The sequence below is a fragment of the Bos grunniens genome, chromosome 16 (assembly GCF_055505025.1).
Source record: "Bos grunniens cultivar Pamir isolate PY7600 chromosome 16, Bosgru_T2T1.0, whole genome shotgun sequence".
NCBI classification, from domain to species: Eukaryota; Metazoa; Chordata; class Mammalia; order Artiodactyla; family Bovidae; genus Bos; species Bos grunniens.
In genome coordinates, this window is record NC_141180.1 from 80710006 (window position 1) to 80995687 (window position 285682).

Genomic DNA, 285682 nt, shown 5'->3' on the forward strand with positions numbered 1-285682 from the left:
ACACAGCCGCATCTGCACAGCAGGTGGGCGGGCTAGAACCGAGCGTCCTGACTCGTTGTCCAGCCCCACCCCAAGCCTAGATTCATCTTTCCACAGCTCAGCCTCACAGTCCAGAGCCGGACAACGCTGGGGGAAAGGGGCGAAGCTGTGTGTCTAACACCCTTGGGACATTCTGCCCTAGAGTCAACTGAATCTGGCGCTCTCAGACGGTCAGCAACAGGTCTCAATTAGCTGCTTGTCGCCCCCGGCGTCTAGCGTGGGCATCAGCACAAAGCGATCCAACTGCTTACAAGATGAATCTATTAACATTGTTGTTCAGTCGCTCAGTTGTGTCCGACTCTTGGCGACCCCATGGACTGCGGCGCGCCAGGCTTCCACGTCCCTCACCGTTTCCTGGAGTCTGCTCAAACTCATGTCCACTGAGTCACTGATGCCCTCCAGCCATCTCATCCTGTTCATGGGGTTCTCAAGGCAAGAAAGCTGAAGTGGCTCGCCATCCCCTTCTCCCGTGGACCACGTTTTGTCAGAACTCTCCACCATGACCCGCCTGTCTTGGGTGGCCCTACACAGCATGGCTCATAGTTTCATTGAGTTAGGCGAGGCTGTGGTCCATGCGATCAGTTTGGTTAGTTTCCTGTAATTCTGGTTTTCTTTCTGTCTGCCCTCTGATGGATGAGTATAAGAGGCTTGTGGACCCTTCCTGATGGGAGGGACTGGCTGTGGGGAAAACTGGGTCTTGCTCTGGTGGGCAGGGCCATGCCCAGTAAATCTTTAATCTGATTTTCTGCTGATGGGTGGGGCTGTGTTCCCTCCATGTAGTTTGGCCTGAGGCCAAACTGGTAGGGGTAATGGCTGTAATGGCGACCTCCTTCAAAAGGACTTACACCAGCACCCTGAGCCTCCCAGGACTGCTGTGGCCAGTGCCCTGACCCCGTGCTGTCGACCCACACCCCACCAGAGACTCCCACACACACAGGCAAGTCTGGCTCAGTCTCTTGTGGGGTCATTGCTCCCTTCTCCTGGGTCCTGGTGTGCACAAGATTTTGTTCGTGCCCGCCAAGAGTCTCTGTTTCACCAGCCCTATGGAAGTTCTGCAATCAAATCTCGCTGCTCTTCAAAGGCAGATTCCCCGGGGATACTGAGTCCCTTTACTTGGGTAGTCTGGTGGGGCCTGGAACCTTCAGAGCAGTGAGAACTTCTTTGGTATGATTGTCCTCCAGTTTGTGAGTTGCCCACCTGGCGGCCCGACAGTGGGGCTCATGGTGACTCCTCCAAGAGGACCTGGGCCACAGGCCGCACCTCCCAGGACTGCTGCTGCCGGAGCCCCTGTCCCTGCAGCAGGCCCCTGCAGGAGACCTTCAGACACCACGGCAGGTCTGGCCCATCTCTTGTGGGGGTCACTGCTCCTCTCCCTCGGTCCTGGTGCATGCATGGTTTTGTTTGTGCCCTCCAAGCATCTCTGGGGGGCATGAGGTTTGATCTTAAACGCGATTGCACCCCTCCTACTATCGTGTTGCGGCTTCTCCTTTGCCTTTGGTTGTGGGCTATCTTTTTTGGTCGGTTCCAACTTGAATTTGCATTATGCATCCCTTAACACTGGCTGGAGGTATTACGGTAATACTGCTTTTGACTTCACTTCTGAGTTCATACTGCATTTATTAATGAATTTAATCAACAAATGAATTTATTAATAGTACTTTCCCAAAGAGAAACAGATCCCAACTCTTCCCACACCATCTACCAAACCATGTAAGGAAGCCAGGTACTTCCCTAAACAGTTCTTCCCTAAACAGTCCAAGATTTGCCAGAGAGATGGAAACTGCAGAACTCAGCCTCAGTGGATGGGTTGGGAGGAATTACAGGAGTCAGATGGGTGTGGACTTCCCAGAGGGAGGGAGCAGTGCCCTCCGGGAGAAACTGTGACTTTAAGCAGCCCTGTATGTGAGTGTATGTGGGTGAGTGTGTGTGTCTGTGTGCATGTAGGTGTGTGTCTGTGTTAATGATTTGCCAGAGGCTCATTTCACAACTTACCAAGGGTCAGCTTCCCTTGAGCATGTCCAGGTTCGGTCCCCAGGGCTCCTTGCCCCTGGCCAGCTTCCTCCTGGAGCGTCCCCCAGGCAGCCCTCGACATGATCTCCATTACCGAATGGCAGAGTGAGTGCTGGGGGCTGGGCCCATGCTTCTGAGGGGGCTGGGCTGGGGCGCGGGGAGGTGCGGCCCCTCCCAGCCTGGCCGGCCCTGGGGAACCTGCAAGGTGACCTCTGGAGCCAGTGGCTGGGAGCTGCCACGTTGGCCTCCTCCAGGCCGCAGGGCTGAGGCCAGCTGGGATCCCTGCCGTCCGGGGTGGGGGCTGCTCAGGGCTCCCAGGAGGCCAGAGGCTGCTGCCCAGAGGAACTGGCAGGCTCACCACTTTGATCCCATCCCCATTCAGGATTCTGAAACTGGGGGTACTGCAAGGGTGAACCTAGAAGGCCTCTTATTCAGACTTTTTCCCCCACAAACTGTTAAAGTCTCCTGTAGCCCTGGCACCTTCTTATCAGAAACTAAACTCAAATCCTCTCCCTAAATCACCCTGTCTTCACTCCTAAGTGTCTTTCCCATTTCTTGCCGAGAGAGGACAGGGAGGTAGTCCCCAGGGCCGGGAAAAGTGATGAGAACTGTGGCTCTGTGAGTTTCGCTTGGGTGAGTTACTTAAAGCCAGTGTCTCATCCGTGAACTGGAGACAGTATCCATTCATTCACTGTCTCCTCTATGTGCCAAGCACTGTGTTGGGCACAGCGTATGCACCAATGCATGAAACATATATTCTCTGCTTATACTCCAGGATGAGGAAACAGGTAACTAGCCGATGAAGAGGTCAGTATGTAGTATGTCAGGTGGTGATACACCCTCTGGACAAAAATAAAACAGGGTAAAGAGGCGTGCGAGTGACGAGTAGGAGGGGTTACTGCTTTGTATAGAGTGGTCACTAAACTCCCCAGGGAAAGTGCATGGGAATTGAGGGGGCAAAGCCACGTAGCTGTATGGAGGGAGAGATCTTCTTGGGAGAGGGGAACACCAGGGCCAAAGCCCGGAGGCATTGGGTAGGAACACAAGGCGGCTAGAGTGGGTGAAGCTCAGCGAGGACGGGAGAGCGGCAGGAGGCTGGTCAGGAGGCCACCCAGCAGCCAGGCTGCGTGAGGATTCCAGCTTCATCTGCAGAAGACAGGAAGCCGTTAGAAGAGTTTGTGCAGAGGCATGGTAGATCTGCTTACGTTTTTAAAAGATCCCTCTGAGTACTGGCCTGAGAGTAGACAGCAACAGAGAGGCCGGGTAAGAGGCAGGAGACGGTGACGGGGAGACGCTCTGAGCTGACAGATGGTGGGGAGACCAGGGTGGTAGCATCAAAGTGGTGGGAAATAGTGCTAGGCGTGCGCTGAGCAAACTGCCCAAAGGGCTTGCTGTGGATTGGATGTGGGGTGTGAGAGAAAGAACTCAGGAGTGCCTCCAATATTTACAGCCTGAGCAATTAGAAGGGTTGAGAAGGAAAGCAGGAGTTGGGTTTTAGACATGCTGAGTTTGTGGTCAAGTAGGTAGTCAGGTATATGAGTCTGGAAGGCAGAGAAATCTGGGAATTGCCAGCATACAGATAGTATTTAAACCATGAGATTGTCTGGCGTGCAGTTTCTCAGCCTCCCCACTACTGACATTTGCGGGCAGGGTAGTTCTTTGCAAGGCAGGAGACCCCAGTTCGATTCCTGGGGGGGGAAGTTCCACTGGAGAAGAGATAGGCTACCCACTTGAGTATTCTTCCCTTGTGGGCTCCCCTTGTGGTTCAGCTGGTTAAGAACCCGCCTGCAATGCGGGAGACCTGGGTTCAATTCCTGGGTTAGGAAGATACCCTGGAAAAGGGAAAGGCTACCCACTCAAGCATTCTGGCCTGGAGAACTCCATGGATTAGTCCGTGGGGTCACAAAGAGTCGGATATGACTTTCAGTTCTTTGTTTTAGGGGGGTCCAAAATCATTGCAGATGGTGACTGCAGCCACGAAATTGAAAGACACTTACTCCTTGGAAGGAAAGTTATGACCAACCTAGATAGCATATTAAAAAGCAGAGACATTACTTTGCCAACAAATCTAGTCAAGCCCAACAAGTCAAATCAAGTCCATCTAGTCAAGGCTATGGTTTTTCCTGTGGTCATGTATGGATGTGAGAGTTAGACTGTGAAGAAAGCTGAACACCGAAGAATTGATGCTTTTGAACTGTGGTGTTGGAGAAGACTCTTGAGAGTCCCTTGGACTGCAAGGACATCCAACCACTCCGTCCTAAAGGAGATCAGTCCTGGGTGTTCTTTGGAAGGAATGATGCTAGAGCTGAAACTCCAGCGCTTTGGCCACCTCATGCGAAGAGTTGACTCATTGGAAAAAACTCTGATGCTGGGAGGGATTGGGGGCAGGAGGAGAAGGGGATGACAGAGGATGAGATGGCTGGATGGCATCACTGACTCGATGGACGTGAGTTTGAGTGAACTCCGGGAGTTGGTGATGGACAGGGAGGCCTGGCGTGCTGCGATTCATGGGGTCGCAAAGAGTCGGACTGAGGACTGAACTGAACTGAAGTTCCTATTATAGGCTTTTAGCAGCATCCCTGGCCTCTCCCCACTAGATGGCAGTAGCACACTCTCACCACCGACTGTGACCATCAGCCTGTCTGCTGCTGCTGCTGCTAAGGCACTTCAGTAGTGTCGGACTCTGTGTGACCCCATAGACGGCAGCCCACCAGGCTCCCCCGTCCCTGGGATTCTCCAGGCAAGAACACTGGAGTGGGTTGCCATTTCCTTCTTGGGAACAGAATTGCCAACCACCATCTATCAGCCCTCCCCCCACCCACCAAGTTGAGAAACACTGACCTGGAGGAAAAATAAAGAGGGCTGAGGCCTGAGCCCGGGGACAAGCCTACATTTTATTAAACCAAAATGTGCTAAGTTCTAAGAAGAATGTGCTAAGTCAGTCCTGCGAGAGAGAAAAATGAGGCAACCAAATTAAGTCAGGAATGGAGAGAAGACCAAACTTCCCTGAGAAACTGACATTTACGTTGAGACCCGAAGGCGGAGTGTGTGTCAGCCAGATAACAAGTGGGAAGCAGCCCTGTGTACAGAGGCCCTGAGGTAGGAAGGCCCGTCCTGGAAACAAGGATGTGCTCGGAGTGTGGCGGGCGAGGATCATACTCTTGCCTGCCCTGCTCCAGGAGATGCAGTCGGAAAAGCAAGCCGAGGCCCCGTGATGGGCCCGGGAGCCGAGGCACGGCTGGGAGGACTCTTTCCTTCTAAGCCCACGGGAAGCCATGACGGATTGCCCGCTGCACTAATACGAGTAGACTGCATGTTTCCCAAGACCCCTGACGACTGTATGGAGAAGGGATAACGGGGGCAGGAACGCAGCAGGAGACTAACTGGGGAATGTCGCAGAGTGCAGGAAAGAGGAAATGGTGGTTTAGAATTAAGTCGTAAGCGTGGAGAGGAACGGACAGCTTTCAAGATACACTTGGGAGGAAGGAGCAATAACACTTACCTGTGGATCGAATGGGGAGCGGGTGGCGGAGCTGTGAGGCCACTGGGCTTCTGCCTTGAGCTGCAGGGTGGATGGTGATGACATTTTGTTCATTTGGGGAAAACTGAGCCAAGTGCAGCTTTAAGGAAGGAAACCAATAGCTCAGTTGGGACCTGTTGAGTTCAAGATGTCCTGAAGAGAGAAAAACATGCAGATATGCCAAGTAGGCAGCTGGATAGGAGTTTGGAAGCTCAAAGAAGCCAAGAGCTAGAGAGAGAAATATCGACATTGTCAGCACACAGGAGATACTTAAAGAAGTGGGAGTCCATGTGCAACTAGATTGAGAAGAGAAATGAGCTGGAGCTGAAGCCCTGAGTAGTTCAGACCCCGGGAGGGAGAGAGAGAAAGGGGAGCTGGCAAAGAAGCCTGGGAGGAGCGGCCAGAATAGCAGGAAGAAATCGAGAATATGGTGTCTCGGAGCCCACTAGAGGATGCTGCAAGAAGGGGGTAGCCAGCTGCTGACAGAGGAGGCCCGACCCCTATCCTTTGCACTTTGGATGTCCGGAGACCCTGGCCAGAGCAGTTCCTGCAGAGGGGGTGGGGGCAGGAGTGGGCTGGACAGGGCGTTCAAGTCACTTCTCTAGAGTCGGTCTGCTGGGTTCACACCCTGGTTCTGCTGCTGCTGGCTGTGCACCCCGGGGCCCAGGTTAACACCATTCACGTTTCAGTTCTGTCTGTGAAATGGGGGGCATGCATACCTACCGCATAGGCAGTTATGAAGACGAGATGAGTTAATACGCACGAAGCGCTTAGACTGCCTGGCACCATGCGCTCACCAGTGTTAACAATGACTACCATTCGTCAGCGCTGTTAATTCTGTAAAGAGAAACAGGCTCTTTCTCTTCCCCTTTCCCTCCTTCTTCAACAATTCCGGAAGCGGGGCAGTGCCCAGGGCGGGCGTCAGAGCGCTCCCCAGGTTGGTGGGTTCACGCTGGGTGGGGTTCAGCTGGCCAGGAGGAGGGGGGCGTCTGGCAGGGTCGTGGTGGAAGCTGGAGAGTCACTTTATGTGGAGGGTCCTGCAGACTCCGACTTCAAGAAACATCCTCAGTAGCGGTCAAATGGGAATCGTGCGTCACTGACAGTGGCAGGAGGAGAACACGGCATCACCTCTTGCTGATATTTCTGCATAACCCGAATACAGACATGTGGAGACATCAGACAAACCCAAATAGAGGGAGTGCTACTGGATGACCAGCTCAGATCTTCCAAGTGTCAAGGTCCTGTCAAGGAGAGACTGCAGAACTGTTCTAGACATAACAGTCTGAAGAGACAAGGCAAGCACATGCCACTTGTGACCCTGAACTGGACCTTTTTGCTGGGAATGGTATTATAGGGACAACTGATGAAACATGAATGGGGCTGAGCGCTGGATGGTAGTCATGTATCAGTGTTAATCTCCTGACCTCTAATAAGAGGTTTTTATAGTGGTCATAAAAACTTAAGATATTTTTGTCATTCAGATTGTGGTCTTCCTCCACAATATCCTGGCCCATGTTAAATAATCACAACAAGGTAGAAATACTTCTTGATCCTCAGTTTATTGTCTCTTCATGCATGGACGCTCAGTTGCTTCAGTCATGTCCAACTCTTTGCAAACCCATGGACCGTAGCCTGCCAGGCCCCTCTCTCCATGGGATTTTCCTGGCAAGAAAATTGGAGTGGGTTGCCATGCCCTCCTCCAGGGGATCTTTCTGATCCAGAGCTCAAACCCACTCTCCTGTGTCTCCTGCATTGCAGGCTGATTCTTTACTGCTGAGCCACTGGGGAAGCCCTTATTGTCCCTGAGGGTAGAAAAATCATGCAATGGAAAGAACACAAACTTCATAACGACCAAGGAGGTTGTATTTTGCCCAGTGTCTTGGGCTCTAAGAGATTTAATATGGGCAGGCATTCTAGAAGGTAGAAATAGGAAGCTTGAATAGATTACAGAGGTTTGTCAGAAACAGGAGGAATTGCTCTTTGTTGCAGATGGATTCTGGTGGTGGGGCAATATGTTGAGAGAAATGATGTTGTGCTGGTTCCTAACAAATCCAACTCTGCCAAAAGGGAGAACTAATTAGGCTGGCTTTTTTTTTTTTTTTGAATATGAGTTGAATGAGGTTTCAGTACAAATCTCATTTCTGTATTTTTAATGATTCTTTTAAGGAAAGCCTTTAGCCTTATTTCTACACTGGAACCGGTGTTAATTTCCTCCTAAGATCTGTATGATAACAAGTTGTTGTTTTTGTTTAGTCACTAAGTCGTGTCCAACTCCTTTGCGACCCCATGGACTGTAGCCCGCCAGGCTCCTCTGTCCATGGGATTTCCAGGCAAGAATACTGGAGTGGGTTGTTACTTCCTTCTCCAGGGGATCTTCCCAACCCAGAGATCGAACCTGTGTCTCCTGCATTTCAAGCAGATTCTTTACCCACTGAGCCATGGGCACAGATTAGGAAAGATTAATTACCTGAAAGACAATTGTGTTTCATTCTCTTTCAGTTGTAAATATAATGAAGCCAGTAAGCCTTGTCCTCATAATTCTGTTTTTATTTTGTTTTCTTAGTTCTGCTCTTAACAACCAAACTTTTAGCAACTTTTTACAACGCTCTATGGAGACATAGCAGTTTCAATCCCTGGGTTGGGAAGATCCCCTGGAGTAGAAATGGCAACCCACTACGGTGTTCTTGCCTGGAAAACCCCATGTACAGAGGAGTCTGGTGAGCTACAGTCCATGGGGTCACAAAGAGTTGGACATGACTGACTGACTGAGCACACACACATAGAAACATGGCAATAATACCAATTTCACAGAGATGCCGAGGATCAGTTCTGAGATGTTAGTTAACAAGTCCAGTAAAAATTTTATTTTTAAAATTTACCTATGTGTTTTCTTTTTAAAAATTAAGCTATTTTTAATAAAGCTATACATGTTGTAGTTGAAAAAGACACTCTAGCTCTTTCTCTATTCATCGTAACAAATGATTTTCATATTCAACAAAAAGAAAATAAGGCATTTTAGCTATATTAAGTAAATAAAGTGAGTTGCAAAACAATATAAACAATAAAATGTAAACTTTAAGTTGTACCTCATCAGTAATTTTTTTAAAAGGAAGCAACATATTCCCTTTACCATAGCATCAAAAAGAATAAAATCCTTAGGAATAAACTTAACTAAAGAGGCAAAAGTCTTGTACCCTGAAAACTAAAAAATGTTGCTAAAAGAAATTTTAAAAGATGCTAATATGTAGAATATTCCAGCAAATTTGGAAAACTCAGCAGTAGCCACAGGACTGGAAAAGGTCAGTTTTCATTCCAATCCCAAAGAAAGGCAATGCCAAAGAATGCTCAAACTACCGCACAATTGCACTCATCTCACACGCTAGTAAAGTAATGCTCAAAATTCTCCAAGCCAGGCTTCAGCAATATGTGAACCGTGAACTTCCTGATGTTCAAGCTGGTTTTAGAAAAGGCAGAGGAACCAGAGATCAAATTGCCAACATCCGCTGGATCATGGAAAAAGCAAGAGAGTTCCAGAAAAACATCTATTTCTGCTTTATTGACTATGCCAAAGCCTTTGACTGTGTGGATCACAGGAAACTGTGGAAAATTCTGAAAGAGATGGGAATACCAGACCACCTGACCTGCCTCTTGAGAAATGTGTATGCAGGTCAGGAAGCAACAGTTAGAACTGGACATCAAACAACAGACTGGTTCCAAATAGGAAAAGGAGTACGTCAAGGCTGTATATTGTCACCCTGCTTATTTAACTTATATGCAAAGTACATCATGAGAAACTCTGGGCTGGAAGAAACACAAGCTGGAATCAAGATTGCTGGGAGAAATATCAATCACCTCAGATATGCAGATGACACCACCCTTATGGCAGAAAGTGAAGAGGAACTAAAAAGCCTCTTGATGAATATGAAAGAGGAGAGTGAAAAAGTTGGCTTAAAGCTCAACATTCAGAAAATGAAGATCATGGCATCTAGTCCCATCACTTCATGGAAAATAGATGGGGAAACAGTGGAAACAGTGTCAGACTTTATTTTTGGGGGCTCCAAAATCACTGCAGATGGTGACTGCAGCCATGAAATTAAAAGATGCTTACTCCTTGGAAGGAAAGTTATGACCAACCTAGATAGCATATTCAAAAGCAGAGACATTACTTTGCCAACAAAGGTCCGTCTAGTCAAGGCTCTGGTTTTTCCTGTGGTCATGTATGGATGTGAGAGTTGGACTGTGAAGAAGGTTGAGCGCCAAAGAATTGATGCTTTTGAACTGTGGTGTTGGAGAAGACTCTTGAGAGTCCCTTGGACTGCAAGGAGATCCAACCAGTCCATTCTGAAGGAGATCAGCCCTGGGATTTCTTTGGAAGGAATGATGCTAAAGCTGAAACTCCAGTACTTTGGCCACCTCATGCGAAGAGTTGACTCATTGGAAAAGACTCTGATGCTGGGAGGGATCGGGGGCAGGGGGAGAAGGACAACAGAGGATAAGATGGCTGGATGGCATCACTGACTTGATGGACGTGAGTCTGAGTAAACTCCGGGAGTTGGTGATGGACAGGGGGACTGGCGTGCTGCAGTTCATGGGGTCGCAAAGAGTCGGACACGACTGAGCGACTGAACTGAACTGAACTGAACTGAATATGTAGAAAGACCCATATTTGTGGATTGGCAGACAATGTTGTTGTTAAGCTGTCAATACTATCCAGAGCAGTCTACAGATTTATTGCAATAATCGATCAAAATCCCAATGACATTTTTTGCAGAAATAGAAAAATTCATTCTTAAATACACATGAATCTCAAGGAATCTTGAATAGCCAAAGCAATCTTGAAAAAGAAGAACGAAGTTGGAGGTTTCAAACTTCTTGATTTCGAAACTTATTACAAAGCTACAGTAATCAAAGCAGTGAGACTGGCAAGAAGACAAACAGAGAGAAGGATGGAATGTAAAAGAGAGCCCAGAAACAAGCCCTGGCATACCTGGGCACATGGTTTTCAACAAGGGCACCAAGACCACTCAGTGGAGAAGGGACAGTCTTTTCAACAAATGATGTTGGGGAAACTGGATATTCACAGGCAAAAGAATGAAGCTGGAGCCTTACCTTACACCACATATAAAAATTAAAGTTCATTTTAGCTCTAAGTAAGATCTAAAACAGTTCTTAGAAGAAAACAGAAGAGAAAGGCTTCACAATGCTCGATTTGGCAATTATTTCTTGGGTGTGATACCAAAAGCTCAGGCAACTACAGAGAAAATAAAAACATTGGACTATATAAAAATTTAAGACTCCTGTGCATCAAAAGACACGAGAGAGTGAAAAGGCAACCTACAGAATAGGAGAAAATATTTGAATAGGATAGGAAATATAGGAATAGGAAAAATATTTATCATATATCCGATAAGGGGTTACTATCCAAAATATACAAAGTACTCCTATAACTGAACAATAAAAAATCCAAACAACCTGTTTTAAAAATGAGCAAAGGCCTTAAATAGACACTTCTCCAAAACAGATACACAAATGACCAACAAGTGCATGAAAGATTCTCAACATTAGTAATCATCAAGGAAATGCAAACCACAGCCTCAGTGAGATACCACTTCACACCCTTTAGGATGAATGCTATCAGAAACAAAACAGAGCAAAAACCAGAAAGTAACAAGTGTTGGTGAGGATGTGGAGAAGTTGGAATCCCTTGCACATCACTACTAGGAACGTAGAATGGTGTAACTTCTGTGGGAAATAGTATGGGGCAGTCACTTTGCTGGCTGCGGTACAGACTTCCAGGTGATGATCTGGTCGATGACTTCTGTTTCCCTATCAAGTGTGAAGGGTCATCACTGGAAAGTCGGTGACCAGAGCAGTTTAGAAAAGAAAGGAGAGGCTGTGAGAATCATCAGGAGGACAAGCCTCCTGAGCAATAGGCCAGGCCAGCTGAGCAGGTCTGAGGTCCTCTGGGGCTGTGGCGATGAGTCTTTGGTGCTACTCTTTCACCCGGGTGTGAGCTGGCATCAAGTGGCTCCCAACTACAAGAAAACAGGGACAGAGCAGGCAACGGGTTGTGTTCAGCCGGAGTCACAACCCTGATAATGATCTGGCAGAGAAGAAGTCAGAAGATCTTGAAGACAAGAGGGAACTGCAAATAGAAGCAGCGAGGGCAGCACCGGCTTCCTGTGGTGAGGGCAGGGTGTGGGCAGGGCCCAGCAGCAGTTTCCAGGCGCTAAACGGAGGCTTGTGCCCACCTGCCCCTTCCTTCCCATCCTCCTCTGAGAGCATGGAAGCCAAGGTTCCGGGTGACAGCAGAGCCACCCTGCCTCCCACCCCCGGAGGGCACCTGTCCAGGGACGACGGGGGCAGCTGCAGCATCCCAGCTTGCTCCCCAAACCCATCCCACCACAACTTCCTTGCCCATTGCAGAGATTGGTGTGGGCACCACTGGCTTCGGCATCTTCTTCATCCTCTTTGGAATGCTCCTGTACTTTGATTCGGTGCTGCTGGCCTTCGGAAATGTGAGTCTTCCAGCCCTGTGAACCTGCGTGAGGTCTCCACTGCCGGGAGGGTCGGCCCCGAGTTTACTCAGATTGGGTCCAGCCAGGCATCGTGTGCCACCTGCGTTGGGCAGGCAAGGGCTGGTGGCTGGGGATGGACAATAAGGCCTCCCGGGCACAGAGGACCTGAGGACCTGGATTCTCATGCTAAGCTCCGGGTGAGGCCCTGGGCTGGGGGTGGGGGGCGGGAATTCAGATGAATCCGACACTGGCCCTCCCTTCAGAATCCCACCACCCAGGGAGGGGAATGTGACATCAACCTCATGGCTGGGGAGGAAGGCAGGGGCAGTGGTAAAGTCACTGTAAGATAAATACACCTAATATAGAAAGAGGTGCTTGGGGGAAAGAGTACGCACAGTGAGAGAAGGACGAGAAAGAATTTAAAGAAAGAGTGTGGGGAGGATAAAGCACTTCCAGGTGGGTGGATCTGCTAGAGCAGAGGTATGGAGAAGACGGGAAAGCACGGAACATGCTGGAAGAGGGCCGAGAGCTCAGTCTGACAGGAGCCCGAGGCGCTCGCAGGGCTCGGGAGGAGCCTGGCTGAGGTGGCGACAGGCCGCGGGGTGGAGGGCCGGGGCTCCACCAGCTCCCTGGGACTCGGGTGTGGCTGCCCAACCTACTCAGGCCTGGCTTCAGCCTCTGTGAAATGGAGTCTTTTCCGCGTTACTTGGGAGGTGTGACGAGAAATATCATACGTGAGGAAGTGCTTGGGATCCAAGAAACCAGGCTGAGCTGGGTGACAAGCGAGAGGCCTCCAAAGGCCTCGGGTTCCCTGCCTCTGGGTCCTTCTGCCCATCACCAGCCCCAGTAACTCGGGGCTCCCGCTGGCTCGCCCTCACTGATACATCGGCCTCTGAAGAAGGAGCAGGTCCCGCCCCCCAATCTGGTGCGGCTCTGGGCCTGGCCATGGACTCTGCGGGGGGCGGGGGTCCCGCAGCCAGCGTGCCTGCTCTCACCCTCCCGACCCCTCTGCCCCCCATCCGGTGCGGCTCCGCGCCTGGCCACGGACTCGGGGGCTCGGAGCCAGCGTGCCCACTCTCACCCGCCTGACTGCTCTCCCTCCTCACAGCTGCTGTTCCTGACTGGCCTCTCTCTCATCATCGGCCTGAGGAGGACGTTCTCCTTCTTCTTCCAGAGGCACAAATTCAAGGGCACCAGCTTCTTCCTGGGGGGCGTGGTCATCGTCCTGCTGCGCTGGCCTCTCTTGGGCATGTGCCTAGAAACCTATGGCTTCTTTAGCCTCTTCAGGTGAGAACAGGTCCCGGGCCTCGCGATGGGCACCCCAGGGCCTCTGAGCAGCTGAGCTCAGGCTCCAGCGGGTGTGGGCAGCGTGACTGGCAGTGCGTGCAGAAGCCGGACTTTATCCCGAAAGAGGCGGAGACTCAGAAGGGCTGGGAACAGGGGTGGGCCCCTGGTGGACACTGCGAGCTGGAGGAACAGGCACACCCACCAGCAAACATGGAGTGCCTGCTGTGTGCCCATCACTGTGCCCAGCACCTGGGAGTAGGCCCACGACCTGCCCGCAAGCCTAGCAGTCAGACAGGGACAGTGAACTCACATCTGTGAAGCCCCTCACAGGCACGGAGCAGGCTCACAATTTTCCTCTCATTCTGTCATCTCCACAACCCACCGTAGGGCTGTCCTCTTGTAGATAAGGAAACCAAGGCCCAGAGAGGCTGCCGCTGCCTGAACTCTCACAAGGAGCATGCAGAGGATCTGAACTTGATCCAAGTGTGGATCAAAAGTGCGAGTGGGGCCTCTGCAGACTCAGTAGTTCTAGCCAAAAGTAAACCTTGACAAAGACAGCTTGCAGCAGCATTGAAGGGAGAAGAAAATCACAGCTACCAGAGACCTCAGAAATGCAAGTGGACCTCAGGGAACCGAGGTCCAAGGAAAGGAAGTAGTTCAGCCAGAATTCAGATCTCTATTCCCTCCCCACACCAGCCTCTGTGCCCCCAAGCCCTTTGGAGGGTCACCATTCTTGCCAGGGGAGGGGTGTGGGGAGAACAGTCTGAGCACAGCCCCCAGTGGTGATCCGTGCCGGGGCTTGGAAACCTGTGGCTGCTGGTTCACAGCCAGTCTAGGGAGAGACGACTAACAAAAATAAACATTTCCCAAGCAGTTCTTTGTGGAGATGTGGATGCTATTACTATTAACCCCATTTTACAACTGAAAACAGATTCAGAGGTGTTAAGGAATTTGCCCAAGGGCCAGTGAGAGGTGGAGTCCAGATGGGACCCCAGGAGTCTGATCCCAAGGCCTTCATTCATAACTACCCCACCGTACTGCCTCTTGAAAAGCAGGGGTGCAGAGCCATGCCTACCCAGGGTCCAAGGGCCTGCTCTCCCAGGAGCCAAAGCTGGAGCCTGTAGCAGGACCTCAGCCTCCCCTCCGGCTCATCCCTGATCCCCCCTCCGCCTCTCTGCTCCTAGGGGCTTTTTCCCTGTTGCCTTTGGCTTCCTGGGCAGCGCCTCCAACATCCCCTTCCTGAGTTCGGTAAGTGAATCATGTGAATGGCTTGGTGGTGGTCCTTGGGGAGGGGGAAGCACACGGACTTGGTGAAGCTGCAGAGGATCCTTTCCCATCTCCCCTCAAAACCCCTCCCCAGCTGGCCCGTCTCAGCCCCTTTTCTCCGGCAAGAGCGGATGAGGGTTCTGTGAGCAGTTGTGCCAAAGGTGTGGGTGTTGGGAATGGTGTCGGTCAACAGCTCCCTGTTAGAGCCAAAGAAACGGAGCCTTAAGGGGTCTCAGTGACCCAGCAGAAAGTGCCAGATTCCTGGAGAACTGGGCCTCTATCCTTTTCTTGGGGCAGGGGGTGGTCCCCGGCCCCGCCCCTCCCCTCTCTGAAGCACCTGGAGTGAAGAGAACACAGCCCTCTAGAAGCCCAGGGAGGCCCTCGGCCGCCCCTCGACACGCCCGCCCCCGGCACACCCCGCAGCCCCCTCCATACCTGCACCTGGCACTCCAGCTCTCAAGGCTGGCTTCATAATGACCTGGATATTGAGTCTGCTCCCCGCTCTTTGTCTGGAGTAATGATTCTTGCCTCCCACAGCTGTTCCAGAGGCTTCAAGGCACCAGTTCAATGGTCTGAACAGCAGAGATGCACTCCTTGAACTTGGATCACTGGGCGAGGGGGCTGGAAAGGAAATGGGAGACATCTCGCAGGCGCCCACCCCGCACTGACTCATTCCCCTGACGCATCCGGACCTCTCCAGGTCCAGAAGGACGGACGGAGCCGAGGGACTGACCTCGATCCCCAAGCCAATGCAGGAAGCCATCAGGACTGCTGGGAACAGAGACCCAGGGCCCACGAGAGGAAAAGCAGAGATTAAACCCCTAAGCTGTGAACGTGCCCGAGACTCAGTGTCTCTAGCCCACTAAGCCCACTCTCTGACTCAGGGTGGGCGCACAGACATCACTCCGCCCAAGGAGGGGCAGGCCAGCCCTCACGGCCCATCATTAAACCCTGGTGTTTACCAGCCCTAATGAGGGAGATAAGATGTTTGCAGCTGTTAAACAAGGGATGAGTATTAATCCCCAGGATGGTGGGAAGTGCTTCCCAGCTACTGATTAGGTGGATGTCTGCACAGCACACTCTCCAGGCAGCTTCTGTGCTGGGGTAGAGGGCTGTGCCCCTACCTTCTAAGAGCCCCAGTCTGTCTTGGGAAGCCCCTCATCTAAGGGTAAAGCACACTCTCGCAGGCCCAGGAAAGAGTCAGGAATCCCCTGCAATGAGCACATTTAATACGTTTCTGTGAGGGCCCCTGCGTCTGTGCAGAACCAGGGAGCGGGTGCTGAAGATGCAAGGAAAGCAGACCTCCCCACTTTGAAGAGAGGTTCACGGCGATTTCAGAATGGCGAGGCTGTGGCTCCACAGGATGTGGCCGAGGTGCTGCAGGAGCCGCAGGTCACACACCCTCACCTGGAGAGCTCTCCTCCGTTCCCTCAGCACTCCCCGGGACACCCGCCTTCTGCCTTTTTGCGCTGCCTTCCTAGCTGGCTGCTCTCATGCCTGTCTTGCCCATCTGACCACCGCACGTTCCTCTCCAAACCCTGAGCTGAGCTCAGGAATTGCTTGGGGAAAGAAGGGAGCAGAGAAGAAAAAAGAGACAATCCCCCTACCAAGTCCTAGACCCCAGCCCCCAACCCAGAAGCTGCTGTCTGGTCAGAGACCCCAGCTGAGCTGCCAGGGCTGGGGGGTCACGGGGGACAAGCGTGCCGAGCCTCCCCCATCCTCAAACAGTCCCTTTCCACGTTGTTTGCGGGCAGAGTGGATCTGTGAGTGGGCCTGGGGTGAGGAGGCTGCAAAGAACTATTAGGAATCAGAAAGCCAGCCCTGGAAGACTCCTGGAGAGGGAGCAAAAGGCTGATTTTAGCCACGGGCACCAGGAGGCAGGAGGCAGGAGCCAGCAGCAGGGAGCAGGAGGGCTGCACTCTCCGAGGGGCTGGGGGCGGGCAGAGGTGGGTCTGTGCCTGCAGACGTCACCCCGGGCTTTATAAGGGACAGGATCAGGGCATCGGTGAGAGTGAGCCCAGGAGCCCAGCTCGCCTGCCTCCAGGTGCCCCCCCGCCCAAGTGGTGTCATCCTTTGGAGACCCCTCAGGACACAGCCAAGGCAAGGTAGGTGGCCGCAGCCTCCACACCAGGGGAGGGGTCTGGCCGGACCCAGGGAGGCTCACGAGGTGGGAGCAGGCATGTGTCCAGGCAGGCCAAAGGGGTGCTGATCTTCCCTGATGACTGGGATGTCAGGGTAAATACACTGACTTGCACTTTTTGAAACCAGGACCTTGGGGGTTACTTTCTGGGGAGTGACTGCAGTGAATGAGCTCCCCGTGGCTGGGATAAGGGGTCACAGAGGCGTCTGGAGGGGCCTGGGGAACACGGGGGGCTCCTCTGGGCAGTTCCCCGTTGCGCAGATGGCAAACACAGACATAAACAAAGAGCTCGTGAGTGCCCTGCCAGCCCCGGCACTAGGAGATGGGGTCACCCCAGAAGGGAGCCACCCCACCCCAAAAGCTTTCCAAGCAAGCCTGGAGTTTCCGTTACTCTCTAGGTTCAAAACCCCTGGGACAGCGGGACCACAAAATCGCCACTGTGGCCCTTGGAAGCTGATGGTTCTTTTCCAAACAGTTCAGTTCCACCACATGTTAAAAGCCCCTGTGCGCAGGACAGGTAGGAGGGAAAAAGCAAAGTCCTCACACGGCGCCCATGCAAGCACTACCTCTGCTGGGATGGGGAGGACGCAATACAAGTGAGAGGAGCGTGAAGGAGGAACACCACCTTCTAACCACACAGCTTGGCCACTGCCCCTCCCTCATGTACCACCCTGCTTCTGAAGAGCAGCCTGAATTCTCCATCCGAAAGCTCATCTACACACACTCCAGTCTGACTCACACTGCTCCGAGATGAAGCCTCTGGTGGCCCCTTTCCCAGCCTCATCGCTCACTCTCTCCCCAGCCAACACCCACCCCCCCCCCCCCGGCAGGCTGGAGGGCGGCACTTCCCTCTTCTCCTGGCGTCGGCTTCCTTGCTGGGACTGCCGTCAATGAACCTTTATTCACCTGGCTGACTTGTGCTCAGAAACTCAGCTCAGGCGCCACCCCCGCAGAAAACCTGCCTGGACCCTCCAGGTCAGGCTCCGGTGGGCTCTGAAGCACCCCGGGCGGCCTGCAGTGCTGCCTGCTCCCCACCAGTCTATCTTTCATTGTTTGATGGACAATCTCAAAGTGCCTGATGACTTTTCCAAAGAGACATCAGACTTGGGAGCTAGAAGAGCCGGAGGAGGGCAGTGGAGGATAAGAAGGCAAGGGGGTGAAAAGGGGCTCAGGGTCTCCCCGACCCCACCCACGTGCTCACAAGCCTCCGGTCAATCACTGGCCATGTTACCTTGAGACGGTCTGCTTATGACTCAATTTCTTGCACTAGATCTCAGGAGAAGGCCCGGGGAAGGTGTGCAATACCTGTTGTTGTTACCAGGAATGATTTCTGAACTGACCTGGACCCTGTGCATCCATGGTCTAAAGCCACAATAGAAACAGTTTTACACTCTTCTCTCTAGTGGATTGAACCTGTCTCCACTCCACACCCTGCCCCAGGCCTTAAGGCTGGTGCAGAAAGCCATGATCTGGGTTTCAGGGTACCACAGAGTCAAAGTCTACAAGGAAAGTGACCATCTGAGGGGACAGTTAGTGGCCAGTCTGATCCAATGCTCTTATTTTTCACAGGTAACAATAAGATCCAGAGATTGGGGGTGGACCTGTTCTAATCTCACAGGAGGGAGGGAGGAGCTGCAGCCACATTTGAGTCCTTCTGATACCATTCTTATCCTACCCCATACTTGCATCTCGGAGGGAGCAGGAGGGGACTGGGGCGCAGGAGCAAGAACAGAGGGATGGATGGGCTGAGCTGCCACTGGCAGCCGATGGGTACAAACAGCTCCCCCACCCACTTCCCCCGGACCGCACAGGGAGGTCCGGCCTTAGATCCGGCACCCACACCCGTTCCGCTCAGCCTGCAGTGCTGCCTGTTCTCCACCCATCTGTCTTTCATTGTGTTTGCTGGGCAGTCTCAAAGTGCCTGATGACTTTTCCAAAGAGAAATCAGCCTTGGGAGCTGGAAGAGCCAGAGGGGGGCAGTGGAGGATGAGAAGGGAAGAGGGTGAAAAGGGGGTCAGAGGCTACAGCTCCCCCCTCAACTGCCAAGATCACACAGTCAATTAAATCCATACCCTCTCAGGGCCCGCAGAGAACAGAATGTGGAGACAATCGACCTGATCCATCAGGGAAAGCCTTTTTCTCTTTCCTGAATTATAGGCAATAAGACAATTTAATGATGGTTTTCAAGGCTATGAAGGGTTATGAGAGCAAGCAAGATGATTACCTCTTCCTTTTTTCTTGAAAAAGGAAAAAAAAGAAGTTCCTGTTACAGCAAGAGGGGCTGGGCCAGATTTAGAAAGGCACGCTCCAGCTGGGAGAGTGGAGCATGGAGAGCTGTGATTCCGGCAAAGCCTAGCGTGCAGGCAAGAGGCCCCTGCTCCCAGGCCAGGGAAATGGCCGGGGCCTCAGCATCCTGCACTCAGTGCAGCTCTTTGCCCACCTCACTTAACCCCTCCCTGCTCATCGTTACACTGCATCTCACTCCTCGTTTTTCCAACATTCCTCTCAAGCAAACCCGAAGTTCAGAACCCTGGCCATTTTCCAACCTGAGCAGTCCTGCCCCTTCCACAAGTATGGCTCCTCCCTCCCTTCTTTCCTTCCTAACTTTACTGGCCTTGCCTGGCAGGAGGCCCTCCCTGATGATCTTCACCTTAGCATGAGTTTAGCTTGAACTATATGGCGCGAGGGCTCTCAGTCCTATTTCCATGCTGTGTTGGTTCAGGCTTGTCCCTCCACGGGCAGGGTTGTCTCCTCCCTTCCAGGTGCCTGCTGCACGCGGGGCTCTGCCCCAGGGCCTAGCCCAGGCAGCGAGCCTAACCCCGTTCCTCCTCCCTCTCTCTGTCTTGGACTCAGGGCACTTCCAAGACCTGCATCTTCTCACCAGGATGAACGTGCTGCTTTCCTGGCAGCTGATGCTTCTCCTTTGTGCCACCGCCTTCAGGGAGACATTGGAAAAGGTGGCGCCCATGGAGAATCCTAGAACCACAGGTATGAGTTGTCTGGGAAGAAGGTTGGGAGGGAGCAGTGAATTGATGCAAAATGAGAGTTGCCACATTTTTCAGAGATGGCTAGTCTGCTGCTATGAATGTAAAGCTGCACAGTGGAAACCTAAGGTGACACATGCAACACACACGGGGCTCCACTAGCCTTGCGAGCAAGAGACGGATTTCTGCCGTTACAGACGTCAGGAGGCTCACCCAAGTGCAGGTGCTTGGTAACCCCCGAGCTCCTTCACGGGCTTCTCTGCTCGATGCCAACCGCTCCTCTGTGCAGATCTGCTGGGCAGGCATTTACTATGCAAGTCTATCTTATCAGTGACCTCAGTTCCTTTATGGGGAATCTGAAAAAAAAAAAACAAAAAAAACCTACACAAAAGGATAGATCCTTAATACCTCTCAATCTTATGAGTTCATTGTGGGATTGAAGAGCTGGAGAAACTGAGGCCCAAAGAGGTAAAGAAACCTTCCCAAAGTCACTCAATCCAAGGCTGCAGAAACCCAGCAGGTGCTGAGCTCTCCCCAAGAGGGCCCTCTACAGGGCGTGAGCTAGTGGTCACCCCCAAGTCAGGAATCAAGGTTTAATGCTGCTTGGTGGTCAGCCTGGCCTCTTGGGACCTGTGTTCCTCTCCAGCGATGGAACGTGCACCATTCTTTCTACACAAGATGTCCTTGTGCCCATAGATATCCCAAAGGGGGCTTCCCTGGTGGCTCAGTGGTCAAGAATCTGCCTGCCAATGCAGGAGACACGGGTTTGATTCCTGGTTTGGGAAGGAAAACCAAGCCCAAGCACCACAACTACTGAGCCTGTGCTTTAGTGCCCAAGAACCACAGCTAGCGAAGCCCGCACACGTGAGATGTGTGCACACTTGAGACTCCACAAGAGAAGCCACTGCCAAGAGTAGCCCACCTGCCACGACTAGAGAGTAGCCCCTGCTCGCTGTAACTAGAGAAAGCCCATGTGCAGAAGACCCTGTGCTGCCAAAACTAAAATAAATAAATTAAAAAAAAAGATGTTCCAATGCAAAGAGATCGTGGACGCGGGCGTCCCTTGCCAAGAACATCTTCTCTCCTGGGACCAGGTGCTCTTTCTGGGTAAGGCTGGATCCCCCGGAGAATAATGTCATCACCGCCCTGGGGACACTGAGCTCTTGGCTCTTTTTGGCAAAACCTTTTAGGTGATGCTAAAAACAGTGATGCCTAAGTAATGATCCACCTGCTGGGATGATGGCTGTAGCTGGACAAGAGGTCCTCGTCCCTCCCATCTCAGCCAGGCCCAGGGCCCTCCTTGGAAGAGTATCACTCACCCTGGGCCAGACTCACCCACGCTCCTCTCCTCCAGAGAGTGCCGGGGCACTGAAGAGCAGGGCTCAGAGTCAACTATCCTCCTCCACCCAACACACACCCACTCACACCCCAGACCGCATTTCCACCTATCCCTGGCCACAACTGGCTGGGGCCATTGTCTCCTGAGAGCTAGCTGCACTATCTTACTGCTAACAATTTAATGAACTTAATGAGCCTTGCATGTGAAGTGCCTTCCAAGTTAGCCTCATTAGCCCTCAGTGTGAAGGGGAGAGATTACACGTGGAGTAGGGGAGGTGAGCTGGTTGAGGTGACCCAGTTCCCCTTCTTTGCTGAAGCCCTGATATAGCTTATTAGGGGTCACATTTGCTGAGGGTGTGGGAGCACAGTGGTCTTTGCTTCGCTTTCTTCATTTGTATGACTGCAAGCCTTTCATTAGTTTTTATATATTTAACAAGGCTTTTTGAGGCCCTGCTATGAGCAAGGCACTCTGAAAGACTCAGATGAGTGGACATGGCCCCAACCACCCCGAGGAGCTCGGTCTAGTAGGAGCCTGATGAAAAGCAGGGGTACAGGGCCAGCCAGCCGTGAAGAGAAGTGAAGCTGATTATTTCCAAGCTCTATCCTGCTTGCTTCCTTAAAAAAAAAAAAAGAAGAAGAAGAAGAATTCAATGTAAAAGACACTCAAGAAAATCCTGTGAAATATCTGAAATCATAGCTATGTTGAAGGAGAGAGGAGCAAACGGACTAGTCACCCAAGCTAAGATGCTGCTGGTGCCCAGCGTGGAGCGCTGAGCTTCCTAGGGGTCAAGCGACAAAAGGGAAGCCGAAGATGGGGATGTGAGGAGGTGGTCCAAAGCCTTTCTCCGGGCCCCCGCCTCACTCAGCATCTCCCTGTGGCTCTGTCCTAGGCTCGCAGCTTGGACCCGCGACGCTCCGGGAGCCCTGGGAGCAGAGCCCGCAGTGCGCGGCGGGGAAGCCCGAGGTGGCCGGGCCTCGGCCTCGGGGGGCCGCGCTGTGCCCCCCTGAGAGCTCCGCGGGCCCCCAGCGGCTGGGCCCGTGCGCCCCGCGAAACCGCCTGATCCCGTCTCCGAGGGGCAAGGTGCTGGTGCAGCGGGAGAAGGACGTGTCCGCCTACAACTGGAACTCCTTCGGCCTGCGCTACGGCAGGCGGCAGGCGGCGCTGCCCGGGAGCCGCAGCGCCGCGCGGGGCTGAGCGCCGAGGTAGGGCCTTCGCCTCCAGCCCCACCCGGGCCGGAGTGGGGCGGGCAGGGCAGGGCTGTCGAGCTGCAATTTGTGTCCCGAAGCAATAAAGGGAATGCTGCCGACTCACCTGCGTGTGACCTGGGGCTCATTTTTGCAGGTGGCGCGGGTGAGATTGTTACCCTGTCTCTCAACTGCATCTTTAGCTGGTTTTAAGGTGGCTTTATCATCTTATCGAGGTCAGTGCTTTTCAAACTAGAGGTGGTGAAGGACCAGCTTGTTTTTCCCCCAATGGGGCAGATCAGTACTATTACACACACATACACACGCACACACACACAGAATCTAAGACTTTAAAAAACAACCAAAAAGAAACCCCAGTTGGATGCTGCTTGGGTGGTATTACAGCAACATCAAATTACTATAAAATTTTCTGAAGACGTTCTCTCAGTTCCTAGACTTATGTCACTGCAGCTGGGTAGCAAGCATTTTACAGAGGGCCCTGAGCCCCGCGCCCACACTTTGAGGAGGGGGAAGGCAGCTGGCTTAAGCACCGCCCCTTTTGCCAGGGAAGTTTTCAGCCAGTCGAACAGCCTGACCTGAGAGACTATACTGATCACCGCCCCATTCACTGAGGTATAAATATCACCCTAGTTCCACAGTCAGACCTCCACTGGGGTGCTTGGCCACAAGACCCTAAAGCCCCACTCCATTTGCAAGGAGTGTCAGCAGGGACTGGGCCATGCATCCACCACTGCAACCCCTGGAAACCCTGGGTGGATCCACCACACCCCCTGGAAACCCTGGGTGGATTTTACGTGCATCATTTCTCTACATCCTTGGAGGCACCCAGGGGGCTTAGCATGTATTGACCCCATTTTCCACAGTGAATACCCTAAGGTTTGAAAAGAAGAATAACACTCGAGGCACACAGCCAATGAGTAGCAAGCCATTTCAGGCTCCTGACTGCAGAGCCTGGCTTCCCCATCGCACTGTCACACTTCTCTGACATGGCATGACATTAGAGTAAGCTGTGGTGGACATCAGAAAGGGTCAATCTGCCTTGTGCAGACATTCCTGGGGGTCCCCAATGGCTGGGGAGTTTAAATTGCTGTAGGAAGGAGAGAGTAGTTAGGAAACTCCAGGAAATCGAGGCTTCTGCGCACAGAAAAACCCAGCCCTATTTGACAGCCTCAGGCTACCACTACCCTGCTTGGTCTAGAATGGAAACGCTCTTTCCGAGAAGGACTGTGAGGTTCACCACCATTCCATGAAACACCCGTTACAGAAACCCGAGCTCCGTGGATTAGAGGCAGAAACCCGAGCTCCGCGGATTAGAGGCAGAATCTTGTTGCTATGGCAGTGAGATAGGCTGCCATGGAAACAGGGCAACCTGCCCCACCTCATCTCTACCCCGAAACCGTCCTCAAGGATCTCTCATGTTTTTGAAACTGCTGTGAGCTCGGGTCCTAGCGTGGTGTGACAGGGTGATGCTGCTGATATATCCTCCTCCAAACAGCCTCGAGTGTGTCTCTGTACTTCTAGGAGAGGAATCATAAACTCAACACCTACTCTGTTAGGTGAGTTTTTCTCCTATTCCTGGACTAGTCCTTTCTCTGATGAAGTCTGTGGGTAGGAAGAAGTTAACGAGTCTCCAAAATTTGCCCTTAGCCAGCCTACTTTTACAAAATCTCCTGTGATCCCCTCTAACTCTCCTCATGACCTTAAGTTTAAGCAGATAGGAGACAGGTGTGTGTGCTTGTGTGTGTGTGTGTGTGTGTGTGTGTGTGTGTGTGTGTGACTTGAGGGCTGAAAGTGTGAAACGTGTTCTCTGGTATAAGAAGCAGGCCTGTGTGTGAGAAGGTATGTGTAAGAGAGGGGTAAATGTGAGAAGCACACGTGTGTTTGTGTGACTATCTGTGGTGTGGCCCCTCTAACTGCATTTCAGGCCTTGTTAGCTCCCTCTGCAGCCCAGATGCTCTCCAGGATCTCTGCTCTAGCTGCTTCAGTGGGCAGCAGGAGGAGAACTGGGTCTGCCAATCCTGTCTTCTCTCCAAGGACCCCAGGCCCTGCAGTTCTTGGCCCCATGTACTGTGTAGGGATGGGGGTCTCCACGGGACGAAGGGGGTCTTTGGTTTCATGAGGGTCCCAGCCTGACTCTGAACAGATTGAAGGGAATGTCCAGAGCACATTGCAGGCAGTGAGGTGCTCCAGGGACTCCCGAGACCTCTGGCTCAGAGAGCTAGGGCAACAGGGCCTGAAGACTTGGAGGTAGGGCTCCTAGGGGCTCTCAAATGCACTCCTTCCTGAAAACTCTGGACAGCCCCCAAGGGGCTAGAACCCAGGAGGCCTGGGCATCTTTCCCTGGGGAAGGGGAAGTGGGAGGACCTCTTTCCACGTTCCTCCCCTTTTGGTAAGTCTGTTGCACTAGGAGGGCGTTGGTCTCATGGCCTGAAGCGTATGAGGGGTGGGAGTGGGAGGGATCCAGGGGGGTTTCTGCCTCTAGTATCACTCTTAATATATTAACGAGCAAGTTTTTTAAGAAACTACACTGTGCCAAGTGCAGGGCTACTCCATTTTAACCTCACAACAACTGTATGAAGTGGGCAGTATTCTCAGAAAGGTTAAGTGATGCGCCCAAGGTCACATAGCTGGCGAGTTCGAGAGCCAGAGTGAGACTCTGACCTTCCAATTCCAAGTATCATCATCTTCCTACACACTACAACCTTTCCTTTCTCTGCTCTGCTGTGTGGCAGAGCCAGCCATCTTCCTGAATTATTTGTCTTGGGTAGCAGGTCTCTGGCAGTCAATGTAACTGTATCCTGATCCCTCTCTGACTTCTTTAATAACAACACAGGTGAGCTCACCAATCCCCAGAGCAAGCCTCCTCCCCTCAAACCTCCTATTAGGGATCAGGCAACTGATTTGGTCCCTGTCTGTCTCCTTCTTTCTCTGGAAGCAGCTTCCCCAGGTCCAGACTTGGTCATAGGGAGGCGAAGGTGTCAAGTCCCAGGGGAGCTAGTGTGCCCTTGCTCACCTTGGGTGCCTCCTTCCATTTTAGACATCAGAGCCCAACAGGCTCAGAGCAGGGGGTCTGGAGGCCAGCAGGGCCGATTTTGGTCATCAGGAGAGAGCCAGATTACAGCAAAGAGCAGCCAATTTCATCCTATTTTTGGACTTTGCTTGCCTATATTTTATTTATTATCTGTCCAATATAGCCTTTTAAAATTTTTTATTTATTTTCAATGGAAGGATAATTGCTTTACAATGTTGTGTTGGTTTCTGCCACAGGTATACATACATATGTCCCCTCCCTCTTGACCCTCCGTCCCACCTCCCACCCGATCCCACCCCTCTACGTTGTCACAGAGCACTGTGTTGAGCTGCCTGCATCCGACAGCAAATTCCTGCTGGCTATCTCTCTTACATGTGGTATGCATATGTGTTAATGCTACTCTTTCATTCGTCTCACCCTCTCCTTCCCCACCCCAGGTCCAAGGTCTGTTCTCTATGTCTGTGTCTCTATTCCTGCCCCCAAAATAGCTTCATCAGTACAATTTTTCTAGATTCCATACATATGCATTAATACATGACATTTGTTTTTCTCTTTCTGACTTCTTCACTCTGTATTAGAGGCTCTAGGTTCATCCACCTCACTAGAACTGGCTCAAATTCTTTCCTTTTTAGGGCTGAGTAATATTCCAGAGTATACAGGTAGTACAACTTCTTTATCCATTCATCTGTTGATGGACATCTAGGTTGCTTCCAAGTCCTGGCTATCAAAAATAGTGCTGTGATGAACACTGGGGTACACGTGTCTTTTAGAATTGTGGTTTTCTCAGGCTGTATGCCCAGGAGTGAGATTGCTGGTCACAATATAGTCTAACAACTATCTTGTCGACATATTACCTTCACAAAATGTTTCACGGTACCACTTTTGACTCATTCATGCCTGTTCACTCCTTAAACCCTTTAAAAGATAGCAAAGGAACAAGAAAGGAATAAACTCCCAAGGACAGAGAGAAGGGTTAGGAAACCACAGCAGGTGAGAAATGACAGCCAAATATTGGAGATGGAAATTAGATGGAGGACTTGGCAGAATGAAGGAAGTTACAACCTCAAAGCCAGCAAAAGGGGACTACCGAAGGGCCATAACTGATTGACTCCCAGAGCCAACTCTTGGTACCTGGAGGTACTTGGGACAAATTCTAGACTGAAAATGGGGGACTGGCTGGAAATCTCTATGTGAGTAGCCAGACTTCCTGAGTCCCCTCTATCCAGCCAACACAGCCATGCTTCCTGCTTCCCCATCGGGAAGAAGCTAGAGGCTTTCTCTCAAGGATTCAGTAGAGACTCTAGTCAGGGGGTCACAAGCACAGTGAGGATGGGGATAAAGAGAGTGCCTGAAAAGAGGGAAAAAGAGAGTGGACTGTGTGAAAGTCTTGCTGGGTAAGTCCCCAGACCTTTTGCAACCTCTTCTTAGAATGTAGTCAGCAACGGGATAGAGAACGCCCCAAAGGAAACACCAAAAGATTCTGACATTGAAGGGTACATGCCTTAGTTCACTTGGGCTGTTTTAACTACCTACCACAAATTCAGTGGCTAATAAACAACAGAAATTGATTTTTCACAGTTCTGGAGGCTGGGAAGTCCACAATCAAGGGACCCTGATTTTACCTGGTGAGGGCCCACTTTCCCGTTCACAGATGACTGTGCTTCTGTTGTGTCCTCACATGGCAGAAAGGAGCAGGGAGCTCTCTGAGGTCTTTTATATAAGGGCACTAATCCCTTTCATGGGGGCCCCACCCTTATGACCTAATCACCCATGAAGGTCCCACCTCCTAATATCATCACACTGAGAGTTAAGATTTCAACATATGATTTGGGAGGGACACAAACATTCATCTGTAGCAGTGCTCCAGGGAAAAGTCTGCTGAAAGCCCTCATCTAGAGTGGGGTACCAGAGAAGGCAATGGCACCCCACTCCAGTACTCTTGCCTGGAAAATCCCATGGACAGAGGAGCCAGGTGGGCTGCAGTCCATGGGGTTGTTAAGGGTTGGCGACTGAGCGACTTCACTTTCACTTTTCACTTTCATGCATTGGAAAATGAAATGGCAACCCACTCCAGTGTTCTTGCCTGGAGAATCCCAGGGACGGGGGAGCCTGGTGGGCTGCCGTCTATGGGGTCGCACAGAGTCGGACACGACTGAAGCAACTTAGCAGCAGCAGCAGCAGCAGAGTGGGGTACACCAGCTGTGAACCTTGTCCCTGCACACCAAGTTTCTAGGCCCTTCTACCTGTCTGTGTTAATGAATGGAGAACCAAGTTGTCCCAGGAGCTTGAACAAAACCTTTATTTGGAAGAGAAGACCAAAACAAACAAACACAGAGAAACCAGAGACATAGCGAAAATATTCAGTTCAGTTCAGTTGCTCAGTCGTGTCCAACTCTTTGCGACCCCATGAACCGCAGCACGCCAGGCCTCCCTGTCCATCACCAACTCCTGGAGTCCACCCAAACCCATGTCCATTGAGTCAGTGATGCCATCCAACCATCTCATCCTCTGTCATCCCCTTCTCCTCCTGCCCTCAATCTTTCCCAGCATCAGGGTCTTTTCAAATGAGTCAGCTCTTCTCATCAGGTGGCCAAAGTATTGGAGTTTCAGCTTCAACATAAGTCCTTCCAATGAATATTCAGGACTGATTTCCTTTAGGATTGACTGGTTGGATTTCCTTGCAGTCCAAGGGACTCTCAAGAGTCTTCTCCAACACCACAGTTCAAAAGCATCAATTCTTCGGTGCTCAGCTTTCTTTATAGTCCAACTCTCACATCCATACATGACTACTGGAAAAGCCATAGCCTTGACTAGATAGACCTTTGTTAACAATGTAATGTTTCTGCTTTGTAATATGCTATCTAGGTTGGTCATAACTTTCCTTCCAAGGAGTAACCGTCTTTTAATTTCATAGCTGCAATCACCATCTGCAATGATTTTGGAAAAATTAGTCTGTAATTAATATCCTCAGAGGGCATAAGAGAAAATTTTGCACCTACAAAACAAATAGTGAATACAATAAAATGGAATAATAAAAGAATCAGAAAGGTCCTTCGAAGTTAAAATTAAAGGAGATAATTTTTTAAGACATAAAAGTTGGAACATCAAGTTAAAAAAATCTCATAGAAGGTAGAACAAAAAGAAATCAGGAGATAAAAATGTAAGAAATTTAGGAATCAAACAGAAGCTGTAATACCCTAATAATGTGAGTTCCAGAAGTCAGAAAGGAGGAAATGGAAAGGAAAAAATGACCAAAGAATTAATGCAGGATGATTTTCCAGAAGGGAAGGACATGAATTTCCAGGTTGAGGGCATCCACTGAGTGCTCAGCACACAAATGGGAAAATATCCATGCCAGGAGTAGGGAAGGTGGTGAGACACCCTAAAGATCAAACCATAGAAGAGTCTGGAGTCAGAGTACCATACTTGTTAAAATCAAAAGATACTGGAAAACAACTTCCAACTTCAGAGGGGAAATAAGCTTCAGCCTAGAATTCTACTCACACTTTGAAGAGTAAGGAGTAATGGAAACATTTTTAGACATGCCAGTACTGGAAGTGTTTACTTATCCTGTACTTTTTCTCTGCAAACTTTGGAATACATCTTCCACTTAAACACGTGTCAACTGAGAAAGAAGAAGCCCCAGAGCCTGGACACAGGAAGCCGCAGAGGGGAGCAGCAAAGAGATCCCCCAGACAATGATGTGCTGCAAACTCAGGAGCACCGAGCCCCCAGGAGAAAATCCCACTGGTGCATTAGCTGGGCATCCCACCAGGCGCAGGGTGGTCTGGAGCAGCTGGGCACAGAAAAACAAGGAGTGGGAAAGGAGGGGGGTGATGACGAACTTAATGGAAAGCAGAAAATTACACGAAGAAATGTAATTTTAATACACGTGAATGTTAGTTTAATTATAATAATTTAAGTACTGACTTTTGATTTTGCCAAATCAAGAGGGACAGAGTATAAGAGAAATCTTTAATTGCCACAAAAGAAGTAATAATGAATAAAATTGAAAAATCTAGAAATGGCAGTTTAAGCATAACCTTTAGGGATATGTACAACCAACAATAGCAAAATAGCCAAGAGAGATGAAGGGTTTTGCCTCGGTAGAGCAGGACTTGTCATGGGGACTGGACGCAGGGCTGGAGGTGCTGGTTACCCTTAAAAGCCTTTGGGTTCCGTTGGGTTTTAAAACTAGAGCCTTTATTTCTCTGATAAAGAAAGGAAAGAGAGAAGAAAGAGAGGAAGGGGTCCATTTTCTAGGAAATGTTCTTGGAGTACAACCACTTCCCTCCACTTCCCTGGTGAGACGGGCACACACAGCCGAGCACCTTCCCGTCAGAACCACTGCCCTGGGTCATCACCCCTGCCTAGCACACGCACATGCACACACACGCATGCGCGCGCACACATGTGTGCACACACATGCACACGCACACACACACACCCTCCACCAAGCTGCTCCACTGGTACCCCTCTTCTGGAAAAGGAACCTTCTTCTAGTTTAAGCTTTCTCTGATAATGGAGCAGACCCCGATCTGGGGAAGCAGTTTATTATGCTTCCAGCTTCCATGCCTCAGGGTATGGGGTCTGGTTCCACTACATTGGTGGGTCTCGTTTCAGAAATTCTCCTTTGATCAGGCTCTTTCACCAAGCCCTCAGCCTCCCTGCCAGGCCTATCATCTCCCTCGGGCCCCAGCACCTCCTAAGGCCTGGGTGACCTGCCTTCAATTTCCTGGGCCTTCGCTTGAGCAGGCCTCGAGTTGGGATCACCCCAACCCTGTGGCTGGTTTTCTGTTCCTCCAAGGTCCCCAGAACAACCAGCTAAGGACACTTGGTTCTCTGCATCCCCACCCCCCAGCTTCAAGGTGCTCCTGGTCCCAGCCCCGATGCCTTCCAAGTAGTCATCCCCTCCGGAGGGTCCACCCACACAAAGCCAGCCCTGGCTGGCTATTAACTCCACTCTGGGTCTCAAGGCCCTCCTCTCAAGGCCCCAGCTGCTCATCTCTGCAAGCTCAGTGCTCCCATCTGATTGAAAAATTCCTCCGAGGAGGCAGCTGGGCCCTCTGGGGACAGAGGGTTAAGTGTGACGTGGGGAGGAAGACAGGTAAAGAAAAGATGTGTCCATTTTTATCTCTGTTCCTGCTTCCCCGTTTGCTTTTTATGCACAGAAGCAGGACCAGTCCAGAGATATTTAGCTCCCCAATTCCAAGCCTCGTGAATTCGACCTCTTTCCACCTTCCCCAGGACTGTATGTAGCCTTGGCAAGAGCTTTCCACTAAACTAATGCTGGTGGGAATAAATCCATGAACCTTTCAAAGCAGCAAAAACCAGGCTCTCTGTGCCACTCAGCCTTCTCCCCGTCTACCCTTCACCCCTGCTGGCCCCTCCATCCTTGGTCACAATCCTGAATCTCCTTGGAATCACTGTCCTAGAGCAAAGGGGGTTTGGGACCACTTGTAGAGAAACCCTGAGTCCCACTGTCTCCTGAGAGATTTGCAGTTCCCCAGCCCCCTGCGAAAGTCCCTTCCCCCACCCTGCACGCCCAGCGGATCTGAAGAGAGAGCAGAGAGGCTGGAGGGATTTACGCTTTTCCGGAGGGCGCTGGCGTCACGGGCCTGCCCCAGGGGAGAGGGCAGGTGCCGCCCAGCCCCTGCCTCTGCCCCGGCTGCTTCCCGACCTCCAGGTGACGCAGCCTGGGGCCTCGCCTGGGACTCCACGGGGGCTTCTGTGAGAAATCCTGGACCCAGGCTGATGGGGCCGCTCGATAACCTGAGAAAGGTCCCTACATACCCACGCTCCTTCCCTCCCACAGCACGGGGCACTGGTGGGCCACAGCTCAGAGGGAGACCCACCCACCGTCCAGACCATCCCCACACGACCCCAGAGACGGGAGAGGAACAGGCTGGCCACCAGGCAGGCAGGCAGGACCACAGAATCCTAAAACCCCGGACCGACTGTCCCAGGGTCCGAGGTGACTCCAGGCAGGGCATTTGTGGTCACTGGACGATGCTGACTGCTCCTCCTTAGAGTGGAGCTGAAACCGGATTCTTTCTCCTGCCATCACAGACCTCAGCTCTGTACGATGAGGCTGCACAAACAGCTCTGGTTCCAGCTTCTGTGGAAGAACCTTCAAGGGCTCTGTGACCCCTGAGGCCCCTCGCTCCCAGTCAAGCTTCTGCAGAGCCCTCCATGGACCTCCAGGTCTCGCTTCCTGGATTCCTGCTGGTTCTGACTCCGGGCCACAGTCTCGCTGGGATGTGCTACCTGCTGTCTGGCCTCAGGATCCGGGTCCCACAAGGGCGGGGTGGGTAGGCTGAGAGGAGCTGGTGAGAAAGAGCAAGAAACAGCTGCCGCTCCCAGCTCTGCCGGGGTCCTGGGAGAAGCTAGAGCCAATGGTGTCCGGGCCGCGTCACCCCTCAGAAGCTGGCTCCCTGCCTCCCCTCTGGTGCCTGCGACTCTGGTCTGCAATCTGACAAATGTATGTCTCTCCTGGAGGTCACTCCCTCTTCTATTTACACTGGTGCACAGGGCCAGCACTCATGCAAGCTGCACACACTGGCAGGACACAGGGAGGTGGGCGGGAAGGGTGTTTCTGGCTGGACAGTGTCTGGGGCCCCAGAGGGCTGGACCGGCTGGGGGGACCCCCGGCCCTACCTTTGCCATGGAAGGGTCTGGAGTCGGAGCTAGGACACAGCCGAGGGCCCCACTGTGCCCAGCGTCCACACTGCAGCAAGGCCGCGGCTCTGAAGAGCTCTCAGAGAGCTCTGCGGGCTGGCACACTCAGCCCCAGCCCGGCACCCTCTCCTTTGCATCCCGTGGGCTCGGGCGGGCACGAAGCCCCAAAGAGGAGCCAGGAGTCCCGGGCACACCGCTCGGCTTGCCCTTCCCTGAGTCCTCTGAAGCCTCAGCCTCCTGTCTGAGCAGGGGGTCTGACGGTCGCCCCTCATAGGGCTGCGGAGAAAGAAGCGTGGTTCTGTCATCTTTCTAACTCTCGCATCTGGACAAGGGCCTGACACGTAAGAAACGCTCAGTGATACTTGCTAATGAATGGAAGAGCGCGGAGACCCACAGGGACGTTTAATGAATATTTAGTCAGTCTGATAAGACAGAAGTTCCCACTGAAAGGTTCTCCCGGGCCCTCAAATGCTTCCCCCAGTGCCAACCACAACGCTTGAAAATTCTCCAGTGAGAGTTTGTACCAAGAAGCACCGGCTTCTCTCATCCCTCGGCAAGGCTGTTATAGTTGCAGAGATCCCGACGCATTAAGTAGTCCGCACAGCGGCAGCAGAGTTTCACTCCGCTGGTTAAGTTCTTTCCGCCCACAGGTGCAGAGAGCAGCACGCTGAAGACACGGGACCTGGCTGCTAGAGCGTCCACACGGGCGGGCAGCCTGGGGCCGCCCAGCGTCGGCTTCCTCACACCGCTTGGGCACTACGGCCCAGAGAGGGGCGCACGCCCCCACGTCACGCAGCAAGTTAAGCCAGGCCCCTGGCCCTGCCCATCACGGTTCACTGGGCGCTCATTTGATGAGCGGTGAGCGCCACTCTGGGAGAGAGGCAGAGGCATGCACATCGAAACGATTCCGAGAGTGGACAGCCGAGGCCTGTGCTTTCACAGAAGGCGCGCGTCTGCACCGTGGGAGCCCCAGCAGAGACCGTCAGTTCCAGGGTGAATCCACGCCTGCTTCCTGGAGGCGACAGAGATCCTGGAAGTGGGCCCCAAAGAGTGAGCAGGGAAGAGCCAGGAGAGGAGGTCCTAGGCTGCGTAAACAGCATCCACCCTGGGATTCAGGGGCCAGGTGGATGTGTGGTGAGCGGCTCCAGACTGCTGGTAAGCCATAAGGGAAAGGGAAGGAGGCAGACATGCCCCAGAGAGGACTCAGGGAGAAGCAGAGAGAGGGAGAGGGGTGGAAAGACCAGCTGCTCCACCTCATTCTTTGGCAGAGAGCAACCTCCCCCAGTCCTGGGGCTTCCCTTCCCTTCCACCAGCACAGGTCATCTAAGATGGAACCACGTCCCTGCCCCCAGCTCCTTACTTCCAGAGGAGGTCTGTGCTGCACTTTCCCATAAACAGCCGCTGCTAACAGAGACCTGAGGGGAGGCCGCGTCGGGACTCCCTGGATCTGGCTCTGTCAGGGAATGAGCTGGAGGGATCACCCATGTTCCAGATGGTAACACTGAGACGCAGCCTGGGAGTCGCCAGTCAGGGGCACAGCCAAGGTTAACACAGAGGCAAGAGACGGGCTTGGGGGCTGGAAACCGGGGTCCTGCGCTTGTTCCAGCCCTGTCCTGGTTCCCTAGTGGTGCTGTTTCTCATCGGCTTCGGTCTTCCCTGAGGGGTCACAGGGCCAGGCCGAGACAGGGCTACTGGCGTCACTGGGCGCAGCCTTGCTTTCCCACAGCCATCCTTCTTCCAGCCCCCCTGCTCCACGTCAGAAACCTGGTCACCCTTCACCCACTTAGCTCAGCCCCATTGAGGGATTTATTACCGGCTGCCCCGCCATCTGCCCCGCGGTAATAAATCAGGGCAGAGCAGAATCGCAGCCATCCCGAGTGTGCGTGTATAAAAGGAGAGGGTGCTTCAGGGGACCCCAGAGCGAGCTGGGCACCCAGGCGAAGTGTGGACCAGTGCAGCAAGATGCCTCTCTGGGGACTCCTGCTGGTGCTCTGGGGCTCCTGCACCTTCAGTCTCCCTGCAGACACTGCCGCCTTCAGACGGTAACTGGGAGAAAGGGTGGGGGGAGGAGGGATCCTCACTTGCCTGACATAGGTTGGGGGGGGTGGTTCAAACAAGTGATGTCACCCCGTCCTCACAAGCAACTGGGCAGGGAGAGTTTTGCCCCAATCAGAGAGGTCAGGTGACTTGCCCGATGTCACACAGCCAGCAGAGGCACTAGCTGGGCCTTTTTGATCCTAGCCCAGAGTTTTCAGTTCCTGCACAGATCACCAGGCTAGGCACTTTGAGGGGACTCGGAGATGACTGAGACATGTTCTCTGCCCCTCGGGAGCTCACAGACTAATTACTAAGAAGGGTGTGGTATTGTTAACTCTACCAGGGAAGCAGGACAACGTAGTGGTTAAATGCAAAGCTTCCAGAGCTGAATAGTTCTGGTTTAAATTCTGTTGCACCAGCAGTGCCAACTAACTCCGGAACCGTGGGCAAGACCCTGAACCTGGCCACGTCCAAGTTTGCCACTGTTATTTTTCAGTATTCATTTATTTGGCTACACGGCCCGCTTGGATCTTCACGGCAGCAGGCAGGGTCTTTTAGTTGTGGCGTGAGAACACTCAGTTGCAGCTCGTGGGATCTGGTTCCCTGACCGGGGATTGAACACAGGCCCCCGGCGCCGGGAGCATGGCGTCTTGGCCACCGGACCACCAGGGACGTTCCGGTTTACCATTTTTAAAACAGGGATAATATTTTACAGAGACGAACCTATTTTACAGAGCTGCTTTGAAGAGTGAATGAGATATTGCCTGTAAATGCCTCAGCCTGGTGCAGGCATGCTGTAAAAACCCAGCTGTTACCATCTCCAGGGGGATTATCACGAACATTAAAAGAAAGGTTTAAGGCAGCCCAAAGGAGGAGGATAAAGACCCTACATCCATGTTTGGCGACAGGCCCTGAGGGAACCCTGACGGCTCAGCTGGTAAAGAATCCGCCTGCAATGTGAGAGACCTGGGTTCGATCCCTGGGTTGGAAAGATCCCCTGGAGAAGGGAAAGGCCTGGAGAATACCATGGACTGTATAGTCCGTGCGCTCGCAGAGAGTCGGACACGACTGAGTGGCTTTCAGTTTCACTTTCTTCCCTGAGGGAACAAGCAGTTCTTCAAAGCTGCAGGAGTGGGGAGGCAGGTGGGAGAGGGCCTCCTAGAGAAAGGGTTTCACGCTGGGGAAGCAGATGGGACCAGAAGACCTGAAGTTAAGGGGCAGGCTTTCATAACAGTGGGAGTTGCTAGGCCTGTAAAATGCTGAGGACTTCATAGGATTGTTTCCTGTGTCTCAGCTCAAATCATCCTCCCAACAGTCCCATTTTAAAGCTCGGGACACTGAGGTTCAGGGAGGTCAGCCTGGGCACACGCTGCGACATGTGTTTCCAAGCCTCTTTCCTCTGCTCCAGGGAGAGGCGCTTCCCAGTGGCAGCGTGTGCCTGAGGTTGGCCCCCACCCCCAGGATAAGGGGAGGGAAAGGAAAAAAACATTCTCCTTCGTCTCTTCAGCATGAGAAGAAGAATGAATTGGACCAGGGTGAAGAGGGAGTCAGGCTTTCCAAATGTACTTAGAGGAGTTTTGCTAACTGACATGAGCCTCAGTGTCCCTATGCAAGGCTCTTTGGCGCCTGAACGGCAGATCCCATTCTCAAGGTGCTTTTACACACAGACGCCTTTTACAACATGTACTGAGCACTGGGCAACTCAATCTGCAAAGTGCTTACTCTCGGTGGTAGGTACTACATTAAGTCCCTGGTTACAGAGACCCAGAGGAGGTCAGGTAAGTTGCTCAGAATCAGGCAGGTAGGAGGGGATTCGAGCACATCCCACGACCACTACACCCTCATCACAGACGGCATGAGGCTGTGCCGTGCTGGGTACAGACACCCGGGGAAAACAGGGCAGGCGCCCAGGCAAAGGGGAGGCCAGCACGGGGGCACAGGGCTTCCAGGAGGCGGGGTGCACGCTGGCCTTCGAGGGCTGGGAAGTGCTGGTGTTGGGGGGCGGGGGAAGGGGAGAAGGAAGGGATTCTCTAAAAGGAGAGGGTAAAAGGAGAGGTCCAGAGTAAACAGTGGGAACGGAGCCCTCTCTCGGGTCTAGCCTTCTCTGTTCCTCCATTTTCCTATCTGTAAAATGAGAATAGTAAAGTTACTCACCTCAGGTGATGGCTGCGAATCCAATAGATCATAGTCGTGAAAATACTTTGTGCAAGAATAGACCACGTTATGAATACGGCAGGTCATTTCTGTTAAAATACTAACACCAACAAGCATGAAAGTTGCATCCACGTTTGTGGGCAAAATGCATGGGGCCTGACAAGGAAAGGCTAGTGCAAGTACATAAGAAGAAACAGGGACCCTCCAGACTTTGGGCTGCAAGCCTGGGACCCCCAACAATGGCTCAGGCTGTGGCACACAGCCTTCACATCGGAGTCCGGGGACCCGTGTGGGAGATGGGCCAGTCAGGGCACCTCGAATCCCTGCTGCATCTACTCCTGAGTCGCCTCATCCCTCACCCCAGAGTGAGGACAGCCAGCCTGCAGGATGGGAATGAGGTCACGTGGTGGGGGTGGCCTGCACAGCGCTGGGCGCCCACACGGTGGCAGCTCAGGGTGACCTGAGTTTCCCAGATCTCTTTAACTCTGCCTCCCGAAGGTGACAGGAAAGCGTCAGGACAAGAAGCGGAGGGCCTGGGACCTAGGCTCAGGAAGGCGCTTCTTCCCAAGGGCGGGCTGCACAGGCACTCTGGAGACGCCTGCCTCCCCCCACCCCACCCAGTCAGCCCCAGGGCCCGGGCTGGGTGCTGCCTGGGGCTTCCTGCGGCCCCGCCCGGGCCGCGTGGGCATGTGCTGCCCCCTGCAGGCCCCGCGTGGCACTGCCTCACCCACCCAGCTGTGAGCCGGCGCGTCCAGCCTTCACCTCCTCAGGGGGAAGTCAGTGCTGTTTCCTCCTGCATCTTCCCACCGCTGGAGTCCCTGAAAGGCAGTGATGATCTCTGCATCTCTAGCATCCAGCATGGTGCAGGCACAGAGTAGGTGTCCAACCTGTGATTGTGGAGTGAATGATCTTAAAATGATGAGCAAAATCAAACAACAGGAGCAAGTTAGTTGAGGATCATTTAATACCAGCACAGGTAACCATGGAGTCTCCTTCAGAGACTTAAGAGCTCTAGAGTGATCCCTAGGTGCCTGGGCTAAGGTTGGGGTAGTTTTATTAGAAGCTTCTAGAACGCTACCATTACTGTGGGAGGGGACAGAGCTCTTCTACTTTTTCTTACTCCATCATGGGCTAGGATCTTCCTCAAGAAGATGCCCTCAGTCCGGGAAAGCCTGAAGGAGCGAGGTGTGGACATGGCCCGGCTGGGTGCTGAGTGGAGCCAGCTCACCAAGATTCTCTCCTTTGGCAACCGCACCTCCCCTGTGGTCCTCACCAACTACCTGGACGTGAGTGCCCTGCTCGGTCCCTTGCCCGCTTCACTCTCTCCTTCTTCTCTTGGGCCTAAGGCATTTTTGCCCTTCTGAGCACCTCATGAAATTCCCATTTCACAGCTGGAAAGACTGAGGCACAGAGGACCGGAAGGAGCCCAGAGGCAGGGTCCAGGCCCTGGGCCCCCAAGTAAGGGTGTTGCGGGGGCAGGGGCTCAGCGAAGCATCAGGGTTTCTGTGGGGCATGGGGCCCCTCCCTGCTTCACTGGCAGTACGTTTAATTTGCCCTTTGGTTTTACCGAGCCTCCCACTTCCTGTCATGAAACACTGCTAAGCCTCTGACTCCATCCCTGCTGAAAATGGAAGCCCAGAGAGGCTACGTGGTCTGCCTCATCTCACCCCAAGTTCCAAAGAGCATATCAGGCAAGACCCCAAGGCTCCCCAAGCCCTTCAGGCCACCTCTCTCCTTTGCCCTGCAGACCCAATACTACGGTGAGATCGGCATCGGCACCCCACCGCAGACCTTCAAAGTCGTCTTTGACACAGGCTCCGCCAACCTCTGGGTGCCGTCCACCAAGTGCAGCCCCCTCTACACGGCCTGTGGTGAGACCAGGGGCCTGGGTGCCTCCCCACGCCGCTCCCCTGTCAGGCCTCAGCCCCAGCTCAGTACCTCCTGATGCCCCCTGAGCTTCCTCCTGTCTGCCTCTGTGCCCCCTGCCCCTGAGAGGAGAGGAGAGAATGTCTCCCATTGTTCTGACATGACCACCAAGTAAAAAGCATGCTCCAGAAGGACTGAATTCTCAGACCCATTCAGAGCATGGGCTCTGTCCTCCTTAACCTCAGGGAACCACTGAGTGCTTCTGGGGACCAGAGTCCTCTCGCCATCCTAGGATCAGCAATTACTTTAAGACACTTCATCTGAGACAAAATTCTCAGAGACATGAGCACATTACAGGGGCCCAAGAAATACAGACCTTGATTGATTAACCATATTTTTCAAGCCTCCCAACTCAGGGCCGCCCCGTCTTTGCACTCAGGCCTCAACACACGGGCCCCACCCAGCACCTGCCTCCAACCCCTTCCCTGTGTTTCTTGGCCTTGAGCCTTTGTCTTCCCGCCAGAGATTCACAGCCTCTACGACTCCCTGGAATCCTCCAGCTATGTGGAGAATGGGACGGAGTTCACCATCCACTATGGATCCGGGAAGGTCAAAGGTTTCCTGAGCCAGGACCTGGTGACTGTAAGTGAGGCTGTCTCAGATCATCTGCCCTCCTAGTCCCCAGACCTCCTCTGCCACCCTAGCTCCCGCGGTTGGGGATGGTGCAGCCCAGCCCACCTTGGAGGAGCACCCTCCTCTGCGACTGCTCCCTGGAGCTGCAAGCACCTGGGGCAGAGCAGAGCTGAATTCTGGGCACTACCCGAGTGATCTGTGAGGGCCTCTGCAGCTACGGCATTCGTGGAGTTTGTCCTGAGCCCAGTCTCCAATCGAGGAACCTGCTTGGGGTCATCCGGCTCTGACTGAGCTCTTAACCAGACCCTAGACTGAAATCCCGAGTCAGGGTCAGGGTCAAGGGTACCATCAGCCTTATGGTCAGGATCATTTTGGAGTTAGGCACAGGTTCTAAGCTCACAGCTGAATTCAGAGTTTGGAATTAGGGTCAGTCCTGGTTCACACTGTCACTTGGTCTGTGTCTGACCTGCCTCCATCTCTAGGCTTCTCCATTCCCTGCTCTGGCAGAGTTAGGGTAGGGGTACCCATGGAACTGGGAGGAAATCAGTGTGAGCCCATGAAATAGGGGAAAGGGGGCATGAAGGGCAGGCCTGACTGTGGTGCTGCCTTCTGCCTCTGCCCCTCCTTGTCGCTCTGGACCCCCAGCCCAGACGTGTGTTAGGAGGGCTGCTGTGCACGTGGGGCTGATGAAGTGGTCACACCCTGGCGCGGTGTGTCCCTGGGGCCCTTCGTGCACAGGCCGGGACTGGACTCTGGCCAGGGGATGGGCCACGGGCTTGGTCTCCCCTGGTGCTTCGTCCTTCCACAGGTGGGTGGGATCACAGTCACACAGACCTTTGGCGAGGTCACGGAGCTGCCCCTGCTGCCCTTCATGCTGGCCAAATTTGACGGCGTCCTGGGCATGGGCTTCCCCGCCCAGGCCGTCGGCGGCGTCACGCCGGTCTTTGACCACATCCTCGCCCAGCGGGTGCTGACGGACGACGTCTTCTCCGTCTACTACAGCAGGTGGGCCGGCCGGGGCGGGGCCGGGGCGGGGCCGGGGCAAGAGGAGGCGGTCCGAGCAGGACTGTGCTGTGTTCAGGATCAGGCGGTGTTCAGTCCATATCCAGAGGGATACGATCCAACATGGAAGCCAGCGCTTAAATGAAAAGGAAATAAAGTCAGGCACTCAAATCCTCAGTCGTACTGTACCTTTCAAGTACTCAGTGGCCACAGTGACTACCGGCTCCCACACTGGACTGTACAAGTACAGCACATTTCCATCTTGGCAGAGGAGTCTTTTACTTACAGTTTAGTTCAGCAGTGCTCTAGAGCAAGAGAAGAAAGCAGAGTGGGGGTGATGGGAAGTGAGGCATTGCCATGACCGCTGGACCTCCTGTGAGGGCCTGGCTCCTCTCATGTGGACTGCTGACTTCATTCATTAGTCCCTTCACTTATCTGCTCAGTCCCTAACTCCAAACACTGGACACGGACATGACAAGCGCTGTGCAAGGCTCTAGGGGTACAACCATGAACGCAGTGTACAAGACAGAGTTCCAGCCCTCACAGAGCTTACAGTCCAGCAGGGAAGACAAGAAACATTACAATATGATGAGCAAAACAGGGGACACGAGGTTGAAACCCTGTGCTTTCAACTCCAGGCCAAACTTGAGTGCAGCACAGCCAGGCTTGGAGAAGCGGCCACCAGCTGTGGAGCAGAGCTGTGATCTGCCCTGAGCTGCTGGGCACGAGCTGGAGACAGGGGGTCAGGCGTGAGAACTGCAGGCCAGAAGCAATGAGGACAGAGGGGAAGGTCAGCGCCCAGAAACATCGCACAGATAAACGGAAAGGAGTGTCTGGTTTGGCGAGAGAAAGAGAGTGGCTGAGAAAAGGCCACCAACTGGCGGGCAGGGCAGTCTTGGGAGGAGCTGCTGCAGAAGTCGGGCAAGGGCTTCCGTAGGCAGTGCAGAGGCAGGTGCGGGTGTCAGGAAGGGAAAGGCCCACCCTGAGAAGTCTGCCTGGGGACGGACGCAGACACAGCTGCGCAGAGAAGCAGGGAGAGACATGCAGGTGTTTGTAAATGCTGGAGGGTGCCCGAGGACGGGCAGGTGGGAAAAGCAGCCAGCAGAAGGTGAGCAACGGAGAAGGCGGGAAAAGAGGAGACAATTGAGGGCAGGAGCCGAGAGGCCACGGGATGGAGGGGAATCCCAGCAAAGAGGCCTTGTTGAGGAGAGACCTGCCTCTTCCTTTACTCTGGGATGAGAAGGAGGAAACGTCCAGAGAGATCATGAAGTGTTGGGAGAGATGTAAGGGGAACTTGTCTAGCCCAGGTGCACATGTGCTGGATTTATAATGATGCAATTAATGCACTCGCACCAATAACATGTGTGACCTACGTGCTTCAACGTGCACACACACATGCCTCCTACTAAGAGTGCTGGAAAACCCCATCTCTCTCTCTTAAATACACACACACACACACACACACACACACACACACACACATATCCACACACATAGGAAACCATCCCTAAGGTAGACCCTCACTTGTGGGAGGCATCATGCCATCTGGAGGAGAGGAAAGCAAGGGGCACCAGCTTCGGATGCGGCACCAGAGGTCCTGGCTCCAGTCCCCCACTCACTGCCAGGGTGGCTTCAGTGACTTACCTCCTGGTGATTCCACTGCCTGTAGGGTAAAAAGAGTGTGTAATACCACCTTGCCAAACAACGGGCTGGTGGGGCTCATCTGAAACAAAAGCTTCCTTTCTGCTGTCTCTTTCTCTGCAGAGATTCCAAGTAAGGAGATGGAAAGCCCTCACTTGGCCCTGACCCTCCAGAACGCCTGGCCCAGAATCACACATGCCATCTGCCCCAAACTCAATGCAGCGGGCCAGGCGCCACTGATGCCCAAGCTCCCACCCACCCCCGCCTTCCTCACGCCCCTGCCCACCACCCCAGCAGCAACCCGGGGTCCATCCCAGGTCCCCCACTGCTCAGGCCCCAGTGAGGTGGGAGCGATCTGCGTCTTGGACGCATTCTGCCCTGTCCTGTGTCTGCTCCTCTGTGACCTCTCTGGGGAGGCTTTACTGGGTGCTGCTGCTGGGCCACCCTGGAACCCCCAGACTGAGCTTTGGGGACGGGCAGAGGTGGAGAAGCGGCCTCCACGTCGCGCCCCAGCCTTGCCGCCGACCCTGAGCCTGGGCCCAGCCTCCCTGGTGGCCGGGGTTACTGAGTCCTGGAGGCCGTGGGTGTCCACGCTACTCTAATCTTCCCTTTAGGAATTCCCACTTGCTAGGGGGCGAGATCGTGCTGGGAGGCAGTGACCCCCAGTATTACCAAGAGAATTTCCACTACGTGAGCATCAGCAAGCCTGGCTCCTGGCAGATCAGAATGAAAGGGTCAGGACCTTCAACCCTCTTCCCTCTGAAAGTGCTGCTGCTGCTGTGGGTGGGCCTGCAAGGGGGCCGGGCTGCCGTCCCGCCCTCTCTCCGAGTGCAGCCCTTGCTCTCTGCTTGCTTGGTCTGGGGAAGGGACATGGAGATGATGGGTCAGGGGGAGGGGGCAACAAGAAGAAGCGGAGAGTCACTAAGCCATGTGCTGGGGTGGGCAGCATTCTCCTCTTCCAGCTCACGTGTCACGCATCCCTCTCCGCGTCACCGGACCTCCAGCATGGCCTCTTATCACCTGCCCGCACTCAGGAAAGCTGTGCAGCTTGGTGGTGCCCCTCAGCCTTCTGTCCAGCTGTCTGTCTGACGCTGTGGCCTCCCCAGGGTGTCTGTGAGGTCGACTACCTTGCTCTGTGAGGAGGGCTGCATGGTCATAGTGGATACTGGTGCATCTTACATCTCGGGCCCCACCAGCTCCCTGAGACTGCTCATGGAGGCCTTGGGGGCCAAGGAGCTGAGCATAGATAAAGTAAGGAGCTGGGGGACGGGCACCAGGGAGGAGGGCGCACCAACCGGCCCAGGCCCCCAGATCACCCCAGGATGCTTTGGTTCTGAAGGGGACCGTTTCTGGCCTTCCTCTCCTGCCTCTCACAGTCTTCCACATGTGACCCGGGCCCTGGGAGGGGGGGCTTGGGAAGCTGGGGGCTGTGCCCACCCCTCTCCGGCAGAGGGGCCAGGCCACAAGCACAGGGTTGCGTCTCCTGGGGTACCTCCCACACTCAAAGGGGCTCCTGTGACCCTACCCGCTGCCAGTATGTCGTGAACTGTAACCAGATGCCCACACTCCCCGACATCTCCTTCCACCTTGGAGGCAAAGCCTACACACTCACCAGTGCGGACTATGTGTTACAGGTGAGGCTCCAGTCTGCTCCTTGGTGGCAGGGAGGAAGAGGGGGCAGGGGCCCTCAAAAACAGACATGTCATTATGCACAGATTACCTGCTAGACCAGCGGTTCTCAAACTTGGCTGCACGTTAGGGTTACCTGGGAGCTTTTAGAAATCCCAGTAACAAGCCACATTCCCATACCAACTGATACCTCTGGGGGTAACTGGGCAACCATGTTTACCAAACTCCCCAGGTAATTGCAGCGTGCAGCCAGATTTGGAAATCACTGTGCTCATCTCCTGATCTCCATTCTGATCAAATGTCCCCCAGTAATGCTATCTGCTTTTTATACTCAGTATGTTTAGAGGTGTTAATAGTTTGTCTAGGACCAGAAGCTCTGCCAGACTGTGAGCTCCTGAAGGCAGCGCTTGCAGCATCTGGCTTAGTGCCTGCCTCTGGGAGGGGTGTGACCCATGATGGCTGAAAGGGCCAAGATGTGATGGAGGCCCAGTGCAGATGGGGCACAGGTGGGCAGATGCTGCTGAGGAGTCTGGCAAGATGGTTATGTGCCAGGCAGTGGAGGAACCCTTCTACTTCCTGCCAGGATCCCTACAATAATGATGATCTGTGCACACTGGCCCTCCATGGTATGGACATCCCACCACCCACTGGACCAGTCTGGGTCCTGGGTGCCACCTTCATCCGCAAGTTCTACACGGAGTTTGATCGGCGTAACAATCGCATCGGCTTTGCCCTGGCCCGCTGAGGCCCTCTGCTGCCCTGCCCTGGCCCGGAACTAGAGCACTCTCTGGGACCACCCCCCAACCCCTGCCTGCGCCCTCACTCAGCGGGGTGGAACTCCCCCCGGACGTGTGCCCTGCCCCCAGCACTGGCTCTTCCCTTCTTTGAGGACCACAGAATAAAGACTTCATGTTCCCAACCCCACTGCACCTGGGTTCTCAAGGATTTGAAACAGGGAAGAACAGTGTGTGATCTCGTGCAGACAGAACGTGACACAATGAGAAGCTCACAAGCACACAAGCACAGGTTCCTGCACGCAGGGCTGATGCCACCCGTGCAATGTCGGCAGGGTTCGGATGGAGTTGCTCACACTGCCCTGGGCGGGAAGTTTGCAGAGAGCCAGCCCCTGGGGAACCAAAGCTAACGCCGTAGCAGACCATAGACAGAAAGACACCCCAGGCTCATGGAGCTTAGCCGCCAACTCAGGCTCCGTGCCTCCTCACACAGCCATGTAACATGCCATCGAAGGCACTGACACCTAAAACATAGAACCACAGAGGTCTGCCTAATATTCCCTTTGTACATGAGGATAAACTGAGCCTCAGAGAGTGACAGCATTTGGCCAGGGTTGCTCAGTGACACGTGAAAAACCACAACTAGAAGGCTGCCCATCGGACTCAGACCTTGGGCGCTTCCCACCTTCCCACATACAGGTGACCTCCACAGGTTCAGAGCTTCCGCCACCCCGGTACGGGCCCAGGTGCACAAGCACACAGATCTTCCGCATCACAAGACCTGGGGCTCAGGTCGAGGTCTGCTCCCACTCCGACGCCTTGGGCTGTCTGTGGGAGACCTGTAGCTCGGGGAATAAGACACCGTATCCGCCCGAATGAAGCCACTGACACTGTCCCTCTTCGTGACAGCTGCTCACCCCTCTTTTGACTGAAAGGAGTGAGGCACGGAGGGGCTCACCCAGGCCCCAGCAAACCTCATACCTCGAGAATTACCACCTGTTGGGATTGTATTGAAACCCCAGGACCTCTCTCTGGCAGCATTCCCACATCTGTGACATCCCTGTGCAGAGCCAGGAGCATGACTCTCTGAGTCTTCTTGCCTGCTTAGCTGTATTTCCTCGCTGCAGGAAGGCTTGGAGTCACCGTCCTTTCCCAACATCCTGGATTCCGTGACCTTAAGTAGCACACCCCCCCATCCCCAACATCTTCTAATCCTATTCTACAAGACAGCCATATACGGCTGTTTACATTAGACATAAAATTAAACTAAATGTCACACTAGCCCCATTTCAGTCGCTGGACAATTACATGTGGCTGGTAGCCACAGCCCTGGACAAGACAGAAACAGAACACTCATCAGCCCAGAAGTTCTGCGGGGCAGAGCGGGATTCTGGGCAGCGATGAGGACAGGGGCCTTGCGGTTGGGAGGTTCCCGAAGAGGTGAAAGGGGCCACGTGGGGAAACAGGCACTTTCCTGGGTGGCGCCGCGAGCGCTCTCCCAAGCCGGCTGGTGACTGAGGTCCCCACGGGCACGGCCGCCCACAAAATGCCATCTCCCCAGTCCCCTCGCCATCCCAAAAGGCCTACTCCAGCGGAGCCTCTTGCAGGAGTCCAGGAACTGGGGGCTCAGGTGGTGCCGCCCAAGCTGACCACCTGGGGGCGGCGGAACCTCCACACCTCCGGGCGGACTCGGGGCGCGGGGGCCGCTTTTCCCGGGCCCCGTCCCGGTTATCCGGGGGCGCGGCCTCCGGCGGGGCTGGAGGGAGGAGGCCTGTCGCGGCCTCGGAAGTCGGGGAGCGAACCGGGGCTGCCCCATCCGCGGCCCGGTACCCGCCGCGCCCCGGCCCCGCATCCCGGCTCCCGCGGGCAGCCCCGCGCGCGGGCAGCCAAGGGTGCAGGAGGCGGTGCCGCCCCGGCCGGCGGCACGTGACGTCGCGGCCGCAGGCGCCCGGCCCCGCCCCCGCCGCGCCCGCACCCCCGCCCCCGCCGCACCCCGGCCCCGGCCCCGCCCCCGCCGCGCCCGCGCCCCGGCCCGCGCCGCGCTCCGGCCCCGCCCCCGCCGCACCCCGGCCCCGCCCCCGCCGCGCCCCCGTCCGCGCGGCGCTCCGGGGGCGGGGCTGCAGGGGCCGGCCGTGGCCCGGCTGCCCGGCCCGCCCTCCTACCTGAGGGCCGGGGCCACCCCCGCGGCGCGCATGGGGCATGGAGGCGGCGGCCGGCGCCGGCCGCGGGGCGCCCCCGGGACCCCCGAGAGCCGCCGCCGTCCCATGTTTCGGCATTTCGGTGGACCAGGACGACATCCTCCCGGGCGCCCTGCGCCTCATCCGGGAGCTGCGGCCGCGCTGGAAGCCCGAACGAGTCCGGACCAAGGTAAGCCGAGCAGGCGGGCCGCCGGGGACGCGGCCCCGCGGGGCTGCAGCTGGGCTGCCCGCGCGTCTGGCCAGGCATCCCTTCGGGTGTGGGTCTCAGGGGTGCGCGCCGCTGCTGCATGCGAGGGGGTGCGCCGGCGGCGTGCCTGGGTCCTTCTTTCTCTGTCTCGGTCCCTGAGCACAGCCAGGCTCCCCGCTCTCTCGGCCCTGCACACGCACCCCTCCTCTCGGGGCCCGGGCGCGCCAGAGGGCCACCTGCCCACTGTCAGCGCGCCGCGCGTGCGGGCCCCACCCCCGGGCGCTGTGCGCGCGTGTCCCCCCTGCCCAGAAGCCGGTGCCCACCCGGCTCTGAAAGCTGCGGAGGCAGGAACTTTTAAGGGCGCCCCCCACACTCTCACGTCTCACATCAGTGCCCCCGCTGCAGCCCAGAGTGGGAGCGAAGTCTGCGGGCTCTGAGCTGCTCCTGCTGGTCCCAGGAGCCACCCTGTGGAACTCGAGCTAGCCCCCAGCCCCGCGCCCGGTGGAAAGCCTCTCTACTGCCTTGAGCTCTGGCTCAGCACCCCCTACACAGGGCACCTCCCTGTTCCGCTGGGCACAGGCGTAGGGACACAAACGCGGGCAGTCTCTCCCTGAGCAGCCCCAGGCTGACTCCCCAGCAGACCTCGGGAGAGGGTCCTCAGCTGCCCCAGCCTGTCCGGGAGCTGCATGTGGGGGCTGCTGCCTTGAGTGGGCACCTGCGGCTTGTACTAGAGCAGCAGGGGCTCCGCGCTGCTGGGGCTGCCGGTGGGGAGAGGGAGGTTCAGGACCTGGGAAGGCTTACAGACCCTTTCGGGAGAGGGGGAGGGGTAACCTTTTCACAGTAAAAGACCACCTTGGTGTAAAATTGTCAGGCCATCAAGCAGGCCTGAGGTTAATTCTAGCACTGGCCTAACATGTTGCCTTCCAGTCCCTCCATTCTCTGCGCCTCAGCTTCCCCACCTTTTCTTGCTTCAGATGTCCCCTAAGGCCCCTTCCACCCCTCTCACTCTGTACCCCATAAACTCCGTGGTTCACTCCCCCTTGTCACCCTGCTCAGAGAACCTGCTCTCCCAGCCAAGGATCTTCTGTCTGTCTCTCCTGGCCATAAGGAGCTGTGACCACCTGGCCCTGGAGCGGGTGCCAATCTCAGTACCCTCCTGTACTGCTGCCGCTGGGTGGGGCAAGAGGGATGGCAAGGGGCCCTCGGTCTGGCAGGCAGAGAGATAAGAGGTGAGTCAGGTCAGGCTGCCCCCATCCTGGGCAACTCCTTGCCCCCTCTGTGGCACTCTGGCCCATGGAGGTTTCTTTTAGAGCCTGATGGGACCTGGGGGTAGGGAGTGGTGGGGCAGGCTTCTGCCCACTAAGTGGTGTGAAAATTCTTCAGCAGCCAAATCCCATTCACCAGAGGCAGACCCAGGAGAAGTGTGTCTGGGGTGAGCCCAAGCTCCTGTTTCTTTCTTGAACTCTCTGGTCTGTCTCAAGCGTTGGGAAAGGGTGGAGGGTTAAGAGCAATGCTGAGCTCTTCACTAAATGAGAGGGCTAAAGGATGTGGGTTCTGTGTGATTGCGCTCAGCATTCAAACCAGCAGCACCTGCTGGAGCTGGGGCAGCACGGGGTGCCTTGCCTGCCCCACACGCCCCTGCACTGCCCTCTCCCCTGTGCCAGCGCTTCACTGACGGCATCACCAACAAGCTGGTGGCCTGCTACGTGGAGGAGGACATGCGGGACTGTGTGCTGGTCCGAGTCTATGGGGAGCGGACGGAGCTGCTGGTGGACCGTGAGAGCGAGGTCCGGAACTTCCAGCTGCTGCGGGCTCACGGCTGTGCACCGAAACTCTACTGCACCTTCCAGAATGGTCTGTGCTATGAGTACATGAGGGGCGTGGCCCTGGGGCCAGAGCACATCCGTGAGCCCCGACTCTTCAGGTAAGGAGGGCACCCGGGGTACTGTTCATCTCCAGGATTCCACAGGCCCTGGGCTTTGAAGTCGTTGGCCAGCTTCCCTGGTGGAGCCGAGTCCGTGAAAGAGTCTTAAGATCTATGAACTCCTTGAAATTGCATGAAACGTGTGTGTGTGCCTTGCTCTGTGGAGAGCAGCTGTCGTTTTGTCTCGATATTCAGTGAGGTCTGCTAAAAAGATGTGTTCTTGGGGAGGCAAGTGAGAATTTTGCTGAACGTGAAACCAAAGGGGATCTGCTTCCTGGCCCATGCCTCAGTCCTCTGCCCACCCCACATCTGACCGGGAAACATCGCGTAGCCTTGGAAGTGAAACCTGAGCCAAATCCCCAGAGCGCTCAAGGTTTCCTGCTTCCCTCCTCCTGCCAAGAGCCCAGGGACTCCTGGAGAACAGGCCTTACCCGGGCTGAGTGTGGCTGTCCCCTCCCAGAAGGTGCCAGCCCTCTCCCCATACGAGCTCTTTCTGTTCTTCCTGACAGGGTGGGAGCCCAGGTTCGGAGACTGCTGAGGCTTCCTTCCAGAGATTCCTAAGCACCTATACCCCTTAGGGATCACCTCCTATTCAATGCCTGGATGTGTAGGACCCAGGAACTAGACTTAACCTGTGGATGCTTCTGTTGGGGGTCTGGAAGGGGGAGAACAAAAGAAGAGCCCTCTGATGCTCTCCTCTTACCATGCTGGGCAGGGAGGTTGGGCAGGATTCTCCTTCTTGCCACGCCCACGGGCAGGGCGTTCAGACCACAGGGAGGCTTGAGGCAGGCTGAAATTTACCCCAGACAGCCCCGATAGCAGCACAGGGGTCTGCTTGAGATCCGTGGGATCTGTCCTGTCTCCCCTAAGGGGAAGAAGCTTTTCAGCTCTCGAGGGGAAACAGGAAAGCCCACTTAGGGAGTAGACCAAGAAGCATCTTTGCTCCGTCATCTTGAGGTTACCCAGCTAACCCCAAGTTAGTTAGTGCCCCTGCCCCATTTGCAGCGAAGCCCTAGCAGGCCCTCTGGGGACGTGGAAGAAGGGACTCTGAGAGCACTGCCTTTCGGGCTGGTTGGGCCCCAGGATATTCACGTGCAGTTGCGTGTGTGGGGTGGGTAAGGATGGAATGTGCACCCCCGTGAGAGGGTTTTCTCAGGCTGCAGGTCCATACGCACCCAGCTGGAGACATGAGGTCAGAGTGGGCTGCAGCGGGGCGGACCCCATCCTGACTCCTCCCATAGTCCCCCCCAGCTCCCCCTCAGCCTTGTGCCAAGAAGTTCACAGATCCTCCCCACCCCCGTTCTCCCACGGATACTGCCCGGCATCCTCCCGTGGAAACGGTTACCACTGTCAGGAATATTGCAGATGGATTTAGGTTTGATAAGAAGAAGAACTTTACACTTAGGGGAGAGTCAGAACTTGGGATAGAGGCAGGAAGCAGACGCTTCCTCCATGATTCTCAGGATGGACCATTGTCCTTTTGGTGAAGGTGGATCTCTGGGGGAAAGGCAGGGGGGAGGCGCAGGAGCTACTTCCCCGGGTGTCCCTGAACCTCACTCCCAACCTCCGCATGATGCTTTCATGCTCTGCAGCATAAAAATGCTGTGTTAAGGTTACTTTCTTTGCTATTCCAGACAACAACCCTGTTGATATTCAAGAAAACGCTCTGTTTAGGCTCTTTGCTTTGGAATCTTCCCTGGAGTAGGGGAGCCCCGGGTTTCAGGTCTGCATCCCCACCTTGCCCAAGCTCTGGTGGGCTCACTCCTGCCCTAGGGCCTCTCTCTCGCCCCTGAGAGGACAGGCTTCCTCTCTCACCCACTTGGCTGCTACCACGCCTCCTGCCCCTCCACCCTTTAAAGGGGGGGCTTCTCGGGGAGCCCCTGGTCTGTCCAGCTCTCCTGGTGGGTGATGGCTGCTCCTTGCCAGGACCTGGCAAGTGGAGGGGTTGTCCCTAGAACAACTTAGTAACAAGGTTTCAAACAGCCAATGCTCTTGTTGTCTTTCCCAGCGATTATTATTTGAGCAGCAGGCAGGGGCGAAGGAAGCTTGAATGTTGGAGGCTCGCAGCTGGGTGGGGGTGGGGCTGCAGGAGGGGGAGCTGGCAGGGGGCGGGGGAGCCCGCGGGGGCGAGGGCCTCAGACGCTGGGCCCCTTATCAGGGCCTTCCCTCTCTGAGCAACCCGTCCTCTGTCCACTCCCACCCTCTCAGCAACCTCCCCAGCTCTGCTTTCTCCCCTCCCACCACCCCCTGCTTCCCTCCTGGGACCTTGGATAATGTCCACGGGAGAACTTGAAAATAGAACGCTGGTTTGTTTTGCGTCCTTGGCACCCAGCCGCCAGCATCGCCTCCTTGCTGCAGAGGAAGGGGCTGCCCAGGGCCGGCCTGCCTCCCTCCCCACCTTGGCCAGGCTGATAAGAGATGTGCATTGCTCCTCTGCTTGGCATCACCACCCTGATTCCTTGGGGCCGGGCATCTACCTCATTCTGATGGCATGGGTCTGAGTCTAGATGGGCGGGGTGGGGCGGTGGGAGGGGTTCCGCCCCCACGCCCAGGTGACCCCTCTGTCCTCGGGGTTTGCCGTGGTTACTCAACCTTGTGGTGGGGCAAGGTCCTTGACCTGTGGCCACAGCTCACTGCTTTGCCCTTTCGCTCCCTGATGCTGTCCCAGCTGCTGGGCTGAAGGCCTTATCTTTTTCACGTCCTGAAGGTCCCGAGACTTTCCTTCTGCAGGACCCAGAGCTCCTGACTTGTGATAGTCCCACACTGGCCCCACTCTCAGACTCTGCCCTCCCTCTTTTCTGCTGCAGGCTAATCGCCTTAGAAATGGCCAAGATCCACACCATCCATGCCAACGGCAGCCTGCCTAAGCCCACCCTCTGGCACAAGATACACAATTACTTCGCCCTCGTGAAGAACGAGATCAACCCCAGGTACGAGTATCTCAGAGAGCCCGAGGCTTCCGCTGTCGCTGCAGCCTTAGCATGGCCCCCGGCCCAGCCTGCTCGACAGAAGGTTTAGCTTCAGTCCCGATTCCTGGGCCTCTCTCTCCACGCAGAGTGCGGCCAGTCCGTGAAATCTCAGGAACTTGTTCCCACAGTTTTGTCCTTATGAGCTTATTTCTCCTTCAGTTTTTGGTTATGGCAGGTACTAGGGTTGAGGACAATGTTTCCCCATTTCACTTGAAGGATACTGAGCTCAGAGACGAGGCTTTTCCTGGGGTCCCAGGGCTAGTCTGAGGCAGGGCTCTTGTTTCTGCAGGACCCTTTCTCCCTGAGCTGGCTCCGAGCCCTGGGAAGGGATGGCCTGGCCCTCTTGAGAGAACAGTATGGGGCTCAGCTCACCAGCTGACAAGCCCTTGAGACATCAAGATTCCTGCTACTTGCCCGGACACCTCTTGCCCCCACACGGCTCCAGGACCCCACTCCCCCACCTTGTTCAAACTGACAGCTGCTGCTACCTCACTGCTCTTCCCAGGGAGGGCGTGCTCTGCCCCTCCTGACACTGCCTTTTCCCGGGTGAGATGGAGTTCCCTGGACCTTTCCTTATGCTCTCTGGCCAGCAACCTGAGATCCTTCTAGCCTTCAGATCCTTGATTCCCCAGCCTACCCTTGAATAGGTAGACTGAAGTCATCCCTGCCCCTGGAAAAGGCAATGGCACCCCACTCCAGTACTCTTGCCTGGAAAATCCCATGGACGGAGAAGCCTGGTGGGCTGCAGTCCATGGGGTCACTAGGAGTCAGACACGACTGAGCGACTTCACTTTCACTTTTCACTTTGTGCATTGGAGAAGGAAATGGCAACCCACTCCAGTGTTCTTGCCTGGAGATTCCCAGTGACAGGGGAGCCTGGTGGGCTGCCGTCTATGGGGTTGCACAGGGTTGGACACAACTGAAGCTACTTAGCAGCAGCAGCAGCATCCCTGCCCCCTCAAAAGGCCATAGTGCGTCTCTGATCTCTCCATGTTCCCCACTGAGGTTGAGCATCACTCTTTTCCAAATGTTCATAGGGGCAGGGTACAGAAGAGGTCTGATGGAAGGGTGTCATGTCCCCTCTGAGATAAGACAATAATTATCCATCCCGAGGATGCATCTCTGTCACACGCACGCACTCATGACCGTATCGGGGTCTTCCCTCTCACTGATTATTAAGCACCACTTGGGGACTGTTTGTCTCGGATGGCCCGTGTTCACACCTTCCACATCAGTGTCTCTGGGACAAGAACCGCCTTCCCTCTAGGAAGGGACTAGAACTTGTTCTAGGACTTGAGCAGCACACAGAGAGCAAGACCCTCTGATCAGCCAGCCTCCCACTTTCACTTGGCAGATGGAAAAACTGAAGCCCAGAGGAGAGATGGGCTTGCCCACCTGATCAATGGCCGTTCAAGGACTGGAGCCCAGGCTCGATGTTCAGGCATGACTCTTGTTCCTGCCGCTTCTTTTGACTGTACTGTCACTGTGTAATCTTAAGAGGGTGACCTTGTTGAGAGGGGCGTGCTCTTTGAAGAAGAGCTGGCCGAATTCCTTTTCTCTCATCACACCTTTGACCTTGGGCAAATCAAGCTGCTTAAGTTGAGCCTCTTTAGGGGATGGACCCTGCCCTAAGCTGTCTAACCTGCCACAAGCAGGACAGCGACGAACAATCACTTGGATGAGACTTGGAAGCACTTGAGTTCCCGTCGTTGCCTAATAACCCTGACTTAGGGTTCATCTCACAAACACTGATTGGACTTTAAAACAATAAAAATACCTGAGGGAGAAGTGGCCCTGCCCTCAAGGAGCTTAGAAGTCATCCATGTAAATAGGACCCGCCTGTGCAGGGTATGTGAGCATGAGAGGGAGCATCAGGGACCGTCTTCTTGGCAGAGGTAGATGGCAGCGATGAGAAGGGAGGCCTCCGGCTGGAGGAGAGGCTTGTTTATGGATGATGAGTGGATGAGGTGGCTGGAGCCAGTCTTAGGAGGGACTGGGGGCAAGTTGTGGGAGATGGGACCGCAGAGGGGAGTTGGAGCTAGATTGTGAGGGGCCTTCATGGTGGGTAAAGGAGCCCAGATTAATTTAGCAGGCAGTGGAGAGTCACTGTGAAAGTGTTAGATACCTTCACCTTGTAAGGAGCTCATTGTAAAGGGCAGACTTGGGTGGGAGTTGGGGGCTTTGAGGCAGGGAGGCCAGTGGGGGGAGTGTTGTAATCTGATGGGCAACATCTAAGCCTCGGGTCCCTAAGCTGGAGCATGAGGTCCCCCTGGGTTCTTGCATGTGTAGATTCTGAGCCTAACCCTGGAGGTTGATTGGGAGGTCTTACATGAGACCCTGGGAATCTGCATATTGACAGGCTCCCTGGGTGTTCTGGGCGGGGGATCAGGGAGCTGCCTTCCGAGGAACATTGCCATGGCAGCTTCCCGGGGAGACGGAGGACAGGGGGACGAGGCAGGCCCGGCGGGATGGGCATGGTGGTCTGGTGCTAGGTGGGGGCCTGGAGGGGCCCAGCGTGGTGGGGACAGGGGCTGATCACTGCTCAGGGGGCATCAGGAGGCGGTGTGCATGGCTTGATTGGTACATACGTGTGAACACTTAGAAAGCCCTTTCTCCAGGGAGACAGTACCCCACCCCCCTACACCAGCGCACCTGGATCTGAGAGCTCGGTGGACACCCCCAGGTTTCCCTGAGGGGGCCCCCAGCCCTGTCACCCGCTCCCACTGCCTCTGAGGGACAGAGGAGTCGGAGGAGCTGTCTGCTCGGGGGGTGGGAGTTTCTGTGACGCGGCAGTGGTTACTGCTCTGCCATCCGCTCAGCCTTGAGAGACGTCAGGGCTGAAGGCAGCAAAGCTGGCGCTCTTTCCGGAGCTCAGCAGAGGGAAGCAGGGCAGCGCACGGAGGAGGCAGGTCTGGGCTGCTCCTGCAGTATAACGAGCAGCGTGGCCTTGGGGTGGCCAGTGGAGGGTCAGACAGGGGTCAGGGCCTGGGCAGCCGGCATCGTGGATGGCAGAGACAGGCTTCTCAGGCTAAGACCTGGGCAAGCCAAAGGAAGCTCCTAATGCTTATCTTGGGATGGTCAGTTCAAGGCGGGAGGCGGGAAGGAATCTGGGAAGAAAAGGGAGCCTCTAAGGAAAGCCAAGATTGAAATGCACTTTGTGCAGGCCTGTCGACACAGAGACATTGCTGCGAGAGTGAGGGGCGGCCTCCCCAGCCCGGCCCCTAACGGACCCGCAGACTCAGAGTGGGCAGTGCAGAGCCTGAGGGCGCTGACACCCTCTCAGGGCAGAGGCTCGGCTTGGGTTTGGATTCTTGCACACGCCAAGGACTGCTCTCCTTAGGTGAGGGAGTAGAGTGTCCAGGTGTGTAAGACTCTGGAGGTGGGAGGAAGCCTCTGCCCTGAGCCTCTGTTTCCCCCTGGAGCTGGACTGGAGGCCTCAGATGCTCTTTAGCTCTGACCCTCTTAAAGCCTGGGGGAAGCCTCCTGCTCGTCCTTTTACAGGGCTGTGTGAAGGTGCCTCAGCCGCTTGAATACTCTACATTCTGGCTTCTGGGCTGGGTGAGGGCCAGTGGGGCATCCTATGGGAGAGTCAACAAGGACACGTCTTATTCTCAGCCTCCTGCATGTATCCCAGCTGTCCTGGACAAGAAAGCAAATAGGAGTCACATGAATGGAGATAAAACCCCAGAACCACCAGTGGGTGGAGGGGAGGAGGCTAGGTGTTTAAGGGCTCTGCTAACTATTTAGTTTTGCAGTGTACACAGACCTGAGTGCTTTGCAGGACCAAAGTTCAGGACACTGGTGCCAGAGCACCCGCATCAGCCTCCCCATGGCCTCTGAGAGCCTCGTTGACTGACCCGTTCATTCATTCATCAACGTGTGTCTTTAGCAGAAGTGCTTCCTGTGGGCCGCAGGGTGGGGTGGGCTGAGGGACAGGTGGGTCGCGCATCCACAGGTATACATCTTCACTCCTACTCTGGACTTGCCCTCACACACGCAGGGGGCCGGGGCAGGGTCACACACCCACAGTTCAGGCAGGAAGAGGTGAGTTACTGAGGCGCAAGAGAAGTGTCTTTCTACCGAGAGGCCCTCGTTTTCCCTTGGCCTTGTAGACGTGGGGCTAAGAAGCATTTTTTTTGGCTTTCTTATGTGGACCCGAGTGGTCTCTCTGTGCAGTGGGAAGCTAGTCAAAATGGTCTCGGGTCCTTTCTGACCATGTCAGCAGCTGCCAGGGCAGGAGGGAGACACACCCAGACGTCCCTCTGCCTGCTCAAGAGGGCCTCAGTGCTCCAGCCACTTCCAGGGCTCCGTCCCTCGCCCACGGGAGGAGTTCTGGGCTCTTCTTTAAGAGAGCTACATCTCGCCCTCAGAACTGTTCTGAGGAGGTCTGTTGCATCTCTCCCCTGCCGCCCTTCTCCTTTCTGGGATAACTGAGTTTGGATGTTTGTTCTCTCCTCCCTGACGCCTCCTGAGCCTCTCCTATCTCCTGCTGCCTTTGAAGAAGCAGGACACTGTTCACTCAGGGACTTGTATGCTTCGCAAAGTGCTTCTGTGCCCATGTGTTAAACAGCTTCTCAGAGTAACCACAGAAAGTCAGAAGGACAGGAAAGCCTTAGTGCCCTTTTACACGCGACTGAAGTGAGGGCTCGAAAGGCCGACCGCCTGTCCAGGGTCCCTGTGCAGTGAGAGGCGGGGTGGGGGCCGGGCCCGGGGTGTCTAAGGCCGCGCCCGCCTGCCCTCAGCCCCTCACCGGCCGCCTTTCTTGCCGCCGTGCAGCCTGTCCGCGGACGTCCCTGAGGCCGGCGTGCTGGAGCGGGAGCTGGTCTGGCTGAAGGAGCACCTGCCTCAGCTGGACTCCCCGGTGGTGTTCTGTCACAACGACCTGCTCTGCAAAAACATCATCTACGACAGCAGCAAAGGTACTGTGTCCCGGGCCGGGCGGCGGGCTGCCGCGGCCCCGTCAGCAGCTGCAGGGCGACCCTCCTCAGGCTGGCACTGGGCAAGCAGAGGGAGACCGTCTGCTGTAGGTCTCAAGTTGATTAGTAGGAGAGAAGTGAAAAAGAAACAAATTCCTGGTTAGAAAACTTTACCGCAAAAGAACTCAAAATTACGGTTTGTGGAGCCATCCTCCCTGACAGTGAGGACACCCCGGCTGCCCTGAGCCTTCACGGAGAGCAACCTCCCTGAGTTCCTGACCACAGCTTCGCCCCCACAGAGGCCTTAGCCTTGTTTTCTGGTCCTCAGCTGAGGGCCCAGCTGGGTGAGAGGGGGAGCTGGAGCTGGGCAAATGGACAGACGGAAGGAAGCAGCTTAGAAGGTGGCCACTGAGACGCTGGGTTAGGCTGGGTTGCAGCAGAGCCCGTGAGCGTCAGCGGGGGCACTCCTGAGTCTGGCACAGCCTGACTAAACCCTGTGTCCAGCTCTGGGGCCAACCCTTCCTGCCTTTCCTCTACCTCACAGGTCATGTACGGTTCATTGACTATGAATATGCTGGCTACAACTACCAAGCTTTTGACATTGGCAACCATTTCAATGAGTTTGCAGGTGAGAAGGGTGTTGCTCTTTAGCCTATGTCCAAGACGTCCTTGAGATGGGGGGCCAGGTCTGGGGTAACTGCGGGAGGGGGTTCAGTTTATGAGGAAAGGAGGCTGGACACGCCTGTCCTCAAGATATCACAACTCAGCGGAGGGGCGGGCACAGCCTGCTTGAGGAGGCCCCAGGTCTCAAGGTAGGGTGGGGAGTGGGCGGGTCCGTATACATGGTGAGCCCCTGCTAGCCCGTGTGGCACTTTGGTACACATTCGGAAAACATGCCCTCTGTGGGATCCCTGAGGACGCTCAGCTTGACGGGTAAGATAGAAAGAGATCCCTTCCTCTGGGCAGAGATAGCCCACCCGCTGCTCCAGCGAAGCTTGATGTCAGCTGCCACTCACCCCCGTCTGGGCTGCTTTGGGCCCAGTGCAGCCCATGTAAATGGGGGCCCTGCAGGCAGAGAAGGCAGAAGCAGCAAGTAGCTATTGGCCTGGTGGCCCGATGAGATTAACTGTGGTGGAACTGGTTCAAAGCGTGTACCCCAACATGACTCCCCCAGTTCACTTTTTGGCTTTGTTGCTGACTAGCTGTATGACCCTTAAGGCAAGTTCCTTACATTCTCTGTGCCTCTGTAAGATGGAGAAGATAGCGCCTGCTTCATGGTTTTGATGCGTGACACACACACCAGCGTGGCACACACTAAGCCCCAAGCCTGCTGGCATCAGTCAGGGGAGCGCTCAAGGGAGGCTGGAGCAGCTTGGAAGAGGTTAGATGAGGGGTATGTCCCGGTGTAGGCTGTCCTTCCATAAAGGCAGGTGTGTACAATGGAATCGTTTGTGTAGAAGAAGCAGGGCAGGTTTTTCCAGCTTGGGGGCTTAATTGTTAAACAATTTGATGGGGCTAAAGAGGTGACTGGTGGTTGAAGGTGGGCACTGGGGTGGGAGGGACATCCCCAGGCTGACAGTGTGGGGTGCTGGGGTGATGTGACCAGTCCCGTGGCTTTGGAGAGGGAAGGCACCCGCTCCAGCCAACCGGGCCAATTCTTCCCCTTCTGGAATCCCAGGTGACCAGGGCTGTCAAGCTCTGTACCTGAGGGTGTGACTCCCCGGGGTGCCACCAGCAGCACCCAGAAACCCACGGGGTGGTGGGGCCTCAGCTGGACAGAGCAGCTGAACTGTGGGGTGTGGCCTGGAGCAGAGGCTGGCACCACTGAGCACTGGGCCTGTGATTGCTCGGTTGCCAAACCCACCAGCCTTTCCAAAGTGGGTAACTGTCAAGCATCTTAAGGCCTTCTCACCCACCACACAGAGCAGAGTCCAGCTGGACTTCCTCCAAGGGGCCAAGATCGTATCCTGCTTCCAAGTTGAGAATGAAGGCCAGGAACCTAGGATGGGGGGATGGGGAGAGCAGTGGAGGAGAGGCACCTCCTGGGTTCTTAGGAGCAGGGAGTGTACAGGGAGACCCTGCTAGGAAGGGGAGCTAAGAACCAGACTCTAACTGGCTTTGTGACCTTGAACAACTGTCTTCTCTCTGGGCCTTCGAGTGTAGGTCCGTGCCAGCAGCTTCTTTTCCAGCCGTACTCTTGGGGGCCCAGAAGACTGTGTGTTTCTCCAGGAACACAAGGAAGCTTGAGAAAGATAGGGAGAAAAGAGAGGGAGGAGGAGACAAGGGAAAGTAGCCCAGTCCTGGTCCCGTCTTTAACAAACCGCTTCTTCCTGTGCCGGCTCTGCAGTCAGCCTCTCTGCCACCGTGCCCGGGATGTGGCTGGTGTGTATTGGGCTGGCAGCTTGAGGACTCAAGAAAGGGCAGAACTAGAAGGCATTGAGGCTGCTTAGCTCAGGGCTCCCAAGCATGGCTGTGTGTCCATATCATCTGGAGAGCGGGACAGGGTGGGTCCCTGGCAGTCTGTATCTTTGCCAAGCACTCCAGGTGATGTTTTTAGGCAACTGGTTCAACACTGGTTGCCTAAAAAGGAGGCGGGGCTTCAGATATTGATACATTGCATCCAGTTCCTCTGCTTTATAAATAAGATTCAGGCCGCTGAAAAGGAAGGGCTTGTTCAAAGTTAACTGGAGGTTAGCGTCAGATCTGGGAGAAGGCAATGGCACCCCACTCCAGGACTCTTGCCTGGAAAATCCCATGGACAGAGGAGCCTGGTAGGCTGCAGTCCATGGAGTCACGAAGAGTCGGACAGGACTGAACGACTTCACTTTCCCTTTTCTCTTTCATGCATTGGAGAAGGAAATGGCAACCCACTCCAGTGTTCTTGCCTGGAGAATCCCAGGGACGGGGGAGCCTGGTGGGCTGCCATCTATGGGGTCTCAGAGTCGGACACGACTGAAGCGACTTAGCAGCAGCAGCAGCAGCAGCGTCAGATCTAAGACAACTAGACTCCTGATTCGGGGCTTTGGCCTAGCACCTCCTATGTGCTGTGGTTTTGTGTAGGGTTCAGGGATGCAGTGGTGCTGTCTTAGGGGGACCCCCGTCACTTGCAGAACAGTGCCTTGCCCCTCAACAAATCTGCCTCCCTCTGTCCTTTCCTCCGGCTCAGCTGAAAGCAGTGCCCTCAGCTGGGATGGGGGTCGGCTCTCCATACATTAGAGTTTTTTGGTGGTCAAAGAAGCAGGTTTCTTTGGCACAGCCCCCCAGGGCAAAGGAGATGGAGGTTTTGAGGGCAGCGGGGAACACTGCTGAGCTGGAGGAGACCCCCAGTGGGCCCGTCTCCCAGCAGCTTCTGAGCGGCCGCGTTGCCCTCAGGTGTGAACGAGGTCGATTACTCTCGGTACCCGGCGCGCGAGACCCAGCTGCTGTGGCTGCGCTACTACCTGCAGGCCCAGAAAGGGACAGCTGTGACCCCCAGAGAGGTGGAGAGGCTCTACGTGCAAGTCAACAAGTTTGCTCTGGTGAGTGCTGGGGGCAGGGAGGGAGGAGCCGGGAGGAGGACTCACCCTCAGCTCCTTGCCCTCACAGCCCTGTGATCGGAGGAAGCAGAGCCCAGGGTCAGGGCTGAGGTCCAGAGCATTCCAGCCTTGAGGCGGAGTCTGGGAAGAGCCATCTTGGACTTAATACTAAGATGCCCTGTTCTCTGCTGTCCACCCATTCATTCCATCAAGTCCAGGTTCTCTCTCCTTCCTGGAGAACTATTTCCAAGGAAGATCCCTGCTTCCTGTTTTAGCAGTTCTCCTCATTTGGACAAGTTCTTTCTAGTGTCTAACCTTAGCCTTTCATGCTACAATTAAATGCATCCCATTTTTTTTTTTTTTTTTTTAGCCTTTGGAAAAAGTAGAGAGTGTCAGTTCTAAAAAATCCTCCTTGTTGACTGTCCCCGCTGACTTACTCAGAACTCTGTCAGCCTTTCCCATCAGGCTCTTTCTTCTGAAATTACTGTGCTGTCAGTTCTGTTTTGAGCACTGCTTACCCGAGGTACATGCTTCATCCGGTCTCCACTGACAGTGCCAAGGGGATTGCTAGCTAGCCTTTCTAATGTCAGTCATGTGTGAGCAAGAAGATGCATCAGCTGCCCTGAACTTCACAATGCATTATAGAGCTCAAATAAAATCTTTAATCTCATGTAATTTTGAATTGCCTATTCTATTTTCCTTATTGGTATAAAAGCGATTCTTGTCAGGTTCTCCCTCCTCTTTAAAAATATTTATTTTATTGAAGCATAGTTGATTTACAACGTTATGTTAATTTCTGCTGTACAACCAAGTGACTCTTTTTAAGGTTCTTCGCCCATGCCTTCCTTTGGCTAAATTTTTAGTAACCATTCCTACTTGCTAATTGATCTAAGTCGCGACAAGAGAGGTACTGCAGAGCCGACCGCAGAGTGGGCAGGACTCGGGGTGGAGAGGGAGATCATGGGAGCGGGCCCTGGCCTGGGCCACCCGGCAGCAGGGACCCCAGCGCTCTGGCTTCTGGAGCCTGGGGTGGCCTGGGCAGCAGATGGACCCCTGCTCGGTGGCCTGGCTCCTGTCTGTGTTTATTTCCTAGCCCACCCACCTCATGATAGGAGAGAGGGCAGTGTAGAGGCCTTCCTGTGACTCGATCTCTGATGCCCTTGTGGCCAGGGCGCTGTGGACGGGATGCCAGCCCCCCACTAGCAAGCAGGCCTGAGCTCTGCCTTTGGGATTTCTCTTCCTAGGGGTTTTCCTGGGTAGCGGGGAGGCCAGGGCTGGAGTTCAGGTCCAGCTGAAGCTGGGGAACAAGCTGAAGGTCTGTGTAAGCCTGAGGGCAGGGAGAACCTACCCTGCTTGCCTTCTGCTAGCACGAGTGGAGTCCCCGAGCGCCATGCAGTGACCCCGGACTCCCCCCACCCGTGTGTTTCTGCTAGCGTGTTGGCTCTGTGTGTCTTCCACGGCGACCGTGTCCTTCCAGCTGTCAGGGTCCATGACAGATTTGGGGGGCTCACCACACTGATCTTCTCTGACCTGTTTTCAGGCATCTCACTTCCTCTGGGCACTCTGGGCCCTCATCCAGAACCAGTTCTCCACCATCGACTTTGATTTCCTCAGGTGAGTGCGGGGAGCAAGCTGGGAGTTATTGGGGGAGCAGGGGTGGGGGGTGGGGGGAGGAAGAGCCTTGAGCCCAGGGTGTGGGGGTGAAGGACACCCCGAACAGACCGCCCAAGATGCATGCTTCTGCTCCGTTCACCGCCCCCATTCCTGCCAGCCCTGCCGAGGAGGGCCGCTGCTGCCCGGACGCCTGCAGAGTACATGTGCCCAGGACCCCTCTCTAAGGGGTCAGAAGCCTCTCACCCCGCCTCCTGCTGAGCTGCTTCCTCCTCCTCTGTTGTAGCCTGCTGTCTGCTCCACTGGCTGGCTCTTCCCCACACAGCCTGGCGCTGATGGAAATTGCTGGAAACTAGTCTAAGATCATGAGTGCAACCCTCATTTGATAGCAGAAGGGACAGAGGTCCAGAGGGTGGATGTCCGGCAAGGTCGTTCAGTGGCTGGTGCTCCGTGCATGGGGTCCTGGACCCAAGTGCTCCTTTAAGGGCCCCTAGTGACCCATCAGGGGCTGTCCTGAGAGTGTAGTGAGTACTGACCACTCAGGTGGCCCTGATGTGTGAGACATGGCCCCGAAGGACCAGGAATCATTTTGCCTTCCATTCTGGTCCAGTCTCTGTCTTTATCGTCCCTACCCACCCTCAGCTGAAAAGGAATCACAATGCTGGCTTCAAAGTGTTCCCCCAAATTAGAAAAATGCAAGTCGAACCCCCAGTCACCCCCGCCTCACACCCACTAGGATGGCTGCTTTTAAAATACACAGAAAATAACACGTGTTGGTGAGGACGTGGAGGCATGGGAACCCTGGGCTCTGCTGTTGGGAACGTGAAATGGTGTAACTTCTGTGCAGAAGAATACGGTCCTTCCTCCAAGAGTGAACGTAGAATTACTGTATGATCCAGCAGCCTTAACTGCTGGGTCTGTGTACTCAAAAGAAGTGACAGCAGGGTCTCAAACAGATATTTTTTTTTTTTTTCTTGAGCAAAAAGGATTTGTTGAGTTCTAGGTACATCAAACAGATATTTGCAGAACCGTGTTCACAGTAGCATTATTCACGGTAACCAACAGGTGAAAGCAACCCCAAGGGTCCATTGATGGGTGAGGGGATAAGCAAAACACGGTCTGTACACACAGGGAATGGTATTCAGCCTCTGAAGAGGAAGGAAATTATGCCACATAATACAGCACAGATGAACCTTAGGAGCATTGTGCTAAGTGAAATAAGCCAGTCACAAGAAGACGAATGCTGTGTGATCCCACTTAGATGAGCTAACTAAATAGTCACATCCGTAGGGACGGAAGTAGAATGGTGGGTGCTGGGGGCCGGGCACTTGCTGTGTCGGGGAGAGTCCAGGTTTACAGAATGGCAAGTCCTGGAGCTCTGTTGCTCAACAAGGCGAACATACTAACCACACTGAGCTGTAAAGAATCAACAAACAAACATGTCTGGGGAGAAGCTGCTCCAGTCTGATCTAAGAAAAAAAAAATTATAGTTGAAGTCAAAACAAAATGAACAAAAAACCCCAACCTGGGCTGGGGTCCATTTATCCAGACCTAGATGGGCTGAGCTGGTGAGAAATTGTCCCCATGGTGTGAGTGCCCCCAACAGGGCTCACCTGGCCTCCCTTCTCACGCAAGTTCCCTTTCCTGTGTTCTGGCAGGTATGCAGTGATCCGATTCAACCAGTATTTCAAGGTGAAGCCTCAAGTGGCGGCCCTGGAGATGCCAAAGTGACCACCCTTCCCAGTCCTCCCCCGTCTGCCTGGCCAGACCTGCTCTCCAGGGCCCGGCTCTGCTCTGGGGTCTGCACCTTGGACAAGGTGGGCAAGGGGCCGGGGGGTGTCCCTGAAGAGCGCTCTGCCCCTGTCCCCAGCCCTGAGAGATGCTTCTGGTGACCGATTTTGTTTGGATGGGCTGGTAGAACCCAGCCCCGAGGGTCCTCTCCACCTCGCCAGACTTGGTAATGGGGAGTGCCTGAAGCCAGGCAGGGCTGGGACTGCAGCCACTCTGGGAGGCCCAGTCTTCCCATCCCGGCCATCCTGAGTCTGGGCTCAGACCTCAACCACCCTGGGAGGCCCAGCCTTCCCATCCCGGCCATCCTGAGTCTGGGCTCAGACCTCAACCACCCTGGGAGGCCCAGCCTTCCCATCCCGGCCATCCTGAGTCTGGGCTCAGACCTCAACCATCCTGGGAGGCCCAGCCTTCCCATCCTGGCCATCCTGAGTCTGGGCTGGGACTCAACCACCCTGGGAGGCCCAGCTTTCCCATCCCAGCCATCCTGAGTCTGGGCTGGAACTCAACCACCCTGGGAAGCCCAGCCTTCCCATCCCAGCCATCCTGGAGTCAGGGCTGCCCTGGGAAGCCCAGCCTTCCCATCCCAGCTATCCTGAGTCTGGGCTGGGATCAACCACCTTGGGAAGCCCAGCCTTCCCATCCCAGGCCATCCTGAGTCTGGGCTCAGACCTCAACCACCCTGGGAGGCCCAGCCTTCCCACCCCGGCCATCCCGAGTCTGGGCTGCCTTCGTGTGTTTGACCTTCCTGGCCTGGGGAAAGGGGAGGGTGGAAGGGCTCCTTTCTACCTCCAGGGCCCCGAGCCTCCAGCCTGTCTACCCCTGCATGCCCCATGTGGGAGGTGCTGGGTCCAGACGAGTATCCTGCCAACTCTGACCGATGGATGTATGGATGCTGGGGGAGGCGTCTAGAGTCAGGTTTGATGGCTCCCCCAGCAGCCGCCTCCTCTGAGATCCCTCCCTTTCTCCAAAGCAGATCCAGCCAGATAAACCCTTCCCATCCTGAGGACACGTGCTTTTCCCCCAGTGCCCCTTCTGCCCCAGGCCTGTGCTCGGTCCCTCTGCCACCTGCCGGGAGGAAAGGGAGGGGATAAGCCGAAGGCTGGCTAGGGTTCACGCTGCCTCAGCTGGAGGGGCCGCAGCCCAGAGTGGGCGGCTGCACGGTGGCCAGCATCCTGTCCCCTCCCTCCTTGCCCTCCAGACCCTCACTTCCCGGGAACAGTCTTCTGTCCTGAGGTTGACCCACGGTCTTCCCCCTGGGGAGTGCCTAGTGGGAGTCGGAGGGCGGGGGCCACGGATGGCCAGGGCTCGCCCGGTGTGCAGGGGCCTGGGTGGGATCGGCTGTGAAGGTGCTTGGGAGCTGCTTCCCCAGCTCCCAGTGGCCTCCCCCTCCTCCTTCACTGCCTTTCGGGTCCTCCTGGCTCTGGCTGATAAAATGATTCATTTGTAAATGATCATCATTTCCTGCATTAAAATGGTCACGTATGGGCCAACCTGAGAGCCACTAGTGAGGATTTGACCTGGATCCCGTGATGTGCTCTGTGGTGGCGTGGAGGGGGTGTGGCCCCTCCTCTCTGGGGTCCTTCGGGGTGCACTTCTGGCACCACGTGCCTGGTTCAGAATTGGTGGTCTCACAGCTCCGCTGCTTTTGAAGTTGACCCTGAGGGGGCGGAGCCTAGAGGGAAGTAGGCGTGGATGCCTGCCCAAGTGATGGGCCAGAAGACCCCACACGCAAGTGCTCAGGACTTCCTTGGTGCTCGCTTGCCGCTAGCTGTTAAGAGTTGAGCGGGGAGTTGCTGAGAGCAGGCCAGGGTGACTTCTGGATCCACACTGTCGCCTCAGTAGGCCAGAGGGAGAGAGAACAGAAGCTCAGAGCTGGGTGGGCACCTCCGAGCAGCCCAGGCTGCACTCCGAGGGCCAGCCTTGAGGCCCCCAGAAGTGCCTGGTGCCCTTAGGAGTAGCACCTGCAGCAGCAGCGGCTGCCTGCCAGGGGGACTCTGGCTTGTGCTTGCAGAAGTACCCGTGAGCTGTGGCAACCTCTGGAGTCGAGCTGGCACTGGAAGCTGGGGCCTTGTTCAAGGTCCTGACCCAGGATCTTGGTCCAGGTGGCCAGGCCCCTGGCGGGCAGCAGTGTCACACCTAGGAGGGATGTTAGTGGAGGACGTGGCGAAGCCCTGCCCCAGCAGAGGGCGGGTGCCAGGGCTGGGCACCTCGGACCTCTGGGGATCATCTCTGGGGCCAGGGGTCATGGGCACTGCCTTCCTGGGGACTGAATGGCAGTGCCAACCCTCCCTGTTCCCCTCAGATCATCCACCTCTGGAGCTGAGGGAGCCACTATGAAGGCAGCTTTGTTCTCAGACTCCTGGGGCCTTGGTGTCCACTTCCCAGGTGGCTCAGTGGTAAAGAATCCGCCTGCCAGTGCAGGAGATGCAGGAAATGTGGGTTTGATCCCTGGGTGGGGAAGATCCTCAGCAGGAAATGGCAACCCACTCCAGTGTTCTTGCCTGGGAAATCCCTTGGACAGAGGAGCCTGCAGTCCACAGGGTCACAAAGAGTTGGGTACAATTGAGTGACTGAGCACAGTGCACCCTGATGGACTGGAATGGTGTGGTACAGTGGTGAGCAGGCAGTGGCTGGCACAGAGCCCCCAGTATCCTGTATCCCCCTGGCCTGGCCACCATCTGTACCAGAGTTCATCTGAGTCTCTATTCCACTTTCTCCTTGAGAAATTATTCTCATCCCTCCAGTTCCCTAGGGGGTGGGCTGGGTGATGGGAGGTTTGGGCACACCGCTCCCAAACAAAACCTGGAGTCTCACCGTGTCTCCTTGGGCTGCCCCTGGCACTGACCAGCTCCCCTGTCCACAGGGCTTAGCACCAGGCCTTCCAGACTCTGGGGTGGCCTGGGATGCTCCCTCAGGCCCCTTCCTGACACCGAGCAGGTGTTCCGGGCAAAGCACTCCCGGGCACACGTTCATCTCTGCTCTGCCCCTTACCCTCCAGAGAGGCACCCAGGGGGCAGAGAACAAGGTGTGCCCCAGCTTCCTAGGAGTGTCCAGGCACTTCCCAGCCATCTGACCCTGTGCTGCCTCTCCTGGGGCCAGCAGGCGGGGCTTCAGGGCCCCAACCATAGGTTCCCGGGCATGGTTTTCCTGCCCTTAGAGGATGTGGGCGTGCGACTCTGTCCGTAGTTGGGAGCAGGACAGGACAAGGGTTGCTGGAGTGGGAGCTGGGTAGTATTGGCCTCAGGCTCCAGAGACCACGGGGGCCCTGGGAGTAGGGAAGTGAGGGGAGCTCAGGATTGGCTGCGGGTAAGGGTGAGCCTTGCTGGGCATGTGCTGACGACTGTCCAGTTTGGGTTGGAACAGTGAGGGGCAGTTGGTGGGGGACGGACAGTGAGGTGGAAATGAGCGACTCTCCCGTGTGGCTACTAGGGGGCGGGCGCCACAGTCAGCCTTCCCAAGGTCTGCCTGTCACTGCCCTGCTGGTGACCTGGGGCGGGAGGGCAGGAGAGAGGAGGCTCCAAGCTCTGGGAGTCTGGGCTGGGCAAAACCAGCGAAGGCTGGCAGCCAGGATGCTCCCTAGATCAAAAGACCGGGGCCCTAATTCTTGGCTTTGTGGCCCTGGAATCAACCACACCTACCTTCTCTCACCACTAGCCATCTCTAACTTAGAAATCCGTTTTCCAGCATTCAAGAACTCTCCTGTTTGGGGAAGCTCACTACCACTTTTGGCCATCTTTGTCAACAAGTTTTTTATGTTAAGCCAAAAACGCAGGCCCTTGAGACTTTCATCAAAAGGCCAGGCTAGTGCTACCTTGGGAGCTGTGTCAAATACCTGTGTTGCCCAGCTGACAGCCTTAAAGAGAGCAATCTTGTTCTTTCCACCCTACCCTAACCTCCTCTTTTCTGGACCAAACATCCCTGGCCCTCCCAACCATTCCTTGAAAGTCACGTCCATCCACCAGGCTCCCTCCAACCCTCTGAATAGGATGCCTGCCTCTGGGCCCCTCCAGTGCGAGAATGGCCTTTTCTGTTGAAGGGCCTCGGGCTGCCACGACGCACCTGAGATGGGGAATGTGGTGCACACTGGCTCCTCACCTCCCTGGTCAGCACACACTTCTGTTAATCCAACCCAAGTCTAACTGACACAGCACTGTTCTGCTTTGCTGCCCCAATTTCATATTAATGGGATTAATATTTCAGCTACAGGAGTTGGTCTTTTCATCAGCTCTTCTTGCACTTGGAGCGTTTCAGTATCCAGCTCTTTTAGGGACTGTTACTTCCCTTACTGTGATACATAGATATTTGGAATCCTCATTTCAGAGTGTAAGGTCACAGAGCCCTGAAGTACATAAATAGAGACCCTGCTTCGTTAATCAGTATCCTGGGGGGCGCATGGTGTCTACGTGAGCCCTTTTGTGGAATGAGAGTCCGTACTTTTATTAGGTTTTCAAAGGGCTCCTTCTCCAAGAGAGGAAAAGAGCCCTGGCTAAGGCACAGCATCCTTGTTTCTCAGATGAGGGTAATGAGGCATGCAGGGGAGACGACGTCCCCCCAGCACACACACAGGACCACACGGCCAGTTCTGGGGAGAGCTTCCTGAGTTCCTGCCTCTTACCACGGTGCTCCTAACACTGCGTTCTCTTCTTCGGACGTGAGGGGGCGCTGTGGTAAGGCTGGGCTCCCCTCCTTGAAGCAGAGGTGGCCCATCGCGTGTCGGCTCTGGGGGGCGTCTAGCCTGGCCTCCTTGGCCTGGGATGTCTCCTCCTCGGCTCCACGGGGCTGCCACCAGGGGCAGTGGTGCCGGGCTGGGGCTAACCCTAACCCTAACCCATCCAGGCAAGGGCCAGATTCTGAGACGGTCTGTCTTTATTATATCAACAAAACACAAAAAATCCCCCCAAGTGTAAACAGGAGAAATGTGCTGGTTAAGTTACTAATCATTATCTTATTATTACAAAATAAAGCACTATCTATGTTTACAGTCATAAAAAAAAGAAACAGCTGGAGAAAAGCTGGGCGTGGGGCAGGAGCAGGGGGAAGACGGGGGAACAGACAGAAGCTCCACATCTGTCCCTGTGGGGTGTGGGTTCCCTCCCCACCCTGCCCAGGGCTCTTCCGGACCTTTGGAGTCAGGTGCCATCAGGATTTGATTTTCTTGGGGAAAGCCTCTGTGAAAGGGACCAGGACCCGGGCAAGCTCTTGGTGTGGCGTGGGGCAGGGGAGGGGGCAGCAGGCGGGGGGCAGGGGAAGAGGACGAAGCCCCCTAGAACACAGAGCCCGCCCACCTCCGGCTCCAGAGGGGCGTGGAGCCCCGTGGCCTCAAGAGCCCTCCCAGTTTCCTGGCGCTTACAGAAGGGGCACCGCCAGGGCTCTGCCCCGCTCCTGGCACTCAGGTTGGGACGGGGCTGAGGCAGCAGGACAGGGCCCTCTGGAGGCTAGTACGTCCCCAGCCGCGGGAGCTGGAAGTGGCTCCAGGGGTCAGGGAGGCAGTGACGGAGTGGGCAGGAGCAGGGGGGTGCCCGGGGACCCGGGGCAGACTGGGGCCTGCAGAGACCCAGTGGGTGCCAGAGGGGCAAGGGCGGGCACTGGGGAAGGGAGAGACCCAAACAGGCCCTGCAAAGAGGCAAGGACAGAAACGCAGTAAGGACGCACAGAGCCTGAGACGCCTAGACTGACGTGGAGAGGTAGCAATTCGGGGACAAAGAGAGGCACAGAGCCCCCCAGAGAAGCAAGAGTGGCACCAGGAGACACCCGCGGGAGCTCAGCGGCGGCCCCGGCACTCAATAAATACCTCATGCGATGCGAGAACAGACGAAAACACACGCACACACGCACACATGTGCACACACACGTGCACACGCAGCAGCCAGAGACACGAAAGGCTTGGCAGAAGGTAAAGACGGCAAGGACAGCCAGACCTTTGTGCACAAAGTGATCCTGGTGGTCCCAGGAGCCATCTGGGGTACTGTGGTGGTGATGCTGGGGTGCAGATTGGTCCCACGGTTGCTGGTCCAGCCAGAACAAGAATGGAAATGAAAGACTGCGGCCCTAGAGGAACAGGTCTGTAGCTGCCATACCCCCAGGACGGGCAGACCTGCAGAAGGGGCAGTCACACAGTGCCCCCTGGCCACGAGCCCCAAGCGCCCCAGTGGAGCTCGGCGAGCCCAGCCCATCACCACCGAGGCCACCAGCACCTCAGTGTGCCCACAGTGGGTGTGCGGAGGGGTCATCTCCCATGGCGCAGGCATCTGCGCACGCACAGCTGTGCCCATCTTCCGGCAGGCCCGAGTCCAAGTACCAGTGGGTGGGGTGGCTGTGCCCAGGTCTCCGCAGGGAGGAGGGCCAGGCCCGGGCCGCCGGGATCAGTCCGTGAGCACCACCAGCTCCCCGTCGCTCTTCTCCTCGCCCTCCGAGTCCTCGTCCTCGCTGTACCGGTACACCTCACCGTCAGCCGCTGAGTGCCTGTCCTCTGTGCCCTCGCCCTCCTCCCTGAGGCTGCAGGTGTTGACGATGACCGGCATGTTCGGGTCCAGGCCGCGGGGCACACAGTGCTCCACCAGGGGCTGTGCCAGGGGCACGCCTGCCACCCGCGGGTACAGGACTTCTGAGGGGCTCATCTGCACCTGGCTGGTCTGCTGGCTGCGGGCGGAGGACAGGCGCGGTTACAGGTGTTCTGACTTCGACCCCAGGCCCACTCTCCTCTGGGCCTCCTCAGGGCACGTCCTCCTACTCCCACCCTTCTGGCTCCAAGACACACACACCTGCTCCCTGGCGCTTTTCTGATGGCAAATTTACAGACCTGCCCCCACCCACCCCCAGCCCATGCAGCCCCAGGGCCACACGTTCAGATATTCCTAGAGGATTGTGTGTGAATTCAGTTTGGGAAAGCAGTATATTTCGTATGCCCCAGTGAGTTTCCTATTTAAAGGAATCCACTGGGATGCCTGCTTTGGTCAAGTCACGAATCCTCTGTATGATCTTTAGTACCCCTGAATTTTTCGAGTTTGTCAAAAATGGGATCCACAGGCACATTTCTCTAGACACCTGCTAGTCCCCAGTCACAAATCTATATCCTGAGCCACCAGGGACTCACCAGTCACAGTCATCCCTGCAGCCACACGCACACACACAGCCAAAAGACAGCCCACACTAACCCGTCGCTCACACACACACACACACACACACACACACACACACACAGCTCTCCTGGAAGCCCACACTAACCCCTGTCGCTCACTCTCACACACACACATGCACAGCTCCCCTGAAAGCCCACACTAATCCCTGTTGCTCACTCTCACACACATACACACACGCACAGCTCCCCTGGAAGCCCACACTAACCCCTGTCGCTCACACACACACACACACACACACACACACACAAATGCACACAGATCCCCTGGAAGCCCACACTAACCCCAGTCGCTCACTCTCACACACACATGTGCGCGCGCAGCCGCAGCCACGGGCGGGCCGCTCACGGGGTCGTGTAGGAAGCCCACACTAACCCCTGTCACACTCACTCTCTCTCTCTCTCACACACACACGCACGCGCGCGCAGCCGCGGACAGGCCGCTCACGGGGTCGCGTAGCTCTGGCGGGCATCCTGGCGCCGCGTCCTCATCAGAGCCTTGTACTCGCCCACCCGCAGCCGCTTGCCCTCCACGATGCAGGTGCGCTTGGGCCGCGGCTTGTACTTGTAGTCTGGGTACTTCTCCAGGTGCTGCCTGCTCAGTCTGGCCTGCTCCTCGTAGTAAGGCTGTTTCTCCTGGTTGCTCATGGACTTCCAGCGGGAGCCTGGCCCAGACCCAGGGCAGGCGGTCAGCGCTGGGCTCTGCTGACACAGCCCGCCCCCTGCGGGCACTGGAAGCCCCACAAAGGTTTTGGGTCCCAGATACATGTGCAATCATATATACACAGCAAGGGCCTGGCCCAGTATGGGAGCTCCACGGATACTGAGCAAATGAATGAGGTTGGCAGGTGGAAGGATACCCAATTGCTAGCTTAAGACACAGCCCCCACCCACATATCAAACTACCTGGCACTCTGGGAAGCCTCTGGTCTGCATGATTTGCATAAGTAAAAGAGTAGCCCCCCAGGCCCTCAACAATAACCAGAGGCCTAAACTGGAGGAGCTGAGGCTTGAAAACAGCTGCTTTTTTGAACCCCACCTGCCCTGCCCTCCATTTCTCCTTGGCCCCCAAAGAGGATGTATACTTTCAAAATCCTTTCTACTGACAACCCAAGAATACGTCTCTCTTGCTTCCTGCCAGAGCCAGCTCCAAGGGTCTGGGCAAAGAGGAGGACAATGTTAGGGAGAGATAGGAGAGGGGGAGCTAGAGAATGTGCACACGTACACTCTCTCCCCCAAGTTCACGGGTGCAGAAGAGCCCCACCATGGTACAAGACTCTAGGACCCCCGGCCCTGCTTCCTGTCTGGTTCCCAAACACCGGCAGACTCTGGTGGAGTTCACCATGGCTTGGGCCCTCACCCAGTGAGGCCCAGTTAGACCCAGCTGACTCCTGCAGCCATCCTGCTGGACTATGGCTCCGAGAGGGCCCATACCCTGTTCCCCAACCCCCAGCCCTGAGACCCCACTGGCCCTCACCGAGAATCTTGCTGATGCTGGAGTTGTGCATGTCTGGGAAGGCTTGGAGGATCTTCCTTCTCTCGTCCTTGGCCCACACCATGAAGGCGTTCATGGGCCGCTTGATGTGACTGCTGTTCCGGGACTCAGGGAAGTGGCGGGAGCCTGGGGAGCAGGGGAGGAATCAGCCTGGATGGGGAGCCCGCCTGTGGCAAGGAGAATCCCCCAGGGCAGCCAGCGTGGAGTAAGGAGAGTCCCCCAGGGCAGCCAGTGTGGGGTAAGGAGAGTCCCCCAGGGCAGCCAGCGTGGGGTAAGGAGAGTCCCCCAGGGCAGCCAGCGTGGGGTAAGGAGAGTCCTCCAGGGCAGCCAGCGTGGGGTAAGGAGAGTCCTCCAGGGCAGCCAGTGTGGGGTAAGGAGTGTCCTCCAGGGCAGTTAGTGTAGCGTAAGGAGAGTCCCCCAGGGCAGCCAGTGTGGGGTAAGGAGAGTCTTCCAGGGCAGCCAGTATGGGGTAAGGAGAGTCCTCCAGGGCAGACAGCGTGGGGTAAGGAGAGTCCTCCAGGGCAGCCAGTGTAGGGTAAGGAGAGTCCTCCAGGGCAGTTAGTGTAGGGTAAGGAGAGTCCTCCAGGGCAGCCAGCGTGGGGTAAGGAGAGTCCTCCAGGGCAGTTAGTGTAGGGTAAGGAGAGTCCACCAGGGCAGCCAGCGTGGGGTAAGGAGAGTCCCCCAGGGCAGTTAGTGTAAGGTAAGGAGAGTCCCCCAGGGCAGCCAGCGTGGGGTAAGGAGAGTCCTCCAGGGCAGACAGTGTTGGATAAGGAGAGTCCCCTAGGGCAGCCAGCGTGGGGTAAGGAGAGTCCTCCAGGGTAGACAGTGTGGGGTAAGGAGTGTCCTCCAGGGCAGTTAATGTGGGGTAAGGAGAGTCCCCCAGGGCAGCCAGAGTGGGGTAAGGAGAGTCCTCCAGGGCAGCCAGCGTGGGGTAAGGAGTGTCCTCCAGGGCAGCCAGAGTCGGGTAAGGAGAGTCCTCCAGGGCAGCTAGTGTGGGTAAGGAGTGTCCTCCAGGGCAGTTAATGTGGGGTAAGGAGAGTCCCCCAGGGCAGCCAGCGTGGGGTAAGGAGAGTCCCCCAGGGCAGCCAGTGTGGGGTAAGGAGAGTCCTCCAGGGCTGGCAGAAGGACTTCCCTTCTGTCACCACCAGGGGTCACTGAAGCCTCCTGCAGCAGCCAGGGAAGACCGGCAGGGGCCTAGGGACAAGAGACAGACAAGGGAGGGACCCGTAAGGGGACTCCACAGACCGCCTAGGGGAGAAGGGGTTAAGACAGACACCCCAGGTCTGCCCTGGCCCTGGTGGGGAGCAGGAACGGCCACAGATCCTCACCGTCCATGTCACAGCCCAGCATGGCTTCTTCCAGTGGGTGCACACAGCTGTCCTCCAGCCGCTCCTTGGCTGGAGATGTGTCCACGCTAATGAGGTCCTGGGGAGACAGGGAACTCATACATCAGCCCCCTCTGTACACCCCACTCCCTGCCCTGCTTTCCCTTCAGTAGCCTCGGCCTCTGTGTCCCCCTGGCTCCCCGGGTGCAGGGGAGGGGGCCCTACCTTACGGAAGGGGGCACTGGGGGAAGTGTCTAAGGCTCCGCTGTGGCCGTGCAGCAGCTGTCGGGCATCCTGGATGGCTTTGGTGACAGCGTCCCCTTCACCGAGGAAGCCTGGGGAGAGGGCGGGGAGAGGAGCAGAGGGGTGACTGAGCGAGGTCATGTCTTACGACCCCTGGGGTGATGCACCGTCCTCCCCTCTGCTGCCCTGCACACCCCCAAGGGCGCCATTGACGTGGAGTCCTGGTGCCCACAGACAGACGGGAGAAAGGCCTAGATCCCTGATGGTGGGGTTGCTGCCCAGTCAGATCCAGGGGGGAGAGCAGGGAGGGTCTCTGGGACGCCGAGTGCTGAAACTCAAGGGGGCTGAAAGGAGCGAGTCTAACCCCTGGTCATAGAAACTGTCACGGACCTGTTCAGATCCCACCCTCTTCACTCTCCCTTAGCACTGAAAGGCGTGGGGGGCTTACCCAAAGGCAGGCTAGGGGGATTGGCCTGCAGGTCCAGCGTGGGGGCCCCGTGGCTTGGGGGACGTGGTCCGCAGTTGCTCAGCTTCAGGTTGGGGGAGCTGGAGGAATTAGGCAGCTCCGAAGCCTTGGGCTTGGCCGTGAGGTTCAGCGGTTGGGAGGGTTCCTGAGGGAGGCGCCAAGGGTCAGCAACTCAAGAGGGGCCAGGGGCACGTGGGCCAGAGCGGAGCGGAGGAGACAAGGAGGCGGGAAACGAGGGTAGAAGTAGGGGAACACAAAGGAGCCCCCATCCCCGAGGGAGCCGGGCCGGTGGGGGGCGGTACCTGCAGGGGGTGGTGGGCTGGCAAGGCCCCAGGCCTCTTCACCACTGGGGCGGGGGGGCTGTGCAGTAGCTGCAGCGGATACTCCACTATGGAAAAGGCGGCAAGGAGAAAAGTCCTGTGTGAGCACAGAACAGCAGACACCCTGCTTGACGAGGTCCCAGCAGCTCAAAGCGGGCGGAGGCTCAGAGAAGGCCCAGCTTGCTTCCAACCACTGCCTCCCAGCCCCAGAGTGCTGCCGAGGCCTCCTGTGCCCACCCCCAACCCCGTTTCTTCACCCTGTTCCTGCCCTTCCCAACTCACTGACTATGGAGTTCCCACCCAACAGCAAGATGAGCTCTACTCCTTCTACGGATTTTGTACCTACTACAGGCTGGGGGGCTTTCCCAGGTGGTGCTAGTGGTAAAGAGCCTGCCTGCCACTGCAGGAGACTTAAGAGACGCAGGTTTGATCTCTGGATTGGGAAGATCCCCTGGAGGAGGGCATAGCAACCCACTCCAGTGTTCTTGCCTGGAATTCCATGGAGAGAGGAACCTGGCGGGCTACGGTCTATAGGGTCGAAAGAGCTGGACATGACTGAAGTGACTTAGCACACGTGCATGCACGTGCAGGCTACAAAAGCAGCTACCTGGTTTGTAGTCTGTCTTATGTGCATTAGCAAGAGAATCCCTAATGTGTGGCAAATTAATAGGTACTCAGTTTACATCATCCCATTTTACAGATAATGAAACTGAGACCAGGAGAAATGACACAGGTGCTCATACAGCTAATGAGTGGAGCACTGAGATCTGAACCCAGGTCTTACCCTCTACAGGCACTAGCTCTCTTCTGCCTAGCTGGGCTCATTCTCCCTCAAGGAGGCCCAGCCTCACTGACTTGACAATCGAGATGGAGAGATGAGCCATGGAGATAAGCCTCTGCCGACATGATCGGTGGTGATACGGGCTGTGTGCGTGGCATGCCAGACAACTCTGTTCAGCTGGGGAGACTGGAGCAGGCCTCCCAGGGGGAGGGGAGGTGTCAGTGGGTGGGCAGGTGCAGCGGCGGCGGGCGGGTGCCAAAGCAGAAGGTGGCAAGTGAGGGTGCCATGCGTGGATCAGCGGGGCTTGTGGCCTGTGAAGGCCGAGCCTGGGAATTTGGACCCTGTTCTACGGGCCGTAGAACTAACGCTCGCAAGCTGGCAGCGCAGCTGGTGGCCACAGGGCTCCCTGCCCACTAGGATCTGGGAGCAGATGAAGCAGGTGGTAGCCTGGCCAGTGCAGGTCTCCCAAAATGTATTTCCTGTCTCCCTTTTCCACGAGGCTGTGGTCCCATCCTGGCACAGGCTCTGCCCTCCCCAGCCCTGCAGCTCAGCCCGTGAACACCTGGAGGTGCTGTGGTTTTGTGCAACCCGCCCTCCCCTTCACCCCGCTCCACCCTCCAGTTCCCATGCCTTCACCCCAGAAAGCTGCCCTCAAAGCAGGGCCTGACTTTCCAGGCCTTTATGTTTTCCCTGCCTCCACCCTGAATCGGGGGGCTGACCCAGGAATTGTGCCTGCAGCCCAAAGGTCTTGGTGCTGGACCCACACTGGATTTCCTCTGCCGTCTCTCAGGCGGAACGGGAACATCACCCAAAGGGAGCTGACTTAAAACCTGCTCCCCTCCTGGACCAGTGACGGGCAGCACCTCCGCCTGCCCCCAGGGCCGCTCATAAGGACTCTGTGCTCACAGCTCCCTCGCCGCCTCCATCCCACGCTGCCTTCATTCGGGCTGTCACCCCCATCTCAAGAATCCCCCCAACAGCCCCCGACCTGGTCTCAACTCCACCTGGTACCCACCCTGTTCCCCACCACCCATAGCCAGTGACAACGCGGCCTCTACTGAAACGTCCAGGCGCATCCCACATCCTACAGATAAATTCCAGAGTCTGTGCTCAGCCCTGCTGCCCTCCCCAGGCGTGTCCCACTTGCTGCCGTCTCACTCCGACACCCCACTGGGCTTCCGGCCCCAGGATCCAGGCCCTGGCCCTCCACCCTCCGTTCCCAGCTTCATGCTCATAAGTCTGCACCCCCAGGACCCAAGTGAGCACCACAAGAAGCCCTCCCAGGTACTCTGCTGTCTCCCTCCTGGGACCATAAATTCCTTGAGCTCAGAGTCCACATTTTATCACCTCATGGCTGCCCAGCAACTCGTCAGCACCGGACGCATGGTTGGTGCTCTGTTCTGCAGTCACCAAGTCCCGTGACGGGGCAGAGCAAAGCAGGAGTGTGAATTCGGGAGATGTATAAGTGAGTTAACATTCAAGTATTAATATTCTGGTACAGGAAGTGTCCCAGAACTGGGAGACTAGACCTAGATTGGCAACATCCTTAGTCTGGAAAGCACTTCATGGTTATGTGCTATTTCTTTTCATTCTCCCAGTGAAATTCAGAAAGAAGGGATTATTTTTTGACTAGACAGATCCCAAACTTAGACCCAGAAAGGTGACACTGCAAACCGATGGACGACTGCGATCCCTGGGCTCCTTCCCTGACCTCAGGCCGGCCCTCCCCGCCCGCACTCACCTGGCTTGCAGGGGATGGGCTGAATAGGCAGAGCCAGCTGGGAGTCGGGGGTAACGGGCAGAGGTTGGTGGCTTGGGGGGAAGGCTGGAATCATGACGTAAGGCATGTTGACCTGCTGAGGGCAAAGAAACACTGGGTAAGTCCCTGGGGGTCCCAACCAGTTACCCAGGTGTGGTCAGGCCTGGAAACAGAGGGTGGACCAGGGGAAGAGAGACATGGGCTGAGGGCAGTTTTCAAAAGGATCCATCTGACCCCACATCCACTCTGTGGGCCCCTGTCTGCTCCCTCAGATCCCCGCTGGGAGGAAGATATTCTGGGCCCTGCCCTTGAAACGGGGGACAAAAACAAGGGAAGGGGCTAGAGCAAACATGAGCCCCCATGCTTAGGGTCATGCTTCAGTGGTTCTGCTCAATCCACAGCCACTGTCTTTCCCTGTTCACAAAACCTGTGCACACTGGTGTCAGCCCCTCAGCCTCCAGCCCTCCCAGAGCCCAGCCCTCCCCCCTTTACCTGGATCTGCTGCTGAAGGAGGTTGATTTTGTGCTGCTGCTGAATCAGCTGTTGCTGCTGCTTAGCGATCTAGCAGAAGGAAAGAGGAGGCAATGGGAGTGTGGACATTAGGCTCCAGGATCCCACTTCCCATAAGCCTTTGCAGCCCCATCCATAGCCTGCCTTCCACACCAGTGGACAGACAGGCAGGATAGCTGGACAGGATAAGAAGCCAGCCGGCCAGCCCTCAGGATTTACTCTCCCTTTGCAGAGCTCGCCCTTAGAGACCAGACAGGGAGGGTGGGCAGGAAGCAGCTGGTTGCTTTCGCTCAGAGCTCCCCCAGCAACCTCCACCCTGGTCCTCTTGCAAGGACTGATGAACCCCAGAGGCGGGAATCCCAGCCCCTTCCTGTGGCCCCCTCCCCACCCGCCCACAGCCTCAGCCTGCACCAGCCAGGCCTGCCCCACGCTCCCTGCTGTGTCCTGAAGGTGCCTGCCCTGGGAAGCAGGGTCCCCCATGCTCTCCGCTGTGCCCTGAAGGTGCCCACCCTGGGGAGCAGGGCCCACCATGCTCCCTACTGTGCTCTGAGGGTGCCCGCCCCACGCTCCTCGCTGTGCCCTGAGGGTGCCCACCCCGGGGAGCAGGGCCCACCATGCTCCCTGCTATGCTCTGAGGGTGCCCGCCCCGGGGAGCAGGGCCCACCTGCTCCTGCTGCTGCCGGGCCAGCTCCATCTGCTGCTGCTGCTTCTCCAGGAGCATCGCGGCCATGTTCTTCTGCTCTGAGTGCGCTGTCAGGAGCTGGTCCCGCAGGGCGGACAGCTGGTGGATCATGACCAGAAGCTGCAGCTCCTTCTCCGCCAGGCTCTCCTTGGTCCCTGCTCCACAGGGAAAGAGCCATTGTTGACAATTTTTGTCTGTTCATCTGTCCACCAGTTCATCTGTAGGACACTGAGCAATTGCTATCCCCCAGGGCCGTGCCAGGGACTGGACCACAGAGAAGACCAGAACATGATCCTTGCCCTGGAGCAGGCTCCTCATCTAGTCAGCTGACCACTGGTCGCTCTGGGAAGTTCCCCACCATCAGCTGCTCTTCCAGGCCCTGGAAATGCTGATGGTGGGACGTCTCAGGCCTGGCCCACCCCTGGGGTGTCCTCAAGAGCCCAGCGCCATAGGGCCAGGTGGATAACTGTCCTGCAGGAGAGTCCAGAGGGACACGGGCAGGCTTTGGAGCAAGACAGATCTGGGTTCAAATTCTGCTATTAACCCATTCCCCCCCAGGAGCTGTTGGGCAAGCGACCAACTTCTCTGCACTTTATGGTTTTTTGAATCTATAAATAAGCACCGTGATCATCACCTCACAGGGCTGCTGTGAGGGTAATGGGAACTGAATGTAAAGCTCAGTCGTGGATCTGGTACACGGCCCTCAGCTAGCGATGTCTAACTTGTCTCCAGTGCGGCTCATATCAGATATAGCAGTTACTCCTAAGTGCCAGGATACAGACCATTTGCATCAGAATTACTCAGGGAACCTTTGAAATATACAGATGCCTAGGTCCCTATCCTTTGTGAGTCTCGAATCTGGGGATCTGCATTATTTTAAAGTTTCCTCTCGGAAAATTAAACCACCACACTGGGAGTGAACCTAAGCAAACACACTTTATTGTACTGAGTGAGGTCCTGATGGCCTAGAATTTCCAGCAGTGAGAGGGAACATTCCATTTCATAGTGAGATATGGGAAGTGGCAATGACATGCCCAAGGTCACAAGGGTCCCAGGGGACTTGATTCCCACCAGGCCTCTGCTGCACGGAAATAGGTCCAGCGCTTGGGTGGAGAATGGTGCTGACCCCTAGGGCCAGGCAGCAGCCAGAGGGGCACAGGTCATGTGTGAGGGAGCCAAGAACCCCAGAAATTGCCCTGCAGGCCTAGAGAAGGGAAGGGGGTTCAGATGTCTCCCCCTTGCCCACCCACATGGGCCTTCACCTTTGACATCTTTGGTTTCCACAGAGCTCCTTCCCAGGAACTTCTCCTTCCAGCCACTGGACAGCAACTTCTCGATGGCCGGCACAACTGGAAAACACCAGAAGGCTGAGAAGCACCGTCCTAAGACCGCCCCACCAGGCCCCATCTCTAACTTGGGCAGAAGGCTGAGAAGCACCATCCTAAGACCGCCCCACCAGGCCCCCATCTCTAACTTGGGCAGACGTCTCACCTTCTTTTAAGTTTCTGTTGAAGTCCAGCTTCTCCTGGCTTCCAGAAGCAGCCTCGGAACCTCCTGGTCTCCTGGGTTCTGGGGACTCACTGTTCTCCAGGGAGCTGCTGTCCTGCGAGACACACTGAATGTCCCTGTCACCCTAAGACAAGAGGGACAGGAGGGGGGTGGCGCTGAGCACTCCAGGGATGTATGCCCTGGGGAACCCCAGAATCTACCCAGCTCCCAGCCTTCAGTAGGGCCCTCTCTCCCCACCTCCCGACCTTTGCTCTGACTCGGCTTAATCGATTTCGTGAAAAGAACAAAAGGTTTTAAGACAAGAGATCTGGGCTCACTGACTCACAATGTGCTTAATCCCATATGAGTTCCTGAACTTCTATGAACCTGACCTCCCTCTTCTGAAAATGGAAATACTTATACCTCCTTATGACATAGGATTGTAGCTGGGATCAAAGGAGTTAGGGAATGTGAATGAGGTTTGCCATTGCAGAGGCAAAGGCCAAAAGTCAGCTATTAATTATTCCTCCCTTGCATGCACTACACTCCAGCCTGGCTGGTTACTTTCAGGGTCCCCACTCCCATTCTCTTTCAGACATTGCCCACTTTCTCCTCTTCTCATCTGAGTCTTCTCCATTCTTTAAGGCTCAGCTTAAAGTCTTATTCCTCCAGGAAGTCCTCCTTGATTCACTACCCCTACTTCCAGCCCCCTTTCGCCTACTCCTCCTGGCTGGATCCCTCCTCAGAGCCCTAAAACTCTCCTCATTTTCACTCATTTGCCTTTTTTTTTTTTAATTTAAATTTATTTATTTTCTCATTTGCCTCTGATTACATATTTCCTTTTACATCTCTTAAATGGAATCATGGAATTTTTAAGAGCTGAAAGAATCATCACCACTCATATAGTTCAGCTCCTTCATTTTAAGGATGAGGAATCATATTGTCTTTAATAGTGATTTAAACTCTGGTTTGGGTAATAAGACTGATTTTCTCGAATCAGCAGTAGATTTGAAAGTAGTAGATGTCTACTATTAGACAAAGCTGGTAGATTAGCTTTAAGCCAGACTGTAAATGCGTGTATCTTACTTCTCAACTAGTCCTCAAGGGTAAGGACCAGTCACACAGAGGCGAGCAGTTAGTATCAGGTGAGTGAGGACAGACGAGAGTCCATGTCCTGCTCAGACAGGTAGCCTGACCCACCCACCCACCCGTCTGCCTGCCCCTTGCTAGGCTGGTGGTGCCTGGCCCATCCGCCGGGGGGATGGGCACACGCACAGGAGCTGCAGAGGCAGGCTGGGGACCCTGACCCAGGAGCCCCTGGTGATGCCTGGCCCATCCTCCAGGGGGATGGGCACACACATAGGAGCCGCAGAGGCAGGCTGGGGACCCTGACCTAGGGGACCCAAGAGAGTGCTGGGCACCTGGGCTGGAGCTTGCGGGTCAGCACCATTCTGGGGGGTGCGGGCTGGGTCTCCAGGCTGCGATTCAGCTGCAGTGGCCGAGCCTTGGGGGTCCTCGTAACAGGGCTCCTTCTTCCCCTCTGCCTTGACAGTACAGTTCACCATGGTGCCAACTTCATCCAGGACCAGCTGGGCAGAGCCAGGGCTCCTCATAGACATCCTGAGGGAGGAGGGGCAGAGTCGGGACGAGGACCTGAGCCCCCAGGCAGTGACTGCTGCTCCAGCCCCAAACAGGTATACTCATACAAAAGACCAGCTCCACTTGGAACTCACTGTGACTGGAAAAGATTCTGGTCTGCCCCCACCCCTGCCTTTTTTTTTTAATAGAAAGGCCTAGAGGAGACTGGGCCGCCTTCTGTTGTACCCTGCTTGTTGCAGCGTTGGGACTAGCGGGCTGATGGGTTCCACCAAGAAGGCTAGAAACTTAACTGGCTGTTTCCAAGCCCAGTAAAACCAAGATCATATATACAGTATGTGTCTGTGTATGTTTAAGTACGTATTTGTAATTAGTTATCAAAATTTAAAAATCAAGAGATAGCACATAAAAATCTGGGCTTGGACTCTCTTGAATTTAGCCTGGGGCAATAACTGGGATTGAGTAGCAGTTACTCTTTATGAAGAGGCCAGATTGTTTCCCTCTCCACCACTCACCAGGGGCTTCCCTGGTGGCTCACACAGTAAAGAATCCATCTGCAATGCGGGAGACATGGATTCAATCCCTGGGTTGGGAAGTTCCCCTGGAGAAGGGAATGGCAACCCACTCCAGTATTCTTGCCTGGAGAATCCCATGGACAGAGGAGCCTAGAGGGCTACGGTCCATGGAGTTGTAAAGAGTTGGACACGACTGAGCGACTTTCACTTTCACACTCCCTCCTACTCCCCTAACGTGAAACCAAGTATTGACTACCCTATACACTTGTTCTTTGTTTTCCTTATAGAAGAGGCAAGATAAAAGTGAAGTATTTGCAACTATTCCTTGAATCCATCTGTCTATTTACCAAAAGTGAGGTGAGTTGAAGTGACCTAAGAGATGAGTAGCTTTCCGAGAAATATTTTCTTGTATCTGGTTGCTGCTGCTGCTGCTGCTGCTAAGTCGCTTCAGTCGTGTCTGACTCTGTGCGACCCCATAGACGGCAGCCCAGTAGGCTCCTCTGTCCCTGGGATTCTCCAGGCAAGAACACTGGAGTGGGTTGCCATTTTCCCTCTCCATCGCATGAAAGTGAAAAGTGAAAGTGAAGTCGCTCAGTCGAGCCCGACTCTTAGCGACCCCATGGACTGCAGCCCACCAGGCTCCTCCGTCCATGGGATTTTCCAGGCGAGAGTACTGGAGTGGGTTGCCATTGCTTCTACCCATTTCCCTTGTTCCTTACAGAACTGGTCTAATTGTAGAACAGTATTATACTTAAGAGATCTGGTTAGAGTCTCAATTAGAGTCTGGCCCCCTCTGGGCCTCTGCAATCCCCGGTGTAATGAAAGCAGAGACTGAATTTCCTACTTCTGTTGCTGACACCATGCCGTGTGGGATCACCAACTAGCTGAGCAGGATCCTGGGAGTCGTTTTCGGTGGTCACGCCAGGCTCAAGGCCAGAGCAGCAAATGCCCAGAGCTCACCTGCTCCCCCTCCAAAGTCACAGAGACAAGACCAGCTGGGACATACAGCAGGTTCCAAGAAGGCATGGGTCTTGCCTCAGCTACTCCAGGAGCTGCTGAGTAATCTTGGGCAAGTTACTTAACCTTTCCGTACGTGTTTTCTCATCTGTAAAATGGATAGTGTGAAGTGATGAATTGATATTTACAAGGTGTTCAGAAGAGTGCTTGGTGCCTTTGTTAGAGCACAGCCGGTTGGAATGCAGCACAGGGAGGCAGCCGGCATAGCCTGAGGGCTAGTTTGAAAGGTGAAGTCATGGGTCAGGCACAAATCAGGATTTCTGTGGGTGAGGCCATGAATCTGTTTTAACAAGCCCTCCTGGTGATTCTGATACATAGTAGTTTGAAAACCTGTGTTACTTTTTAAAAAATTTGTTTACCCGGGCATTACATTTTTAGGAGGGGAACGTAAGGCAAAAATTATATATAGTAAAACATCCCTCAAATTAAACTGCAGGTGCAGTATATTTGTATATTACATCACCTCTGTATAAAATGCTTCTTATAAGGAATGATGCGATGTGCTACATACGACAGATGTACACATGCACAGTATTTCACTTCAAATAACTGAAAGCATTCCAGTCGAATAAGATGTATCTGCTCGATCTGATGCCATCCTGCAGACCAGACCAGACCAGACTCTCTTGCCACTTTCAAAGGGCAAGGTGCCCTGGGGGCTTGGTGTGGGGTCCAGGAAGGGCAGGGTGAGGAGAAAGGAGAAGAGACCCCCGCGCGGCCCAGCAGGGCCCTGGGGTGCGTCTGGGTCCCGCCCCGCGCGGCCCGGCCAGCAGCCAGGAAGCCGGCGCTCGGCCCACCCGGGCGGGGAGGGGCGCGGGGGAGGGGCGCGATCCCGAAGCCGAGGGCCGCAATTACATAACAAACAACCCGGGGCTCAAGCTGTGAATTAATCAAACCGCTGAAAATAAAACCTTCCTCTCAGGAACTTCAGACAAAAGAAATGAAAACAACCAGGCTGGCTGGAAAATAAAAGACAGCAGCGCTGAAAGGGGGACAAAAGGAAATCAGACAATAGGGTGTTGGACAAAGGCAATAAAGCCAAAGGAAGTGTGACAGGCGAACAATGCGGGGCCGCGGGCTTCTGATCCCCGGCCGGCTCCGCGCCCCCCCGCGCCCCGCCCGGGCCGGGGTCTTGGGGGGTTCTCCTCCGGGCACCCTCAGGGTGCTGCCCACGCGGCCCAGCTTCCCGGCGGCACCGGGGGGGCCCCAGCGCCCGCCGCCCCCCAGAGCTCGGTCCCGCTGTGGACCACCCTCCCCCCGCCCCCGCCGCGGAAGGCCGAGGCAGAGGAGGTGATGCTCGGTCCTAAGGAACCCCAGAGCCGGGCGGGCCGGGTCCCCCGCCACCCCCTGCTGAGCACCTGAACCGCGGCGGGTCCCGGTGGAAATATGCAGAGTACAAACTACACCCTCGTTTTGGAAGGGCTAGGACGAAAACATAATGTAAAATAGCTCATTGGTTATTGATTACTCGTTCAAATATAAGTTTGGACACTTTGGGGTTAAATAAAACACATCGTTAAAATTCGTTTCACCTGTTTCTTTTTGCACTTCTTATTGTAGCTAGGGAAAACGTGTGTAAGTGTAGCTCACATTGTTTCTGTTGGACCCTGCTGCACTAACAGCTCTTCCCTTTGACCTTGATGGCCTTTTCTACCCACTCTTAACTCCCAAGAGTACACCCAACTGGGTACTGGGATTATTTTTGTTTTGGGGGGGGGGGGTGCTCCCAACAGTCCGTCCCAGCTTCTGACACAGAGCCTGGTAACAAAGAAAATGGCTCTTGGCGACCAGTCAAGCTAGCTTGGAGGTGTCAGTCTGTTCACCAGGGCATGGTACTCCCCCTCCCCAACCCCCCATTACCTGCCAGGTCCTGCTAGCAGCCCAGAAAAGGGCCCTTCATTTCCACAGGCGTCTGTCTCCACTGCAGGCACTGGCCCTGGCTCTCCATTGGTCCCCTCCATGGATTCATTGGTTTATGGAGAAGCAACAGTCCAGGGCTGATTCAGAGTGCAGCCTTTGGGGTTTAACAATCTGGATTCAAATCTCGGCCCTGCCACCAACTGACTTGTGTTACCGTGGGAATCTAACGAACTCTGAGCCTCCGCCTCCTAATCCATATAATGGGTTAATAATCCATCTCTCACAGGTGTCCATGGACATTAAATAATACAGGGTGAGCATCCATTAGGTGCCATATAGCCCAGGATGCTCCTAGAGCCAGGTGGTTGAGAGAGAAGGCTCTGGGGCAGACACACCTGAGTCCATTTGAATCCTAAATTTGCTTAATTGATTGCTGTGTAACCACGGGCACTTGACATAACCTCTCTAAATCTCAATTTCCTCCTCAGTGAAATGGGAACAAAACTCCCAACATGAAGAGACTGAAGTGAAAGCCGCTCAGTTGTGTCCGACCTTGCAACCCTGCAAGGGAAGGCAGAGCAGCAGTGCTGTTCTGTGTTGAAACCCCATGGACTGTAGTCCGTGGAATTGTCCAGGCCAGGACTCTGGAGTGGGTAGCCCTTCCCTTCTTCAGGGGATCTTCCCAACCCACAGATCGAACCTAGGTCTCCTGCATTGCAGGCAGATCCTTCACCAGCTGAGCCGCAAGAGAAGACCAAAGCTGAAGAGATTAGCCTTCCATTAACACTCCAGACCCTATAAGATGTGCCTGTTTTACATTCTCTTGGCACCCTGAACTTGTGACTTCAAAGTACTTTTCACAGTTGGGAATGATACCTTCACCTGTTTTATTTCTGACTGGCCCACTAGCCTGAGAACCCATCCAACCCCACACTGTGAAAATAAGCTTAGTTTTGCTCATCAGTATAGCCGCAGTCTAGCACAGTGCCTGGTACATATAGGTGCTCAATAAACATTTGTACAACACTCAGAGTATAATACAGCTCAGCAGCATAGGACAAGGCAGATCTGAATGCCTAAGTGACAACTACTATACTCATCATCATCAGATGGATGCTGCTGTCTGGGGCTAATTTCCCACACCCCCACCTCCCACAGCCAGTTATCCTCAGCTGCATCTTTCTTGCTGCTAAGCTCTTCCTGTGAATGACCCCAATCCCCTAGTAGCAAGGCAAGTCCACTTCCTTTTGTTCTTACCTTGGGACAGTAAGAAACATTTTCCAAACATGAATTTAAAGACCCCGTGGAGTCTTCCCTTAAGTCTTTTCCAGAGACTTAAAAAAAAAAAAAAATTCCCTTATTACCCCTTCCCTACAAAGCATGCTCCATGCTTCAATCATATATACATGATTTTTCAGGAGCTTTTAAGGTCAGCCGTCACAGCCTCCCCTCTCCCCAGATGCCCAGAAGTCAGACTCTTCTGGTGCTCAGGAGATGTGGATTACTGGCCTCCCCCAGTTCCCACCCAGGTTCTGGTCAGAGGCCACCCTGGTAGGGCTCTCACTAGGGTAGAAGCGCTTCTGTGTTCCCAATCTCCTCCTTCTCGCTCAGTCTTACTCATATTTTATAAATGGAGAAACTGAGGCCCAGAAAGGTCAGGTTCACCTGGCTTGTTTGGGCATACTGATTTAGGAATACAGTCAGAGGACCTTCAACCAGCTGGGGCACGGAGCAGCATTCCTGCTCTGCCTTCCCTTCCCTTCCGGGGAACCTACCCCACAGGCCCTCCGCCACCTTCTCCTGGGTTTAACCTCACCTGAGCATCTTGAGAAGTGAAGGCCCCTAGGGGGAGAGGGCTCCGGCCAGCCCCACCCTGGATGCAGCAGAGTCTTGAGTCTCTGAGCTGACTCCAAATCCCGCGCCCAGGACAAGGCAGCGGATGCCTGCCCCCCACAGAGGGATGAGGGCGCAGAGCCCAGTTCTGGAGTCTGCAACCAGGCACACTCCAGGGGCTAAGCTCCTCTTTCTCCTGCCTACAGTCAACCCTCTCCCAGCCCCTCTGACCCCCTCCCACCCTAGGCACACAAAAACTAAGCCCCTTTCTACCCCCAAACAAATCACCAGCCACTTCCTCTCCCAATCAGACAACAACCAGCCCAGCCAGATTGGAATCAAAGGACTTTTTACTCTCAGACCTTCCTCCCTCCATAACAACAGCCCTCCCCTCCCCACATCTAGATACAGATAAAGATAGAGATAAATTCCAGTCATCGGAGCATGACGGGTGACTCAGACCCAGGGCTACAGGAAGGCAGACCCTCCTAGGAGGGTCAGTGACGACACTTCCCCGCTGGGCACACACCTGACCCTCTACTGAGACCCCCGCCCCTGCGTGGGTGGTGCAGAGGGCACTGCCAGGGAGGAAGCATGTGGCCGGGAGTGGCAGGGCCAGGGGAACAGGTCCCAGAGGAACATCACTTCCTTTCAGGGCCCCTGAGAGTTGAGAGCCCTGGGCAGCCCTGAACAATGGCCCGAGGCGTGGGTGCCCAGCACGGTGCCCAGTGCCACATCCTGCCATTCTTCTCCCAGGCCGCACCCTGCCACCCTTCCTGGCTACGCCCGATCCTATCTCTGCTGTTTACTCAGAGCTGGGGGCTGGGCTGGCCACAGGCTTGAAACAAAGCTTTCCTGCGAGGCTCTCCCTCTCTTCGGCCTCTGTGGGCCCTGGGGGTCAACAGGTCCATGGTGTGGCCCTGTCTAGCCCAGACCAGGTGGAGACAATGGCCTATACCCCCCATCCCTGGGCTGCTTCTGAGATGACCAAGGTAATACATCACCTAGCAGAGCAGCCAAGACTAGCTAGACTGAGGCGCGCCGAGCCCCTGGGAGCCCGTCCTAGCCTGTAAGAGGAGTCAGCCCCCTACATCACCGGCACAGAAATCCAGCTCCACACGGAGCTTTGGCATCTGCCAAGATTCAGCTGACCCCCAAAGGACTTAAAAGGCTGGGAGAAATGGGTGGTGCCGTTCCCACCCAGAGCCTCGTCTGAGTCCTGAGTCTCCTCTTCAGAGACAGAAGAGGCAGCGTGAAAGGGCTGCTGAGATTCCCAGGAGGAAGGGGCTGCCCCACCGACCTGGGTAAAGCCAAGGAAGTAGACAGTGTTTCCTGGAGGCCCTCATCTGGGGCCCTCCTGCTTCGGGACCTGAGGCTGTCTCCAGCCCCTCCCGAGCCCCATCAGCAGCTGGGCCACAGGGCTGGGGCAGCTGCAGTGCTGACCTCCGCTCCCAGCACCAGATCCAGGCCCCCCGCCTGGATGAGGGCGCGCGCGTCTGCTACTTCGCACAAGCAGGGTCCCGTCCAGGGCCCGTGTGCAGTCCGGGCCGACCAGCCTCAGCAGAGACCTGTCTTGTGGGGTAGCCCCAAGTGTTAACCACGGGGAGAGGAGGAAAAAGAGCAAGCCGTGCCAGAACACCACCCGGCTGAGGGCACTGGGCAAGCCCTCACCTCTCCTTCTCCTGACCCACGCAAGGCCCAGTGGAGGCATCTGAACTCAGCCAGCACTAATGCCCAGATCCATGTCTTCTCATCTGCTGGCTGTGCCCTGGCTCCCTCTAACCCAGGTAACAGGATCCGGTCCAGCAAAGATCAAGCCACCACTGTCTTTGCCACTTACAAGATTCCAGTTGTTTCTTGAGTCATGGCCAAGGAAGAATTAACCAAAAAAACCCAAAGTCACTTTGGAAACTTGGGGGGAAGATTCAGTCTCTCAAAACTTTAGTTTCTTCACACGTAAAACAGAGATTCCAATACCTACTTTGTAATTAGAAGGTAATCATAAGCTTAGAGAATCTGGTACAGAATATATGTCCAGGGAAGTGTTGACAGGATACCGTCTTGACCCAGAAAGTTGGCATACAAATAATCAGAAAATACACGTGGCCTCATCCTCTCCTCCCTGGGATGTACCTCCTTGTAAAAAACTGAAAGTTGCTCAGTCTCCTTGCGACCCTGTGGACAATATAACCCAACAGGCTCCTCTGTCCATGGGATTCTCCAGGCAAGAGTACTGAAGCGGGTTGCCATTTCCTTCTCCAGGGGATCTTCCCGACCCAGGGATCGAACCAGAGTCTCCTGCATTGCAGGCTGATTCTTTACCATTTGAGCCACCAGGGAAGCCCCTCTACCTCCCTAAGGCTCCATAAAAAGATATAATTTGAGAAAAGGTTCGGGGGCTTCCAGAGGGATTTGCACACCCCGCTTCTCGGCTTGGGCAGACAATGGAGGGACAGAGTGGCTGGCGGCACTGCAGTCGGCGGCCGGGGCCCGTGAGCTGCACTGGGATGCACTGGTCTCACCTTTGGGCGCCCTGCTCAGGTCTGTGGCTTTCCCCACCCCAGGGTTTCTGGGTGGGACCCCACCTGCGCCTTGAGAAAACCTAATCGCCATCATCTCCCCAAAGACAAGCTCATCATCGGAAACCCCGACTGAGCAGCCAGCGTTCATTCTTCCAGTGAACAAAGTGTTCCGTTCTATTTCTCTGCAAAGGCCATGTTTCCTCTCCCATTATCTACCCCATCGGCCCACCGGCAGCCAACACTGCTGCGGAAGATTTCTCCTGTCTGTCATGTTCATGGTCCCCTTTGTATTTGTGAATTGTTGCCTTTTCTTGGCTTTGGCTCCTTCTTAAAAGGGCAGGGGAGCAAGGGGAGGAGAACAGCTTCAAGTGTCCGATTTCATCTAAAATGCTCATCAAGCAATCTCCAAAGCAGCCAGCCTGCACCCCAGTCTGTCTGGGACCCCAACTTTGAGCACCAGCACCCTTTGGAAACTGAGCAGGACCATTTCAACTAAGAAAAGAGAGAAATCTGGCAAAGCGGTGGGATGAGATAGGAATCTTGACATCTGGAGCCCGAGGTGGTAATAACAATAGTGGGGACATTCACATTCAAAGTATTTAACAACTGAATGATGGGCACTAACCTGTGAGATGGGACTCCTGGGACAGTCAGATGAGTTGGCGGGTGCCCCCCACACATAACTGGTTGCCACTCCAATGTGCACCCCTCTGATCATAGTTAACATTTCCTAAGTATTTACTATGTGCTGAGTATTATTTTAGTCACTTTTATTTATAGCAATTTATTTCATTTTCACAATAACCATCTGAGATAGTTGGTATTATGATCTCCATTTTACAGATGGAGAAACTGAGGCACAGAGGTGGTTTGGGTCCAGGAGGTCTAGCATCAGAATCTTCCTCTCAACCAGACAACAGGAATCAGGCACACAGTAAGCCAGGGGCCATCAGTAGGCATTAACTAGCTCTTTTAATACTTTCCTGAGCCCTGTGAAATAGTTACTATTATCATCTCTGTTTTAACTACTGAGGACACAAAGCCTTAAGGAGGCTGCCAAAGCTCATGGCCAATGAGTGGTGAGCAAAACACTGGCCCAGAGACTGGCTGTCGAGCACTTTCTTTACAGCGCTGGATTACGCTGGTTTCTCTCCCACGTGTTCGAGGTCCTAAGAGCCATGGGAAATCACCCACTGGAGGCTGAGTCGCCCGCCCCTCGACCCTAACCTCTGCAGGGCCACTGCTGCTCTCATGACGGGGGTCAAGGGGTCCAGGTAGGTCCCAGCTCAGCTGAAGTGAGAAAAGTCAAAGGCAAATGCCACATGCAGACATCAAATGATTCAAAACCAGGGTCCTAATGTCATGAGTTCAGGGCAGCATCGGAGGGCGCAGAGATGCCCCCGTCCCTGACCTCCCCCAGCGATCACCTCGCCGGGGTCCTGACCTTCCTTCCTTGCCCTCTGTCCCCACACCTCCACACCTTAGCGTCCCACCATCAGCCTGAGCAGAGCTGTATACTTCACAGATCACTCAACACATGTGCCAAATGAAGAGCGGCCATCATCTTATTATCAATCTTTTTTCTGACTATAAAAGGAATATGTACTCAATGTACAATAGATAATCTGAAAAATTTAGAATAACATAAAGACAAAAAAATTAAAGTCACCCACTTCACATTAATCCAGAGGTGGCAGCAGCTGATAACGCTTGGGCATATTTCCATTAAATCTTTTTCCTGTGTCTAGTTTTCTTTTTCATCATTAAGCTCATAAAGAAGTTTTACACTATTCCCCTCCATATACACGTAATATCAGAGGAAGCTTTCCTGTTACTAAAAACTGGAAATTATTTAAAATTCTTCAGGGAATTCCATGGTAGTCCAGTGGTTAGGACTCTGCGCTTTCACTGTGAGGGCCTGCTTTGGATCCCTGGTTGGGGAACTAAAATCCCACAAGCCATGCAGTGTAGCAAAACAGAAAGAAAAATCGTTATGAAGTCACTTGTAATTGTTGCACATCTCTGCAGTGGCTGTACCGTAATTTACCCAATGCCCAGGGTTAAAACAATCCAACTCTTTAAATCTCAATATCACTGAAAGCCCCTTTTCCCCCTGAAGGTCATTCACCCTCCAGACACTTTTGATGGGCCAAGGCTGTTCTGCTCCTGTGACAGAAGGCAGGGAAAGGGCCCTGACAATCGCCAGGAAGAGCAAGGTAGGAGAAGGGCCTCACCTTCTTCCTCTTTTTCTTTACTTTTCTTTTTTTCCTGAAGTCTAGTTGACTTGCAATGTTGTGTTAGCTCCCGGTGTTCAGCAACGTGATTCAGTTACACATATACATTCTTTTTCAGATTCTTTTCCCTTATAGGTTATTACAAAATACTGAGAAGAGTTCTCTGTGGTACACAGTAGGTTCTTACTGGCTTTATTTATATACAGTTGAGTGTATCTGTTAATCCCAACCTCCTAATCTATAAACCCTCCCCTCGTCTGCCTCCTCTCGAGGAGCAGAAGTACAGGATGGAGGCTGTGACACAGACCCAGAAACATGGGCCCGGGCCTAGCTGCTCTGCAATGCGGAGGACGTGTCTTAGTGTTTCCTGGGGCCTGACTTCCCCCTAAAAAGATGGAGAATCACAGTGAGATGCCATGTCACACCCATTATGATGGCTACTATTTTAAAAAAAAAGAAAAAAAAAAATGTTGGCAAGGATGCAGACAATTTCTGGTGGGAATGTAAAATTTTACAGCTGCTATGGAAAACAGTACGGTGGTTTCTTAAGAGCTGAAGCATAGAATAACCATACGATCCAGCAATTCTCCTTCTGGGTGTATAACCAAAGGATGTGAGACACGGCCGCGAAGGGACGCTGCTCACCCGTGCTTTTACAACACTATTCACAACAGCCAAAAGGTGGAAACAACCCAAGTGTCTGTGGAAGAGTGAATGGATACAATAAAACGTGGTATAGATAAGAACAGAATATCATCATCCTTAAAAAGGAGATCTGACACATGCTACAATGCGGAGGAAACTTGAAAATGTTAAATGTAATAAGCCTAAGTGAAACACAAAACGACTAATATTTCTTGATTCTGCTTGTATGAGGTACTTACAATAGTAAATTTACAGAGACAGAAAGTAAAATAGAGGTTATTAGGGGCTGGGGAGAGGGGCTAAGGGGGAGTTAGTATTTAACAAGTACAGAGTTTTAGTTTGGGGGAGGCAAACTTCTGGAGATAGACAGCAGGGGCAGTTGCACAATGCAAATGTACTTAATGCTTCCAAACTATGCAATTAAAAACTATTAAAACGGTCAATTTCATTAATATGTAAGTTACCACACACACAAAAAAAGATGGAGAACATCAAACTGCTAATAATTTACAGTTTCATGGCACCTTTAATCTTGCAGACAGGCATAAAACAGACTCACGGACTGGGGACTCAGGTCTGGCCAGGTATCGGGGCTGTGCAGCCTGGAGACCAGCTGCCTCGGAGAGCCCCTTGCGCGCAAAGCCATCATTAACATCATTAATTGAAGTGTCCAAAAGGGCCAGAGCCAGACAGATTGGGACCTGCCCCACTAGTTAGCAGGCTTTCCCTTCAGTGCCTCCCTCGCCTCTAGGTACAATTAAAGGCTTTTCCCTGCCACTCAGAGACAGGTGTATTAAGAATTCCTCAGTGGGCTGCCGTCTATGGGATCACACAGAGTCGGACACGACTCAAGTGACTTAGCAGCAGCAGTGGGGAGGGGAAGGGTCTCGGGGCAGGAAGGCGGGGATGGAGGAAGAGATTTTGCTCACTTCCTTTAAGTCAGCTCCTTGCTTTCCTGGAAATCCTTTCCTCAATTGTCCTTCTTGGGGTGGCAGTCTCAAGGAAAGTGCTGGGTGACGCCTGGCTTCCAGAACAGCTCTCCCCATCCCCGACTTGCTGAGCAGCCCTGGGCAGTCTACTCTACAGCTCTCGACCTCCTTGAGGTCCATCTAGGGAGGACACAGGGACAATAACTCAAACACATGCTTTCAAATAGGTCTGAGCTAACAGAGGGGGTGACTGGGGTGGGGGCCGCCTGGGGAGAGGAGGGAATGGAGAAGCCTTCCCAGTGTTCAGAGTCACCACTTACGTCAGAGACGCTGGCTTCTGTGGGCCACCCTGATCTTCCTTCTCCTCTTTAGTGAATCACAGGCGGGGACCAAAGTCCCATCCAGCCAGAAGGGTCATTTGATAGTTTCATTCTCTATTACTGGTGCCTTTACAGGTAAAAAAACTAGCCCAGCTCCCACTTACCCAAGAACACATCACAGGGCTTCCAATGTCTCTAAGCGCTGCCGGGGCCCCAGGGCCTGAGTGAGAGGGTAAGCCCTGCTGATGGCCGTCCACCACAGGGGAACCTTAGGGACTGTCTATGGAGACTGGGAAGAGCCACTGGCACCTGTCCGTCTTTGTCCAGCGAAGAAGGGAGATGAGCGTCCCCACCCAGCCCTTAGAGCTGCTTTCCTTCCCTTCCCCCACAGCCCGCGCCCTGACCCGGGGTGAGGGTCAGTGACGGGGTCACTAGAGGTGCCCAGCTCAAAACCTGCCCTCGCTTAGGAAGGAATTTAACCCTCTCCCTGCTGGCTCATGACTAGTCACCCTAACAGATCTACCTGCTCGGAGGGGAAAAGTCACTGCAGAGAGGATCACACAGACCCACGTGATAACTCTGAGTGCACGGTGGAAGTGAACACTGGATTTGGAGGCCGGAGGTCTGAGCTGGAGCCCCAGCTCTGCCACAAAAATCAAGGTACAATCCTAGGTAAGTCCTAATTTTCTGAGCCTCAGTTTTCCTATCTATGAATTGGCAGTCAACATACACATTGTGTGGCTTGGAGCCTCAGCATAGTGATTTTCTAAATGTCAAAATGCTTCACACACTTGATGGTTTAGAAACCCCCCTACAACTGTTAGGGGTTTGGACACCTGGAACTCACTGTGGGGCCTGGGACACACCACCCAAACTTGCAAGGTCTCAGTTTTTCCATTTGCTCATGGGATAAATGATTATTTCTTCTCTCAGAGATAAAACTTTAAGTCGGGGAGGGCTCCAAGGTCTTTGATGCTGCAGAAATACAGGTGCGGCTAAGGCCCTGGTTCCCACCTTCGGGCCGCAGCCCGCATCAGCAGAAAGACAGTGGCAGCCCCTGCCACGTTTCTGAGTGAGCACCAGCTAAGCACCTCACAGGCATTTTTGGTAGCAACAAAACCCGTTTTATAATTGAGGCACCTGAAGCTAAAGGGTGGAAGCCAAATCCCACAGAAGGTCCACCTGCCTCCAATCCAAAACCACAGCACAAGGACTCTGGAGAAAAGGCAGCTTCCCCGCAGGTGCACCCAAACCAATCAGCCCTGTCTGCTGCAGGGTGCTGGGGGACAGCCTCCACTTCCTGCTGGGTTCCTGCAGGAGCTCTGGAGTGCCCAGAGTCCAAAGGTTAGTTAAAGGCGGTCTGTTACTATGAATTATAAAGATTCACCAGCAGTTGGTTGGGTCTGGTGAATGCAGTGGTTTCATGCTTTCAAGCGATTCAGACTTACAAGCGAATTTCACCAGTTTTGCAAAAGTCCATTCTACTTGGTGTGGAACTGTCACCCTTAGTGACCCGATCAAGGGACAACACCGGGTAAAGGACAAGAGGCCGCACACGCTGAGCCAAACTATCATTTATGCTCCACCTGGCGACACCCTGCCTGCAGGTGGTGGGTGAGAAAGTTCACTGTCTTTTCTGGGCTGCCCTCCAGCGCCGGCACAGTGAGGTCCACACGCTGGGGTCCACACCCGAGCCCACCTCCACCCCACACCCTACCCCTGCTCCAAGGTCCGGGATCACCTGGGTTAGCAGCTCTTGCCCTTGTTTCTTTGGGCTACAGGAGTGTATGGGTCACTCCTGTAGCAGAATAATCACAGCAATAGTAACAGCAGCAAATGCCTGGATAAGAACTCCACCCCCACCGCCCCCCATAGCAGACAGTGTCTGAATTTTCCAGGTAACCCTTTTTATTCAATCTTCTAAGTACCAGGTATGATTGTCAGCAGCAATTTATAATTCCTGAAGCTAAAGCACAGATTGGCTAAGTAACTTGGCCAGGGTCACGTGGCACATCTGTACACATCTGAAGGAAGAATTTGATGGGGGGCTGAGAGAGGTGTCACAGCTGACGGAGTCTGTTCACCACACTCTCCCTTTCCCAAATCGCATGTAAGCCATGCTCATGACCCAAGGGAGGAGCTGCCCCCACATCCAGACAGTCTGCAGGAGAGTTGCACCATCATCCCAACACCACCACCATGATGGCCATGATACTAACATCAGCTCCCACTAACTGGAATCTAGTATACTCCAGACACTGTAATATATAACATCACTTCATTGAATCCTTTTAAACTTGGGAGGTAGGTATTATTCTTTTCCCACTTTGTAGGTGAAAAAACTAAGCTCAAAGAAAGTTCTAGTATTTGCCAGAAATCTTCCAGCTCAGAAGAAGCAGAGATAGGATGCAAAGAGGGATCTGTCTAACTCCACCTTGCACCCAGCCTCTGAAACCAAGCCCACAGAGACAAAAATGTCTTCAAGAGTCCTGATATGGAACTTCTCCGGTTGCCCGGTGGCTAAGACTCCGAGCTCCCAATGCAGGGGGCCCAAGTTCGATATCTGGTCAGGAAGCTAGATCCCACATGCCACAACTAAGACCCAGAGTAGCCACATAAATAAATAAAAATTTAAAACAAATATTAAAAAAGAAAAGAAAAAGAGTTCTGGGGCCCTGGCCCACTCAGCTAAAAGCTCTGTTCTCACAATGCAGCTGGTTCCAATGCTCCTGTCTTACCTCCTGAGACAGATTACTGCTTCCTGGTGGGTAGGGTTTGGTCTCCTCCCCACCCCCACCCAGTGCCTTCACATGATGAGGTATGGAGTAAAGCTTATGCAGGTCAAGAAGCAACAGTTAGAACCGGACAAGGAACAACATACTGGTTCCAAATTGGGAAAGGAGTATGTCAAGGCTGTATATTGTCATCCTGCTTTATTAACTTATATGCAGAGTACATCATGCTAAATGCCAGACTGATGAAGCACAAACTGGAATCAAGATTGCCAGGAGGAATATCAATAACCTCTGATATGCAGATAACACCACCCTTATGGCAGAAAGTGAAGAAGAACTAAACAGCCTCTTGATGAAAGTGAAAGAGGAGAGTGAAAAAGCTGGCTTAAAACTCAACATTCAGAAAACTAAGATCATGGCATCCGGTCCCATCACTTCATGGCAAATAGATGGGGAAACAATGGAAACAGTGACAGACTTTATTTTCTTGGGCTCCAAAATCACTGCAGATGGTGACTGCAGCCATGAAATTAAAAGATGCTTGCTTCTTAGAAGGAAAGCTATGGGCAACCTAGGGAACATATTAAAAAGCAGAGACATTACTTTGCCAACAAAGGTCTAGTCAAAGCTATGGTTTTTCCAGTAGTCATGTATGGATGTGAGTTGGACCATAAAAAAGCCAAGAGCCGAAGAATTGATGCTTTTGAATTGTGGTGTTGGAGAAGACTCTTGAGAGTCCTTTGGACTGCAAGGAGATCAAACCAGTCCATCCTAAAGGAAATCAGTTCTGAATATTCATTGGAAGCACTGATGCTGAAGTGGAAGCTCCAATACTTTGGCGACCTGATGTGAAGAACTGACTCATTTGAAAAGACCCTGATGGTGGGAAAGGTTGAAGGTGAGAGGAGAAGGGGACGACAGAGGATGAGATGGTTGGATGGCATCAGTGACTCGATGGACATGAGTTTGAGCAAACTCTGGGAGTTGGTGATGGACAGGGAAGCCACAAGACTGAGTGACTGAACTGAATTGAAAACTTATCCATACTCTGAATATCTTAGTTGTTAAAAAATATATCAAACCATTGCCTTTAAAAAAGACATCTAGAGATTAACGTTCATCAAGCCTGAACAAAATGAGTTTGCTCATTTATGGAGAAATGGCACATCTCAGAAAGTTGGCTGCACTCACTCACCCGTGGGACTGAAGCCCGGGTGAGTGTGGTCATGAGACCAGGAGAAGGAACATCCCCTCCGCAGGCTGCCAGGCTCGGTCCCAATCCTGGGAGCCCAGAGCCCTGCGGGGGAAGGAGAGTTGTCTCTGTTACCAGGTGGTTCAGCACAATTTGAAAGCAGCAAAAATGTCTTTGAATGGAAAGAAAAAGCACAGGGTTCTGCTGGAATTTTGTTGCAGAACAGAGAGAGGTTTCGGCTTCAATGAATGAGCCACCCATTCTGACGTTCTCTGCTTCCTCACTGTCAACCAAGTCTCGGCTCCTTGGCCTGCGTTCAAGATTCCCTCTGACCTTGAAGATCTCTTCCAAACTGCTCTCTAAGCTCACCCCCCAACCCTGTTTCTACCCCAGCAGGGTTCCTCAACCTCTTGGCTGGTAGCTTAGTCGCCGTTGTTCCACGGCACCTGGCACGGAGGCGCCTTACTAACATCTGTCTTAGCAGGGGATGGGGGTTGCTAGTGGAGCCCCAAGTCTCGTGCTCAGCCCAGAGCGTGTGTTCCACAGCTAATAAACCTATCCATGCTGGATCAGACCTGAGTTCACGCTTTCACGGACCCCTGGCAAGAGCCTTGAGCTAGCAGGAGAAAAGGATGTCAACCCACAGAAGAGAGGACAGGGAATCTGCTTCAGGACCGAGTGGCCGTCAGCTGTGTGAGGATAATAAGATAACAGTGAATCCTCACAGCTGGAAACCAGGCCAGTTCTCTCACTGCCCAGCATCTCTCTCCCCCACTACCCAACGCATTACGTTCTCACCCTTGGCTCTTTCCGGAGTCCCACAAAAGCTTCTTATCCTTCCAATGAGTCTGCCTTTCAACAACCATCTGATGGCAGCAAGCTTGGAGACATGCTTGGGATGCAAGAAATGGCTACTTGAGAGATTCGCTCTTCCGGAAGCAGACGAGGCTCCTCCCAGGCATGAAGCAGAGGCCGGGGATCAGGCAGCACTGTACCTGACCCCGAGAAGCCCCCCGCCAACCAAAGCTCTCTGCCCTTTGGCACTTCGGCCACCTGGGGGATGCGGACCCCTTGAAGAATGGCTAATGTGGCTGCTTCTAGTCAAAGCCAAACAGTTGGGAACAGAATGAAGGGAAATCACAGAAAGAATGAAACCGACTTACATGAGGAACGGATGGAGAAAGGGGGCTTGCTTCCAGGAACAGGGACTGGTGAGGAATCCAGGGAAGCGCGGAGGCCAGCCTGGAGGAGGGGGCGCCGCAGGTGCTGCTCCTGGCCTCTCCATGGTCTTCCGGGACGCCACACAACAACCTGCACACACACGGGCCCTGCGCCCGCAGAGCGCTATCTACTGCCCCGATCTCGCGGCCGCTGAGCTAAATTCCACCAGCTCAGCTCTTTTGCAGAAAGGGGGTTGCTTTGCTTGTGCACCATTCTTTCCACAAGGGTGGTCATCTTGCCCGCTGCCCCTCTTCCGGGGTCTTCTCTCACACAGCCGCTCTTCTTTCTCTGTAGGAGTGTTCCCAGGCCCTGCCGTCTCAAGAAACTACAGTGACTCTGCTCTCATCACTGTCCTGACCTCATTTCACAGAAAGCAATCAGCAACCCAAGACCCAGTGGGCCGAGGTGGGAGGGGGCTCCTTCCACTTACAGGAGCCATTTGCGGTCCCGTGGGGAGGCCGTGCCACTCAGAAGGGCATCTCCCCACATGGGGCTGGGCTCAAACTGGCCCTGAGCTAAAGCTACCGCCAGCACAGGCTGAGGCCCTGCATGGTCGGTCCTGAAATTATCGACCCGGGTGTTTTTCCTGTTGAGCCTCTTGCTAAGGCCCTGCAAGTCTCCCCTCAACACTGGAGAACAGAACGTGCTTGGCTGCAAACCTGGCCATCATAAATTGCTAATAACAGACTCTCAATCTGAAAAACAACATCATAGAAGGCCTGGCCCTTCTTTTCTGCTCCTCTCATCCGCACCACAGAGGAGGCAATGGCACCCCACTCCAGTACTCTTGCCTGGAAAATCCCATGGACAGAGGAGCCTGGTAGACTGCAGTCCATGGGGTCGCTGAGGGTCGGACACGACTGAGGGACTTCACTTTCACTTTTCCCTTTCATACATTGGAGAAGGAAATGGCAACCCACTCCAGTGTTCTTGCCTGGAGAATCCCAGGGACGGGGGAGCCTGGTGGGCTGCCATCTATGGGGTTGCACCGAATCAGACATGACTGAAGCAACTTAGCAGCAGCAGCAGCAGCATCCACACCACTATTTCCGCAAGACCAAGAAGAGAAAGAGATGCCTCCTCTGGCCACAGGGGAGAAAGCTGCTCCCCAGAGGCTCACTTTCACCTGTCTTCAGGCACAAAAGCTGGGGCCGAGGAGTCTGAACAGGAAACGTCCATTTTCCAAGGTCCCTCCTCATCGCTAAGCTCAATTTATCCTCAGATTCATTGAGCACTTGCTAAGTGCCGAACTCTGTGCACCTAACACGAAGGCGCAGAGTCCCACTCACAGGTGGGGGTCACTGGGGACCACCTCCTGTGCTCACCCAGGGGAGGGCGATCGACAGCAGGCTGCCGTGAAGCTGGCTGTCTGTCCCTCCCTGCAAGCGTTCCCTGCCCTCTGCGAAGGGGCTGGGAGAACAGAGCAGGAGTGAGGCTGGACAAGAGCAAAGAGCCAGGGGCGGACATCTTTGAAAAGAGCAACAGTAAGAGGCAAATGTGAATGTGGCTAGGTATACATTATAGAAATCGTGTTCAGTGTACTGGTTATATGCAAATTATATGTAAATATGTACACAGCCCTCAGAAGAATCCAAGTGTCGCCTCTACTTTTTCTGCCTGTCTCTTACTCAAGCTGTTTCCAGGGTTACCTAGGAAGCTACTATCTGACCACCTGGCCAGGGTACTGCAGAGTACTTTCCCAGTCCATCTTCCCGCCTTCCCCTTCGTATCAACGTCTCTCCTTGATCTCACCTCTCCAGGAAGGCTACCTGAGAAATGTTGAGTACAGAGGAGAGAGACAAAATGGAGCATGGCCAAGGTAGCAAATGAAAGGAGGGGAGGAGGATGGTGGCCTCTGCCAAGGCAACTATCCTTCCAGATCTGGGCCCAGGACGGGCTCCCTGCAGCTGTCAAGAGGCCCTCAGACCCCAGGCATTCCCTGATGCCCTTAGCCCTTTCCCATCACCAGTTCCCCCAAACCAGGGGCAGCAGGCCAGGGGCTCCTGCAAACACCCCACCATGGTTCCCACGTGCGTTGCCACGTGGCACACTGGCCCCGTGGACCAGCCTCATCTCTTCAGACCCACAGTCAGTGTCGAACTAAGAGGCCCCACCACCCTGCCTGTGAGTCCCAGTCTCCCAATGCACAAAGCGAGGGATGAGGCACCCTCCGCCCTTCCTAACTGACAAGGTTTCATGAGGCATCCCTGAGATGAGCCACATGGCAGGACCTGTGCGTGGAAGGCACCACCAAGAACAGATGCAGAACTGTGACTAACTCCACAACCGGATTTTGAAACTGCAACAAAAATCACCAGGGTAGCTGTCTTCATCCTCATCTGACTCTACTGCTACAGCAACACAGTTTTTCCCAGGAAGGGTACAAGTGGTCCTTCCCGAGTTGCTGATGGGAAAAGCGAGGTTCCTAGCGGTGGCGTGACAGGCCCGAGGACACAGTCTAGAGCAGGCCTTGGTCTCCTCTGGGGTCCACGGGCCTTCAGCGCCCACTGGCCCCACAAGCACTCGCAGAGCAACGGCTAGAGGAACCTGGAGGGCCTGTGGGAGCTGCGGGAAAGGCAGGACGAGGAACCCACTGCTGCCTAGGGGGCAGCACCTGGGCCGGACTATGGGAGGTCAGCACTGCACTCGGTCCAGCAGGCCCAGCTAGCGCCCTGGGAAGGCTGCCGCTGATCCTTCTGGCCCTGGGTGTCAGGCCTGACCCAGAAAGTGGGCAGCCTGACCCGTTACCAGCTGGAAAATCAAGGAAGGAAGTAAACAGAGCACCGTTTCCCCCCTACAGATATAGAAACCTAGGCACAGGAAGGGTGATGGCACTGGCAAGACCAAGCAGAGAGCAGCCCCAACAGCTCCCATGAGGCAAATCCTGGGCAACTGCTGTGTCTCAGCACTTCCTTCCAATGGCTACAATGACTGCCAAAAAGGACAACCCACTGCCTCAGTTTATGGGTAAGGAAAATGCAGCTCAGAGAATTTAGGTAAACGGCCCAACCTCAAGATTCAAAAACCAAAAGCTTCCAGTCCAGAACTTTCTGACTCTAAGACTCCACGGTGTTTTTACCGAACCATCCTGCTTCTCTATAAGTTGAAGAGCATTCCAGAGTGACACTGAGTGGTTCATAACGTATTGGCGTGGGAGGAGAAAGAAAGATACCGGACCCTGGAGCAGGCTATGGATGAGCTCAAACCCCTTCACCCACGGCCAGGGCCCTCTGGAGCCTGGCCTGGCCTCCAGTGTTGAGGCTCACAGACCCTAATGCAGGTGCGAACAGGCGCCTTCACACCTCAGGGCTGCAGTTCACAGGGTGCCCATGCCTGAAAGGCTTACATTCTTGAGCAGAAAACACCCAGACCTCACTCCAAGCCCAGTTCAAATGTTGCCCCTCCTTGGACTTCCCTGGTGGCACAGTGGCTAAGAATCCACCTGCCAGTGCAGGGAACACAGGTTCGATCCCTGCTTGCGAAGATTCCACATGCCGCGAGGCCACTGGGCCGGTGCAGCGCAGCCACCAAGCTGGAGCTACAGCGCCTGTGCTCTGCTCTGCAGCAAGAGAAGCACCCTCAGCAAGAAGCCCGCGCACCACAGAAAAAAGAGCAGCCTTGCTCGCTGCAGCTAGAGAAAGCCTGCGCAGAGCAACGAAGCCCCAGCGCAGTCAAAACGGAAGAAATTAATGAGTTAAATGAGGCTGCTCCTCCTTTATGAATCACTCCCTAAAGATCCTAGAAGAGCCGATTGCTCCTCCAGGGCATTCCAGAGCCCTTGGACACCCCTGGCCTCTAGTACTTGACTGGACTGCAATTATTCTCTTACCTGTCTGCAGTGGTTCCTGTCACCCTATGTTACAGATGAGGAAACTGAGACTCTGAGAGCTTTTGTTACTTGCCCAAGGCCACACAGGCCGTCTGGCTCCAGAATGCTCCTGTCCGCGAGGGCGCTGCTATTCTTCCTTGCCTCCCCCATCCTTAGTGCAGTGCCTGGCCCCTGGCATTGTCCAGTAAAGGTTTGGTTCATTAAAGATATGGAGGGACGGGGTGTTGCTGCTCCCAGCCACCTCCACTCCGAAGCCCACCTGCAGCCCTGGGGAAGCCCCCAGGATGCCCTACTTGTCACTCCACCTTCCACCACTCCTGACCTTGGCTGCCCTTCTCCTGAAAAGCTCCAGGGCCTTTGCCTCGCTCCTGTCCACTTCTTCCTGCAGTGCCCCAGCCGCTGCAAGGGTCTTTCTGTCTTTCCAACGGGAAACTGAGACTCACAGAGGCCTCACGGACAGTGGATCTATTCAGAGTCACGTGTCTTGCCCCCAGGGTAGCGCCTGATAGGGACTGGTTTTACCTCTGCCTCAAGCGAAAAATTTTAAAAAAGCAAGCCCCAGGATAGGGGAGTCTGGAGGTCAGCAGCGGCCCTCCCCTCAGCCCAGCACCCTCTGGCTGACCTGGCCACTGGTCTGGGGCGGGCCTGCGGGGAGCGGCTGCTCCCCGGGCCAGGGCGGAGGAGACAAGCGGCCTTTGTGTCTGCAGCCTCCTGAGACACCTGTTCCCCCTCCTGCCCGCCTGCAGCCGCCCTCCCTCAGGGCCGGCCAGTGTGCAGCCTTGTTTACCCCGCGGCCCTGGCAGCCAGAGTGGCCTGCTCCCAGCATGGGGCTGGGCGGCCCTGCCAGCACCTGCCCGGCCCTGCCGCCGGCCAAGCACAATCACCCCGCTGTTGACACAGTTGCTGATTTTCGGGAGGGACGGGAGGGCAGAAGCAGCAAAGGCATTTAGCGTCCGCCTGCTAATTTGCAGTTGGCCCGAGCAATCCTATACCCCATCCCTCGTCCAGCTCCCCCAACTCCTTGCCCCCCGGCTGCCTAGGAGAGATTTGGGCTTCCTGTCCCTGGGTCACTTGGGTTTCCCACCACAGGCAGCCCCGCACATCTCATGCATATCAGTGCACCCCAAAACCCACCCTGCCCATGCTGCCACACACAATCCATAGCCAAACAAGGCTGCCAGGAGCCCCCAGCTACCCTGTCTTTGAGCGCTCACTAATTGCCCTCCCCTGCAAAGTCACGATGCTCCAGGTCCTTGGTGAGGGACAGGATATCTGAAATGCCCTTGGAGACCCCAGTGGGGCCCTGGGAGATGTGGGGAGACCTGCCCTTACAACCTTCTCCCTGACTTGCTCTCGACAAGCTGTCTCCTCACCTTCCAGGTCACTATGCTTCCCCTTAAAAGAAAGAAAGAAAGAAAGTGAAGACCCTCGGTCATGTCCAACTCTTTGCGACGCCATGGACTGTAGCCCACCAGGCTTCTCCGTCCATGGGATTATCCAGGCAAGAATACTGGAGTGGGTTGCCATTTCCTTCTCCAGGGGATCTTCCCGACCCAGAGATTGAACCCGGGTCTCCCTTATTGCAGGCAGACGCTTTACCCTCCCCTTGAAAGAAAGAAAGAAAGTGAAGACACTCAGTCGTGTCCAACTCTTTGCAACGCCATGGACTGTAGCCCACCAGGCTCCTCCGTCCATGGGATTATCCAGGCAAGAATACTGGAGTGGGTTGCCATTTCCTTCTTCAGGGGATCTTCCCGACCCAGAGATCGAACCCGGGTCTCCCTCATTGCAGGCAGATGCTTTACCCTCTGAGCCACCAGGGAGCCTTCCCTGACTGCCCAGATCTGGCTGTGGTGCCCTCCTGGATGCTTGGACACTCTGCAACCCTCCCCCGGCACCTCCCAACCTTCACTTCATCAGTCAGTACCTAACCTTTACCTTCATCAAAACTGTGAGGGCCTCACTGGTCTCTCAGCCCGTGTGCAGGGCACAGCTTTGAGGCCACTGCCCTCCTGCCTGCTGGACGGATGCATGATGGAGCAGCGCCCTTGGGTCAACCCCACCTCCACCCCAGGTTCCCACTTGGACAGTCACCTCTTGGGTTGATAGGGCCTGGTGGCCAGTTGAAAGAGCTTCAGGAACTACCTGTTAACTTGCCACCAGCACATGAATTTAGATGGGTAAATCTGATTAGCCAGTCATCTCCTAAGAGATCAAAGAGCAGGGTCTTGAAGGACAAGGGATGAATGAGTCTGATGATGGGAGAGGGAATGGGGAAGGCAGGGACAGAAAGACTCAGCGGGCCAAAGGCCAGGGAAGGCACCTGGGGGAGAGGTTACTGTTGGGGGGGCAGGGACTTTCCCTCTGACCACTTCCCTGCCCTATCTGAGAGCCTCGACTCAGGACTCGGGAAATTCGCTTCACCCTTTGGTGAACTGTCTGAACAGGATGCTGACCCCACAGGAGGGCGGCCGGAGTCAGACTCTCCAGACCCCTAAAACTGCCGGGTACACACACACCCATGCTCACGTACAGCACTTTCCTCAATTCTGGTTCCCCAAACTCCAAGTCAATCAACACCCAGAGAGAGGAAACAAATATCTAAATATCATCTCCAAATTGCCAGTCTCAAGTTGAGGAGTATGGATCTCAGGGCAGGGAGATCTGGTAGCAGAGAAAGGAGCTTACCTTGTGAAAACCACAGGTGGCTGATGCTCTACATGCATCAGTTCCAAAAGAGCCAGCATGCATAGCTGTGCAGGGTGTGCGCTACATAACTCCAAGAGCCCCGCTCACCCAGACGCGAGAGTCAGGCTCATCCCTGACTTCCTCAGACACCAAAGAGAAAAATCTCCCCTGCCACCTACCTCTACCCCAAGCAAGATGCCCTTTTTCTGTTCTCTGCCCTGTTTCTTGGCTTGGGGACCTGGGACAGCTGAGCCCTTCACCCCCACTAAGGGGAGAAGCCTTGATCTCCTGGCCTCACCAGCCCAAACGAGGGGACCCCACTGAACTCCCCAACCCTAGTCTTCTGGTGGAGAGGTGGGGCTACACTCCCCGCCCCCCCTCCAAAAATGACACAGGAGGAGACTGCGTCCCTGCAGAGAGGAGAATGGTGGGTGATCGCCTCCCTGGTAGGCTAGAACTGAGCCCCCAGTGTTGGGGTGGGGGGAGGGGAGGCCTCGCTCTGGCTCCTGAGCACTGGCCCTGCCGGACTCTCTCTCCCCTTGCCTCCCTGACACCGGTCTAATGTCCCCACTGCCTTCCAGGGGCTGTGAGAGGTACTGCTGGTTCCACAGGGCTAGCAGACATGGGCTTACACGCGCTTACACGCTCTTTCACATACCCTCCCTCTCCACCAGCTACGGACAGGGGAGCCAAGCAAGTCAGAGAAATGGCAGGTGCTGGAGGGCCCCTCCCTTTTGCTTTCAGCGGCTCCCCACTCACTCCCCACTGGCCCCAGACCGCCTGGTTGTACCTGGAAACAAGCGTCCTTCCAGCCCCTCCCCACTAGCCTTTTATTCGTGCTTCCTTCCCCACCCCACCCCACCCTACCTTTCAAGGGATGGGCCTGGAACCAGAGCCTCGCAGGAATGGGTGAATGACTTCAGGCTCCTTCCTTGGGCTGGGGTGAGGGTGCTGAAGCAAGGCTGGGTCAGAGCGGCACACCCGGGGTGCACGGGCCAGCCTCTGTGGCCAGGTAGGACTTGATTCTTTTGAGTCAGCAGGAGGACAGCTTTAGCCAGAGCTCACTCCCTTTCCTGCCTCCTCCCAGGTGCCAGAAGTAGGAGGCCTATGGGCCAGCCACTGGACAGCCCACCAGAGCCCACAGCCCACCGGGGAGGGGAGGGGAGGGGAGGGGAGGGGGGTGGGGCGCGCGGGGCGGGGCCTGCTCAGCGGTCATCCCGAAAGGGTATCAGCCCAGTGTTACAGGCCTCTTATACTTCCAACTATTGCTTCTCCTACCATTCTCTTTCAGCAGAATATTCTACTATTGGTCAAGCCTTGATTTCCAGTCTTCCAGAGAAGAAACACGGACCACTTTTTCTGTTTCACCGTCTGGCAATTCTACATATATTTTAAATTCTTTCCGTTCTGATTATAACACCTATTGTTGTACTACCTTTGGAAACTACAGAAATATAGGAATAAGAAAATATAAGCCACAATTAAAACATTAGTAAAAAAAAAACAAAAACAAAACAGAAGTCAAGAAAGGATGGAGGTCTGGGGTGGGCTACTCCCAGCTACTGGCGCTTGGCTCGCTGTGCGCTTTAACTCTGACTGGTCACTGACCCTCGTCTTGGCCTTACAAGGAAATCCCCCAACCCTGGCTGCTCCTTCAAAAGGCTGCACCTGGATCCCCAGGGCACCCACCTCATGCCCACTCAGCGCAGGCCCTGAGGCTGGAGTGGGGCACCTTCAGCCCTGCCAAAGAGCAAGCAGGACCGAACCCTGAGGTCCCTGCCCCTCCGTGGGAGAGGACGGGACCAGGCCCTCTGGCTCCCACCCCTTCCTGTTGCACAGACGGCACATTCCATTCCGAGTCAAGCGAGGGGCGGGCCTAGCAGAGGTGAGGCCGGGGAGATCAGTCTGGCCTCCTCTGGGGTGGGGCCCCCAGAGAGCTCCAGGTCTGGCAGGGATTACAGATCCAAGCCACCAGAGAAGGGAGCCTGAGTGGGCGTGCCCTATCTGTGGCTCCTTTGCGTTCCCCTCTCTTCAAGCCAAAGCACTGACACTCTACCTCTGACATGTCCCCAGAAGACACAGAGGGACAAGACGGGGAGTAACGCTAAACCATCCCCCCTCAACCAGGCCGCGATCGCCTGGGCTGCTCATGTATGGGGCTTCATGCCAAGGCCATTTAAATGCTAAGGCCACTGATGATGGGACAGGAGTCTGCTGCGTGTGTCAAGAGAACTGAATTAAGATTTGATGGCATGTGTCAGGCTTCCCAGAGGGACCAAGTGGGCCTAGGCAGTGATGCTATTTAAGAAAAAAACCTGGCAGCTAGAGATACTGTCTTCACTTCTTCCTCTCCTCTATGGCCCCAACATCCCTCCCCCATAAAAACACTCCTGGCTGGTATCGTCAGCCTTTGGATGAGATCCCAGCCCCTGCTGCTCCTCTAGCTGGTCCTCCTGTGCGCACCTGAGATGCTGGGCCCCACACGGCATATCCTGGGCTGTGCCCAGGCCTTGGATTCACCCCCTGATGACCCTGGGAGCAGGCAGGGGATACTCTGGCCACTTCACTCTGGACAGAGATGTGTTCCTAGGGGAACCACAAGGGCCTTCACCATCACGAGGCCTGAGCAGGGTCAGTCTCAGGGCTCTCTGGCTAGGCCCGTGGATGCAACAGGTCCTAGAGCTGAACCGAATGTCCCATCCACCCCATTCTACCCCTCTTAGGAGGGAACTACCATATCACTGCTGCTTAGAGGAAGTATTTGAATTTTTAGAAGGAAGAGTCACTCCTGATCAGAGAAGCTGGCAGAGGTAAACGTGGTGCTACTCAGCTGGTTTGTAACAAATCTCCTGTAACAAATCTCATCCCAAGGAGCTGGAAGGCAGGCCAAGGAAAGGGCAGTCAAAACAGGGGTAGCCCAGGGCATGCTTTCCTGCTGGGGAGTGGGGAGACGGGCCGATGACAGGGTATGTGAAAGCGATCTTCCGTGTGTCCTGGCCCCCTGAGTGGTGACAAGCACCGTGACAGCCTTCCTGGCTCACATACCTGAGTTCCAGGAAGAGAGGACTAGCAGAGGGTGAGAATCGCAGCGAGTTCAGGCAGGAGTGAGCCCTCTTAAGCAAACACAGAACACAAAAATAATTCCCATTCAAAGCACAATTTACTGTGGGCCTGGCCAGGCCTTCCCAGCACAGAGCCCTTTTCAAACACTCAGCTTCACCCCTGAGTAAGGCTGGGGAAGGGGGCGTGTGGGCACAGTTACATTTGAATTCCCCTTTTTCCAGTTGCCTCAGCTTCCTAGTGAGGGAGCTGCCCAATAAGGGTCAGACTCAAAGCAGCCCCAGAGAGCAGAAAACCCGCACAGAATCAGGTGTTAACCCTCAAGGACGGGACACCTAGATGCTCTGGAGGAGCAGGCCTTGCTCAAACGAATACTTGTCTGACAACAGCAAACCCAGATCCTCACCATTCATGGACCACCTACAGACTCAAACAGACGTGAGCCTCCCAAACTCTTAACAGGGAAGTATTGCTGTCATCCCATTTCATAGATGGGGAAATGGAGGTTCAGAGACGTTATGTGATCAACAGCTCTCCTGGCTCTAAATTCTTCTTACTGTATATATCATGTTGCCCTGAGGCTGCTAAGTATCACAGTAGCAAAATGTTCAAATGTTCAGGATGGGGCCCTCCCTACTAGGAGGAAAGATGAGAATAAGGATGTAGATGAAACCCAAGATATTTCCAAAGCCAAGGCAGCACTGGAAATTGTCAGCATTACGGATCCCAGCATTCCTGATTACCAAATCTGAGCTGGAGGTGGAATGCCCTCTCAAAGCAAGAGCAGAGCATTGTGTTAGGCAATGGTGTGCTAATGAGACTCACTGGCTCTACCTCCAGAATGACCCCCACCAGGCCGCCTTATCCAAGTCACCTCGACTCAGAAACAGTCTGCTAGCCAGCCTCTCTTCTTCAGTTCCTGCTCCTCTTCAAACTACTCTTTACTTAGTAACCGAAGTGATACCTTTTTTCCACATTTCCCCCCACTTGTAAAAGTAATTTGTGACCATTGTAGAAGGCCGGAAAAATTAACAGAAGATAAAGGAGAAAATACAATTCACCCATATGTCTGGTGTCCAGAATTAACCTCTGCAAACATTAAGGTAGTCATCTAGTCTTCTACATATGTGTGTGATGTACATACCATTATCTTTAAAAATTTGTACTAAAATATACAGTTTTAGATTTTTTTTTTTTATTATATACCTCTTCCAGGCTTACGCTATACTTTTTTAACTATGCTCTCTGGTTTTGAGTATTTTTTTGGCATAGTGGACACATACAGATGGTACTATTGATACACTCAGAAAGGACAAAAGAGTCTACAGAGAAAACACCATCTTTCCTTCATCCCACCCCTCAGCCACCATTTCCCTCTCCTGGGGCAACTCTGACTACCAAGTAACCTTTTTTTATGTTCCAAATAATCTTTTAAAATCATAAATCAGAATGTCACTCCTCTCCTGAAAACTCTTCAATGGCTTCAATGATGAGACCATTTCAGACCTGGCCCTGAAATGCAGGCTCCGCACCAGGCCCCGGGTGACCAGCCCCGGCCCTCCTGGCTTCTCTGGGCCTCGGGTGACCAGCCCCGGCCCTCCTGGCTTCTCTGGGCCCCGGGTGACCAGCCCCGGCCCTCCTGGCTTCTCTGGGCTCCCTCTCCAGCTGCACTGCTGCTGCAAACCCTGTTCTGGCTGCAGGGGTCTTTCTGTTGCTGCTCCCTCTGCCTGAGTCCCCTTCCTTCAGGTCTTTGTGCAGCGAGCTCCTTCTCATCCTTTAGGCCTGGACGGAGCGAGTCTTTCCCCAGGTCAGCTTTTACTGGCCTCCCCACCCAGGACCTCTGCTGACAGTCCCCACACATACACTGTCTATCACACCACCGTGTTGTATTTCTGAACATCACACAGGATCTAATACTGCTTTGGCTACTTATTTCAAGAGATTTATTGCCTCCCTCCAGAAAGAAGGCTCTCAGAAGGCAGGCACACTACCTGTCTTGTTCAACCCTGAAGCCCTGATGCCTAGCACAGGCCTGGCATACAATAGGAACTCAACACATTTCTTTTAAAGGGATGAATGAGGAGACTAAAATGCTGGTTCTCATCATTGAGAGCCCACTTGCAGGATCTCCAAGGACCAACTTCCTGGCCATCTTCTCCCAGGACTGGGGAGGGGGTTAGGGGGTCAGAGAAAGAAGAGAGAGGAACCTATTGTCCAAGGTAGGGTGGGTGGGCAGCAGCTGCCTTCCTCTTCCTGTTGCCCAGCTCCCCCTTACTTGTGCGGTGCATTTGCAGGGTCCAGAATCAGACAAGGAGCTTATGACAAACCCAGATTCCTAGTAACCACTCCAACTGCAAGTGGAAAATTGAAGGTGGAATCTTTGCCCCTTATTTATCCCAAATCCTACATCCAGTCTGCCCAGGCAGCTGGGATATTCCAAGTTCCCAAGTGAGCCCCAGCAGCAGGCAACACAGATGGCACCTTGGGAGCAGAGCTCCCCCAGGAACAGCCTCAGCCCATCCCACTTGACTCTTCCCTGGGGCCTCAGACACCTGGGCTCCGCTCTCCAGAAATTCACCCGGCCCCAGAGACAGATATGGGCATCCAATCCTGAGCCAGGAGCCCAGGCCAGAGCACTCTTGGGGATGCTCCCTTCCTGGGGCCTGATTTCCACTGAGAGAACACTGCCTCGAGCCAAGATTGATTTTTAAGAATGAGGAAAAGGAGGGAATAAAATGCCTTTCAGAAAAATTGTGAAGGGATGGAGGAGGGGAAGAAGAGAGGAAGGAGAAAAAGAAAGAAAAAAGCAAAAAGACTTCACAAGATACAAGGAGTGCTGTTGTTCAATCACTATGTTGTGTCTGACTCTTTGTGACTCCATGGACTGTGGCCCTTCAGGCTCCTCTGTCATGGGATTTCCCAGGCAAGAATACTAGAGTGGGTTGCCATTTCCTTCTCCAGGGGATCTTTCCAGGGACTGATCCTGCATCTCCTGCACTGGCAGGCAACTTCTATATCAACCAGCCGCTAGGGAAGCTCACACAAGGAGTAGGGAGGTGCTAAAATCAGAAAAGGGTGGGAAGAAGTGTGAGGTTTTTTCCTTCCCAGAAATGGACAATAATTATAATTGATTAAATGAGCACAATCAGTCTGCCGCTGCTGCCGCCGCTAAGTCACTTCAGTCTGACTCTGTGTGACCCCATAGACGGCAGTCCACCAGGCTCCCTCGTCCCTGGGATTCTCCAGGCAAGAACACTGGAGTGGGTTGCCATTTCCTTCTCCAATGCATGAAAGTGAAAAGTGAAAGTGAAGTCTCTCGGTCATGTCCAACCCTCAGCGACCCCATGGACTGCAGCCTACCAGGCTCCTCCATCCATGGGATTTTCCAGGCAGGAGTACTGGAGTGGGGTGACATTGCCTTCTCCATGTACAAAATCAGTTGAGTAATAATGGCAATAATAATAAGTCACATTTCTTCAGCACTTACCATGTGCCAGGTACTATTGTATGAGCTTCACTAAGACAGCCCCAAGAAGTAGGTACTGTCCATATTAAACCTATTTTACAGATGAGCAAACAGATACAGGTTAAACTTCTCAAGATCATGTCTCCAGTAGCAGTATCTGGGATCCAAGTCTATAGCCCTGTCTCTTAATCACTAAGCTAGGCTTTCAATGCTCCAACTACCCTCTTGGAGTTCATACCTTCCAAACCTGTATCCTTTTACCTGATCATTAGACCCCAGTTTCAAAGATGTGTGCATAACTCTGCCCATTTTGCATGGGGGGAAATCTGGAAACGTTAAGGGACTTGACCAAGCACACGCTGTCCATAGGTGGGGAATTATACCCCAGCATCTCCAGCCCCACTTCCCAAGGGAGCACAGTAGAAAGCAGGGTCTCTGGAAACTCCACCCAGAGCACCAGCATCTTCTCTGGCTGTCTTTCGCCAGATCCTTTCACCAGCGCCAAGGCTCCCTGCCCGGAAATTCCCACAGAGTCAAAGCAAACTTCCCAGGAAAACTCTTGGGCTTCCTCCTAGCCCCTGTCACGGAGGAGGCTGCCAAGAGCGCCGTTGGAGTCCTTGCAGCTGCCGTCGGCCCTCCAGGGCGGGAAGCCGCGGCTTGTGCGCTCGGGGTCCTCCCAGAAAGGTCTAGGGCTGAAGTTCAAAATTCACTTCCCGCCCTGGGCCCGCTCTCGGCTCCGACCTGGACTCTCCGGCAACCCCACGTGTCTTGCCCTCCCCAGCTCCGGTTAAGTAATGGGGCACCTCCAGCCCGAAGACCAGGCGGGCAGATGGGAGAGTCCCGCGGGCGATCCCCGCGCGTCTGGGGACTCGAGCAGCCGGCGCGCACACGTGCGTGTGTGAGTGTGTGTGCATGTGTGTGACTCGAAGCAGCCGGCGCGCACACGTGTGTGTGTGTGTGTGTGTTTACGTACAGAACGCGCGGGGTGGGAAAACAATGGCGAGCCGCTGGGAACAGAGCGTCTAGACCCCCTTCCCACCCGCCGCCCCCAGGCACGATTTGCTTTTGCAGAGAAATGGGGATGAAAAGATTCTCCTTCCACATGCAGAGGCGGGAGGTTGGGGGTGGTAAGAAGGCTAGGGTGGGAGGGGAAAGGGGGGTGAAACTGGAGCAGCCGGAGCAGAAAACAAACAGGATGCAGAGCCCAGCTGGTCCGCTGGGAAACAAACCTGGACGGGTGAGAGAGGCTGCGTGGCCGGCCCCCCGCACCCAACATAAGCAGGACAGGGGCAGATCTGCGCTGCGGGGTGGGCACCGGAGCCCCAAGCCGGGCGCTCACTGGTAGCCCCGGCTTCTCGCTAGGAAATCCTCGAACTGGACGTACAAGTGAGAAAAACCCAGTGCCCCTGAGCAGTGAGTGAGAAGCCGGGGGGGGGGGGGGGTGCACCCCAAGCCCGGCTCGTGTGGTGCGCACAGACAGACACACAGCCACCCACGGCCTTTCCAGGCTTCCAGCCCTCTCCACACCAGCCCAAGTCTGCCCGCGGGTATCCGCCAGTGCCCGCCAGTGCCCGCCAGTGCGAGGTAGGTGGGGACCCGTTCCTTTGTGAAAAACTTTGCCGAGGATGGAAACTCGCAGAGAAAAGACCCAGCGTGTGCTCAGAAACGTCGGGTCGCGAGTGTCAAAACTTCGGAGGGCGGGCGAGAGAGACGCGACGGCGCGCTCCGGGCACGGAGGGGCGCACTTACGACTCAGCCGGGCGCCGGGCTCGCGGCTCGGCGCTCCCGCTCCTCCTCCGTCCGGGTCCTCGAGGCCGGCAGCCCGGGCTTCCAGTTCACATGCCCCCGCGGCGCGGCGGCCGGGAGCGCCGGGCCGGGGCGGCCGCGCTGGGAGGAGGCACGCCCCCCGCCGTCGGCCGGGCAGTCGGCCGGGACTCGCGGCCACCCCGGGTCCGCGCCCTGCCGCGCGCCGCCGTTGCGGGCGGAGAGCTCGGTTCCGGCCGGGCGGCGCCCTCGGCCGGGCCAGGCCGCTCCCTGCACTCTGCCCTCTGGCCCCGGCGCGCGGCCGGCTCCCGGCCTTCCGCGGTCCTGCGCTTGGACTCGCGGGCTTCGGCGCCGGCCCGCCCGGCTCTCCCGCTCCGCGATCCTCGCCTCGGCTCGGTCCCCAGTCACGGCCTCGGAGGCTGGTCGCGGCGCCCCAGGCTCAGACCCGGGCTCACCGCTCCCGGGCCGGGCTTCCAAGACCCGCACTTAACACAGTTCAGTTCCAAGCCGGGACTGGGAGCGGGGCGCTCGCTGCCGGTTGCTTGCTGCTGCGAGCCGACTCCACAGCCTCAGAGGAGAAAGAGGGAGGGAGACCGAGAGCGGGCTGGGGTTGGAGGAGGAGGAAGGGTGGGGAGATGGAGGAGGAGGGAGGGACAGAGAGTTCCCTCCTCCTCCCTGCGGCCAGGTCCCTCCAGGCAGCAACAGCTGGAAACCTCTGCTGCCCAGGGAAGAGCGAGGGTTCCTGGGCGGCGCACGCGGGTGGAGGTGGGTGAAGGGATGGAGAGAATGGAAGAAAGAGGTGGATTCCTCTCACTCTCACTGCCCAGGTATGAGGTCATTCCAGGGGATCTTCGCTCCTTAGAGCAAGACCCAAGAAGTTGTCGATCCAACTCCCAGCCTTCCAACCCCTCCAGACAGATAATCTGGACTTCAAAACCCTGTTTCAGAACCCCCCTTAGGAATATGATCCCACCTGCAGCTGGACGGCTTCCTAATGTGGCAGACCACTCCCCAGCCCTGTCATTTTGCACTCTCTCAAGTCCTTTTATTTTTTCCCTGACCTGTTTGATATTGTGGGGGAGGGGAGGATGGATTCATTTGAATCAGTGTACTTATTAAATGCCTATGCCTGACCCAACTGAGTGCAAGGGACACCAGGATGAATGAGAAAGTGCCCTGTCCTTTCTGGAGGAGACAGAGGAGTGAGCATATGGTTACAGTGCTGTGGAAAGGTGCTCAGCCAGGCACGTGGAGCACGGGGCCACCAAGAGTGCTAGGGCCTGGGACAGACCAGGCTTCCTGGGGGAGGTGCCATCTGAACTGGATCTTGGAAAACAGCAGATTAAAGGTGTGGCCATCTTGGATCTGCAAATAACACTCACAGTGCAGGTGGCCGGGATCTCAGCTGATGGTCAGCCGGGCTCTAAGACTTTCTGAGGTTTTGGATTTCATCATTCCTCACCACCTTCCTTGGCTAACTTCTCTTATTCATCTTTTATGTCTCAGCCCAGATATCTACTTTCCCAGAGCCTCTCTTGGTGGCCAATCTGGCTCAGAAAGCGCCCCCTGACCCCAGTCACAGATAGTATGGTGACTGTTCATTTGTCTGACTCCCCTGTAAGTGCCGCAGGGGCAGGAATGTGTCTCTCGGGCTCACTGTTAGACTCCTGTGTTTAGCCCGGTCCTGGCAAAGAGCAGCCCTGTGATAAATATTCATTGATCAGTTGGTTGATTGAAAGGAAATAGGAGGTCAGTGAGGAATTCTAAGCAGGCCTCTACTGAGATCAGTCCAACTGAAGGCAGGGAGGCCAGTGACCAGTGGCGGTAACCAGGTAAAAATAATGTGGGCCTGAGCTAGGTATGGGTGAGGAGAGTGGAAAGGAAGAAATGGGTGGGGCTGAGGAGGTGAGAAAAGTCAAAATTCATTCTTCAGGGACTGGCGTTTGGATGAAGCCAACTGCGGGTGAAGCCATTTCAGAGACTATGGAAGCCTCTCAGGTGCCACCAAGCTTTTCCTCCTCCCAGCCAACGTGCCAGGGTTTCCCACGTAGCAGGCTGTCTTCTCTGGCCGCTGATCAGCTTCAGTGGGTAACCTCATTATGGATCCCTCCTTGTAGGGATCCTTAGTTTTGGCAAATGAGATGGGAAGAAAGGAGAGCTTAGGAAGTGGGCTTTCCTCTCTCCAGTACCCCCACCCACGATACCTCACATCACTGGTGTCCACTCTTCCCAATCACCGACACTTGAATTGGAATCTTCATCGTATCTGCCTACTGTGTCTTAGGCATGGTACTATTTTCACGTAGGCTATCTGTTTGTACCTCATGCCAGTTCCGTGAGGGTGGTATCACTATCCCCATTTAGGTAAGAAAAAATGAAGCTCAAGGTCATAGCCAGAAAGTGATGGGAGGAAGTAATCTGACTTTGAAGATTCTAGGACTTTCTATGCCTACTGCACTATTTCCTGACAATACCAGACTTACACATTTAACCCCATGTGACCACTCCCTCCTTAAAACACTCACTCCAAGATCCCACACTCTTCTGAGCTCGCTGGTCGCCCTTTCTCAGCCTCCTCTGTTTACATTTCTCCCGCCACTGTTGTCTCCAGGTGGGAGTGTCTAAGGGCTCGCCTGCATCCTGCATCCCGATTTTCTTTCTCTCTACTTTCTCTCCCTAGATGAAATTTTAACTGTTTCCATGACTTTAAGTACCAATGAGGCACTGATGATTCTCCCAATTTTTTATTTAAATCTCTAGGACTGCCTAATGTACTCTGGATTCATGTATTCAACCACATGCTTGTCATTTCTACCCAAGAACTCACAGACATACTAAACTTAACATGTTCAAAATTGAGCCTTTAACCACTCCCCTAAGACTGTTTATACCCTGTACCATCTTTCCTATCTCAGTAAATGGTACCCAGCACTTACTCAGTGGCTTGAGCCTACAACTTAGGAGTCATCTTTGATTCCCTCTGTCTGATCTAATCTGATTACTGGGTACTGTTGATCTGTCTCCAAAAGTATATCCCAATCCATCTACTTCTCTATCTCCACTGTCCCCACCCTAGCCCAGGCCACTGTGGTAGTCTCTCAGCTAGACTACCACAAACTCACTGCTTCTGAGAACTGAGAAACTGAGAATTCTTATAGGCCACAGAACTTAAATAAGGCTGCTTACAATGACATGACTTTAATATTTGTTCCAGAAATTTCTTGCCTGGGAAGATAAGACTGCAAACCAGTAAATAACTTCATTATTTGCTTCAGGAGCTTGCTAAAAATCAATTTATCTGAACAATAGACTGCTCAGACAGCCCCCTTCTCAGGACAATAGTTTGTTTAACCTGGCAAACCACTAGCTTATCAAACAATTGTTTATTTTTAAAGACTCTCCCCTTGCTGTGTGCTCCAATCCTGAATTGTTATCTTGCAAAATTTGCCCAATTCCAGTCAGATCTCCTTATTAAAGGATCAGTCTTAAACCAGACCTCAAACCCTATAAATATCTCTTTACCTTGAAAGTGCCTCCCCAAACTGTGTCCTTCCCAGAGTGGCTCCTTTTCATTCTCTGGTCTCAACACAAATGTCCCTTCCTCCATCTTTCCTCCTCCCCCACCTACAATCATCTCCCACCTTTATTCCTTTAGACCCCATTTGCCTCCTTCATATCACAACAAGTGATGCTTATTTTATTAGTTTTCTGTTTTCTTGCGTTCTTCTGTCTACCCTTAGACTGTAGGCTCTGTGAGAAAAGAAACTTGTCTGCTGTACTTTCCATTTAATTTCCAGAGCCTATAGGAGATGCTTAAAAAATATTTGCTGAAGGAGTATAAATATTCCCTATTTATGGAGAAGTCATAAAGGGATTAGATTCACAGATTGGTGTGAATTACTCTCCTCACTGTTGTAGGAGCAGGGCCTGGAGAGAAGCTCCAGGAGAGGAAGTGAGCTGAGAGCACGAAAAGCCCTGGCTCACTGCTTTGCCTGAAGCCCCTCCTGCTTCCGGCAGACCACCGCGACCTCCCCAGTGCCACTTTCTCTGTGAAGCCTTGAGGAGGGAGCTTGTGTCTTGGGCCAGGTCAGGTAGGCCCAGGCTAGCAGAGCTAGTTTGGGCACCAGCTCTTCCTCCCGCTGACCAAGGAAGTGCTTGTCTCGATCCCTATAGTCAGACACTGGAGTCAGGAGTAAGTCAGGAGTGCCCCGGTGGTGCGTGGGTGGGCCTCAGCTTTCATAGAGGCACTCCCTTCGGGCTGACGCTGGTGGGCCTCTACTTAGTTCTGAGTTCTTCCAGAGAGTCATCCTCAGGCTTAATTACTATGGAAGCTAATCAAGAAGATAACAAATGGATTCATAGAATGTTTCATTTGCCTATCAGAATCTGAGAATATAAGGTCTGGAAGGAATCAGCCTTCTAGAACCATCTCCTCCAGCTCCTCTCTTTGTGCAAAGAAAGGAGAGGTATCTAGCCCAACTCTGGTACCTTATACGCATAATCTCCTTTAATCTCTCAACAGCTCTGTGAAGATGGGAACAGTTGCATTTTACAGATGAGGAAAATGATACTCAGAGATGGGAAGGGAAGTTTCCGAGACCACATAGTGAAGGGGCAAGAGGTGACATTTGAATCCAGGTTTCTGGCCCTCAAATCCATGCTTTTTCTTCTGTAACCACCCTGCTCCACTTCTCATGGGGTCCTTAGACTCCAAACCATATAAACTAACACTTGAGTGTTATTTAACAGCCTAGATTCTAGCTTAGACCCCAGAAGTAGAAACAACTCTGCTTCTTATGTGAAAGTCAACCTCCTGTCACCCAACAGGAGGACTTTCTCCCGTGTAAGGATAGACCCATATCGCTCTCAACCCGCCACTGTCACTTGGCACACGAGCATATGCATGCAAAGACAGGGAGCCCACTCAGTGCATGTGCTCTTGAGTGTGCTAATGCTGACTTGGGTCCTTTTTATACACAAACACACGCACACTTACACTCGTGTGTGCTTCTAAAACTTCTTTGCTCCATTCGTCATAGTAGTGTAGCTACTATGGGGACTCACGCAGGGGGGAGAGAGCTGGCGTAGTCATTCTCACCTCCCGAGCTAGCACGCATTCTCTCTGTAAGTCTAATCACTAGTCATGCTAAAAGTTGGGGATAAAACCAAGTCGCACGTCTCACTGGACGACTGGAATGGGTGCACTGCCAAGACAGCCACCTCCCTCTGAGAGGGCACCTGCCAGACACACAGACACACGCACACGCACACGCGGGGCATATGCACAACGGCCGCTTTTTTCCTTTTCTCTTTCTGTTCTTTCTTATCCCTTCCCATAGAGGGGGGTCACTGGGTCCCACCTCAAAAGGCACTTGATTGAGGGACAGAGGTGAAGAGGGTGTTTGTTTCCTAGAAGCCGGGATGATTCAGAAAAGCCCGCGGCAGCCTCCTCCCTGCATCCCCACCCCCACCACCTGGCTTGCCCTGCCCCACCCCCACCACCTAACTTTTTTCCGCTCTTTCCTGTCTTGAGGAGACCTAGATCCTCATCCTGGGAGGGACTGGCAACAATTAACAAAGGCACCATGGAGTAAAGACAATTAACAATCCAGAAAAGAGGGGAAAGAGAGGCTTTGTTCTGGTCTCCATGGCAACGGCAGGGGGGCAGGGGGAGGGGGGAGGAGGAGAAGGGCCATCCAGAGAGGCTGAGACTTTCACTTTCCTTTCATCCCTCCCCTCTCCCGCCCCCTTGGGTTTCTGCCAGGGAGACTGAGGGGCTTTGGAAAGGAACAGGGCTGGGACGGGCCATCTTGGCAGGCCAGAGATCTGATGGGAGTGACTGAGGCTCATGCCCCAGCTGAGGACTCGCTGAGGAGCCGAGGCCAGAGCCACAGCCTTGGGCCTGAAGCAAAGGCATCCTCCCTTCCTCCGCCTTCTCTGAAGGGCTTATCTTGTGCTAAGAACAGTAACCAAAGTCTCTGCCCCAGCTCGTGGCCAAGAAGAGCTTGGATGGCCTGTGCTTCCTTCTTCATCAGAACGCAGTGGGAAGTGGGGGTGAGGGGCAGGACCCGCTGCCACAACTTGCAGGGCCCACTGCAAAATGACACGTGGTGCCTTTGTTTCAAATGATTAAGAATTCAAGATGGTGACAGCAGAGCGTTCAATCAAGCCCAGGGCCCTTCTGAGCACAAGGCCCTGCACAGCCACACAAGCCGAAGGCCCAGGAAGCTGTCCCTGTCAGAAGGCTGCCTGGGGCCTGGGCGCCGGCCTGCTCAGTGCCTGTGTGTGCCTGCGTGTGGGAGACGGAGAGAGCACTTGGGAGCAAGTCTTTCCTTCCTGAATTTCTATTTCCTCAACTATTAACAAGGAAATTGCATTAGGTGATCTGTGGGTCAGGGCTTCCTCCTCTCCAGGAGGAGGATGTTTTAGTCTTTTCTCGCTGCACGCAGTCCTGAGCTCCACCTCAGAGAGTAACCAAGAACAGAACACTCATTCCTAAGAGTGAGGTGCTCCAGTGCCCAGCTCTCCCTGGCTTTCCTGCTTGGAAAAGGCAGAAGAAAATGACTTACAAGCGCCAAAACCTGGCTGGCGATCATGCTGTGGGTTTGCAGGGAATTAGAAGGCACCGTCGATCTCACAAGGTGTTTGTAGCCAGAGCAGAAGTGTCTTGGCAGGAGAAGCCAGGCGCACCAGCCCAGCCTCGTGGGTGGGCCTCTCTGTTGGCCACCAGACAGTCGCTGCCAGGTCGTTTCTTGCTCCCAGCTGCCCTAAAGTCATGAGAGAAAATGGGTCAGACTGCAGAGGCTTATCCTTCTGGGACTCAGCTTTGCTGCCCTGTGGATCCAAGAGAAATGAAGAATATTAATCAGAAATCCAAAAAAAAAAAAAAAAAATTAGCTCCATCAAGGGCCCCAAACTAGGCAAAAGGTTGAAGAATCTGCTCTCTGCTTGTATCTCTCTGCCTAGAGGGTATCCTCCCAGGAACAACTTGTAGGGATGCTGTTTTGGGCCCTTCCCCCAAATTCATATATCCTAACCCCTAATACTTCAGAATGTGACTATATTTGGAGACATGGTCTTTACAGAGGCAATTAAATTAAAATGAAGTAATTAGGGTGAGCTCGAATCCAACAGAACTGTAGTCTTGATCAGAAGGGAACATTTGCCTGCAGACGCACATGGAGGAAAGACGCCGGGAGAAGACAGGCGTCCCCAGCCAGGGAGAGCGGGCCGAGGCGGATTCTCCCTTTGCGCCCTCACGAGGAGCCCACCCTGCCAACACTGTGATCGTGGACCTCTGGGCTCTGCTGCTTAAGCCACCTAGTTTGTGGCACTTTGTTAGGCAGCTCTAGCAAATTACTCCAGATGCTATGTAGTGCTATGAATGCTAATTACTGTGTTGGGAGGTCTGCACAGCCTTGAGATGCCTGGACTCAGAAGAATGAGTCTGCACGAGGGGAAGGGTTTTGCCCTTGCAGTACAGCCTTATTTTAACTTGAAACAAAATTGATCTATTACTCTCTTCCCTCAGAGCCTAGTCTTTTAAATTTTTTATTTCTTTTGGTATTGGTTTAACACGTTTTATTGTTTTAATCCCTTTAGTCTTTTATTTTGGTGAGTTTAATGATTTTACTTATCTCAGTCATTTTTTAATCCCGTTTTTTCTTTATTCTAGCTGTTTTATACTATGTCTTTTATCTCATCTTATCTTCTAGATTTTTTGTTATTATATTTTTATTTTCCATCTGTTATTTCTAACCCTTTGACTTATCGTGGCTTTGTTCCATCTTTTAATTTCTTTTTAGCTCATTTTTTTTTTTTTTTTTTAGTTCATATTGTCATTTTGCCTGCCTGCTGCTTTTTTTTTTTAAACGACTCTTACTATCTTTTTATTTCTTCTTAGTTTACTTTATCTTTCTATTGACTGTTGTATTATCTTCCATATTTTACTGTTTTTGATTCTCTCAGCTTATTAAATGCTGGATCTGAAAACATAAGGCCCCAGGGGAGAGCTGGGAGGCTGACCCAGCCCCCAAGCTGAGGCTGGAGGCTCTACCTCCTTGAGCTGATCCCTCCCAGCAACTCCCAGAAGATGTCCCATTTGCTCCAAGGCTGGCCCCTCCCATCTACAAGAATTAATCTGTGTAATATAGAAGAACTTGGGATAAAATCCTCCCAGGAACACATCAAGTTTGCTTGTAGTAACAGCACATTAAAACTGCTGGAAGAGCCTAATGTTCTCCTATCATGCCGTCAGCCTGCTCCATGTGCACCGTGTCAGCCAACACTTGACATCGCTAGATGTTAGACCAGAGTTATAAAAAACCACATTATTTATAAAGATGGCTATGCTGGGTAGGAAATTTTGCTTTGTGAAGGAATTCCAGCATACTTTCTCATGTTTAAATTTGATAAGAAATCAAATATTCTGGATCCTTGCAACAACAGTCCTTGGGAGGAGGCACAGTGGAAGGTCTTCTGAATACTTACCTCCTAGCTGCCTCTCATGCATTCATGTATTTGATAAATATTGAGAACCTACTGTGTGCATGAACTGTGCTAGGCAATGATGACAAAGTGAAGAGCAAAAAGAGCTAGGCTCCTTGTTGTCATAAGTTTATAATCTAATAAAAGGATCTTTATCTGTGACTAATCTGATTTGCCCTCCTTCCATGCAGGATTACAGAAGGTTTTTGTGACAGGGACTGCTAGTTGTCCCACAACATCTGTTTTTCTCTTCAAGAGTAATACAAGTTTTAGCTGAAAAACTGACCACCAATCAAACAACTGCATTTCCTAGCCTCTCTTGCAGCTAAACACGGCCACGTGCCTAGGTTCTACCCTACAGGACGTAAGCAGAAGTGATAATACAACTTCCTGGTTCGGCCCTATAAGACTTACACAAAGTGTTAATAATACATGCAACTCCCTGGTCATGTTTTTAACAAGAAAGGATGTATTCTGTCCATTCTTTCTCCCTTTTCCTGGCTAGAATGTGCATATGGTGGTAGGAACTGTATTAAGTATTTCAGGCCATGACTTGGGGCATTAAAAAAGGATACTCTGATACTACAGAGCCCCCAGGAAGCTCTATGCAACGTAGGTTTGAACAATTACAGGAGACACTAATAAACTGATATGTCAGGTAAGCCACGGTGACATTGGCTTTGTTACAGCAGCTGAATCAGTTCTCTTTAGTATGTACATCTCCCCCCAGACTTTCCCTTCTTTTGAGGTGAGCCCAGAATGATGTTCTTCTGAGCAGTTTCAGAGAAGAGTTAGATATATCCCTGCTGGGTTGCTCCTGTAGGTAAGAAAGAGAACCCTTCCTTGTCACCAGGTGCATGAAGGTGGATGAGCTGCTGCATTTCATGACTATACAAGCCTCCTGGCTGCATCTTCTTCTCTTGAATCTGGAAAAGTAAGCCAGGTCTTAGCGCTTGTTCCCACTTTAAAAATCTTTTTCATGACAAAACGATTTATGCAAACAGAAGAACCTATTCTGTTAAAAACAATCTTTGATCAGAAGAATCTACACCAATGACTGTACTGATCCCACCCCTCCTACCAGCAATGTGATTTCTCTCCAGATTTTCTACTGTTGGCATAGAAGTCCAAGTTGGCCCTTAAAATGTTTACTTTTGTGCTCCCTAGTCACATTTTCAGTTACTTCCTCAGCTGTTGAAACTCCCTGCCATCAGCCCAGCCCCTCTGCGGACAGAGGCTGCTGTGAAAGCCTACAGATTCTCCCAGCACTGAAAGTTCAGTAGAATCCTAACACTGTGAATTTAGTCTTGCTTCTACTCAATCAGATGACAGTAACCCCTTATAATTGTTGCTTGGGCTACTGTAACAAGATGCCATAGACTGGGTGGCCTAAACAACAGAAATTCACTTCTCACAGTTTTGGAAACTGGAAGTCCAAGATCTAGGTGCCAGATGATTGAATTCCTGATGAAAACTCTCTCCCTGGCTTGAAAGCTGTTGAATTCTTCCTCTATCTGAACTTGGTGAAGAGAGAGCACCCTCATCTCCTCTTATAAGAACACTAATTCCCATCATGGGGGCCCTACCCTCATGATCTCATCATTCTAGACCTAATTACCTTCCAAAGGTCTCCTATCAGGATGCCATCACACTGAGCAGTTAGGGCTTCACCTTGGATTGGAGGAAGACACAAACATTCAGTCCATAATACCCCTCATGCCCATTCCCGTCTATCTTCAGCCCTTACAATAAACAAATTGAGTCATAATCCTGCATAATTCTAAACCAACAAAGGATAATAGTTACATCCTTCCAAAACATTCCTTGAAGTTGCCTCCTGATAGGTTGTTCTCTATAGATAAGTATCTAAGGTAGCTCTCCCAACACAGAGCTGGACAGGGTTCTCAGTAAAAACTCCTACTACTTTTTTTTCGCCTTCCAGTATTTTTGAGATACAATTGACTTACAGCCCTTGTAAGTTTAAGATGTACAGCATGATGATTTGGCTTACATATGTCATGAAATGATTGCCACAAAGTTCAGTGAACATCCAACATCTCGTTTAGGTACAAAATTAAAGAAACAGAAAAAATATATATATTTTTTCTTGTGATGAGAAGTTTTAGGATTTACTCTTAATAATTTCATATGTAACATACAGCAATGCTGGATGCATTTATCATGCTGTACATTACATCCGTCATATTTATGGATCTTACAAGTGAAAGTTCATACCTTTTGACTACTTTCATTCAATTCTCCCTCCAGCCACCCCTGCCTTTGTGTGTGTATGTGTGCCTAGTCGCTTGGTTGCATCTGACTCTTGAGACCCCCTGTAGACTGTAGCCCGCCAGGCTCCTCTGCCCACGGGAGTCTCCAGGCAAGAACTCTGGAGTGGACTGCCATTTCCTTCTCCAGGGGATCTTCCCGACCCAGGGATCGAACCCAGGTCTCCTGCATTGCAGGCAGACTCTACCAACAAGCTACAAGGGAAGCCTTGGTAGCCACAAATCTGACCTCTTTTCTTATGAATTTGCTTACTTAACATTTTTTTTTATTGGAATATAGTTGATTTACAATGTTGTCTTGGTTTCAGATGTACAGCAAAGTACTCATATACATATATTCACTGTATTTTTAGATTCTTTTCTCATATAGGCTGTTAAAGGATATTTGGTCAAGTTCCCTGTGCTATGATACCTCCGTCCATGGGATTTTTTCAGGCAAGAATACTGGAGTGGGTTGCCATTTTCTCCTCCAGGGGATCTTTTTGACCCAGGGATGGAACATGTAGATTCTGGATCCCCTGCACTGCAGGCAGATCCTTTACTACTGAGCCATCGAGGAAGTTCCTGTACAGTGGGTTCTTATTAGTTTCCTATTTTATATATAGTAGTGTGCATACGTGAAGAAGGCAATGGCACCCCACTCCAGTGCTCTTGCCTGGAAACTCCCATGGATGGAGGAGCCTGGTAGGCCGAAATCCATGGGGATGCGAAGAGTCGGACACGATTGAGCGACTTCACTTTCACTTTTCACTTTAATGTATTGGCGAAGGAAATGGGAACCCACTCCAGTGTTCTTGCCTGGAGGATCCCAGGGACGGCGGAGCCTGGTGGGCTGCCGTCTATGGGGTCACACAGAGCCGGACACGACTGAAGCGACTCAGCAGCAGCAGCAGTGTGCATATGTGCGTGCATGCTAAGTCACTTCAGTCGTATCCAACTCTTTGCGACCCTATGGACTATAGCCCATCCGGCTCCTCTGTCCATGAGATTCTCCAGGCAAGAATACTGGAGTGGGTTGCCATGCCCTCCTCCAGGGGATTTTCCCTACCCAGGGATCAAACCTATGTCTCCCACGTCTCCTGATTGGCAGGTGTGTTCTTTACCACTAGTGCCACCTGGGAAGCCCAGTAATGTACATATGTCAACCTCCCAGTTTATCCTCTGCCCCTGCTTTTCTTTTTTTAAGTTTAATTGACCTTCAGTACGGTGTTAGTTCTGTGACATAACATAGTGAGTTAGCATTTCTATACATTTCAAAATGATCACCACAATAAGTCTAGTTATGATACGTCACTATATAAAGATAGGGTATAGTTATGCAACATATTCCCCACACCGTACATAGCAATCTATATATATGTGCATGTGTGTGTGTTGTTAAGTCGCTAATCTCTTAAATTCAAATGCATTCAACAAATCTGCATTTTTACTCCTCCCACACTCATCACATTGAATGTTTTTGACATCATTTTTTATATCTTTTTGTTTTGTGTATCCCTTAACTACTTATTGCTGATTTGACTGCTTTTGTCTTTTAACCTTTCTACTAGCTTTATACATGGCTGATTTACTCCATTTACTGTGTATTAGCCTCTACCAATGAGATGTTCCATTTGTAATTTTCATGTTTCTTGACCACTCCCTTCTGGCCTGCAGAATTTCTGCTAAAAAGTCAGCTGGTAGTCACCCTTGTATGTAACTTGTTGCTTTTCTCTTGCCACATTTAATATTCTCTTTTATCTTTTTTTTTCATTTTAATTATGGTGTGTCTTGGTGTGGTCCTCTGATCCTATTTGAGACACTGTGTGTCTTCCTGGACCTGGATATCTGTTTCTTTTCCCAAATTAGGAAAGTTTTCAGCTATTATGTCTTCAAATATGCTCTCTGAGACTTTCTCTCTCTCTTCTCTTTCTGGGAACCCTGTAATGTGAATGTTAGTTTGCATGATGTTGTTCCAGAGGTGTCTTAAACTCTCCTCATTTCTTTTTATTCTTTTTTCTTTTTTGTCTTCAGCTTCAATGATTTCCACTACTGTGTCTTCCAGCTTGTTGATCTGTTCCTCTGTATCATTTAATCTACTGTTGATTCCTTCTAGTGTATTTTTAAAAAATATTTGTTTGTTTACTTACTTGGTTGCATCGGGTCTTAGCTGTGGCATGCAGGATGAGCTCAGTAGCTGAGGTGCTGGCTTAGATGCCCTCTGGTATGTGGGATTTTAGTTCCCAGACCAGGGATGGAACCTATGTCCCTTGCATTAGAAGGCAGACTCTTAACCATGGGACCACCAGGGAACTCTTGTGTTTTTAATTTCAGTTGTTGTATTCTTCATCTCTGTTTGGTTCTTTTTATATTTTCTGTTAAAAACTTCTAACTTCTCACTCTGTTCATCTTCATCCATTCTCTCCCAAGTTCTTTGAACATCTTTGTGATATCATTACCTCGAACTCTCCATTGAGTAGATTGCTATTTCCACAACACTTAGTTCTTCTGGGGTTTTATCTTGTTCTTTCATTTGGAAAATATTCCTCTGTCACCTCTAATTTGCTATTTTTATTTCTGTGTATCTGGTAGCTTGGTTACATTTCTCAGCCTTGGAGGAATGGCCTTTTGAAGATCCACATGTCCCAGCAGTGCTTCTTTCCCTTATGGTCACCAGAGCTGTATGTCCTACGGGTACCCCGTGTTCGTGCTGCATAGGTCTTCCTGTGGTGTCTGGCTGACTGCTATTGGCCGTTTGATAAGCATGGCTGGACCCTGGTCTTGTTGGTTGCCAGGCCCTTTTAGTGCAGAGCCTGCAGGCCATGTTTGGCAGGGCCAGGTCACGGGGCTGTTAGCTGCAGGCCTTGAGGACCCGGGGCTGGTGCTGGACCACGGGCGCATAGAGCTGGGCTCTGCGGTGGAAGGTTGCGAGTGCTGAGGGTCCCGGATCTAGTGTCAATCTGCTGGTAGGCAGGGCCAGTTGCTGACCTGGCTGACTGCAGGGTCTGGGGTGTTGGCCTGCTGGTGACGGTGAGTGGGGCCGGACCCTGGGGCAGCTGGCTGAGGGTCCAAGGTGTCTGGCCTGCTGGTGAGTGGGGCTGGAGTCTAGAGGGTCCTGGAGTTGGTGCTGGCCTGCTTATGGGTGGGCTACATCCTGGTTTGGGAAGCTGCAGAGCTGTCATAGTCCTACGGCTGGTTTCTGCTGCTGGTGAGGAGAGCCAGGGTCCATGGGATCCCAGGGCTGGTGGCTTTCCACTGAAGAGTGAGGCTGGGTCCTGGGGTCTCTGACTATAGGACTGTAGTGATCCCAGAACTAGTGCCAGTGAACTGGTATTTGGGGCTGGGCCCTGGGCCCTCTGGGGCCCTCTCAGTGCTGCTACAGGCTCAGGGGGTCTTAAGGCATTAGGTCTGTTGGTAGGTGGGGCTGTGAGTCTGCCCAGGTATTTGCATGGCCTAAAACATCCCAGTACTGGGGCCCATAGGGTGGTGGGCAGGGCTGAGTCCCAGCCCTAGTAGGCTAGAGGGAGGATTCCAAAGTGGCGCTTTATAAGAGCCAGTGTCCTCATGGTGGAATGAACTCCCCAAATGGCTATTGCCAGTGTCTTTGTCCTCAGGTTGAGCTCCTCTTCATAGATATTATACTATTACATCCTAAAATAAAACATAATAGGAGTTTAGGGCCAAGATGGTGGCATAGAAAGGCCTTGAGCTCACCTCCTGCCACGAGGCACACCAAAATTACCACCATTTTCAGAGAAACTATTGTTGAGAAGAACTGGAAGACTAGCAGAAAACAGTTTCTGCAACTAAAGAGATAAAGAAAAACTACAACATGATGGGTAGGAGAGCAGAGATGTGGTATCATCAAGACCCACACCCACACAGTTTCCTCCTGCGTCTCCAGGAGGCTTTGCAAGATCAGCAGGTGGTTCTGATCAGTTACTTTCAATCACTGCTTCTGCCCTGGGTCCCAGAGCAGGTGAGATTTTGTGTGTGCCTTTTAAGAGTGAAGTTTTCATTTTCCACAGTCCCCTGGCTATCCCCCAAAATGAGTCCCATTCGCTTTCAATGCCAAACAGTCTGGGGGCTCATCCTCCTGGTGCAGGAAACCCCAAGACTGGGGAGCCTGATGTGGGGCTCAGATCACTCATTCCTCAGGAAGAACCTCTGCAGTTGTGATCATCCTCCTGTATGTGACCCTGGGGTGTGGGTCTTGATGATACCACATCTCTGCTCTCCTACCCATCATGTTATAGTTTTTCTTTATCTCTTTAGTTGCAGAAACTGTTTTCTGCTAGTCTTCCAGTTCTTCTCAACAATAGTTTCTCTGAAAATGGTGGTAATTTTGGTGTGCCTCGTGGCAGGAGGTGAGCTCAAGGCCTTTCTATGCCACCATCTTGGCCCTAAACTCCTATTATGTTTTATTTTAGGATGTAATAGTATAATATCTATGAAGAGGAGATTTATAAAATAATTTCATTTCTAAGAATTAGGTTCTGTGTGGAAAATAAGACAAAAGTGAATTGGCCATTTCACCCTCAATGTCACTAAGCTTCCAAACCCTTAAAATTGTAGTCAGTCTGTGAGGGTATCTGTGGGAGTAAGTCTCCAAGATGGATTCCTAATGATCCCCATCTCTAGGCCTGCGTGCCCTTGTCCTACTGTAATCCCTTTCCACCGAGTGTGAGCTGAGCTGGACTTAGTGACTCATTTCTGATGGACAGATTAAGGAAGAAGTGACAACATATAATTTGGAGATCATGTCATAACAGATTGGCATTTGGGTCATTCACTCTGGGAGAAGTCACTTGCCACGTCAAGCAGCATTTTGGAAAGGCCCATGTGGTGAGGAACCATGCCTCTTGCCAGCAGGCATGTGAAGGGACTTAGAAGCCAACCCTTCAGCCCAGTCAAGTCTTCAGAGACTACAGCTCCGGCTGATAACTTCTGAAGAGATCTCCTAAGAGAATCTGAGCCAGAATCACTCAGCTAAGCCACCTGGATTCCTAAAATTCAGAAACTGTGTGAGGTAACACTGTTCGTTATTTTGAGATGCAAAGTTCGGGGGTGATTTTTTTATGCAGCAATAGGTAAGGAGATAATAGATAAGATGTCAATACTAGTAAGATAATGCCACAGCTTCTACGTATATTTAGCTTCTCTGGAGGGGATCAGCCACCTGCAAAAAAGGAAGTCAGAATGTAAACGAGAATCTGAGAGAATATTTATCCTCTGGAAAGCATAATTGAATCATCTGATTCAATCATGATTGAATACGTAATTTTTATTCTCCCAAACCTCCTGTCATGACTAGACAGAAAATTAGCTAATTAATTGATGGCTGCTTATTGAGATTTGCATTGCTTTCTATTTGCCTTATTTAAAACAAATATTTAGTAGATTCACAAAACTTCTTCTGAAGCAAAGAAGAGTTATTTTGCCTGGTGAATCCATTTAGTCTTGTCTGGGCTTCCAGTTGGCTGGGCACTAAGGGGTCCTGTAGACTAGAGACTTAACTCCAAGGGTCATAGCAAAACATCTGAAGTTCATTACCAGGACTATGATGGCACAGGAAGGGAATGTGGAAGATGCATACAGGACCCTAAACAGAATCTGTACCATGGAGGGGCTCATTGAGGATATAAATCAATGGTGGTATTAGGAGAAGCCTTGCTATAAGAGATAGAGAGAGAGCTATGAAACTTGACAGTGAATCTACAACATGGGAATGGCTCACAAGAACAACTTATTGATGTGAAAGAATTGGACAGATCCATGGCAGAGTGCCTGAGGCCTTTGGATAGGAGGCCCAGGATGGAAACCTTTATTCATTTGACTCCACCTCTTTTCTTTCTCTACCCCCCTTTTATACCTTTCTTAAAATAAACTCAATTACATATATTTGTTCAGTTATATATAGTTGCTCAGCCATGTCCACCTCTTTGTGACCCCATGGACTGTAGCACACCAGGCTTCCCTGTTCATTACCATCTCCAGGAGCTTGATCAAACTCATGTCCATTGAGTTGGTGATGCCGTCCAACCATCTCATCTTCAATTATCCCCTTTTCCTCCTGCCTTCGTGTCTTGTCTGAAGTCTTTACTGACCAACCTCCACCCTTATCTTCATATAAGCCATCCATGGCACCCTGAGAACACCTCTGTTACAGCATTTGGGACTGTTTTGTAATTGTCTGATTACTTGTTATCTCCATCATTAGGCTGGGAGATTTTTGAACCTAGAGACGGACTTATTCAACTTTGTTCTTAGAACAGAACAGTCTCTGACTCATAGTACAAGATCAACAAATATATTTGACATGAATAAGATATTTGATTTTTACTTACAAGGAGTGATATGCTCATTTTTTAAACTTATTTCTGTATTTATGGCTGCACTGGGCCTTTGGTGCTGCGTGCGGGCTTTCTCTAGGCGCAGTGCAGAGGCGTCTCATTACAGTGGCGTCTGTTGTTGCAGAGCACGGGCTCTAGGCACACTGGCTCAGTAGTTGTGGTGTGTGGGCTTAGTTGCCCCTCAGCATGTGGAATCTTCCAGGACCAGAGATCAAACCTGTGTCCTTTGCTGTGGGAGGCAGATGCTTAACCACTGGACCACCAGGAAGTCCTGAATAAGAATATATTAATGGGGATTTCCCTGGTGGTCCAGCGGTTACGACTGCATCTTCCAGTGCAGGAGGCACAGGTTCAATTCCTGGTTGAAGAACTAGGATCCCACATGCCTTGCAGCCAAAAACTAAAGCAATATTATAATAAATTCAATAAAGGCTTAAAAAATTTTAAAAAGAATATGTTAATGAAGGAATGAATAAGCAAATGAATAAATGAGTTGGCCTTGGAAGAAAACTAAGTGGCCTGAGGAAAATTACTGCCCCCTCAGATTTCTGTTCACCAATAAAATTGAAGGGGCTGGACAAGTGTATGACTAAAATCCCTTTCCATTCAGACATATTATGACTGAAGATGGGAGTGGGAACTTATGCCCTTCTATGACCTTCAAAAAGCAATGTTGGAAAGAAAATAATAAAGATAAGAGTTGAAATTAGTGAAATAAGAAACAGACCAACAATAAAGAAAATCAATGAAAGCAAAGCCTGATTCTTTGAAAAGATCAATATAATTGATAAACTCCTAGCTAGATTGATTAAAAAAAAAAAGAGGAAAGACATACACTTAAAAAAAAGGGAAGACACACAAAAATATCAACATCAGGATGAAAGGGAGGGCTCATCACTTCAAGTTCTATAGATATTAAAAGGATAAAAGTGAGTATTATTAACAACTTTTTAGAATAAATTTGGCAAGTTACATAAAATGAACAAATTACTTGAAATACACATTAGGAAAACTGGCCCAAGAAGATATAGAAAATCTGAGTAGCCCTCTATCTATTAAAGACTTGAGTTCATAATTTTTTAAGAAACTGACAAAATTCTATCAGTTACTTAAGGGTGAAATAATACGAATACTACATTAATTGTTTCAGAAAACAGAGGGAAAAGAAACATTTCCCAAGTCATTTTATGAGTCCAGAATTACCCTGATGCCACAATAAAAGATATTACAAGTAAAGAAAACTGCAGAGTACTATCCCTTGCACATAGACACAAAGCCTTAACAAAGTTTTTGCAAATAGAACCCAGCAATATAAAAAAGGATACCACGCAGGACCAAGTGGGATAGTCCAGGTGTACAGGGCATAAATAGTGTAAAAGAAGAAATAAAACTGACTTTATTCACAATTAAAATGATGTGTGTATAGAAAACTAACGGATTTACCAAAAATTGTTAGAACTAATAAGCCAATTGATCAGAGTTGCAGAATACAATATCAGAATATAAAAATAAGTCATATTTCTATATACTTGTAACAAACTATTGGAATATAAAATGAAAAGATACCACTTACAGTAGCATCAACAAAAACGTAATACCTAGAGATCAGTTTAATGAAAGTTGTCTAAGACATTTACATGGAAAACTGCAAACATTGCTGAGAGAAGTTAAAGATCTAAATGAAGAGATACACAATTGTCATATGTGGGGAGACTCAATATTGTAAAAACATTAATGCTCCCCAGATCAACCTATAGATTCTACACAATCCCAATCAAAATCACTGCTATGGACTGAATGTGTCCCCCCCCCCTCCAAATTCATGTGTTGAAACCCTAAACCCAGTGTGTTTGCATTAGGAGGTGAGGCCTTTGGGAGGTGATTAGGTCATGAGGGCAGAGCCTTCACAAAAGGGTTTAGTGCCCTTATGAGAAATTCCCAGAGAGAACCCTTGTCCCTTCTGCTATGTCAGGACACAATGAGAAGATGGCACCTATGAACCAGGAAGCAGGCTCTCACCAGACGCTGAATCTGCTAGTCTGCTGATCTTGGACTGAGAAATAAATTCCTGTTGTTTAAGCCTGTGGTAATCTGTTAGAGCAGGCCAAGGGACTAAGATAACCATGCAGTAATTTTTGCAGAAATTGACAAGCTTGTCCTAAAATTTACATGGAGGGACTGCCCTGGTGGTCCGGGGGTTAGGAATCGCCTGCCAATGCGGCGGACACAAGTTCAATCCCTACTCTGGGAAGATTCCACATGTTGTGGCACGACTAAGACCATGCATCTCAACTACTGAAGACCGGGTGCCCTGGAGTCCACAGGAGAAGCCAGCAAATGAGATGCCCGCACTGCAGTGAAGAGTAGCCCCTGCTTGCCACAACCAGGGGAAGCCTGAGTGCAGCAACAGAGACCCATCAGAGCCAGAAACAAGGAAACAAAAATTTTACAAAACAATGAAATGAGAACCTGACTTTAAAATTTACACGGAAATTCAAAGGACCTGGAATATTCAAAACTATCTTGAAACAAAGAGCAAAGTAGGATATATTACTTGACTTCAAGACATACTCTAAAGCCATAGTAATGAAGTCGATGTGGTATTGGTGTAAAGACGGACATATAGATAGTTCATAAATACATCTGCACATATTTCCTCCATTGATTTTGACAAAAGGGCCACAGTAATTTAAAGAGGAAAGGGTATCTTTTCAACAAATGAAGCTAGACCAACTTTCTGTTGCTGTGTTAGTCGCTCAGTCACATCCAACTCTTTACAACCCCACGTATGGACTGTGGCCCACCAGGCTCCTCTGTCCATTGAATTCCCCAGGTGCCATTTCCTGCTCTGGGGGAACTTCCCGAACCAGGAATCAAACTCTGGTCTCCTGCATCACGGACAAATGGTTTACTGTCTGAGTCACCAGGGACGCCCAGAACAACTGTATAGTCTCTTGGAAAAAAATATACCTTGACCACAACCTGATACCACATACAAAATAAATTAGAATAGATCCTAGACCTAAACATAAAAGGGATAATAATAAAAATTCTAAAATAAAACATAAAAGAAAATCTTTGTGACCTTAGAGTTATTAAAGATTTCTAAGAACATAAAAAAAAAAAAAGTAAATTTGACTCCACTGAAATTAGAAACCTCTGCTTTTCCAAGGACACTTTTGGAAAACAAACAAGGAAGTCACAGGCCAAAAAAGGAAGTAAATGCTATTGAAAAAAGTATTTACAATACATATATCTGACAAAGGTCTTGTATTCAGAATATGTAAAGAACTCATATGTTTCAATAAGGCAAACAACCCAATTTTTAAAAAATGAACAAAATATTTGAACAATCACTTCACTGAGGAAAATCTATGAATGGCCAATAAGGCATATTCAACATCATTAGTCATCAAGGAAATGAAAATAAAAAATGCAATGAGATTTTATTATACTCCTATTGGAATGACTAAGAGAAAAAAGATGAACAATGCAGTGTGAGCAAGGATGCAGAGCAACTGGAACATTCATATTGTTGATGGGCACAGAAAATGCTATCATGACTTTGGAAAAGATTTTGACAGTTTCTCATAAAATTAACATACACTCACCATATGACCCTACCGGATATATACCCAATTCACTACTAGATAAATACCCAAGAGAAATGAAAATATATACCCACAAAGACTTTTATACTAATGTTGAAGGAAATTTTATTTATAACAGCCCCAAAGTGGAAATAACCCAGATGTCCATGAACAAGCATAAATAAATAAACCGTGGTGAAGTCACACAATGAAATACTACTCAGCAATGAAAAGAGAAAGTACAGGTTCGTGCAACAACTGGGAGATGCCAGGCACAAGAGACATGCTCCATAGTTCTGTTTATATGAAAATCTTGAATTTGCAAAGCTAGTCTATGGTGACAGAAAACAAGTCAGTTGTTCCCTGGGGCCAGTGGTTGGAGGGAACCTTTTGGGGACAACTGAAGTGTTCTATATCTTAATTGTGGCGGTGGTCGCATAGGTTTGAAAATTTGTCAAAGCACTTAAAAATGGTATGTTTTACTTTCAGTAAATTATACCTCAATAAAATTAATTTAAAAAGAAAAAAAGAAATGTTGGCCAAATCCTACGTTGAAGGAGCGGAGTTTGAGGCTGATCTCAGTCTCCATCTTCCCATTCCCTTCAGCGTATTGCCAACATCTTTACCCAAAGCCATCCCACAACGGTGACTCCTTTCTTTGGGAAAGATCTCTTTCCCAGCAGGTCCTCCCCACCTGTCACCTCCAGCCAGGCCTTTGCTCATCCACCTCCACAGTCCAGAACCTCCTGTACCCCCGACCAGCTGGCTTTAAGGATAAGTGGTGTGTTTCTTCCCAGGTAAGGGCTTGAGGCCAAAGCTGAGCAGTCTTAGCAAATTATGTTCAGCTGAGGCAGAGTTGGCCCTTGACTAAACACGTCAGCCTCACCAGCTCTTCCGGGTCTTGGCAAGGGTAAGACATTGCACACAAAGTCTCTGGCACCTCTGCCTCCAGACCTCAACACTTCTTATCCTGTGGACCGTAAGGGCCAGGCTCTCTGGCCTGTGTATGAAGTTCCTGGCCTAGGCTTCTCGGTCTCTTCCCCACCTGAGTCTCATCCTCCTTTCAGATCCTAGCTCTCTCTGTCCCAGGTCCTCTCCTGTTCCTGAGACATCATTCTACCTAGGAAATCCCAAATAGAAGTGTTTAAAACAATCCAGGTTGACAGTGATTGTGTCTTAGGGCACCACTGGTGATCTGTTGGAATCACTTGCGAAAGAACAGCCTGAGCTGTTCCTCCCCACCAGGCGAATGACTCTCTGGAAGACTGGATAACCTTGCTGCTCACAATATTCATGGACCCTGCCCTCCCCTGGGGAGATATATATACAAACCATTTGCGGACATAGGAAACAATCCTAGCTAAACGTGTAAAAAGGTGCCAGGAGGGTTGGGAAGCTTGACTAGGGCTCCTGCCCTGCATTTGTTTCTAGAGTCTTCTTTACACCCCTGTTTCAGGGAAAGGCTAAAGCATGGAATTCAGGTAGGCAGTGGGGACCACAGACCTCCTGGCCAGAGACTGTAGCGATTTGGGCAATAGCATTCTTAAGGGAGTTATGGCTCTCTGCCCCCAGCCCCGTATTTCCCCCTACTTTTGGACGGCCAAGAGCATACAATTACCCTGGTCATGGGAATGGCTGGACCCGTCCGACTTGAAGACAATGACTTGGCCAGAGCACGTGGGCGAGCCCAGGAGACTGGCTCGGGTCTGCGGCTTCCTGGGAGGAAGTGAGCCATTGTTTCGGGGGCTGTGTGGGCCCGCTGGAACTCTGCACAATGCAGGGATCAGTGGGTGCCAGGTTCAGCCCACCAACAATCGGGAACTTGTTTATTGCTTTAATGACCCCACAGTGGATCCACCTGGAAACAGATCTGCTAATGAGCGGAGACAGAGCTGGCACAGCCCCAAGGGAAGCCTGTCGGGCCAGCTCCCCTGGAGGCACGGAAGGTGTGTGGTCTGAGACTGGGAGAGCTGGGAAGTAGAGACCTGGGTTCTGTCTGGGAAAACCACAGGGAGAGCTCATGCTTTTCCTCCCCATCTCCCTCCTGCTGTGGGGTCATGAGAAGGCAGGGTGGGGGGAGGGCTGCGGCGTTGAGCCTGGGAGGCCTAATTGGGCTTCCCACTCTAACCTCTGATCCAAAATGCTGGTGGCCTTGACCAAGCTAAGCTCTCTGGACCTCAGTGTCCCATCTTTCAGGAAGGGATACCAGAATCCTTCCTGCTGTGTCTCTACTTTCCCAGAGTTTTTGGGAGGATAATGTCAGATCCAACACAGCAACTGCTTTGAACTCCTTGGAAGAAAAAACCCTTTTAGACATCAAGGCTTTATACTGTTTGCTTCTTTCCCCTGTGGTCTGGGACCCAGTTTTCCTAGGTTGTTTGTCAGACACCTGCCAGAGACTGAGACAAAATTAAACTGTCCCTGCATCAAGGACATCTGGGAGCCATGGGTGAGCAGCGTAAGAAGGGGTAGTGGTGTGCTGGAGACAGCCCGTGGCAGCTCACCAAGACGGCCAAGTGTTCAAAGTTCAGGAGTATTAAATCCATTCAGTGCAGTTCAATAGCTCAGTCGTGTCTGACTCTTTGATACCCCATGGACTGCAGCATGCCAGCCTTCCCTGTCCATCACCAACCCCCAGAGTTTATTCAAACTCATGTTCATCGAGTTGGTGATGCCATCCCACCATCTCATCCTCTGTCATCCCCTTCTCCTCCTGCCTTCAATCTTTCCCAGCATCAGGGTCTTTTCAGAGGAGTCAGTTCTTCACATCAGGTGACCAAAGTATTAGAGCTTTAGCTTTAGTCCTTCCAATGAATATTCTGGACTGATTTCCTTTAGGATGGACTGGTTGGATCTCCTTGCAGTCCAAGGGACTCTCAAGAGTCTTCTCCAACACTGCAGTTCAAAAGCATCAATTCTTTGCTCTCAGCTTTCTTTATAGTCCAACTCTCATATCCATATATGACTACTGGAAAAACCATAGCTTTGACTAGAGGGACCTTTGTTGGCTGAGTAATGTCTCTGCTTTTTAATATGCTGTCTAGGTTGGTCATAGCTTTTCTTCCAAGGAGCAAGCGCCTTTTAATTTCATGGCTGCAGTCACGATCTGCTGTGATTTTAAATAAAGTCTGTCACTGTTTCCATTGTTTCCCCATCTATTTGCCCATGAAGTGATGGGACCGGATGCCATGATCTTAGTTTCTGAATATGTTTTAAGCCAACTTTTTCACTCTCCTTTTTCACTTTCATCCAGAGGTTCTTTAGTTCTTCACTTTCTGCCATAAGGGTGGTGTCATCTGCATATCTGAGTTTGTTGATATTTCTCCAGGCAGTCTTGATTTCAGTTTGTGCTTCATCCAGCCCAGCATTTCTCATGGTGTACTCTGGATATAAGTTAAATGAACAGGGTGACAATATACAGCCTTGAGATATTCCTTTCCCAGTTTGGAACCAGTCCTTTGTTCCATGTCCAGTTCTGTTGCTTCTTGACCTGCATACGGATTTCTCAGGAGAGTAAATCCATTGGTAGCTTGCAATTAGCTGCTGTAGTGGTTTTCGTACTGCAGAAATCTCTACAGATCAGGGTTTTTTTTTTTTTTTTTTTTTCTTTTTTAGAACTGGTTTCTCAAGACAGGGTCTATGGAAGGCTCAGTCAGTGCTATTCTGACCCCACTGCACTCCCCATCCAGGTCTCACCAAGCAGATATGGCCTGTTTGCCTTCTGGACAGAGGCCCCTGGAGACTGGAACCCTGAGCAGTTAATGTGCCCCTTCCAGGCAGTGATGGGGCAGGAGTGGCCACTGAGGTGTAGGTTATTGGACTCACTGCTGGAGCTAGGAGAAGAGTTGTCTGTTCTGTACCATACTGAGCTCTGAGGGTCTGGGAGCCAAACCAAAACTCCAGCTGGGTGCTAAGGACAACTTCTGCTCCAGGTGTTTCTTTGGCCTATTCAAACACATAAGGATTAGGGATGAGGTTGGGAGACCACACGAGTTGAACATATTAGGCATCTACGAGAAGACTTATATGAGGATAACTCAGAGATCTCATTAATTATTTGAGGAAGACTTCCCTGGTGGTACAGTGGATAAAAATCCAGCTGGTAACGTAGGGGACAAGAGTTTGATCCTGGGTGCAGGAAGATTACATGTGCTGCAGCGTAACCAAGCCCGTGTGGCATAGTTGCTGAGCTGGAGCTCTAACGCCACTGTGAGCCACGGCTGCTGAACTGGTGCTGCGCCCTGCTGCGGTCTGCACCACCGGACCCTGTGTGCCTCGGGACCATGCTCCACGGCAGGAGGAGCCACCATGATGAGAAGCCCGTGCACTGCAGTTAGAGAAACCCTGCACATCGAAACGATCAGATCAGATCAGATCAGTCGCTCAGTCGTGTCCGACTCTTTGTGACCCCATGAATTCCAGCACGCCAGGCCTCCCTGTCCATCATCAACTCCCGGAGTTCACTCAGACTCACATCCATCGAGTCAGTGATGCCATCCAGCCATCTCATCCTCTGTCGTCCCCTTCTCCTCTTGCCCCCAATCCCTCCCAGCATCAGAGTCTTTTCCAATGAGGCAACTCTTCGCATGAGGTGGCCAAAGTACTGGAGTTTCAGCTTTAGCATCATTTCTTCCAAAGAAATCCCAGGGCTGATCTCCTTCAGAATGGACTGGCTGGATCTCCTTGCAGTCCAAGGGACTCTCAAGAGTCTTCTCCAGCACCACAGTTCAAAAGCATCAATTCTTCAGCGCTCAGCCTTCTTCACAGTCCAACTCTCACATCCATACATGACCACAGGAAAAACCATAGCCTTGACTAGACGAACCTTTGTTGGCAAAGTAATATCTCTGCTTTTCAATATGCTATCTAGGTTGGTCATAACTTTCCTTCCAAGGAGTAAGCGTCTTTTAATTTCATGGCTGCAGTCACCATGTGTAGTGATTTTGGAGCCCAAAAAAATAAAGTCTGACACTGTTTCCACTGTTTCCCCATCTATTTCCCATCAAGTGATGGGACCGGAGGCCATGATCTTCGTTTTCTGAATGTTGAGCTTTAAGCCAACTTTTTCACTCTCCACTTTCACCTTCATCAAGAGGCTTTTTAGTTCCTCTTCCCTTTCTGCCATAAGGGTGGTGTCATCTGCACATCTGAGGTTATTGATATTTCTCCCGGCAATCTTGATTCCAGCTTGTGCTTCCTCCAGTCCAGCGTTTCTCATGATGTACTCTGCATATAAGTTAAATAAACAGGGTGACAGTATACAGCCTTGATGAACTCCTTTTCCTATTTGGAACCAGGAAGACCTATCCAAAAAAATTATTGGAGGAATTGTTTGTTTGCTTGACTTTGGGATTTTTTTAAAAATTTACTTTTAATCAGAGTATAATTGCTTTGCAATACTGTGTTGGTTTCTGCTATGCAACCACGTGAATCAGCCATAAGTATACAAATGTCCCCTCCCACTTGAAGCCTTCCCAACCCCCCTTGACCCATCCCAGCCCTCAGGCTATCACAGGGTACTGAGCTGAACTTCCTGTGTTACACAGCAGCTTTCCGTAAGCGCTCTGTTTTACATATGGTGACGTATATGTTTCAACGCTCCTTTCTCAGTTGGTCCCACCCTCTTCTTCCCCAACTGTGTCCAAAGTCTGTTCTCTATGTCTGTGTCTCTATTCCTGCCCTGCAAATAGGTTCATCAATAACATTTTTCCATATTCCATATATAGACATTAATATATGAAATTTGTTTTCTCTTTCTGACTTACTTCACCATGTATAACAGGCTCTAGGTTCATCCACCTCACTAGAACGGACTCAGATTCGTTTCTTTTTATGGCTGAGTAATATTCCTTTGTGTATATGTACCATACCTTCTTTATCCACTCATCTGTTGATGGAATCTAGGTTTCTTCCATATTCTGTCTATTGTGAACAGTGCTGTCATGAACCGTGGGTTGCATCTGTCTTTTTCAATTGTGGCTTTCTCAGGCTGTATGCCTGGTGGTGGGATTGATGGGTGATATGGTAGCTTTATTCCTAGTTTTTTATGGAATCTCCATACGCCTCCAGAGTAGCCGTATCAATTTACATTCTCACCCCCATGCAGTGGGTTCTCTTTTCTCCACACCCTCTCCAGCATTTACTGTTTGTAGGCTTTTGATGATGGCCATTCTGACTGGTGAGCGGTGACACCTGATTGTAGTTTTGATTTGCATTTCTCTAATAAGGAGTGATGTTGAGCGTCTTTTCATGTGTTTGTTGGCCATCTGTATGTCTTTTTTGGAGAAATGTCTGTTTAGATCTTCCTCCCACTTTTTGATTGAGTTTGTTGTTTTTCTGGTACTGAGCTGAATGACCTGCTCGTATATTTTGGACATTAATCCTTTGTCAGTTGCTTCATTTCCAATTATTTTTTCCCGTTCTGAGGGTTGTCTTTTCATCTTGTTTATAGTTTCCTTTGCTGAGCAAAAACCTTTAAGTTTGATTAAGTCTCACTTGTTGATTTTGTTTTTATTTCCATTACTCTAGGAGGTGGATCAAAGAGGATATCACTGTGGTTTATGTCAAAGAGTGTTTTGCTTCTGTTTTCCTCTAAGAGTTTTATAATTTCTGGCCTTACATTTAGATCTTTAATTTATTTTGAGCTTATTTTTGTGTGTGGTGTTAGTTGATTCTTTTACACGTAGCTGTCCAGTTTTCCCCACACCACTTATTGAAGCGTCTGTCTTTTCTCCATTGTATATTCTTGCGTCCTTTGTCAAAGATAAGGTCCCTGTAAGTGCGTGGGTTTATCTCTGGGTTTTCTATCTTTCTATCTTGTTCCATCGATCTATATTTCTATTTTTGTGCCACTGTTATACTGTCTTGATTACTGTAGCTTTGTAGGAGAGTCTGAAGTCAGGAAGGTTGATTCCTCCAGTTCTGTTTTTCTTCCTCAAGATTGCCTTGGCTACTTGGGATCTTTTTTGTTTCCATACAAATTGTGAAATTTTTTGTTCTAGTTCTGTGAAAAATGCCACTAGTAATTTGATAGGGATTGCACTGAATCTGTAGATTGTTTTGGGTAGTATGGTCATTTTCATAATATTGATTCTTCCAGTCAAAAAACATGACATATCTCTCCATCTGTGCCAGCTTTCTTTCTCTCGTTTGTGTCTGACAGTTTTCTGTACACAGGTCCTTTTTCTCCTTAGGGAGGTTGATTCCTAGGTATTTTATTCTTTTTATTGCAATGGTGAATGGGACTGTTTCCCTAATTTCTCTGTCTTATTTTTCATTGTTAGTGTATAGGAATGCCAGGGATTTCGGTGTATTAATTTTATGTCCTGAAGCTTTACTAAATTCATTGATTAGCTCTGATAATTTTCTGGTGGTATCTTAGGGTTTTTTATGTATTGTATCAAACAGTGAGAGACACCTCTTTTCCAGTCTGAATTCCTTTCTTTTTCTTCTCTGACTGCTGTGGCTAGGACTTCCAAAACTGCATTGAATAATAGTGGTGAAAGAGATCACCCTCGTCTCGATCCTGGTCTGAGAGGAAATGCTTTCAGGTTTTCATCACTGAGAATAATGTTTGCTGTGGGTTTGTCATATATGGCCTTTATTATGTTGAGATAGGTTCCTTCTATGTCCATTTTCTGGAGAGTTCCTATCGTAATTCAGTGTTGAATTTTGTCAAAAGCTTTTTCTGCAGCTATTGAGATTATCATATTGTTTTTATCTTTCAATTTGTTTATATGGTGTATCACATTGATTGATTTGCATATATTGAAGAATCCTTGCATCCCTGGGATAAACCCCACTTGATCGTGGTGTATGATCCTTTTAATGTGTTTTTGAGTTCTGTTTGCTAGTATTTTGTTCAGAATTTTTACATCTATGTTCATCAGTGATACTGGCCCATAATTTTATTTTTTGTGGCATCTTTGTTTGGTTTGGGTCTCAGGGTGATGGTGGCTTTGTAGAATGAGTTTGGGAGTAGTCCTACTGCTGCAATTTCTGAAAGAGTTTGAGAAGGATAGGTGTTAGTTCATTGCTAAACCTTTGACAGAATTCACCTGGGAAGTTATCTGGCCCTGGGCTTTTGTTTGTTGGAAAATATTTGATTGCGTTTTTGATTTGGGTGGTTATGATTGGTCACGATTTCTGTTTCTTCCTGGTTCAGTTTTGGAAGGTTGTACTTTTCTAAGAACTTGTCCATTATTCCAGGTTCCATTTTATTGGCTCTAGTTCCTCGTGGTAGTCTCCTGTGAGCCTTTGTATCTCTGTGTTGTCTCTTGTAACTTCTCCTTTTTCATTTCTAATTTTATTAATTTGAGTCTTCTCCTTTTTTTTTTCTTGATGAGTCTGGCTAGTGGTTTGTTAATTTTGTTTATTTTCTCAAATATTCAGCTTTTCATTTTATTGGTCTTTGCTATTGTTTCCTTCATTTCTTTTTCATTCTGACCTTGATGATTTCTTTCCTTCTACTAAATTTGAGGATTTTTTATTATTTTTTTTTCAATTTGCTTTAGGTGTAAGGTTAGTTTTTTTATATAATGTTTTCCTTGTTTCTTGCAGTAGGCTTGTATTGCTATAAACTTCCATCTTAGAACTGCTTTTGTAGCATCCCATAGGTTTTGGGTCATTGTGTTTTTGTTGTCATTTGTTTCTAGGTATTTTTTAATTTTCATTTTGATGTCTTCAGTGACATCTTGTTTATTTAGAGGCTTATTGTTTAGTCTCTGTGTTTGTGCTTTTTACATTTTTTTCCCTGTAGTTCATGTCTAGTCTCAGAGCATTGTGGTCAGGAAAGATATGATTTCAATTTTCTTAAATTTACTGAGGCTTGATTTGTGACCCAAGATGTGATCTATCCTGGAGACTGTTCCATATGGAGTTGAGAAAGTTTATTCTGCTGTTTTGAGGTGGAATGTCCTGAAGATATCAATTAGGTCCACCTGGTCTGATATGTGATTTAAGGCTTGTGTTTCCTTATTAATTTTCTGTGTGGATGATCTGTCCATTGGTGTAAATGGGATGTTAAAGTCCCTACTACTGTTGTGTGGCTGTGAATTTCCCTTCTATGGTTGTTAGCATTTGCCTTATGCACTGAGGTCGGCTTCTTAGGTAGCACTAGTGGTAAAGAACCCTGCTGCCAATGTAGGAGGCATGAGAGATGCAGGTTTGATTCCTGGGTTAGGCAGATATCCTGAAGGAGGGCACGGCAACCCACTCCAGTATTCTTGGCTGGAGAATCCCACAGATAGAGGAACCTGGAGGGCTGAAGTCCACAGGGTCACAGAGTCAGACAAGAATGAAGCAACTAGCATGCACACAAGCACGTTGGGTGCATAAATGTTTAGAATTGTTATATCTTCTTCTTGGATTGAGCCCTGATCATTAAGTAGTGTCTTTTTTTATCCCTTGTAACAGTTTTTATCTTAAAGTCTATTTTATCTGATATGAGGATTGCTATTCCCACTTTCTTTTGATTCCTGTTTGATGGAATATCTTTTTCCATCCCCTGATGCTCAGTGTGTATATGTTCTAAGGTCTGAAATTGCTCTATTTTCAATATTTTGAAACTTTACTATCATTACTCTAAATTTTTTTTTCAGATGGGTTGCCTTTTACTCTTCATTTATTTAGTCTTGTAGCTTTTTATTTGCTCCTTAATCTGTAACATATTTTTCTGTTGTTTCATTTTTTATTTTTGGATGGTTGAGACTGTGTTCCTGTCTTACTAGTTGTTTGGCCTGAGGTTTCCAGCCGTGGAGTGTGCAGGCAGTTGGGTAGAGCTGAGTCTTGGCGTTGAGATGTGGACATCTGTGATACTTCACTCTGATTAATATTCCCTGGGGCCTGATGTTTTTTGTTATTTCAGCATTTTGGACCCAGTGATCTGGCCACAGGGACTCAGGCCTGATCTCTGGTCTGTGAACTGGGATTCAAGCTATGAGGTGACAGAAAAAAAATTTTTTTAAGGAAAAAAGGAGAGAAAAGAAAAAAAATACAGAATAATAACAAAGAATAAAAAAGATAATAAATTTAGAATAGTAACAGATATATTAGAAAAAATAAGAGTATATTTGACACAACTGCTGGAGAATAAAAATGGACTCCAAATGCAAAGAGAGAGAAGAAAAAAATGTATATTTATGTAGATAGGTAGAAATTAAAAAAAAAAAAAGGGAGAAGGCAGTGGCACCCCACTCCAGTACTCTTGCCTGGAAAATCCCATGGACGGAGGAGCCTGGTAGGCTGCAGTCCATGAGGTCACTAAGAGTTGGACATGACTGAGCGACTTCACTTTCACTTTTCACTTTCATGCACTGGAGAAGGAAATGGCAACCCACTCCAGTGTTCTTGCCTGGAGAATCCCAGGGACGGGGGAGCCTGGTGGGCTGCCGTCTATGGGGTCGCACAGAGTTGGACACGACTGAAGCGACTTAGCAGCAGCAGCAGCAGCAGCAGAAATAAAAAAATAAAAGCAAGAGGGAGCAGAATAATAACAAAAGTAAAAAATAAAATGAATTTAGAAAACTAACAGAAATGGTAGAAAAAACAATAGGTATGAAACAACCACTGGAGGGCAAAACCAAACTTCACTGGCAAACAGTAAACAAAACAAAACAAATTACACCCTCCCACCCCCTCCAAAAGCCCAAAACAACCAACATCAAAAAAGGCAGAAAAAAACATTGACTGTGAAGGACAGGGTTTAGGTGGTGTCTGTGTATAGGGAAGGTTTCGATTTAGGCAGGGGTGGGGTATTGATTCAAGACACATGTCTCCAGAAAAGGCCTTAGGTGGGGGTAGGGAGTGGCCCAGGCTCCACCCAACCAAGGGTGCCTCTGCAGTGTCTCTTGCTTCAGGGTGCAAAGGATCATGCCAGGGTCCCCAGGAGGCTCCCTGGGACCAGAAAGTTTCCCTGCTCCTCCACACCCAGAGTGACCCTCCCCTGTCAGCCCTGCTCGGTCTCACCCCCATCCTCACCCACAGGACACAACTGGGCAGAGGGTGCCCTGGGAGGGGGCCCTGGAGGACAGAGGGGGTCCCAGAGGGCAGAGATGGGTCCCTGAAGGGTGGAGGGCTTCCCCTAGAGGGCAGAGGTGGCCCCTGGAAAGAGGAGGAAACTGGAGGGCAGAGGAGCGTCCTGGAGGTTGGAGGGTCCAGTCCAGCGGGCAGAAGGGCCCCTGGGAGGAGTGAAGGTGGCCCCAAAGAACAGGATTCTGGAGAGAGGAGCAAAGCAGAGAGTGGAAGGAGACCCCAGAGTGTGGAGGGGGCCTCCAGATGGCGGAGGGCTTGGCCTGAAGGGTTGAGGAGGCCCTGGGGGCAGAGGGGGTCCCGAGGGGCAGGAGGCTTGGCCTGGGGCCTCAGGAGACTCCCCAGGGCCAAGTGGGCCAGTGAACACCAGGCCTGTCCCTGCTCCCGGAACCCCACAGGACCCTCCCACAACCAGCCCGCCTTTTTCCACCGCCTCAGGAGCTCCCCCTCCCAGGCTGAGTGGGCGCCGAGGACGAGGGGGCCCTGAAAGCGGAGGAGGTCCTAACGGGCAGAGGGCTTGGCCCAGGGCCTCGGGGAGCTCCTCAGGGCCTAGCGGGCGGGGGAACACCAGGCACACCCTCACACCCCAAAGGATGCTCCCTTGCCGGCCTGGCGTTTTTTCCTACCCCCTCCCTCTCACGCTCGCAGGGCCCGTGGTGGGGGAGGGGTCCCTGAAGAGTGGAGGGCGCCTTGGAGGGCAGAGGGCTCAGCCAGGAGGGTAGAGAGAGCCCCAGAGGGCAGCGGGGGCCCCAGCAGACTTCCTGGGGCCAAGTGTAAGTGGAGCCTCAGAGGCTTTCTCTGATGGATCCTCTGATCCTCTAATGGATCCTCCAACCTCCAAGAGTTCCTCCCACCCCACTGAGCAACCTGCTGCTCTGGGTCCCCAAAGTGCTCCCACTCCCCCAGACCGGGGGTCTGCACAGGTCCCTTCCCCCAGCCTCCCCTCCCGGGTATCTGGAGGCTCCCCGGGCTCCTCCCCCCAGCCTGTCTGCTGCGGTCCCCCACTAGCACCTGGTGAGTGTTTTAGCATGGGGATATGTGGACTCCATGTCTTCCCTCTCCGCATCCTGGCTCCTCCTGGGGATTTGTTTTTAATGCAAGAGGTTTCTTTATAAACTGAAAATGGGTGATGATCATAGGTCATCTGACACGGCAGGCAGTGGCAGATAAAGTTATGACGCTGAAGGAAGAAGCGGCCAGTGACCTGGATGAGTCAAGGGCACACTCTGGGCCTGGAAGCCAGGACACCCAGGTCTCCTTCCGGCACACGTCTCCCTTTGGGCCTCCACTTTCACATCTGTCTTCTGCAGTACATCTTTCACAGGTAAAGGCACGTATTCAGAGTCCATGAGGTTCTGGGCTTAAATCTCGGCTCTGGCCTCTTACTAGCTGTGTGACCCAGGGAAGATTGACATCTCTGATCCCATGAGAGTTACCCAGAGTTACTGGAAGAATTAAGTGGCATGATTTGTGTGACCTCATGGATAGACCCTGTGACACGGTGGGAATGCAGGAATGAACAATAGCTGTGGTCAGTCCTTCATCCTGAGGGGCTGTGTGCTTGTGCCCTGTCACGTCAGTCGTGTTTGACTGTTTGCTACCCTATGGATGGCAGCCCGCCAGGCTCCTCTGTCCACAGGATTCTCCAGGCAAGAATACTGGGGTGGGCTGCTATGACCTTCATCAGAGGATCTTCCCAAGCCAGGGATCCAACCCGAGTCTCTTATGTCTCCGGCATCGACAGGTGGGTTCTTTACCTTTAGAGCCACTTTGAGGGGTTACCAGTCTCTAAAGATGACATGGGGCAGGGGTGGAGGCCCAGGAAAGACTTGACACTTAAAAGAAGCAGGAGACCCTGAATCCCCTGTCTGGTAAAGCTCTGTGTCTCCTACCAGGAGATTTCAACCTAGCAAGTGAAAGTCACAACCTTCCAGGGGGGATCCCCATATTGCTACAAGGAAATTGCATAACTAATCTGAGGCAGAGAGGGAACTCGAATTCTGGTGTTGACTTGAGCAAGTCACTTAGCTGTTCTTGTTCCCAGTTCTCTCCTTTAGAACATGGAGCTCCTCTCTGCCGGTCTCATCACTCCAGACAAATGAGGTCATGCTGATGAGCAGAATGAAATCAGCGAAAATATTTTAGAGTGCTCTATGAAGTGTATTATTGTCACAAATAATAATATACTTAATCTCCATGACCAAGAACATCCCTAGGAAATTTATTTGTGGGTAGAAGAATTTTTTCTTTTTCCATTGTTTTCCAGGGAGGATTTTTTTTTTTCTTCTTCGCAGTAGGAACCTCTGCCCCTCGGGTTCAGAGTGGATCTGAAGTAGTTCATGGTCCTGTCTTCCACCCTCTCACTTGTCTCTCCACTGGGGAATCTAAATATGGTTTTAGGGAAACTCATACCTCCTGCCCTGGTTTTCTTTCCAGGGCATGCCTGGCAAGGCTTTCTGAACTTGGGCTTGGAGGCCGCTGCTGGGATGCGCTTGAACAGTTCTTCTCTCTGACCCTGGGCTGTGGTCCCTAGGAGGACTGAGCAGGGTAGGAGGCCCAGGGCTGAGATGGCCAGAAAGACAAAAGGGGTGGCAGTGACAAGGAGAGTGAGAAATGCAGTCAAGTCTGGGGCAGGGGCACAGCTGAGTCCCCCAAGGAGAGAAAATGAGGAAACAGGCCAGCCGCTGGCCCTGGTTTCTCAGTGCATGCCCAGGGCAGGACTCCAAGCCCAAGGCAGGTCAGCTTCAGCTTTGCAGAGCTGCAGGTGGGGCAGGCAGGTAACAGCGCAAGCTCCTCTGGAAGTGGGATAAATACTCTTCAGCTGCAACAATAAAGACCAGTTATGACCTAATCGCCCAGTCCATTCCAAGAGCGCGGGGGTGGGTCTCTTCCTCTTGTCCTTCCAGGTTTAATGATCTGAAAAGGCTTTGGACTTTGAGAGACTCAGAAGAGAAAGAAGGTCTGCAAATAATTAAGCCGAGGAATAGGCTTCACAAAAGAGGTGTCTGTGGGTATGGGGTTGGGGGCAGGGTAGGAAGAGGACAGTGCAGGAGGGAAGATGCTCCCGCTTGGTGCATCTGTGTGGGTCGGGTGTGGGGTGGGGACAGAGGCTGGAGAAGGGGAAGCGAGGCGGTTGAGGCCAACAAGAGCCCCAGGGCCAGGAAGAAAATGAGAGTGGAGTCTTACTTCTCTGCCTGGTAAGGCAGGTACTTGGGGATAGCTGCTGTCTGTGGAGCCCTCGTACCCAGGCAGTTCATGGCTCCTTTTCAAACACTTCGGTTGTTGGCAGGGTCCTTGAAAGGACTGAAAGAACTCAGACAGCACTAAACTAGCCAGCCTGATTACTGCCTCACTACTTCAGGCCATGTTGTGAGGAGCATCTGCAGTTGTCTCCTTCTCACCCCAATTGGTCACCATCGGGGTAGTCTCTGTCTCTCTGACACCATCCTGGCCAAGTTCTCGCATGTTCGACAAAGCCTCTCGCCTCTTCCTGGCGATTGGCCTGGTACCATCTCACACAACTTGCCCAGATCCACATTCTATATGACATAGGTCACTGTATGACATACATGTATAGCCCAGCGGTGGCAGAGATCAATTTCACACAGAACTGAAAGCTATGACGGAATCACCGCACACAAGTTCACGCTCCTGCTGGGATTTGGGCTGGGCCCACTGGTTTTCCTTAGAGGAGTTCTGGGATTGCAATTCACTTGGCCTGGGTCTTGGTTTCTAATAGAGGTAACTATAAGGGCCATAATGGGATTTTTATATCTCCTCCACCATGTTTGCCCCTAGATTTCTGAGAAACCCCTTTAGAATCACAGTCCATTAGCACCTGAAGGAACAGTAGAAGTCTCCAAATCCATTTTACAGATAAGGAAGCTGTTCTTTCCTAACCCAAAGCTGTCTGGACTCTCACTTGCTTTCTAAAGGACTTTTCACAGTGGCTTTTGTGAGTTAGGGATACTGTGATAGCTTTACGTATGCCCCTATGTCATATGGTTTATTAATGTGATGATGGCATCTCATCCTGGATTAAACTGTATCCCCAAGCAGCCCAGTGGGCAGTCGGGACACAAGTTGCCTTTGCACGTGAGACCCACTCCCTACTCAAGAGTTGAGGCTCCACTGTGTTTTAAAATTTTCTTGGTATATTTATATATTAGAGTTCTTTCCTATTTTAAAAATGCTTTCCCATTGTGCTTTGGCTCACTGGGGCAATGTTGTTCTCCTGGTTGTACTTTTCAATCAAAAATAAGAAAAAAAAATCCACATTTTTCTATTTCTTTATATATCTCTGCTTTTTCAGGAAAATAAATATTTGTTGAATTGAAGTGGAAAAATTTTTTGAGAAAAATGTGTTTGTACCTTGTGTGTTTTGCTGTTATTGTTCTTAAATAAGTGCTTTCGGTGACAGGGCTTTTGTTCTGAGAAAGGGCTTTTTATGTTGGGGTTGAGAGGAGTGTTGTGCATGCGCGGGGCTATTAGAAGTTTCAAAGTGGGAGAGTCTTAAATCATCCAAGTCAGCAGTGGTCCTTGTTCTCTCCCGCTTTGTTTCTGCCTAAATCATCCCTTCCCTCCTATCACCAATGCCATCAACCACTTGGCTTTCCAGTCTTTATGTGGTTGTACAGCAGGGAAGACGGTGATGCAGTGTTAGTCCGCTGAGGTCCCAGGACCGCTGGAAGCTCCCAGAACCCACCTGATCCAGAGCGGGGCTTGGGGGCTCAGCAACATCCCCCCTTGGGGTTTGCGTGCCTGGCCACTGAGGTCGCTCCTTTGCCCATCCCCAGGGATATTTCCAATACCCACAATTCACCTGGCTCTCTCAAGAATCATTTCACCCAGTGAGCCTCACTCAGGCGGAGTGAGGCCCTCGGGGCAAGGACGCAATGTGGGTAAACAGCAATGCCAGCCACCTCTGGCAGAGCTTTTCCCCTCTTTTGATTCATCTTTCCTCTTGTCAAGTGCGCGCTGAGTAGGGCCACAGGCTCAGCACTTTGCTGGCCCCTGGGGATGCGATGGTGAAGGAGACACAGGGCAGGCCCTTCAAAGTTCAGCATCTGGCAGGGCACAGACACTGAGACGTTTGGTCACACCTGATGGATGATAAATGTTCAGATAGGGAAATCTCTGAATGCTAAGGGGGCACTCAGAAGGGACACCTGATTCAGGTGGCTGGACTTTCTTAAAAGATTTATAGATTTTCATCAATTGAAGAGGAAGGGAAAAAGCATTCTAGGAGAAAGAAGAATGTGTGAAACAGAATGACTGAAAAGAAACTTGAGTTCAGTCAGACAGGAGGGATGGCTGAGGGAAGTGCTGGCAGGAAATGAAAGCAGGTAGGGGTCATTTGGCCTTCCCTGGTGGCTCAGCTGCTAAAGAATCCACCTGCAATGCTGGAGACCTGGATTCGATCCCTGGGTTGGGAAGATCCCCTGGAGCAGGGAAAGGCTACCCACTCCAGTACTCTGGCCTGGAGAATTCCATGGGGTCACAGAGTTGGAAACGACTGAGCGACTTTCACTTTCATTTTCTTTCAGGGTTCATTCTTTTATGCCAAGCACTATTTGTGACTGGCTCCCTGCTCTCATGGGGCTTCTATTCTAGTGGGGGAGACAGACAGTAAAAATCAAGCAAACAAACCTAACTGAGCGATAAATGGCAAGCAGAGAGTCACTGCAGGAAGGCGTGGGAATGAGCGACAGAGGCACGACTCTGGCTTGGGCAGCCAGAAGAGCCTTTCTAACCAGAGCTGAATAAGAAAGTTGGCCTTGTGAAAAGAAGGCATCCAGGGCAGCAGAAACAGCTTCCAAAGGAGGCTGCGGTCAGCAGAGCTGTCTGCAGACATGAGAGCAGGGGAATCGCATTAAATGATCCCTTCACTCCTACCTCTCTAGCTGCTTGAAATAGTTATTGCTCATAACAGATTACCCCCAATCTTAGGGATGTAAAACAATGAGCACATTATCTTACATACTGTCTTAGGACCAGGATTCTGGAAGCAACTTAGCTGGGTGCTTCTGGCTCAGGTCTCTTCCTCACCCGTGGGCCTCCTCCTAGGGCTGCTCACAGCAGCTTGCTTTGCACAGATGAGTAATCCGAGACAGAGATAGAGACAGAGAGAAAGATAGCACACCCAAAACAAAGGCCATAGTCTTTGATAAGCTATCTCGGAAGTGGCATGCCATCACTTTTATGCTAGTGGTGCAGTGTGCAAGAAACTACACAAAGGTGTGACCATCAGGAAACCAGGATCACTGGGGGCCATCGTGGAGGCTGGCTACCTCTGCCCTCTGGCCACTAGTGTTCACATCCCTCCCACACACAAAAGGCACCCACCCCACCCCTCAAGGGTGTCCCTGGTGGCTAGACGGTAAAGAATCTGTGTGCAATGCAGGAGACTCAGGTTCACTCCCTGGGTGGGGAGGATCCCCTGGAGAAGGGAATGACAACCCACTCCAATGTTCTTGCCTGGAGAATCCCATGGACAGAGGAACCTTGTGGGCTACAGTCCATGGGGTCGCAAAGAGTCGGACATGACTGAGTGTTGACACTTCATTTCACCCCTCAAGACCCTAGACCCACCCCATTACAGCATCGGTTGTACTCCATCATCTAAATCAAGTCACAGTGCTGATAAGGCGCCTCAGGTGCGGTTCCTTCAGTACAGCTCCCATGAAATGTTCCTCTTGACCAGTTAAACAAAGAGATGACCACCACCCTTCCCCCCACGTTACACCCAGTAAAAATGGGGGAAAGGCATAAAATAGTTATTCAAAAAGGGAGAAAGTAGTCCACAGCAATTCTGAAATCCAGCAAGACTAATTCTTCATGGCTCATGGCTTTCCCCTCTGAGCACTTGTTTCTGACTTCTGTGTCATCCTTCCTTTTTCATGAAAGCTAGCATGTATTTGCCGGAGAAGGCAATGGCACCCTACCCCAGTACTCTTGCCTGGAAAATCCCATGGATGGAGGAGCCTGGTAGGCTGCAGTCCATGGGGTCACTGAGGGTCAGACACAACTAAGCGACTTCACTTTCCCTTTTCCCTTTCATGCACTGGAGAAGGAAATGGCAACCCACTCCAGTGTTCTTGCCTGGAGAATCCCAGGGATGGGGGAGCCTGGTGGGCTGCCGTCTATGGGGTCACACAGTCGGACACGACTGAAGAGACTTAGCAGCAGCAGCATGTATTTGCAGCTGAATAGTTTTCTCAGCCTGCTTCCTACCAGTAGAATTTTAGGAGTTCAAAGACCTCTTTTCATTTCATCTTGTCTCTATCAGTTCGGTTCAGTTCAGTTCAGTCGCTCAGTCGTGTCCGACTCTTTGCGACCTCATGAACCACAGCACACCAGGTCTCCCTGTCCATCATCAACTCCCAGAGTTCACTCAAACTCATGTCCATTGAGTCAGTGATGCCATCCAACCATCTCATCCTCTGTCATCCCCTTCTCCTCCTGCCCTCAATCTTTCCCAGTATCAGGGTCTTTTCAAATGAGTCAGTTCTTCGCATCAGGTGCCCAAAGTATTGGAGTTTCAGCTTCAGCATCAGTCCTTCCAACAAATGTTCAGGACTGATTTCCTTTAGGATGGACTGGTTGGATATCCTTGCAGTCCAAGGGACTCTCAAGAGTCTTCTCCAACACCACAGTTAAAAATCATCAATTCTTTGGTGCTCAGCTTTCTTTATAGTCCAACTCTCACATCCATACACGACTACTGGAAAAACCATAGTTTTGACTAGACGGACCTTTGTTGGCCAAGTAATGTCTCTGCTTTTTAATATGCTGTCTAGTTTGGTCACAGCTTTTCTTCCGAGGAGCAAGCGTCTTTTAATTTCATGGCTGGAGTCACCATCTGCAGTGATTTTGGAACCCAAGAAAATTGTCTCTATAGTATATGAAAATACCTAGGGGAAGAAAAGAGAGCCAGAGCCTAAACTACAAAAATGTTCAGTAAATGGCAGTGATTATTATTAAAGGAAAGAATCTAGCTGAGTGTGATATGCAGAATAATGACCCCCTAAAGATGTTCACATTCTAATCCCTGGAAACTCTGAATATGTTGCTTAAGTGGCAAAAGGGACTTTGTAGATGTAATTAAATTAAAAATACTAAAATGGGAAGATAATCTTGGATTATTCAAGTAGGTCCAAAGTAATCTAAAACATTCTTCTAAGTGAAAGAGTGAAACAAGATTGTGTAAACAGTTTATTTATTTGGCTGCATCAGGTCCTAGTTGTAGCGTGCAGAATCTTCAGTTGCAGCCTGTGAACTCTTGGTTGCAGCATATGGGATCTAATTCCCTGACCAGGGGTCAGATCAGGTCCCCCTGCATTGGAAGTGTGGAGTCTTAGCCCCTGCACTGCTAGGGAAGTTTGAAGCAAGATTTTTGAAGGAGATGTGATGATAGAGGTTGAGTGTATGCTTGCTAAGTTGCTTTAGTTGTGTCCAACTCTTTGAGACTCCATAGACTGCAGCCCACTAGGCTCCTCTGTCCATGGGATTCTCTAGGCAAGAATATTGGGCTGGGTTGCCCTTTCCCTCCTCCAGGGGATCTTCCCAGCCCAGGGACTGAACCCAGGTCTCCCACATTGCAGGTGGACTCTTTACCATCTGAGCCACCAGGGATGCCCAGTTCAGAGGTTAAGGTGATACAATCCCTGGCATCAAAGAGGCCACAAGCCAAAGAATGCAGATGGCCTCTGAAAGCTGGAAAAGGCAAGGAAATGGGTTTTCCTCTAGAGCCTCCAGAAAGAGCAACTCTTTCTAGCACCTTGATTTTAGCCTAGGGAGAGCTGTTTTGAATTTTTGATCTCCAGAACTATAAGATAATAGATGTATGATGTTAGAAGCCACTAGGTTTTCAGTAATCTGTTACAGTTCATTTCAGTTCAGTCACTCAGTTGTGTCCGACTCTTTGCGACCCCATGAACTTCAGCACACCAGGCCTCCCGTCCATCACCAACTCCCAGAGTTCACCCAAACTCATGTCCATTGAGTCAGTGATACCATCCAACCATCTCATCCTCTGTCATCCCCTTCTCCTCCCGCCCTCAATCTTTCCCAGCATTAGGGGCTTTTCAAACGAGTCAGCTCATCACATCAGGTGGCCAAAGTATTGGAGTTTCAGCTTCAACATCAGTCCTTCCAATGAATATTCAGGACTGATTTCCTTTAGGATAGACTGGTTGGATCTCCTTGCAGTCCAAGGGACTCTCAAGAGTCTTCTCCAACACCACAGTTCAAAAGCATCAATTCTTTGGTGCTCAGCTTTCTTTATAGTCCAACTCTCACATCCATACATGACTACTGGAAAAACCATAGCTTTGACTAGATGGACCTTTGTTGGCAAAATAATGTCTCTGCTTTTTATTATGCTCTCTAGGTTGGTCATAGCTTTTCTTCCAAGGACCAAGTGTCTTTTAATTTCATGGCTGCAGTCCCATCTGCAGTGATTTTGGAGCCCCCAAAATGAAGTCAGCCACTGTTTCAACTGTTTCCCCATCTATTTGCCATGAAGTGATGGGACCGGATGCCATGATCTTAGTTTTCTGAATGTTGAGGTTTAAGCCAACTTTTTCACTCTCCTTTTTCACTTTCATCAAGAGTCTCTTTAGTTCTTCTTCACTTTCTGCCATAAGGGTGGTGTCATCTGCATATCTGAGGTTATTGATATAATCTGTTACAGTAGCAACAAGAAATTAATTTAGTGGGTATTGGCACCATTAAGATATGAAGGGGTAGGAGAAGATTTGGGGACAAGAAAAATTTATGTTTTGAATATGTAAAGTTTATAGAGCCCAAGTGCAGATGTAAAATAAATAGCTGGGTATTTGAGGCTGCAGCTTAGGAGGGACATCTGGGCTGGGGAAAGAGACCTGGGGTTTCAGGAGATTTGGAAGCCATAAAATTGAATGAAGGATGAGAGTGAGAAGAATAGAAGATGGAGGATTCTTGGAAGGCAGGCCAAGAAAGAAAAGCAGAGGCACTCTTGAAGGAGAGAGAAGGAGTGATTGGCAAGGATTAACCAAGGGATTGACGTCCCCTCACAAAGGTGGGAAAGGAATAACATAGGAAGACTCTGTTTCACTGCTTACTCCCTGGGGTTTGCTCTCTATTTTCTGCCTTGCCTGAATCCCCAGTTTGTCTGGGCAGCCTCGGGAGGTGGGGTCTCATCACTCCCAGGAGCCCCGAGAGGAGCGCTGAGGGAGCACAGACGGGAGCGTGCCTCCAGAGCAGCTGCGCCATCAGCCGGGAGCGGAGCAGCGACCTGGCCCCTGTCTCAGGAGAACGTGTGGGGTCCTCAGGGGACAGAGGGCAGCAGGACGGCAGGTCAGAGCTGTCTTTTTCACTTCTTTGGCATTCAGCCCGGGGGCCTAGACTTATCCTGTGCTGAGTAAACAGTATCGGGCCGTTCACCTGGGGGTTGATGAGGCAAGTGTGGGCCCCTAAGCAGAGCTGCAAGGTCCAGGTCATGCTGGGAAGATGCAGGACCGAGCTGACTCATCTCCTCGGCTCAGCGGTAAAGGCCGAGGGGCTCCTTTAAGCGTCCTTCCTTTGAAAACATTCATAAATAAATGTATCACTTAGGAATGCTCTTCAATAACAAGAAACAGAAAAGCTAACTTACAAGGGCTTAAACAAATTGGGATTTATTTTCCTTACTGGAGGTTGTCAGTAGCTGGCATTGGTTTGCTGCTGCTGCTACTAAGTCGCTTCAGTCGTGTCCGACTCTGTGCGACCCCATAGACGGCAGCCCACCAGGCTCTCCTGTCCCTTGGATTCTCCAGGCAAGAACACTGGAGTGGGTTGCCATTTCCTTCTCCAGTGCATGAAAGTAAAAAGTGAAAGTGAAGTCGCTCAGTCGTGTCCGACTCTTAGCGACCCCATGGACTGCAGCCTACCAGGCTCCTCTGTCCATGGGATTTGCCAGGCAAGAGTACTGGAGTGGGGTGCCATTGCCTTCTCCAGGCATTGGTTTAGGGCACTATAATATTAGGGATAACAATCTTGTATTTTTCTTGACCTTTTCCTCAGAGTCGCAATAGTTTTGCCATAGCTCCAAGTATTACATCCCTGTTCAGGGTGGACAACAGAGGGGAAGAGTTATAACTATCCTATTTATTAAAAACAAAGGTTTCCCAAAACCCAAACAGGGTTTTGCTATCTCTAATGGGCCAGGACATTGTCAAAAGTCACCTACAGCTACCGACGATAAAAAGGTGGTTTTAGTTTTTCCAGCCTCTAGAGTGAAGACTCGGAGAAGGCAATGGCAACCCACTCCAGTACTCTTGTCTGGAAACTCCCATGGACAGAGGAGCTGGTAGGCTGCAGCCCATGGGGTAGTGAAGAGTCGGACATGACTGAGCGACTTCACTTTTCACTTGCATGCATTGGAGAAGGAAATGGCAACCCACTCCAGTATTCTTGCCTGGAGAATCCCAGGAACAGAGGAGCCTGGTAGGCTGCCGTCTATAGGGTTGCACAGAGTCGGACACGACTGAAGTGACTTAGCAGCAGCAGCAGCAGCAGCAGAGTGAAGACTGGCCTGGGAATGAGATTTGGAGTGGGTATGGGATAAGCTACTCAAATTGCCTCTTTTTTAAATTAATTAATTAATTAATTTAAAGTAAATTTTTGGCCGCTCTGGGTCTTCCTTGCTGTGCGTGGGCTTCCTCCAGTTGCAGCGAGCGTGGGCTACGCTCTAGTTGAGGTGTGCGGGCATTGTGGTGGCTCCTCTTGCCGGGGAGCTCCGGCTCTAGGGTGTGAGGGCTTCAGTAGCTGTGGCGCATGGGCTTGTCTGCCCTGCGGCATGTGGAGTCTTTCCAGAGCAGGGATGGAACCTGTGTCCCTTGTATCGGCAGGTGGATTCTCAACCACTGGACCCCCAGGGAAGTCCTCAAATTGCCTCTTTCTAGAGGAGGTCTTTTGATCCTTTTGAGGGCAGCTGGGGTATAATGGGCCTCTTGCCCTGTCAAGGACCCCCTCACCCACCACAACAGGCAGACTCTGGATGATTTATCAAGGCACCTGGCACCATGGCCCACTAACATCTCCCTCTGTGGGGGTTCCTGTCTCACAGAGCCACACCATCTGAAGAAGAGGGTGAAGTCTGTCTTAACTTTCAAGTAATGAAACTTAGCACAGCTTTTGTTTGTTATTGTTTTTGACCACGCCGCATTGCATGCAGGATTTTAGTTCCCTGACCAGGGATTCAACCTGTGCCCCCTGCGGTAAGAAGCAGGACTCTTAACCACAGGACCACCAGGGAAGTCCCAGGACTATTGTTTTTGGTCACAGATACATAGTCAGTTAACTCAGAGAGGAAGTAGTCAAACCAGTTGTCTGGGATGGCCACTAGTTCTCATCTTTCAACCAGCCGCTGGGCCCTGATGAGGTAGCTGGTGTCCAGGTCTGAGGGTACCTGAGGGCCTCGTGCCAGGCGGCTCTGCCCTCTCCTCCTCTCCTCATCTCTGGCTCTGCTGCCACCTCATCCCACCTGACAGCTACACCTTAGTTTGAGCTACCTTCTCATTTCTCTCTCTCGTTTGCAGATGCAGTATCTCTGAAACGGACAATGTCGACAGCCTGATCACCCACCTACTGTCTGCTCCACTGTGGCAGGCTGGCAGGGAGAGCCAGATCCTAACCACAGTCCCAGGCTGGGTGCACACACACTGCTGGGAATAGTCCCCAGATTAGTGCAGTGTTATCAGATGTGGCGGGAGAGTGTGGAGGAGACGGCTCTGCCTGCTCCCGCTGGGAAAGAGGATTCGGGAAAAACCCAGATGGACCTTCATATGTGACTTGGACTTGGTGCTCAGTGGGTGCTTGCCCATGTGAACAAGAAGGCACTCGCCCATTCTCAAGCATGCCTGGGGGTCTCCTGCTTGAGTGGGTAAGTTACTGCTTGTGCTGAGCTAAAGGGCACATGCTGCGGAAGCTGCCGAACCTGGACCTGCTAGGTGACAGCCCGCAGCCTGCCTGGGGGTGCACCCAGAGCAGGAGCTTCACCTAGCGAGGAAGTGCAGTTCCTGTGCTTAATGGACAAGCACTCACCTCAACCCTATTTCCTGAATGCAAACAACCTGAGAAGGGGTGATGAGGGGTGCAGGGCAGGGGCAGGCTGATACAGACAGAATTTCAAAAGGTCTGGCTTAGACTCCCTGCTGTGCTGGTAAGGGTGTGGATGAAGCTGTTGGTAGGAATACAAACTGGCCTAGAGGTTTGGAGGGGACAGTTTGACGTTATCTACCAAATTTTAAATGGGTATGCCCATGTGCCACAGATATATTTCCACACATTTGTTAACAAAGTTACTCTGAGTCTGGAGCAGAATTTGGGGGAGTTGGCGGACATACATTTTTCAAATTCATACCCTTTTATATTTGCATTTCTTGATAATGAGCAACTACTACCTTTCTATTAATAATTATAAACATAGTAAGTGCTACTATCATCTCCTTGGTTCAGAGGTGTTATCAGTATAGCTATTATTATCACCCTGGAAGGAATTCTGGCCTGAGGGCTTCTGAATTCCACAGGTAGAAATTTTTGAGTCAGGACGGGTCACTGGGGACAAGATGCATCTGGTAAGGAGACTTGGGGGTCCAATCGGAGAGGGCAGAGCACCCAGTCTTCTTTGCTTGGGCTGCCTCAAGCTCTCAGCTGGGACCTGGGGCCCCAGCACCCAGTTTATTAAATTGAAGAAATAGAAAATAAAATATATTAACAGCAGTTCATGAAAAAATAAAGTACATTCTTAAAAGAAATAAAAAGGTTATTAAAATGGTGTAGAAAGAAGTGTGCAGCTAAATGATGAAAGGAACTAAAAATAACTCCCAACTTGGCCCGCAGATCTCCAGTAAGTGTCAGGCCTGAGGCTGCTGAATGGACAATGGGAACCCCGGAGGTTCCCAAAGGCACTGACCCAGAGGGTGGGCTGAGGTTGCAGGTCTGCCCTCCGCTGCTCTGTCTTCCGTGAGGACATGGGTGGCACCCTAGGACTGCTCACAGCTGAGCTGGAGGCTGGTGGGACCATCCAGATAAAACCTGCGTGAAGGACTGGGCCCCTCAGAAAGACACTGGGATGTGGAGAAATGCATGACATAAACCAGTTATGAGCAGGCACATTCTCTGAGCGTTCCCAGCCTCATTCTCGGCCCTCCTCTGCTCCCCAGGGCTGCCTTCACCTTCCTGCAGTGGGAGGATACCTTATCGTTGGAACCCCAAAGCACTCTCAGGCCCGCTTTTCCCAGGTCTCCCTCTTGGGGTAGCTAACAGAATGTGCACCCCTTCAAGATAAAAGAGCTAGTCTAGGACTTGGACCGGCTCTGAGTAAAGGGTTTAACCAGCCTCTCCCCATTTCCTACATTTCCCAGAGTTGGATTCTTCAGTGTGGCCTAACCCCTTGAGAAGACTTCAGCATTCTCCCTGGGGGGCCTAAATTTATCAGCCTGGCTGTTCAAGGGCATCTCTGCCAGGTGGGGAGAATATAGTGCCCAGCTCTCCTTCTGGTAGCTTCTCTCTGGGCCCCCCTGTAGCCATAGCTGAAAAGGGCCACATCTTCACTCATCCCTGAGTTACAGGAACAATGCCTTCCACAACCCTATAGAAAAGAAATATAGGCACCTTGGGAAAAGATTAAACACATATTGCTGCATCCTCAGCTCATGAAAGGATGACAAGTACCTGTATGTGGAGACGGTGAAAGAGATTTATGCTGGCTTATTGAATTCCAGGGTTTGGTTTCCCAGAGCAAAGAAATATCGGCCCAGAAAAAGATCTCCACCACTTAGAATGGTTTCCTGCTTTGAGACCAGGGGTTTTCCAAGGCTTCAAAAGTCCTATGACCAATTCTTTGTTAAGTCTTGTGTTTGAATTTTGAGGGCTCCTCACCACCTAGAAATCTGAAGGAAAGAAATTTTCTTTGGTACAGAGCAATCTGGCTTCAGGGAAGGGAAGGGATAAATTATCTCTGCTTGCTCTTCCAAACCCCAGGGGTCTTTTCCCTATCACTAAAAAAATAGCACAATAAGAATAAAAATGAGAAGATAAGATGAGATCAAAGAATGTGATGTAAAATTATAAAGGACAAAATAGAGATGAGGAATGATCAAGGTAAGTAAAACAGAGATAGAGGACTAACAGATTAAAAGAATAAAAAAGAAATGAGCTTCAAAATTACATACAAAATATAATCAGCAATTTATAAGATTAGGAGCTGTTATAAAAACAAAGAAGGTTTATGGTGTTCAACAGATCAAGGCAATCAGGGATGTACAGTCAGCAGGAGTCTTCCTTGTCTCTCACACAGAGTCAGGGTTTGAACCACATTTAGCCACTGACAACCCTTCTAAATTACATCTATCGATACCACTGGAACTTTGCCCTGATTTTTGCTGATATCTGTAGGGTAGTATCCTCTTTATTTTTCTGCCAGGGTTTCCCAAAGCAAATTTTATTTGAAACTAGTAAAGTATAGGTTCACAATGCCCAAGTCTCCATTCTAAAATTCAAAAAGCCCTAAAAACCAAGAATTTGCCTTCTCTTATCTGGAGACATAACCTGATCTGGCCAGAATTCACTCAGTGGCAAAACCCAACTGAATGGAAGTGAAGCTATCTCTATGAGGAATATTCATGTATTGCCTTGCAGAAACATTGATATGTTTGATTACTAGGGAATGCTGGTGCTTGCATGGAGGGTTGTATAATATAGATTGTATGTACCTTATTGTTTTTCTGAAATTCTGAAACACATCTGGCCCCAAGGTTTCAGGTAAGAGATTGTGGACCAGAATCGAAATCCTCCACCAGAAGATAGAAGAATGGATGCATAAACAGTGGTGTGTTTACACAGTGGAATATTACACAGCAATGACAATGACTTACCTACACTACGTGCTGGTTGATAGAATGAAGCCGGACACAAAAACATATCTGTTGAAAGGCTCAAGACCATGTTGCTTTTCTTTATTCACTTCAGGTAAGGAATTCGCCTGCAATCCTTGGGTTTGATCTTTGGGTCAGGAAGATCCTCTGGTGGAGGAAATGGCAACCTACTCCAGTATTCTTGCCTGGGAAATCCCATGGACAGAGGAGCCTCGTAGGTTACAGTCCATGGGGGTTGGAAAGAGTCAGACATGCCGGAGCACGCGCGCATACACACACACACACACACACACACACACACACACACAGAAGTCGCTCAGTCCTGTCTGACTCTTTGCGACCCCATGGATTGTAGCCCACCAGGCTCCTCGGTCCATGAGATTTTCCAGGCATGAATACTGGAGTGGGTTGCCGTTATGATTCAAATGCAAGACATACAACCAGGTAGGATTTCTTGCAGCAAATACAGGCCAGGACCCTGACTACCTCTTCACCTCGGTTGACCTCCATGGGTAATGCACACCATTGTCCCCCCACGCTTTCAGTCCTGCCACCAGCGCTGAGCTCCCTCCCTTTCTACCTTTCTCTCTCAGCCTTTATCTCCAGTGCCTCTTTGCTTTCCCTGGGGTGGAGTAGCTCATGGATGGTGGCAATCTTGTCTTTTCATGCTTTTGTCCTGACTCCATCTGGGGTCCCTCCCCACCCTCTTCCCTGGCCATTCACATAATTCACATAGGTATTTTATCTTCCTTCATTTCCTGTCCTCCTTGGCTTGACAGGGCTGCTGATCCCCACGCAGCCTGCTCTCTTCCTGTCCTTGTGTCTCCACTGTCTGATCCTTGGGATCGGCTGGGTTTAGGCTTTTGTTTGGGCCGCAGGGCTTTCTCTCTGCCTCTGCCTCTCTTTCCCACCACCCTCCCTTCCTTCCCCCTCATCTTGATGTCTTTTGTGGGACGTGCACTTTTATCTTCTTTTGATTTGCTCTCTCCTCTTTGTAGAGGGAGAATGAAAGGCTCGGCTAATTGTAGCAGGAGGGCAGGGACGCCGTGTTCCCCTTCCCAGCGTCTTCCCCACCAGGCTGAGCAGGAAGGGAAATGAGGGCAATTCAGACTCTCACCTGCTCCCCAGTCAGCTCCAGATCTCTCTCCCACATGGGCTTTTCTTCCGCAGTTTTCTAAGTGGAAATGAAACAGTCCTGGAGCCCCTCAGCACCACCTCCACTAAGACCCCCTGGACCCACCACTCTCTCATTTATGTGTCACTGCACTCTGGCGTGTGCCAGCCATCATGGAAAGTGCCGGGCACAGAGTGGTGAACCAGACGGATGTATACTTTCTGTTTTCACAAGTCACAGGCGTTAAGTGGGTCGAGGATATGATAAGGGAATTACAGTAATGTCTCCAACAGAGGACCTGAGCTCAGAATGGGGGTAGTGATCATCACTGATGAAGCAATGCTAAGCTGGGAACTGACTTGGAGGAGTTCGGTGAGAGAGGGGAGGAAAACAGGTCCTAAATAGAGGCAGCATTCAGTCCAATGGGGAGAAAGCATGCTGATTTAAATTTATTATATGAATTTATAGAGCATAAACTGCTGAGGGGCTGGAGATAGAGTCTTGTAAGCAGCCTGCAGTTTATCCTAAGGATGCAGGGAAGTCATGGAAGTGTTTTGAATGAGGATGTTGGACAGATGATATCTGTGTTTGGGGTGTATGCAGAATAGAATACAGTGAGACTGGAAGAAGGATTAGGATGTATATTCACTTCCTACCACTTCAGTAAATTGCCACAAATCTGGTGGCTTAAAACACAACTGTATTATCTTACAGTTCTGGAGGTCAGAAGTCTAAAGTCAGACTCACTGGGCTAAAGCTAAGATGTTGGGTAGGATGTTTCCTTCTGGAGGTTTAAGAGCAGTCCATTTTCTTTTCTTTTTCAGCTTCCAGAGGGTGCATCCTTTGGGTTCTGGTCCCTTCTTCCATATTCAAGGAGTTTCATGCCAGTCTCTGCCTCCATTGTCAGGTCCCCTCTCCATGCCCGACCTTCACGCCTTTCTCTTATAAGGACCCTTGTGAATACTTTGGGGCCACTCAGATAATCCAGGATGCTTTGGGGCCACTCAGATAATCCCATCTCAAGATCCTAATTTATTCACATTTGCAAAGTCCCTTTTCTGAGGATTAGGACATGGATGTCTTTTGGGGCCCTTCTTCTGCCCATCATAGGAGGCTATGGTGGAATTTCAGGCAGGACATAATGATAGCTTAAACTGAGTAGGAGCAATGGAGATGGAGCCAAGAAGACTGATTTGAGATAACTTTAGGAGGTATACTAATTGTTGACTAATTTGATGTGGGAGATGAAGGAGGATGAGCAGGGATCACTTCTCACTTTTGGATTCCAGGAACTGACCAGATAGGGATATCTGGGATATACAAGATAGAGAAAAGAAGAGAAATCCCAGATGTGGGGGATGGAAAAAACAGGGTGAGATGAGTGTCCGCTACCGCTGAGACATCTAAGAAGGAAGAGCCAGAGGGCAGGTGGGCATGTATTTGAAGGCCAGAAGAAGGGTCTGAAGAGGGTGATATAAGTTAGACTGAGGTGACTCTACTTTAGTAGAGTAGACCTGAAAAACCCAGCATTCAAGGCACGGGAATAATACAAGGAACCATAGAAGGACATTCAGAGTAAATAGCCAGAGACATAAGGAGACAACCAGGAGAGTTGTCTTGTTGCAGAAGACAAGTATCACAGTTTTAAAACATGTCCACTAATTCATTGATACAATAGGAGATCAGACTATGTCACCCCAAAATATGCCATTTAGGCATAAAGAATGTTGTTGTTCAGTCACTAAGTCATGTCTGATTCTTTGTGACCACATGAAATGCAGCACATCAGGCTTCCCTGTCCTTCACTATCTCCTGGAGTTTGTTCAAACTCATGTCTATTGAGTCAGTGATGCCATCTAACTGTCTAATGCTCTGTTGCCCACTTCTCCTGCCCTCAGTCTTTCCCAGCATCAGGGTCTTTTCCAGTAAGGTGGCTCTTTGCTTCAGGTGGCCAAAGTATTAGAGCTTCAGCTTCATCATCAGTCCATTTAATGAATATTCTTGCTGTCCAAGGGACTCACAAGAGTCTTCTCCAGCACCAGGCATAAAGATTATGTTGAACTAAAGACAACTGATAAACAGCAAACACCAGGGAAAAAAAAATTCTCTGTCCTCCCCAATTCAGTTCAGTTCAGTCACTCAGTCGTGTCCGACTCTTTGCGACCCCATGAATTGCAGCATGCCAGGCCTCCCTGTCCATCACCAACTCCCGGAGTTTACCCAGACTCATGTCCATTGAGTCGGTGATGCCATCCAGCCATCTCATCCTCTGTCGTCCCCTTCTCCTCCTGCCCCCAATCCCTCCCAGCATCAGAGTCTTTTCCAATGAGTCAACTCTTCGCATGAGGTGGCCAAAGTACTGGAGTTTCAGCTTTAGCATCATTCCTTCCAAAGAAATCCCAGGGCTGATCTCCTTCAGAATGGACTGATTGGATCTCCTTGCAGTCCAAGGGACTCTCAAGAGTCTTCTCCAACACCACAGTTCAAAAGCATCAATTCTTCGGCTCTCAGCCTTCTTCACAGTCCAACTCTCACATCCATACATGACTACTGGAAAAACCATAGCCTTGACTAGACAGACCTTTGTTGGCAAAGTAATGTCTCTGCTTTTGAATATGCTATCTAGGTTGGTCATAACTTTCCTTCCAAGGAGTAAGCGTCTTTTAATTTCGTGGCTGCAGTCACCATCTGCAGTGATTTTGGAGCCCCCCAAAATAAAGTCTGACACTGTTTCCCCATCTATTTGCCATGAAGTGATGGGACCAGACGCCATGATCTTAATTTTCTGAATGTTGAGCTTTAAGCCAACTTTTTCACTCTCCTCTTTCACTTTCATCTGAGATTATTGATATTTCTCCTGGCAATCTTGATTCCAGCTTGTGCTTCTTCCAGCCCAGCGTTTCTCATGATGTATTCTGCATATAAGTTAAATAAGCAGGGTGACAATATACAGCCTTAACGTACTCCTTTTCCTATTTGGAACCAGTCTGTTGTTCCATGTCCAGTTCTAACTGTTGCTTCCTGACCTGCATACAGATTTCTCAAGAGGCGGGTCAGGTCTGGTATTCCCATTACTTTAAGAATTTTCCAGTTTATTGTGATCCACACAGTCAAAGGCTTTGGCATAGTCAATAAAGCAGAAATAGATGTTTTTCTGGAACTCTCTTGCTTTTTCCTTGACCCAGCAGATGTTGGCAATTTGATCTCTGGTTCCTCTGCCTTTTCTAAAACCAGCTTGAACATCCGGAAGTTCACGGTTCACGTATTGCTGAAGCCTGGCTTGGAGAATTTTGAGCATTACTTTACTAGCGTGTGAGATGAGTGCAATTGTGTGGTAGTTTGAGCATTCCTTGGCATTGCCTTTCTTTGGGATTGGAATGAAAACGGACCTTTTCCAGTCCTGTGGCCACTGCTGAGTTTTCCAAATTTGCTGGCATATTGAGTGCAGCACTTTCACAGCATCATCTTTCAGGACTTGAAATAGGTCAACCAGAATTCCATCACCTCCACTAGCTTTGTTCGTAGTGATGCTTTCTAAGGCCCACTTGACTTTACATTGCAGGATGTCTGGCTCTAGGTGAGTGATTATCTTGGTCATGAAGATTTTTTTTGTACAGTTCTTCTGTGTATTCCTGCCACCTCTTCCTAATATCTTCTGCTTCTGTTAGGTCCATACCATTCCTGCCCTTTATCGACCCCATCTTTGCATGAAATGTTCCCTTGGTATCTCTAATTTTCTTGAAGAGATCTCTAGTCTTTCCCATTCTGTTGTTTTCCTCTTTCTTTGCATTGATTGCTGAGGAAGGCTTTCTTATCTCTCCTTGCTCTTCTTTGGAACTCTGCATTCAGCTGCTTATATCTTTCCTTTTCTCCTTTGCTTTTTGCTTCTCTTTTTTTCACAGCTATTTGTAAGGCCTCCCCAGACAGCCATTTTGCTTTTTTGCACTTCTTTTCCATGGGGATGGTCTTGATCCCTGTCTCCTGTACAATGTCATGAACCTCTATCCATAGTTCATCAGGCAGTCTATCTATCAGATCTAGTCCCTTAAATCTATTTCTCACTTCCACTGTGTAATCATAAGGGATTTGATTTAGGTCATACCTGAAGGATCTAGTGGTTTTCCCTACTTTCTTCAATTTACATCTGAATTTGGCAATAAGGAGTTCATGATCTGAGCCACAGTCAGCTCCCGGTCTTGTTTTTGCTGACTGTATAGAGCTTCTCCATCTTTGGCTGCAAAGAATATAATCAATCTGATTTTGGTGTTGACCATCTGGTGATGTCCATGTGTAGAGTCTTCTCTTGTGTTGTTGGAAGAGGGTGTTTGCTATGACCAGTGCATTTTCTTGGCAAAACTCTATTAGCCTTTGCCTTGCTTCATTCCGTATTCCAAGGCCAAATTTGCCTGTTACTCCAGGTGTTTCTTGACTTCCTACTTTTGCATTCCAGTCCCCTATAAAGAAAAGGACATCTTTTTTGGGTGTTAGTTCTAAAAGGTCTTGTAGGTCTTCATAGAACCATTCAACTTCAGCTTCTTCAGCATTACTGGTTGGGGCATAGACTTGGATTACTGTGATATTGAATGGTTTGCCTTGGAAACGAACAGAGATCATTCTGTCATTTTTGAGATTGCATCCAAGTAGTGCATTTCGGACTCTTTTGTTGACCGTGATGGCTACTCCATTTCTTCTAAGGGATTCTTGCCCAGAGTAGTAGATATAATGGTCATCTGAGTTAAATTCACCCATTCCAGTCCATTTTAGTTTGCAGATTCCTAGAATGTTGACATTCACTCTTGCCATGTCTTGTTTGACCACTTCCAATTTGCCTTGATTCATGGACCTGACATTCCGGGTTCCTATGCAATATTGCTCTTTACAGCATCGGACCTTGCTTCTATCACCAGTCACATCCACAGCTGGGTATTGTTTTTGCTTTGGCTCCATCCCTTCATTCTTTCTGGAGTTATTTCTCCACTGACCTCCAGTAGCAATTTGGGCACCTACCAACCTGGAGGCTTCCTCTTTCAGTATCCTATCATTTTGCCTTACTGTTCATGGGGTTCTCAAGGCAAGAATACTGAAGTGGTTTGCCATTCCCTTCTCCAGTGGAGCACATTCTGTCCTCCCCGACTGTTTGTCTCAAAGGAGGCTTGAATTCTTAATCACCAGAGACTCTTATTATTAATTACCAGAGACTTACTGTTATCTCTTCATTGCCTAGAGACAGCACCAAAAGGACTGCATAACAAACCTTACTGAAATAACTCTTTCTTCCTTTAATTTTCTGGATATATTTACTTTGTACAATTTGCCATTCCTGGAAGCTTGAAACCCTTATTCTTTGTCTTATTGCTTCTCTACAAATTTATTTATTTTTGTTGAGATGCTATAAGCCCAAGTTCTAACCACCCCTTTGAGTTACTCATCATCCTTTTCCTGAATATATGAGCTCTGCAAGTAATAATAAGTTCTGTCTCTTGTTAAAGTCTTTTGTCAGTCTAATTTTCAGGGCTTCAGCAATCAACCTAAAAGTGTAGAGAAAGAAAGTTTTATTTCCTCCTTTATCATACTCCTTCCTTTAAAAGATGGACTTTAGGAACTCCCCTGGCTGTCTAGTGATTGGAACTCCATACTTCCACTTCAGGGGGCAAGGGTTTGATTCCTGATTGGGAAACTAAGATCCTGCAACCCACATGCTGCATCTTGAATGATGTCCAGTGTGGCCAAAAAACTAAAAAATTTAAAAAGTAAAAGGTGGAGTTTAATTCTGACTGCTTTGAATGTGGGCTACACTTATTGACTCACTTCTAAGAAATAGAATAAAGCAAAAGGGACAATGTGTGAACTCAGAGGTGAGGTCATCAAATGACGGCAAAGTCCTGCTCTTTCTTTCTGGGGGAAATTATGCCATGTTGTAAGATCACACAAACCGCTTATGAAGGCATTCTCATGATAAAGGACTAAACCTTCTAGCTGAGAACCAGAGAGGAACTGGGTCCTCTGCCAAAAACCAGAGGAATGAGCCATCTTTGTGTACCCCCAGCCCTAGTCTAGCCTTCAGATGCCTGCAGCCTTGGCCAACATCCTAACCATAATTATACGAGAGACTTTGAACAAAAGCACCCAGAATATACTCTGCAATTTCTGACTTACAGAAAGCATGAAATAATAAATATATGATGTTTTAGGTGACTAAAGTTTTGGAGTAATTTGTTACATGACAACAGATAACTAATACAACAAAGAAAAAGTATTTCAAGGGAAGAGTGATCAAGCATGGCCATGCAACTAAGAAGTGAAGTAGAAATTAGTAGGTTGTACTGTTAGGGGAAACACACTGCCTGAAACTGCCCACTCTGGCCCGGCACCATGGTAACCATTTGTGTGAGTTATTTTATGATAGGAGGTCCTCGTAAGGAACACAGAACTAACAAGCCACCACCAACCAGAAGAATTCAGGAAAGGCCAAAAGGTCACTTGTCCTACCACCTTCCAGAATCCTTCTCACTGGCACCCATCTTGGCTGAGCAATGTGTACACACCACTCTGATTCAGAGTGATTGGCCAGAGACAACCTGGAAACTAATCCCATCATCATGAGACTGAGATCCATGTGGCAGAGCAGTCCTCCTGGGTTCCCTTTCCCCACTGCTGTCTGCTCAGGCATCCCCTTCACAGTAAAGTTTCTTGCTTTGCCAGCATGTGTGTCTCCTTGGGGCTTGCCTCACAGCTCAGTTGGTAAAGAATCCATCTGTGATGCAGGAGACCTCAGTTCAATTCCTGGGTCGGGAAGATCCACTGGAGAAGGGATAGGCTACCCACTCTAGTATTCTTGGGGTTCCCTTGTGGCTCAGCTGGTAAAGAATCTGCCTGCAATGCAGGAGATCTGGGTTTGACTCCTGGGTTGGGAAGATCCCCTGGAGAAGGGAAGGCTACCCACTCTAGTATTCTGGCCTGGAGAATTCCATGGACTGTATAGATAATTCATTTCTGAATGTTAGACAAGAACCCCCTTTTGGGTCCTGAAAGGACCCTTTCCTACAACAGTACCCATAGTAACTTTCTGGTGGGTACTAAAATCCAGAGTTGAGGAAAGCTAAATAAATTTTGTAGGAGTTCCTTTGTTCCCAAACTCAAGTTTAGCTACTCTAAAGCTAAAGCTTATACCTGAGAGACGAGTGTTGGTTGGAAGGAAATGTTGCTTTATTCAGGAGGCTGGCAACATGGGGAGAAGAAGGACTTGTGTCCAAGAACCAACTCTGAAGATTCTGCTGGACTATGAAAGTTTTTAAAGGGATAAAGGGGAAGTTAACCACAGTAAATCATTTGAGGAGAGGGTCAGAGTCTTCATTATTTTCCACTGCAGACAGACTCTTTTGATTGGTTGGTGGTAAGGTAACAGGGTGGTGTTCCAGGAAACTTGGACTCAGCCTGAAGTTACCATCCTCTTCCTGGGTCGGGGCTCTAGTTCCTGCAGAAGAACTCAGAGATATTTTTATGTGTATACTTTAAGGAAAAACCAGGACCCTGCTTTATGCTGCTCTATTGTTTCTTGATTGCTTCCCTTTTGTTTTTATAATCCCTCCCTTTCCTGATTAGCAACTGTTTGAATCTGCCCTTTGGAACTCAGGGAGAGTCAAGGAGGCTGAATGAAGCCTTTTTCCTACAAATGCAAAACAAGAGATGCAGAAAGCATTTATACCTGGGACAGCCTCACAGAGTTCTGCTCAGTTTTACCTTGGCCAGAATGAGTTCACCCTGGTTATTTAACTTATACGCAGAATATATCATGCAAAAGGCTGGGCTGGATGAATCACAAGCTGGAATCAAGATTGCTGGGAGAAATACCAACAACCTCAGATATGCAGATGATACCACTCTAATGGCAGAAAGCGAAGAGGAACTAAAGAGCCTCTTGTTGAGAGTGAAAGAAGAGAATGAAAAAGCTGGCTTAAAACTCATCATTCGAAAAACAAAGATCTGGTCCCATCATTTCATGGCAAAAAGATGGGGGAAAATGGAAACAGTGACAGACTTTATTTTCTTGGGCTCCAAAATCTCTGCAGATGGTGACTGCAGCCATGACATTAAAAGACTCTTGCTCCTTGGAAGAAAAGCTGTGACAAACCTAGACAGTGTCTAAAAAGCAGACACATCACTTTGCTGACAAAGGACCATAGAGTCAAAATTATGGTTTTTCCAGTAGTCGTGTATGGATGTGAGAGTTGGACCATAAAGAAGTCTGAGTGCCAAAGAATTGATGCTTTCTAGCTGTGGTGCTGGAGAAGACTCTTGAGAGTCCCTTGGACAGCAAGTAGATCAGACTAGTGAATCCTAAAGGATATCAGCCCTGAATATAAATTGGAAGGACTGATGCTGAAGCTAAAACTCTAATACTTTGACCACCTGATGCAAAGAACTGACTCATTGGAAAAGACTCTGATGCTGGTAAAGATTGAGGGCAGGAGGAGAAGGTGGCAACAGACCATGAGATGGTTGGATGGCATCACTGAGTCAATGGATATGAGTTTGGTCAAACTCCAAGAGATAGTGAAGGACAGGGAAGTGTGGTGGGCTGCAGTTCATAGGATCACAGTCAGATGGGACTTAGTGACCGCACAACGACAGAATGAGTTCCACTATGTGAAACTAACAGTCATTTGTTTTTTTCACTGATGTATTGCTGGAAAGAAAGAAAAGGAAGGAGCATCTGGAAGCTGACCTAGCATCAGTCCCACTTATAAGCTGGTTTTGGTCCATCACAATGTGAATTTTGAAGAGCTTTATTTTTTTTTTTTTCAATGGTACCAAGGACTTTTAAGCTCTGGACAGGAAGCTTATAGAGTAAAATCAAATAAATGTTCTCTGTTACTTCTCTGAATTCTTCTGAGTGAAGTCAAGACATCTGTTGATGGCTTTATTATTTTCAGTAAGTGATCCAAAATGATCACTTAGTCAGTCATCACGTGACTGAACAGCTCTTGAGGAGAAAATGTCCCAGGAATCTGACTTCAGCTTCTAGTTCTCAAGTAAAACTTGTTCCTCAAACCATCACAGGACTCTATGCCTAATGACTGATCTTTTCTCAGTTGCGTACTTTTGGACACAGATGAGCCAGTTTGGTGAAAGAATTAAGCCCCAGTGCTCGAGGCACCCACTTTGTGTAATGAATTAACTTCTCTGCTTTGCATTTAAATTGTACTAGTTGTGTACTAGGAGAATTGAGAAAAATCATTACTCAATTTTCTGTGTTCTGGAGTTCAGATGGGGTACCTAGTTGAGAAGGATATTCATATAGGTATGCTGAATTTTACGGTTGCTTTAGCTTAAAGAATTCTGGTTGACTTAGTAAGCTTGAGATTGCTAACTAAGTTGTGAATACTTCGTGTTTAGACACATTTACTATGGGGTCCTTCTTTCCTTTTTACATTTTGTTTATTTTCATCATTTTTTCTTTTAAAAGTTATTTAGTCCTTTTAATCTTTCAGTCTTTAACTTGAACTGATTTGCCACAGTTTAATTGTTCTGAATGTGCCTTGTCTTTTCTTAAACTTTTTATTCTCAATTACAGTTTTTGTTTCTCTTTATCACTATTACCTTTATGGTTATCCTCTCTTTACCTTATCTTTTATTGCAATTTTCATCTGAAAAGTGAAAGTAAAAGTCACTCAGTCATGTCCGACTTTTGCAACCCCGTGGACTATACAGTCCATGGAATTCTCCAGGCCAGAATACTGGAGTGGGTAGCCTATCCCTTCTCCAGCAGATCTTCCCAACCCAAGAATCCAATCGGGGTCTCCTGCATTGCAGGTGGATTCTTTACCAACTGAGTGATCAGGAAAGGTGGTACTTTTTTCTTTTTTTAAAAGATATAATTTTTTTCATTTGTTTATATCTTTTTTCTTTATTTTATCTCTTCATTAATTACTCTTATTTAAACATATTATTTGTTATTTTGCTTTTGCTGCACCATGCAGCCTGAGGGATCTTAGCTCCCCAGCTAAGGTTTAAACTCGTGCATACTGCCTAGGGAGCATGGAGTCTTAACCACTAGACTGCCAAATGGGAGTTACAAACACAGTTCTAAAATGAGCTGTGTTATATATGACCCACTCCATAAACTAAGGAGGCTGAAGTATTATCCCTCTCTAGTTTATCCTTCTAGCTTCCTTCAATGGGCCCAACATTCCCTTCCTGATGAATATATAGGATGAATATATATATATTCAGGCACATTCAGAACAATGAATATATAGGATGAATATATCCTATATATTCATCCTGAATATATACCCTGATTGATATAGGATGCCCACCAGCCAGAAGTTTCCCCATGATCAGGTAGAATTCTAAGATGGTCCCTAAGGTTCCCAGCCCCCAGAATTAGGTCCTGTATAATCCCCAGCCTTGAGTGTATGGGACTTTGGAGGAGGATGGATTTCATTTTCAAGATTAGATTATGTCATATTACAAAGATGAAGGGATTCTGCAGATATAGTTAAGGTTCTAGTCTTTGAATTAATCAGAAGGGAGATTATCCCAGATGGGATGGGCATGACCTAATCATGTAAGCTCTTAAAAGGGACAGGGCCCATCTTAAAACTCAGAAATTTGAAGTATGAAAGAGATTCTGCTGCTGGCCTGGAAGAGGTAGGCTGCCATGTTTAAACAGCCTATGGTCCAAATTGCAAAGGACTTGTGTGTAATCTCTAGTTGCTAAATGCAGTGCCCAGCCAACTGCTAGCCAAAATGTGGATATCTCAGTTATACAACTGCAAGGAAATAAACTTTGCCAACAACCTGAGGGAGCTTGAGACTGGACCTTCCCATAGTTGAGCCTCCAGATAAGGACAGGCTAGATGACATTTTGATTTAAGTCTGTGACACTGTGAGCAGAGGATGCAGCTAAAACATGCCAGACTTCTCACCCACAGAAACTATGAGATGACAACTGAGTGTTGTTTTAAGCCACTAAATGTGTGGTCATTTGATTCATATCAATAAAAACTAATATATTGTGTGATGTCATAATGATAATTTTTTTAACTGCTTAATGGAGCAGTTTGTTCATATTATGCTGTCAAGTTTCTCTCTAAGGAGGTACAGCTTACAACCTCCACCCTCTGTTCTGGTATTATGCAAACCATTTACACACATTACCACATATCAAGAGGGGGAGCTAGGTGAGAAGTTTCATTAGGGGAAGCAGCCTAGACAATTGCTGTTGTTGCTTAGTCGTGTCTGACTCTTTTCGACCCCATGGACTGCAGCATGCCAGACTTCCCTGTCCTTCACTGTATCCTGGAGTGATGCCATCCAACCATCTCATCCTCTGCTTCCCCTTCTCCTCCTGCCCTCAGTCTTTTCCAGCACCAGGGTCTTTCCCAATGAGTGGGCTCTTTGCTTCAGGTGGCCAAAGAATTGGAGCTTCAGCATCAGTCCTTCCAATTTATATTCAGGGCTGACTTCCTTCAGGACTGACTAGTTTGATCTACTTGCTGTTCAAGGGACTCTAAACAGTCTTCTCTAGTACCACAGTTCGAGTTTGAAAGCATCAGTTCTTCAGTGCTCAGCCTTATTTATGGTCCAAGTCTCACATCTGTACATGACTACTAGAAAAACCATAGCTTTGACTCTATGGTCCTTTGTCAGCAAAGTGATGTGTCTGCTTTTTAACATGCTGTCTAGGTTTGTCATAGTTTTTCTTCTAAGGAGCAAAGTGAAGGTTGTTCAGTCATGTCCGACTCATTGCAACCCCGTGGATTAGTCCATGGAATTCTCCAGGCCAGAGTACTGGAGTGGGTAGTCATTTCGTTCTCCATGGGATCTTCCCAACCCTGGTGGTTCAGCTGTTTAAGAAGCCACCTGCAATGCAGGAGATCTGGGTTTGATCTCTGGGTTGGGAACTCAGAAAGTCACTACTGAGTGACTTTCTAAGGAGCAAGCGTCTTTTAATTCCATGGTTAGAGTCACCATCTCAGTAATTTTGGAGCCCCCAAAAATAAAGTCTATCACTGTTTCCATTGTTTCTCCATCTATTTGCCATGAAGTGATGGGACCGGATGCCATGATCTTTGTTTTTTGAATGTTGAGTTTTAAGCCAGCTCTTCACTCTCCTCTTTCACTTTCATTAAGAGGCTCTTTAGTTCTTCGCTTTCTGCCTTAAGGGTGGTGTCATCTGCATATTGGAGGTTATTGATATTTTCTCCTGGCAATCTTGATTTCATCTTGGGCTTCATCTAGCCCAGCGTTTCACACGATGTACTCTGCATATAAGTTAAATAAGCGGGGTGACAATATACAGCCTTGACACACTCCTTTCCCAATTTGGAACTGGTTTGTTGTTCCATGTCCAGTTCTAATTGTTGCTTGTTGACATGCATACAGATTTCTCAGGAGGCAGGTCAGGTGGATTGGTATTCCCATTGCTTTAAGTACTTTCCACAGTTTGTTGTGATCCACGCAGACAAAGGCTTTTTGTCAATAAAGCAGAAGGAGATGTATTTCTGGAACTCTTTTGCTTTTTCAATGATCCAATGGATGTTGACAATTTGATCTCTGGTTCCTCTGCCTTTTCTAAATCCAGCTTGAATATCTGGAAGTTCATGATTCATGTACTGTTGAAGCCTGACTTGGAGAATTTTGAGCATTACTTTACTAGCGTGTGAGATGAGTGTGGTAGTTTGAGCATTCTTTGGCATTGCCTTTCTTTGGGATTGAAGTGAAAACTGACCTTTCCAGTCCTGTGGCCACTGCTGAGTTTTCCAAATTTGCTGGCATATTGAGTGCAGCACTTTAACAGCATCATCTTTTAGAATTTGAAATAGCTCAACTGGAATTCCATCGGTTCCATTAGCTTTGTTCATAGTGGTGCTTCTTAAGGCCCACTTGACTTCCCATTCCAGGATGTTTGGCTCTAGGTGAGTGATCACACCATCGTGGTTATCTGGTGTGATTAACAAAGTGGTTAAAGTTACAAATTAAAAGAATGGGATCTTGAGTCTTCCAATAAGACTCTTTGAAAGGAAGTAAGGTATACATACCCAAACTTGATATCACAATTATACTTTTCCCAAATGTTCAAACAATATGGTTTATCTCATATGATCAGCTTAGAAAGTGACTTTGATACTTCTCTCATTGAAGAGTAGTTTCTATGCCTTCTTCATCTGCAGTAGGCAGACTTGTGACAGAAATAACACTCTGACTTCCAAGGCAAAATCACCAGCATATTCATTCTAGAAGTTTTCACCCACCATGTAAATAGTCTGATTTACAACCACCTAGCTGGGAGCAACCTAAAATCAACCCAAGTAAGGAGGCCACATGGAAAGGCCCTGTGACTCCATGAAGAGAGTGAGATGCCTTGCCAGTTCCAAACTGTTCAGATCTCCAGTGTATCAGCTCTAACCAGTTGACTGCAATTGGCTAAGACTTTATCCTAAGCCACCATTGCCCAGCCAAACTTTACTCAAATTCCTGACCCAACAGAGATCATGAGAGATAATAGAGCAATTGCTGTGGTTTTAACTCTTTAAGTTTTAGGATGATTTGTCACATAGCAACAGATAAGCAGAACATTTGAATTTGAAATCCTTCCTTTAGCCAGCCTGTTCCCTGCATGGTTCTAAGTCCTCAATGGCCTCCCTTCTACTCTTACCTACTCAAGACTTTGCCCTCATAATCTTCTTCAGCAGGATTATGAACAGTCCTCTTGGTGTGTAAATAAGTTGACTCGATCCTCTTCCTTTGTTTTGAGATTTAGGAGAGTTTGGCTAATGTTGGCATTATCCTCAATGGCTCTTCTAGCTCTGAATCAATTGTGTCTTTGCTGGGTTAACAGAGATGAGAAGACCACATATAAAAGATATGCTAGAAATGGGACAAGACGTATGAAATGTGACATTGATTTCAAGGAATTTACAATCTATTTAGTGTTTTTAAAATGTCAGTGATGAACACTCTGTTCAGGAAACTTCAGTGACTCCACGTGGCTCTAGGTAGAATGATCATTTCATTTATTACCCAAATCAGTAGTGTTGAAAGGGAAAGGGGCCACTATTACTAGCTGCCTTGAAACACCAGGCATACATTTAGGAGGATTCTGGGAAAGCAGCACATGTGGCCCTCACAGCTGTGGAACCTTTCGAAGGAGAGGCATGACGTCTCTTATTCATTGTGCTCAGCCAAACCTCAGGTTCATTTGAAGCCAACTCTCTTCCCACTCTGTGCCTATCCCTGTGGACCTGCTCCACCTCTTCCTCTGCTGTTCTATATTCACTATCTATCCTTCTTGACGAGGACAACCCCTGCAAACATATGCCAGTTTCTATCGACTCTCTCTTACCCACTCAAGATTTTGCCTCTGTAATTCTCCCCTTTGAATCCCTGGTTTGATTAGTGTTTCCCTATCATTTTCTCAGCCCACGAACATGCTGTTATATCTCCCATCTTTAAAAGAGCCTCTCTTGACTCCATTTCCCCCATCAGTTATGACCCTAATTCCCTTCTTCTTTTCACACAAAATTATTCGAAAGAATATTCCGTCTCTAATTTCTCTTCTTTTATTCTATTTTCAACCCACTTCAAAAAGGATTTTGCCTCCACCAGTCCATCAGAACTGCTCTGGTAGCTAATGCCCTCTACATGCTACATCCAGTGGTCATGTCTCATCCTTTCAGCAGCATTTGACAAAGGGGGTCTCTCTAAGTCTTCTCTAAAAAACCTCTTCATGTGACTTCTGTATCACTACACTCACCTGGCTTGATTCCTACCTCTCTGGCCACCCTTTCGGAATCCTCATTGCTGGTCCACACAATCCCCACCTTCCATGCTAAAGGTTCCAATGCCCCAAGTTTAATCCTTGGGTCTGACAGCTTTTTGGCTGCACTCACTGCTTAGGGGATTTTATCCAACCTCAGAGTTTTAAACTCTCTCTACACCTGATGGTTCCCCAACTTGCACCCCTAACCTGAACCTCTTTCCAGAGCTCCGGTCTTGATGATCTGGTTGTGTACTCTGTGTCTCCACTTGAAAGCCTAACAGGCATGTCAAACTTAGTGTGTTCAAAGGTGAACACTTGCTGTTTACCTTAACACTATTCCTTCCTTAGCCTTGCCAAGCAGATAAATGGCAACTCCATTTTTTGACAAAAAAGCGGTGTCATCTTTGACTTTTCTTCATAGCCAAACCGTCAACAAATTCTGTCTGTTCTACCTTCAGCATGTTTCCAGAATTAGACTGTCATTATTTCTCAAGCTCCTAACTTGTCTTCCTGTTCCTGTCTTTGCTTTTTGTTGGTCTATTCTTAACACTGCAACCAGACTTGATTTGTTAATTCCTAAGTCAGATTATGTCACTTCTTGACTTAAAACGTGTATCTCACTGAGAGTAAAGATGAAAGCATTCCTCTCCCCATCCTCTCTTTGACGTCTTCTCTTTCTCTCCCTCTCATTCACTCTGCCCTAGCTCACTGCACGTGGCTGTCCTTCAAACAAACTAGGCATGTATATTTGTTCATCTGTTCCATCTCCGTAGGAGACAGACATCCCCCACGGACATCTTAATGGACATCTCCTCCACTTCCCTCAAAAGGAATCCAGCGACTTCCCTGTGGTCCAGTGGTTAAGACTCCACACTTCTGATGCAGGGAATGGGTTTTGATTCCTGGTTGGGGAACTAAGATCCCTCACGCTGTGGGGCAAATAAGCCTGCATGCCACAGCTAAAGAGTTCATTGCTCTGCAATGAAGACCCAGTGGAGCCAACATAAAAATAAATAAAGTAATCCAAAGGTCATCATGTTAGATGACCTTCCTTGGTCACTGTGGTGGCCAGCCTCCAGCATGGCCCCAGTGATTTCCGCATCCTGATATTCATACCCTCGTGTCCCCTCCCACACTGTACCAGGGTTGGTTTGTGTGACGGCAGAGGTACTGATGAGCCGCTTGAGATTAGGTGATCCAGGCCTGCAGCTTCTTGAGCATGTGATCTCCTCCTTGAATCATTCTCTCTGCATTTGAGAGAGCAAGCCACTATGTCACAAGCAGTCCTCTGGAGAGGCAAGGAACCAAGGCCTCTTGCCAATAGCCATGCGAGTTGAGCATGGAAGCTCATAGTCAATATCTTGTTTGCAAGTTCATCAGAGATCCTGAGCCAGAACCATTCCTGTTAAGTCATTCTTGACTTCCCAACCTTAGAAGTGTGTGAAATAGTAAATGTTTAGGATTTCAGCTGTTAAGTTTTGGAGTAGTTTGTCATACAGCAATAAATAATCCAGACACGCTGTATCCAAACTCATCCCCTGACATCACGTTGACTTTTTGCTTTGTGTTTTCTTCTTAGCATTAATTATGCTATTTGTTTGTCTTGTTTTGGTCTTCCTCCCTAACTAGGATGTAAACTTCTGAAGGGCAGGTATTTTTGTCTGTTTTGCTCACTGTCATGTCCCTGGCACTTAGAACAGTCTGACAGATAGCCTGCACTCAACCAGTATTTGTTAAGTAAGTGCATAAGTAAATGAATGAATCTGATTCCAGCCTTCCGTGTGAAAATTCTCCTAATAAATTTACTTATAATTCTAATCTTTCTCACAGTTCTCCAAGAATCCCTTTTATTCCAAAGCCTGTGGGGTCACTTCTGCTATAACATAATGTATGTGCTCCTAAAAATCACCTCATTATGCAAATGCCATACAATAAAAACCACATGGGGAAAATGGGGTTAGAGGTCACAAAACTTAAATACACTTTAACTTTGTCAGCCACAGCAACAAAAAGCACAAGAACCTAAAAAACGGGCAGCACAATTTATGCTACTAAATGGTTAAGAAATGCGTGAATATTACAATAAATAAGGCACATACCTTGAAACAGACTTGAATTTTGCACATGGAAGTGGGTGTCAGAAGGGGAGCAGTTTATGAGTTGTCAGGGGTGGAAGGGGGTTATCTAAAATTGGGAAGAAAGATATAACACAGTTTGGGAGCCTAGCCAGGTGGTAGAAAGTTGAGGGGTGTGCTTGTATACATTCTGTGTGTTCCTACCTTGCTTAGTGCAGTTAAGAGCATTTTTGTCCATTCGCCTAGTGTTTCTCAGGATAAGATCAAGCGTAAGCAAGTCCAAGATTTGCATTGTGCTCAAATTTCCCTTTAATATACGAACCAGGTCAGAACAAATGCATGTTTTCAAAATGAGCCTTAGAGCAAAACTGACTGTATCTTTGTTTATATAATGTCCTAAGGCCATAATGGTCTGCTTTCTCCTTTTTGCCTGGCCAATTCCATCTTTACTTCAAGGTTTATTTTTCATTGCCCATCTTATTACCTACATAGACTTTATCTTTTTTGAACATTCTTCCGCTTCCCTCTCACTCTTATTTTATCATCTTCTTGAAACCGCATATCAGTTCAATCCACTTGTGATTAGGTCTCTCTCTCTGACTAGCTATAAACTACTTAAAGGCTGGAGAAGCCCCAACTCATTGTACTTCCAGTACTCATCCTAGGACTGTGCCTTACATTTGATAGCTATTGAAAATCATTTGCAGCTTTAATTTTGATCCTGAGGTGGGATTACATGAGGCCTTTCATCTCAGCTTAACCCCTAATGTTAACAGCAGGGTCACTCAGGGGGAAACTCAGACCAGGAACGAGGACCAGAAACCAAAACCTCAGAGTCAAGATGAATGCAGTGCTGAGGAGGTGATGGGCCCCGAAAGGGGCTGTGTTCATTGACCGCAGTCTGGCTGGTTTAATCAGGATTTGACCCTAGAATGAAAGAAGTTGGAAGAAAAGAAGGATAATTTTGATTCAGAATTTAAAATTCCTTGCCTGGAAGGAAAGTAGTTCTTAGTATTAGAACTAGTTCACCATCCGGAGAAGGCAATGGCACCCCACTCCAGTACTCTTGCTTGGAAAATCCCATGGACAGAGGAGCCTGGTAGGCTCCAGTCCATGGGGTCGCTAAGAGTCGGACACAACTGAGCGACTTCACTTTCACTTTTCACTTTCATGCATTGGAGAAGGAGATGGCAGCCCACTCCAGTGTTCTTGCCTGGAGAGTCCCAGGGACGGGGGAGCCTGGTGGGCTGCCGTCTATGGGGTCGCACAGAGTCGGACACGACTGAAGTGACTTAGCGTAGCATAGCATAGTTCACCATCACAGCCTAAATGAATAGTTCCTGAAAAGTCAAGGGTGGGCTGACATTACACCTCTCTCCAAAGATAACAGGGAAAGCCACAAAAACTCTATCTATCTGGGTGATAGAGCAATCTCGGCACCAAAGGCTATGGTTTGGGAAAGGGAATGGGATGACTTTGGGGCTTTACTGATGGGGCATCAATTTGTGAAGTAAAAATGGGTCAGGCCACATCATTGCTCATTCCAGGAGGCATCATTCAGATGGCAGTCTCTGTGAACCTCCTGTGTGCCAACTTCAAATGAGTCTTTGAAGGGGAGACTGACTGACAACCCACTTGCTTCCAGATGTATTTCAGGTATGTGGAGCTCATGGGGGCCATGGGTGTTGTAGCTAGTACATAATGCTGGAACTCGCTTTATGGGTCTAATTAGGGTTTATGACAAAACAAACAACAAACAAAACCCTGCATTATTAACTCAAAAATAAGAGCTCAAGTTACAGTTATTTTACATGTGCCTTAACATATCCACCAGCAGAAGCTAAAATCCCTTCTTCATTTTCTACAACTCAAAAGATTATTTATTTTTGGAGATTCACCCTCCCATCAACAACAACAATAAAAAGAGCTTAAGAAGAGGTGGCAAGAATACATAGAGGGACTATACAAAAACGACCTTTTATACAAAAATGAACTATACTTAATGACCCAGATAACTGTGATGGTGTGGTCACTCACCTAGAGCCAGACATCCTGGAGTGTGAAGTCATCCTTAGGAAGCATTACTATGAACAAAGCTAGTGGAAGTGATGGAATTCCAGCTGAACTGTTGCAAATCCTAAAAGATAATGCTGTTAAAGTGCTGCACTCAATATGTCAGCAAATTTGGAAAACTCAGCAGTGGCCACAGGACTGGAAAAGGTCAGTTTTCATTCCAATCCCAAGGAAGGGCAATGCCAAAGAATGTTCAGACTATTGTACGATTGTAGTTCTTTCACATGCTAGCAAGATAATGCTCAAAAGCCTTCAAGCTAGGTTTCAACAGTATGTGAACCAAGAACTTCCAGATATACAACCTAGGTTTAAGAAAGGCAGAGGAACAAGAGATCAAATTGCCAACATTTGTTGGATCCCAGCAAAAGCAAGGGAATTCCAGAAAACTATCTACTTCTGCTTCACTGACCACACGAAAGACTTTGGTGGATCACAACAAACTGTGGAAAATTCTTAAAGAGATGGGAGTACCAGATCACCTAACCTGCCTCCTGTGAAACCTGTATGCAGGTCAAGAAGCAACAGTTAGAACCAGACATGGAACAACAGACTAATTCAAAATTGGGAAAGGAGTATGACAAGGCTGTATATTGTCACACTGTTTATTTAACTTATATGCAGAATACATCATGTGAAATGCCAGGCTGGATAAATTACAAGCTGGAATCAAGATTGCCAGGAGAAACATCAACAACCTCAGATACACAGATGATGTAACTCTTAGTAGAAAGTGAAGAGAAACTAAAGAGCCTCTTGATGAAAGTGAAAGAGGAGAGTGGAAAAGCTGGCTTGAAACTCAACATTCAAAAAATGAAGATCATGGCATCTGGTCCCATTACTTCATGGCAAATAGATGGGGAAACAATGGGAACAGTGGCAGATTTTATTTTCTTGGGCTCCCAAATCACAGTAACTGCTGCCATGAAATTAAAAGATGCTTGGAAGAATAGCTATGACAAATCTAGACAACATATTAAAAAGCAGACACATCACTTTGCTTACAAAGGTCCATAGAGTCAAAGCTATGGTTTTTCCAGTAGTCATGTATGGATGTGAGAGTTGGACCATAAAGAAGGCTGAGCGCTGAAGAACTGATACTTTGAACTGTGGTTCTGGAGAAGACTCTCTAGAGTTCCTTGGACTGCAAGGAGATCAAACCAGTTAATCCTAAAGGAAATCAAACCTGAATATTCATTGGAAGGGCCGATGCTGAAGCTCAAACCCCAATATTTTAATCACCTGATGCAAAGACCTGACTCACTGAAAAAGACCCTGATGCTGGGAAAGACTGAGGGCAGAAGGAGGAGAGGCAGAGGATGAGATGGTTGGATAGCATTACCCATTCAATGGACAAGAATTTGAGCAAACTCCCGGAGAAGGAAATGGCACCCCACTCCAGTGTTCTTGCCTGGAGAATCCCATGACAGAGGAGCCTGGTGGGCCTCTGAGGTCCATGCGGTTGCACAGAGCTGGGTAACACTGAGTGACACTTTCACTTTCACCAGGAGATAGTGAAGGACAGGGGACTCTGCAAAGAGTCATTCCTGACTTAGGGACTGAACAAGAACCACAGCAGCAACAACAAGCCTCCCATCGTGTCTCTAAGGGCCCCAGAGGCCCTGGCATTCCCCTGATACAGGAGAGGAAAAACTGGTTTCCTCTCCATTTTAGGTTCACTGCCTGGGGCCCTGTAAATTAGATTGATAAAGGACAGATTAACAAGAGAAAACAAACGCAAGTTTATTAATCAACTTTATTAAGGTGTGAATGGTACATATACAGAAGAGCCCTCAATGATGAGGAACTCAAATTGGTGGTTAGAACTTGGGCTTATATAGTATCTTCAAAGTAAATTTTTGGAGAAGTGACAAGACAAAGGAAAAGGACTTTGAGCTTCTAAGGCAGCAGTTGGAGGAAGGTGAATATTAATATATGGGTGAACTAATGGGGGATAGGGTTGTTTCAGTAAAGTCTGTGATGCAGATTCCCTCTGGTGACATTTCTGGGCTAATAACGGTCCAGAGTTGTGATTTACCTCTGTTCTTCTTGAACAGGGAATGGGGACACCTTTACGAATTTATGTCCTGCTTCTGGGCAAGTAGGGAGAGGAAGGAAGAGAGCTTTTTTGTGTCTGCTTCTCCTCAGTTGCCTTCAGCTCAAAATCATTCTTATGCCAAAGTGGCATATTTGGGGGCAGTGCATGCTGCTACCCTCATAGCTCTATGAGTAGGCTCCCGGCTCCCCACCCTCGGTCACCACTGCAGTACCTTAATTTCCACTTCACTGAACTTCTCTGGGGACTGTGAGCCATCACCTCGTGCCAGCTGCCTTGATCACACAGGATTCTCAGACTCTGGGAGGTGATGTTACCCTCTGTGCCCAAACTCGTGTATACCGGAGGTAGTCAGTCTGGGATGATCAGATAGTGTCAAAAGACATGTGAACAGGCAGGAGGAAGGAGAGAACCCCCGAGGCTCACCTCAGTCCTCCTGATGGCCGTGTGTGTGGATTAGGGGCGCTAGGACACAGCTGCTGTTGCAGTGGCTGCCCTTTGCCAAGTGTTGAAAATAACGATCATGCCTCTATTCCGGTCCTCTGTTGCTGAGAATTCAGAACTAATTATAAATATGCTCAATGATCGTTTATCCCAAACCTTAATATTTGTTCTCTTCTCTGCCCTACCCTCATCTGGGGAGTGAGTAGAGTATATCTGAGATAAATGGGCTGCGAGAAGTCAAGAGGAAACTGCTGAAAAGCTGATTTTCCAGTTTGGCTGGCCAGTAGATTGCCAACCCCAGCTACTTTCCCCTCTTCCCAAAACTTGACTGCCCATAGATCAGAAATTACACTGTTACTCATTTCATTGGAGGGAATTGACTGGTTTGGTGGAGGAAGACTGTCAAATAAACGCTCAGCAATTGTTTATAAATTCGTTTAGATTGCTTGACTACATAGGAGTCAGGATGATCTTTATAGAAGGTGATGAAATTATATACTAGGATTAAAACAACCACATGAATAAAGCTGTTTATAAGCAGACACCAACAAAGGTGTTTTTTTCCCCAGCCTATGAGAGAAAAAAAATTATAATTGTAAAAATTTAACCTTTATTCCTTTGTAACTTTCCACAGATTGAGAAGATAGGGCGTTGCCTGAACAACAGCAACAAAATTTTTCAATCTAAGAACAGAGTTTTGAATTGAGATAATCATAAGGGTTTTGAATGCTCATCCCCGTGTAGGAACTGCTTTGAGCTATAGGACAGGCAGCAGCCCCAAGTGGCTCACTTTGCCGTGGTTTTGTTTGCACTGAAGACAGCAGAGGAGAGGAGGAGATGTTGCCATGTCGCCCTGGAGGAGTGAAGAGACTCAGCGTGTCCTCTGCTGCGTCCTTCGTTCCGCCCTGTGCAGGCCTCGAGACCTCTCCTTTCTCCCGCCAGTAGGGACTGCATTAACCAGCTCAAGCTGCCATCACGAAATACTAATGAATGGGTGGCTTAGACAAATGTATTTTCTCACAGTTCTGAAGACTGAGAAGTCCCAGATCAAGGTCCAGCAGGGTCGGTTTCTGATAAAGACTCTCTTCCTGGCTGCCTTCTCCCTGTGTCCTCACAGGGTGGGGAGAGAGAATAAGCTCTCTGGTGTCTCCTGTTACACAAACTTATCAGGGTCCCACCCTTATGACTTCATTTAACCTTAATTACTTTATTACTCCAAATGCAGTCACACTGGGAGGTAGGGCTTCAACATATGAATTTAGAGGGGCACAATTTGACTCATAGCATTCCACTCCTAGCCCCCCAGATTCATGTCTTATTGCCTGCAAAATACATTAACTAGAGTGGGTTGCCATTTCCTTCTCCAATGCATGAAAACGAAAAGTGAAAATGAAGTCGCTCAGTTGTGTCCGACTCTTAGCGACCCCATGGACTGCAGCCTACCAGGCTCCTCCCTCCATGGGATTTTCCAGGCAAGAGTGCTGGAGTGGGGTGCCGTTGCCTTCTCCGAACTCCATCCCAACAGCCCCCAAAGTCAGCTTATTCCAGTATCAACTCTGAAGTTTAAAGTCTCAGATAAATGTCATCCAAAGCAGGTATGCATGATGCCTGAGGGGTAAAATCATCCTAAGGCAAAATTCTTCAGCTGTGATCCTGGTGCGTGCGTGCTATGTAGCTTCAGTCCTATCTGACTCTGTGTGACCCTGTGGACTGTAGCCCACCAGGCGCCTCTGTCCATGGGGATTCCCCAGGGAAGAATACTGGAATGCATTGCCGTTCCCTTCTCCAGGGGAACTTCCTGACCCACAGATCAAACCTGCATCTCTTATGTCTCCTGCATTGGCAGGCTGGTTCTTTACGGTTAATGCCACCAAACCAGACAATTTATGTGCTTCCAAACTACAATGGTGGGCAGGCATAGGAGAGACATTCCCATTCCAAATGGGAGGAATCCAAAGGAAGAAATGGTTGGTGGGTCCCAAGCAAGGTAAAGTTCATTGGCTCTTAAGGTTTGCAATGATCCACTTTTGCTCGGTGCCCTGTCTGCTAGACCCACTGGGGTGGCTGTCCTGCCTTCAGGACCCACGGCAGCAGTACCTTCACAGCTCTGGTACTGGGGCTCCTGCCCCCAAGGCTCTGGGCAGCTCCACCCTGGAGGCTGTCTGTTCTGTTGAAACCAAGACGATGGCCTCACCCTTTGAAACCAAGGAGGCAGCCCTAAAGACCTTTGAATTACCTGAGCAGTTATACTTCCCTTTTTTTGAAGACTAGGAGACATTTACAGCCTAACAGCCCTATGGTCCTCTTCTTAAAACCTAAAAAGTCCGATAGCCTTCCTTCATTTTATTTCATTTTCTCTGTCTCCTTTAGTTCACATTGACAGTGTCTTTCCAGGTATAAGTGAAAATAAGTGAAACTCGCTCAGTCATGTCCAACTCTTCATGACTTTTTGGACTGCAGCCCGTCAGTCTCCTCTGTTCATGGAATTCTCCAGGCAAGAACACTGGAGTGGGTTGCCATTTCCTTCTCCAGGGGATCTTCCCGACCCAGGGATTGAACCCGGGTCTCCTGCATTGCAGCTGGACTCTTTACCATCTGAGCCACCAAGGAAGTCAGGTTTAATCAGGTACAATCACATCTATATTCCTGGCTTCTGCTGAGATGAACTGAGTAAGTCCAGGAATTACATCCATGATCAGTTTATCAAATGGTTGTTCATGTACCCTTAGGATTCTCTTGGCAACAAAGTTTCTCTTTCTCTCTTTGTACAACATGAATAGGATAATTTTCCAAATCTTGACGTTCTGGTTCCTTTTTTGCCTAAGAGGTCGAGCAGTGGTCCCACCTCCACAGCTCTGATACTGGGGTTCTTCAGTTCATCTCTCTCCTTTCACATTTTACTATGAGTTAGGAGGAATCAAGCCACTCCTTCAATACTTTGCTTGAAAATCTCCTCAGTTAAATATCCAACTTTATAGTTCATAAATTCTGCTGCTACTGCTAAGTCGCTTCAGTCATGTCCGACTCTGTGCCACCCCATAGACGGCAGCCCACCAGGCTTCCCTGTCCCTGGGATTCTCCAGGCAAGAACACTGGAGTGGGTTGCTATTTCCTTCTCCAATGCATGAAAGTAAAAAGTGAAAGTGAAGTCACTCAGTCGTGTCCGACCTTCAGTGACCCCATGGACTGCAGCCTCCCAAGCTCCTCCATCCATGGATTTTCCAGGCAAGAGCACTGGAGTGGGTGCCATCGCCTTCTCTGAAGTGTGGCCATGCTTTTTGCCACTTCGTAACAAGGATAACCTTTCCTCTAATTTCCAACAATATGTTCCTTATTTCCATCTGAAATCTCACCAGAATCACCTTTAAGTTCTAATTCAAGTCCAAAGGCCTGAGAACCCAGAGAATTGATGACGTAACTTTCAGTTGAAAAGTTGGCAGGCTTGAGACCGAAGAAGAGCTGATGTTTCAGTTCAAGTTCAAAGACAGGAGAAGACCAACGTCCCAGCTGAAGGCTGACAGGCCTGAGGAGTTTCCTCTTTAGCATTTTGTTCTATTCAGGTCTTCAACTGATTGGATGAGGCCCGTTCACATTAGGCAGGACAATCTGCTTTACTTAGTCTATCAATTCAAATGTTTACCTCATCCAGAAACACCCTCACAGACACAATCAGAATAATGTTTTACCAAATGTCTGGGTACCCATGTCCCAGTCAAGTTGGTCCAGAAAATCCCTACCACAGAGATCATCCAAGGAGGTCATAATAGAATTTTAAAGCCTTTCCCTTAATAAGCTTTCACCGAGGGACTTCCCTCGTGGTCCAGTGGTTGCAGCTACTGAGCCCATGCATCTGGAGCCCTTGCACCACAACCAGAGGGCCTGCATGCTGCAACAAAGTTCCCTTGTGCTGCAAGTAAGACCTGATGCAGCCAAAAATAAATAATAAGTGAATATCTTAAACACACACACACAAACAGCCTTTGATGGGGTATATGCTAGGTAAAAGGTCCCATTTCTTAAGACTTGATTCCAAGCAGATTAGGTTGTTACCACAGATACTAAGCCCTTCTCTACTGGATGGTGTGGTACAGCTCGCAGTTTCAGTGACTGCAGGCTCTGAATGGCAGTACTGCCATGAAATGGGCAGCAATTGCGAGGAGGCAAGGCAGGAGAAGCTCTGCTAGATCAGTGCTTCTCAAGGAGTATATGAAGTACTTGGGTAGCTCATCAAAAAGCAGATTCTGATTCAGCAGTTCTGAGGTACAGTTTGAGATTCTTCATTTCTAATACACTCCCAGGTGATGCTAATCCTGCTGGTCTAGGGGTCACATTTCGAAGAGTAAGGTACTAGATGAGTTTTAAAGTCCCTTCTGATTCTCAAAATTTGGTGCAATTCAGCAATTCTCGATGAATTTATTCGGTGCCATGATAGTATGAAGTAGCCAATAGAGATGTAAAAATACCTGCCTTCAAAGTGCTAACTTACATTGAGAAATCTGAACAAATAGCTACAAATTAAGTGATGGCTCGAATTTCTTGGCCCGCCCACCTCTGAGTGTCTGGACTCTCAGGAAGGCATTCTTTTGGAAGCTTTTGTAGCAATGCCTTGCCTTCCCAAGAAGTTTGGCCTCATTTGTGCGGGGGGGAGCCAGGAATCTGAAATGTGGTACTTTAACCACCTAGAAAACTAACCCAAACAGATGAATAAGAACAAGAAGAAAATCAGTTCAATGAGAGAGTGTAGTGTTCTTTCCAGTCACACAATGTCAAATGTATTGGGCTGCATCCCCGAGAAAACTAGGGGTACACAGCCTTATGCACAAGGTAGCTCTGAGAAAGGACGTCTCTGAGTCCCCCCAAGAAGGAATGCAGGAGATACTCAGCAGGAAATGGCTAACACTGTGGATAGGGATCGTGTGCTCAGATGGGAATGGTCATGGGGCCTTCAGAAGCGCCAGTATTATCAAGCAGTCTTTCAAGCTAAGGACCTTGATCCCTTAGGTGCAACTCAGAGTGGCAAAGGTTAGGGAGGGAGGAGCTGAGAGGAAGTCAAAAAACCGGTAAAACTATAAACAAAAATGGGAGAGCGATGTTACGAGGGATGGAGTGGGGAACCTCGCTGGCCCAGAGGAAGGTGGCGGAAGGACCAGGTGATTCCCCTATGGCGTTAGCTATGAAATGAATAGCTGGCCGCAACAAGCAAAATGCTTGCTGCGTAGGCCTTTTCACAGTGAATAGCTCAGGCTAGACTCATGATTGTTGGGCAGAAACCACTTCCCTGAACAGTCCTCCCGCCACAATCCAGTTCTCCAGTCCCTGCTTGCCCAGCCCTAATCCCCACTCTCTACCCTCCGCGGTGGCCCTGCTAAGGCGGAGGGCGACTGGAGAGCCTGATAGAGGGCCTCCCCCAGGCCCCTTGGTCCTCACACACGCACACACACACACTCACACACACTCCCTTACCAGGCCAGTTGATTGAGCTCAGAATGCCTGAGCTGGTGGGGGTTGGAAGAGGGGGAAGGGGGAGGGAAGGAAGAGGAGAATCAAACAGAAACCTTCTCATCTTTCTATCAGCAGCCATGCAAGGAATATTGTTCAGCATGGCACAAAAGCGGCCCTGAAAATAGCTGCAGCCAGAGCGGGGCTGCCAACCACTGCCTGAGATAACGTCTACTTGGAGACACTGGTGTCTTTGTGGCGCTGTCAGTGTCCCTATTGTTCCCAAGCCTATTGCCTGGGGAATATTGTTCCCAGCTTTGTCTCCCCCGGCTCACTCTTGTTTGCCTTTACTTACCCTTTCATTCCTTGCTGCCTTTGTGCTCTTCCATTTTCTCCTTTGTCTCTCCTTCTCTAAGCCTGCCTGTGGCTGTGGACTGGTGCCCAGGGAGACAATAGGCCCTACCCACTCCCAACCTGTGGCCCCACCCTGAGCCACACACACTCCATAGTTCTCACTCTCCTAAGTGGCACCCAAAATGTCCCAAAGGCAGGAGAGCCTGGAGGGGGGGTGAGGTGCAAACTACCCATTCCCCTCCTGGTAACAGCGAGGAAGGCCAATGGGGTATTTGGTTCCAGGGGGAAGTCTGAAATGCCTAAAGTGGGTCCGTCTCTTTCTGGATCTCTTTCTCTTTTTTTAAAAAAGTAGGTTTAGGGTCCAGTCAAAGGGATAGGACATGCTCACACTCCGCCTCCCCCAAAGCCTCTCTCAAGTGCCCAGCAAGCACGTCTCTGACCAGGGCACTCATTTTTCTTCCCCCTCCCTTTCAGCCTCCTGGATCAAAGCGACTTCTGTTTATTTGCACATTCAAATCCAGACTGCCTCCAGTAATCCGATCCTGTCAGGCGCCAGGATGGTGCAAGAAAAGCCCCGCCCGCACCCCTCCCCCTATCTAAGGGCTCTTTTGGCAGAACTGGGTAAGGCAGGGGACAGGGGTCTTCTAGGGTCAGGAGAAGAGAGGCTGGAAGAGAGGCTGGCAGTAACATAAAACTGCCAATTCCTTTAGAATGGCCTGTGGTTCTGTCATTTCAATGACAGGGGACATTAAGTCATCACAAGAGACTTAGAAAATATAGGACTAAGGCCTTGGGTTTGCCTGCCACCCCCCAGTATGCTCAGGTGTCCAGTGGACACCCTGCCCTGCAGACAGACTCCTTCTTAGTTCCAGCTAAGAGAGGACAGGCCCCTTAAGGGGCTGGCATTGACTTTAAGCCTCAGAAGCCCTTGATAGAAAGTGCTTTTTGTCTACCTCCCCCAACTTCCGGCCTCTGTACAGAAGAGGACACTGATTGGAGAGTTGAGGAAGTTTTTACTTTGAGGGGAGGCTAAGAGTAGGGACTTAGCCTGAAGCCAGAGAGGAGCCTCTACTCTCTCAGTGTTCTAGTTCCAAGGACAATGGGAATAGTCTCCAGAGGGTCATTGTTTCAAAAGCTGGAGATTGGGTAGGGGATTTCCGGAAACTTTGAATGGAAGCCAGGCTTGGCTGGGAGGAGACGGGAGGAGGAGGAAGAGGAGGAGGAAGGGGAAAAGGAACGGGAGGGTGCAGTCTGGGGTTAGGGGAAGCTGCTACGGGCCCTCAGGACGAACTTGCCCTCCTGATTTCATTCCTCTCAATTCAACCCTGCTCCTTTCTGTTCTGATTTTGCCCTGCCTTTCTCCCCATTCCTCTTTTCCAGCCAAAATTAACTCGCTACGGGCCCTCAGGACAAACTTGCCCTCCTGATTTCATTCCTCTCAATTCAACCCTGCTCCTTTCTGTTCTGATTTTGCCCTGCCTTTCTCCCCATTCCTCTTTTCCAGCCAAAATTAACTCCAAAGTCTTAATACTCTTAAGCATAAAGAGATGCAAAAATAATTTTCCCTGCCTTAAGAGAAAGAGTTGAGTTTGTTCCACCATTGTAAGCTAAGGTACACTGTAGAGCCATCAAAGGTGATTGTGTACCAGGCAATATTTTCAATTTATTTGAGACTAAAATATTTCCCTTGTAGCTAGGGATGATCAATGAAACATAAATGGAATAGGTGATGCTACCGCCGAAATCTTAGCTTTCTCTGCCACTGAAGACAAATTAAAAAAAAAAAAAAAATACAGAGTTCGGGGGAAATAGAAAGGTGGTTTCAATCCTCATCCAGCAGAGGGGGAAACCATAATAGGTTCATGCCTCAAAACTATGCCCCCCTCTCCATGAGGAATCTGGGGGATTATATAAGAAGAGGGCTTGCAGTCAGGGGTAAGAGATGAGGAACAAAGGTAAGAGGATCTTATTCTTTCTTTGCTTTGTTTCAAAAACAGTCATAGGCTGGCATCCAGCAATTGGGCCTGGCAGTCTGGTAGCCCAGTAGTTGGGTCCACTGTCTTTTGTGTGGCATTTTTTCTGTTTCAAAAAGAGAAGAACTACTACAAGGGGCGGTTTGCTATAAAGGTGAGCACCAGATACAGGATGTAATTTGCATAGTCAAAGGATAATAGGTGCAAAATGTCAGAAAAGCAAACTTAGTTACAGACTTCAGATTAGGAACAGTTAAAATATAAACTAGGAGTGACCAGTCCTGTTTACTGTTCTCTATCTTCTTTGCTCTCAGGAAAGAAAAGAAAAACTCATTCCTTGATTTTTTTTCATCGCAACAGTGAGGTATATGGGAACTTCACCTAAAGGGGCATAACTTTTTGCCCTTTCCCACTTTCCTTTTTTTTTTTTTTTGAATCGTACACGTCTTTTTAATTTTAAAGTAATTATGTATTTATTTATTTTTGGCTGTGCTGGGTCTTCACTGCTGCAGGCTTTTTCTAGTTGCAGTGGTCAGGGACCACTTTCTAGTAGTATGCAGACTTCTCATAGCAGTGGCTTCTCTGCTGTGGAGCACCCTGGGTGCAAGGGCTTCCGTAGTTGTGGCATGTAGACTCGAGAGCACAGGTTCAGTAGCTGTGGCACACAGATCCTCCTGGACCAGAAATCAAGCCTATGTCTCCTGCACTGTGCCACCAGGGAAGCCCCTCACTTCCTTCTTTGACCTGGCTGGAATACAGTTGAGATGGCTGGAGACCTAGCAACCATCTTGAGACCACAAAGAGACAATGAAGGGAGTTTGAAAGTTTTCTGTTAAGGAAAGCCAAACAGAAAAAACAGAAAGTGCTTGGATCCCTGATGACTGGAGAACTACAATTTTAGCTTCAAACTTCCTACTATGAGGCTTATTTATGTGGGAGTAGAAAAGCATTTATTTGATTAAGCCCTCTAATTTGGGCCTTTATTATTAGGACTCAGACACAAATCCCACTAATACAGTGGCATGATTTACATCAACAAGGGAAGAAATTTCTATACCATTTCTTTCTGTTTGTTGAACTGCTAGAAAAAAGAAAAGTCAAAAGAGATATCCCATCGTGTACTAGAGCATGTGAATAATACTGTAAGTTTTCAAAGTGAAGTCACAAGCTGAGTTTGGAGGCAGGGGCTAGAGAGAACACAATTGTTCTATACAATAAGGTAGAAGAAATCATTCTGAACTGACTGGGAGAAGTGAAGAGGCCAAGCAACATGTAGAAGATTGCTATGGCCAGTTATATGGACATTAGAGTGAAGTGGCAGCTGTTAGCTGGAAAGAAGAGAAGGGTGAAATCACTAAAAGAAGACACAAGAACTAAAAAGACACCATTTATTAATATTAATCAGGCTTCTGCAACATCATATAAAAATAGACAATTCAAAATGATGAGTATGTGTCATCAAAATTGATTCACTCCATTTAATAGTGCAAGAGCCAAGTTCTGGGTCAAGAGAGCAGGGGAAACAATTGCTGAAACCTCCTCTTTCTTCTCTAAACACAGAAAATGAGGGAGAAAATAGATTTAAAAGCCAAACTTGAGAACTAGAAAAGGAAATATTAAAAGCTACCAAAGAGGTAAAACAGCAAGAAATAAGAATCAGATTGATACCAGACTTTCTCATATTTAACAGCAGATGCCAAAAAACAATGGAATAAAATCATCAAAATAGTGAAATAAAACAATGTTAAATATAAAATTCTATGCCCAATGAGACTATTATTCCAGAGTAAAGGCATGAAATATCTTAGAAACCTTAGTAATCACAGACTCCCACTGAAAGAACTACTTCAACAAGAAGAAAAATGAATCCTAAAAAAGAAAACGTGGGATGTAAAGTTTAACAGATTTTCATATGGCATGTGTAATTTTTTGTACTTTTCTTTTTTTTGGATTCCACAAATAATATGATGCTTTTCTTCCTCTGACTTACTTCACTCAGTATGCCCATTTTTAGGTACATTCATATTGCTGCAAATGTAATTATTTTGTTCTTTTTTATGGCTGAGTAATATTCCATTACCAAATGGATGACGAAGCTGAATCTCCATTGTTTTTGTCATCTGATGAGAACAGCTGATTCATTGGTAAAGTTCCTGATGTTGGGAAAGATTAAGGGCAGAAGAAGAAGAGGGCATCAGAGGATGAGACGGCTGGATGGCTTCACCAATGCAATGGACATGAACTTGGGCAAACTTCGGGAGGTGGTAAAGGACAGGGAGGACCGGTGTGCTGCAGTTCATGGGGTCTCAAAGAGTTGGACACGACTGGGTGGCTGAACAACAGCAACAACAATATTCTATTGTGTAGATGTTCCACAACTTCACCCATTCCTCTTTCGATGAACGGTTAGGCTGCTGCCATGTCTTGGCTGTTGTAAATAGTGCTCCAGTGAACACTGGAGTGCAAGTGCATGTGTCTTTTTAAATTGTTTTCTCCAGTATATGCCCAAGAGTGGGATTGCTAAATCATGTGGGAGTTCTATATTTAGTTTTTTTATGGAACCTCCATATTGTTCTCCATAATGGTTGTACCAATTTATGTTCCCTCCAACAGTGTAGGCAGGTTCTTTTTTCTCCTCATTCTCTGCAGCATTTATTGCCTGTGGAGTGTTTGATGGGTATTCTGACCAGTGTGAGGTGATATCTCAATGTGGTTTTGACTTGCATTTCTTTAAGAATTAGTGATGTCGAGCACCGTTTAATGTGCTTTTTGGCCATCTGTGTGTCTTCTTTGGGAAAATTCTATTTAGATCTTCTGCCCATTTAAAATTTTTATTTTTGGCTACACTGGTCTTCATTGCTGCATGTTTCTAGTCGCAGCAGGTGGGAGTGCTCTCTAGTTGTGATATGTGTGCCTCTCGTTGCAGTGGCTTCTCTTCTTTCAGACCTCAGGCTCTAGAGTGTGCATGCTTTTAAGCAGTGGCACACAGGCTTAGTTGCCCACAGCATGTAGAATCTTCCCAGATCAAGGACTGAACCAGTGTTCCCTGCATTGGCAGATGGATTCTTAGCCACTGGACCACCCTGGAAAGTCTCTTGTGCCTGTATTTTGAGTTGTTTGTTGTTTTGATATTGAGCTGCATGAGCTGTTTTTATATTTGGGGGATTAATCTCTTATCAGTCACTTCATTTGCAAATATCTTCTCCCATTCTGTGGGCTGTTTATCATTTTGTTGATGGTTTCCTTTGCTTTGCAAAAGCTTTTAAGTTTAATTAGACCCCATTTGTTTATTTTTGCTTTTATTTTCATTACTCTAGGAGGTGGATCCAAAAAAGATATCGCTGTGGTATATGTCTGAAAGTGTTTGGCTTATGTTATGCTCTAAGAGTTTTAAAGTATCCAGTTTTATATTTAGGTCTTTAATGCATTTTGAGTTTATTTTTGTGTACAGTGTAGAGAGTGTTCTAATTTCTTTCTTTTACAAGTAGCTATCTAGTTTTCCTAGAACCACTTATTGAAAAGATTATATTGTATATTTGTGCCTCCTTTGTCATAGATTAGTTGAGCATAGGTTCATGGGTTTATCTCTGGACTTTTAAAAATCCTGTTCCATTCATCTGTATTTCTGTTTTTGTGCCGGTACCACACTCTTTTGATTACTGTAGCTTTGCTGTATAATCTGAAGTCAGGGAGACTGATTCCTCCAGCTCTATTTTTATTTCTTAAGATTGCGTTGGGCTTCTGGTTCAAGATGGCAGAGCAGAAGGACATGTGCTTATCTTCTCCTGTGAGAGCACCAAAATCACATCTAGCTGTTGAACACCCATCAACAGGAGGATGCTGGAACCTACCAAAAAAAACCCAAAAAACAAAAAAACCCATGTCCAAAGACAAAGAAGGAGCCTCAGCAAGGTGGTAGAAGGGGCACAATCACAATAAAATCAAATCCCATACCCGCCAGGTGGGTGACCCACAAACTGGAGAGCACAGTTCCAAAGGAGTTCTCCCACTGTTGTGAAGGTTCTGAACCCCACAGCAGGCTTCACAGCCTGGGACAAAGGGACTGGGAATTCCCAAGGAATCTGACCTTGAAGCCCAGTGAGATTTGATTACAAAACTTCCACAGGACTGGGGGAAACGGAAACTCCAGTCTTGGAGGGCACTACAAAACCCTGCATGCACCAAGACTCAGAGGAAAGGAGCAGTGGCTCCACAGGAGACTGAACCAAAACTACCTGCTACTGTTGGAAGGCCTCCTGTGGAGGCGTGAGTCAGCAGGGGCTCACTATAGGGGCGGGGGTCTAGACTGGGAAGGTCCCCCTTGGTATACGTGCTCTTGGTGTGTGTGTGTGTTAGTCGCTCAGTTGTGTCTGACTCTTTGTGACCCCATGGACTGGGGCCTGCCAGGCTCCTTTGTCCATGGAATTCTCCAGGCAAGAATACTGGAGTGTGTTGCCATGCCCTTCTCCAGGGGATCTTCCCAACCCAGGGATCAAACCTGGGTCTCCTGCTTTGCAGGCAGATTCTTTACTGTCTGAGCCACCAACACTCTTGAAGATCACCACTCACCCAACCAAGGGCTAGTCAATTCAGTTCAGTTCAGTTCATTCACTCAGTCATATCTGACTCTTTGCAACCCCATGGACTGTGGGCTGGGTTACCTCAGGCCAAAAAACTACCAAGGAGGGAGTGCCATCCCACCCATCAGCAGATAACTGGATTAAAGCTTTACTGAGCAAGGCCCTACCCACCAGAGCAAGACCCAGTTTTTCTCACTACCAGTCCCTCCCATCAGGAAGCTTACACAAGTCTCTTAGCCTCCTCCATCAGAGGCCAGAAGCAAGAAGAACCACAGTGTCACAGTGACTAAAACAAAAACCACATTACAGAAAGTTAACAGCATGAAAAAGCAAAAAGTTATGTCCCAGATGAAGGGACAAAATAAAATGCCAGAAAAACAACCAAAGGATATCGTGATAGGCAATCTTAAAGAATTGAGAATAATGATAGTGAAGATGATTCAGGATCTTGGAAAAAGAATGGAGGCAAAGATTGGGAAGATGCAAGAAAAGTTTACCAAAGACCTAGAAGAACTAAAGATCAAGCAGAGATGAATAATATACAAAAAGGAATCAACACCAGAATAACTGAGGCAGAAGAACAGGTAAATGACCTGGAGACAGAAGGTGGAAATCACTGCTGCAGAACAGATGAAAACAGCCTAAGAGACCTCTGGGACAACATTAAGTGCACCAACATGCACATTATAGGGATCTCAGAAGGAGAAGAAAGAAAGGACCTTAGAAAATATTTGAAGACATAATAGCTGAAAACTTCTTTAACATGAGAAAGGAAAGAGTCAACCAAGTCACAGAACCACAGAGAGTCCCAGGCAGGATAAACCTGAGGAGGAACACACCAAGACTCATAGTAATCAAACTGACAAAAATTAAAGAGAGATAAATATTAAAAGCAACAAGGGATAAAAGACAACATACAAGGGAACTCCCATCAGGCTATCAGCTGAATTCTCAACAGAAACTCTATAAGCCAGAAGGGAATGGCATGATACATGTAAAGTGATGAATGGGAAGAACCTACAACCAAGAATACTCTACCCAGCAACACTCTCATTCAGATTTGATGGAGAAATCAAAAGATTTCCAGACAAGCAAAAGTTAAGAGAATTCAGCACCACCAGACCAGCTTTACAGCAAATGCTAAAGGAACTTCTCTGGGCAGGAAACAAGAGAAGATAAAGACCTACCTACAAAAAATAAACCTAAAACAATTAAGAAAATGATAATATGATCATACATATCAATAATTACCTTAAATGTAAATAGATTAAATGCACCAACCAAAAGACACAGACTGGCCAAGCAGATGAAAACATCTGCATGTATGCATTTCCACTTACCACAAAACTCTGCTTGACCACTCCTCCAAATTGTATGTAATTATTTTATACTGTTAGGTTAACCATGTTCCCATTATGGCTTGCAGTTGTAATTATCTTTTATTTTTTGTTTGGCTATTGATTGTGAAAACTGATAAACATCTTTCACTATTGTGATTATGTAACTATTACTCACTTAATACCATTCTATCATGATTAGTCAACAGAAACATAATAGAATTCTATATCACCAAAATGACATTAATAGAAAACCTGTAATCACTTTTTAAAATCCAGATGTATATCAGAATTATCTTGGAAGTTTTTGAAAAATACAAATGCCCAGGTATTGCTTTTTTTTTTTTTTCTTTTGCCGGGGCTCCAGATATGTTTCTAATGAGCAGCTGTGTTTAGAAATAACTGGACTATATGAGGTCTTTTACTTTTATCTAGCTTGTTTCATGTTTTCTATTTCATGTTCAGTGCTCTCATTTCATTTAGTTTATGTTTTCCAATTTCTCCATCTCTTCTTTTTTTTATTTTTTATGTCCTTTCTCAAGTCTTTATCAAGCATAGTAGAAAAGCTCTTGCAAATATATATAAATAATATGTATAATATATATTTTTAGAAAACATGAATTTTTGCCTAACTAAAAATAATTACGACATTTTGATTCCACTTGTTTGACTTAGTATGAATAGAATGCTAGATTTCTAATAAAAAAATAGATATGTAACAAGCAACAAAGGTTTGCTATATAGCACATGTAAATATAGTCAATATTTTGTAATACCCTATAATGCAAAATAATTTCAAAAATAATATATGTGTATACATATAACTGAATCACACAAAAAATAATTCTACTTTTTGAAATCTAGTAATGTTTATCTTTTGGCAGTTTTTCTAAATGTCCTATGGGAATCTAATAACAATGTATGAGAAACAAAATTTTAAATATATTTGTGTAGGATATTAGAGTAATATAATAGAAATCTATTATATTTAAATTATTAATGACATCATTCAAGATGTTCCTGTTCTTATTTTTTCTGTGCTTGATAAAATATTCTCAGAGAAAGGTTAATATGTCTCACTATGATGATATCTATTTTTCTTTCCTTTTATATTTCTTCTGATTTTTGCTTTATGTATCTTTGTCTGTTTGTTGTTGGGTGTCTAATGATTTATGATGTCTATCTTCTTTGTGAATGGTAGCTTTTACCATTAAAAATATTCATCTTTGTTTCATTTAAAAATAAATAAATTAATTTAATTAAAAAAAAAAAAAAAGATTGCTTTGTCTACTCCAGGTCTTTTATGTGTTCATGCTCTGTGGAAATATCCTCTCCAGGAGCCTTGGCACTTGCACTGGTGAAGGGGCCTGGCAAAAGACAGTCAGAGAAGATGCTGTGGCTCAGAGTGGAGTTTCCAGAGACCCTGCTTTCTACTGTGCTCCACCGGGAAAGGCCACAGGGTTTTCTGCAGTCCTAATTCCCCATCTATGGACAGCGTGAGCTCGGTCAAGTCCCTTAACCTTTCTAGACTTTCCCCCATGCAAAATGAGCAGAGTTATGCACATGTCTTTGAAACTGGTGTCTAATGATCAGTTTAGGGATACTGTTTGAAAGGTATAAACTCCAGAAGGGTCGTCGGACCACTGAAAGCCTAGTTTAGTGGTTAAGAGACAGGACTCTGGAGTTGAATCCCAGATACTGCCAATGGAGATAAGATCTTGAGAAGTTTATATGTATCTGTTTGCTCATCTGTAGAATAGGTTTAATATGGACATTACCTACTTCATGGGGTTGTCTTGAGGATTAAGTCTTACAAAAGTAAAGCTCATACAATAGTACCTGGCACATAGTAAGTGCTGGAGAAATGCGACTTATTGCTGTTATTATTGACCTGACTTTGTACATAGCCCAGAGAGCATTTTGTGATTGTGCTCATTTAATCAATTATAATAATTGTCCATTTCTGAGAAGGAAAAAAGCTCACACTTCTTCCCATCCTTTCCTGGTTTTAGCACCTCCCTACTTCATGCTGGACTGGGAGAAACACAAGTTGGAATCAAGATTGCCGGGAGAAATATCAATAACCTCAGATATGTAGATGACACCACCCTTATGGCACAAAGTGAAGAGGAACTCAAAAGCCTCTTGATGAAGGTGAAAGAAGAGAGTGGAAAAGTTGGCTTAAAGCTCAACATTCAGAAAACGAAGATCATGGCATCCAGTCCCACCACTTCCTGGGAAATAGATGGGGAAACAGTGGAAACAGTGTCAGACTGTATTTTTCTGGGCTCCAAAATCACTACAGATGGTGACTGCAGCCATGAAATTAAAAGACACTTAACTCCTTGGAAGAAAAGTTATGACCAACCTAGATAGCATATTCAAAAGCAGAGACATTACTTTGCCAACAAAGGTCTGTCTAGTCAAGGCTATGGTTTTTCCCGTGGTCATGTATGGATGTGAGAGTTGGACTGTGAAGAAGGCTGAGCACCGAAGAATTGATGCTTTTGAACTGTGGTGCTGGAGAAGACTCTTGAGAGTCCCTTGGACTGCAAGGAGATCCAACTAGTCCATTCTGAAGGAGATCAGCCCTGGGATTTCTTTGGAAGGAATGATGCTAAAGCTCCAGTACTTTGGCCACCTCATGCAAAGAGCTGACTCATTGGAAAAGACTCTGATGCTGGGAGGGATCGGGGGCAGGAGGAGAAGGGGACGACAGAGGACGAGATGGCTGGATGGCATCACTGACTCTATGGACGTGAGTCTGAGTGAACTCCGGGAGCTGGTGATGGACAGGGAGGCCTGGCGTGCTGCGATTCATGGGCTCACAAAGAGTCGGACACGACTGAGCGACTGATCTGATCTGATCTGATCTGACTTCTTGTGTGAGCGTCCCTGGTGGCTCAGTGGTAGAGAATTTGCCTGTCAGTGCAGGAGGTGCAGGATCAATCCCTAGTCCAGGAAGATCCCCTGGAGAAGGTAACCGAGGGGATGGTAACCCTGGAGAATGGTAACCTGCTCCAGTATTCTGCCTGGGACAGAGGGGCCTTGTGGGCTACAGTCCATGGGATCACAAAGAATCAGACACAACTTAGCGGCTGAACAACTGCAGCATACTGTAAATTTTTTGTTCTAATTCTTTGAAAAATGCCATTGGTAGTCTGACGGGTATTACATTGAATCTGTAGATTGCTTTGGATAGTATACTCATTTTGACAATATTGATTCTTTCAATCTAAGAGCATGGTATATCTCTCCATCTGTTTGTGTCATCTTTTATTTCTTTCATCAGTATCTTGTCTGAATACAAGTCTTTTGCCTCCTTAGGTAGGTTTGGGTGTATGTGTGTTCAGTCACTCAGTTGTGTCCAACTCTGTGCAACTCATGGACTGTAGCCTGCCAGGCTCTTCTGTCCATGGAATTTTCCAGGCAAGAATACTGGAGTGGGTTGCCATTTCCTACTCCAGGGAAGATTCCTGACCCTGAGACAGAAAGAAGCCTCGTCTCCTGGATCTCCTGCATTGACAGGCAGATTCTTTACCACTGGGCCACCTGGAAAGCCTTTAGGTAGGTTCATTCCCAAGTATTTCATTCTTTTTGTTGCAATGGTAAATGGGATTGCTTCCTTAACATCTCTTTCTGATATTTCGTTGTTAGTGTATAGGAACGCAAGAGATTTCTGGGTATAAATTTTGTATTCTGAAACTTTACCAAGTTCATTGATTAATGCTAGTAGTTCTCTGGTGGCAGCATATGATTTTCTGTGTATAGCATCATGTTGTTTGCAAGCAGTGACAGTTTTATTTCTTCTTTTCCAGTTTGAAATTTTTAAATTTCTTTTTCTTCTTTGATTGCCATGTCTAGAACTTCTAAAACCATGTTGAATAAAAGTGGTGAGAGTGAACATCCTTGTCCTCTGATCTTAGAGGAAGCGCTTTCAGTTTTTCATGTTGAGAATTATGTTAGCTATGGGTTTGTCATAAACGGCCTTTATTTTGTTGAGATAGGTTCCCTCTAGGCTCACTTTCTGGAGAGTTTTTACCATAAGTGAGTGTTGAATTTTGTCAAAGCTTTTTTTAGCGACTTTTGAGATGATCATATGATTTTTATTTTTCAAGGTTTTAAAAAAAATAGCTTTATCTATTTATTGATTATTTGTGGCTGCGCTGGATCTTCACTGCTGTGTGGACCCTTCTCTGGTTGCGGCCACATCCTGGTGCTGTCAGCGTGCGGGTGTCTCACTGTGCTGGTGTCTCTTGTTGCCAAGGACAGGCTCTGGGGTATGCAGGCTTCAGCTGTTGTGACGCAAGGGCTCAGTAGCTGTGGCTCCTGGTTCTAGAGGACAGACTCAATGGTCATGGTGCATGGGCTTTGTTGCTCCTCTGCACGTGGGATCCTCCTGGTCCACGGATTTAACCCATGTCTCCAGCGGGCTTCTTCACCACTGAGCCACCAGGGAAACCCCATTTTTCAGTTTGTTGATGTGGTATATTGATTTATTTGTGTATACTGAAGAATGGTTGCATACCTGGGAGAACATGTGTAATTTTTTAAAAAGGAAATGCATAGGTAGGTGATGCTACAGCAATGAACAGTATTCCCAAATCCCAAATTCCCAAATTCCAAACGTGTATTTCTTGTTCAGGTCAGTTCAACTGCAGGTTAGCTAGGGCTCTGCTCCATATGGCTTCTTTATTCTGAGATTTAAATGGTAGCAAAAATTTCTATTGGGAATGTCAGGCCGGTTCTTCAAAATGTCAGGTTGGGTCTTCTTCCTCAGTTCTTGTCTCATCGTAGCAAAAAATTGAAATGACAGACCAGATATAACTCAAGCAGGCCAGATTTATGGGGTAAATAGCAAGCAGTACACTCTTGGAGATATGAGAGTGCACAAGTCCCGGTGGGAATGGCCCTGTCCCGTTTTGGCTTTCCTCTTTTATATCCCTTGTTTCCTCCCCGAGCAGATTCCTGGGGCCTGATTGGTTACAGCCTCTACCAACAGAGGACTGTACCTGGTTACACCCAAGACCAGCCAGGGAAGGGGGCGTGTTTTCCCACCAGAGGTTCCCACTCCAGTCCGTGGCTTTTTGTGGGCTTTTTTTTTTTTCCTAGTCATGGCTTCCTCTGACTGCCATCTTGGACCCTGTTTCCCTATTCTAACTACCTAACTTTTCCCTTCTCAAGAGATAGGAGGCCCAGTTCTTTGGGAATAAGTGTGTCAAAGCCTCTCTGGCTGCTTCCTGCTGAGCTGGGACTGAGAGGGGTACTGGGCTCTCTTGTGATCTTTAGACCTCAGGGTCCTTAAGGCGTGCCTGTCTAAGGCCAAGCAGTAGAGTTCATCAGCAGTTATCCAACCTTGCCAAACTGTCGTGGGTTTTCTTGTTCCTCTAGAGCTGATACTGTCACTTTCCATCCTTGTTGAATCATCAGCAAGATATTTAGTACTGACCTCTGTAGGAGGGCCATTCCCACAAACCAAAAGAGCCCGCAAGCTATAGAATGTCCTATCTCCCAACTTTCCAGGATGGAATTATCATGGGCATGTCCTCCTTTATCCGATGGTAATTGGTAAGAGGGGAATGAGTGCCTGTGCCGATATGTGACTTTTTCCACTGCCTGTCTAGAAATGAAACCAAACTGCAGATCACCTCTGAGGTTGCTCCAAGTTGTTTAGCTTTGAGGAACTAGACTCTTGAACAGTCAGTTCTATTGCACAGACCCCATACCATTAGGCTGGTAGGATGAGGCATATAATCTTCGCATAAAGGAAATGATATCCCATTTCCACCAAGGAGATTTCCCCTTGATGTGGGCTGACCTCAGATGTCAGATTTAGCCCTGGTTGGATGAAACTTCACCCTGTACATTGGATGGGGGCCCCTATTTGGTATATTGGGAATGGTTTTTTGCATGCAGAATGCATTGTTGTCTTTGGACAAATGGTGTTTTGGAAGACAAGTGAAATAATATTTCTGGAGTGGTGTATGGACTGGTTAGAGTCTCAGTGTTTTGCTGTGTGCCCAGCTCCACGATCTTGGTCAGGGTTGCAGGGATTAGCTCTCACACATCCCCACATCCTTCCCGAGTCTCAACTCGAACAAACCTGCATAGCTGTATGTGGACATCTGCAAACCACGTTCCATCATTATTGTTCAGTTCAGTTCAGTTCAGTTGCTCAGTCGTGTCCGACTCTGTGACTCCATGAATTGCAGCACGCCAGGCCTCCCTGTCTATCACCAACTCCCTGAGTTCATTCAAACTAACGTCCATTAGTTGGTGATGCCGTCCAGCCATCTCATTCTCTGTCGTCTCCTTCTCCTCCTGCCCCCAATCCCTCCCAGCATCAGAGTCTTTTCCAATGCGTCAGCTCTTCACATGAGGTGGCCAAAGTATTGGAGTTTCAGCATCAGCATCAGTCCTTCCAAAGAACACCCAGGACTGATCTCCTTCAGAATGGACTGGTTGGATCTCCTTGCAGTCCAAGGGACTCTCAAGAGTCTTCTCCAACACCACAGTTCAAAAGCATCAATTCTTCAGCGCTCAGCTTTCTACACAGTCCAACTTTCACATCCATACATAACCACTGGAAAAACCATAGCCTTGACTAGATGGACCTTTGTTGGCAAAGTAATATCTCTGCTTTTTAATATGCTATCTAAGTTGGTCATAACTTTCCTTCCAAGGAGTAAGCGTCTTTTAATTTCATAGCTGCAAGCACCATCTGCAGTGGTTTTAGAGCCCCCCAAAATAAAGTCTGACACTGTTTCCACTGTTTCCCCATCTATTTCCCATGAAGTGATGGGACCCGATGCCATGATCTTCGTTTTCTGAATGTTGAGCTTTAAGCCAACTTTTTCACTCTCCTCTTTCACCTTCATCAAGAGGCTTTTGAGTTCCTCTTCACTTTCTGCCATAAGGGTGGTGTCATCTGCATATCTGAGGTTATTGATATTTCTCCCGGCAATCTTGATTCCAGCTTGTGCTTCTTCCAGTCCAGCGTTTCTCATGATGTACTCTGCATAGAAGTTAAATAAGCAGGCTGACAATATACAGCCTTGACGAACTCCTTTTCCTATTTGGAACCAGTCTGTTGTTCCATGTCCAGTTCTAACTGTTGCTTCCTGACCTGCATATAGGTTTCTCAAAAGGCAGGTCAGGTGGTCTGGTATTCCCATCTCTTGAAGAATTTTCCACAGTTTATTGTGATCCACACAGTCAAAGGCTTTGGCATAGTCAATAAAGCAGAAGTAGATGTTTTTCTGGAACTCTCTTCCTTTTTCCACGATCCAGCAGATGTTGGCAATTTGATCTCTGGTTCCTCTGCCTTTTCTAAAACCAGCTTGAACATCTGGAAGTTCACAGTTCACGTATTGCTCAACATCTGCGAACCAGGTTCCATCATTATTGTTAGGGAAGCTATTAGAGTTGTTATGGGTCACAAAATCATATGTATATGTTCAATTTTTTACACCTCCACCAACAAGGGGTGCCCATTCCCAGCCCCAGGGGTTGGTGGTCTGGTTTTGATACCAACTGCTTCCTTTGATGTCTATCCATCCATCTGAGGTGAACAATTGAGGATTTGGGTCCTTGTTTTGGTGTTTCTGAACCTCGAGTCCCAGAGCTGGGAGGAGTTCCGTATCTCCATAGTCCAGTTACAGTGGGTGGAGAAGCTAAGTGCCCCAGTGAAGAGATCACAAGCACCTTCATGCATGGTTTTCCATTTTGCCAGGGGTGACTCATAAAGCATACTGGGGCAACACCAGACATGGTTTCAACTTTTCTGACCTCTAGGATATTATCTCCTTATGAGCGAGTAGAATTTAGCCAGCTCCTATTGACCTGTGCCAGGTCAGCAAAGGGTATAGGATGGCCACTAAAGGATACTCAAGTAAGTCACCATGTTATATCATCACGTTTTGGATGGCTGGATCAGGGCACACCGAACAGCCAGACTTGTTGAGGGACTTGGCAACCTCTGAGATGGCCAGGCTCAAAGGGTGTAGTCTTTGTTTGAGTAGTCTAAACCAGCAAGGCAGACCAGAAAGAGGTACCACGTCATGCCATCTAGGGTATAGGGCTTATGGAATTTGGATATAACAAACATAGAAAGAGTTTCCTTGGAATAAGCAACCTAAAAAGGTGATAGTAATGAAGTATAGGCAGAACATGAGGCTTAACCTGAGATTCAGGTCCCTGGATGTTCATCAGAATGGTGCTGATCCATAGTTTTGAATAGGTATCAAAGGTCTCCCAGGGGCTCACAGGTATACTGGGCATCCTCTCCTATCTCCTTCCACAGCTTGATTTGAGACTAGTGTATCCCAGAGTTGTGTCCTGGTACCTTGATTGCTGTCAAAGAAAGTTACGACCAACCTAGATAGCATGTTAAAAATCAGAGATATTACTTTGCTAACAAAGGTCTGTCTAGTCAAGGCTATGGTGTTTCCAGTGGTCATGTATGGATGTGAGAGTTGGACTGTGAAGAAGGCTGAGCGCCAAAGAATTGATGCTTTTGAACTATGGTGTTGGAGAAGACTCTTGAGAGTCCCTTGGACTGCAAGGAGATCCAACCAGTCCATCCTAAAGAAGATCAGTCCTGGGTGTTTATTGGAAGGACTGATGCTGAGGCTGAGACTCCAATACTTTGGCCACCTCATGCAAAGAGTTGACTCATTGGAAAAGACCCTGATGCTGGGAGGGATTGGGTGCAGGAGGAGAAGGGGACGACAGAGGATGAGATGGCTGGATGGCATCATTGACTTGATGGACTTGAGTTTGGGTGAACTCCGGGAGTTGGTGATGGACAGGGAGGCCTGGCGTGCTGTGATTCATGGGGTCGCAAAGAGTCGGATGCGACTGAGCAACTGAACTGAACTGAACTGAACCTTGACTGCTGTAGGGGTAGAAAGTATTACAGGGTATGGGCCTGTCTGTTTGGGCTGGAATTGAGCCCTCAAGACCCATCTTTCCATACCTTCGGTGTCCAGGGCATATAGTGGCAGTCCCTCAGAGTTCTTTGTGTCCTGGTTGACACCCCACAAGCGCATTTCTTGTTGGAATTGTTCAATGGCCATAGTGTAAGATTGGAGGGCCTGAGACTCTTGATCTAAAAAGAGGCCATGACGTAAACAAAAGATCTCCCATATAGCATCTCATAGGATCTGGGACAGATCTGTTTTTTAGGAGTTATGTGAGTGAAAGTGAAAGTCGCTCAGTTGTGTCCAGCTCTTTGCAACCGGATGGACTCTCTCCATGGAATTCTCCAGGCCGAAAATACTGGAGTGGTAGCCATTCCCATCTCTAGGGGATCTTCCTAACGCAGGGATTGAACCCAGTCTCCCACATTGCAGGTACATTCTTCACCAACAGAGCTATCAGGGAAACCTGTAATATGAGTGAGGAGGAAGGCTATTGGCAGAGCCTCTTTCCATCTGAGGTAGATTTCCTGGGTTATTTTTTTAATTGTTGATTTTAAAATTGATTGACTCTTTCCACTTTTCCTAAAGACTGAGGCCTCCATGCACAGTGAAGGTGGTAGGTAATGCCCAGTGCTCTGGAAACCCCTTGCGTGACTTTAGAAGCAAATGATGTCGCATTGTTGCTTTGTAGTACCCTGTGTAGACCACATCTTGGAATAATTTTGTGCAGCGGCTTTTTCACTACCTCTTCAGCCCTTTCAGTCTGGGTGGGAAAGCCTTCAATCCACCCTGTAAAGGGATCTACCATGACCGGTAGGTACTTATATTCTTGAGAGGCCAGCATCTGGGTGAAGTCTATCTGCCAGTCCTCCCCTGCTTGAGTATGTTCCCCGATGCTGGATGGGTTGGGCCAACTGTAGTTTTTGAGCTCTTTAGGGGTTATTTAGTTGGCAAGTGGGACACGAGGGACCACCTGCCTTATGGTCATTTGGAGGCCTATTCCCTTGAAGGACCTTTCCAGTAATCTTTGGAGGCTTTTGTCCCCTAGATAAGTGGTGGCATGTAGGGGGTTAACCAACTTCCAGTGGTGGTATCCAGGCAGAAAGAGCTGACCCTCCTTTCGAAACCATATGGTCTTGTTGGAAGCCCACACTTGAAGCCTTGAGGGTTGCACCTTCAGTATATGAAAGAGTTTCTGGCGAGCTAGCCTGTGGAACTAGGGTGGCAACCCCTATTGGGTCATTGCCCTGCAGTGCTGCTCTGCAGTGCTGTTCAGCAGCTTGGTTCCCTCATGCCACTTCTGTATTCCCCTTTTGGTGTCCTCTACAGTCCCACTGCAGAATTCTTGCCTGGAGAATTCCATAGACAGAGGAACGTGGCAGGCTACAGTCCATGAGGTTGCAAAGAGTCAGACATGACTGAGTGACTAACGCTTTCACTTTCATGGTGAGAGAACAAAACCTCAGTGGGCAGGTGGACTACCTCCAAGAGCCTAAGAATTCAGTCACCGTGCTTGATTGGGGACCCTTGAGTGGTCAGGTGGCCCCTCACTTTCCAAGTGGCAGCATGTGTGTGGCATCAGAAAGGCATACTTGGAGTCCGTGTAAATAGTTACTCTCTTCCTTTTCCCCAGGTCTAAAGCCCAAGTCAGAGCTATGGACTCAGTGAACTGGGCTGAAGTTCCTAGTGGTAGAGGTTTCACCCCTATGGTCTCATGATTGGAGACTACATCATACCCTGCTCTCCTTTCCCCATCTAAGACAAAGCTGCTCCCATCAGTGTACCAAATTTTCTCAGGATTGGTCAGAGGTTCTTCCAATAATCCCTCTCGGGGTTTTGTCCAATGGTCTAAAATTTCTACACAAGAGTGAAAAGGGAGAGACTCTTCTGTCAGGGGAAGGAGAGTAGCAGGATTGAGTGTCCCACAGCAGACTATGGTCAAGCCCAGGCTTTCCATTAGTATTACTTGATATCTGTCTAGTCAAAGGCTATGGTTTTTCCAGTGGTCATGTATGGATGTGAGAGTTGGACTATAAAGAAAGCTGAGCACCGAAAAATTGATGCTTTTGAACTGTGGTGTTGGAGAAGACTCTTGTGAGTCCCTTGGACTGCAAGGAGATCCAACCAGTCCATCCTAAAGGAAATCAGTCCTGAATATTCATTGGAAGGGCTGACGTTGAAGCTGAAACTCTAATACTTTGGCCACCTCATGCAAAGAACTGACTCACTGGAAAAGACCCTGATGCTGGGGAAGATTGAAGGCAGGAGGAGAAGGGGACGACAGAGGATGAGATGGTTGGATGGCATCACTGACTCAATGGACATGAGTTTGAACAAGCTCTGGGAGTTGGTGATGTACAGGGAGGCCTGGTGTGCTGCAGTCCATGGAGTCGCAGAGAGTCGGACACGACTGAGTGACTGAAATAATCACTGAACTGATCACTGATATCTGAGGATCCTTTGTTCTGACATCCATAAGTGGCCTTTTCCACTTAAAAGTTGTTTCACTTGGTAGCTGGTAAAAATAGTTAGCTCACCTTCTAATGAGAACTTTAGGGCATCTTTTATTAGGACTACTATGGCCTCTAGGTTTTGAAAGCAGGGAGGCTAGCCTCAGATAGTTGGGTCGAGCCTCTTAGATATGTAAGCCACTGCCTGGGGTTCAGGTCCCAGCCTTTGAGTTTGCAATCCCAAGGCTATCCCTTCCCTCTCATGACCATACAGTTGGAATGGTTTCTCTGGGCCCAGCAACCTTAAAGCAGGTGCCTGGATTAAGGCCTGCTTTAGAGCAGCTTCAGCCTTCTTTTGAGGACATCATCAGGCCATTGGAATTGAATCATCCTGTCTTTTCAAGCTTTTATGTAAGGGCTGAGTGATTCGGCCATAGCTGGGTATCCAGATTCTGCAATACTTGGTTAACCCCAAGAAGGCCCGCAAATTGCTCTCAAGTCAGAGGGGCAGGCAGCTGAAGAATCCCTTGCACTCAGTCGGAAGACAGTCATAATTTGATCTCCCATGCATAATTTGAACTCTGAGATAAGTGACCTGTGTCTGGACCATCTGTGCTTTGGCGTGAGAGACTGTCAAAAAGTTTAGGAACTGAATTACACACCTCAGGGTTAATTCTGTCCTCCCAAGGTCTCTGGTCCCTTCTCATGGGGTAGGGGAGGCGGGGCTGTTGTGGGCTCCTCAACTATAATTAGGACTTGTAGAGCCCTGGGGGCTGAAAAGTTCCCCATCATAAAGGTGGTTCCCAGTTTGGTAAGTATGTCCCTTCCTAACAGAGGAGTGGGACACTCAGGAACCACCATGGGCTGGTGGGAAAATATCTGACCACACCAGCAACAAAGAAGTGCCTGGGTGAATTCTTTTGTAAATGTTTTTCCTATGGCACCCAAAATGGCACAGGTCTTGGGGGGAGATGGCTCTCAAGTAGGAGGTCAGTATAGAGTAGGCAGCCCGGTGTTGATGAAAAAATTTTCAGACCTACTTGCCACAACCAGTTGCACTCTTGGCTGCAGCTCTGTGATGGCTATCTGAGATATGGGGCTGGCTGGAGTGGGCTGGCTGGAGTGGGCTGCTTCAGTCCTGATGGACCATTACAGGGGACGGCTTGGAGTTTGACCCCAGGACTCTCAGGTCCCAAGGGCGGGGCGCTGTCCAATGCCCCAGTTGGTGGCATTTGTGACAGGCTGTTATAGGAGGCGTGCAACGATTCAGACATTGCTTAGCCCAATGTCCAGCCTGTCTACAGATTTGGCATTTGTCTCGTGCCTTGTCCTTCAGGACTCTGAGTTGGCTGCTGGGTGGCTAGCATTTTGGCATGCCTTGTCTCCTTCCTTCTTTCCCTTTCCTGGGCCTTGGCCTCCCTCTTCTGTTCTCTATTATAAAAGGTATTGGTTGCCATCTGGACTACCTCATCCAGGAAGGCCATAGTGTCTTGTTGTTATAACTTTTGTAACTTTATTCTTATATCTGAGGCACATTGGGACAGGAATTTGTCCTTAATATCACCTTTACCTCATAAGAGTCTAAGTCCAGACTGATGAAATTTTGGAGGGCCTCTTTTAGTCTTTCTAAAAAGATGATGGGGTTTTCATTGAGCTCCTGAGTTACTGCTGAGACTTGGGCATAGCTGATCACTTTCTGTTGAGCTGCTTTTAATCATGACTTTATACAGAATAAAGGATGGTCTCTTTTCCAAATCTGACCAGGGCTATTATAATTCCAACTGAGAACTGAGGAGGGAACTGCTCTTCCCCCACTGAATATTTACTGCTTGACATATGAAGCCCCAAAGCATCTTTTCAGGCCTCCCTTATGACCCTATCATTCTCAGGGTCAGATAAGGTTCGATTAAATATGACCATGACATCTTTCCATGTTAGGTCAAAGGCCAAGGTGATATGCTGAACTGCATCTATATATTTACCTGGGTCATTCATGTAGCTTCCCAAATCCTGTTTATTTGCCTTAGTTCTAGGGGAGAGAAGGGCTTACGCATTCAGTTTGGTCCAAATTCCCCTCCAGTTTCAGCTAAAGGTCATACTTGAGCCAGTGGAAAGGGCACTCTGGGTTATGGGGCTAATTCTGGATATATTGAGGGTGGAGTGGCGGGAGGCAGACTTTCAAGGGGGGCCTCTTTTTCTTGGTGGTCTCTCTAACACCATCTGTTTAGCAGGTCTGCACTCAGAGCATACATTAATCTTACACTCAAGGCAGAGTTCCTTCATGTCTCTTAACTGGAAGAAAATTTGATCATAGGGGATCTCTACCCATTTCCCTTGTCTCTTAAAGAACAGATCCAATTGTAGAATGGTATTGTAATTTAAGCTCCCAATTTTGGGCCAGCGTTCCCCATCCCCCAGGCTATATTACAGCCATACAGAATTACAAAAGAATTTTAAGGATCTTGGCCTCAGAGTCTGAGGGTCAATAGCTCCCAGTTACTAAGGATACATCGTAAGGGCATCTTCAGATGAGTTGGTGGTTGTTTCCCATCTAGAAAGACAGCCAGGACAGAGAAAAACCTCTTAGCCCTGGTATGGACCCCAGGGTGAGCCTCCCCTGACACACGTTAAGGTGTACGGGCTGAGAGCCACGCATCCCTGGGTCTAGGTGCAGAGCCCAAGGTAGCTCTGAGACTCCTGGAACCCCAACTAGAGCCAGGCATAGCTGGGATCTCTAGCGTGGCCAATGTTGGTAAGTCTGAATGGGAGGCTTGGGAGGCCTTCCCAGTCACATGCACCGACTGAGAGGCATCCCCTGACTCTCAGGTCAGCAAGTGTACCATTTTGGTTGCAGACTGACAGCCGGTGTCCCGAGTCAGAATGTGGGTCTCAAGGCAGACTGGGCTCCTTGAGGCCTCCTTTACTGGAGCAGAGCATGCCACCATCCCTGGTGGTGATGAGCTCTGGGTTGGGTAAGAAGTGGGAACTTCCAGCCGTGGTATTATAAATGGCGTGGTGTGGAGCCAAGCAAGATAGCAGGCATAACCTGGCAGGCGGGCCTGGAGGGCCCTCGTCACTGCATTGTGTTGCTGTTTTTCAGTCTCTCAGTCGTGTCTGACTCTTTGTGACTCCATGGACTGCAGCACGCCAGGCTTCCCTGTCATTCCCACCTTCTGGAGCTAGCTCAGACTCATGTCTATTGAGTCAGTGATACCATTCAACCATCTCATCTGTCATTCCCTTCTCCTCCTGCCTTCAATCTTTCCCAGCATCAGGGTCTTTTCTAATGAGTCAGCTCTTTGCACAAGGTGGCCAAATTGGAGTTTCACATTCAACATCAGTCCTTCCAATGAATATTCAGGAATGATTTCCTTTAGGATGAACTGGTTGGATCTCCTTGCAGTCCAAGGGACTCTCAAGAGTCTTCTCCAACTCCACAGTTCAAAAGTATCAATTCTTCTGCACTCAGCTTTCTTTATACTCCAACTCTCACATCCATACATGACCACTGGAAAAACCATAGCATGGACTATGCAGACTTTGTTGACAAAGTAACGTCTCTGCTTTTTAATATGCTTTCTAGGTTGATCATAGCCTTTCTTCCAAGGAGCAAACATCTTTTAATTTCATGGCTGCAGTCGCCATCTGCAGTGATTTTGGAGCCCAAGAAAACAGTCTGTCACTGTTTCCATAGTTTCCCCATCTCTTTACAATGAAGTAATGGGACCAGATGCCATGATATTTGTTTTTGGAATGTTTAGTTTTAAGCCAGCTTTTTCACTCTCCTCTTTCACTTTCGTCAAGAGAATCTTTAGTTCCTCTTCACTTTCTGCCATAAGGGTGGTGTCATCTGCTTATCTGAGGTTACTGATATTTCTCCCAGCATCTTGATTCCAGCTTGTGCTTCATCCAGCCCAGCATTTTACATGATGTACTCTGCATATAAGTTAAATAAGCAGGATGACAATATACCTCCTTGATGTACTCCTTTCTCAATTTGGAACTGGTCTGCTGTTTCATGTTCAGTTCCAACTGTTGCTTCTTGACATGCATACGGATTTCTCAGGAGGCAGTTCAGGTGGTCTGGTCTTCCCATCACTTTAAGAATTTTCTACAATTTGTTGTGATCCACACAGTCAAAGGCTTTAGTGTAGTCAATGAAGCAGAAGTAGATGTTTTTCTGGAACTCTCTTGCTTTTTCTATGATCCAACAGATGCTGGCAATTTGATCTCTGGTTCCTCTACCTTTTTAAATTCCAGCTTGAACATCTGGGAGTTCTTGGTTCTTGTACTGTTAAAGCCTAACTTGGAGAATTTTGAGCATTAATTTGCTCAAAATTAATGTGTGTGAGATGAGTGCCAACTGTGTGGTAGTTTGAACATTCTTTGGCATTGCCTTTCTTTGGGATTGGAATGAAAAATGACCTTTTCCCATCCTGTGGCCACTGCTGAGTTTTCCAAACTTGCTGACATATTGAGTGCAGCACTTTCACAGCATCATCTTCCAGGATTTGAAATAGCTCAGCTAGAATTCCATCACCTCCACTAGTTTTGTTCATAGTGATGTTTCTTAAGGCCCACTTGACTTCACACTCCAGGATGTTTGGCTCTAGGTGAGTAATCATACCCTCATGGTTATCTGGGTCATTAAGATCTCTTTTGTATAGTCCTTCTGTGTATTCTTGCCACCTCTTCTTAATATCTTCTGCTTCTGTCAGGTCCATACCATTTCTGTCCTTTATCGAGCCCATCTTTGCATGAAATGTTCCCTTGGTATCTCTAATTTTCTTGAAGAGATCTCTAGTCTTTTCCATTCTATTGTTTTCCTCTATTTCTTTTCACTGATCACTGAAGAGGGCTTTCTTATCTCTTGCCTGTTCTTTGGAACTCTGCACTGAGATGGGTATATCTTTCCTTTTTTCCTTTGCCTTTTGCTTCTCTTCTTTTTTTTGGCTATGTGTAAGGCCTCCTCAGACAACCATTTTGCCTTTTTGTATTTCTTCCTGGGGATGATTTTGATCCTCACTTCCTGTACAGTGTTATGAATCTCCATCCATAGTTTTTCAGGCACTCTGTCTATCAGATCTGATCCCTTGAATATATTTGTCATTTCCACTGTACAATCATAAGGGATTTGATTTAGGTCATACTTGAAGGGCCTAGTGATTTTCCATATTTTCTTCAATTTAAGTTTGAATTTGGCAGTAAGGAGTTCTTGATCTGAGCCACAGTCATCTCCCAGTCTTGTTTTTGCTGACTGTATAGAGCTTCTCCATCTTCACCTGCAAAGAATATAATCAATCTGATTTCAGTGTTGACCATCTGGTGATGTCCATGAGTAGAGTCTTCTCTTGTGTTGTTGGAAGAGGGTGTTTGCTATGACCAGTGTGTTCTCTTGGCAAAACTCTGTTAGCCTTTGCCTTGCTTTATCTTGTGCTCCAAGGCTAAACTTGCCTGTTATTCCAGGTTTCTCTTGACTTCCTACTTTTGCATTCCAGTCCCCTGTGATGAAAAGGACATCTTTTTTTTTTTTTGGTGTTAACTCTAGAAGGTTTTGTAGGTCTTCATAGAATCATCCAACTTCAGCTTCTTTGGCATTAGTGGTTGGTGCATAGACTTGGATTACTGTGATATTGAATGGTTTGCCTTTTAAACGAACAGAGATCATTCTGTCGTTTTTGAGATTGCATCCAAGTACTGTGTTTTGGACTCTTTTGTTGACTATGAGGGATGCTCCTTTTCTTCTAAGGGATTCTTGCCCACAGTAGTAAATATAATGGTCATTTGAATTAAAGTCACCCATTCCAGTCCATTTTAGTTCCCTGATTCCTAAAATTTCGATGTTCACTCTTGCCATCTCCTGTTTGACCACTTCTGATTTACCTTTATTCACGGACCTAGCATTCCAGGTTCCCATGCAATGTTGCTCTTTACAGCATTGGACTTTACTTTCACCAGACACATCCACAGCTGGGTGTTGTTTTCACTTTGACTCAGCCTCTTCATTCCTTCTGGAGCTTTTTCTCTGCTTTTCTTCTATAGCATATTGGGCACCTACCAACCTGGAAGTTCATCTTTCAGTATCATATTTTTTTGCCTTTTCATACTATTCATGGAGTTCTCAAGGCAAGAATGCGAAAGTGGTTTGCCATTCCTTTCTCCAGTGGACCACTTTTTGTCAGAACTCTCCACCATAAGCTGTCGGCCTTGGGTGGCTGTACCTGGGGCATGGCTCATAGTTTCATTGAGTTAGACAAGGCGGTGGTCCACGTGATCAGTTTGGTTAATTTTCTGTGATTGTGGTTCCCTTTCTATCTGCCCTCTGATGGATATGGTTAAGAGGCTTATCATGGGAATTCTAAAACGCACCATAGTGGCAGAGGAAAGTATTTCTTATAGTGGGGTTATCCCATTTTTCAGTTCAGTTCCATTCAGTCGCTCAGTTGTGTCTGACTCTTTGCAACCCCAGCATGCCAGGCCTCCCCGTCCAACACCAACTCCTGGTGTTTACTCAAACTCATGTCCATTGAGTTGGTGATGCCATCCAATCATCTCATCCTCTGTCCCCTTCTCCTCCTGCCCTCAATCTTTCCCAGCATCAGAGTCATTTCAGATGAGTCAGTTCTTCGCATCAGGTGGCCAAATATTGGAGTTTCAGCTTCAGAATCTGTCCTTCCAATGAATGTTCAGGACTGATTTCCTTTAGGATGGACTGGTTGGATCTCCATGCAGTCGAAGGGACTCTCAAAAGCCTTCTCCAACACCACAGTTCAAAAGTATCAATTCTTTGGCACTCAGCTTTCTTTATAGTCCAACTGTCACATCCATACATGACTACTGGAAAAACCATAGCTTTGACTAGACTGACCTTTGTTGGCAAAGTAACATCTCTGCTTTTTAATATGCTATCTAGATTGGTCATAGTTTTTCTTCCAAGAAGCAAGCATCTTTTAATTTCATGGCTGCAGTCACCATCTGCTGTAATTTTGGAGCCCATAAAAGTAAAGTCTGTCACTGTTTCCATTGCTTCCCCATCTATTAGCCATGAAGTGATGGGACCAGATCCGATGATCTTAGTTTTATGAATGTTGAGGTTTAAGCCAACTTTTTCACTCTCCTCTTTCACTTTCATCAAGAGGGTCTTTAGTTCTTCTTCACTTTCTGCCATAAGGATGGTGTCATCTGCATATCTGAGGTTATTGATATTTCTCCCAGCAATCTTGATTCCAGCTTGTGCTTCATCCAGCCCAGCGTTTCTCATGATGTACTCTGCATTGAAGTTAAATAAGCAGGGTGACAATATACAGCCTTGACGTACTCCTTTCCCCAATTTGGAACCAGTCTGTTGTTCCATGTCCAGTTCTAACTGTTGCTTCCTCACCTGCATACAGATTTCTCAGGAGGCAGGTCAGGCCTGGTATTCCCATCTCTTTTAAGAATTTTCCACAATTTGTTGTGATCCAAACAGTCAAAGGCTTTGGTGTAGTCAATAAAGTAGAAGTAGATGTATTTCTGGAACTCTCTTGCTTTTTCGATGATCCAACGGATGTTGGCAATTTGATTTCTGGTCTCTCTGCTTTTTCTAAATCCAGCTTAAACATCTGGACGTTCATGGTTCACATACTATTGAAGCCTAGCTTGGAGAATTTTGAGCATTAATTTGCTAGCATGTGAATGAGTGTACTTGTGCAGTAGTTTGAACATTCTTTGGCATTGCCTTTCTTTGGGTTTGGAATGAAACTGACCTTTTCCAGTTCTGGATCCATGCTACTTGATAACAGAAATAGTGATAAATAAGTGGATCTGTTGATCCACCTAAAGATATGAGAATTGCTTCCACCCTTGGTTGGTTAAAGGGTACCCATGTGCAAAGGGTGAATGTCCAGGGCCACAAAAGCAGTGGCAGTAGGACCCTTAGAGACCAAGGAGAAAGGAATTTACTGAAAAGGAATATGGGGAGTGCTCTGGAGGCTTGAAGTATAGGGGCACCATTCCTGTTTGGGGTGAATTTCCTCAGGTATGAGATATGCCTGCAAAACTTGGACCCAGATGGTAAGTAGGCACAACCCCCAAAGTGATTGGGGGCACTCAGATGATCAGAGTTGGCCTGAGAGAGGCTGTCTTGGAGGAATTCCTAGGCTGGCTTGTGGCCTGTGGACTGTTTGGACTTACGCAGTGGCTTATGTCGTGCTCTCAGGTGTCTTGAGACATGAGAGGTGGAGGAGGGAGTTTCTCAGCCCTTGGAGGGTGGTAGAGACCATGCTGCCTGGAGGAATTTTCTCAGATGAGGCTCCCCAAGGCCACCTGTCCAACCAGCTTCCAAGGAAATCATGAAAGCAACATGCATTCCCACAGCCCTCCCAGAGTGTACAAGTCTTTAGGAACAGTGTAAGTGTCAATCTTCCCCAAAGTCATTTGCAACATAGCATAGAGGGAAGAAGGAACAAGAGACGCAGGGGGCTGAGACATGTTATAGGAAGTCCATTAGGTAGGACTAGGTAGGCAAAAGAAAACGAAGACTCCCCCTCATAGTGTGGCAGCCAAGGAGAAGTGGGCTCAGTGTTTTGCTTGTATGAATATGTGCCTGAGTTGCATGGAAGTTGTTTTACTGGGGGCAGACATTAAATGGGCCCTTTCCATGACCCCCTTATCCTGTCATGGGAGTCTTCGAGTGGCAGGTGCCCTGCTGCTGCTGCTGCTAAGTCGCTTCAGTCGTGTCCGACTCTGTGCGACCCCATAGACGGCAGCCCACCAGGCTCCCCTGTCCCTGGGATTCTCCAGGCAAGAACACCGGAGTGGGTTGTCATTTCCTTCTCCAAAGCATGAAAGTGAAAAGTGAAAGTGAAGTCGCTCAGTCGTGTCTGACTCTTTAGCGACCCCATGGACTGCAGCCCACCAGGCTCCTCCGCCCATGAGATTTTCCAGGCAAGAGTACTGGAGTCGGGTGCCATTGCCAGGGCTTTTAAATGCCTGACCTAGGCCCACACAATTTCAATAGCCCTAATCCTCAGTTTAAAGGAGAAAGAGGAAAGGAGAGCCCTTGCTCCCTTGAGCAGCAGCTACTGGAGCACAGAAGGCAGTGGGGCCTTTGGAACACACAGGAGCATAACCCTGGCTGGGGTTCCTTAACTGTTTCCATTGCCACTTGCCTGTTCACAAAGGATTCAAGGAGACAAGAAACTTTGGAGAAGGCCTTAGAGGCAGCAGCCTTCCCAGTACATTGTATAGAGTAGCATAAAGGGGAGCAGCAGGAAAGGAGGTTAAGGTCTTTCCGGCCATAGCGGCAAAGACCCTTACCTTTGCTGATGAGAAGTAGGCGACCCAAGTCACGGCAACAAAATGTCAGATCAGTTCTTCTTTAAGATGTCGGGCTGGTTCTTCTTCCTCAGTTCTTATCTTGTCATAGCAAAGAATTGAAATAACAGACCAGTTACAGCTCAAGCAGGCAAATATATCAGGTAAGCAGTTATCAGCACACACTTAAGGTGTAAGAGTGGACCCACCCCCACAGGAATGGCCCTTTCTTATTTTGGCTTCCCTCTTTTATATCCCTTGTTCCCTCCCCTGAGTAGGTTCCTGGGGCCTGGTTGGTTATGCACTATGCAAATAGGAGACTGTACCTTCATAAGCCCAAAACAAGTCAAGGAAGGGGACATATTTTCCCACCAGAGGTTCCCACTCATCTGTGACTTCTACTTTTTGCGAGCTTTTTTTTTTCCCCCTCTAGCTGTGGCTTCCTCTGACCTCCATCCCTATTCTAACTGCCTAACAAGAAGAAACTAATTTCTCAGCAGAGGGAGAAGAAAAGTGGAGTATCATGGTTATTTAAGCATCAGCTAGGAATTAGCACATAGGCTTTAACCCACAAAAGAAGTCAAGCGGCCAAGCCTGACATACCTGGGATGTGTTCTGAAACTCATGTGGCAATGGGAGGGGGTACACATAATTCTCTCAGGAAAGGGGGTAACAGGAATATAACCTACCACAACAGGCAAAAAGATTAGAAAAATATGATTGTTAATAACTATGAATTCTGCAGAGAGGAATATAGGTAATTGTATTCTGCACATTCTAGGTTCTCAAAATGAAGAAAGAAGACAAAGGAAAAAGTTTGGCTCCACTAGAATAAACACTTGTATCTTGCTCTTTAACGTTTAATGTTCATTTTGTGGGTAGAGGGGAAAAGAAAACCTTTCTCCTGCTAGAGCCCTGGGAATTAAACTGACAAAAGACAGATTAACAATAGAAAAACAGTTTATTAACATGTGCAGAGTGCATACACATGGGGGAAACTCAGTGGTGAGTAACTCGCAGGAGTGGTTAGAACTTGGGGCTTGCATAGCATTTTAACAAAGAATAATAAATTTGTAGACAAGGGACAAGACAGAGGAAAATTGGTTTAGGCTTTTAGGGTGGCAAACTACAGGAAGGTAAGTACACATGGAAAGGAAATGGAAGACAAGGGTTATTTCAATAAGCCTTGTTTGCAGATCTGTCTCAGTGCTGACTTTTCATCTTCTTTACGCTTTAAAACTCTCCCAGAAGAGATTTACAGCAGTCCTCATTTCTCAGAAGTATCTGCTTTTAGTCAGTAGGGCAACTTCTAAGAAGGCTTTTTCTCTGATTGTCACTTGCCTCCAGTTCAAAATAATCCTATGCCAAAGAGCCATATCTTGGGGTGGCATTTTCTGATCTCCTGTGAGTATTTGCTCATATCACTAACAGTCTTCCCCCTTTATATTAATAGATTTTTAGATGCAGAGATCCACTATGGCTTAGAAAAACCAAAATAAATGAGATGATAGAACTTGGGGACTTACAGGGATACGATTTATGCACATTTTCCAAGGAATCTGGATATTTGATATTTTATTATGTGTAATTGTGATTCTAAATGCTATATAACTTTACATAATGAAATGTAAAACTTTATTTTTAAAAATGAGAAGGCACCAAAATAATATTAAGCACATAAAAATATTGGACAGTGAGAGAATCATGAAAAAATGTGTTTACCAACAATTTGGGTATTTTCAGTTGCAGAAAAAATTGTGAAAAATTTTAAAATGGATAAAGAATTACTGTATGTATTCAATTGAAAATGATGTTTTAGGGACTTCCCTTGGTCCAGTGGCTAAGACTCTGCACTTCCAATTCAGGGAGCCTGGGTTCAGTCCCTGGTCAGGGAATTAGATCCTACATGCCAAAACCAAGACCTGGCACAGCCATAAATAACTAAATAGATAAATAAGAAAGAAAATGAAGCCTTATCTAGAGCACATCCTTCTAGGTTATCTGATTCTTTGAAAAGAGTTTGCACTTTTCATTGTCTTTGAGCTCTTTTATGACAAGTTGAATATAACATAGCAATGCAAATAATTCTGTTTAAACACAGGCAAATGAATCTTGTCTAGTGAAGGGACAACTTGTCTCCCTCCTTCCCACAAACAAAATCTAATTTTGTATTTTTTTGTAGATTGATTTTAGGGCCTATGTATGTCTGGTCTTTGAATTCTCCTTCGGACTGGTTGAAACCCTGCATCATCACTTGAGTCAAATAAAATCTTTGATATATGTTCATTTTATATTTGTAAGAGCACCATGATTTTATCTTTAAAAAAATCTATCTTGTAACAGTGAATATTCCACCAAAATTTCTTTGTTATGAATATTTACTAGGAGTCAGTCTCTGATGCTGTATGTTTTTGCAAATGTATAGTATAAGATAATATTTTGAATTTAACTGTTGCATATCCCCCATAATTTTTCTTGACTTACACCTCATTTGGTCTAAGCTTGTTCCATCAGATTCTCTCTCTTAGTGATGCAAATTAAAAGATATCTCTGAGTTCTGAGGCTGGTGGTGAAGTGGTATCCTCTTGATACTGGTGGGGCCAGCATCTCTGTGGGATCACTCTGTGGGATCAGCAACAGCGGAGGCATGGATTAGGCATGGATTAGCCGTGCCCAGAGCATGATTCCTGACTGCCGCCTTCTTCTTGACTCTCCTGGCAGCCTTTGATTTCTGAAAATTACCCAGAATCCTTCCAACAAATTTTCTGTTTTGATCTACCTACTGTGAGATGATTTATGTTATATGCAATCTGAATAGCTTTACTCGAAGCAAAGTAGCATCCAGAAGGAGGGCATAAAATCATTACCCTGGTTAAATCCAAGTCTCTGCCTATATTGCCTGAATCTTTGTGGCTAGAGAAAAACACCCAACTTCACAGACTTATTCTCACTTTAAATTCATGATTACCAATCTCAGTGAGTCTTTAGCTGTCCAGCAGTCATCCTTTACTCTCTTAGCCTGTTTCCTCTCTCACACTCTCCTCTTATATCCTCATGCTCCCCATACATCCTCTCGCCTTTGCTCTCTGGGCAGTGAACCTAGCTTGCTTCCTCATCAAGAAAACGGAAACTATCACGAAAGGAATTCTACAGATTATCACCACTTCTACTCGCCTGGCTTCCAGGAAGCCATGGTGTATTAGCTTCCTTTTATCTCACGGATTCCTCCTTCTCAGTTTCTTTTGCTAGTCTCTCTTCTCCCAAACTTCTAAATCTACATTGTCCGACACCATAGCCTCTAGCCTCGAGGGGCTCTTTTGAGCACTAGAAGCGTGGCCAGCCTGAATGGAGACTGCTGTAAGCATGCACACGTGAGATTTCAAAGACTTATCAGGATAAAAGGTGATATAAAATATTTCATTAATAATTTTTATAGTGACCACATTTATAGTATTGAAATGATAACATTATGGATATCTTAAAGTTATCATACTTCCCCCTGTTTCTGTTTCTTTTTCTAAGCGTGGGCTACTAGAAAACTTCAAAGTGATGTTACCCATGTTGTATTTCTGTCGTCAGTGCCGCTCTAAATGTCGGAGTGCCTAAGCCTTAGTCTTTGGCCCCCTCGTCTTTCTCTGCTCTCACCCTCTCATTCAGTTTCAGGGCTTTGAATACTTTATTTTTATGCCAAGAGCTGCCCGATCTCTCTCCTGGGCTCCTGGCTGTGTATCCGACTGCTTGCTCAGCTTCTCCACCTGGAAAATCTAATATACATCTCAAACCTGACTCCTATCTCTGCTGATGGCAACTCTGTTGAGTTGTTGAAGAGAAAACCTAGGAGTCATCTTTGACTTCTTTCTTTCTCTCAAATGCCATATTTATTTCTTTCAGTGGGCTTATATTCAGAGTGTATCCAGAATCTAACCATATTCCAAATTATGGTATCTGGGCATATTGAATATTTTAAGCTGAAGGAGTTTGAGAAAACAGCAGAAGCAGGAAGGTCCCTCTGACCTCTTCAGCCCTTTCCCCCTGAAGCAGGTGCCAAGGCCGTCATGTAAGGAAATGATCTTACATGAAATAGGAAATGATAAAGAAAGGAGTATCCTTATATCCAAGAAAAGGCACTTGGACATGAAGAAGAATCTGAATGAATGAGGCTTGCTGAGTTTTCTCCAGGTTATTATGTATATCTCAGTCTCTTTGTCCTAGCGTATTGTTCCATGACTTTGAACTGCTCATCAAACCTAGCTTTAAAAGCACTCAGGTTTAATCTTTTTTTTTTTGTTCTTTCAGTCTTTATTTCCTTATGAAGATTCTTATATTATGTAAAATAAATATGTATGATTTTCTCCTGTTAATCTTTATCAGTTTAACTTTCAGACTCAACCAAGGGACCCTAAAAGAGTCAAGGAAAACTTTTTCCTCCCCTACAACTACTTCCCCGCCCAGCTTCCACCATCTTTTTTTTTGCCTAGAATACTGGGATAGTAAGAAATAGATCTTGTTTCTGTTGTGTCTTTACAGTCTGTTCTTAATGCAATACCTGAGGGATTCTTTAACTCCTCTGTTAAAAATCCTGTCAGAATGCAGGAGGAAACAGACAGAACAGGCTGCATCTTGAAAGCAGGACTCCATCTTGGGTGGAACTGTGGATTTTGAGCTATATGCCCAGTATCTATGGAAACGACACACCAACTGGAAAACCAGACCCCCGGATGGAAGAGCCCAAGGGCTCGTACCTAGACTCTCCAACGCCTAAAAGAATACCCTAATTATCTGTGTATCCGAATAGAATCATGAATTCTATTATGCTTATTGGGGTATGACCACAGGCCTATTGATAATTGTCCACTGTTAACTACCTAGGCTTAAGGCATATGAATCACGGGTTAACTTTGATTGTATCTTTCTTTTCCTTTGTTCGGACTAGTTTCACGGAATTTGGGGATGTGGGTTTGGGCATGTACATTTACAGTATATAAGGTTTTCACAAAAACTGGTCGGGGTCCTTGGCTAAGAGGAGACTCTGTCTTGGGCCCGCCAGTGTAATACACTGCACTCCACTATCTGCATTGTCCTTCTGAGTGAGCTTGTTTCCCAGAATGCGTGGCTATAACAAGAGTAAAGACCAATCCTTACAGCAGCTAATTGCCCTGGATGATATGGTCCCTATCACATCCCTGGCCTTTTCCCCTAACAACTCCCATTCACCCTTTCCAATCACACAGCTATTCCTTAACAGGCCATGCATGATCCTGCCTTAAGGCCTTAGTATTTGTTGCTCTCTCTGCCTGAAATGCTCTGCTCTAAGATATTTACATGGTTGAACATCTTAGATAGTCACATGGCTGAATATCTAATTCAACCCCTTCAGCTTTTTGTTGAGATGTCCCATTCTAAAGGAGATTTCTCTGTTTAAAATTGTAATCTACCTCCCCTCACCCCAGTCTCTTTATTCCCACCTACTTTTTTTCAAAATGTTGCAGGAAGGGGGACCCCTTCCAGGGCTTGAAACTGGGCTCTTGTCTAACTCGGAAATGAATTGTCTGAGGAGACACATGCGCTGACAAAGCAAGAGATTTTATTGGGAAAGGGCACCCGGGTGGAGAGCAGGAGGGTAAGGGAACCCAGGAGAACTGCTCTGCCGCGTGGCTGGCAGTCTCGGGTTTTATGGTGATGGGGTTAGTTTCCGGGTTGCCCTTAGCCAATCATTCTGACTCAGAGTCCTTGGTGGTGCACGCCTTGTTCAGCCAAGATGGATGCCAGAGAGAAGGATTCTGGGAGGTGGTCGGACAGGTGGTGTCTTCTTTTGACCTTTCTCGAACTCTTCTGGTTGGTGGAGGCCTATTACTTCCCTGTTCCTTACCAGGACCTCCTGTCATAAAACAACTCATGGAAATGGTTACTATGGTGCCTGGCCACGGTGGGCGGTTTCAATCAGTGAGCTTCCCCTAACAAAAGTACTCAGCCTCCAATATTCTATAAACTAACTTATTTATTATGTTTATTTTTTATTGTTATCCCGCACACCATCCTTGCCTTGAGAGTAGAAGCTGCTGTAGGACAAAGAACTTATATCTCTTTTGTTTTCTGTTGCATTCCAAGTGGTTACAGCAGTGTCTGATACATGGAAGACATATCAACATGCATCTGTTAAATGAACATTAGGCTAATCAGAGGAGGCTGATTATTCTTACAAGATGGAATAAGACAAAGTCCAGTTCAGTGTGGCCAAGCCCAAAGTAGAAAAGGAAAGCAAAACCAGAAATCAGATTCTGAAATCCAGACCAATAAAACAATTACTTGCCTGGTCCAAATGCAGCCAACCAAATGGTCTGAATTGCTTTTTGTTTTTTTCCCTTAGATTGGTTGACACAATGAAGGGGGGGCGGGGGGGTGCAGATGGGAACTTTCAGGATCTCAGTGATTTTCAGATCTCACTGGGAATGTGGAGAAAACATCAATAATTGCTGGAACCCTGACCCTGGTCCCCTAAACATCCTCTTTTCTTGCATACCTTTGCTGAAAGAGGGATCCCATTCCAAGGCAAGGAATGGAATGCACTTGTGGGGCAAGGGCAACATTCCTGTGGAGATTAGAGAAGATAGGTTCAGTGCAGCCTCCTTTGTACCTCTTTGTTCTGGGTCTAAGCCTGAAGGCTAAGGCCATTAAGCAGAAAACAACTGGGGATCCTAAGAAATGGAAAGTCCACACTTGGTTTTTCAGTTCAGTAGGAATGCAAGTACATGTGAGGAGACCCAACAATGTCACTAACATTCTTTCATTCATAAACAAATATTTATTGAGTTCCTATTGTGTTCCAGGTGGGCTTCCCTGGTGGCTCAGTAAATCTGCCTGCCAATGCAAGAGATATGGCTTCGATCACTCCAGTATTCTTGCCTGGGAAATCCCCATGAACAGAGGAGCCTGGTGGGCTACAGTCCATGAGGTCACAAAAGAATTGGACGTGACTTAGCAACTAAAAACAATTACGTGCCAGACACATCCTTGGTCTTGAGGAAACAGGTCACCATTTAATTAATATAAGGTAGCTGCCTTCATGAAGCTTATGTTGTGTCTGATGTTGACTTTTAAAAAAATTCACAACCTAAAAGTTGAGACTTAAGTTTTATTCAGTGGAAATTTTTAGAACTTTAAGCCTGGGAGGCAGCATCTCAAGTGATCCTGAGAGAACTACTTTGAGAATTCTAGGGAGAGAGCCAAGATATACAGTTTTGCAATAAAGGGCAAGTAGTAAGAAGTCAAAAGATAGGTATTAATTAAAGAAAACCAGATATCTCAAGTTAAGTAATTTAGTGCTCTTCTATATATGGTAAGATGCAGGAGCCTCAGCTCACTGAAACCATTCCTTTGATATGCACCTCAGCTCTCTGGGGCCAGTATTGTGTTTTCCCATCCTGAGTCCACTCAGGGTTCACCAGCTCACCACTGCTGGCAGTGGCTGTAATCACTGATGACTATGGCATCATTTGTTTACTGATACAGCAGGCAATATTCCATTTCTCAGTTCCTCCTCTCGGTCTGAAATTTGACCAATATTTGGGAGACATTGAATGACCAATTTCTGTCCCATGGTGCTGGGAGGTTTGTCCTGATATGGCAAAAATTCTCGTGAACATGCCACTCTAGGTGATATTTCCCAATTAGGCTCTGTAGATACTTAAAGAATCTCCAGTCTTTCTGACTTACCAGGCTCTTATAACCCAGGAGATAATTTCCCTTGTTGCTTCTTCTCATACCTAGAATCACAATATTACAACTGTGCTATGTGGGGTTATACATGGTATATATTTCTTCAAGATGGGTACTGTTGAGATAGGAGATAGATGGGTTCCAAACTAGGCATTTACAACTAACCTCTTATTTATATTTCCTGAGGAAGGAGACAAGTGGGCTTGAGGCTAGGTAATTACAACAGCCTCCTATTTGCACTTCAAAATAGAAATTACAACAGGAATCAGGGTAAATAGCCAGGCTTTGTCTCTTAAGGACACTTTCATATAACAGCTACGGCAGGGACTGAGAGGGGCTAAACCTTGCTTGAGTAAAAAATCAAGAGACCACATATTTCCCATCCTAGCAGAAAAGGAGACACTACACATATACAGAAAGGCTCCTTGGGGGTCAAAAGAAGGGGGACTGCCCCATATTATGTGATGCCAAGACCCTCTCCACAGGCCTCTGGGCTGGAATCCATCTTGGAAAAAAGTTGCACACACATGCTGGGGAGAGTCCCAGGACAAGTCAGGTGAGGAAAAAGACAGCAGATAACTGGCCAAAAGTAAACAAAGACCCCTAAGAACTGCACTATGTAAATGGGTCAATGGCCTTTTTACTGTACTCCTCCTTCTGAGGGGCAACACCCACACCCTTTCTCTCCAGGTGTGTATCTCTGCTTGTTGCTTCTGTCTTCACTAAACAAGCTGTTTCTCCATGTGCTCGCCCACTTGTTGTGTTGTATCTCTAATAATAAACTTCATACCTATTTTTTACATTTTGCATATTTGAGAAATGCATTTTTTCAGTAGGGGCAAGGGCCCAAGGAATTTTGCTTCTAGCCTCTAGCCCCTGATGGATTAGTGGCTAAGATCCCTGATTTTTATCCAGGTTTCGTTCAGTTCAGTTCAGTCACTCAGTCATGTCCAACTCTTTGTTACCCCATGGACTGCAGCACGCCAGGCCTCCCTGTCCATCACCAACTCCCGGAGTTTACCTAAACTCATGTCCATTGAGTCAGTGATGCCATCCAACCATCTCATCCTCTGTCATCCCCTTCTCCTCCTGCCCTCAATCTTTCCCAGCAGCAGGGTCTTTTCCAAGGAGTCAGCTCTTCGCATCAGGTGCCCAAAGTACTGGAGTTTCAGCTTCAACATCAGTCCTTCCAATGAACACCCAGGACTGGTCTCCTTTAGGATGGACTGGTTGGATCTCCTTGCAGTCCAAGGGACTCTCAAGAGTCTTCTCCAACACCACAGTTCGGAAGCATCAATTCTTCGGGGCTCAGCCTTCTTCACAGTCCAACTCTCGCATGCATGCCACCCAGGTTCAATTCCTGGGCAGGGAACTAAGATTTTGCTTCAAGCCACTGCTACTGCTGCCTTTCTGAGATCACTCTTTTATAAGAGACAGCAATCTTATAAAATAGATAAGATATAAGTAATTCAGTTAATAATATTGACAAAGTCATAGTGCAGCAGGGCAACATGAATCATAAACAATTTGAAAATAAAGAACACATTAAAACAATGATTAGTATAAGTAGTTGCAATCCAGTTGTACTAAACCATCAAGTCCATGCAAGAGCCAGCTGGAGAAGCCAAATTCTGGAAGGATCAGGTAGAGAGAAAGAGATACATATGTCATCTTTGTTTGCAAAAATATTCTTTATCAACCTGTTGTAGGTAGCATAATAGGAAAAACTTTTCTGGAAAACAAAAATTAAAGTTAGTATATTTTCCAAAAAGTCATAGAATTATAATCATATCGGTTCATTCAGTCCCTTAATTAATTCCTGCTAATCTGGAGGAAGTCATCAGGTTGTTCACTAGGGTTTTGTCATTTGTTACCCAGTTCCGTGGTATTATCTACTAATAAAAGCTATCAGAAACTTGTTCAGTTGCCAAATCGTGTCCGACTCTTCGTGACCCCATAGTCTGCAGCACACTAGGCCTCCCTATCCATCACTGTCTCCCCAAATTTGCCAAAATTCTTGTCCATTGCATTAGTGATGACATCCAACCATCTCATCCTATGTCTCCCTCTTCTCTTTCTGCCTTCAATCTTTCCCGGCATCAGGATCTTTTCCAGTGAGTCAGCTGTTGCATCAGGTGGCCAAAGTATTGGAGCTTCAATTTCAACATCAATCCTTCCACTGAGTATTCAGGGTTGATTTCCTTTAAAATTGACTTGCTTGTTTAATCTCCTTGCTGAAACATATTTGTTTTAAAAGTCCTTTTTAAGAGTCTTCTTGAAAATCTTCATATTGTAAAAGCATTAGTGTAAAATAATGATTATTTATATAGGACAAAACGTAGAAAAGCATGGTTGAAGATTTGAGTACAATGCAATTAGCAAGAAACTTGGATATTTCTTTGACATATAACATTTTAGGGTACTAGCTAGAATTATGACTGATATCATATCAGAACATACTAGAGGCTAAGGATTTCATATAAATTTTGGAATAGCTATATTAATGATGTTTATTCATACACTATAACCTAACCTAAGGGTTTTCCTGGTGGCTCAGATGGTAAAGCATGTGCCTGCAATGTAGGTGACCCGAGTTCAATCCCTGGGTTGGGAAGATCCCCTGGAGAGGGAAATGGTAACCCACTCCAGTACTCTTGCCTGGAAAATCCCATGGATAGAGGAGCCTGGTAGACTACAGTTCATGGGGTCGCAAAGAGCTGGACATGACTGAGTGACTTTACTTTTCACTTTTTTCAACCTAAGGTCCATCTCCAATCACTTGACAATGTTTTTAAGTAATTTAACATACCAAATAAACTTAGTTTAGCATTCATCTCTGAGATCCACCGACCACAACTAAATACAGCCCACAGGCAACAGCAAAGACCCAGCACAGCCAAAAATAATAAATAAATACCAGTGATCATTTCTAAAAACATTTGTTTTCTAATAGAGAACATCTCAGGGTGGCATGAAACATATTCATAAGTAGTCTTAAATACCTTTAGCTTCTCTGTTTAGTAATTCATGTCTCAGTATCTTATTTGTGTGTGTGTGTGTGAATGACCTAGCTATTCAATAACTTCTGCCACTTAAACTAGTACAACTCTAGAACTTTAAGTTACAAAATTATCTGGTGAGATCATTTTAAGTGGACATTTCTAAAACAATTAATTTTAAATAGTTAACCCCAAAACTCTTATCTTATTTACATTTAAAGTTTCTTCATATCAAATTATTTTCCTTGCAACATATAAAAGGTCTTATTTGACTTTTATTAGAAGGCAATGGCACCCCACTCCAGGACTCTTGCCTGGAAAATCCCATGGATGGAGGAGCCTGGTGGGCTGCAATCCATGGGGTCGCTGAGGGTTGGACACGACTGAGCAACTTCACTTTCACTTTTCACTTTCATGCATTGGAGAAGGAAATGGCAACCCACTCCAGTGTCATTGCCTGGAGAATCCCAGGGACGGGGGAGCCTGGTGGGCTGCCGTCTATGGGTTTGCACAGAATTGGACACAACTGAAGTGACTTAGCAGACCTAGGTACAATAAAGTATTATACTTAATATTGATGGCTCTAAAGACATGTTTATATTAATTATATCAATAAACTTTAACACTACATAGCAACTTAATATTAAATATTCCCCAGTTCACATGAATCTGAAAGTCAAATTTTGGCCAGTTTCTTTTATATTTAATTTACAAGCACTTACATTTAAATTGAGCTCTGTAAATTCAATTTTGATAATACTTTCTAGAAGTAGAGATTATATATATATAATTATACATATATTATATACTATATATAATTATGGAAGCTTCCCAGGTGGCTCAGTTGGTAAAGAATCTGCTTGAAATGTAGGAGGTACAGGAAACATGAGTTTGATCCCTGGGTTGGGAAGATACCCTGGAGGAGAGCTTGGCAACCCTCTTACACATTATATATTAATATATAATTATGTATGTGTGCTGTGTGCTCAGTCACTTCAGTCATGTCTGATGTGACCCTATGGACTGTAGCCTGCCAGGCTCCTCTGTCCATGGGATTCTCCAGACAAGAATACTCGAGTGGGTTGCCATGCCCTCCTCCAGGGGATCTTCCTGACCCAGGGTTCGAACTTGAATTTCCTGCATTGCAGGCAGATTCTTCACTTGCTGGTAAATGAATCATCAGGTATTATAAAGTTATTAGTTTACACAGAACAATTGAAATACATTAAAGTTGCTTGCTCAAATGATTAAGGCTTTGCGATTTGTAAAGTTTGGCTGAGGGAGCATCCCAAGAAGCTTGAATTTTAAAACTGCCACTCTGTCATTTTTTCCCCCTTGGTTTCAAATCTTGCCTGATTGGGCTTAGTTTCAGGTCATTGTGGCCTGGGTTTACATTTTCTGATTTGAAGAGATTTAGAAGAAAATGACAGCTGCTTTTAGTTCCCCCAAAGAATGAGTTTGTCACCTAAATGACACTAAACAATTGATTTGTCCTCCTATATATTATATTGATCAGAAGTGTAGGAGTTCTATGTTCTAAACTGAAGTTTAGGAGTTTTATGTTTTGCAACTTTAGAGTTGAATTTATCATGCCTTCAGAAGCTTGTATAAGGCATTTGGCAAGGACTTTTATTTTTAAAAGATTTTTTACTTATTTAGTTGTTCTATGAAGCCTGCAGGGCCTTAGTTCCCCAACCGGGAACTGAACCTGAGCCTCCCGCAGGGGAAGCGTGCCGTCTTAACCATCGGACAACCAGGGAAGTCTCAACACAGATCTTCCTTCTGAGTTTATAAGTTAAACCCAGAGCAAAACCACTAATTTAATTTTTATTAGCCCTTGAGTATTAGTTTCCAGTTTTTACTTATTTGTATGGCTCAACTGACTTCCTTCAGTATGTTCAATTAATATTTTCTGAGGGGCAGATGTATATTTCTTCACAGGGAAACTTTCCCCAATGAAACATGTCTACTTTATAATATAATTAAACAAAAGAGTTGTAACCATCTTATATAAAGTCCATTTAAATATATGTAAATTTTATTCTCAATTCTGTTAATATTTTATACCTTTAACTTTAGCCTTCATTACGATACAATCAGCAATTTTTGATCTTACAGGAGGAATTCTAGAAGGTTTTCTTTCTTTTTATTCTCTTATTTTATTCTTTTTATTCTTTTATTTCATTTTGTCTTTTTTTTTTTATGGAAAAGGCTCTGGCATCCAAAGAGTGGGGTTTCAGCCAAGGAACTCAGGCCCTTTGGCCTAACTGTTGCCCCAAATAATTGCTGGTCAGGCACCTCAGTGTAATTTTTTTTTAAGTCGTACACACACATACACACACACACACACACATATATGTAAGGTAAATAGAGAAGACTTGTTTGGATTTTTAACGTTGAGGACCAGTAGGAGGGTCACTTTTGGCCCATTTAACCTTCAGTTCAGCTCAGTCTTCCAATAGTGTCCGACTCTTCGCGACCCCATGAATCGCAGCACGCCAGGCCTCCCTGTCCATCACCAACTCCCGGAGTTCACTCAGACTCACGTCCATCAAGTCAGTGATGCCATCCAGCCATCTCATCCTCTGTCGTCCCCTTCTCCTCCTGCCCCCAATCCCTCCCAGCATCAGAGTCTTTTCCAATGAGTCAACTCTTCGCATGAGGTGGCCAAAGTACTGGAGTTTCAGCTTCAGCATCATTCCCTCCAAAGAAATCCCAGGGCTGATCTCCTTCAGAATGGACTGGTTGGATCTCCTTGCAGTCCAAGGGACTCTCAAGAGTCTTCTCCAACACCACAGTTCAAAAGCATCAATTCTTCGGCTCTCAGCCTTCTTAACAGTCCAACTCTCACATCCATACATGACCACAGGAAAAACCATAGCCTTGAGTAGACGGACCTTTGTTGGCAAAGTAATATCTCTGCTTTTGAATATCCTATCTAGGTTGGTCATAACTTTCCTTCCAAGGAGTAAGCGTCTTTTAATTTCATGGCTGCACTCACCATCTGCAGTGATTTTGGAGCCCAGAAAAATAAAGTCTGACACTGTTTCCACGGTTTCCCCATCTATTTCCCATGAAGTAATGGGACCGGATGCCATGATCTTTGTTTTCTGAATGTTGAGCTTTAAGCCAACTATTTCACTCTCCACTTTCACTTTACGTAATATCAAAGCTTTGTGTTCTAATCACATAAATGTCCATTTTATTTATCCTATTTTAAACAACCATCTAAATATTTCCTTATTCATTTGAAATAAGTACTTTGTACAATTTCTACCTTGTTGGAAAAAGTATCTAGACTTTCCTTACAACATTTTTTTCCCTGTTATCATTAATTATTCTAATGTTTTGGGACGTCTCTGGTGGTCCAGTGGTCAAGAATTCACCTTCCAATATAGGGAATGTGGGTTTGACCTCTGGTCACGGAACTAAGGTCCCACATGCTGTGGAGCAACTAAGCCCGCACACCGCAACTAGAGAGCGCATGCGCCTCAACTAGAGAAGCCCGCACACTGCAACAAGGAGTCTGTGTGCTACAACAAAGACGCAGCATAACCAAAAAAATTTTAAAAATATATGCTGATTTTCTATTAGCATTAGATAAATGAAACTATAAGACCCACTGAGAGAAAATGAACACCACAAATAAAGCTTCCTAAGCTGTTTTTTTTTTTTTTCCTTTGTTTTAAACTAAAGAAATTCTTAGGTTAGCCATTAGATATATTTCTTTTTTTCCACCTTTAATTTTATTTTTATAGGTACCAAAAAAACAGCTGTTTATAATGAGAGTGCTCTAGAATCCACCAACTTAGACGCTTTTTCAATTTAAAAGTATCCATCATTTGCCCCTTAATAAAATATATATTAGTAGTGATTCCAACCAATAAGACACAAGAGGTTTCCCCATAAAAGAGTGGGAAAGGATGTCACCAAAGTAAAATCCAGAGAGTTTACTTCAAACAGCAGTATGGCAGAAGTCAGGTTTTCAAAACACACATACACACACACACAGAATGCCCTAGGAAGATCAGGTAGAACATTTACCTCTCAAAGACACAGAGAAGTGTAAGTTTCCCCTTGAAGGCCTATGTTTAAAATCAGACTTCTGGACCAAGACAGTGGAGGAATAAGACAGGGAGATCACCTTCTCCCCTGACAAATATATCAAAAACTGCACGCAGAACAACTACAGAACACCTTCTGAATGCTGGCAGAGGGACCCAGACCTCCAAAAAGGCAAGTCAATCTCTTCAGAATGAGGTAGGGCAAAAGATAAAAAAGAAGACAAAAGACTGTGAGGAAGGGATCTGCACCTCAGGGAGGACGGACGTAGTGAAGGAGGAAGTACCTGCACACCAGGAAACCCCCTCGCAAGCAGGATCAGGAGGCAGCTTTGAAACCTGAGGGGGAGCACAGTGACGAGTGAAGCTACAGGTGCCTCAAAGGCAAATAGAGAAAATGCACCACAGAGATCATTGCCGAACGGCACTTTCCAGCTGAGAAGCAGCTCATGTGCCCACAGCAAGTGGGGGCTGGGAAAGGCAAATAGAGAAAACTCACCACAGAGATCATTGCCGAATGGCACTTTCCAGCCGAGAAGCAGCTCATGTGCCCACAGCAAGTGGGGGCTGGGAAAGGCAAATAGAGAAAATTCACCACAGAGATCATTGCCGAACGGCACTTTCCAGCCGAGAAGCAGCTCATGTGTCCACAGCAAGTGGGGGCTGGGTTCTCAGGCTCAGGCTTTGGGGGTCAGACCTCAGGGAGAGGACCAGGTTTGGCAGCCATGAAGATACTCTGAGACGGCTTGTATGACACAGCTGAGGGAGTCCAGGGAATAGCCTGCAACCTCCAGAGAGACAAAATATCACTCCCAAAGAAACATTCTGACCCTGCACTCACAGAACACTGGGTCCTGCGTCAGTGGATATCGAAGAGGGGCAAAACAGCTGCAGTCCCCAGCTGCAGAGGTAGAGAGGTGGAGCACGTGCCAGAGACTGAAAGCGAGGGGCTGCTACAGTCTTGCCCAGGGATTGCAGCTACCGCCAAGCTGTGAGCAGCCGTGGGTTGCTACCCGTGTGTTCCTGGAACCCTTAGCAGCTTGGCTCTGCCAGGCATCCCACAAGCCTGGGCCAACACCCCTAGGGAGGTGGATGACAAGCCTCAGACTGTGGTGACCCCCTGCAGGTCCCCACCGTGGCAGGCGCTCCCCACACACTCAACTGCGTCTGATGTGCCTCTCCCTCTCCCCAACCCAACTAAGAGAGACCTAGAAAGCGACTACTTCCAGCCCCTTGTGTCTGGGAGCACAGCAGATGCTGGACAGTGACCGAAAGCAGAGGCGGACCCCAAACCAAAGCAGAACACCAGGGGCTGCATGAGTAAAGGAGAGAAGGGGAAATTGCCCCTGCAGCAGCAGATGCAGCAGATTAAATCCCCATAATCAGACCGAGACCATGGACTTTAGGGGCAACTGTAGACTTTGAGAGCAAGTACAAGCTGGAGTGAGGCAAGATCTGAGTGTGAGCTGAGCCCACACTGCCCACAACAGGTCCAGAGATCTTTCTAGGAATATTGGAGGATTTTCTCCACAGGCAAATGGACTGGAGCAGGAAAACAGAGGAATCACAAGGATATTCTTCTCATTACTGCTCTCTGTACATTAAATATATTAATATTTCTCTTTTTTCTTTTTCATATTGTTCTAATGTTCTTTTTGTTTTTCTTTTGTTCTAATGTTCTGTTTCTTTTTCATATTGTTCTAAATTGTTCCTTTAATTTTTATTTTTTATAACCTACTTTTTCCTTTTTAAAAAACATCCTATTTAAAAATAAATTCATTTCCTTTTATTTTCCTATTTTTACATCACTTATTAGTTATACTGCAATCTTTTCCATGTTTTTTTTGATTTTGTGCTGTTTCACCATTAGTCTTAGAGTTTTGTTTTCTGGGCTGTGTGGCCTGTGAAGTCTTGGTGCTACAATAAGGGGTTGGGCCTGAACTCCCGAGGTGAGAGACCCAAGTCTACGACTTTGGCCCACCAGAGAACTCCCAACTACATGGAACACTAGCAAGGCAAGAGCCTTCCCAGGGGCCTCCATATCAACACTGACACCGAGTCCTACCCAAAGGCCACCAAACTCCAGATGCCTCATACCAAACCTTTAGCAAAATAGTAACACAACCATGCCCAGAAAGGCTGAAAGTTTGCCCAAAGCCATAGTGAGCCTATAGACACCCCCAAACACACTACTGGACATGGCACTGCCTTTCAGAGAGACAAAAATCCAGCTCCAACCACCAGAACACAGGCACAAGACCCACCAATCAGGAAACCTTCACAAGGCACTGGTCCAACCCCACCCTTGGTGGGCAGACACCACAATTAAGAGGAAATATGGCCTTCCAGCCTGCAGACAAGAGATCCCAAACACAATAAATTAAACAAAATGCAAAGACAGAGAAACTAGCAGCAGATGAAGGAACATGGTAAAAATCCACAAGACCAAACAAATGAGGAGAAAATAAGCAGTCTACATGAGAAGGGATTCAGAGTAGTAATATCAAAGATGATCCAAAATCTTGGAAATAAAATGGAGGCACAGATAAATAGACTGGAGGCATGGATCAAGAAGATACAAGAAATGTTTAACAAGGAACTAGAAGAATTTAAGGAGAAGGCAATGGCACCCAACTCCAGTACTCTTGCCTGGAAAGTCCCATGGACAGAGGAGCCTGGTAGGCTGCAGTCCATGGAGTGGCTAAGAGTCAGACACAACTGAGCGACTTCACTTTCACTTTTCACTTTCACGCATTGGAGAAGGAAATGGCAGCCCACTCCAGTGTTCTTGCCTGGAGAATCCCAGGGACGGGGGAGCCTGGTGGGCTGCCGTCTATGGGGTCACAAAGAGTTGGACACGACTGAAGCGATTTAGCAGCAGCAGAAGAAAAATTTAAAAATAGACAATCAGTAATGAACAACAAAATAACAGATTAAAATATATTAGAGGGGACCAAAAGCAGAATAACTGAAGCCGAAGAACAGATAAGTGAGCTGGAAGATAGAATGGCGGAAGTAACTGACGCAGAGCAGAACAAAGGAAAAGGAATGAAAAGAAGTGAGGACAGTCTCGGAGACGTTGGAACAACACCAAGGGCCCCAACACTCGAATCACGGGGCTCCCAGAAGAAGACAAAAGCAAAGGCTATGGGAAGATGTTTGAGGACACTATAGTGGAAAACTTCCCTAAAATGGAGTCTAGGAAGCCCAGGGAGTCCCATACAGGTAAACCCAAGGAGAAGCACACCAAGACACGTATTAATCAAACTAACAAAATTAAACACAAAGAACAGGCATTCAAATCAGCAAGGAAAAAAACAAAATATAACGTACAAGGCTATCTGCCTAAGGCTAACAGCTGATCTTTCAGCAGATACTCTGCAGGCCAGAAGGGAGTAACAGGATACACTTAAAGTGATGAAAGGAAAAAAAACTAAAACCGAGATTACTCTATCCATCAAGAATTGCATTCAGATTTGAAGGAGAAATCAAAAGCTTTACAGACAAGTGAAAATTAAGACAATTCAGCACCAGCATTACAACAAATACTGAAATAACTTCTCTAGACAAGGAACATTATAGAAAAAACAGGCCTACAAAAAGAAACCCAAAGCAATAAAGTAAATGGCAATAGGATCATACATATCAAAAAGTACCTTGGATGTAAATGGACTAAATGCTCCAACCAAAAGACACAGATTGGCTGAATGGATACAAAATCAAGACCCCTATATATGCTGTTTACAAGAGACCCACCTCAGGTTGAGGAACACGTACAGACGGAAAATGAGGGGCTGGAAAAGATATTCCATGTGAATGGAAATCAAAAGAAAGTGGAAACAAAAATACTTATATCAGATAGACTTTAAAATAAAGAGAGACAGTGAAGGACAACACATAATGATCAAGGGATGAATCCAAGAAGAAGACATAACAATATAACAATTTATATATAGATATAAAATATAACAATTGTATAACAAATACAACAATATAACAAATATAGCAATTATAAATGTATATGCACCTCCATACATAAGGCAAATACCAAAAGACATGAAAGGGGAAATCGATAGTACCATGGTAAAAGTGGAGAACTTTTAATATCTCACTCACACCAGTGGACAGGTCAACCAGACAGAAAATTAATAAGGAAACACAAGCTTTAAATGATACATTGGACCAGTTGTACCAAAATGATATCTACAGGGCATTTCATTCAAAAAAGAAGATTTCAGCTTTCTCTCAAGTTCTTCAGGATAGATCGTATCTTGAGTTACAAATCAAGCTTTAAGAAATTGAAATCATTTCAAGCATTTTTTTCTGACCACAATGCTATATGATTAGGTATAAATTACAGGGGAAACGTTTCTGAATCACCAACAGATCACTGAAGAAATCAGAAAAGGAAATCAAAATACACCCAGAAACAAATGACAAAGAAAACATGACAACTCAAAACCTGTGGGACTGTGGGATGCAGTAAGAGCAGTGATAAAAGGGAAGTTTACAGCAATACAAACCTACCTAAAGAAGCAAGAGAAGCAACCTAACCTTACACCTAAAGAAACTAGAAAAAAAAGAGCAAAGAACCCCACAGCTAGTAGAAGGAAAGAAATCACAAAGAGCAGAAGTAAATGAAAAAGAAATGAAGGAGACAATAGCAAAGATCGATAAAACTAAAACTTGCTTCTTTGAGAAAATGAACAAAATTGACAAACCATTAACCAGACTCACCAAGAAAAAAAGGGAGAAGACTCAAATCAATAAAATTAGAAATAAAAAAAGACATTAAACAGACAACACAGAAATACAAAGGATCATAAGAGACTATGAGTGACTATATGCCAATACAATGGACAACTTAGAAGAAATGGACAAATTCTTAGAAAAGTATAACCTTCCAAGACTGAATCAGGAAGAAATAGAAAATATGAACAGACCAATCACAAGCACAAAAACAAAGTATAATCAAAAGTCTTCCAACAAACAAAAGTTCAGGGCCAGATAACTTCACAGGTGAATGCTACCAAAAGTTGAGAGAAGAGCTAACACCTATTCTGTGCAAACTCATCCAGAAAATTGCAGAGAGGGGAGACTGCCAAACACTTTCTACAAGGCCACCAACCCTGATGCCAAAACCAGAAAAAGATGCCACAAAAAAAGAAAATTGCAGGCCAATATCACTGATGGAGATAAACACAAAAATCTTCAACAAAACTCTAGCAAACAATCCAACAACACATGAAAAAGATCATACATCACGATCAAGTCAGTTTTATCCCAGGGATGCAAGGATTCTTCAATATATGCAAGTGAATCAATGTGATACACTAAATTGAAAGATGAAAACTATATGATACCTCAATAGATGCAGAGAAAGCGTTTGACAAAATTCAACACCAGTTTATAGTAATTCTTAAAAAGTCTCCAGAAAATAGGCATAGAAGGACCATAACTCAACATAATAAAGGCCATATATGACAAACCCACAGAAAACATTATTCCCAAAGGTGAAAAACTGAAAGCATTTCCTCTAAAATCAGAAACAAGATAAGGAAGCCCACTCTCTCCAATATTATTTCACATAGTTTTGGAAGTCCTAGCCATAACAGTCAGAGAAGAAAAAGAAATAAAAGGAATCTAAATTGGAAAAGAAGATGTAAAATTCACTGATTGCAGATGACATGATATTATACATAGAAAACCCTAAGGATGCCACCAGAAAATTACTAGAGCTAAGCAAAGAATATAGTAAAGTCACAGGATATAAAATTAATACACAGAAATGCCTTGCATTCCTATATACTAACAAAGAAAAATCAGAAAGAGAAATTAAGGAAACAATCCCATTCACCATTGCAATGAAAAGAATAAAATATCTAGGAATGAATCTACCTAAAAGATAAAAGATCTGTATGTAGAAAACTGCAAGATATCTATGAAAGAAATCAGATGAAGTAATTTAATCCAGATAACTATTACATCTACTACTGTGAGCAAGAATCTCTTAGAAGAAATGGAGTGGCCCTCATAGTCAACAAAAGAGTCTGAAATGCAGTATTTGGGTGTAATCTCAAAAACAATAGAATGTTCTCAGTTCATTTCCAAGGCAAACCATTCAATATCACAGGAATGCAAAATCTATGTCCCAACCACTAATGCTGAAGAAGCTAAAGTTGTATGATTCTATGAAGACCTACAAGACCTTTTAGAACTAACACACAATAAAGATGTCCTTTACATCATAGGGGCCTGGAATGCAAAAGTAAGAAGTCAAGTGATACCTAGAGTAACAGGCAAGTTTGGCTTTGGAGTACAAAATGAAACAGGGCAAAGGCTAACAGAGTTTTGTCAAGACAACACACTGGTCATAGCAAGTATCCTCTTCAAACAACACTAGAGATGACTCTACACAAGGACATCACCAGATGGTCAATACCGAAATCAGATTGATTTGCAGCCAAAGTTGGCAAAGCTCTGTACAGTCAGCAAAAACAAGACCTGAAGCTGAATATGGCTCAGATCATGAGGTCCTTATTACAGAAATTAAAAAGAGTAGAGAAAATCACTAGGCCATTCAGGTATGAATGAAATCAAATCCCTTATGCCTGTACAGTGGAAGTAACAAATAGATTCAAGGGATTAGATCTACTAGAGATCCTGAAGAACTATGGAAAGAGGCTTGTAACATTGTACAGGAGAAGGTGATCAAAACCACCCCCAAGAAAAAGAAATGTTAAAAGGTTGTCAGAGGAGGCCTTACAAACAGCTGAGCAAAGAAGAGAAGCAAAAAGAAAAGGAGAAAAGGAAAGATACACTCACCTGAATGCAGAGTTTCAAAGAATAGCAAGGAGAGATAAGAAATGCTTCCTAAGTGAACAATGAAAAGAAATAGAGGAAAACAATAGAGTGGGAAAGATTAGAGGTTGCTCTAATAAGGGATACCAAGGGAATATTTCATTGAAAGATGGGTACAATAAAGGACAGAAACGGTATGGACCTAAAAGAAGCAGAAGATATAAGAAGAGCTGGCAAGAATACACAGAACAACTGTATAAAAAAAGTATTATTGGATAACCATGATGGTATGATCACTCACCTGGAGTCAGTCATCCTGGAGTACCAAGTCAAGTGGGCCTTAGTTAGTTTCATGACAAACAAAGCTACTGGAGGTGATGGAATTCCAGCTGAGCTATTTCAAAACCTAAAAGATGATGCTGTTAAAGTGCTTCACTCAATATACCAGCACATTTGGGAAATTCAACAGTGGTCACAGGACTGGAAGAGGTAAATTTTCATTCCAGTCCCAAAGAAGGACAATGTCAAAGAATGTTGAAACTACCGTACAATTGCACCATTTCACAAGCTAGCAAGGTAATGCTCAAAATACTCACACTAGTCTTCAACAGTACATGAACCAAAAATTTTCAGATGTACAAGCTGGATTTAGAAAAGGCAGAGACACCAGATTAAAATTGCCAACATCCATTAGATCATAGAAAAGCAAGGGAATTCCAGAAGAACTTCTACTTCTGCTTCATTGACTATGCTAAAGCCTTTGTGTGGATCACAGCAAACTCTGGAAAATTCTTAAAGAGATGGGAACACCAGACCACCTTACCTGCCTCCTACAAAGCTTGTATGCAGGTCAAGAAGCAATATTTACAACCAAACAGGGAGCAATGGACAGGCTTTAGAAAAGGCAGAGGAACCAGAGATCAAATTGCCAACATCCATTGGATCATCGAAAAAGCAAGAGAGTTCCAGAAAAACATCTACTTCTGCTTTATTGCCTATGCCAAAGCCTTTAACTGTGTGGATCACAACAAACTGTGGAAAATTCTGTGGGAATACCAGACCACCAGACCTGCCTCTTGAGAAATCCGTATGCAGGTGAGGAAGCAACAGTTAGAACTGGACATGGAACAACACACTGATTTCAAATAGGAAAAGGAGTACGTCAAGGCTGTATATTGTCACCCTGCTTATTTAACTTAACATGCAGAGTACATCATGAGAAACGCTGGGCTAGAGGAAGCACAAGCTGGAATCAAGATTGCCAGGAGAAATATCAATAACCTCAGATATGCAGGTGACACCACCCTTACGGCAGAAAGTGAAGAGGAACTGAAGAGCCTCTTGATGAAAGTGAAAGAAGGGAGTGAAAAAGTTGGCTTAAAGCTCAGCATTTAGAAAATGAAGATCATGGCATCTGGTCCCATCACTTCATGGCAGATAGATGGGGAAACAGTGAAAACAATGGCAGACTTTATTTTTGGGGGCTCCAAGATCACCGTGGACATTGACTGCAGCCATGAAATTCAAAGATGCTTGCTCTTTGGAAGAAAAGCTATGACAAACCTAGCTGGTGCTGCTGCTGCTAAGTAGCCTCAGTAGTGTCCGACTCTCTGCAACTCCATAGACGGCAGCCCACCAGGCTCCCCCGTGCCTGGGATTTTCCAGGCAAGAGTACTGGAGTAGGTTGCCATTGCCTTCTCCTTGACAAACCTAGAGAGAGTATTAGAAAGAAGAGACATTACTTTGCTGACAAAGGCCTGTATTGTCAACACTATTGTTTTTCCAGTAGTCAGGTAAGGATGTGAGAGTTGACCATAAAGAAGGCTGAACGCTGAAGAACTGATGCTTTTGAACTGTGGTGTTGGAGAAGACTCTTGAGAGTCCCTTGGACTGCATAGAGATCAAACCAGTCAATCCTAAAGGAAATCAGTCCTGAATATTCATTGGAAGGACTGATACTGAAGCTGAAGCTCCAACACTTTGGCACCTGATGCGAAGAGCTGACTCATTTGAAAAGACCCTGATGCTGGGAACGATTGAAGGCAGGAGGAAAAAGGGATGAAAGAGGATGAGATGGTTGGATGGTATCACCATCTCAATGCAAATGAGTTTAAGCCAACTCTGGGAGATGATGATGGACAGGGAACTCTGGCATGCTGCTGTCTGTGGGGTCACAAAGAGTCAGACACAACTGAGCACCTAAACAATAACAAAATTAAAGAAACCAGATGACACAAACAGTTGGAGAGATAAGTCGTGTTCTTGGATTGGAAAAATCAATATTGTGAAAATATACAACTCATAACAATCTACAGATTCAATGTAATCTTTATCAAATTACCAATGTTATTCTTCAAAGAACTAGAACAAAAAATTTCACAATTTGTATGGAAACACAAAAGATCCCAAATAGCCAAGGGATCTTGAGAAAGCTGGAGTAATCAACCTTTCTGACTTCAGACTATACTACAAAGCTAGAGTAATCAAGACGGTATGGTACTGGCACAAAGACAGAAACATAGACCAATGGAGCAGACAGAAAGCCCAAAGTAAACCCACGCGCCTATAGGCACTTATCCTTGATCAAAGAGGCAAGAATAAACGGAGAAAAGACAGACTCTTCAATAAGTGGTGCTGGGAAAACTGGACAGCTACCTGTAAAAGAATCAGTTTAAAACACCTCCTAATATTATACACAAAAATAAATTCACAGTGGATTAAAGACTTAAATATAAGGCCAGAAACTAGAGAGCACCTAGAGGAAAACATAGGCAAAACACTCTTTGACAAAAATCACAGCAAGATCCTCTTTGACCCATCTGCTAGAGCAATGGAAATAAAAACAAAAATAAACAAATGAGACCAAATTAAACTTAAAAGCTTTGGGACAGGGAAGGAAATTATAAACAAGGTGAAAAGACAACCCTTTGAATGGGAGAAAATAATTGCAAACAATGCAACTGACAATGTATTAATTTCCAAAATATATAAGCAGGTCATACAGCTCAATATCAGAAAACAAATAGCCAAAACTAAAAAATGAGCAGAAGACCTAAACAGACATTTCTTCAAAGAAGTCATACAGATGGCCAACAAACACATGAAGAGATGCTCAACATAACTCATTATTGGAGAAATGAAAATCGAACTACAATTAGATATCACCTTACACCAATCAGAAAGGCCATCATCAAAAAAACTACCAACAGCAAATCCTGACGAGGATGTGGAATGTGGAGAAAAGGGAACCCTACCACACTGTTGATGGGAATGTAAATTGGTACAGACACTACAGAGAACAGTATGAAGATTCTTTTTCAAATTAGGAATAAAACTATCATATGACCCAGCAATCCCACTATTGGGCATATACACTGAGAAAGCCAAAATTCAAAAAGGCACATGTAGCCCAATGTTCATTGAAGTACTATTCACAGTAGCTAGGACATGGAAACAATCTGGATGTCCATCTGCAGATGAACAGATAAAGAAGATACGGTACATATATACAATGGAATATCAGTCATAAAGAGTAACACATTTGAGTCAGTTCTATTGAGCTGGATGAACCTAGAGCCAATTATACAGAATGAAGTATGTCAGAAAGAGAAAAACAAATACCATATATTAAGATATATATGGGCTCCCCTGATGGCTCAGATGATAAGGAATCCACCTGCAATGCAAGAGACCCAGGTTAGATCCTTGGGTCGAGAAGATCCTCTGGAGAAGGGAATGGCTACCCACTCCAGTACTCTTGCCTGGAGAATCCCTGAGAAACCTGGCAGGCTACAGTCCATGGGGTCTCAAAGAACATGGAATCTAGAAAAATAGTAGTGATGGAACATTTTTACAGAGAAGAAATGGAGACGCAGACATGAAGAATGGACTTGTGGACACAGCAGGAAAAAGAGAAGCTAGGAGACCTTGAGAAAGTAACATTGATGTACATATACCATGTATAAAATAAATAGCTGGAAGCTGCTATATAACACAGGGAGCCCAGGCTGGTGCTCTCTGATGACCTAGAGGGGTGGAATGGTAGAGGGAGGGAGGCTTCAGAGGGAGGGGATATGTATATAATTATATATAAATATAATACATATTTATAATTATGGATATGTATATAATTATACATTGATGCATGGTAGAGACCACCACAACATTGTAAAGCAATTATCCTCCAATTTAAAAAATACTTAAGAAAATAAATTACATGATCTTTCAGAGCACTGAGAAGATAGTTTGAGAAAAATACATAGACCAAATTCATAGCTCTTGAGATGAAGTAACTAGATAAAACTAAAACAAGGACATCATTATGTCTAGATAAAGAACCTGTCCCTATTATAAGCAAAAGGAACACTAGAAGAACAATTGCTCAGTTTCAGCTTGGAAGAGAGGATTTAAGACAAAGGACAAAATCCGGCCATCAAAATGACACCCCTTCTCAGATATTGCTGCACAAGCTTGCCCACAACTGCCCTTAACACAAAAGAGAGTTGTGTTGCAAAAACAAATTTATTTTCTTTCATAAACTCCACCACATTTCTGTAACTCTCTTCCTTGGAGTGAAGAAATGTCTTCAGTGGTAGGAAAATCAGACATACCTTAGATTCTGCTTTTGTCTCAGTCACCTCCTGTCTCTTAGGGTCTTCTAGTCAGCATGTTTTTCAAAAAGAGCCCCGACCCACTAGACCAAACACAGTACAGATGTGGGGGACACATAAAGAAAAGTCCTATCCTTAAAAGTCTATCATTCTGGCTATACCCTTCCAAAATTGGTGTAAAACCTACTACAAAAATGGAGAATATTGAAGACCTTTAGCTCAATCCTATTTTGCACACCACCAGAAAAGACTCATTATTACACTAGCTCTTGCATTAACCTCGTTCTGCCCATCAAAAATGCCGATAGGTGTAGTAGCCACTTTGTACAAGATCTAAGAACCATTAGTGTGATCGTGTCTCCTTGCTTCCCTGTAATCCCCAACCCCAATTCAATTTTATCGAGTTGCTCCAGCACCTTACGGTGTAAGTGCCTGATATTAAGTTTTTTGTTGTAAGATAAGTGCCTAATGTTAACCTTTTGATTGCTGAGTCATCTATTTCTAAAGATATCATCTCGAATAAACATGATGCCAACTATATGACACAGCTACTAGCAAAACAACCAGATAAGAATAAGGCTGCCTCCACCTGGGCAGTCACCTCTTTCAGAAAGCATTGAGTCTTAGTGAGGTGCACAAAAATTCTGTCACTGAGTCTCCCAAGTAAGATGCTTGATTATGCCCAGGTGATTTTTAACTCAACTTTTAATGTTTCCCTGTCATTTAGCATGGTTCTGAGTTTTTAGTTTGTTTTTGCTTTTTGCCTAAGAAGAGTTCTCATGTATCCAGGAAATGCAAACCAACCTTAATTCTCTTCTAAACAAATCAAGGAGAAAAGATAAGCAGAGTCCTGCAAGTAAAATAATTTAATGTATTCCATCTGAATAATATGAAGCTGTTACTATTCTTAATTGTGAATGTGAAAAAAAAGCACTGGGAAACCTAGATAATTGGCTATTCGGGTGATCTCACTTATTCCTTCCCAGAACATAATTTCCACTCTTGTGCTTTAAATTAGTCAATAGAAAGTGAACCCACAAAACCCTAAACACTCCATTCTTGGACTCCAATAATCTCAGAGCCCCAAGTCTGCACTTTCTCTCTGTTCCTGTACCTTTCTGTGGGCCCTTCAGGTTTTCTTGTACACTTTCTATGAGTGAAAGTATTAGCTGCTCAGTCCTGCCATACTCTTTGTGACCCCATGGACTGTAGCCCGCCAGGCTCCTCTGACCATGGGATTCTCCAGGCAGGAATACTGGAGTGGGTAGCCATTCCCTTCTCCTGAGGATCTTCTTGACCCAGGGATGAAACCCAGGTCTCCTGCATTGCAGGCATATTCTTTACTGTCTGACCACCAGAGAAGTCTGGAAATAATAAATCATCTTCCTCAAAAAGTTCCCTGATGGTTTTTGCTAAAGTGCATCCTACAGACATAATAAAAACCAAAATGGCTGTTTCAGCCACAACATTGGTCCAGGGAGGAAAATGTCTATGGTGGTTTGTTACGAGTAATATGGACCCAGATAGGTGCCTCAGGCATTCCTAGCATCACTATGAATTGGCTGGGACTGACACAAAGCCATTTGTTGAAGAGATTATTCTTTTCCCATTGAATGGTCTTAGCACCATTATTAAAAATCAGTCATGTCATAGATGTATGGGTTTATTTCAGGATTCTCAATTCTATTCCTTTGATCAACATGTCTATCATTATGCCAGTATCACACTATCTTAATTTAGCTTTGAAAACAAGTCTTAAAATTGTGAAGTGTGAATTTTCCGACTTTGTTCTTTTTCAAGATTGTTTTGACTCTTCTGAGTCCTTTGCATGTCCATATGTATTTTAGGATCACCTTGCGAATGTCTACACAAAAGCCAGAGGGGATTTTGATAGGAATTGCCTTCAATATGTAGATCAATTTGGGTAGAATTATTGTCTTAACAGGGTTTCCCTTGTGGCTCAGATAGTAAAGAATCCACATGCAATGCAGGAGACCTGGGTTTGATCCCTGGGTAGGGAAGATTCCCTGGAGAAGGGAATGGCTAACCACTCCAGTATTTTTGCCTGGAAAATTCCATGGACAGAGGAGCCTGGCAGGCTGCAATCCATTGCAAAGAGTCAGACACAACTGAGCGACTAAGTACACACAAACACACACACACACACACACCATTTAACAATATTAAATGTTCCATTGATATGGATATCTTTCCACTTATTTAAGTCTTCTTTAATTTCTTTTATTGATGTTTGGTAGTTTCCAATGTGTAAGTCTTGCCTTTCTTTTGTTTGATTTATTTCTAAGTGTTTTATTTATTTGTTTATTTTGATGCTATTGTAAATAGAAGTGTTTCATAATTTCATTTTTAGATTGTTCATTGGTAGAGTCTGTAAGTACTGCTGATTTTTGCATATTGACCTTGTATCAATACACACTCTCAATTAGCTTCTTTATTGGTTTAAATGAGTTTGTGTGGGTGTATGTGAAATTTTTAGTATTTTCTATGTAAGACCTTATCATCTCTGATTACTTTTACTTACTTTCTAATATGGCTGCCTTTTACTTATTTATTCATTTTGTCTAATTCCTCTGATATATATAATGTTTAACAGTGATGGTGAGAGGGTAAGAGAAGATATCTTATGTCTCAAACTGGTTATTTATTAGTATGTTGCTTAATTTTTACATATTTATGAGTTCCCCAAATTTCTTTCCTTTAAATTTATTGAGGCTAGGCTTATACTTTTACATATGGTTGATCCTAAGGAATATTCCAGATGCTGCTCTTGAGAAGAATGCTTGCTACTGTTGTTGAATGATGTGTTCTATATATATCTATCATGTCTACTTGCTTTAAAGTGTTGTTTAAGTCTTCTGTTTCCTTGTCGAGCTTCTGCTTGGTTCTTCTATTCATTATTAAAAGAAGGGTATTAAAATTTCGACCTGTTATTGTTGAATTATCAATAGTTTTAATTCAATTTTGTCAATTTTTACTTTATGTATTTTAAGACTTGATTGTTATGTACAGATAAGTTTATAATTATTATGTATTACTGACAGACTATCTTATCATTATAACAAGTCCTTCTGAATCTCTAGTAACAATTTTTCTCTTCAGTTCAGTTCAGTTCAGTCACTAAGTCGTGTCCAACTCTTTGTGACCCCGTGGACTGCAGCACGCCAGGTCTCCCTGTCCATCACCAGCTCATGTCCATTGAGTTGGTGATGCCATCCAACCATCTCATCCTCTGTCATCTCCTTCTCTTCCCACCTTCAGTCTTTCCCAGTATCAGGGTCTTTTCAAATGAGTCAGCTCTTCGCATCAGGTGGACAAAGCGTTGGAGTTTCAGCTTCAACATCAGTCCTTCCAGTGAATATTCAGGACTGATTTCCTTTAGGATGGACTGATAAAAAGTACAAGGGACTCTCAAGAGTCTTCTCCAACACCGTAGTTCAAAAGCATCAATTCTTCGGTGCTCAGCTTTCTTTATAGTCCAACTCTCACATCCATACATGACTACTAGAAAAACTGTAGCCTTGACTAGACAGACTTTGTTGGCAAAGTAATGTCTCTGCTTTTTAATATGCTGTCTAGTTTGGTCATAACTTTTCTCTCAAGGAGTAAGCGTCTTTTAATTTCATGGCTGCAAGCACCATCTGCAGTGATTTTGGAGCCCCCAAAATAAAGTCTGCCACTCTTCTCACTGTTTCTCTATCTATTTGCCATGAAGTGATGGGAGCGGATGCCTTAATCTTTGTTTTCTGAATGTTGAGCTTTTAGTCAACTTTTTCACTCTCCTCTTTCACTTTCATCAAGAGGCTCTTTAGTTTTTCTTCACTTTCTGCCATAAGGGTGGTGTCATCTGCATATGTGAGGTTATTGATATTTCTCCCGGCAATCTTGATTCCAGCTTGTGCTTCATCCAGCCCAGTGTTTCTCATGATGTACTCTGCATAGAAGTTAAATAAGCAGGGTGACAATCTACAGCCTTGATGTACTCCTTTTCCTATTTGGAACCAGTCTGTTGTTCCATGTCCAGTTCTAACTGTTGCTTCCTGACCTGCATACAGGTTTCTCAAGAGGCAGGTAAGGTGGTCTGGTATTCCTATCTCTTTCAGAATTTTCCACAGTTTGTTGTGATCCACACAGTCAAAGGCTTTGGCATAGTCAATAAAGCAGAAGTAGATGCTTTTCTGGAACTCCCTTGCTTTTTTGATGATCCAGCAGATGTTGGCAATTTGATCTCTGGTTCCTCTGCCTTTTCTAAATCCAGCTTGAACATCTGGAAGTTTGTGGTTCATGTATTGCTGAAGCCTAGCTTGGAGAATTTTGAGCATTACTTACTAGCATTAAGATGAGTGCAATTGTGTGATAGTTTGAGCATTCTTTGGCATTGCCTTTCTTAGGGATTGGAATGAAAACTGACTTTTTCCAGTCCTGTGGCCACTGCTGAGTTTTCCAAATTTGCTGGCATATTGAGTGCAGCACTTTCACAGCATCATCTTTCAGGATTTGAAATAGTTCAACTGGAATTCCATCATCTCCACTAGCTTTGTTTGTAGTGATGCTTCCTAAGGCCCATTTGACTTCACATTCTAGGGTATCGGGCTCTAGGTAAGTGATCACACCATCGAGATTATCTGGGTCATGAAGATCTTTTCTGTACAGTTCTACGTATTCTTGCCACCTCTTCTTAATATCTTCTTCTTCTGTTAGGTCCATACCATTTCTGTCCTTTATCGAGTCCATATTTGCATGAAATATTCCGTTGGTATCTCTAATTTTCTTGAAGAGATCTCTAGTATTTCCCATTCTATTGTTTTCCTCTGTTTCTTTCCACTGATCACTGAGGAAGGCTTTGTTATCTCTCCTTGCTATTCTTTGGAACTCTGGGTTCCAATAGGTGTATCTTTCCTTTTCTCCTTTGCTTTTTGCTTCTCTTCTTTTCTCAGCTATTTGTAAGGCCTCCTCAGACAGCCATTTTGCTTTTTTGCATTTCTTTTTCTTGGGGGTGGTCTTGCTCCCTGTCTCCTGTTCAATGTCATGAACCTCCGTCCATAGTTCATCAGGTACTCTGTCTATCAGATCTAGTCCCTTAAATCTATTTCACAGATATAAGTCACGGAAAACTAACCAATCTAATCACAAGGACCACAGCTTTGTCTAACTCAATGAAACTATGAGCCATGCTGTGTAGGGCCACCCAAGAAGAACGGATCATGGTGGAGAGTTCTGACAAAAGGTGGTACACTGGAGAAGGGAATGGCAAACCACTTCAGTATTCTTGCCTTGAGAACCCCATGAACAGTATGAAAAGGTAAAAAGATAGGACACTGAAAGATGAACTCTCCGGGTCAGTAGGTGCCCAATATGCTACTGGAGATCAGTGGTGAAATAACTCCAGAAAGAATGAAGGGATAGAGCCAAAGCAAAAACAACACCCAGTTGTGGATGTGACTGGTGATGAAAGTAAGGTCCGATGCTGTAAAGAGCAATATTGCCTAGGAACCTGGAATGTTAGGTCCGTGAATCAAGGCAAATTGGAAGTGGTCAAACAGGAGATGGCAAGAGTGAATGTCAACATTTTAGGAATCAATGAATTAAAATGGACTGGAATGGGTGAATTTAACTCAGATGATCATTATGTCTACTACTGTGGGCAAGAATCCCTTAGAAGAAATGGAGTAGCCATCATAGTCAACAAAAGAGTCTGAAATGCAGTACTTGGATGCAATCTCAAAAATGACAGAATGATCTCTGTTCATTTAAAAGGCAAACCATTCAATATCTAAGACTATGCCCTGACCAGTAATGCTGAAGAAGCTGAAGTTGAATGGTTCTATGAAGACCTACAAGACCTTCTAGGACAACACCCAAAAAAGGTGTTTTTTTCATTATAGGGGACTGGAATGCAAAAGTAGGAAGTCAAGAAACACCTGGAGTAACAGGCAAATTTGGCCTTGGAATACAGAATGAAGCAGGGCAAAGACTAATAGAATTTTGCCACGAGAATGCACTGGTCATAGCAAACACTCTCTTCCAACAACACAAGAGAAGACTCTACACATGGACATCACCAGATGGTCAACACCGAAATCAGATTGATTATATTCTTTGCAGCTGAAGATGGAGAAGCTCTGTACGGTCAGCAAATACAAGACCAGGAGCTGACTGTGGCTCAGACCATGAACTCCTTATTGCCAAATTCAGACTGAAGTTGAAAAAAGTAGGGAAAACCACTAGACCATTCAAATAAAATCAAATCCTTAACGATTACACAGTGGAAGTGAGAAAATTTTCCCTTAAAAATCTATTAATACTTTGTCTTAGACTCACATACTTAAAGAACAAACTTATGGTTGCTGGGGAGAAGGAAGGGGGAAAGGGATAATCAGGGAGTTTGGGATGGGCATGTACATACTGACATATTTAAAATAGCTAAACAACAAGGGGAGAAGGAAATGGCAACCCACTCCAGTATTCTTGCCTGGAGAATCCCAGGGATGGAGGGGCCTGGTGGGCTGCCATCTATGGGATTACACAGAGTGGGACACCACTGGAGAGACTTAGCAGCAGCAGCAGCAACCAACAAGGGGGCTTCCCAGGTGGCAATAGGGGTAAAAAATCCACCTGTCAATGCAGGAGACGTAAGAGTTGCAGTTTGATCCCTGGAGGAGGGCATGGCAACTCACTTGAGTATTTTTGCCTGGAGAATCCCATGGATACAACACAGCTGAAATGACTTGGCATACACACATGCAACCAGCAAGGATTACTGTATAGCACCTGGAACTCTCCTCAGTGTTATGTTGCTGGCTGGATGGGAGGGAAGTTTGGGGAAGAATGGATACATGTATATGTATGGCCAAATCCCTTTGCTATTCACCTGAAACTATTACAACATTGTTAATAGACTATACCCTGATACAAAATAAAAAGTTTTGAAAGTCTATTTTGTCTTAAATTGCAGCAATATCTTTTTGGATCCACCTCCTAGAGTAATGAAAATAAAAACAAAAATAAACAAATGAAACCTAACTAAATTTAAAAGCTTTTCCATGGCAAAGGAAACCATAAATAAAACAAAAGACAATCTATATAATGGGAGAAAATATTTGCAAACAAAGCAATTGAGACAGGATTATTTCCAAAATATACGAACAGTTCGTGCAACTCCAAAAAACAAAAAAACAAAACAAAACAGAAGAACAACAACCCAATCTAAAAACTGGTAGAAGATCTAAATAGACATTTCTCCAAAGAAGACATATATATGGCCAAAAAAGACATTAAAAGGTACTCAACATCACTAATTCTTAGATAAATGCAAATCAAAACTACAATGAGTTATCACCACATGCTGGTCAGAATGGCCATCATCAAAAAATTTACAAACAATAAATGCCAGAGAGGATGTAGATAAAAGGGAACCTTCCAACACTGTGGGAATGTAAATTGATACAACTACTATGAAAAACAGTTTAAAGGTTCCTTTAAAAATTAAATAAATTACTATCATATGATCCAACAATCCCATTCCTGGACAGATATCCAAAGAAAACCATACTTTAAAAAGATACATGCACTCCAGTGTTTACTGCAGCACCATTTTCAATAGCCAAGTCATAGCAGTAATTTAAATGTCCATCAACAGGAATGTACAAAGAAGATGTGGTCACCTAAACAATGGACTATTACTCAACCACAAAAAAGAATGAAATAAAGCCATTAGCAGCAACATGGATGAACCTAGAGACTGCCATATTGAATGAAGTAAGTCAGACAGAAAAAGATAATTACCATATAATTCCATTTATATGCAGAATCTTTAAAAAATGATACAAATGAACTTATTTACAAAACAGAAACAGACTCACAGGCTTCAAAGTCAAACTTATGGTTACCAAAGGGGAAAAGTTGCAGGGAGGAGGTATAAATTAGGAGTTTGGCATCCACATATACACAGTACTATATGTAAAATAGATAATCAACAAGGACCCACTGTATAGCGCAGAGAACTCTACTCAATGTTCTACAATAGCCTATATTGGAAAAGAATCCCAGAAAGAATGGATATATGATTATTTATAACTGAACCTCTTTGCTGTACACCTGAAGCTAGCACAACATTGTAAATCAAGTATGCCTCAAAATAAAATTAAAAAAAAATTAAAAAAAAAAACTGTTCTGTCTGATAATAGTATAGCCACCTCAGCTGTCCTCAGTTACTATTTGCATAGAATATATATTTCCGTCTTTTCAATTTCAACTTTTTGTATCTTGGAATCTAGAGTCTATCTCTTGTAGACAGTTGGATCATGTCTTTTTTATCCCTCCTGCTAACATCTGCCTTTCATTGGAATCTTTTTTTGTTGTTGTTCAGTCACAAAGTCATATCCAATTCTTTGTGACTCTATGGACTGCAGCATGCCAAGCTTCCCTGTCCTTCACTCTCTCCCAGAGTTTGCTCAAACTCATGCCCATTGAGTTGGTGATACCATCCAACCATCTCATCCTCTGTCGTCCCCTTTTCATCCTGCCCTCAATCTTTCACAGCATCAGGGTCTTTCCCAGTGAGTTGGCGCTTTACATCAGGTGGCCAAAGTTGGAGCTTCAGCTTCAGCATCAGTCCTTCCAATGAATATTCAGGGTTGATTTTGTTTAGGATTGACTGGCTTGATCTCCTTATTGTCCAAGGGGCTCTCAAGAGTCTTCACCAGTACCACAATTTGAAAGCATTGTAAATCAAGTGTACCCCAATATAAAATAATAACTAAATTAAAAAAATTGTTTTGTCTGATAATATTTACTGTAGCAATTAATGAAATAGAATTTATGTTTTCCATTTTGCACAATGGACTCCCTTTGGTATTTTTTGTAGATCAGGTATGCTAGTGATGAATTATCTCAATTTCTGTTTATCTGGGAATATTTTAATTTCTCCCTTTTTTGAGGGACAGTTTTGCTGGATATAGAATTCTCGATTGACAGTCTGTTTCTATTAGGACTTTGAATATTCCATTTTACTGTTAATTTTATTGACGATCTCTTATATGTGATGAGTTCATTTTTCTTTTCTGCTTTCAAAATGCTCACTTGCCTTTTGACAGTTTTTCTATGACATGTCAAGATGTGGAACCCACTAAGTCTGTTTTGAACACTCATTGAGATTCTTGGATGTGCAGCCACTGAGTCAATTTAGTGGCTATTTCTTTGACTATTCTTTCTGCTCATTTCCCTTGCCTCTCCTTCTGAGACTTTAGTTATGCTTATGTTGTTTCACCTAATGGTGTTCCACAGGTCTGAGACTCAGTTCATTTTCTTCATTTTTTTTTTTAATTTAAATTCCTTTGGATGGATAATCTTAATTGACATTTCTTCAAGTTCTCTGATTCTTCTACATGTTAAAATGTGCTGTTGAATCCATCTAGTGAACTTTTCATTTCAGTAATTGTACTTTTCAACTATAGAATTTCTGTTTATTTTGTATAATTTCTTTATTTACTTTCTCTCTTTAGTAAGACAAGATTTCATATTCCTTTAATTCTTTAGGCACACAATTCCTTTACTTCTTTGAGCATATTTATAATAGTAAGTTTGAGGTATTTGTCTTGCAAGCCCAACATGTGGACTTCCTCAGATAACATTTCTATTGACTCTTTTTTCCTACATAGGGGACATATTTTCAGTTTCTTTTTGTATCTCATAATTTTTTTGTTGTTGAACTGGACAGTTAAAATGATATAATGTGGCAACATTTTGGACCATAAAGAAAACTGAATGCCGAAGAATTGATGCTTTTGAACTGTGGTGTTGGAGAAGACTCTTGAGAGTCCCTTGGACTATAAGGAGATTAAACCAGTCAATCCTAAAGGAAATCAATCCTGAATATTCATTGGAAGGACTGATGCTGAAGCTGAAACTCCAACACTTTGGCCACCTGATGGGAAGAACTGATTCATTGGAAAAGACCCTGATGCTGGGAAAGATTGAAGGCAGGAGGAGAAGGAGATGACAGAAGATGAGATGGCTTGATGGCATCACTGACTTGATGGACATGAGTTTGAGCAAGCTCTGAGAGTTGGTGATGGACAGGGAAGCCTGGTGTGCTGCAGTCCCTGGGGTTGCAAAGAGCTGGACATGACTGAGCGACTGAACTGAACTGAACTGAACTGAATGTGGTAACTCTGTGAATTATATCCACACTCCCTCAGGAATTGTTTAGTGACTTTCTTGGACTAATTTTACAAAGTCTGTATCTTTATCATATGAAATTTCTACTCAGTTTGGCATCCAGATAGTGATTGAACAGAGATTTCCCCAAACATCTTGAACCAGCTTTTGTTTAATGACTCTATGTGTGTATTGGAATACAGTTTCAATGATGTCAGGCAGTTTACTCCACTCATTGCCTTCACTTCTTAACTGGGCAAAGTCTAAAGGTCTGCCAGCAGTGAGACATGAGGGCCTTCTCAGGTCTTTACTGGGCATGCATATAGCATGCACATGGCCTCATGGATTGCCAGGACTATTTTTTCATGTCTCTCTACGGACATCTTATTCTCCAATTTTCTATTTTAAGATTTTAAAATCAATTTATTGTTAACCCCAGCTGTTAACACCTCAGGAAGCTTTGATGTTAAACAACTGCCACTGATTGTTTTTGAGAAATGCCCTGTGGATAAGGCTATTTGCAGAGGTTGAGTTCAGATTCAGGTCAAATTAAAAAAAAAAAAAGAGACAGTAATTTTCATTGGGCTGCCAGACAAATAAGGTAGTGAAAATTATCTGGTACTGGGGCCTTGGGGAATTTCCAAACCCATTTCTCCCTGCTTCAATAGCTACTAGTCTGCTGGTTTTCACAGCTACTATAGCTACTACACTATAGTAGCTACTACTATATTGGCTTTTAATAACACTTTGAAGCTGGAAAGGGAGGTATTGGATTAAGGAAAGTTAAAATGCCCTTAACCTTATTGTTCTTACTGAGATTCAGTCATTGTTTTCTGACAAAAATTGCTCAGATTATTGAAATCCTATGTTTAATTTCGATAGTCTGAAAACATTGATTTTAACAGTTTTTTCCAAGGCTGTGAAAAGAGACAAAGAAGGTCACTACATAATGATCAAAGGATCAATCCAAGAAGAAGATATAACAATTATAAATATATATCCACCCAACATGGGAGCACCGCAGTATGTAAGACAAATCCTAACAAGTATGAAAGGAGAAATTAACAATAACACAATAATAGTGGGAGACTTGAATACCCCACTCACACTTATGGATAGATCAACTAAACAGAAAATTAACAAGGAAAAAAAAAAAAAAAACATGTATCTATAAAGTTCACTAAAGCAAAGCACAGTAAAATGAGGTATGGCAATAAAAGGCGTTAAATTTATCAAATAAAAAAAATAAAAAATAAAGTATTTATTATGGATAATACTGAATATAATCAAATGTAAATAGAAGCATGAGAAGAAACCCAAGGAAACCCATGCATCCTTCATTCAGATTCCTTCTCCACTAATCATTAATGACACGACTTTGAACAAATTAACCAAACCCAATGAATTATCTTCATCTGTTGTATGGCAGTAAAATGCTCTCATGTTTTGCTTAATTTGAGACTTAGACAAAAATGAAAATATTACACTAAAAACAACTGGCACACAACCTGGTGCTTAATAAAAATTGATGGCAGTGCTATTATTGTTCTTATCCAAATAATTAATATAACAATGCTGTAGTTCTTATAATGTGGTTCCCCAGAATGAGAGAATAATGGCAGAGGTTGGGTTGTATTATACATGCTAACCCTTTGCTCCTGTAACTGCAAAAAAAAAAAAAAGAAACTGCGTTTTAACAAGGTTCTCTGGTGACAGACTTTATTTTCTTGGGCTCCAAAATCACTGCAGATGGTGACTACAGCCATGAAATTAAAAGATACTTGCTGCTTGGAAGAAAAGCTATGACCAACCTAGACAGCATATTAAAAAGCAGAGACATTACTTTACTGACAAAGGCCTGTCTAGTCAAAGCTATGGTTTTTCTCACATCACATACAGATATGAGAGTTAAACCATAAAGGAAGCTGAGCACCAAAGAATTGATGCTTTTGAACTGTGGTGTTGGAAAAGTCTCTTGAGAGTCCCTTGGACTGCAAGGAGATTAAACAAAACAAACAAAAAAAAACCACAGTTTTTTCCAGACTTCTCATTGCCTTTACTGAGAAACAGATTTTTGCAAGTCCTTAATGTCATTCTGAAAGTTTGGAAGCTTTTCAGCTTTCTTTGCTTTTGTATTAGCATGATACATCATTTTAATTTTTTTTGGTTTTATCCTATTTGTGTCTTTGTTAAAGTCAGTTCTTGAAGACTGTATGTAGATAGATATTCAAAGATTGTCAAATTGCTGGCTTATCCAATTAGACAATCTTTGTTTTCAATTGGGATGTTAAAAAATTTAATTGTAAACTGTTTATTGATTTTTTTAGATTAAAAGCTACTTATTTGCTCTTTTCTATTTGTTTCATCTATTCATTGTTCTCTTTTTTTACCTTCTTTTGGATTGAGCATTTTTTATTATTTTATTTTATCTCTTTACTGCCTTTTTGGCTCTAGCGCTTTGAGTTTCTGCTTTGTTTTGTTTTCAGCAGGCCTACTTGTGGCCTACAGTATACACATTTAACTTATCAAAGTCTACTCTGAAACAACATTATTTCACAAATAGCATAAGAACCACAATTGTATACTTCTCTCATTTCTCCACTTCTGGTCTTTGTTCTATTGCTATCATATAATTTATTTCTACATATGTTATAAATTCTATATTACATTTGTTATGCTTGCTTTAAAAGTCAATTATCTTTTAAAGAATTTCAAGAAAAAAAATTAAAGCTTTTTTATATTCACCCAAATAGTTATTATTTCCCACGCTTTTCAATTTTTGGTGTAGATTCAGATTTCCATTTGATTATAGGTTCCTTCTTCCTGGAGACTTCCTTCCTTTAAATTCTTGTAGTTCAAATGTGCTGGTATAATTTGTTTTCAGCTTTTGTATACTGAAAAAATTGTTTTGAAATTTCTTCTCTAGGTGTAGAATTCTAGATTGATAGTTTTTTCTTGCAGTACTGTAAAGCTATTGCTTCACCCTCTTCTGATTTGTATTGTTTCAGATAATAAATCTGCTCCCACTATCATCTTTATATTCTATATACAAGTTGTCTTTTTTAATCTGATTGATTTTTAAGATTTAAGGTTTTGTCTTGAAAAGTGAAGGTGCTAATCACTCAGTCGTCTCTGACTCTTTGTGATCTCATGGACAGTGGCCCACGAGGCTCCTCTGTGCATGGAATTCTCCAGGAAAAAAATACTGGAGTTGCCATTCCTTTCTCCGGGGGATCTTCCCAACCCAGGGATTGAATTCAGGTCTCCTGAATTTGCATTGCAGGCAAATTCTTTAAGGTCTTCTCTTAAATCTTATCAATAGTTCTAAGCAATTTGACTATGATGTATTTTTGCCCCTGTTTCTTGGATTTAGGATTTGCTGAGACTCTTGAATTTATTGTTTTCACCAATTCAGAGAATTTTTTATTCATTAGGCTTTCTTTCTTCCTGGGCATGCTACATAGCTTGCAGGATCTTAGTTTCCCAATCAGGGATTGAACCCAGGCCTTAGCAGTGAAAGCATTGAGTCCTAACCACTGAATTGCGAGGGAAGTCCCTCATTAGTCTTTCAAATGTTTCTTCTGCCTGGCCTTCATTTCTTTAGGGACTCTAATTATGCATAGTGGGTCACTTGAAGTTGGCCACACCTCACTGATGTTTTGTTTTTTTCAGTATTCTTTTTCTTTCTGTATGTTTCCTTCTGTATAGTTTTCATGGCTGTATCTTCAAATTTTCTAATTATTTTTCTGTTGTGTCTAATCTGCTATTAATCCTGCTGTGGACTGAATTGTGTCCCCCTCAAAGTTAATATTGCAAAGCCCTAATCTCCAATGTTACTTTATTTGGAGATAGGGCCTTTTAAGGAAGTAATTAAGGTTAAAGGAGACTATAACAGTGGGGCCTTAATCTAAGAGGACTGGTGTCCTTATAGGAAGAGTTAGAAGGACTGCCCTGGTGGTTCAGTGGTTAAGAATCCATCTGCCAATGCAGGGGACTTGGGTTCAATCCCCAGTCTGGGAAGGTTCCACGTGCCATGGAGCAACTACAGTGGACACAGTAACTACTGATCCCACACTCTTGAGCCCATGAGCAGCAACTCCTGAGCCCTCATGCTGCAGCTGCTGAAGCCTGCATGCCTAAAGCCTGCACTCCGAAACAAGAGAAGCCACTGCAGTGAGAAGCCCACCACAGTTAAGGGTGTCCCCCTGTGCCACAACTAGAGAAGGACTGTGTGCAGCAATGAAATCCCAGTGCAGCCAAAAATAAAATAAAACAACAAAAAGAGTAGTTAGATATACCAGGAGTACATGAATTCAGAGAAAAGGCCATGTGAGGACACAGCAATAAGGTGGCCACGTGCAGCTGGTAGGAGAGTCCTTACCAGAAGCCAACTCTGCTGAGCACTTCATCTTAACTTCAGCCTCCAGGACAGTGAGAGAATAAACTTCTGTTGTTTAAGTGATCTAGTCTGTGGCATTCTAGTATGGCAGCCCTAGCCAACAAATACAAATCCCATCCAGTCTATTTTCATCCCTAAAACTTCTATGTGAACTTTTAAAAAAGGCTTCCATGTCTTTCAACATGCTTTTAGAAATTATGAAGTATATGCCTATCGTTTGTGTCATTTCTGAGTATGTTTCCATTGACTGACTTTTCTCCTCATTATGGTTTTTATTTTGCTGCTTATTTGCATATCTGGTCATTTTTTATTTAATGATAGATATTACATGGCAACCCACTCCAGTACTCTTGCCTGGAAAATCCCATGGACGGAGGAGCCTGGTAGGCTGCAGTCCATGGGGTCGCTAAGAGTCGGATGTGACTGAAGCAACTTAGCAGCAGCAGCAGCAGCAGCAGCATTACAAATTTTACATTATTGGATGCTGATTTTGGGGGGCAGTCTTTAAATATTGTTGAGTTTATTCTGATATGCTGTTAAGTTACTAGGAAACAGTTTGGTTCTTTCAAGGATTGCTTTTAGCTTTGTTAGGTAAAATCAGAACTGTTTGATTCTAAATTGGTCCCTCTACTGAGTTAATACTTACTAGTATTCTATCTCAGAGAAGGCAATGGCAACCCACTCCAGTCTTCTTGCCTAGAGAACCCCAGGGATGGGGGAGCCTGGTGGGCTGCCGGCTGTGGGGTCGCACAGAGTCGGACACGACTGAAGCGACTTCACTTTCACTTTTCACTTTCATGCATTGGAGAAGGACATGGCAACCCACTCCAGTGTTCTTGCCTGGAGAGTCCCAGGGACGGGGGAGCCTGGTGGGCTGCCGGCTGTGGGGTCGCACAGAGTCGGACACGACTGAAGCGACTTGGCGGCAGCAGCAGCAGTATTCTATCTAAGGCTTGTGTATCACAAGTTTGTTCCACTCTGATTTGTTGGGAATATGAACTGTTTTTAATCCTGTGTATTTAATTATTCTGCTGCTTCTGCCCAGTTGTTTTTTCACTGGTTTATGACTTTTCCACACCCATACGTTGATCAGCATTCAACTGAAGACTAAAGAGAACTCCTCTGTACATTGCTGCAGTTCTCTCCTCTCCAATAATTTACCCTATGAATTAAAGATGCCTTGACTTTTTCAAATTCTCACCTATAGCTCTTCAACTCAAGGAGACCCTGGGCTCTTCACTTCAGTGAGGTCTAGAAAGTATGTGTGGTCAGTCGCTCAGTCATGTCTGACTATTTGTGACCCTGTGAACTGCAGTCTCTGTTACAAACCTCCATTCATAGTTCTTCAGGCACTCTGTCTATCAGATCTAATCCCTTGAATCTATTTGCCACTTCCAATGTGTAATCGTAAGGGATTTGATTCGGTTCATACCTGAATGGCCTAATGGTTTTCCCTACTTTCTTCAACTTAAGTCTGAATTTCACAATAAGGAGTTCGTGATCTGAGCCCCAGTCAGCTCCTGGTCTTGTTTTTGCTGACTGTATAGAGCTTCTCCATCTTCAGCTGCAAAGAATATAATCAGTCTGTTTTCAGTATTGACCATCTGGTGATGTCCATGTGTGGAGTCATCTCTTGTATTGTTGGAAGAGGGTTTTGCCATGACCAGTGTGTTCTCTTGGCAAAACACCGTTAGCCTTTGCTTTGCTTCATTTTGTACTCCAAGGCCAAACTTGCCTGTTATCCAGATATCTGTTGACTTCCTACTTTGATGATTAAGCTTTAAATTATTCCTGCCAAAATGAAGTTTCTGTATCTTGATCTGGGTGTTGATTACTTGAATGTGTTCACTTTGTGAAAAATACATTGAGTTGTGCACTTGATTTAGCCACTGTGCACTTTGAATTATGCACTTTTCTGTATGAATGTTTTATCTCAAACAAGTTTATTTAAAAAGTGATTTATTCCAAGCCTATGTAGAAGGCATTCTTATCTGCCCCCAATCTATTCTAAATTATAATTAAATATATCCTAATATGCAGTCCATTTCATTTACTAATTTATTGACATAGTTTCTCATAATAATCTCCTATAATATTTAGACTTTAATGTAAAATAAATTGTCCCCCTTTTCATTTCTGATATTATTCATATGTAAACTTATTTATTAAGTTTTATTATTTTTATGTTTGTCTATTTTAATGTCTGCTTTGTTTATATAGATCCCTCAGTGGTGTCATTTTTTCCCTCTATTTCACTAATTTATGTTTTAAAATTTTTTCCTTTGTTATACTTTGATTTTACTCTGCTTTTTAAGATCATCTCTTATTCTTTTCTGATTTGCATTTAAGTTGTGATATGTTTCCATTGAATTTCTTTTTATTTATCCTCCCTGAATTTTGTTGGACTTTCTGGATCTGAGGATTGATATCTCTCAACAATCCTGAAAATTCTTGATCATTTTCCTTGAAATTTATCCTCAGTAACCCTGGAGGCTTTGGTTGAAAATATGCTGTTCCTAAGATAGCTTGCAGAGAAGGCAATGGCAACCCACTCCAGTACTCTTGCCTGGAAAATTCCATGGACAGAGGAGCCTGGTGGGCTGCAGTCCATGGGGTCGCTAAGAGCCGGATACGACTGAGCGTCTTCACTTTCACTTTTCACTTTCATGCATTGGAGAAGGAAATGGCAACTCACTCCAGTGTTCTTGCCTGGAGAGTCCCAGGGACGGAGGAGCCTGGTGGGCTGCCGTCTATGGGGTCACACAGAGTTGAACACGAATGAAGTGCCTTAGCAGCAGCAGCAGCAGCAAGATAGCTTGTATTTGTTTCTGTCAGTTGTCACATTTCTACTTGAATTTTTTCTAACTACATCAGCAACAGAAATTCAGACCAAAAATCTTTTGAGGACTGTGTTTTGGTTATCTATTGTGTAACAAATTATATAACTTAGCAGCTTAAAACAATAAGCATTTATTATTTCTCCAAGGTCTTTGTAAATCTGAGAGTAGCTCTATCTCACTGTCTCACCTGAGGTTGCATTCAAGATGTCAGCAAGGACTCCAGTCACCTAAAAGTTAAGTAACTGGGGCTGGAGGACATATTAATACTTCCAAGGTGGCTGACTCACAGGCCTGGCAAACTAGTGCTACCTTCCAGGAGGAGGCCTCAGTTTTTTGCCTCTCTGTAAGATTGGTTGAGAGTCTTCATTACATGGAGCTAATTTCTCCCAGCATGAGTTTTCCAAGAAAAAAACAAAGTAGGAACCACAATATTTTATGTGATCTAGACTCAGAGATCATACACAGTCATTTCTGTAACCTTCTATTACTAAAGTAAGTCTATTCAATGTAGGAGGTGACTATATACAAGAGTGTAAATGTCAGAAGGCAGAGATCACTGGGAAAATCTTAGATGCCATGAAAAGGCAAAAAGATATAACACCGAAAGATGAGTCCCCTTAGTCAATAGGTGTCCAGTATGCTACTGAGGAAGAGCAAAGACATAGCTCCAGAAAGAATGAATACGATGAGCCAAGCAGAAACGACACCCAGTTGTGGATGTGTCTGGCAGTGAAAGTAAAGTCCAATGCTATAAAGAAGACTAGGAACCTGCAATATTAGATCCACGAACCAAGGTAAACTGGATGTGGTCAAACAGGAGATGGGAAGAATAAACATTGACATTTTAGGAATCAGTGAACTAAAGTGGATGGGAATGGGTGAATTTAATTCAGATGACCATTATATCTATTACTGTGGGCAGGAATCCCTTAGAAGAAATAAGTAGCCCTCATAGTCAACAAAAGAGTCCAAAACATTGTAATTGGGTGCAGTCTCAAAAATGACAGAATCATCTTGGTTCCTTTCTCAGGCAAACCATTCAATATCACAGTAATACAAGTCTGTGCCTCAACCACTAATGCCAAAGAAGCTGAAGTTGAACAGTTCTATGAAGACTTAAAAGACCTTCTAGAACTAACACCAAAAGAAGATGTTCTTTTCATCATAGGGGTTTGGGATGCAAAAGTAGGAAGTCAAGAGGTACCTAGAGTAACAGGCAAGTTTGGCCTTGGAATACAGAATGAAGCAGGGCAAAGGCTAATAGAGTTTTGCAAGAGAATGAACTGGTCATAGCAAAAACCCTCTTCCAACAACACAAGAGATGACTCTACACAGGCACATCACCAGAAGGCCAATACCAAAATCAGATTGGTTATACCCTTTGTAGGCACTATACACAGTTGGGGAGGCACTATACAGTCAACAACAACAACAAAAGACCTGGAGCTGACTGTGGCTTAGATTGTGAGCTCCTTATAGCAAAATTCAGACTTAAAATGAATAAAGTAGGGAAACCACTAGGCCATTCAAGTATGAATGGAATCAAATCTTTATGATTGTACAGTGGAAGTGACAAATAGATTCAGGAGATTAGATCTGATAGAGTGACTGAAGAACTATGAATGGAGGTTCGTAAGATTGTATCGGAGCTGGTGACCAAAACCATGCCCAAGAAAAAGAGATGCAGGAAAGCAAAATGGCTGTCTGAGGAGGCCTTACAAATAGCTGAGAAAGGAAGAGAAGTGAAAGGCAAAGGAGAAAAGGAAAGATATACCCATTTGAATGCAGAGTTCCAAAGAGTAGTAAGGAGAGATAAGAAAGCCTTCTTCAGTGATCAATGCAAAGAAATAGAGGAAAACAATAGAATGGGAAGGGCTAGAGATCTCTCCTAGAAAATTATAGATACCAAGAGAACATTTCATGCAAAGATGGGCTCAATAAAGGACAGAAATGGTAAAGACCTAACAGAAGCAGAAGATACTAAGAAGAGATGGCGAGAATACACAGAAGAACTATACAAAAAAGATCTTAATGACCTGAATAACCATGACGGTGTAGTCACTCACCTAGAACAAGATGTCCTGGAATGTGAGTCAAGTGGGCCTTAAGAAGCATCACTACAAACAAAACTAGTGGAGGTGATAGAATTCCAGCTGAGCTATTTCAAATCCTAAAAGATGATGCTGTTAATGGGCTGCACTCAATATGTCAGCAAATTTGGAAAACTCAGCAGTGGCCACAGGACTGGAAAAGGTCAGTTTTCATTCCAATCCCAAGGAAAGGCAATGCCAAAGAATGTTCAAACTACCATACAATTGCTCTCATTTGAGCAAGGTAATCCTCAAAATACTTCAAGCTAGGCTTTAGTACTACCTGAACCAAGAACTTCCAGATGTACAAGCCAGATTTAGAAAAGGCAGAGGAATCAGAGGTCAAATTGCCAACATCCGATGGATCACAGAAATGCAAGAGAATTCCAGAAGAACTTCTACTTCTGCTTCACTGACTATACTAAAGCCTCTGACTGTGTGGATCACAACAAACTGTGGAAAATTCTTAAAGAGATGGGAATACCAGACCACCTGACCTGCCTCTTATGAAACCAGTAAGCAGGTCAAGAAGCAAGTTAGAACTAGACATGAAACAACACACTGGTTCCAAATTGGGAAAGGAGTACATCAAGGCTGTATATCATCACCCTGCTTATTTAACTTCTATGTAGAGCATATCGCGTGAAATGCTTATCTGGATGAAGCACAGCTGGAGTCAAGATAGTAGAGAGAAATATCAATAATCTCAGATATGCAGATGATACCATTCTAAATGCGGAAAGCAAAGAGGAACTAAAGAACCTCCTGATGAAAGTGAAAGAGAGAGTGCAAAAGCTGGCTTAAAACTCAATATTCAGAAAACTAAGATTATGGCATCTGGTCCCATCACTTCATGGCAAATAGATGGGGAAACAGTGGAAACAGTGACAGACTTTATTTTCTTGGGCTCCAAAATCACTGCAGATGGTGACTGCAGCTATGAAATTAAGAGGTGCTTGCTCCTTGGAAGAAAAACTATGACAAACCTAGACAGCATATTAAAATGCAAAAAAATCATTTGCCAACAAAGTCTGAATAGTCCAAGCTATGGCTTTTCCAGTAGTCATGTATGGATGTTAGAGTTGGACCATAAAGAAGGTTGAGAACCAAGGAGTTGATTCTTTCAAAGTGTGATTATGGAGAGGACTCTTAAGAGTCCCTTGGACAGCAAGGAGACAAAACCAGTCAATCCTAAAGAAAATCAATCCTGAATATCCATAGAAAGGACTGATGCTGAAGCTGAAACTCCAGTACTCTGGCTATCTGATGCAAAGGGCTGACTCATTGGAAAAGATCCTGATCCTGGGAAAGATTGAGAGCAGGAAGTGGAAGGGGTGACAGAGGATGAGATGGTTGGATGGCATCATCAACTCAATGGACATGAGTTTGGGCCAACTCTGAGTAACAGTGAAGGACAGGGAAACCTTGTGTGCTGCAGTCCATGGGTCGGGAAGAGTTGGACATGACTTAGTGACTGAGCTACAACTGTAGGTGGCTTTTTCATATAAATTATCCAGGGAGATTTTCTTCTCTTTCTTTCCAGCATTTAGCTCAAACTGGGTATGCTTCTTGTCACCTGTGTTTTTTTTAAGAACATAATTTGATTTCTGTTTACCACTGAGGGTTCTCTCCTTTGAGTCCTAACTGTAAGAAAGCATCTTCTATTAACCTGGGCCTTCCCTGCGGCTCAAATGGTAAACAGTCTGCCTGCAATGCAGGACACCCAGGTTTGATCCTGGTGTCAAGAAGATCCCCTGGAGAAAGAATGACTTCCCACTTCATTATTCTTGCCTGGAGAATCCCATAGATGGAGTAGCCTGGTGGGCTACAGTCCACGGGGTCACAAAGAGTTGGGCACAAGTTAGCGACTCTCATTCACTCATCCCTAGTAAATTATCTTTAATTTACTATTGAGAGGCCCTTTGTTCCACAGAGCTATCAAAACGGAAGTCAGGGGGAGCTCCCTGGTGGCCCAGTGGCTAAGATTCTGGGCTTTCGTAGCCATATCTCAAGTTTAATCCCTGGTCAGAAAACCTCAGTGGATGCTAGAACATTGAACTTCTAGAATTTCTTTTGCAACTCATTATGGGAATTTGGTGATTTCTTTTATGCCAGTCTGATAACACATTGAAAAGGTTTTTAAAGATAATATTTCACTCAGAATTTTAATTGAAACAGTAGATTTGTTCAGATTAACTTCATTATATAGTCAGAAATAGAATATAATTAAAGTGTTTCCTTGAATTTGCATTATTATTTGCTAATTTTTTAAAGGGGATTTTTTTTTTCCTCTTTAATCTCAATCTATCTTGTGTTCTAGTATATGTATTTAAGACTATCAAAGTTCTTTTTGGTTTCAGCTACTTCTTACAAATTTCAAAATGTACAAATTTTTTATTTTCATTCAGTTCTAAATGTATTTTAACTTATTATATTTTCTTTTTTGGCTCAGGAATTGTTAAAATATGTTTTGTAAATAATTTTAAGCACTTAATTTTTGGTCAGTTTAATATAGTCACAGAAATAAAAAATGAAAAATGCCAAATGGCATTCTATTCAAAGTTTCCATCCTACTACTGATCCTATCCACATGGTTTCATATATTCCCTTAATACAAGTATTCACTATTAGATTTGGGAAGATGTATTTCCAAATAATTTTTATATATACATACAAATATATATTTTCTTCTTTTACACAAATAGTATTCAGTTCAGTTCAGTCACTCAGTCATGTCCGTCTCTTTGCAACCCCATGAATTACAGCACGCCAGGCCTCCCTGTCCATCATCAACTCCCGGAGTTCACTCAAACTCACATCCATTGAGTCAGTGATGCCATCCAGCCATCTCATCCTCTGTCGTCCCCTTCTCCTCCTGCCCCCAATCCCTCCCAGCAACAGAGTTTTTTCCAATGAGTCAACTCTTCGCATCAGGCGGCCAAAGTATTGGAGTTTCAGCTTTAGTATCATTTTTTTCCAAAGAACACCCAGGACTGATTTCCTCTAGAATGGACTGGTTGGATCTCCTTGCAGTCCAAGGGACTCTCAAGAGTCTTCTCCAACACCATGGTTCAAAAGCATCAATTCTTCAGCGCTCAGCTTTCTTCACAGCCCAACTCTCACATCCATACACGACTACTGGAAAAACCATAGCCTTCACTAGATGGGCCTTGATTGGTGAAGTAATGTCTCTGCTTTTGAATATGCTATCTAGGTTGATCATAACTTTCCTTCCCAGGAGTAAGCGTCTTTTAATTTCATGGCCACAATCACCATCTGCAGTGATTTTGGAGCCCAGAAAAATAAAGTCTGACACTGTTTCCACGGTTTCCCCATCTATTTCCCATGAAGTGATGGGACCAGATGCCATGACCTTCGTTTTCTGAATGTTGAGCTTTAAGCCAACTTTTTCACTCTCCATTTTCACTTTCATCAAGAGGCTTTTGAGTTCCTCTTCACTTTCTACCATAAGGGTGGTGTTATCTGCATATCTGAGGTTATTGATATTCCCCCGACAATCTTGATTCCAGCTTGTGCTTCTTCCAGCCCAGTGTTTCTCATGATGTACTCTTCATATAAGTTAAATAAGCAGGGTGACAATATACAGCCTTGATGTACTCCTTTTCCTATTTGGAACCAGCCTGTTGTTCCATATCCAGTTCTAACTGTTGCTTCCTGACCTGCATACAAGTTTCTCAAGGGGCAGGTCAGGTGGTCTGGTATTCCCATCTCTTTCAGAATTTTCCAGTTTATTGTGATCCACACAGTCAAAGGCTTTGGCATAGTCAATAAAGCAGAAATAGATGTTTTTCTGGAACTCTCTTGCTTTTTCCATGATCCAGAGGATGTTGGCAACTTGATCTCTGGTTCCTCTGCCTTTTCTAAAACCAGCTTGAACATCTGGAAGTTCACAGTTCACATATTGCTGAAGCCTGCCTTGGAGAATTTTGAGCATTACTTTACTAGTGTGTGAGATGAGTGCAATTGTGCGGTAGTTTGAGCATTTTTGGCATTGCCTTTCTTTGGGATTGGAATGAAAACTGACCTTTTCCAGTCCTGTGGCCACTGCTGAGTTTTCCAAATTTGCTGGCATATTGAGTGCAGCACTTTCACAGGATTTCAGGATTTGAAATAGCTCAACTGGAATTCCATCACCTCCACTAGCTTTGTTCGTAGTGATGCTTTCTAAGGCCCACTTGACTTCACATTCCAGGATGTCTGGCTCTAGGTGAGTGATCACACCATCGTGATTATCTTGGTCATGAAGATGTTTTTTGCACAGTTCTTCTGTGTATTCTTGCCACCTCAAATACTATCTTGGTTTATTTACTTCAACTATATATCTTGATCTTTCCATTTAAGTCTATAGAGAGAGGTGTGTTTTAAAATTTTCAAACATGTGCTTTTAAAATTATCTTTTTATTATTAATTTCTAATTCTATCTCATTATGACCAGAAAATGTAGCCCACACAAGAATATTTTTTCTCCTTGATTCCTAGCTTTGTATGTGCAGGGATGTTGCTATGTAAAATATCCCCATGCAACACATCTGTTTAGCTTGTGATCCTGGAGGATGATTGTGGGTCATAAAATTTATCAGATAGTGTATTCCAATTATAGATATCATTGTAGACAAGGTATACTGCTTCAGTTCAGTTCAGTCGCTCAGTCGTGTCCGACTCTTTGTGACCCCATGGACTGCAGCATGCCAGGCTTCCCTGTTCATCGCCAACTCCCAGAGCTTACTCAAACTCATGTCCATTGGGTCAGTGATGCCATCCAACCATCTCATTCTCTGTCATCCCCTTCTGCTCCCGTCTTCAATCTTTCCCAGCATTAGGATCTTTTCCAATGAGTCAGTTCTTCAAATCAAGTGGCCAAATATTGGATTTTCAGCTTCAGCATCGGTCCTTCCAATGAATATTCAGGACTGATTTCATTTAGGATGGACTGGTTGGATGTCCTTGCAGTCCAAGAGACTCTCAAGAGTTTTCTCCAACACCATAGTTCAAAAGCATCAATTTTTCGGTGCTCAGCTTTCTTTATAGTCCAACTTTCACATCCATACATGACTACTGGAAAAACCATAGCTTTGACTAGATGGACCTTTGTTGGCAAAGTAATGTCTCTGCTTTTTAATATGCTGTCTAGGTTGGTCATAACTTTTTGCCCAAGGAGCAAGGACCTTTTAATTTTATGGCTGCAGTCACCATCTGCAGTGATTTTGGAGCCCCCAAAAATAAAGTCTGTCACTATTTCCACTGTTTCCCCATCTATTTCCCATGAATTGATGGGACCAGATGCCATGACCTTTGTTTTCTGAATGTTGAGCTTTCAGCCAACTTTTTCACTCTCCTCTTTCACTTTCATCAAGAGGCTCTTTAATTCTTCTTCATTTTCTGCCATAAGGGTGGGATCATCTGCATATTTGAGGTTATTGATATTTCTCCTGGCAATCTTGATTCCAGCTTGTGTTTCCTCCAGCCCAGCATTTCTCATGATGTACTCTGCATATAAGTTAAATAAGCAGGGTTACAATATACAGCCTTGATGTTCTCCTTTCCCAATTTGGAACCAGTCTGTTGTTCCATATCCAGTTCTAACTGTTGCTTCCTGACTTGCATACAGATTTCTCAGGAGACAGGTCAGGTGGTCTGGTATTCCCATCTGTTGAAGAATTTTCCACAGTTTGTGGTGATCCACACAGTCAAAGGCTTTGGTGTAGTCAATAAAGCAGAAGGAGATGTTTTTCTGGAACTCTCACGCTTTTTCAATGATCCAGTGGATGTTGGCAATTTGATGTCTGGTTCCTCTGCCTTTTCTAAATCCAGCTTGAACATCTGGAAGTTCACGGTTCATGTACTGTTGAAGTATATTGCTTGGGCCAAATCAAAATAGCTTTTATGCACCTATTGATTTTGCAAGGGAGTTTTTGAAAAATTTATATCAGTTTGCAATGATCACCAGATGCCATTTGCTTTGACCTAGAAGAATCTAAATATTAAATAAATATTTAAAATAATATTAAATAGTTAAATAATATTTAAAACTAAATATTACAAAACAAAGATCATGGTATCTGGTCCCATTGCTTCATGGCAAATAAGAAGGGAAAAGGTGGTTGTAGTGACAGATTTCCTCTTCTTGGCTCTAAAATCTCTGTGGATGGTGACTGCAGCCATGACATCAGAAGATGATTGCTGCTCAGCAGGAAAGCTATGATAAACCTAGACAGTGTGTTGAAAAGAGAGACATCACTCTACTGACATAGGTCTGTATAGTCAAGGCAATGGTCTTCCCAGTGGTCACGTACTATTGTTGAGAGCTGGACTGTAAAGAAGGCAGAGCACCAAAGAATCAACGCCTTCGAACTGGTGTTGGAGAAGACTCTGGAGAGTCCCTTGGACTACATGGAGATGAAACCAGTCAATCCTAAAGGAAATCAGCCCTGAAAATTCAATGGCAGGACAGATGCTGAAGCTGAAGCTCCAATACTCTGGTCACCTGATATGAAGACATGACTCATTAGAAAAGAACCTGATGCTGGCAAGATCGAAGGCAAGAGGGTAAGGGGATGACAGAGGATGAGATGTTTGGATGGCATCGCTGACTCAGTGGACACGAATTTGAGCAATCTCTGGGAGACTGTGAAGGACAGGGAAGCCTGGCATGCTGTAGTCCATGGGGTCGCAGAGTCGGACGTGACTGAGCCACTGAACAGCAACAAATCATCACAAGTGTTTTGTAGTTCACACAGATTTGACTGGCTTGTATTTTAAAAGCACAAACATTTTTCTGCCCACCAATCAGTTCCTTAAAGAACTACATAATGAAATATTCATTTTCTTCTAGAATTTAAATTCTTACCCCAGTTACACCTGCTCACTAAATCCTCTAGATCTACCAGTTCTGCTGATGTCTCCAAGGGTTCCACATATGTGGACTTCAATCAGTGCCATAGTTAAATGTTCAGGATGCAGCAACAGTGTATGCCCGGAGGCCACCTGAGGCCTGTGAAGTGGCATAGCTGAGGAATGTGTCTCGACAGAGTGCGTATCTCTGCTTAAGGCCCAAAGGGTGCAAGTGTGCAGCTTTGCTTTGTAGAAGAATAAGCTGCAATGTCCTGACATAAGCTTTAGTTGCCTGCCAAAGTCAAAATATGAGACAAAATAGAAGAAGACTTAAAGCCTCTTGCAGAAGTTAAAAGCTGTGAAAACCCTCCTGGCATAATACAACCTCTTAAATAGCTAAGGTTAAAACATGTTCAGTATACTCTAAAGTTCAAAGATACACACTTTACTTCACCAAAAGCCTCTTTGTGTATATATTTTGTCATCCAGAATTTAACTCCCTATTTATTTACCAATAGTTGTGGCTCAGTCGCTCAGTCATGTCTGAGTCTTTGCAACCCCATGGACATTTCAGATGTTGGGGTCTTTGATGTTACACCTCTTAAATGTGGGCCTCCTTACAATGCAGGAGACACAAGAGACGTGGGTTTGACCCCTGGGTCAGGAAGACCCCTTGGAGTAGCAGCCCACTCCAGAATTCTTGCCTGGAAAATTCCATGGACAAAGGAGCCGGCTGACTACAGTTCTTGGTGTTGAAAAGAGTCTGACATGACCGCACAACTGAGGACACAGCAGATTACTACAGAGGCAAGGCCTGGCCCTGCATCTTACGGCATCGAAGAGATAACCAGCAGGTTCTTCTCTCTAAAAGCCAGCCCCCTTCCTAGATGAAGAGATGAAACTACTCATGCCCATTTTTTCAAACTCATCACTAAAGTAGCCCCCACGAGTCGGGGTACCTGAATCTTAAGTGCACATTTAAAAAATATTCTACGTGGCAAATAGGAAATAAACACAATGCACTTTGCTGGTGAAGTACTGTTATCAAGTCCAATCTCACGCTGCTCGCCAAATGACAGGAGAATAAACCGAAAAGCAAGAAGAGTGACTGTCAACAAAGCAGGCAGAATGAGAAGACAGTGGGCTAGTGTTCCACATAACTACCTTACCTGAATTATGATTGGGTATTTTCCTATACTAAAAGGGGAGGGTGTTTGGCTGGTTGTTGCAGCCTTCTTGGTGCTGGCCAGCCCCCAGAGGGCCTGTGACAAGCCTTTGCACTTGGAGTTATTCCCGTGTGTCTGGTCACGATGGTCCTGTAAACCTCCAACAAGATAAATTATTTTCTGCTCTGCAACTTTTAATCTCTATATGAATGAAAAATATTGTGGCTTTAAAGATCAAGCTTGGGAGGGAGAGGCTCGTGAATGGAGGCTAGGCAACATTCTTTTACAAAGGTGCAGAGCCAGAATGACTAAGCACAGCAGCAGAGCTCGAAGTGCTGGGGGGATGGACCCAGTATGGCGTCGGGTTTGTTCTCCCCTCTTAGGGTGTGATAATTGTCTCAACAGAAAAGCACTTATGGGACTGAGTCACAAGCTGAACTAACCACTTTTTTCATGTATTACCTTTTACTGGAAAACATGACTGACAAACCGTTGTTACAGAGACTGGGGTATTGGCAGACATTTTCTTGAAAATGAACAAAATGAGCCAATTGACAGTATTTGTTGCTAGTAAAAACTTTGAGATTTCAAGTGAAAATGAAAATGTTAGAAAGGTTGTGAATGTCACTTTGAGCTCAGATCCTTAATACTTAAAGGCTTTTCTGATATCAGTGCTAATGCAAATTAAAGTGATTTTTTCCCTATATTGTTTAATTGAAATATGTTAACAGTTGGAAGATACACATAACTCAGTGAGCCAATAATTTCCAAATGACCAAATGCATGATGATGTTACAAAATTATGACAGATAAAAATTCATTCAAAGTGAAAGATAGGTCAACAGATCCTTCTTTAACAGAGTATGAATTGAAATTATTGAAGTGGTTTTCAGTTTCATGATGCAATTAACCTTTAGGAAACCTTTAGGTACCATTCATTGAATTTTGGTATAATATCAAAGAAGAATATTTTGAATTATCTTAAAATATAAAAATACTTCTCCACTTTCGATATTTTCATAATTGTGTGAGGCCAGATTTTCTTTATGTATACTAACCACTACAACATATCACAACAGATTGAATGCAGAAATGAATGAGTTATCTTCTATTAAGCTAGACATTAAACAGATTTGCAAAACAGTATTTTATACCCAAAGAATGTTCCTGGGTAAAGACAACAAAAAAGTATTCTCGGATATGCGAGGGCTCCATAAATAGAATACTTACTTGCCTTCATCAAAGAAATTGCTTGAAGATTTACTTCTGCCATTCAAGGTATGAATAATTATGACTATAAGAATGGAGAAATTGGGTGATAAAAGGATTGTTTTGTGACTTATAAATTGCCTCCAAATTACTTGTACTATGGTTGGAAAAGGAACAGTACCTTAAAAAGGAGAAGGAAAGTTGGACAAAAATGAGAAATTAACACATCACTTTGTCAGTCTTTCTGTTCAGAATGTTCTCTCCCTCTGTGCTCATCTTGAGTGAAAGTCACTCAGTCGTGTCCAACTCTTTGCGACCCCATGGACTATACTGCCCAGGGAATTCTCCAGACCAGAATACTGGAGTGGGTAACCTTTCCTTTCTCCAGGGGATCTTCCCAATCCATGGATAGAACCCAGGTCTCCTGCATTGCCGGCGGATTCTTTATCAGCTGAGCCACAAGTGAAGCCCGTGCTCATCTTAATCCTCTTTATCTTTCGAAACAAAGGTCAGATCCCATATAGGATCATAGTATCTTGGTACTGGAAAGGAACAGGAGGAGAGGAAAATAATTTATATTGAGATGTATTATTATGCACCTATTTGCATATTTTAAATCCATTCACAGTTAACCCTTATACAAAACTAGAAGAATAAGTCTTGTTGTCCTCATTTTATAGAAAAGGAAATAGAAGTTCAGAGTTTAACGATTTGCCCGTTGTCATTTTACTAGCTAGAAGAATAATGGGGACTCAATCCCAGATCTATTTTACTCTGAAGTCTATGTCCTCTGTGTTTCACTATACTTAAAGTTCATTTAACCTAAATAAACCCTACTGAACTGTTGCTTAAATTCTCCTTAAGACATACTCGTGAATGGTATCGGTTCAATTACCTCCAGGCACAAATAATTCCACACATTTAAATACTGTCCATCATATCTATTGACTGCATTAAAGTTTCTCTCAGTATTAGGCTGATGTAACTTTTCTGAAACCCTTACCCATAAATCCAAATAATGCCCTATAGGGTTATGCATAATAAGCTGGTGGGAGAGATTGTTAGTGGGATATCTATTCTTTTCTTCTTGAAAGGGAGTAGAACTTTACCTCAGCACAGAGGCAGATATACCATGAGGCCAGTGAAGCCACAGATTGAAGCTTCACCTGCCTGAAGCTTGGTGAGTTCTGGCAGCTGCTGGGAGTTGTGAAGTGCTCTAAAAAGAACATTGCAATTACGAAGCAAGCCTGGCAAATTGGCTAGAGATCTCAGAGGAAAGAGACCTGAAATTCCAAGTTCAGTTCAGTCCAGTTCTACTCAGTCATGTCCTACTCTTTGCAACCCCATGTACTGCAGCACACCAGGCCTCCCTGTCCATCACCAACTCCTGGAGTTTACCCAAACTCATGTCCATTGAGTCAGTACCATCCAACCATCTCATCCTCTGTTGTCCCCTTCTCCCCCTGCCCTCAATCTTTCCCAGCATCAGGGTCTTTTCCAATGAGCCAGTTTTTCACTTCAGGGGGCCAAAGTATTGGAGCTTCAGCTTCAGCATCAGTTCTTCCAATGAATATTCAGGGTTGATCTCCTTTAGATGGACTGGTTGGATCTCCTTACAGTTCAAGGGACTCTCAAGAGTCTTCTCCAACACCACAGTTTAAAAGCATTAATTCTTTGGCGCTCAGCTTGCTTTATAGTCCAACTCTAACATTCATACATGACTACTGGAAAAGCCACAGCTTGGACTAGACAGACCTTTGTTGGCAAAGTAGTGCCCTGCTTTTTAATGTACTGTCAAGGCTTGTCATAACTTTTCATCCAAGGAACAAGCATCTTTTAATTTCATGGCATCTTTTTAATTTCAGTCACCATCTGCAGTGATTTTGGCGCCCCCCAAAATTAAGTCTGTCACTGTTTCCATTGTTTCCCCATCTATTTGCCATGAAGTGATGAGACCAGATGCCATGATCTTAGTTTTCTGAATGTTGAGCTTTAAGCCAACTTTTTCACTTTCTTCTTTCACTTTTATCAAGAGGGTCTTTAGTTCTTCTTCATTTTCTGCCATAAGAGTTATGTCACCTGCATATCTGAGGTTATTGATATTTCTCCTGGTAATCTTGATTCCAGCTTGTGCTTCATCCAGCCCAGTGTTTCTCATGATGTACTCTGCATATAAGTTAAATAAGCAGGGTGACAATATACAGCCTTGACATACTCCTTTCCCGATTTGGAACCAGTATGCTGTTCCATATCCAGTTCTAACTGTTGCTTCCTGACTTGCATACAGATTTCTCAGGAGGCAGGTCAGGTGGTCTGGTATTCCCATCTCCTGAAGAATTTTCCACAGTTTGTGGTGATCCACACAGTCAAAGGCTTTGGTGTAGTCAATAAAGCAGAAGGAGATTTTTTTTGGAACTCTCATGCTTTTTCAATGATCCAGTGGATGTTGGCAATTTGATGTCTGGTTCCTCTGCCTTTTCTAAATCCAGCTTGAACATCTGAAAGTTCATGGTTCATATACTGCTGAAGCCTGGCTTGGAGAATTTTGAGCATTACTTTCCTAGCGTGTGAAAGGAGTGCAATTATGTTTTAACATTCTTTGGTATTGCCTTTCTTTGGGATTGGAATGAAAAATGTCCTTTTCCAGTCCTATGGCTACTGCTGAGTTTTCCAAATTTGATGACATATTGAGTGCAGCACTTTAACAGGATCATCCCTTAGGATTTGAAATAGCTCAACTGGAATTCCATCACATCCACTAGCTTTGTTCATAGTGATGCTCCCTAAGGCCCACTTGACTTCGAATTCCAGGATATCTGGCTCTAGGTGAGTGATCACACCATCGTGATTATCTAGATCATGAAGATCTTTTTTGTGTAGTTCTTCTGTGTATTCTTGCCACCTCTTCTTAATATCTTCTGCTTCTGTTAGGTCCACACCATTTCTGTCCTTTATTGAGACCATTTTTGCATGAAATGTTCACTTGGTATCTCTAATTTTCTTGAAGAGATGTCTAGTCTTTCCCATTCTATTGTTTTCCTCTATTTCTTTGCATTGATCACTGAAGAAGTCTTTTTTATCTCTCCTTGCTATTCTTTGGAACTCTGCATTCAAATAGGTATATCTTTCCTTTTCTCCTTTGCCTTTAGCTTCTCTTTTCTCAGCTATTTGTAAGGCCTCCTCAGACAACCATTTTGCCTTTTTGCAGTTCCTGTACAGTGTCACCAACCTCTGTCCAGGGACTCTGTCTATTAGATCTAATCCCTTGAATCTATTTGTCACTTCCACTGTATCATCATAAGAGATTTGATTTAGGTCCTATCTGAATGGTGTAGTGGTTTTCCCTACTTTCTTCCATTGAAGTCTGAATTTTGCAATAAGGAGTTCATGATCTGAGTCATAGCAGCTCCTGGTCTTGTTTTTGCTGACTGTATAGAGCTTTTCCATCTTTGTCTGCAAAGATTTTGGTATTGACCATCTGATGATGTCCATGTGTAAAAACTCCAAAGGTCCAGTAATTTGTTGTGATTTTTTTTTTCTCATACTTAACAAATATTTGCTTTTGTACAGTAAAATTTTGTACCGTAAAATTTATCAGTCGTGCCCAATTCTTTGCGTCACTCTATACTGTGCCCTGCCAGGCTCCTCTGTTCGTGGAATTTTCCAGGCAAGGATATTGGAGTGGGTTGCCATTTCCTCCTCCAACCCAGGGTTCAAACATTGCAGGCAGATTTTTTACCGTTTGAGCCACCAGGGAAGTCTGGTATTTACATGCGAAAACTTAATTTCTATTTCAATTAACCCATTGTTATTTTGGATCTTTATCAGAATAGCTAGACCAAAATCATGATACAGAATGTTTAGTTTTTATTCTGCCATGTGATACACCACCAACACCTGTTAGGGAAATTAAATGAATAGTCTTGTTTAGGCTTCAGAGACAAAGCAAAGCAGCCCTCAGACCTTGCTTCTAACCTCCCTGGACACTGCCCTGACTTGGAGTGACTGTGAGTGACTGCTTGCTGTGAGTGCAAGACTTACAGAACCACAGGTAAGATGGGACAGAAATCCTGAGATTGTTGAGCCCCTGGAGGGGGCCTAGTCCACCAAGCCCCAGGCTTAGCTACATTCCAAGTTTTACACAACAAAACAAATAGCATTAACATGAAACTAGAGCAGCAATTTGGTCACAGATTGATAATGATATCAGTTTGTGACCATCCTGGGATTATAAGCGGGAAGCCTAAACTGGGCAGATGTGCTGCCTGGGACCTTTTCCCAGCTGGGACTCCAGATGAGCTGTGACATGGGACTTCCTAGAGCTGACTAAATCTGGATGTTGGTCAAAACCCAGTTTGGTGGTGTATCCTCTGCTGTTTCTATTTCTCTTTTCTTTTAATGTTAGTATATTGAAATTGAGCTCTATAATTCTCTAATAAATATTTGTATTATTTATTTGTATATAACAAGTGGCTTATTTTGTTAACAAATCCTTTGAACCTAAGACCAAAGTGAAAACTTTCAGCAAAACACCACCCCACCACACTCCACAGTCAGCTGGTCCAGGGAGAGGTGTGACCCAAGCCAGGCTAGTAATTTTTTGTCCATGATTTTCAAGCTGTGTCTGTTAAGAGAGTCAGTCTCTTTGTTTACCTGCATTTAAAGCCATGTCAAAAAACATACAGTCCCATCACTTCAGGGCAAATAGATGAGGAAAAAATGGAAGCAGTGACAGGCTTTGTTTCCTTGGACTCTTTTCTTGGGCTTACTGTGGAGGGTGACTGCAGCCATGGCATTCAAAGACTCGCTCCTTGGGTGAAAAGCTATGATAAACCTAGGCAGCGTATTAAAAAGCAGAGACATCACTTTGCCAACAAAGGTCCATATAGTCAAAGCCATGGTTTTTCCAGTAGTCATGTACAGATGGGAGAATTGGACCATAAAGAAGGCTGAGCGTCAAAGAACTGATGCTTTTGAACTGTGGTGTTGGAGAAGACTCTTGACAGTCTCTTGGACTGCAAAGAGATCAAACCAGTCAATCCTAAAGGAAATCAGCCTTGAAAATTCATTGGAAGGACTGATGCTGAAGCTAAAGTTCCAATACTTTGGCCACCTGATACAACGAGCTGACTTATTGGAAAAGACCCTGATGCTGGGAAAGATTGAGGGCAGGGGGAGAAGGGGATGACAGAGGATGAGATGGTTGGATGGCATCACCGACTTGATGAACATGAGTTACAGCCAACTCTGGGAGATAGTGAAGTACAGGGAAGCCTGGCATGCTGCAGTCCATGGGATGCAAAGAGTTGGACATGACTGAGCAACTGAACAGCAACGAAAACTGTGTTGCCTGGGACCACCTGACGTGTGTCGCTTTATAACTGTGTCTTAAGACTTCCATATGGAGGAAGCCAGTAAGCTTTAAGAGAACATGAGGAAAAGAGAAGAAATTATAAAAGCTATCAAAGTCTGCCATTTCAGTTGTTACGTTAGCCTAGATGCATTTCTGTTCTTCTTGTAGTTTGGTTCATCAAATCTTCCTTGACCACACAATTATACCAATATCCTTCTAAAAATTCTTGGTTTTCTCCAAGGTAGTTAAATAGGATTTCTGTCTCTTGCTACCAAGAAGCCTACCTGTCAAACTCATTATACACTCTCATACGGCATATATAAAGCAAGCCAGGAAATTCCCACCCTGTGCCTTTTCATGTTAACAATTTGCCTATGACTATGTCTTCTGAGCTTCTATATCCATAGATCCAATTGCCTAACCGACAGGATATGGCAGTCGCCTCACATTCACTATCAGCTCTCTCCTCTCAACCTCTGCCTCCAGGGTTTCCTGTCAGAGTAAGTGGCATCACTACTCACACTCAGGTCACAGGGTTGAATGAGGTACATGCCTTATAAAACCTAACATGCCCTGGGCTTTGCTTCCCTCTCTAGTTCAAACATATGCTGTTCCTGCCTCTATTTCCTAACTTCCAGCCACACTGGTTTATCTAAAATTAATGAGGTGGTTGGTGGTGGTGATGGTTTAGTCACTAAGCCATATTTGAATCTGGTGACCCCATGGACTGTAGCCCACCAAGCTTTTCTGTCCGTGGCATTTCCCAGACAAGAATACTGGAGTGGGTTGCCATTTCCTTCTCCAATTAACGAGGTAACATCTCCTTTTCTCCCAGTATTCCTCCACCATCCCCATTTTGCATGGAACTTTCCTATGCAAAACCTTACCTCTGATGCAAAGTAATACTTAAAATGGAGAGCCAGGGAAGTCCCTAACCCCACAGGTTCCCTCCACCTTCCCTAGATCTCTCAGAGATAGAAGCATCCTAATCCTCACACGTCTAGGAGTCTGAAACAAGTGAAGTAGAAACAGGAAAATCCACAGAGGTCATAGCTTTATAGTTCTATGAGTCAAGGGTCTTACTGACTTAGTTTTGCATGGATTAACTTAGTTAGGGCCCAATCCCACTTAACAAATTAATGATTGGACCTCTGCTGCCGCCTTATTAAGAAATTTTTTTTAAATTAATTAATCTATTTATTTTGGGCTGTGCTGGGTCTTCACTGCTGCGCACGCTTTTCTCTAGTTGCAGTGAGTGGGCTCTACCCTTTGTTGCAATGCATGGGCTTCTCACTGTGGTGGCTTCTTCTGTTGCAGAGCAAGGGTTTAGTAGTTGCGGCACACGGGGTTAATTGCTCTATGGCGTGTGGGATCTTCCCAGACCAGGGATCAAACCTGTGTCCCCTGTACTGGCAAGTGGATTCACAACCACTGGACCAGCAGGGAAGTCCCTAGTAAGAAAATTGACCCCTCATGGTCCTTGTTTTCTCATCCTGCTCTCTTTACAATCAAAATATCTCACAGAAGCATCTGATTAGTGAGCCCACTTTCATGCCTGTGCCATAACTACAAGGGCCACTGAAACAGTAAGACACTGGCTTCTCTTTTGAGGAGATAGTACTCATAGTGGCAGAAAATCCCCTACAAGGAAAAGGTGATCAAAAGATGCTAGGAGACCTCAAGGCATAAGTTTGCCTCCACACTGCTTAACCCAGTCAGCTCACGACATTCCTTTGGCCATGGAGATTACTTCATGATAAGCACCTGACCCATTTCAGGCCAAGGAGACACGCAGAGTTTAGTGGGGTTATTGTTAAAGAAGATCTCTCATTCTTAAGCTAGCCCTCCCTCTTTCTGGACAGTGTGGTTTAGGGATGTGAGATCTGGGATTACTGCAGCAATTTTGTCACCATCAGAAAAGCTATGCCTAAGATAAGCTAGCACAGCAGGATGCAGAGTGGAAATAAAGGAAAATAATGAGAAACTGGATTTCACTGATCCTGAAGTCTGCACATTATACCTCTGAATCTTACAACTAATTGTGTGAGCTGATTTGTCATTTAAGCCAGCTTGAAGTTTTACTTTTCTTAAAAAACACACATCTGACAAAGGACTTATATCCGTAATATATAAACAACTTTCAAAGCTCAATAATAAAACAAGCTGATTAAGAAAATGCCAAAACATTTGAAGAGATACTTCACCAGAGAAGATATGTAGACGGCAAATAAACACAAGAAAAGATGATCAACATTAGTTATCAGGAGCAAATTAAACCACAATGAGGAACTACCACACACCTATCAGAATGGATACAATTAAAAATCAGACAGTAACAAGTGCTGACAAAGATACATAGCAAGCAGAGCTCTCACACACGCTGGTGGGAACAGAAAGTGGAACAGCTACTATGGGAAAATTTGACACCTTCTTTATCTTTTTTTCTTATTAAAGGCTTTATATTTTTAGAACAACTTCAGGTTCATAGACAGTTACTTTTCCAGTTAAACATACAGTTCCTATATGACTCATCAATCCCATGCCTATGTATATAACCAAGAGAATTGAAAATTTATGTGCATACAAAACTTGTACATAAATGTTCACGATGGCTTTATTCATTGTCACAAAAAACTGGAAACAACCCAAATGTCCTTTAGTTGTTGAAAGAATGATCAAACTATGACATATACATGAAATGGAACTGCTGCTGCTGCTGCTGCTGCTAAGTTGCTTCAGTCGTGTCCGACTCTGTGCAACCCCATAGATGGCAGCCCACCAGGCTCCCCTGTCCCTGGGATTCTCCAGGCAAGAACACTGGAGTCGGTTGCCATTTCCTTCTCCAATGCATAAGAGTGAAAACTGAAAGTGAAGTCGCTCAGTCGTGTCCAACTCTCAGCGACCCCATGGACTGTAGCCCACCAGGCTCCTCCATCCATGGGATTTTCCAGGCAAGAGTACTGGAGTGGGGTGCCATTGCCTTCTCCTGAAATGGAACACTACTCAGCAAAAAAAGGAACAGACTCCTGACACATGCAATAGCATGGAAGGATCTAAAAGGCATGATAACTGAAAGAATCAAAAGGCTACATATGTGTGATTCCACTTATATGACATCTGAAATAAACAAAATTATAGGGACAGAAGACAGATCAGGGGTTGAGGGTGGAGGTGGGCTGGGAGAGATTGACTATAAAAGGGTGGCATGAAAGGATTTGTCAGGGGGAGAAACTGTTCTATGTCTTGATTGAGGTGGTATTAACATAACTGCATACATTTGTCAAAGCTCATAGAACTGTACTCACAAAAATAGTGACTTTTATTATATGTAAAGTTTTTTAAGTGAGTAAGTTTTCTTAGGTTCTGCCTCTGTGTGTGTATGCTCAGCCGCTTCAGTACTGTCTGACTCTTTGCCACCCCATTGACTGTAGCCTGCCAGGCTCCTCTGTCTACGGAATTTTCCCAGGAAGAATACTGGAGCGTCTTGCCATGCCCTCCTCCAGGGGATCTTCTCGACCTAGGGATCGAGACTGTGTCTCCTGCATCTGCTGTGCTGTAGGAGGATTCCTTACTGCCGAGCTCCCGGGGAGCCCCTGTCTCCACTGTGCCTCTCAATCTATTGGATAAAACAGTTCCAATCCTCAGGAAACTTTTAGGGCAACTGGTTAATAAAGGTACCTGCTCTAAGAATCAGTCTAACATAAGATGCACATACCTAAACATATATCAAAGATAGAGAGACAAGTACAAACGCATGCAACTTCAAAAATTCATACATATAAATATTGAAATAAATATAACAAGGTAAAGCTAGTATGAGAACACTCCCTGGACAGGATAAGCAGAAGTTATAAGGATAAAATCTTGCAAGGATCTGAAAACACTTTGGAAAGTATGCATATGTATAAAAATACAGATTTCATAATTTTTTTTAACAGTCCTTACACGGTCTAGAATAATGTTGTACATATTGCTGGTGTCTGGTAAATAATTTTTGTTTAGTCTTATTTTCACATGAGTCATAAATCAAATGGATTGTTCAAAGCAGTATAAAGTCAAAGGGAAGTGTCCAGAAAAAGTTCCTATGTATCAGCTCCAGAGCTGGCTCCAATTCCAAGTGCTCTTTTCTTAAAGTTTAGAGTTGACCACCTTGTGATGTCTTTATTCGGGATAACTGAGGCCCTGCATCACCTTCAGTTTGAGTGACGGGTATAAACTTGTGGTCTCTGCTCCACACAAAGATGTAGGTTCTGATGGGTGTAAGAACGTAAGCGCCCCCCTGCCTGGGTGGCATCCTTCCTGTGCAGCCCCCTGCTCGCCTTCCTTTCTCCTGCTTGATGGCAAGGCTCAATGTTCTGCACAAACCAGCCTTGATGGTATCTTGTTTCCCAGATCTGCAAGGGCCCTTCCAGCTGCAGATTGGTGATGTGACAATTAACCTTCAAAGTGACCTAATTCCAGGTCTGAGGCACATAGCAGAAACCACCTCCAGAAAGTCAGCATCTTGTGAGCCCACTAGTACCCCACAAATCCGGTGCTGCTGTGATTTGTCAGAGTGAAAGAGAACTGTTTAATTAACCGTCTTTACTCACCCCACCAGGGCCCTAAAAGCCCTTGACATCTCTCTATCAAAACGGTCTTTTTCCCAAACTAGAGGCTAGACAGTAAAAAGAATTAATTTTATTCAAATAGATCTTGTAATTCCCTCTCCTTTAGGACAGGAAATGGCTACCCCCTCCAGTACTCTTGCCTGGAGAACTCCATGGACAGAGGAGCCTGGTGGGCTACAGTTCGTGGGGTAGCAGAGTCGGACACGACTGAAGCGACTTAGCAGCAGCAGCAGCAGAGCGACTAACACCAGGACACCTCTCAGCTGACACTTCCCCTGGACACTGAACACTTAACATTTTTTGTCAAGTTTTTCTTCATTCTCAACTCTAAAATCTTTTTCATGAAAACATCATACTCCTCAGTTCAGTTCAATTCAGTTCAGTCACTCAGTCATGTCCGACTCTTTGTGACCCCATGAATCACAGCACGCCAGGCCTCCCTGTCCATCACCAACTCCCGGAGTTTACTCAAACTCAAGTCCATCGAGTCAGTGATGCCATCCAACCATCTCATCGTCTGTCATCCCCTTCTCCTCCCGCCTTCAATCTTTCACAGCATCAGGGTCTTTTCCAGTGAGTCAGTTCTTAGCATCAGGTGGCCAAAGTATTGGAGTTTCAGCTTCAACACCAGTCCTTCCAATGAATATCCAGGATTGATTTCCTTTAGGATGGACTGGTTGGATCTCCTTGCAGTCCAAGGGACTCTCAAGAGTCTTCTCCAACACCACAGTTCAAAAGCATCAATTGTTCAGCACTCAGCTTTCTTTATAGTCCAACTCTCACATCCATACATGACTACTGGAAAAACCATAGCTTTGACTAGATGGACCTTTGTTGGCAAAGTAATGTCCCTGCTTTTTAATATGCTGTCTAGGTTGGTCATAGCTTTTCCTCCAAGGAGCAAGCGTCTTTTAATTTCATGGCTGCAATCACCATCTGCAGTGATTTTGGAGCCCCCCAAAAATAAAGTCTGTCACTGTTTCCACTGTTTCCCCATCTATTTGCCATAAAGTGATCTTACTCCTACTTCACCATTATTTTGGTTTGGGTTCTCTGTTATTGCAGGTTGGAACTTCATAAGTACACCTATTTTATAGATGTACTTAATGCCTTAGAAGACAGGCACTGTCTCTGACCTTATATAGCAGAACCTAGCTACACATGATTTTTAAAGTAATACGCATGGAACATAGATGGGAAAACAAAGTCTAGTGAAAAATATTCACAACTTTCCTTCTAGCAAATCCCTTCCTGTATACAAGACAAAAGAAGAGGATTCCATGAGTCACCATGAAGCTTAGAGACTGAAAGCCACCTATTCTCTTCCACAAGATTTTCTGGGTACTCATTTTTAAAATGCAGGAAGTCAGAAGGCTTGCTTTCATCTCTTTTCCCTGTTTCACATGTTCAGAACTATAAGAGTCCCAGACAAACAATTCATACATAAGTCATTTCACATATATTATATATTTTAATTGTAAAATATTTTTCACATTCAATGCCAAAATATAGACACGGTAACCTTACTTGCTGCCTCACACACACAGACAACACTCTCCTCTCTTTTTCTCATTTTGAGCAGGCGGTGTCCAAGGCCTGCCTCCATTAACTCTTACTTCGCTCCAGGTCTTCAACAGGGCTCAGATGCCCTGTAAGTTTCATCCTTCTTGTGGTCAGACCTGAGAGAGCATTTCCCCAAGGCAGGAAGTACCATGGAAACCTGGGGAAATGTCCGTGCCTAACTCACAGAAGAGAAGTTTGGAGGAGCCCACAGAGCAATTTGTGGGCCTTAAGTGAGTCCTAAACAAAGGCGACCACCCAAAGGAGGTCTCCCCAAGTGACTCAGTCACAAACCACAGAATGGCTCCTATGCTGCCAGAGAAGACTGGTGGGAATTTTCTAGCTAATCAGCTTTTACCCAGTGCTGGGGACACGTCTCTGAGAGGGAGGCTTTAGGACCCAGTGGGGGAATTGACGGAGAAGGCAATGGTACTCCACTCCAGTACTCTTGCCTGGAAAATCCCACGGATGGAGGAGCCTGGTGGGCTGCAGTCCATGGGGTCGCTAAGAGTCGGAGCGACTTCACTTTCACGACTGTGCGACTTCACTTTCACTTTTCACTTTCAAGCATTGGAGAAGGATATGGCAACCCACTCCAGTGTTCTTGCCTAGAGAATCCCAGGGATGGGGGAGCCTGGTAGGCTGCCGTCTATGGGGTCACACAGAGTTGGACACAGCTGAAGCGACTTAGCAGCAGCAGCAGGGGAAATTGAAAAGCAGCACCTGGATCTGCCAGGCACAGGAAGAACAAGCAAGCCATCTCTGAGTAGAGCTAGGCAGGGCTCCTCATGACAATGGTGTGCATAAGTTAACACCTCCACTTGGGAGTTCTCAATTCACACCAACTTAACACGTCGAGGCATTAACGCAGGCCAGAGCACAGACAACTCATGGCCTGTTTAAAATGATGGGGACAGGAAAGTTGCAAGTTGGGTCCTGTCATCAGTGCTGTTGTAACATTCTTGAGGCAAGGTACCATGAGGGCCTCTATATCTTCCAGGATGACAGAAGTGTCCCAGGCAACGCAGGTATAGTACCTAAGTGCTTTAGGTTTAAAATTTTTGGTTTCCTGTGCCTGTGGAAAGTAAGTTATTTTAACTTCATGCTATGCTACGCTATGCTAAGTCACTTCAGTCCTGTCTGACTCTGTGCGACCCCATAGACGGCAGCCCACCAGGGTCCGTCGTCCCTGGGATTCTCCAGGCAAGAACACTGGAGTGGGTTGCCATTTCCTTCTCCAGTGCATGAAAAGAGAAGAGTGAAACTGAAGTCGCCCAGTTGTGTCTGACTCTTAGTGACCCCACGGACTGCAGCCTACCAGGCTCCTCCATCCATGGGATTTTCCAGGCAAGAGTACATTTTAACTTCATAGGAAACTTTATTCATCCTTCAGATAGGTTTTACGTGCATTCTCTCATTTAATCCTTATGATAGCACTGTGAAATGGTGATTTTTTTAATTTTCAATTTTATAGAAGAAAAACTAGGGCTTACAGAGATTAAACTTTATGGGGATGTAATAAATTAACCCCAACAGCACAGTGACAACTCTGGTCTTTCGATATTCCATCTGGTGTTCTTTGAATTATCCAGTGGTTTCAAACTTTGTTTTTCAAGGCCTTCAACAATTCCATGGAAGAGTTTGTAAGCTCTTGTGGAGGTTCTTAAAGCAAGTAGCATTGACATATATACACTGCCACGTGTAAAATCGATAGCCAGTGGGAAGCTCCTGTGAGACACAGGGAGCTCAACCTGGTGCTCTGTGACACCTGGATGGTGGGATGGGGTGGGGTGGGTAGAAGTTCAGGAGGAAGGGGACCCGTGTGTACTTATGGCTGATCCGCATTGTTGTATGGCAGCAACCAACTCAATACTGTAAATCAATTATCCTCCAATTAAAAATAAATTAAAAAAAAAACTTCTTAAAAACTACTGCTCAGTAATGCCTGACTCTGGTACAGCCCTTTGCTTTCAAGTACATTTGATTCTCTCAGCAATTATCACAGTGTTGTTAGGCTTCATTTTCCCCTGATGCTGCAATGATTAAGAAGGATAAATAATACATAGATAGGGCCCTGGGTGCCTTGAAAGCAAACCTCGCTTCTGTAAGAATCCCAGGCTCACAGGGCTGTGGTGAAGCAAGTGGTCAAAGGAGAAGGAAGTCTGTTACTGATACTTCATGCCATCAAGTGATAACACAACCGTTCCTCTTCCTGTTGAAGAGTTTGAAGTGCTCTTAGTTATGAATGAAATTCTCTCAGATTGGTTTTTTAAAATTCCTTTAAACAC

The 285682-nt window shown here is 47.6% G+C and overlaps 5 protein-coding genes and 3 long non-coding RNA genes across 25 annotated transcripts; 5 read left to right on the forward strand and 3 right to left on the reverse strand.

Annotated features, from left to right (window-relative positions):
• Positions 1–1636: 1636 nt before the first annotated feature.
• LOC147357139 (uncharacterized) lies at positions 1637–21741 on the reverse strand. 5 transcript variants are annotated; one of them, XR_015143809.1, is made up of 6 exons: positions 21084–21741; positions 19978–20120; positions 15076–15261; positions 6293–6712; positions 5552–5669; positions 1637–3195 (listed from the first exon to the last, which is right to left on the reverse strand). It is a non-coding gene; the product is annotated as an uncharacterized LOC147357139 (long non-coding RNA). The 5 variants fall into 5 exon arrangements; XR_015143808.1 differs by having other exon boundaries at positions 5552–6712; XR_015143807.1 differs by having other exon boundaries at positions 1637–6712.
• GOLT1A (golgi transport 1A) lies at positions 2021–15618 on the forward strand. Its single transcript, XM_086345721.1, has 5 exons — positions 2021–2154; positions 11996–12087; positions 13196–13374; positions 14559–14622; positions 15178–15618. The coding sequence occupies exons 1-5, from the start codon at positions 2130–2132 to the stop codon at positions 15214–15216; spliced, it is 399 nt and encodes a 132-aa protein (XP_086201847.1). The 5' UTR covers positions 2021–2129; the 3' UTR covers positions 15217–15618.
• KISS1 (KiSS-1 metastasis suppressor) lies at positions 15771–22413 on the forward strand. 2 transcript variants are annotated; one of them, XM_086345720.1, is made up of 3 exons: positions 15771–16745; positions 19634–19768; positions 21993–22413. In XM_086345720.1, exons 2-3 carry the CDS (start codon positions 19666–19668, stop codon positions 22295–22297), a joined length of 408 nt encoding a protein of 135 aa, XP_086201846.1. In that variant the 5' UTR covers positions 15771–16745; positions 19634–19665; the 3' UTR covers positions 22298–22413. The 2 variants fall into 2 exon arrangements, with proteins under 2 accessions (XP_086201846.1, XP_086201845.1); XM_086345719.1 differs by having other exon boundaries at positions 15771–19768.
• A 1221-nt stretch (positions 22414–23634) lies between these two features.
• Positions 23635–43903, forward strand: REN (renin). 4 transcript variants are annotated; one of them, XM_086345724.1, is made up of 10 exons: positions 23635–23864; positions 32668–33172; positions 37344–37494; positions 37956–38079; positions 38598–38716; positions 39516–39712; positions 41965–42084; positions 42457–42601; positions 42886–42984; positions 43563–43903. In XM_086345724.1, the coding sequence occupies exons 3-10, from the start codon at positions 37360–37362 to the stop codon at positions 43722–43724; spliced, it is 1101 nt and encodes a 366-aa protein (XP_086201850.1). In that variant the 5' UTR covers positions 23635–23864; positions 32668–33172; positions 37344–37359; the 3' UTR covers positions 43725–43903. The 4 variants fall into 4 exon arrangements, with proteins under 4 accessions (XP_086201850.1, XP_086201849.1, XP_086201852.1 ...); XM_086345723.1 differs by lacking the exons at positions 23635–23864; positions 32668–33172 and adding an exon at positions 33855–34059; XM_086345725.1 differs by lacking the exons at positions 23635–23864; positions 32668–33172 and adding an exon at positions 35082–37082.
• A 1970-nt stretch (positions 43904–45873) lies between these two features.
• On the forward strand, positions 45874–64325 carry ETNK2 (ethanolamine kinase 2). Of its 2 annotated transcripts, none has more exons than XM_086345737.1 (8): positions 45874–46080; positions 47707–48022; positions 50830–50952; positions 55768–55910; positions 56452–56535; positions 59280–59425; positions 60963–61036; positions 62692–64325. In XM_086345737.1, the coding sequence occupies exons 1-8, from the start codon at positions 45906–45908 to the stop codon at positions 62762–62764; spliced, it is 1134 nt and encodes a 377-aa protein (XP_086201863.1). In that variant the 5' UTR covers positions 45874–45905; the 3' UTR covers positions 62765–64325. The 2 variants fall into 2 exon arrangements, with proteins under 2 accessions (XP_086201863.1, XP_086201862.1); XM_086345736.1 differs by having other exon boundaries at positions 47763–48022.
• Positions 64326–67672: 3347 nt separating this feature from the next.
• Positions 67673–112578, reverse strand: SOX13 (SRY-box transcription factor 13). 9 transcript variants are annotated; one of them, XR_015143810.1, is made up of 14 exons: positions 97590–102029; positions 80450–80648; positions 79032–79173; positions 78803–78889; positions 77523–77695; positions 76841–76909; positions 76331–76445; positions 73791–73876; positions 73471–73633; positions 73005–73114; positions 72783–72879; positions 71437–72648; positions 70408–70624; positions 67673–69463 (listed from the first exon to the last, which is right to left on the reverse strand). XR_015143810.1 is itself a non-coding variant. In XM_086345734.1 (14 exons), the coding sequence occupies exons 2-14, from the start codon at positions 80645–80647 to the stop codon at positions 69187–69189; spliced, it is 1875 nt and encodes a 624-aa protein (XP_086201860.1). In that variant the 5' UTR covers position 80648; positions 112440–112578; the 3' UTR covers positions 67673–69186. The 9 variants fall into 9 exon arrangements, 8 of the variants coding, with proteins under 8 accessions (XP_086201860.1, XP_086201858.1, XP_086201859.1 ...); XM_086345734.1 differs by lacking the exon at positions 97590–102029 and adding an exon at positions 112440–112578 and having other exon boundaries at positions 71437–71580; positions 76331–76442; XM_086345732.1 differs by lacking the exon at positions 97590–102029 and adding an exon at positions 112440–112578 and having other exon boundaries at positions 71437–71580.
• Positions 111944–179690, forward strand: LOC147357145 (uncharacterized). The gene is made up of 4 exons (XR_015143812.1): positions 111944–112274; positions 156740–157083; positions 159959–160172; positions 179582–179690. It is a non-coding gene; the product is annotated as an uncharacterized LOC147357145 (long non-coding RNA).
• Positions 178320–188471, reverse strand: LOC147357146 (uncharacterized). The gene is made up of 3 exons (XR_015143811.1): positions 188399–188471; positions 180072–180171; positions 178320–178961 (listed from the first exon to the last, which is right to left on the reverse strand). It is a non-coding gene; the product is annotated as an uncharacterized LOC147357146 (long non-coding RNA).
• Positions 188472–285682: the final 97211 nt, after the last annotated feature.

Coding starts and splice junctions, on each gene's coding strand:
- GOLT1A (XM_086345721.1), top strand. CDS start 2,130: ATGATCTCCATTACCGAATGGCAGA. Junction 13,375..14,558: donor GGCTTCTTTAGCCTCTTCAG/GTGAGAACAGGT, acceptor CTCTGCTCCTAG/GGGCTTTTTCCCTGTTGCCT. Junction 14,623..15,177: donor ACATCCCCTTCCTGAGTTCG/GTAAGTGAATCA, acceptor TGCCTCCCACAG/CTGTTCCAGAGGCTTCAAGG.
- KISS1 (XM_086345719.1), top strand. CDS start 19,486: ATGCTGTGTTGGTTCAGGCTTGTCCCTCCACGGGCAGGGTTGTCTCCT. Junction 19,769..21,992: donor GGAGAATCCTAGAACCACAG/GTATGAGTTGTC, acceptor GCTCTGTCCTAG/GCTCGCAGCTTGGACCCGCG.
- REN (XM_086345723.1), top strand. CDS start 33,980: ATGCCTCTCTGGGGACTCCTGCTGGTGCTCTGGGGCTCCTGCACCTTC. Junction 38,080..38,597: donor CCCCCTCTACACGGCCTGTG/GTGAGACCAGGG, acceptor TCTTCCCGCCAG/AGATTCACAGCCTCTACGAC. Junction 39,713..41,964: donor TTCTCCGTCTACTACAGCAG/GTGGGCCGGCCG, acceptor TCTTCCCTTTAG/GAATTCCCACTTGCTAGGGG.
- ETNK2 (XM_086345737.1), top strand. CDS start 45,906: ATGGGGCATGGAGGCGGCGGCCGGCGCCGGCCGCGGGGCGCCCCCGGG. Junction 55,911..56,451: donor CATCTACGACAGCAGCAAAG/GTACTGTGTCCC, acceptor TCTACCTCACAG/GTCATGTACGGTTCATTGAC. Junction 61,037..62,691: donor ATCGACTTTGATTTCCTCAG/GTGAGTGCGGGG, acceptor GTGTTCTGGCAG/GTATGCAGTGATCCGATTCA.
- SOX13 (XM_086345727.1), bottom strand. CDS start 97,711: ATGGAGAGGCCAGGAGCAGCACCTGCGGCGCCCCCTCCTCCAGGCTGG. Junction 80,649..97,589: donor TTTCTCCATCCGTTCCTCAT/GTAAGTCGGTTT, acceptor CTCCTCCCTCAG/GATGTCTATGAGGAGCCCTG. Junction 72,880..73,004: donor CCAGTGCCCCCTTCCGTAAG/GTAGGGCCCCCT, acceptor CTGTCTCCCCAG/GACCTCATTAGCGTGGACAC.